General features: G+C 37.3%; 3 protein-coding genes and 1 pseudogene across 17 annotated transcripts; all 4 read right to left on the bottom strand.

Annotated features, from left to right (window-relative positions):
- Positions 1-21,013: 21,013 nt before the first annotated feature.
- Positions 21,014-158,673, bottom strand: ANKRD12 (ankyrin repeat domain 12). Of its 15 annotated transcripts, none has more exons than XM_070627439.1 (14): positions 158,387-158,527; positions 117,444-117,581; positions 93,563-93,710; positions 86,511-86,579; positions 81,828-81,974; positions 78,709-78,909; positions 75,863-76,005; positions 64,847-64,994; positions 56,953-57,032; positions 36,290-40,989; positions 28,498-28,596; positions 27,127-27,270; positions 24,489-24,584; positions 21,014-23,836 (listed from the first exon to the last, which is right to left on the bottom strand). In XM_070627439.1, exons 9-14 carry the CDS (start codon positions 57,014-57,016, stop codon positions 23,651-23,653), a joined length of 5,289 nt encoding a protein of 1,762 aa, XP_070483540.1. In that variant the 5' UTR covers positions 57,017-57,032; positions 64,847-64,994; positions 75,863-76,005; positions 78,709-78,909; positions 81,828-81,974; positions 86,511-86,579; positions 93,563-93,710; positions 117,444-117,581; positions 158,387-158,527; the 3' UTR covers positions 21,014-23,650. The 15 variants fall into 15 exon arrangements, with proteins under 15 accessions (XP_070483540.1, XP_070483537.1, XP_070483527.1 ...); XM_070627436.1 differs by having other exon boundaries at positions 158,257-158,397; XM_070627426.1 differs by lacking the exon at positions 56,953-57,032 and having other exon boundaries at positions 158,257-158,573.
- A 4,466-nt stretch (positions 158,674-163,139) lies between these two features.
- On the bottom strand, positions 163,140-196,316 carry NDUFV2 (NADH:ubiquinone oxidoreductase core subunit V2). The gene is made up of 8 exons (XM_008525062.2): positions 195,926-196,316; positions 180,307-180,372; positions 178,769-178,831; positions 178,572-178,688; positions 175,751-175,919; positions 174,248-174,357; positions 169,465-169,541; positions 163,140-163,291 (listed from the first exon to the last, which is right to left on the bottom strand). The coding sequence occupies exons 1-8, from the start codon at positions 195,977-195,979 to the stop codon at positions 163,198-163,200; spliced, it is 750 nt and encodes a 249-aa protein (XP_008523284.1). The 5' UTR covers positions 195,980-196,316; the 3' UTR covers positions 163,140-163,197.
- On the bottom strand, positions 189,494-190,362 carry LOC103554156 (divergent paired-related homeobox-like). Its single transcript, XM_008525061.2, has one exon. It carries the CDS (start codon positions 190,215-190,217, stop codon positions 189,639-189,641), a length of 579 nt encoding a protein of 192 aa, XP_008523283.2. The 5' UTR covers positions 190,218-190,362; the 3' UTR covers positions 189,494-189,638.
- Positions 196,317-207,975: 11,659 nt separating the features above from the next.
- Positions 207,976-215,635, bottom strand: LOC103554162 (BCL2/adenovirus E1B 19 kDa protein-interacting protein 3-like; annotated as a pseudogene).
- Positions 215,636-227,160: the final 11,525 nt, after the last annotated feature.

The following is a 227,160-nucleotide window of genomic DNA, read 5'->3' as shown; positions in this document are numbered from 1 at the left end:
AGAAATACCCTCACTGACACCCAGAAATAATGTTTTACCAGCTCTCTGGGCATCCCTTAACTCAGTTAAGCTGACATAAAATTAACCATTACAACAGGTATAGTCTTTCTATGAGGGGCCAAAATAATGTGGCTCAGATGATCCTGTTCTCTACACTTGAGTTATCCACTTTCTAAAAGTCAGTTCTTTAGCACATTATAGATTAATTATGCTTTAAAAGCCCAGATCTACAGAGGGAAAAAAATTGAAAAAGGCAAGGGAATGAATATAAGCCAGAGGCAAAGCTACAGAGACATAAAGCTGCTCCCACTCATCTCCTTTTGCCTTGTCGTGGGCATCATTTGGCCCTAATTATCCATGTGTGGAGAGGGCTCTTGTGATCTGCAGTAACAGCTGATGAACTTTTCTGAAGATATGCTTGGTAACTGCACACTTGTAGTTATGCTCCTGACTACAGCAATGTGATATTAGACATTTTATCATCAGGAAAAGTAGGCATAATTGTTTGGCTCCAATCCAAATATTAGCATACACATACTGACAATGGTTCCAACTAAAACATAATAGAGATGAAAAGGAGTGGCTTTGAAGTGATTCCTATGAAAGCATAAACTCCAGAACTGCCTGCAGAGTGGGTGAGACAGGTCATAAGGAGTGCATAGGTGTGTGAGGAGCATTGTGGGCATGCACGTCATAATCCAAACAACAGCACAATGAATTCATATAGAGTTTCCAAACACAGGAGAACTGACAGGGCCCTCAGAGACCATGTGGTCCAAACTCCTCACTGTGCAGCTGAGGAAGTGGAAATCAGGGATGTTGGGGGATGCTGTGGCAAACACAGCAGTGGGAGCCAGGCCTCCAATATTTATTCATTCGTTCAACACACATTCACTGAGTGCTAACTGTGTGTCTAGCACAGGCGAGGCATAAAAGATAGAAAGAGGAGGTGGACCAAGAAGGGAGAGAGCTAATTATATCTCAATTAAAAACAAAAGAGAGGAGTGACATCACTATGATGGCAGAATGAGCTCTCCTCTTAAACTCTCCCCTCTAAGATACAACAAAAAGGACATTCATATACCAACAGAGGACATTCACACAACACAAAAGACATCAGAGATACCCATGTAGCCATAAATCTGAAGGCGGAAGTGCTGGAGCCCCCCACTCGCCCCCCTGAGGAATTGGAATAAAGTAAGAGAAATCTTCTCTTCTTCCCAAAGGGCAGCAACTCAGGGACTGCGTGTGGCTTGAAGAAGAAAGGGGAGAGGGCACAGCCCTACATGGGAACACCATCGCTCTCTGAGGTCTCTCATAACCTGAGAGAAAGCCCCACACAGAGGTGACCAGCTGTCGCAGAGCTGTCTTCATCAAGCTAACACCCCAGGAGAGCAGGTAGTGAGGGCAGAACAAGAACTCCTCAGGATCAAACAAGAGAAAGAAAGTACCCCTCCTCCCCACCAGGCTCCCCAGGTCAGTAGGACCAGAAAAGCAGCAGCTAGGAGCTGAGCCATGGATTGGTGGGCTTAGAATACACAATGCTTGACCCCCACCCATTGGTAGCAGGTGGAAGCAGTGATCAATACTACCACTATGCAGAAGCACAAATCCATGCCATCAAGCAGTATGAAAAAATTTACTAAATCTCCAGACCAGAAGGAAAATGACAAGTACCTGGAAATCAATCCTGAAATTGATTTCACAGAAATACATGATCTAAATGACGGAGAATTCAAAATAGCTATCATAAAAAAACTCAACAAGTTACAAGAAAATGCAGATAGAGAGTTCAATAAACTCAGGAGCTTCTTCACAAAAGAAATTGAAACTATTCAGGGCTGGCCCCATGGCTGAGTGGTTAAGTCTATGCACTCCGCTTTGGTGGCCCAGGGTTTTGTTGGTTCGCATCCTGAGTGTGGACATGGCATTGCTCATCAGGCCATGTTGAGGTGGCGTCCCACATGCCACAACTAGAAGGACCTGCAACTAAGAAATACAACTATGTACCAGGGGGATTTGGGGAGATAGAGCAGAAAAATAAATAAATAAATAAATAAAAAGCATTGAGAGATCTCGTCAAGATGGTGGCGTAAGTAGACTCTGAACTCATCTCCTCCCACAAACACAACCAGGTTACAACTATTTTTGGAAAAATTACCCTGGATAACTGAAAACTGATGATGGAAAATTGAAAACTGGATAAAAAGAACCCCTACAACAAGGGACAGTCCTGACTAAGGTGGAAGAGGCAGAAATTCCTGCTGGAGAGAAAAAAAAGCCACTTTTGGGAGCAGTGGAGCTTCTCAGCTGGCCAGGCAGGAGACACCCTAAGGTATGCAGCCCTCCCTGGAGGAGTGAGGTCCGGAGCAGGGACGGTACTGCTATAAGCATCCTTCAGACTCAGCTCAACTGAGACGGGGGTCTTACTGTCTGGCTTCACTGGCTATTAACTGCAGTGAGGATAGCCCCAGAAAAGCTATCAGTTGAAAGCCAAAAAGACCCTGGTCTTAAAGGGCCCACGCACAAACTCACTCATTGTAGCAACTGAAAATCACCAGAGAGATGGCTTACAGTCCTTTGGTGAGACAAGACTCACCTGGTGGGCTCTGGGGCCATCTTGGTGAGAGGAGGGACCTCTCTGGAGACTGAGGCATTGGTGGGGGCCATTGTTCTGACCTGGTCCAGGCCTGCTGACACAGACCCCGGTGGGTGCCATTGAGGTTCTTCCCTTGGCCTGTTAGCCCAGGGGCCTGCCACACCTACTAGAGCACAGATTTAATCCAGTTCAGCCAGGGAAGCCAGCCCACCCTAGGGAAAAGCCCCACCCAACAGCTAGTCCTCAGGCTACTTTTTGGCCTGCATTGACTGGGTGCCTTGATCCTCTACAGGCAGGTGAGTGTGTCTGGCTCTGTGGGGCAGGGCCTGTGTGAGAACCAGGTGAACTGTGGGGGGCATTGGTGGAGAAGTGGGGACCTCTGCAGTGCGGTGTCAGGGTATGCTCTTGGGGGTTGGGAAGTGTGCACGGACCAGGACTATGTTGACAGTGTATGTGGTCCTGTGGGGGGTGAGGCTTATCAGTGGCAGAAGACTTGTGCTTCACAAATAGCCATAAAATGGATCAGCCCCACCTTCCAAAGCCTGAAACAGTTGAGTGCTCCTATGCCTAGGGCCAGCCCCACTCAGCTGCACTCCTAAGAGAACTGACAACAGCCTTGTAGGCCTGAGGCCTATTGCAACTGTAAGCCCCTGAATCTAGCAACCAGCTACACTGGGTACCAACCCAATTAAGAGGAAAACTGCAATAGGACTGTGCTGATAGACTTGGTAGCCAACAGTGCTGAGGCTCCCCAAACTGGATTTACAAACAGCTGGCAAGGGAAGGAAAGACTAGACTCCCTGGGTATCTGCATTAAGAGCAACCCTGCCAAAGCAGAAGGACACAAGTAGCCCACAAAGGGGTCATTCCTGGATAATTTGGACTGGTGATGAGAGGGAAGCACACTGCTGGGCCTCATAAGGCATCTCATACATAAGGCCACTTCTCCAAGATAAGGAGACATAGCTGACTCACCTAATACATAGAAATAAGCACAGAGAAAGAGGCATAATGAGGAGACAAAGGAATACTTTCCAAGCAAGGGAACAGGACAAAACCCCAGGAAAAGGACTAAATGAAACAGAAATAAGTGACCTACTAGACAAAGAGTTCAAACAAAGTATCATAAGGATGCTCAGATATTGGGAGAAGAATGGATGAACACAGTAAGCTCATCAACAAAGAACTGGAAGATATAAAAAAAGAAGCAATCAGAAATGAAGAATAAAATACTGGAAATGAAAAATTCACTAGAGGGACTTAATAGCAGAGTAGAGGATGCAGAAGAATGGATCAGCGAGCTAGATGAAAGACTAGAGGAAATCACCCAAGCTGAACACAAAAAAGGAAAAAGAATTAGACAAAAAGAATGAGAACAGCCTAAGGGAACTCTGGGACAATATCAAGCATGCCAACATTCGGATTATAGGTGTCCCAGAAAGAGAAGAGAGAGAAAAAGGGGCAGAAAATTTATTTGAAGAAATAATAGATAAAAATTTTCCTAACCTGAGGAAGGAAACAGACATCCAAACAGAAGAAGCACAGAGAGCTCCAAACAAGATAAGCCCAAAGAGGCCCACACCAAGACGTATTATAATTAAAATGTCCAAAATTAAAGATAAAGAGAGAATCCTAAAAGCAGCAAGAGAAAGGCCACAAGTGACATACAAAGGAAAGCCCATAAGGCTGTCAGCAGACTTCTCAGCTGAGACCCTACAGGCGGGAAGAGAATGGCATGATGTATTTAAAGTGCTAAAAGGAAAAAACCTACAGCCAAGAATACTCTATCCATCAAAGCTGTCATTCAGAATGGAAGGAGAGATAAAAAGCTCCCCAGACAAGCAAAAATTAAAGGAGTTTATCACCAAAAAACCAATTCTACAAGAAATGCTGAAGGGACTTATTTAAGTGGGAAAGTGATGACCACAAATAGAGATTAAAAAAAATTATCAAAAAAAAGACAGGCAGTAAAATCACTTGTAAAGGTAAAAATATAGTAAAGGTAGCAGAACCTCTACCTGTGAAGATAATATGAAGGTTAAAAGACAAATGTACTAAAATCACCTATTTCAATGATAAGAGGGTAATGGATATACACGCACTAAACAAGAGACTATGATTTCAAAAACATAAAATGTGGGAGGAGGGGAGTGAAAAAGTAGAGCTTTTAGAAAGAGGTCAAGCTAAAGAGTCGGTCAACCTGACATAGACTGTTATATACATAGAATATTAAACAGGATCCTCATGGTAACCACAAATCAGAAACCTATAATAAGTAAGAAAAAAAGTAAGACAAAAGAAATCAAACATCTTACTAAAGAAAGCCATCAAACCACAAGGGAAGAGAGCAAGAGAAAAAGAAAGGAACAGAGAAGGACTACTAAACACCCAGGAAAAAAAGTAACAAAATGACAATAAATACTATTTATCAATAGCTACTTTAAATGTCAATGGATTAAATTCTTCAATCAAAAGGCATAGGGTGGCCAACTGGATAAAAAAACAAGACCCAGGTATATGCTGCATACAAGAGACACACTTCAGACCTAAAGACACTCACAAACTGAAAGTTAAAGGATGGGAAAAGATACTCCATGCAAATGGCAAAGAAAAGAAAGCAGGGGTAGCAATACTTACATCAGACAAAATAGACTTTAAAACAAAAACTGTAACAAGAGACAAAGAAGGGCACTACATAATGATAAAGGGAACAAATCCAACAAGAAAACATAACACTTGTAAATATCTATGCACCCAACATAGGAGCACCTAAATATATAAAGCAATTATTAACAGACATGAAAGGAGAAATAAACAGTAATACAGTAATAGGAGGGGACTTTAGCACTTCACTTACACCAATGGATAGATCATCCAAACGGAAGATCAATAAGGAAACATTAGCCTTAAATGACACATTAGACCAGATGGACTTAGTAGATATATAGAAATTCCATCCAAAAACCACAGAATACACATTCTTTTCAAATGGACATGGAACATTCTCCAGGATTGATCACATATTAGGCCACAAAACAAGTCTCAATAAATTTAAGAAGATCGAAATAATACCATGTATCGTTTCTGATCACAAAGGTATGAAACTAGAAATCAACTACAGGAAGAAAACCAGAAAAGCCAGAAAAATGTGGAGATTAAACAAAATGCTACTGAACAACGATTGGGTCAATGAAGAAATCAAAAAATTCCTGGAGACAAATGAAAATGAAAATACAACATGCCAAAATCTATGGGATACAGTAAAAGTGGTTCTAAGAGGGAAGTTTATAGAAATTCAGGTCTACCTCAACAAAGAAGAAAAATTCCAAATAAACAATCTAACAGTGCATCTAAAGGTACTGAAAAAAGAAGAACAAACAAAGCCCCAAATCAGCAGATGGAAGGAAATAATAAAAATCAGAGCAGAAATAAAGAAAATAGAGACTAAAAAAACAATAGAAAAAATTAATGAAACCAAGATCTGGTTCTTTGAAAAGATAAACAAAACTGACAAACCCTTAGCTAGACTCACCAAGAAAAAAAGAGAGAAGCCTCAAATAAATAAAATCAGAAATGAAAGAGGAGAGATTACAATGGACACCTCAGAAATACAAAAGATAATAAGAGAATACCATGAAAAGCTATATGCCAACAAATTGGATAATCTAGAAGAAATGCATAAATTCTCAGAAACATACAACCTTCCAAAACTGGACCAAGAAGAAGTAGAGAATTTGAATAGAGCAATCACCAGTAAGGAGATGGAAACAGCAATCAAAAACCTCCCCAAAAAATAAAAGTCCAGGACCAGATGGCTTCCCTGGTGAATTCTACAACATTCAAAGAAGACGTAATATCTATCCTTCTCAAACTTGTCCAAAAAATTGAAGAGGAAGGGAGCCTTCCTAACTCATTCTATGAAGCCAACATTATCCTGATACCAAAACCAGACAAGGACAACACAAAAATAGAAAATTACAGGCTAATATCACTGATGAACATCAATGCAAAAATCCTCAGCAAAATACTAGCAAATCGAATACAACAATACATTAAAAAGATCATACATCATGATAAAGTGGGTTTCATTCCTGGGATGCAGGGATGGTTCGAAATCCGTAAATCTCTCAACGTGATATACCACATTAACAAGATGAAGAATAAAAATCACATGATCAATAGATGCAGAGAAAGCATTTGACAAGATACAGCATCCATTTATGATAAAGACTCTAAATAAAATGGGTATAGAAGGAAAATACCTCAACATAATAAAGGCCATATATGACAAACCCAGAGCTAATATCATTCTCAATGCAGAAAAACTGAAAGCTATCCCTTTAAGAACAGGAACCAGACAAGGATGCCCACCGTCACCACTTTTATTTAACATAGTATTAGAAGTCCTAGCCAGAGCAATCAGGCAAGAAAAAGAAATAAAATGGATCCATATTGGAAAAGAAGATGTGAAACTGTCTCTCTTTGCAGACAATATGATTTTATATATAGAAACCCCTAAAGAATCCACTAAAAGACTTTTAGAAACAGTAAATGAATACAGTCAAGTCGTGGGATACAAAATCAACATACAAAAGTTGGTTGCGTTTCTATACACTAACAATGAAGTAGCAGAAAGAGAAATTAAGAATACAATTCCATTTACAATTGAAACAAAAAGCATAAAATACCTAGGAATAAACTTAACCAAAGAGGTGAAAGATCTGTACACTGAAAATTACAAAACATTGTTAAAAGAAATCGAAGAAGACACAAAGAAATGGAAAGATATTCTGTGCTCTTGGATTGGAAGAATTAACATCATTAAAATGTCCATACTTCCTTAAGCAATCTACAGATTCAATGCAATCCCTGTCAAAGTTCCAACAACATTTTTCACAGAAATAGAACAAAGAATCCTCAAATTTATATGGAACAACAAAAGACCCCAAATAGCCAAAGGAATCTTGAGAAAAAAGAACAAAGCTGGAGGTATCACACTCCCTGATTTCAAAATATACTACAGAGTCATAGTAACCAAAACAGGATGGTACTGGCATAAAAACAGACACACAGATTAATGGAAAAGAATCGAGAGCCCAGAAATAAACTCACACATTTATGGACAGCTAATATTTGACAAGGGAGCCAAGAGCATATGATGGAGAAAGAAGAGCCTCTTCAATAAATGGTATTGGGAAAACTGGACAGCCACATGCAAAAGAATGAAAGTAGACCAGTACCTTACACCATGCACAAAAATCAACTCAAAATGGATTGAAGACTTGAATATAAGACCCGAAACCATGAAACTTGGAAGAAAACATAGGCAGTATGCTCTTTGATATTGGTCTTAACAGCATATTATCAAGTACCATGTCTGACCGGGCAAGGGAAACAATAGAAAAAATGAACAAATGGGACTACATCAAACCAAAAAGCTTCTGCACAGCAAAGGAAACCATCAACAAAATGAAAAGACAATCTAACAATTGGGAGAAGATATTTGCAAACCATATATCAGATAAGGAGTTAATATCCAAAAACATTTTGGATATTAACTCCTACATCTCAACAACAAGGAAACCAACAACCCAATTAAAAAATGGGCAAAAGATCTGAACAGAGATTTCTCCAAAGAAGATATATGGATGGCCAGCAGGAATATAAAAAGATGCTCAACATCATTAGCTATGAGGGAAATGCAAATCAAAACTACAATGAGGTATCACCTCACTCCGGTCAGAGTGGCTATAATTAACAAGACAGGAAACAACAAGTGCTGGAGAGGATGTGGAGAGAAGGGAACCCTCGTACACTGCTGGTGGGAGTGCAAACTGGTGCAGCCACTATGGAAAGCAGTATGGAGTATCCTCAGAAAATTAAGAGTAGATCTGCCATACGATCCAGCCATCCCACTGCTGGGTATTTATCCAAAGAACTTGAAAATGCAAAGGCATAAAGATACCTGCACCCCTATGTTCATTGCAGCATTATACACAACAGCCAAGACTTGGAAGCAACCTAGGTGCCCATCAAGGGACGAATGGATAAAGAAGATGTGGTATATATACACAATGGAATGCTATTCAGCCATAAGAAATGATGAAATCCGGCCATTTGTGACAACATGGATGGTCCTTGAGGATATTATGCTGAGTGAAATAAGTCAGAAGGAGAAAGTCAAATACTGTATGATCTCACTCATAAGTAGAAGATAAAAACGACAAACACACACATAGCAATGGACATTGGATTGGTGGTTACCATAGGGGAAGGGGGGGTCAAAAGGGATAATTAGGCTCACATGTGAGGGGATGGACTATAATTAGTTTTTGGGTGGTGAACATGATGTAATCTACACAGAATTCAAAATATAGTACGATGTACATCTGAAAGCTATAGATTGTTATAATCCAATGTAAAATAAATAAATAAATAAAAAGCATTGCTATTTTTTTGTGAGCTTCATTGAGGCATAATTTAAACATGATAAATTCAATTTGATGAGTATAGAATTTGATGAGTTTTGACAAATATATACAGTGGTTTGACCACAACTACAATCATAATATTTGCATCATTGTAGAGTTTCCCTATATTCCCCTTGCTAATCCCTGGTCCCTGACAGTGAGTCATCTGCTTTCTATCACTACAGTGTTGCCTTTTCTAGAAGATTATATAAATGAAATTACACGTTCTGTGGTCTTAAGCGTCTGGCTTCTTTCACTAACTGTACTGATTTTGAGATTCATCCATGCTGTTCCACATATTGGTAGTTCATTCATTTTTATTACTGAGTGATAGTCCACTGTATGGATATACCACAGTTTATTTATTCATTCATCAGTTGATGGACATTTGAGTTCATTCTAGATCTGAGCTATTATGAATAAAATTGCTATAAACAATGACATGCAAATTCTTACGTTGATAGAAGTTTTCCTTTCTTTTAGCTAAATATCTAGGAGTGGAATTGCTGGGTTGTATGGTAAGTGTATTTTTTTCATTATAAGAAACTGCCAAATGGATTTCCAAAGTAGCAGTACCACTTTGCATTTTCACTAGCAATGGAAGAGAGTTCCATTTGTTGCACACTCTTGTCAAAACTTGGTATCTTAAGTCTTCTTTTTTTTTTGAGGAAGATTAACCCTGAGCTAACTATTGCCAATCCTCCTCTTTTTGCTGAGGAAGACTGGCCCTGAGCTAACATCCATGCCCATCTTCCTCTACTTTATATGTGGGATGCCTATGACAGCACGGCTTTTGCCAAGCAGTGCCATGTCCGCACCGGGGATCCAAACTGGCGAACCCTGGGCCGCTGAGAAGCAGAACGTGTGAATTTAACTGCTGAGCCACCAGGCCAGCCCCTTAAGTCTTCTTAATGTTAGCCATTCTAGTGGGTGTATAGAGGTATAGCATTGTAGTTTTAATTTGCATTTCCCTAATGACTAATGATGTTGAGCATCTTTTTATGTGCTTTTTTTGGCTATTCATATATCTTTTTTAGTGAAGTATCTGTTCAAATTTTGGCCCATTGTTTTGTCTTATTATTGAGCTGAAAAAATATATTTTATGTATTCTGGAATCAAATATTTTATCAGATAGATGTTTTTAAGCAATATTTTCTCCCAGTATGTGGCTTACCTTTTCATTTTAACAGTGTCGTTTGAAGAATAAAAGTTTTTAATTTTAATGAAGTCAACTAATCAATTTTTTTCTTTTATAGTTTGTGCTTTTTCTATCCTAATTAAGGAATCTTTGCCTAACTTAATGTCACTAAGATTTTCTCCTGTTTTCTTCTAGAAGTTTCATACTTTCAACCCACACACTTACGTCTTGATCCATTTTAAGTGATGTTTTGTGTATGGTGTTAAGGAAGTGTGCAGTTTCCCGTTTTGCTTATGGATGCCCACTTATTTCAGCACCGATTCTTGCAAGCACTATCCTTCCCCCATTCAATTGCCTGGGCATCTTGGTCGAAAATCAACTGCCCCTATGTATGTGGGTCTATTTCTGCATTTTCTGTTCAGTTCCTCTGATAGAAATGTCTATATTTACGCCACTACCACATCCTCTGGATTAGTAGAGCTTTTTAGTAAGTCTTGGGATTAGGTAGTGTAGGTGCTATAACTATTTTTCTTTAAAAATTTTTTAGGCTCTACTAGATTATTTGTATTTCTATCTAAATTTTAGAAGCAGTTTATCAATTTCTACAGAACTGCCTGCTGGGTTATTGATTGGAATTTTGTTACATCTATAGACAATTTGGGGGGAGTTGACATCTTCACAATGTTGAGGCCTTGAGTCCATGAATATAGTCTCTCTCTCCATTTATTTAGTTCTTCCTTGTTCTCTCTCAGCAATATTTTGTAGTTTTTACAGTACATACAAGACTTGCACAAATTTTGTTGAATTTATCCCTAGCTATTTCATATTCTTGATTCTATTTTCATTTTCAGTTTCCAGTAGTTTCTTACGATTACAGAAATACAGTTGCTTTTGCACATTGATCTGGTATCCTGTGACCCTGCTCAAGTCAGTTATTGGTTCTGGGAGCTTTTGGGGCAGCATTTCTTAGGGTTTTCTAGACATGGATTATGCCGACTTTGAATAAATAGGAATTTTTTCCTTCTTTTCCGTCTGTATGCCCTTTATTTCTTCTTATTGCCTATCAACCTGATTAGGACCTCCAGCTCAATGTTGAATAGAGCTTGTGAGAGCAGGCATCCTTGCCTTGTTTCTGATCTTAGGGAGAAAGCTTTTGGTGATTCACTACTAAGCACAATGTTAGCTGTAGGTTATTCATAGATGCTCCTTATCAGGTTGAGGAAATTCTCTTGTATTTCTAGTTTGCTGCGAGATTTTATTACGAATGATTGTTGAATTCTGTCAAGTGCTTTCCTGCATCTACTGAGATATTTATATTATTTTGCTTTTTTAGTTTCTTAATATGATGAATTACATTGATTGATTTTCAAATGTTGAATGAAGCTTTCATTCCTGGGCTAAAACCCCACTTGGTCCTGATGTATTATTGTTCTTACATGTTGCTAGATTTGGTTTGCTAAATTTTATTTCTTTTTAAAAGATTGGCACCTGAGCTAACAACTGTTGCCAATCTTTTTTTTTTCTTGCTTTTTCTCCCCAACCCCCCCCAGTATGTAGTTGTATATTTTAGTTGTGGGTCCTTCTAATTGTGGCACAGGGGATGCCGCCTCAGCATGGCCTGATGAGCAGTGCCATGTCGGCGCCCAGGATCCGAACCAGTGAAACCCTGGGCCGCCGAAGCAGAGTGCAGGAACTTAACCACTCGGCCACGGGGCCAGCCCCCGGTTTGTTAAATTTTTGTTACGGATTTTTGTGAATATGTTCATGAAGAATGCTAGTCTGTAGTTTTCTTGTAATTTTTTTTTTGCATAAGATTGCTAGCCTCATAACATAAGCTGGGAAGAATTTTCTTTTCTTCTATTTTCTGGAAGAATTTGTGTAGAATTGGTATTATTTCTTCCTTAAATGTTTGGCAGAATTCACCAGTGAAGCTATCAGGGCCTGGAGATTTTTGAGAATGATTTTAAACTCAAATTCAATTTCTTTAATAAGGGATTATTCTCATTATCGATTTCTTCTTAACTGAGGTTTTACAGATTGTTTTTCAAAGAATTTGTCCATTTCATTCAAACTGTAGAATTTATTGGCATAAAATTCTTCATAATATTCTGTTAATAGCCTTTCAATGTCTGTAGGACCTGTAGTCACGTCCACTCATTCATTTATAATATTGATAATTTGTATCTTTTCTCTTCCCCCCCCCCCCCCCCGATCACTGGTTATAGGCTTATCAATTTTGTCTTTTGGAAAGAATCAGGCTCTGGTTTCATTGGTTTTTCTCTATTGTTTTCCAGTTTTCTACTTTTACTGATGTTGGCTCTTACCATTATTTCTTTTCTTCTGCTTACTTGGTGTTTAATTTGCTCTTGTTTTTCTGGTTTCTTAGAGTGGAAACTTAGATAATTGGTTTGAATACATATTTCTTTTATAATAAACTGTTTAATGATAGATTTTTTTTCCTTGAGGAAATATCTTACTTGCCCACAAGTTTTGACGTGTCATGTTTTCATTTTCATTCGGTTCACAATACATTCTAATTTCTCTTCATGCCTTCTTTTTTGACACAGGGATCATTTAGAAGTGTGCTGTTTAATTTCTGTTAGGGATTTTGAGGCTATCTTTCTGTTATTAATTTCTAATTTAATTTTGTTGTGGTTATAGAATATACATTGTATGATTCCATCCTTTTAAATATTGAGACTTACTCTATGACCCAGAATATCGTCAATTTTGGTGGATGTTCTATGTGTATTATTGGGTGTGTTCTATCACTGTCATCAGGGAATGCTGATTGGCGTGGTTCACATCTTCTGTATCCTTACTTATTTTCTTTCTACTTGCTCTCCATACAAAATTTTGAAGTAGGGGTGTTGAAAGATCCAACTATAATTGTGAACTGTCCATTTCTCCTTTCAGTTCTCCAATTTGTACTTCATATACTTTGAAGCTTTGATATTAGGTGAATAAAGTTATTATTTTTATATCCTATTCATGAATTGACCCCTTTATCATTACAAAGTTATCCTCTTTATGTACGGTAATACTCTTGCTCTGAAATCTAGTTTCCTGACAGAATAAAGCTACTCCAGCTTTTATTTAATTAATATTAGCATGTTATATGTTTTCCATCTTTTCACCTTAAAAAATTTAGACTTTACTTTTTTTAGAGCAATTTTAGATTTATAGCAAAACTGCACGGAAAGTAGAGTTCTCATATACGTCACCAGCCCACTCCATGGACCTCCCCCGTCAACATCCTGCACGAGAGTGGTACATTTGTTCCAAGTGACGTTCTGACATTGACACATCGACAGGTGATAGGTGACTCCAAGCCCACAGTGGACGTTAGGGTTCACTTGGTGGTGGACATCGTATGGGTCTTGACAAATGTGTAACAACATGTATCCAACATCATGGTATCATACAGAGTAGTTTCATTGTCCTAGCAATCCCCAGCGCTCCAACTAATCATCCCTCCCTTCCCTTAGGACCCCCGGCAACCACTGATCTTACTGTCTTTATAGTTGTGCCTTCTCCAGAATGTCATATAGGTGGAATCACACTGTGGAGCTTTGCCAGGCTGGCTTCTTTCACTTAGTAACATGCATTTAAGGGTCTGCTGTGTCTTCTCATGGCTTGATAGCTCATTTCTTTTTTTGTGCTGATTAATATCCCATTGTCTGGATATACTACAGTTTATTTATTCATTTATCTACTAAAGGACTCTCGATTGCTTCCAAGTTTTGGCAATCATGAATAAAGCCTCTGTAAACATCTGTGTGCAAATTTTTTGTGTAGACATAAGTTTTCAACTCATTTGGCTAAATACCAAAGAGCATGATTGTTGGATCATATAGTAAGAGTATGTTTAGTTTTGTAAGAAACTGCCAACCGTCTTCCAAAGGTGCTGTACCATTTTGCATTCCCACAAGTAATGAATGAGAGTTCCTGTTGCTCCACAAACTTGACAGCATTTGATGTTGTCAGTGTTTTGGATTTTCACCACTCTAATAGGTATATAGTGACATCTCATTGTTGTTTTCATCCTTTTAACTTGTCTTTGTCATTATATTTAAAATGAATTTCTTATAGATAACATATAGTTGGGGCTTGTTTTTAAATCTATTTTGATAATCACTGCTTTTAAATATAAATTTACATTTAACGTGATCATCTGTAGAACTGAGTTTAAATCCACGATCTTGCTATTTCTTTTCTATTTGTTCGTTCTATTCTTCACTCTTTTCCTCTTTCCTGCTCCTTTTTGATGAAATATTCTGTATGGCTCCATTTAATCTTCATTATTGTCTTATTAGCTATAACTCTTCTTGTTCTTTAGCAGCTGCTTTAGTGTTTACAGTATACAACTCAAAGCTTATCACAGTCTACCTTCAACTAATATCACACCACTTCATGCATTTTATAAGGCCTTACACAGTATACTTTCATCCCCCTCTACCAGTCTTGTACCATTGTTATAGATTTTACTTCTATATATGCTATAATCCCCACAATACATTTTTATCATTTTGGATGCTTCTCATTCCTTTGTATAAATCCAAACTTCCATCTTTCAGCTTTTGTAAAAATCATTTATTAGCTTTTATTTTTGAAAGATATTTTTGGCAAATACAAATTCTAGGTTGACAGTGTTTTCTACAGCCATTAGTTCTTAAAATTCTTTTTGTTACCTCTCCTTCTTGTCTCCTTTGGGTGTCTAATTACATGTATTAGGCCACTTGATATTATCACACTGCTTCCTGATGCTCTGTTCATTTCTTTCAATCTTTTTTCCTTCTAGTTTTCATTTTGGATAATTTCTTATTGCTATGTTTTAAAACTTACTGTTTAAAAAAAATTTTTAAAGTTTTAACATTTTTCCCTCTTCTCCCCAAAGCCCCTCAGTACCTAGTTGTATATTTTAGTTGCGGGTCCTTCTGGTTGTGCTATGGGGGACGCCGCCTCAGCATGGCTTGATGAGTGGTGCTAGGTCCATGCCCGGGATCTAAACCAGCAAAACCCTGGGCTGCCAGAGCAGAGTACGTGAACTTAACCACTCAGCTATGGCACTGGTCCCCTAAAACTTACTGGTTTAAAATTTGCTTTACTTCTGCAATGTCTAATCAGTTAATCTCATCCAGTGTATTTTTCATTTCTCCAGAATTTTGATTTCGGGTTTTAGAACTTTATCTTCCGTTATTTCCTTACTGTTTTCCTCTTTCTGTACATCACAGAAGATTTATAATAGTTCTATTAACATACTTTACTAGTTACATCATTGCTTTCATTGCTGGTTCTGCTTCTATTTTTTTCTGGCTAAGGGTCATAATTTCCTGCCCGATCATTTTTTTATTGGATGCTAGACAGTGTGATTTTCTCATTGTTGGTTACTGGATTTTGTTGTATTCCTTTAACTAGTGATGGATTAGGTTCAGTTACAAAATTAAGCTAGCTGGAATCAGTTTGATCCTTTTGAAGCTTACTTTTAGGATTGACTAGGGTGGATTCATGGCTTATTTGGCCCCACTACCAAGGTGTTACCCTCCTGAGTACTCTACTTGATGCCCTGGGTATTGGGAGATCTTTCTTCCTTGGCTGATGGGAAAACACAAACTTTCCCAGCCCCCTCATGAGGTCATAAGGTTGTTCTACTTCATCATGGGTGGAAGTGAAAGTTTGAGAGCATTATTTTTAGCACATAAAAAGAATGAATCTCCTAAGCCAAATGTGCCTCTGTTATAAGAGAATTATGGTATAAAGTAATTACTCTTGCATAGAGGTGACTAATAGGGAAAAGGCTATGGGCTATAATATAAATGTACTCTTGAATTAACGGCAGTAACAAGCTGCCACTAAAAAGTTGCAGCCTGTTTTTCTGAAATTGTTAATTAGGGGAAAATATTAGTGCCATCATGTAATTTCATTCATAATGGATGCACAGAGAGGGCAGTTTGCCTCAGTAGTCATTTTTACTCATGAGTGGGAGCCTCAAGATTAGGAGCGTTGAGTTTACCATAACCTACCAGGAATATGCTGTATAGTGAAAGGTTGCACAGTGTACAAATCCATTAAGAAAATACTAAAATAACCCCAAGAATTAGAAGAATTACATCCTTAGCATCATATATTTTGTAATTTTAGAGCATTAAATTGATTTCCAGGCACTCTCTCTACCAGAGTTCAGAGTTCTATATGTGACCTTTGGCCCGTCTTCATCATGTTGAAGAACTCTCTTGGTGGAGAATCTGGGAACGTCTGCCACTGTGGATCTTTCTTGTTGGCTAGAGTAGTCCTGCGAATAATCCAGAATATTTAGTTTCTCATGCAGAAAAACCTAATGGCTGTGAGATTCTGAATGAAATTAGACTCATAAGCCTATTCAAATGTTTTCAGTTCAGCCTAGAGTTCCGAAGGTTACTTTTGTCACAATCCACACTCCATCTGCTTAGGAATTTTTTAGTTCTAACTTATACTACTGCTGGGCTGAAACTATATTATCCTCTTCATCAGACTAGGTGAGGAGACTATCTGAGATGACATTTGCTCTTCAGTCTAAAAGAGGCTATTCAGTACCAGATGTTCATTTTTCTGTAAGGGAAAGTAGACAGAAGAATGAATGCCCACAATTACCTGAAAATCTATTAAAATATCCCTCCTGTTCCTACTACATATTTCTGTGCGGCCAGATTTTCTTCAACCAAACCAAACACAAACAAAAGAAACAACAGATGCAACACATTGAGTGCAGAAGCAGATATGAAATTCTAGCTTTCTTCTATTTGGCCAGATATTAAAGGAGATTTAGAAAAATTTAAAATAATGCACTTTTCTATTTCTGGAAATACAGTTTTCGCAAAAATAAACAAAATGGGTTAATAAATTTTTAAAAAATTTTTAGTTTTTACTACGGTAAATATCAACTGACATCTCACAAAGTACTTTTAGGAGTCCAGAGGGGTCCTGTGACCAAAAAATTTGGGAACTGATGACCCAGGTGCATGCTGTGTAAATCAAGTGACACAGTCCCTGGCACAGGACATGTATCAAGTGTGTGCTGGAAGAGTCCATGGAAAGCTAACTGTGAGTCAGCCTAGGAGCCGGAGACTACGCCCACAGGACACAGTTCGGACAATTCACCTGCCTCTGAAGAGTCCACTTATGATACTGGGATTTTTTAAGAACTCCCACACCCTGCTTAAAAAAACAAGCAAGCAAGCAAATAAACAAACAGTGTTAGGAACTACATAAAGAGTAGTTCCACAACCTAGACAATATGGAAAGGGTGTCAAGAAAATAATAGGTTAATTCAGAAAAGGATTTTAAAAACTTCTTATATTCAAATACTAGTGGCTTTAAAGTTAATAGAGGTGGTGTTTCTAGGAACCTAAAGCTATGTTTGTACACCCAAATGTTTGGTTGCTGGTAATTAAAGGGAAAATTTGCGCGGGGGTGGGGGTGTTATGGTATCCATTAAATACAGTTCTCTGAAAAAGTCATGACAGTGTAAAAGTGTTATTAAAAAGTGAGCAGACCAGTCATTAAGCAAAATGGAAAGGCAGGCCAGACTAGGTACAAACATTCATGACAAATACATCTGACAAAGGACTTGTATTTGGAATAAAGAATTCCTACAAATCAATAATAAAAAGACAACTCAATAAACAATGAGCAAAACACTTGAGGACATGTCACAAAATAAGATGTTCAAATGGCCAATAAGCATATGAAAAGGTATGTTCAGCCTCATTAGTCTCATCTAATGAGACTAATTTCTCATCATCAGAGAAAGGCAAATTAAAAGCACAATAGAACACCCCACATATCCACAAAAATTGCTAAAATTGAAGACTGACAATACCAAATATCGATGAAGATTCAGAGCAACTGGGCCTCTCATAGGCTGCTGATAGGGGTATAAAATGGCACCACCACTTTGGAGAATTGTCAGTTTCTAATGAAGTTAAACACCTATACTTTATGTCCTATGTAGTAATTGTACTCCTAGGTATGTACCCAAGAGAATTGAAAGAGTATGTCCACAAAGAGACTTGTGTGTCCATAGCAGTTTTATTCTCAATAGCCCCAAACTGGAAACAGCCCAAATGTGTACACACAAGAGAATGAATAAACAAGTTTGTAGAATATACTACTACTCATTTAATAAAAAAGGAACATATTACTAACATATGCAACATGGATGAATTTCAGACCCTTACGTTGAAAGAAGGCAGACAGAAAAAAGTATATACTGTTTGACTGGGGCTGGCCCCGTGGCCCAGCGGTTAGGTTCGCGCGCTCCGCTGCGGGCGGCCCAGTGTTTCGTTGGTTCGAATCCTGGGCGCGGACATGGCACTGCTCATCAAACCACGCTGAGGCAGCGTCCCACATGCCACAACTAGAAGAACCCACAACGAAGAATACACAACTATGTACCGGGGGGCTTTGGGGAGAAAAAGGAAAAAAAATAAATAAATAAAATCTTAAAAAAAAAAAAAGTATATACTGTTTGATTATATTCCCATGAAGTTCAAGAATAGGTACAAATAATATCTGGCGATGGGAATGAGCAGAGTGGCTGCCTCTGGGGTAGGGAGTACTGATGAGAAGGGACAGGAGGGGACTTTCTGGGGTGGCGGAAATGTTTTATAGTATCTCGATTTGGGCGATGGTAACATGAGTGCATACATTTGTTAGGACTTACCAAACTGTCTACTTAAGATCTGGGTATTTCTATTGGACACAAATTACACAACTGAAAAAAAAAAGACTAAGGAGAAGGTACTGATGATGTTCTCTTAAACTGAGCGATGGGCACACAGGTGGTGTTTCATATATAACCTTAAATTCTCTAACTAATCCACCTAATAAAACTGAATCTCCATGCCAGCAGACTGTGTTTATCTTTAGGTAAATAATTTTATATGCTATTTTCTCTTACGGAGTTACTGCACATGCATAAAACATTTACATTATTTGCAGACATTGTATTGCATTTAAGATTTAACCACTGGAAAGAACTTTCTAGATTTGTCACTTTTTATGCTAATACTTATAACTCTAGAGGTTTTTTTAGCCATTTTGATTAGTGAAATTGTTTCTGTTTCTTCTATGAATCCCGGTTTTACTGACTGGAAATATTCTGGGTAACGACTTCTGTGGAGGCTTTCTATCTCCATTTTAGGTACAAAGGGGACTACAGGCCCAAGAAGCACTAAGAAGATGAATTATAAGATATTTTCACCAATTAAACATCACACAGCTTTTCCAAAGATCAGTATCTCTTGTAAACATCTTTTTGCCTTCTATGTTGCATTTTTTTAAACAGCTTTATTGAGAAATAGTCCACATACTATACAGTCCACCCGTCTAAAGTATACACTCCAGCGGTTTGGAGGATAGTCACAGAGCTGTGCAACCAACACAATTTTACATTTTCATCACCTCAAAAAGAAACCCCACGTTCTTCAGCTATCACACCCATCCCCGTCCCTCCCCCACTCCCAGGCCAAGCCACCACTCGTCTGCTTTCTGTCTCCACGGATCCCCCTAGTCTGCACATTTGACGGAAACGGAACCTTACAATACGTGACCTCTTGTATCTGGCTGCTTTCACTTAGCATAATGGACTTTTAAAAAAATTGTGAAAATGCTTTAAAATACAAGAAGTTAAGACTATCTCATGACTTTTGCCAAACTTCAAAACAAAACAGCCAGTTATTTTACCAGCAAAACAAACTTATTCGGGAAGAGCCACAGAACTGCAGTTGGGGATGTGCGTGTTACGGCAGCCCACAGGCAAAGCTAACAAAGGAGAGGAACGTTATTTCATGGAGAAAAAGGAGGAAATTGGGAGGGCTTGTATTGAATGAAGGTCCATTGGAGAAACGCAAGACTTCAGGGTGGTGATGGTTACTCACTGGTTAAATTGCTGGGGTAGTCGATTGCTGTTTGGGATGCAATGTGCATTTCTTCCTATGATTGACAATTCTTTCCTGTTGACTTCTTTCCAGTTAGGGTCTGTAATTGCCTATCTTTCCTGTAACTGACCTTGAGTGGCACTGTGGGAGCTCCCCCTTCTGGCCTCCTGGTTCCATTTGTTCTTTTTTTAGTGTCGCAGATTGGCAATGGAGGTTAGCTTGTTAGCTCAGGGCCAATCTTCCTCTTTTCACTTGAGAAGCTTGGCCCTGAGCTAACATCTGTGCCAATCTTCCTCTATTTTGTATGTAGGTTGCTGCCACAGTGTGGCTTAATGAGCAGTGTGTGAGTCCGTGCCCGGGATCCGAACCTTTGAACCCTGGGCTGCTGAAGTGGAGCATATGAACTTAATCATTATGCCACTGGGCCAGTCCCCTGATCCATTTTAAATGAGGTTTCCCTTTATTAATTTTCATAGTTTAAATAGTCAATTTCCTCTCTATAAAATTTTGGGTTTTTATGTGTCAGGATATCAGAGATAGAATAAAAATATTGCTAACTTTTTGGATAATTAAAAAAATACATACGTAGCACTGCGCTCAATTTCCAGAGTAACTGTGTAATTCTTCAAGCCATAAAGATGAGCCTCACGGGGTCTTGGCTTCAGATTCTTGTGGCGATGAAGTTTACAGCATGTCTAAGACTAAAAACTCATTTTTGAGACCTCATTACTAACAAACCTGAACTTGAAAAGGTAATTCTTCAGAAGTTGGTTGTTTCCCCAAAATGAGTATTTCTACAATTTTGCTAGCTGCCCAGGTAAACATTGGTGTTTCACTTAGAGCCATATGGGAGTGGAAAATAAAGTATTCAGCACACATTTCACTCTTATTTTTTCTATAAAAATATAACTCTTTATTAAATAACATGCACAAATATCAACTAGCCATTTATTAAACAGATATGATTTAGAACAAGATTTAAAGAAATACAAATCCTTAGGTACAATTTAGTATCTTGTTCATGATATTTGAATAGTTAAAAAAAATCACTGATTAAACTAACCATCCTTTATTTCTCTTTCAGAACCCTAAATCTTTTTTAGGCATAGACCCCATTCCAAGTTTTCCTCTAGCATTTCAGAGCTTCAGAATATCTTTAATATCAAAAGCCCTTAGCGACTTAAGTATAAATTCCCACTGAGAAGGCATTCACTTTTCTTTTAAGCTATCCCAATGAGCTTCGAGTCCCTTCACAAAGGAATCTGCAGCAGCAGGTTCACGGCAGAGACTCCAGCAACTTGAGGTACCAGTGAAGAGGGTGAGAACTGTCGGTACTAAGAAGCCGGGACGACTAACGAGGCCAGACCCCTGCCTGCTTGCTGCTTCCCTTCTGTAGCTGGTTCTGCTTGTCCCAGCAGGCATTTTCTGCCCCCTTCTCTGGCTGGACCATCAGAATAAAATGCTGTTATAAACTTACTCCTCTCATATTTTCTGACTTCAATGCTCAATAATGTGTTTTTTTATTTTTAGGCAAAAGTATAAACAAAATCTGCATTAAGTTTTTCATATTAAAAAGTATTGCTTTTATAAATTAACTTTTAATGTTCCCAGCCTTAATAAACTTAACTTCAACAAAACCAGTGCTTCAAAATCTACCCTGCCTTTCTTGGCCCCATTTATCCAATAAAAAAGGCCCAAATCTCTCACCTAAATTTCTAAAGAATACTACATCCGACCTTTATAATAAAGTCCTTGCACTGTGTATTTTTTACACGTGCTGCTTTATTGCGCATGCTAAGTATTGTATGAGTTAAAATATAAAGTGACGTAAAAATTAAAAAATCCCTAAGCTTAATATATACCTTTGCACTCAAAAACTTCAATTTTTACATTCTCTCCCATTAGCTGGGATTTCCAACCTGCAAGCTGAATTTAAATCACTTTATTTCCTCATATTTTCTTTTTATTTTTTTCTACCAGAATAAAAACCATCCACTGTTATTTTATAATTCAACAAAGTATTGTGGAAAGTTCTGTAAACTTTATCTCATATACTTATGATCAATTTTACATATAACCTAATTTTCCTTTCAAAAATGTTGAATAAGTTTAGCAGTAGGTTTCAGGTCTGAAATATTCCTTAATATTTAATCTACATCATTTTATAGGAGAAACTGGATTTTGTCTAGGTATGTTGCTAATTATTTTACTAAAACAGCATACCAAATCTTGTTTTAATTATAAAATTCTGAAATTATGTTTTGCCTCTTGATACAAGGAAAATATACAATTTTTCATAAACATTGCAGAGATTGAGCAGAATATGCCTCTTTCTGTTACTTATTTTGACTACCAAATACCTCTTTTTTGATTTGAGTAGTTTTTATTTTAAAAGTGCAAAAGTTATTAAGCTTAAAACATAATGTAAAAAAGTTTTACAATGATTTAACATGACCAATAAAATTTATTAAACATATTTACAAATATTCACAGATTCTTTCATACTTGAGTATTAAAATAGATATTTACAATTTCAGAATTTTCATTCAAAGGCATTTTTTGGGGGGTGGGGAGGAAGAGGCTCTACTGTGAGATGAAAAAAGAGCTGTTTCTTTGTATGACTAATTCTGAATAATACGTCCGCCACAGTAAGTCACAGGTACTATCCCAGGAGACTAGTATGAAACACCTTACACTACTTTAGGCATCAATTATGGAGAGAGTTAAATTATAGGACGCATGCAATACAACTATGTCACAATCTTTACAGTTATGGTGATGAAAACAAGCTAACTCAAACACATGCATGCTTTATTTAAACGTCTGCTATCTGAATATACTACTACACTCCATACAAACTACAACTTTGGTCCAAGAAAACATTAGACAAAACAGTTCTACAATTATTTCTTTGTACATGTTCTGACTAGCAATCCCTTTGTATACATTTTGACCATTAATTACAAGATTTACATCTGCACAATATGTATAAAATAAGTTATTAAAAAGGAAGACACTATTAAAACTTTCAAAAAGAAAACTATACAATTAATGTACAGATATAATAAACTGAAGAAATTTTGTGCCAAGTTTTTCTTCCACTTTAGAAACTGTTTGGTAGGAATTGAACCTTTTAGTTTACTGATATATTTTAATAAAACTGGAAAGAGATTTGAATACTAGTGGTTATCTTGTTCCTTAGAGTGCTAACAACTTCCAGCGCCGTTAGCAGATTCTCAGCTTCTTAAATATCTCCCACAGTCTGCCAACATGCTCTAATGCAACAGCTACCTTTCACCAATATAAATAATAGTTTTCAGTTAGAAACTGTCTGGATCTAAGATCCAAAATAATTCTTTTCATTTTTTATAAAATGACAGTGTTTACTACATAACCAACTTTAGTTGAACTTTACTAACAATTATAAAGGCATAACATCAGTATTTTTGTCAAAAGGCAGTATTCCACAGTGTAACACTCTTGCGCCTCATCAGTTTAAGACCGCACCGCCAGGAAGTAATGGCGGCTATATAGGAGTCAATTCAAAGTCGTCATTAACATCAACAAGGGGAACATAGAACTCCTGGATTTCGTAAATGCTGATAGACTTATAGGTGGCAGGATCAAGTTCCTGGAGTTTGAGCTGCCATTCTAATCTCTGGACGGCATTTAAAGCTGCAGCTTCATGTTGTTGCCTCATTAAAAGACAGGTCTATTTAAAAGAAGAGACAAGTAAATAGATTTTTCTATTAAATTTGCTTCGTTCAAAAATTAATCTCATCCATAGTTTCTTTAGGAATGAAAGTGGATATATTAGGGGCATAAAAAGTTTTTGAATTACACACCCATTTCTGCTTTACCCCGTCTGAGTCGATAAGCCAACTATTTCTGGGTCTGCAACACACTCATTTCATCTTACAGACTTTAATTTGAAACTATTCCTTCAAATAATGACATTTCAAACTATCAAAAGGAGGAAAATCTCAGGAGAAGTGATTTCTGAAATGATTCAAAATCTCACGAATAATTTCTCTATAGGTGATTTGCAAAATATATTCTCCTTCTCTTATTGTTCTCCCAAGTCTTTCATGTGTTAGAGCTATAACCAGACTCGTATACTGGACAACAAGCATGAAGATTTCTATTAGAAACTGCTTTTTCTGTGGTAGTTTCATTTTTATATTACATCGGTCCTGAAAAGTAGACTCGTGGTCTTTATTTTCCTTTATATTCCAATTGTGGCCTGGCATGAGAACTCATGACTAACCAATATTTCCTTTCCTAATCCTCTCTCTAAAATAGCTGCAACTTCTGTTTATGAAAGGGGAAGCATCCAGTTAAAGTGAACTTCTAAACATACATACCTTTAATTTGTCAAATTTATCATCCACATCTTGTAACCAAGACATGAATTGTCTTGCATTAAAGCGATCCCTTACAGAAGTTTTACTGTCATCAGACTGAAAGAGAACATTAAAAGTAGTTGAATATTATCATATACAAAAGCTTACTTTAAAACCTACATGTCATTCTATCTTTTTATGGTATACTCCACTTTTTAAGTAATGATGGGAATATATTTCAAAAAAGGAGAAAATATAATTTAAATACTTAAAAAATTTGATAAAGTGTTTATTTCCATATTGAGTAGACAGATTGGTTATTAGAATTCTTAGAACGCTGGGTTTAGTTATTAACTAAATAGAATTCTACTGCTCTGTGAGTCAAAGATGTTTCTCAAAAAGGCGAATGTCATATGAAATATTATGCCTGTGACATTATTAAAATATAATTGATTTCATATTTAATTTTAATGTTCAAGTTTACCATACATGGGGAGAAAAAGTGTTAAGGTGGAAGACAGGTCTTTGAAGGCAACATCTTTTCCAAGACCGATATTTTGGAGTACTTACAAAAAGTTCTGCATTCTCTCTTCAGAATACCTGTTTTGAAATTAAGATAGGCTACAGCCCGAGTCAGCTTTGTATCTTGCTGTGTGATCTTGAACTAATTATGTACTCTCTCAATTTTCTATCTGTAAAATGAGATAAGACTCTCTCTTTTAATCTTGTTCTGAGAATTAGGAGTCTCTAGAGCCCTCATCAGAATGCATATAGGAAGCCCTCAGTCCAACAAGCAGTCGCTATAATTATCACCACTATTCCTACCCCACTACTGCTCCCAGCGCTATCAAAGTGACATCCAGGCATCAGGTAGCCCCACAATCACTCTATTCACATTTTTAGCCATTATCACTTCCTCTTTGGTCCTCAAGTAAGATGTTTTGACTATTTTAAGTTTTATTGTTGAAGTGTTTAATATTACAAGTTTATTTTGAGAAAGAAGAGGTATGATAAGAAAGTAGGCTAATGGATGATCCAAGCCCCTCCTCAGGAAAGGTAGATTTATTTATACTCTTTTCCCTTAATTCCTCAGAGCTATTCTCATATGAAACAAGCCTGCTACTTGGTTGAGAGACCTTCTACTCTAAAGCCAGTTGTAAAAGGATGGGTAACTGTTCCACAGTTTTCCTTAACAGAATGACCAAGTCCTTCTGCCCTTTAATTATTAGGCTGATTGTGGCTGATCCTCTTTAGTCTCTGATTCGGGGATCACTCTGAGGGTTTACTGGGAAAATTTACTTATTTTTGAAATTCTCTTTATCAACCATTTGGGGCTATAGATTCCTCAACTCTGCTGTATTTCACTATCAATATGTTCTCATCTGTCTTTTAACAGAAATGTCTTAATGTTCTGGTCCAGTGGCCTTCCATCTCAATTTCCAGCTCTGCTATGGATTTATTTTCATGTGTCTTTTGTCATTTCAGTGAGTTCTGGGAGGAAGAAAAAATAAACAGGTGTGTTTCTTCAACCATCCTGAACTAGAAATTTCAAGAGACTCTCCTTGTAGCTTGCTTTATATTGTTCTAAAACTGTTTTCACTACTGTAAAATTGCACGAAACTTAAAAAGACCTCAAGATATCACATGGTCTAGAGCAGCCTTTAGCAACACGGTTAACGTGTTCATTTTAGTTATTAAAAAACATTCATTCTTCCCTTTAAAATCTTTAAAGTTGGAAATTATGGAAAGTCTCTCCATGGCCTTTCTAGTGTCTGTTTCCTTAGAGTCAAATAGTTCTTTCTTAAGGTCCAATTATTCATTTTAATAGCCCTTTCAGCTCTCTCTTAATACTTTCATTTCAATAAAACAGTTGGTGGCTTAAGAGTTTGAAATCTACCGATGAAGTTTAATCTCCTTTTTTCATAGATGAGAAAAACAAAGCCTAGAGAGAACTACGTAACTTTCTCTGTAATATACCCTTACCTCTACATCCTTCGTCTTTCTAGTTTGTCTGATTTAAAACAGCATTTCCTAGTCTTTTTTGTGATTATCCTTCATTGTCCATGTTTATATCTTTTAATCATTAAATTTTCTCTTATGACCAATGAATTTCATTCTGGTTTATGAGGCACAAAAAAAACTCTGACAACTGATATGCCTGGTTCTGAATTCATGTAATTTATAGACAGCACTAAACTTTATTCAAGATATAGCTACAGTTTTTCCACAATTATATTACTTTATTCCAACAACATCCAAGATCAAAACAATAGCCTTGCCCTATTTTAGCAGTGGCACAACCGAGAGGTTCAATCTGCCTGTTTCATTTTCCCACTTATGGTAGCTTTCCAGTTGCCTAAAGGTCAGAATTCAATTTATAAACATCTACTTTAGAAACAAATTACAAGTTATCTTTAAGGGCATTATCCTCAACATAGATCTGTTTTGTAATTATCTGCTTTTATAATATAAACCTAATGTTTAGAGGACTTTAGAAAACAGAAGATTAGGTGATCTGCAAGTACTTTAGTCTGAAAGGGTTGTTTTTCTCCTTTGAGCTTTATTGATCATTGAATTCAAGTTTCTTCTATGGAAATAGACTATAGAAACACCAAAGTTGTACTTAAGAGCATTGTAACTGCATCAGTGAGCACGTTACCTGAGCATCCAGCGGCACACTGTACACTTCTGCGTCTAGTAAGACCGTGCATGCACTAAATGGCAGTGTTTGATTTGCCAGTGTTCTTGCAGCTCTGTAGTGAACTCGGAGAACTTCCTGTTCATTGGATACAATGAGTTTTTCCTAGTTGAACAAAGAATTTAAAAAAAAAATCAATTCTTCAACGACTTGTTTTTCAAGTAAAATGAAGTCACTTAAAATGTGCTAAATACACTTGTGCGATGTAGCCGGCCAACTGGCAAGCAGGTCTGCAGCTCGTAGTTTATTCAGTCACCAAACAGTAAAGTTGTCTGTTCTTGGATTGGTCAGACATTTAAGTTGCTTTCTAGTATTCTGAAATTCTGAATTGTTTGTTGGTCAATACGTGGTAGGATCTGAGTCATTTTTGCAATTTCTTAAAGTTCTGCAAATCGCACAGTTCAAATGAGAGTTCTTAGCCGTCTGTAAGGCAGCATGGCTTTGGTAATATGGACAGACGTATGGACGAACATCTATCCGGGGTCTTCAAACAAGTCTGACGGCTGAAATAGCTACTGATGTGCTATATGACCTAACTTCTTATTGCTAACAAAGAGCTCACTGACACGGGTCACGCCGCGTTCTAAGTTCTCTATCAGTGCCTCTTTCTTTTATTTGTGGTTCTCTTTGTAATTTTATTCACTTAAAATCATGATTCGGAGGAAAGGTTTTATATTTACCACACTGTTACAAGGATTCATGGCACAAAAAATATTAAGAACCAAACGTCGTGAACCAAAGAAATTGCATATAAGTTTTGTTTGTATGTGAGTATGTGTATCTCTCTGTGAAAAAGGTTCATAGCCTATATTACATTTTCAGAAGTCCCTGACCCTAACAAAAGATTTAAGGGGTTATATTTTTGTCAATCCAAGTGAAATGACTTTTACGATTTTTACAAATAATCAGATGGGTTTTCTCCTGTCATTTCATGCCAAGATGAACCACTGGAAACTGGAATACAAGGACCAATAAGCACAGCCTTTTGTAAGAATTTTGCACTAAAGCAGGTGGTACGAAGCAATAACGGCAGAGCTTGGAAATGCCCATGTCCAACTAGGCATTCACTGCTCTAGCTCTGAAATTCAACAAACGATAACATGACATTAGGAGAGTTCCATATATCCCAAATAGACTCAACACAAATTGTAACATGGGAGCAGTTATCCTAAAAGCAGCTTAAAAATTCTCCATTTAATTGCATAAGCACAAGATAGCAAAATCAAACCATTTAAAGAAGGAAAATCCACTTACAAAAAACCATAGGCTATTATAGTCTATCATTAAAATACAGTTACTTTTAGCATAAATGTGTATTTAAACATTTTTTACCCTTTCAATACTGTGTTGCAACCGTAGTTTCATCCTTACAACTTCCTGTTGCCGAAAAAGCTCTTTAAGTGGATCTGACAGTGAAGGCGGTGGTGTAATCTAATTCAAAAAATATACACATAGTTAAAAATACTGTGTCTTATTTACAATAATGGGCTATTCTTATAAAATTAAACCCTTTTAGTGCATAACTTAATGAAAATATAAATTTCGATGTGATAAGTATACTAGACTGCTTTCTGGTAGATGCTGGAAGTTACAGACGCTGACTCAATCTATGAGTGCACTCTACTGTTAACATAAAGAGACTTCCAAGTACGACAATAACTGTCTGTGATCCCTGAATACTCCCCCTCTAAACCCTTGGAGTATCTATATATCCTCTCCTTCATCCTAGCTTATAATTACTGTCACCATAGTAGGGCACAGGAAGATAGATCAGTATGTTCTGGCACAGTGTAACTTAGTTGACTCTTCTGAAGTTTGGACAAAAAGATAACTCTATCCTTCCTGACATGGTGCTATAGGAATTATACAATATATGAAAAGCTCTTGCCAAAGAATCAAACCTGGATCTAATCAAGACTTTATAATCAGTAAACAGTTTTGGGAATTATGGGGGACTGAAAAACATATTAAATAACATCACAAGAGTTCAATCAGTTGAATCAATGTGGAAAATTCTATAGGACAAATAACTTACTGGGGCTGATCATTTTTCAGGCCTCTAATTGCAATTATACATTTGTTTGATTTCTGTGTCCTGTAAATTTCTCTAAATTTAACAAGAGTTAGAATTTGATGCTATTGTTTTAGTTCTGCAAAGTCATCACACAGGCCTCCTCCAAGCAGCACAGAGGAAGGATATCTACTCCTTTGATACTGGGTGTCAGAGAAAGCTTCTTTGAGAGGGTAATGCCTGAGGTGCATTTTAAAGGAAGAGCTAGCTAAACAGTTACAAGAAATGAGCTGTGGGGAAAAAGGAGAGGGAGATAATTCCCAGAAGAGAATACGGTATGATCAAATTCATGAAACAAAGAAAAGTATGCTGTCTGGAGGCAACTACAAGCAAACATCAAATTTGAGGGAAGAAATGGTGATATATGAGGATGGAAGGATGAGCAGGGCAAAGTAACAGATTGCACTCTATCCTGTAAACCAGCTCTTCCTAAAGTATGTTCCACAGAACACTGGATCCATAAAGATGATTTATAGGAAGTGGTTCCAAGAACAAGTTTGGAAAACACTGTGTATACGTAGTCTTTTTTAGGTGTCTCACAATTAACAAATTAAATTTTAATGGTTCTTGCAGTGAAGTGTTGCAGTGAAGAAACCTTTTTTCCCCCTAAAGATTGGCCCTAACATCTGTTTGCCAATCTTCCTCTTTTTTTCCCTTCTCCCCAAGGCTCCCCAGGTACACAGCTGTAATATTCTAGCTGTAGGTCCTGCTGGTTGTGCCGTGTGGGACGCCGCCTCAGCATGGCCTGATGAGCAGTGCTAGGTCCGCACCCAGGGTCTGAACTGGTGAAACCCTGGGCCACTCAAGTGGAGAGTGACAACTTAACCACTAGGCCACGGGGCTGGCCCTGAAACCTATTTATTTTTCGATTAGCACTGTTCCCCAAACTTATCTGAACCATGAGCCATCCCCCCTGTCCTCCCCCATTTAATTAACAAACTGTGGAACAGACAGTATGCATAACACATCAAGGTAAATTTTGTATGCAATGGGGAACCACCGAAAGTCTTCCAGCTCAATGCTGTGTCTGGAGAATAGATATTAGGGAGACAAGATTGCAGGCAAGGAATTAAGAAAGCAGATCACTGTTAGACTGGTGTGGGATGGAGGAGGAAGTGGAGGGGATGGGGTCTAAAAATACAGATGATTGACTAAATAAGGATAAAAAAGAGGGAGCAGCCAAGTAGGACCTGTAGGTTGTTTAGCGTGAGAACTGGATGGCTGGTAATAGAGACCACAGGAGAGGATAGGAGGAGAGAAAGAGAAGCAAGGTTCTGGGTAAGTTCAGTGCTGATACGTTGAGTTTGTGGAGCTTACGGACATCCAAGTAGAGTTCTCCAGTTAGGAAAAAAGCAGCTGAGGGGAGGGTTTTGAGCAGAATATAAATTTGGAAATTCTTAACTTATATCAATGTAGTGGTAAAATCACCAAAGGAATATATACAGAGATCTTTGAGGAAACGTTCCCTTTGCTGTTCTTCCTCAGCTACCTGTAAATAAACCATGCTTGGAGATTTTGTTGTTAATATCTGTCAGTCCCAGGAGTCTCTAGAATATAAAACCTCTTGACAGCTTCCCAGGGATGCTCTTTCTTATTGTTACCCACCCTTGGAATCCCCCTGTAGGGTTTCCATGTACTGGTACCAGCAACCACAGGAGATACCAGGTTGTGACAAGTCCTTTTTTTCCCTCCCTTTTATTCATTTGGTTTTTGAGAATTTGACCTGCAATTCTTTTTTTCTTTTCTTTTTTTTTTTAAACATTTTACTTTTCCTTTTTCTCCCCAAAGCCCCCCAGTACATAGTTGTATTTTTTTCGGTTGTGGGTTTTTCTAGTTGTGACATGTGGGATGCCGCCTCAGCATGGCTTGACAAGCAGTGCCATGTCTGCGCCCAGGATCCGAACCAGTGAAACCCTGGGCCGCAGAAGTGGAGCATGCGAACTTAACCACTTGGCCACCAGGCCGGCCCTGCAATTTTATTTTTCTTTCCTTGGTTTCCTCTGGAAAAATGGCAGCATTTTGGTTAAATTATGAGAAAAATGTTTGACAGAAGAACAAACATAAACTGACTTTGGAGATGTTTCACCAAATTTCTAATGGGTTTCATAACCAGATCCTGTAAACGTGAAGAGACTACTTGGAAACAACAGCAGCTAGCTGACTCAGAGGAGACAAGTGGATACATCCATGCTGGAAAGGACATGCAGTGCCAAGAGTGGTTTCTGTTATTCTGCTCTTTCTTATTTCTTCTCTTATTTTTTTGAGGAAGATTAGCCCTGAGCTATCTGCTGCCAATCCTCCTCTTTTTGCTGAGGAAGACTGGCCCTGAGCTAACATCCCTGCCCATCTTCCTCTACTTTGTATGTGGGATGCCTGCCACAGCATGGCTTAACAAGCAGTGCCATGTCTGCACCCAGGATCCAAACCAGGGAACCCTGGGCCGCGGAATCAGAAGGCGCCCACTTAATCGCTGTGCCACCAGGCTGGCCCTCTTTATTATTTCTTGAAACTAAGTTTTGAACAAACGAGTTCAGTCCAATAAACTCAAAAGCCTTTCATGAGCAAAAGGTGGAGGTTCGCATATTAGCTCTAGTATATATAAACCTTAAAGTCATTTTCAACTGGATAAAATAATGGTAACCCCTTAAATCTGTATCATGTTTTAACGGGCAATGGCATATACTATTTCAGCCTTCTTTCAGGGAGGGTAAGTGGCCTTGTTTTACAGATGTGAAAACTAAGGATCCGAGAAGCAAAGTGAATTATTCAAGATCACACAACTGATTTGCACCAAAACCCAGATGCGGGGTCGGCCCTGTGGTCGAGTGGTTGGGTTCCCGTGCTCCGCTTCGGCGGCCTGGTGTTTGGCTGGTTCGGATCCTGGGTGCGAACATGACACCGCTCGTCAGGCCATGTTGAGGCGGCGTCCCACGTGCCACAACTAGAAGGACCCACAACTAAAATATACAACTACGTACTGGGGGGATTTGGGGAGGAAAAGCAATTAGAAAAATATTAAAAACTCAGATGAATTCATGCATAGTACTTGGAAATCGACTGCTCTACTATATTGCACTCTGTGTTTCTCTACTTTAGTAATCCTCATTAAAAACAAACAAATAAAAAAACTCCCCACTACATCCAGAAATCATTCTCAGCTCTGCTTATAGCCCCTTTTGAAACAACACCTAATACAATTAAATTCTAATTTAATCAAAGTTATAACCCCAAAATTGCTGCAAGGGAATTAAACTTCTATTACATCATCTCTGTACGAGTAAGAAACGGTGATATCATATAATGAGTAAGAAACAGGCACACATAGCACATACACAAATATGTGTCATTCTATATATACATATATATTCATATATATATATCTCTATAGGCAGATAGTGCTAAAAAGGCAATCTAAAATGGCTCACTAGAAATTGCTTTGTACAAAGTTCTAATTTTAATTTGTTCTTTATAGTTTCACCTATTTTTCAAGCCCATGATACTACATATTTTAGTTAAAATTTCCTTTACTTTAAGGGGAAATAAAGGAAACAAAATTATTAGCTTTATAATCTTTCAATCATTATTTTGCTGAAAGAATTTGAAAGAATGACGAATTTATTAACAACTCTATTCTTTTCAATCTACTACTCCTGATTATCATTAGTAGGGTAATATCAAAATCTTCTGTCTTTTAACATTTAAAAGGCACTAGCATCAGGCATATTCTGTGGATGTGGAACTAAAGCACTATCTTGCCTCTAACTTTTTCATCTTCTCTGAACTGGGCTTTGAAAGCAGGAGCAGGCACAATGTGGAACAGCACAGAACAGCCTGGGGGCCATCATGTACAGGAGGGTAGTAACTTCAGCCAAGCCCACGAAAGTATGGGAGGACCTTGCATGAACTGATGGGACTTTGGTCTATAGAAAACTGGGAGTCTCTAAAGATGTTAGCTGGGTAGTCATACAATCAGATATGAGTTTTATATAAAGAACCCAGACAATACGAAGAGATTAAACTAGAACCTATGGCAGTTGTTCAGAATGTCTGCTCTGCTCATTTTTGACAGTTAGTACAATGCTTATTAGCACATAGTTGTGAATTATTTACATTCGTAATACTTTGAATACAGGCACAGCTCGGAGAGATTGTGGGTTTGGTTCCAGATCACTGCAACAAAGTGAATATCAAGATAAAGCGACTCATGAAGTTTTTGGTTTCCCAGTGCACATAAAAGTTATGTTTACACTATACTGTAGTCTGTTAAGTGTGCAATAGCACTACGTCTAAAAAACAATGTCCATACCTTAATTAAAAAATACTTTATTACTAAAAAATGCCAATCATAATCTGAGCTTTCAGCGAATCGTAATCTTTTTGCTGGTGCAAGCTCTTGTAAAAACGTAGTATCTGTGAAGCACAATAAAGCGAAGCACAATAAAACGAGGTATGCTTGTATTCAATTATGCAATATTCACACATGGGAGTCAAGAGCCTAAGGAGCTAATGAAGTCCTTGCATGGCCATGGTAAGAAAGAGAAGGGGAAAGGATGTGAGATGAACAAGATGACTTAGTGACTGATGTGATGGGAGAGCAGAGGGGAAGAGGTGAAGGTTAAATTTTGGGAAATTAGATAGCAGATAATGATAGTAACTAAAGCAGTGAGGGCAAAAAGAAGACATTTGAGATAAATGTGTTTGGAATTGGACACAATAACTTTAAGGATATTTTGGGACTTTCAGGAAATATCCAGAAGCAGGTAGAAACACGGTTATGGAAATCAGTAGTGTATTCAGGGCTGAAGATAAATTTGGGACTCATTCTACAAGAAATAAACAGTGTTCCAGCCCTTCATCATATTATAGTGCAGAGGTAGACGCATGTAAACAGTTAACTACAATATCACAGGGGAGGTATAGCGAAGACACAAGCAATTCTTCTTCGATGAGTTTTGACACAGGTGACATCACAGCTGGAACAAAGGCAAGGAAGAGGACAGAAAAGGGAGCCTGGTAAGAACAACATTTCAGGCAGAGGGACAAACACTGCCAAAGTACCAAAAGCAGGACAAGAGATTTCCATAGAGGAGTCAGTTCAGTTAGCCTGAAATATTAGGTCAATTTGGAAATAGTAGTGAGAAAATGAAGCTAGAGGTGTAGATTGGGATCAGACTGTGAAATGAATGGTTATGCTATGCTTAGATGTGGATTTTAGGCTGTAAACAATGGTGAAGTCAGCCAATCGCAGCTGAGAACTTAAATAGGGAAATAGCTTTTTGTTGCTTTTAAAGGGATGTAAAGTTAACAACAAAAGAGAATGCTCCAGCAGAGAAAAAAACTAGGAGAAACAAGAAGTGAAAAAGTTGCTGTGATGTTCTAAGTGAGAGAGAATGATGAGGGCCCTAAACCAAGGCAGTGGTAGAAGGTACAGATTCTGGAGAGAGTTCTAAGGTAGAATGGTTACAATCTGGTGGCTGACAGGCTTCTACCTTGGTGTCATCACTAACCAAGAAAGATCTGTTATTGAGAGAATGAGGGACAAATCATTCCTTTTGGTCTGTGTGAAGGACGAGGTCAGAGTGGATGCTGTGGTGCATGGTTAGACATCCCCATCAGGAATAAGGCACTCACCTCCCAGCTCCTAGGAGGGTTGCTGGGTGACAACTCTCATTGGAGTTCCTCTCTAGGAACTATGTTTCAGGGAAGAGAGTTGGCATGCCCAAGGTCATGTTCCCTCCCTGAGTGCAGGCTATCTATCAGAAAGGCCACCCCACTCCAAAGCTCCTGTGGGTTCAGCTGAGGTCACTGTTGCAACTGCATTCCCGTTCAACTTCTTGCTCTGCCCAATTCTACTTCCCTCACATACTTACAGGTACTGTTCCTAACAGCACTCATCAGTAAACCTCTTGTACACAATCTCAGAGTCAGCTTCCTGGGGAACCAAATCTATGATAGGTGTCTGAAGGTCATTTAGGTGATGATGCTCAGGAGGCACCTATATTTGATTCAAACCAACAGAGAAGATATAGCTAGAAAATTTGGGGGGGACTAACTGGCACATGGAAGACTGCTGAAATCACAGAAATAGGTAAGACCAAAACAACAAAAAAGCTGACTGAAGAATTAACTCCTAGAGAAGTCTGATAGTTAAAGGGTGGGTAGAGGAATGAATCATTAAAAGAGAAAAAGATCAGTCAGTGAGACAAGGGAACCAGAAGAGAGCACCATCATGAAAGACCAGGAAGGGGAGAATTTTATGAAGAACAAGACGATGATAATGTCAAACGTGACAGAGATCAAGTAGAAAGAAAAAGGAAGAGGCCAGTGTATCTGGCAATCACGAGCTCACTGGTGACCTCTGCCACTGCTTAACAGTGAATGGATGAATAGGAAGTGATAAAAGGTAACATCAGGCACAGACTACTTTCCAAGAGTGCGGCAGTGAAGGAGAGAGAGGGTGAGGTTGATGAAGTGGCACAGTCAAAGGATAACTTCTTTCTCCCCAGGATGAAGACAACTCAAATAAGTTTGGAGTGGGTGGATAAGGGCCAATGGAGAGGCAAAACTGAAAAATATACAGGGAGAAGTGTTTTAATAGAGGAAGCTTCCAAAGAGGCTGAAGGGAATGGGATCAAAAGCACATGTAAAGGCGTTACCCTCCAAAGAAATAAAACCATACTTCCTTTGGGACAAAAGGAAAAGCAGGTAAGGAAAAAGATACTGTAAAACAGTGCTGTTCAATAAAGTAGCCACTAGCTACACACAACTACTGAGCACTTACTGAAATGTCGCTAGCATGAACGGAGATGTAATCAAGCCCACTGGATTTCAAATACTTAGTACAAAAAAAAAGAACATAAAACATCTCAATTTTTCTATATTGAGAAACAGTATTTTGGATATAGTGGGTTAAATAAAATATTAAAATTAATTTCACCTATTTCTTTTTACTTTTTAAAGTATGGCTACTAGAAAATTTAAAACTATATTTGTGACTTGCAGTGTATTTCTACTGGTCAGTGTAGTAGATGTATTTCAAGTGATGTTACTTACTGTGGGAATGCAAATCTTGCTTAAGGGGTTTCCATCCAGGAGATATGATCCATTAAATGTCACATATTCATCATAATACTGAGGTGCTTGAGGAATAACACTACACAACAATTTGCGCTTTTCTTCAATCTTTTTCCTTATATGCAAGTATTCAAAATATGGATTTGCTCTCTCTGAACTGTATGGCTGAATCTCGTCCAGTTTCAGAGAATCTACGATGGCTGCCAAAGACTGCTGAGTTTTCTCTTTTGCTTGTAGCAAAGAGGGACTCACTTGCACAGGCTGAGGTACACGGGACACTTTCCTTTTCCGTGGGTGGTGAATTTGAGGATCATCTTCTTCAGTTAATCTTATTCTGCCTCTAGGAGATGAAGATTCGCTGTCCTTTTCTGGCAATAGTGCACAGCTAGCAAGGATCTGTTTGTTTTGACTTGCCACTGTGTTTGCTTTGTTTCTAGTCATCCTTTGAGGGATCTGGTTTTCAGTTTTATCATCTTCAGCATTTTCTTCTAATTCTACTTTAACTAATTGACCATATTTATGCATTTCTGGTTGAGCTGATTGTTGTGACTGGTTTTCCAGACTTGATAAAGTACTTTGTTGTGATTCTTCATCTTCGATGGAAAGCAAACACTTTTCACTTTCAGGACAATGTTTTGGATTATCTTGTTCATTTAGGTTTCCTTTCGGCATCCCTGCATTCATATCACATAAATCAGAATCACACTTATCATTCAAATGAGTTAAAACCAAGCTCTCCAGTTTGCTTTCTTTTTCATGTGAAATAATCTGAATATCAGAAGTGCTATTTTCAACCCCATGACTACCGGAAGACTTATACATTAGTCTGCTGAATGCATAAGGTGTACTGAGCTGGGAAGAGGCATCACTTCCACTAAAGTCCTTTTCTGATGGTAATACAGGCAAAGTATTAGCCTTCTCAAAATTTGGTGATGCTTCTTGAACGATGCTTTCAGAGTACACTGGGACAAAGGCATCTGTCTTTTGAACATCTGTTAGGACAAAAGTATTCTCCATATCTTTTGCAGACTCACTATCTAAAGCAGAACTGATAATTTGAACTGCATTTTTCTGTTGTAAAATACCAGGCTCTTGATTGGCAACAGATGACAAAGACACATGTTTAGAAACAGACTCAGTATCTGAAAGTGATTGGCTGTGGAAAGAGCAAGGGTGCTGTGAAGGCAGAAAGGATGGTGGATCTTGAGCACAAGAGTGTCCTGGAGGTTCAGTCTGGTGCAGGGACAAAAAATCAGTATTCTGTTCTTTCAGTATTTTGTTTTCAGAATTACAAAAACCCTGAACAGAAGAATCTTGATCAGGTGTACTAGAATTTGGGGAGATAAAGTCACTGGTGCTTAATGACTCCAGTCTATCAACAGGTATGCCCCATGATTTATTTTGGATCACACCAACCTGATTGGATGGCTCTAAATGCACAGGACTGTTCATTAAAGTGCTCACTGCAGCAGTACTCTTGGTAACATTTATATCAGGTGAAACATATTTGCTGTTTACAGATCTAGTTGGAGAGGCTGCAAAGCTGGAATGTACGTTAGACACATTTGAAAGTTCTCTTTCAGGCACATGTGAGGATACCTCAGGTTTGGGAGAAGGACAAATATCTCTTGGCACAGCTAAGCCACTTTGATTGCTTTCTTCTGATATTGTCTGGAACTGTTTTGTATGTTCACAGATGACAGATGGCATGCTACATCTTCGAACTTCTACAGTTGGTCTCCCCTCACTTATGACTAGTTTAGCATCTTCTATAGAAGATGATCGGAGATGGGATGTTGGAAGTCTGCTTGTATATGGTGGCTTAATCCGCTCTGGCAGTTCAGCCAGGCTATCTAACTCCCGTTCATGAAGGGCAGGAGATTTGGCAACTGGGAAAAAAGGTGATTGGGAAAAGGACATTTGGGAATCTGAACCCTCTAACATAAAGTCAGAATCATACTCAACTGGAGGCCTTGGGGTTGTCACTGTAGTATGGCAGGAATCTTCTGAGCTGGCAACCGAAATCAGGGATACAGATCTGGAGCTGAGACCCAGCTTTTCACTTTCTGATCTAGGAGATCTGTTTAAGCTATTATCTGAAACAAAGGATGACTTCCCCAAATTCATTATATTTTTGGTGTCAACAGATTGTGATCTATTACTTATAGCATCTTTAGATTGTTTCTCCTTGGTATAAGCATCAGTCAGCTCTGAACTCTTTGACCTAATAAGTTCTTTATTTTTAGACTCAGCTAGTGCATGCTTTGTTTTTTCTTTATCTTTTACTTTAAGTTCCAAACAATTACGATTTCTCAACCGTTCCTTTTCTTTTTGCTTTATTTTTTCCTTATGTTTTTTGTGCCACTGCTCTATTTCTAGATCTTTAAGGCTTAGCATTCGTTCAAAACTTGTCTGCATTAAATCATCATTCACTAACCTCTTTTCTTTAGGTCGAGTATCTTTTGATGCTGGTGATGACTTAGGTTTAGGCTTATCTGCTTCAGATTTTAGTTTGAGTAAACTATTAAGTTGAATTTTATCTTTATGTTTGTCTCGTTCTTTGTATCTGTCTATATCTTTATCTTTTTTATCTTTTTCTTTTCCATCAGGAGTTTTCAAAGGTTCATCTTTTGTTTTTTCTTTAAGGGATAAAGTTTTTTCATGTTGTGCTTTACTACTGTCTGCTATACTTGACTTCTTCTCTTCCTGGAAGTGTTTGGAGTTAGTTATATTTACGCTTTCTTTCTCTCTCGATTTTTCCTTTTTATCTATCTCCCTATCTTTATTTTTGCTTTTTTCTGATTTAGTATAGTCACTATTATCTAATTGTTTGGGTTTTTTTTCCATCAAATGCTTTTCTTTGCTTTCTGCTACATGCCTCTCTCTGTCAGATTTTTCTTTGTCATGTTTTCTCTCTATCTTTTCTCTACTTTTCTCCCTGTCATCAGCTTTTTTAATGGCAGTAATATTTTTTATCTTCTCACCTTCTTTATGGCATTTCTCTGTGTGATGTGAATACAGCTTGTCTTTTTCTTTTATTTTGTCGACACATTCACTAAGATCTAATTTGTCTTTCTCTGATTTATGCTCATGTTTTTTCTTCTCTTTTTCAGAATTTTTTTTTTCAGTCTTTTCAATGTCCTTTTCTTTAGCCTGAAATCGTTTCTCAGATTTTTCCTTACTTTCTTTTATATGCTTTTCAATTTCTATTTCCTTTTCCATTGAATGTAACCCTATAGATTCCTCACTAACACTTACACCTAAAGAACTGAATTCTGTTTCTTTATCTATGGGCACATTCTCTCTTTCTTCTTTTAAATCTTTTATTTTTTCCTCCCTAAAAGACTTCTCACTTTCCTTTTTAATCTTTTCTCGTTCTTCTTTAAAGTTCCTCTCTTTTGAGACATGCTTTTCCTTGGTTGATTTATCATCTTTTATGTTTTTTTCCAATTTCGATTTTTTTTCTAATATTAGGGACTCATGTTCCATATTTAAAAATAGATCTTCAGTTTCATCACTTTTAAAAAAATTTTCTTTCCAAAATTCTCTATCAAATTCCACACTCCGCTGTAGCTCTTTAGTGCCATCCCTATTTTTGTATTTTTCCTTTTCACCTTCAATTTCTTTTTTATGCTTTTCTTTTTCCCTCTCTTTATGTTTCAATTTATGCTTTTTTAATGTTTTACCCTCTTTATCCATTTTTTTCAGTGTGCAATCTGAATTTTCAAATGTTGGACTATGATCTTCATCCTTTATTTTGGCATTTGACTTTTCACCAAATTCTAAGTGGAAATCTTTCTGATGTTTGCTTTTTTCCTTATGCTTACAAGATTTTACACTTGAACTTTCTGGCAAGAATTCAGATTCTGTATTATCGTACCGAACAAGATCAGGTTGTAATGATGTTTCAGAACTTCCTGGTGATAAACATGTTTTAGTATGTTCTTGTTTCAGTGGTGAGGACTGCTTTTCACTTAGTCCACAAGAATGTTTGGGAGATTTACCAGTGGAAATATGAAATAAATGTAATGAAGAATCATCTTTTGGGCTAAAAGATTTCCTAAAATTCCCCTCCTCTCTGGTCTTTTCTGAACAGTCTAGTGTGGTATTAACCGCCAAGTTTGTTACTCTGGTATTTTCTTTCCCTTCTTTTTCTTGCTTCAGTTCTTGGTTTTCTTTATTTTTGTTCTGGTTCTTTAATTTTCTTTTAACTTTGCCTTTCTGTTTGTGTTCATTTGAAATTCCATATTCTTTTTTGGTTTGTGTATCAGAATTTGATGTTTCAGGGACAGAACATGGAGCAGAAACCTTTTTGTTCTGAAGAATTTCTTCATCCGAACTTTCAGAACTTGAATACAAAACCCTAGATGGCTTTTGTTTTTTACTTTTCAGTGATTTAGGATAGAAAGTTTTTTCCTGTTTCGCAAACAAACTATTCTTTTCTATTTCAGATTCACTCTCTTTTCGTAGCTCTTTCCTAAGAATATGCCTATCATCAATCATCTTATTTAATTCTTCATCATCATCATCTTTGAACTCATATTCATCAAGGGCAGATGGAAGAGGTGCTTTACTTGGAATTATTTGTTTACTTTCACAGATGAGAGAGTCTTTCTCTGTCTCAGAGTCAATATTTTCATCAACACTGGAAGGATTTACAGACCGAGCCTCTTCAGAATCTAGAATAAGAAAAGAAAATCTGTTGTTGGTTAAAAGACAATTGTCAGGGGCCAGCCCCGTGGCCGAGTAGGTTAAGTTCGCGCTCTCCGCTTCGGCAGCCCAGGGTTTCACCAGTTCAGATCCTGGGCGCGAACATGGCACCATTTGTCAGGCCATGCTAAGGGGGCATCCCACATACCACAACCAGAGGCACTCACAACTAGAATATACAACTATGTACCGGGGGGCTTCAGGGAGAAAAAGAAGGAAAAAAAGAAGAAGAAGACTGGCAACAGATGTTAGCTGAGGTGCCAATCTTTAAAAAATATAAATTACAAAATTAAAACAAAACCTAACTGTCAGAAAAATAAGACTGAGAGGAAAATATAGCATACACATTAAATATTTCAAACAATTAAAAAAATTTCAGATTTATATGTGAGTAACACAATAGAAGTATATAAGAACTCTGGTTACAAGGTTGTGGAAAAGCTTTACGGAGAATGTGCTTCAGGATGAGATCCCCCGACACTTTTAAAAGCATACAATATACTGAATTTACAAGACATATATCAAAATGTATAATCTAAAGCAGAGCTTCATAACCCAGGGGACTGGATTCAGGGGAAATATTATGTATGTACACATTATTTTTTTTTTCTGGAGAAAGAATATTGAACTTAGTAAGATTCTTCGATGCAAAAAGATTAAGAACCATTAACTTAAAGGGTTTAAGTAAATATCATGATTGTTTTACATATTTCAGAATTTTTATTAGTAAAATAATAAGAGTCCAAGTGATTCCCATAATGCACAATAACTTAAACAAAGATGGTTTTGCCTATACGAGAAACCTATCTGGTAGAAAAAAAATCAGAAAAATCAAAAATATATCCCCCAATTATATAATTAAGATCACAACAGATAAACTGAATAAATGTGTAATTTGAGGAAAGCTACTCTATTCCTTAGTTTACTTATCTATAATTTAGACTTGATACTAATATATACTTTAGTACAACGGGAAAAAATGGGCTCAATTCCTATATATTTTTAAGTACATTAAAATTGAAGTACATGAAAATTTAACTACATCCAAGCTGTTGTATAAATATAGCCAAAGCACTGCTAGAGTCTATTTCACTCTATCATTTTTAAGCAAAATATTTTTTTCTTCCTTGGTGGGCATCTTTTCTTAGCTGAAATGTATGTTGTACGCATGGGGCCTCTAACTGAAAAGAAAATCCAGGTCTCTAACTAAAGGAAAAGAAAATAGGCCTCTGACCAAGAGGAGGAAAAAACCAAACTCATAACAAAAGTGATAATTAAACACTTCTTTTGCTAAGTAATTAATAATATTAAAATTGTAAATTTATTTTAATACATCAAGCTTCCTCTGAAGTGATCTAGCTCCCAATATTTTCTTCATGTGAAAAGTCAAATTCCAGAAGCATTTTGGAGGTCTCTAAGGTACTGAGCACTGCCTAGAAGGCTGCAGAGGCCACCATCTTGTTTTTGGAGAAGATGTGGTAACATTCTAAGACAATATCAAATGCCAATGAGTGACATAGTTATACTGACACATGGTATAAAAAGAACACTTTTGGAATTATAATGGCTTATACATATGTTGAAACTGCTCTCCATTCCCAGTTATCCATATTGCAATATGTAGTATTAAACTACAGAACTTCATGTTGCAAAAAAGAAACACCTATTTTGGACTCCCTATTTTGGTCCTTGATTAAATGAATACAAGAATATGTACCAATACAACAGGTGTTATTTTCTCTTGTTAATGCCTTATTTATAATTTGTTCTTGACGACTTTTCTCTGCTTGCAGTTTTCAAGGATTTAATTCTTCCTGGTTTATATATAACTATTCTATTTATACTCTGTTTCTCATTAGTTTTACTGGAAATTGGGAATTATTTTCTCCTCAGGATATCCCACAAAACTCAGTTCTACACTTAGAGTCAGCCTTCAATAAAAATTTGTTACGCTCCAGCAGGCACACAGTGCTAGGAGCTAGGATGAAAAAAACAGTTCTGTCTCTTAATGGTCATACAACCTGATAACCACTAAAAGGGTAGCAGCTACTAGGTCCAAAGGGTGCATCTGAGCAAGAGTCTGCCTGAGAGAACTGGACAAGAAAAGCAGGCTTCTCAGAAGAGCAGGACTGAAGCTGAGGTATGAAGGACGCACAGGGATTTCAGGTAGGATTTGGGGGCATGAAAATAAGTATTATATAAACAAGCAGCTCAGATCACAGCTTTACACCATTTCACATATGGCTTTTTTCCAATTAACAGATTGAAGACATTTTCTTTTGAAGTTACATTTTCCTCATTACTACTTTCCAGGGCTGCATATTACATCGAGTTAAAATGTAATCACTTCAACTGATTCTTCTACTAAGGGGACATTCAGGTTGCTTTCAATCATCTGATATAGATATATTTAATAATGAAGAACAAATTTTTGTACACAATGTTACTTGAAAATAGCAGTTTATCAATTTGTGAGTGTTTGTGTAGGAAAAAAGAAAAGAGAAATACATCAAAATAGTATCTATAGTAAACTCTGGCCAGAGGAATTATGGGTGATTTTTATTTTCTTCTTCAAGCTTTTCGGTATTTCCCAAATTCCTAGCATAACAGATGCATTACTTTCATCATCAGAAAAAATATTTTAAAAAGTTCCCTAATAGGTATAAAATGGTATCACTGATTGATTTTTTTGATTATTGGTGTGGCTGATTTTTCCATATGTTTGTATTTTCTCCTGTGTAACGTCACTTTATAATTTCTTCAGCCTATTTTCTTCTGGTCTTTTTTTGCCTATGCAACAAAAAGGACATGTCAGGGCACTTAATACATTACTTAAATTATACTAGACCTATAGTCTTATGTATGTTTCACTTATTTTATCATAGTGCTTACCATTTTGAATATACACATTAAAGGTTAAATGTGAATTCTCTAAGGGAGTTACACATATTTGTGTACCCTGAGAGAGATGCAAGGTTTGTCATCTACATTCCTGATTCATCTGTTGAAGGTAATTAAGCAATGCTCTCCAATGCAGATATGCCTTTTCCCTATGGTTCTTTTTAAAAGACTCCTACTTTCTTAACAGGGAAAAACTGTAAGCTCTAAAGTGAGTAAGTTGGTCTGATGTCCATTAATGTCCATGACGAAGAGTGTGGAATTACCCTGGTGAAAGATCATAACCTGGCTCTGGTCGCTGAGTCCCATGCGCCCATGAGGCTCGCTCCTCTGCATGCTGGTTCTCAGCACCAGCAGCAATGACCCTGTGCTGCTCTCACAAGCTGGCTAGTCTGGGATCTCAACAAAGGTAGTACACTTCTATGATGTCATTTCACTTGCAGACCAGGCTGAAATTCCTTTTCTTTCCTAAGCGGCCTTAAACTTTCTGATGTACTTTACCCAGGAACACAGATAAAGCTCATCTTGGAATTCCAGTGCAGTAACTTAAAAAAAAAATTGTTTCTTCTGCCTTTCTTAGGAGATGACTGCTTACAGTGAAAAAATCACCCAGAATCTCCAAATCTTCAAATTCTTGTAGTGAAATGGCCATGGTTATCATTATACTAAGTTGCTTTCCATTTTCTTCCAATCTTTTCAGTCTTTCATGTCTTATCACTAAATTTGAACTTGTATTTAAAATATTTTATCAAATTATTTCTCACAAAAAGCTCCTTTAAAAAGTTTTGTTTATCATCTAAATAATTTTATTTGAGAAACTAGGAAGGAAAATGAGAAATTGAAGGTTAAGCCAGCATTAAAACAATAAATTTTTCATTAAAGCATTTTTCTTCTCCATGAAAACATGCTAAACAATAAAGTGGAGCTTAATTGATTACATTTAAACATATCTGAAAGTTGCTCTTGTACATGCCAAGGCACTTTCCGATATTTACAACTAACATTAGTGACGTTTAAAGAACAGCTAAATATTGAGATCACTATTATCCTTAGGCTTCACTTTTTCCCTACTGAGGCAACCATAAATTTCCAACTTTTCTCGTATGGTATCCAAAAGGAACAGTAACCAAATGGAGCAGATGTGACCAAAGTAGGGAGATGACAGTATATAAAGTGAATTGCCGCTTTGAAATCTCTCCAAATTAACCAGCATGCTTTTGACAACGCAATTCCATTTCACATGCTTCACTAACAAGAAAGTCAACAGATGCTGGGCTTTTAAAATCAGTTTGAATTATATTAATGATTAAACATTTTTAGGAAACAGATATTCTACTAATGTCACATATATTTGGTAGTGGGTGATGACGATACAAAACTAAATACACCATGAACTTAAAACTTAAAGAATTTACAGTCAAGTCCAAGTCTCTACTTTCCTCTGAGATTCAACTGCCTAACCTGAAACATTTCGGACTCCTTTCAACCACTCCAACTCAAGACTGAAAACATTTAAGTCATTACTTTTTCTTCCACAACTGCTGCTTCTTGCTGTTTAAAGCCAGTATTTCCCACCTCTGTGGCATAACAATCTATCCACTTACTCAAACTAAAAACCTCAGAGCCATTTTCAATTCTCCCAACTCTTCAACTTCCAAATTCAACCATTCAAAGTTTCAATCTCTGGACCGTCTCTTAAATCCATTTTCTATTCCCACTACCACTGTCCCAGCTCAAGTTCTCATCATTTCTTGCCTAGATCAGTCATCATCTTAAACCACAATGTGGCCAGCATTATAGATCATATTATGTCTCTTGTCCTAAGAGGGCTTCCTACTCTAGGATAAAACAAAAACTCCAAAGATAATGGTATAAGACTTTTCAAAATCTAAAGCACTATTTCCACTACTACAACCATTTATTGAATCCTGCTATTTGCTATCCAAATAATATTTGGTCTTCACAACAGCAATTGTTATCCTCACTTAAGAGGCATGTAAACAGAGTCAGAGCCAGTAAGTACCTTGTCCAAGGTCACCTCACCACTAGGGGATGTAGCCCAGGGTGTTTTTGTCTGACTTCATAGTGTGTTCTAAACTGCCTCCCATCTTTCAGTCCCTGCTGTACACATTAGCCACAACAGTATACTACTTCCTCTTCCCCAAACTTCCATGCATATTTATGTGGATTCTGATTAGTTGTTCTTTATTATTTTCCACCTATTTAAGTAGGAGATATTCTAGATTAGTGGTCAGGGAGAGGAGCAGTTCAAGAATTTACATATGGGAATGGCTTAAGGGTAGTAATCTGTTGCGGGCAGGATGTTGCCTAGGGGACTTTTTTCGAGGCTATGTTTGCATTTGTATTTACTTAGGTTATACGTTTATTTGGAGTGTTTGGAAGGAGGTAAAGTTAACTTCTCATTTACCCCCTGGGAACAACACTGGTTTGAAACCATTCCAAAAGGTGTGCATTTTTTATGCCTGTTACTCTGTTCACTGGGATATGGGAGGTCAAAGATTGTCTGTTTCCTAGAAAAGGCAAGGAGCAAAGGGAAGGCTATCTGCCCCACAATATCCCTGATGCATTCCACCTACTCTAGATGAAGAGTACTTCAGGACATGCATACACACACACAATTCAGCTTTCTATAAATTAATAAACAGTACTTGCCTCAATCTATACCACCCAGAGAAATAAAAACTTCTGTATTTTATATTTGTGGGATGGAGAATGGTAGGGGTGGTAGTGTGCTTACTGAAGAAAAAAGGCCTATTTATGGAATTTGGAGTCCTTTGTGGTGAGGCAACTGTAATTTTCTGCTTCTGTTTTTCAAATTATTCAACAGATACTTCAAATATAAGTCTGTGACTTAAAATACTTAGGGACTTTCATAGGTGCTTAATAAATGTACAATAAACATACAAATAGGGAGCTTTGGAACCGTATTATGACATCAAGAAATCAAGTGGAGGTGTTGTATGGTTGGATAGGAGGACTGCAGAAAGAGAGAGAAATATGAAATACAAATTTATGCACTTTACAATTTTGTATAGTATCCAGATGGCAAATGATGTTGCCATTGACTACTGTCTGGCTAATTGATTGCTGATATCTCCCTTAAACTTAGCAATCTGAAGAGGTGGTAAGTGTTTCATCCACATCCATTAGTTCCCATGTGGAACACAGATCTGTTATTTGATTTGCTTTAGGCCGCCCATAGCTTTCAGATAGCCTGTACCTCCACACATTATGTATTACCATGCCTATCTTCCTATACTGAGCTCATGGTTTTATATGTCAGCTCCTGAACCTTTTTCAGTCAGCCAGAAATTTACTTTTAAACAATGGCACCATCTTTATATAGTGGTGTTTGTACAATTTAATACATATGTATTTTGTTTGTATTTGATGAAAATGGAAGAAGTGTTGACAGTAGCAACAATACAATTAAGATAAAGATGGAACCTACTAGATGTAATGAAAGTAGCAAATCTTTAGCCTTCTTCAGAAGCTAACTGAAATGAAGATTGTTCAACTGTCAAGAAAAAAACCATATGAAATACTAGATAAACATAGAGTGTGTCAACATTTTGAAAAGCAGTGATCGAAATAAAGATTTAAAATTATAGGCAAAATCAGCACATAAAATATTTTAATAAGTTGTACAGACAGCTTATGTCAATATTAAATGCTAGAAATTAGTTTCAAAATAAGCCTAATGTTCACCTTGGTCTTGACAAAAACTATGAAAATTGATCAGAACCATTAAAATAATCTCCTGCTCATCATTTAGCAAAATCCCCTTGCAATTACCACAAGTAACTTTTTCTCCCCAAAAGTGAAGTCAGTTTACCATTAAATTCATTGTAGGTAAACGAAGAAAATCTGAAATTGAGATGAAAAAATATTTGGAAGAGTAATTTTCCTTAAATGAAATCATGGAGATGCACTGAGCAAAATCCAGACTTTTGTAAAATTTACCAGGCCAATGATCAGGTTATTTCAACAAAAATTGCAAGAATATAAGAATGGGAGGGGGATATCTATAGATTAAAAGATACTCAGACATATCATCCAACTGCAATATACACTTTATCTGGACTCTGATTTTGAAAAAGTTAAAAAAAAATTATGGTTTATGAGGCAATCAGAACTTGGAATAATAACTGGATATTTAACAGTAATAGAATTTAGTTAGTTTAGGTATGATAATGGTATTATGGGCATATTTAAAATTTAAAAAATTCCTATCTTTAATTAGAGATACCTACCAAAGTATTTTCCAATGAAATGACTTCAAAATGATGGGGTAAGGAAGAATGGAGAGAGGTAAAACAAGATTGGTCATAGGTGGTAATTATTAAAACTGGGCAGTAAGTACAAAGGGGTTCATAATACTGTTCTTTCTACTTTTGCATATATTTGAAATTTTATAGGATAAAAGTAAAACCATTAATTTGCTTTCAATTAAATTTAAAAAAAAATTTTTTGTTTTTTGAGGAAGACTGGCCCTGGGCTAACACCAGTATCCATCTTCCTCCACTTTATATGTGGGATGCCTACCACAGCATGGCTTGCCAAGTGGTGCCATGTCTGCATCTGGGATCCAAACCGGCGAACCCCAGGCTGCCGAAGCAAGAATGTGCGCACTTAACCGCTGTGCCACCAGGCCGGCCCCTAAAACTGTTTTAAATAATGAATATATTATGCAATGTACAGAACAAACCAAAAACTCTAAACATATATACTACACTTGAGGGTTTTTAAAAAAATAATTTTCTTAACTTTCTAAGTACAAAACCAGGTAACGTATGCACATTTTCAGAAATACATTACATATGAAAACGTATTCTTTCATTAAACATTTTAGTTAGTGTTAGGCTCTTTGGCAAAAACCAAAAAAACACCAGCTACTTTATTTCATTTTCAGAATCCTTTTTGCCCAACAGAAGGTGCTACATTCCAGGATAATGAAGAAGAGTTTAGTAATGTCACACCTCATAACAGGTATCATTAAGTCAAATAAATATACACTAAATTCATATTGTAGTTATATTCTGACATCAGGATCATCTGACTAAACTTTTCATACTCAGTAACAATCAGTATGGTATAATGGAAAAGTACACAGGTTCTGCCATTATTCCTAGGTTCAAATCTTTGCCCTGCCACTTATTAGGTCAGTAAGCTATTAATTAGGGATTAACTCATAGAGCTGTTGTGAGGATTAAATGAACTAATTTATGTAATGTGTCTAGCATATCCTAGCACATACCATACATGTGATAAATATTAACCCCTTGCCTAGGACAAAAGAGAAAAGTGCTTTGTTAAATTAATAGCATTTAAATGAAATGTACATTTAACATCAAATACTGCCAAACTCAATACAGCACATATTTTCACTTAAAAATGCCTTAGTTCAATCTCATTACTTTTCCTATTTGTTTAACTTTGCATCAGAAGACTGAAGACAAAATGATTCAGTCTGACTTCAGGCACTTATTTCACTGATTCCAGGGTGACAATGGAGGACTGTGGTGCTTTAGAATGAGGGCAGTGGAAACCACTGGTCATTTAAGTCAACAGACAGACATTTCATGGTGCAGGGAGAGGGAGGCAGCGAGGGCAGAGAAGAAACAGAGTGAACAAACAAACAATTTTCTTATATTAGTGTCCAGTGGAATTTATAATTTTATACATAACAGCACTAGTCATAACTGACAACCACTTGTGTAAAACATTTTTTAATATTCCTCAAAAAACAGAGAGGGGAAATGGGTATGGGGACAGGGAAAGGGGTGATACAACTATACAAACTTTTTTTCATTTGCTAACTGCAATTTAATGTCATTATATAATGATTAAAAAAAGTTTCTACAACTTAACAAGTGAAGGAGAACTTTTTGTTGAAAATAATCCTTGGTGAAAGCTTAAAACAAATACCATATTTACGCAAGTCTATAAATTATCTCATTTATCTTTGTATCCACCTTATATACCCATAATACTCCTATGTAACAATGTTAATAATAAATTTATCCATGACCACACAGTTAAGAAGTGGCAGAGCTAGTTCTTCAAACCTAAATTTCTCTAACTCCAAAATTGGTACTCACAACCATCATGCTTGCTATGTTACTTCTGAGTACATAAAATGCACTGAAAATAGTCAGGATGAACTATACACACCCAATAAAATGATGCCACAATTTGTAATCTTTCCAAAAGTGTTTAAATAAATACTTTCTATTTCTATGTTTATTCTATAATTGAGCATATTGAGAAAGCAACTCTGCCACAAAAACCTAGGCTCTAAAATGATTATATTAAATGAGACGTTAATTTACATGTAAAATGCTTTAAATAAAAAAAAAAAAAAATAAGCAGGGCCCTGCTTGGTGGTGCACTGGTTAAGTTCGCACATTCTGCTTCGGCGACCTGGGGTTCACCGGTTTGGATCCTGGGTGCAGACAGGGCACTGCTTGGCAAGCCATGCTGTGGCAGGCATTCCACATATAAAGTAGAGTAAGATGGGCACAGATATTAGCTCAGGGCCAGTTTTCCTCAGCAAAAAAGAGGAGGATTGGCAGCAGATGTTAGCTCTGGGCTAATCTTCCTCGAAAAAAAAAAGTATATATAAAAACAAAATAAGCAAACATAACACTGTAAAACATATCCACCTGAGGTTAAAGTTGAATTTCAAATATGAACTTGCTATCTGTTATTCTTCGCTTGACTTTGAGATATTCACACCTTAGACATACAATATCTTGTACAATAGTATCACCTCATCCATCATTTTATAAGGCTGCAATATCATATAAAGTATGGTTCTAAATATTTAATTTTAAATAACTGGACATATCTAATGTGATAACTGTATTTCAGATATTCATTATTTTTAAAGCTAATAATTATCAAGTGCTTACTCAGTGCCAGTCAATATTCTATGATTCATATGTTAACTCATCTAACTTTCATTTACCACACCTCCAAAGTATATACTGTAATCCCTATTTTACAGATGTGTAACCTGAGCACGTAAAGGTTAACAAACTTGCCCACGATTCGAGATCCAGGGATCAAACCTAGATAGTACAGGTGTACTGAAATCTGAGCTCTTGAGATTAATACAGCCATTCCAAAGAGAGGAGTGGAAAAAATAATGGCTTATGACTTGATTTCCATTGTCAAAACCTCTGCAACATCGAAAGCCATTTTTTTTGCACAATGTACTCAACCAGAATTAAGAATTCTTTTAGCTCTAGAAATACTACTTAAAAAAGAAAAAAAGCTCTTTACATTTGGAATAGTGTTTATGTCCTTTTTATTCAGACATGGGCTAGTGCATAAAAACATCCTTGGCTATACTTCCTTAGTTATCTTTATTAAGATTTTGTTTCATTTATTTCCAAATAGCATTTATTGTTCTTTTATTATAAAAGTAAGACAGTTCATGTTAGAAAACCAAGAAAACACAGAGATGGGTAAAGGAATGCCACCCACAAGATAATCCCACCACCGAAGAGAATCATTCTTCCTAAGTATTACATTTGATTTTATTTGAATTTAACTAACTTAGAAATAATAAAGTGAAGAGAATTTCTGAACCTCAGGTCTAGTCTCTTGTGTCTTCTAAATCACCTGACCAATGGAGACCCACTACTGTCATTTCAGAAAGAGGACTTACAGTCTATGAGCAGCCCAAAATCACATCACATTTTAGCTTGCTGCTTTATATTTAGCGCACGACTTGTCCTCATGGTTTATCGTCCCTGAAGTTTTTGCCTTTTTTCTTGTTCATCAGATCAGACAATATCCTTCATATCATCAATACCAGGACACAGTGAACTCTCAGAATCTAATTCACACAATATATGTATTGTTATCTACTCTCCTCTAATAACATTCTTTACAAAGCTCTCTGACATTTTGTTCTAAAATATGCCAATTGCTCCCTGCTGTAATTTTTCATTAAAATCCTGAGTTAGTCTTCATATTTTCCTTTTAGACTCCTATTGTGTCACTGAAAAATAATATATCTGAATAATTTTTTCAGAAAGAGCTCAGAAGGTATGTCCAGGGATGTTTTCTTTAGCCCTTACACTTGAGTGATAGTTGGTTGGGAATGGAATTTTATGATCAAAATAATTTTTCATAGAACGTTGTAACTATAGCTCAGGCTGTCTTCTAACAACAGAATTAAGAATGAGAAATCTGATGTCACTCAGTCTCCTTTCTTTGCAGGTAACACGTTTCCCTCGGATTCTGGGAGCTTACAGGTTTTCAGAAAAATCTTTACCCTTGAAGTTGTATATCTAGACGTGTTTTTTTTTTTGTTTGTTTTTTAATTCTCTTTCGATCTATAAACATAAGTCTTTCTTCAGTTAAAGGACATTTTCTTCAATTAAGAAAATTTTCCCCAATATTTGCTCTTCTTTGTAAGATGAACACTACATATCCTGGGTATAGTTTGTTTTTTACAATTTTTCTTATATTTCCAATGTTTCATTTTTTTAATATGTTTTATACATTGCCCTTCTCTTAAGATCTCAAATTACATCTTCAGCAATGTCCAGACTATCCTTTAGGCCTGTAGAATATTTACTTTCAGTAATGATAAATATTTTGAATTCAAAGGACTTTCCAAGTCTCCTTTTTCACAGTAGCCTTTTGTTGTATAGTTAGTGGATCAACTGACCTCAAGAATCTCCAGGAATACTCAGTAGAACTTACCCTTCTGCTTCCTCTATTATTTCTATTTTCCAGGATCCATTGTTCTGTTTGTTCATCTTGGCCTCTCTCCTCTTTCATTCATTTGGTTTTCCTCAAATCTTTGGATTCCTTTTCATACTGATAAAGGGAGAACTCATTTCTGCAGCAGTTTCGTGAGTGAGAGGCCCGTTTGTAGTGATCTGTGCTGCTCTCTAATTGCAGTCTTCTGCTGAGACTGTTCCCTGAACAAGCTGACTCTGAGTTTCAGAGAGTCTCTGGGGCTTTACTACGAGGATATTTCACAACTGTTGCAGGCCTCTCTTATGTCTATTTTGGGCTGTTCCTTTGCTCTGCAATAGCTCACTAACCACAATATATTTAAGAATTAATGATATAACTATAACTTATTTATGTTACCTAGCCAAAGAAGTAACATTAGAAAAATACACCTGGCATTTAAATTTTTTTTTTTTTTTGAGGAAGATTAGCCCTGAGCTAACTACTGCCAGTCCTCTTCTTTTTTGCTGAGGAAGCCTGGCCCTGAGCTAACATCCGTGCCCATCTTCCTCTACTTTATATGTGGGACGCCTACCACAGCATGGCTTGCCAAGCAGTGCCATGTCCGCACCTGGGATCGAACTGGCGAACCCCGGGCCACCAGAAGCGGAACGTGCGCACTTAACCGCTGCACCACCGGGCCAGCCCCTACACCTGGCATTTAAAGAAACAAATCTTTACAGCTTTCATATCCCTAAATTAATTGAAACATGTAGTTTGTAGACAGGAAAATAAAATACCAGGTAATTTTATATAGTCTATTTTAACTCTCCATTTCTAAACCTCTATTTTCCTAAGTAAAGGTTAGATATTCTAATTCTACTTTATAGGAGAAAAGTAGTCATACATCTTTTTGGAAATAAGTATGCCACATGAGAACATATTTTCAGTGTATTTCTATAGTAATAGATATAAGTAAGACCATTACAGTTGAGTTTAGGGGTGAGCTGGGGAGGGAAGAGAATATAACCAACAGTTGAAAATACTAAGTTTAAAAGCAAAATCTACGTAAGAAGTAAAATCAAGTACCACAGCACTTAGATACCCTTCAAGTAGTTACACATTGCCTTTCTCCTAAAACGTCAGTAATACAGAAACTGATTCTATAAAGTACAAATTAATCAAGATTTTCTTCCCTCTGAAAACATGACTGGTATCACTACAAAAATTTTGATGTCACTAAAGGAAACTGACAAAATCACCCAGTCTCAGCTATTTCATCATATTACATGGAGGTCCCTTTAACCATGACTAGATAAAACATGTTTCTACAGAAAGGATGATATAGCTAAGGCTGAATTCATTTAAATGTATGCAAATATAATTAATATTTTTAAGTCAAAGGTCTTTTTTTTTTAAGGGTTCTGCCCAAATGTACCCTTTAGAATTTTAGTCTTAAATATTCAGCAATATCTCAACTACTATAATTATGTGACAGACTCACTTTAAGTTGCTAGGCACTGATAGAAATTCAATTTTTAAGGAAAATCATCAAGCTAATATATTTTTATAAAAAAATCTATTAGTTTTGGTATTTTCAATAAACAATTTTATATATTTTGGGCAAAAACACTTGGAAACTTCTTGACTACTATATTTACATGAACTTCAAAGAGAGATACTTAGCAGAATATTTTATGTAACAGAACATTTAAAGACTGATAATACAGTCATTTGCAGACATCCAAAGAACATCTCAGTTGCAACCACAACTTCCCATTTATTTTTCTGATATATAAGTCAAATGTTTACAGCATATGGTAATTTAGGTATTCATAATGTCTTTCCCTTTTCTTCACTTAACAAAACTTGACATATATATTTTTCTTTAAAAAACACTCCACCAAGACTTAAAAATTCTTACACTTTGGAACTAAGTTGATATAATTAGTACACATACAACACATGATAAAATCTGTATTGATTTAAAAGTACTGATTTTTAAGTAAGAGAACTGTAGAAGTTTTGTTTGTTTAAGATTCAGGTATTTAGGAAAAAGTTTGAAAAATTAAAATTCCGAACTCTGTGTGTAAAGTGCACCATGTATGTCACAAAGCAGAGCATGGAAAACATCATGACGGAATTTCTTTTAATTGGTCACTAAATAAAAGAATGCCTCATTGCCTGTTGTACTGTATGCTCAGCCCTCTGCACATGATGGGCACCTAAGTGCCTTTTTCATTTCTTCTAAGCACTGATACCACAAGGATATGTGAAAGATAAAGGGTGCCAAACACCAAACATAGTGCTTGCTGCCACTCAACCACTTCAGAAATAGATTTAATCAAAGACGGTGTTAACAGTCCTGGTTAAGTTAAATAAGGTTCTTGGGTTATAAAAGGATTACAATTTTCCATACTGGCTTAACCCATTACCTAATGCATATACTGGAAGTGATTTTAAAATGTCATTTAGAAAGCAAGAAGATAAAATATTCTTTATGTGTTAAACGGAGGAATCATTAATTTTAGGTAAAGTAGTATGCAAACCTCTTTACCCTATAAAATGCTCTATCAAGTCTAAATTCCTAATGATCAAATATGCTAATATATATTTTGATACCCTAAAAACACCCCATGTAACTTCTTCCCATAGCCTTCATACTTGTAAGGTTAAAAGATTTGCTTAAAAACTTTCTAAGGTGTTTCTTCTTCCTACTTATGGTTAAAGTGTTAACATCACAAAATCCATTTAATAAAAATTTCTGGTTTATTTTGACTTAAATAATTGTTTATTTGATCTCTTGATTTATTAACTGTTATAATTTCATATAAGCATGTATCAATAGTTCTATTTTCATAGCTCCTAAAATATAAAACTGAGGAAATGAGTTTCACAAATTATGACAATATATTTAGAATAGTTACAATTTAGTATTTTAACATTAAGAAAAATAAGGCTTCAAAATACTGGTCATTTTGTGTATTTTATGACACAGAAATGCACTCAGTGAACACCAGTGGGTAACAATATATCACTGTCTTTTTAAAAGTTTCCTAATCTGTTCTGCAGTAGACTCTAAAACTAGCTCATCTGTTTATTATGATGGAGCATTTCCTTGTGTAAGCTGAAGTATGCAAGTTAGGAAAGTTTATAGCAGCTGCTTAATAAACAAAGCCAGATTACTGGCAGTCAAAGTAAGATTAGAAAAAGGTGAAGACATAATTCTTTTTGACAATGACTAGCATTTTTAAGTTTGCCCACTGGGCACTCTATTTAAGTAATAAAATCAGTGTCTGCAAACTTGTAACAGAATCTCCACTTTGGCAATTAATGAGTGTCAGAAAGTATGGGGGGGACACTATGTGACGGAGTTACCCCCTTCTCCAGTACCATAATTATGTTTTATGAGCATGATCTGGCTCTCTGAATATGACTAAATTCTCAGCAGAGTAGCAGGAAGCAATTATTTGTAGCAAACACCATTATGACATAGAATTTCTGTATAGGAAAGTAATGTGGACTAAGACCATGGGAAAAGGGAAGAAGTTAGGGGGTAAAAAAAAACAGACTCAAGAATTATGCAAACTTAAAAGTGCCACACATTTGTATACAAATAAGCTGTACTAAGCAGGACATGTATTTCTGCAAAAATACCATAAATATCTGATATGTACGACATAAAAATACTCAGTGTTGTCCGTGAACTGAGGCCAAACTGCAAACTGTTTATTACTAATCCATGACAAAATAAGCAGCTTGTATCAAAAACTTAAATAAATTATGTCACTAGCACACTGTTTAGTTCAGCTGATTCTTTTTCATAGCATTTTTTCCTTTTTGATGAAGGAAGTAGTGCGCCGATTTACATTCTGGCACAAACTCCTTGTCCTGAGAACCAGTAACAGTTTGTGGAATAGCTATTCTGAGTACCACTATCATAAAGCACAATGCCTAATGGAATAAACTGTATTTAAAATGTTGCATATATAACATCCTTTTATTTTACTCCAAATTTATTAAGTTCTGAAATTCAGAGTTCTGGTTATATTCTCTAACTTTGTAACACTTAAAGTGTATCTGTCACATGGATGACACAATATACCAGATGGGTAACAACGCTATCAGGTTTTACAAATATAAACGTCTATGGGCAGTTAAATTAATTCTCAACTAAGTATTAATACATTCTGAATTTGATTAAATGAAGTTTAACAAAGTTAAGTCTAACAAGGACCTCCTGTAAATTAAGCAATAAATTGGGTATTTTTCATCAGTCTTTTTCAGCAACTCCAAAATCTCTGTATGATACTTACTGATGATTTTTGCAACATTCCTTGAGGGACTTTGATCAAGCAATAATTCAGGGACATTCACCATGTGGAAAATAAATATTCTGAAAAATCAATACAGAGCTGATGAACACAGGAAACAATCAAAACCAGTGAAAATTAAAAAAGGTTCTAGAAGATGTGTTCCACTCTAATTAAACATGTAAGTTCAAACAAGATACCTTCCTTCTTCCATGGGAAAAATGTGTTGCAGCACTTATTTCTAATGCAAAGTTGTGGTACTTCTTTCTAATAGAAAGTTTTATAACAAAAGCTGCTTTTCACAGCTACTGTTTTCTCAAGAGACTAAAATTTCAGAATTAACATACCAGATAAAAAATTCCTATTTTCCAAATCTTATTTTCTTATTTTCTTAGGGAGGCCAATGTAATTTCAGCTATTATAATCCTGATCCCACACAGCACAAAGATGTTCAAATGACTTTCAGCTTGTAACTGGTAGATGGATTTATAAATATTTTGAAAGTAGATATTGACAGGATTTAGCCAATGATTGTGTTATTATCTCCATTTTCTTAATCAGCTGTATCCCCAGTGCTTAAACAATGCCTAACACATAATGAGGGCTTAAAAATAGTTGTTGAATAACTGAGCTGGAGGAAAAGGAGTTTAGGATGACTACCAAGTATATGACATATTTATGTATATATAGCTGAATGACGTTACCATTAACTGAGGTAGAAAAAAACAAGAAGAGGAGTGTAAATGGGGAAAAAAGAAGTTCCATTCAGGCACACTGATTTCTCTGGGAATTCTAAGTGGTAATATCCAGAGGGCAGCTAAATATATAGGTTTTAAGCTTAAGAGAAAAGTATGGAACAAAGAGCTTTTTGGAAGGTCTTACCATATAGATAGTAGTTAAAACTGTGAGTGTGGGTGAACTTTATTTGGGAGACTATGTGGCATGGGAAGAGGGTAAAATCTTCTCTCATGAGAAAGTAAAATCTTTGGAAAAACCAGCACAGGGGTCTACGTGAAGGGAATGAGGAAGAAGTAAAGATGAGATTCTAGAAGGAAACTGAGAAGGAACAGTCTGGGAAGCTGGGTGAAAGCCAGGAGAGAACTATGTCCCAGAAACCAAGACAAGAGAACATTAGGAAGAACGTGGTTAACAATGTCAAATTCTACAGAGACATTGGAAAGATGGTTAATACATCTGGCAGTTAGAAGATCATGTGTGATGTTAGTAAACACCGATTCAATGGAGTGCACTTTAAGAAGCTTAGTTGTGAAGGGAAGGGCATAAAGGACTAAACAAACAGGGTGGTAGGGTAAAAGAAGATTTTGTTGAGTCTTGTATACAAAAATAACATCACATGACTGGTCCAGTTCTACCTTTCTGCCTTCTACCCAATTCAATCCCTCCTCTGCCACTCGCCCCTCAACACAGCCTCATTAACAGCCTGGTATACATCCTTCTAGATTTTGCTCCATGCTTACAACATTTTATACAAATACATACATATACAAACATATAGGTTTTTAAAAGATTGCTCATTTTATAAAAATGAGATATTATGAATATTCATCTTGATTTTTCTAACTCAACTATATCTTATGAAAATCTCTCCAAGTAACTAGTACAGCATTAAGACACCCTTCTTCATGGCTGTACAATAGTCCATGGTGTGGCCATATACCTTGATTTATGCAACCAATCCCCTGTATAACTATACATTTTTTCTTTTGCCACTAAAAACAGTGCTGTAATAAACATGGGATATTTGCAGAAGTGTCACTGCTAGATCAAAGAGCATGGGTATTTTTAAAAACATTTTTATAATGGTAAATTTTGAACTTACACAAAAGTAGACAGAATATTACACCAAATGCCGATGTACCCATCACTCAGTTCTAACAGCCATCAATCTTCAGCCAGTCCATACCCCTATTCACCCTACCCCTGTGTCATTTTGAAGCACATCCCATTCATCATTATTTCATCCAGAAATATTTCACAGTATGTATCCATAATAAAGATAAGAGCTTTTGTATTTTGTTAGCTGCTGCCAGACTGTTCTTCAAAAAGACTGTACAATTCATATACCTCCCTTTTTATCCCTTCTCCTATTAGGTAACCACTTTTATAAGTTGTTAGTTTATTTTTCTTTCTTTTAAAAAATGTAAGAAAATATACATTTTGATATATGTTTTTCTTTCTGCTTTTTCTCCCCAAATCCCCCCAGTACACAGTTGTATATTTTAGTTGTGGGTCCTTCTAGTTGTGGCTCATGGGATGCTGCCTCAGCATGGCTTGATGAGCGGTGCCCTGTCTGCGCCCAGGATCTGAACCAACAAAACCCTCAGCCGCCGCAGCGGAGCGCACCAACTTAACTATTCGGCCATGGGGCCAGCCCCGATATACCTTTTAAATCCTTAAATGTCTGTAATTATCTTTCTTTCATCCTGACAGGAGACTAATACCTTCCTTAGGTACAGGATTCTCATGTTGTAGGCACTTGTCTCTCAGTAGTCTACCTTCCACTGTTGCAAGTTACAAGTCCAATGCCAACGTGACAATACTTCCTTGTAGGTAATCTGTTACATTCAGAACTAAAAATCTGACCAATATATGTCTAGGGGTGTATGTGTGTGTCTTCATCAATCTACCTGGAGCTCAATGAACTTTATAATTGATAGACTCAGGTTTTCTTCAGCTCAAGAAAATTTTCTTCTTTTGTATAATTATGGACTATCTTCCACCTGTTTCAGTTTTCCCCCCTTTTAAATTCCCATAAACAATTATTATTCACATGTTAGATCTGTTAGGTCTCATAGATCTATTCCCTGTCTTTTATCTTTTCTTAAAGGATTCTTTCTCTTTGTATTTTTGCTGTTTTGTGACGACTTATTTTACTTGATTTTCCAGTCTAATAATTTAAGTCCAAACAGTGATCATTAGCTTCAAAAAGTCTTTTTGTGCCATACTTGAACTTTCTTAAGTGCTCATTTTTGTTGTTGTTGAAGTTATCTGTTTCCTCTAGTAGTTTTGTTTAGCTGAGCTAACATTCTATTTGTTCAAAATGTTCTCTCAGATTTCTAGGTAACCTTGGAGGGTTGTCGTTCTTCATTAGTTCACTGCAACCCAATGTTGGAGTAGTCCAAGAGGCAGCTCTCCTGCACGTGGTGCACAGTAAAGCGCATTCACTCCTGTGACTGCCAGTTAGCAGCTGAAGCACCAGGAGGAAGCCAGCTGCTTGACTCTACGTCTTCTCAAACTTCCTTAGTCTCAGTAATGGATGACCCTGGCCTACAGGTTCAGCTGCTCCTTGGACGCATGGGGGTTGGAGAGTCCTGGCGTAACTCCTAAGGGACAGTAACCCCCCCTCACCAATTCAACAAATATTTATTGAGCAATGTCTATGTACCAAACACTTAAGGCATTTACATTTACTGGAGGGTGAGAAGAGGTGAAAATAGATACTGAAAGGAAAGTTGCCAGCTTTATAATTTCGCCTATAGTTTTAGCTCTATTCATGAACATTACTACCACCAAATACTGCTGTCAATGCTTTAAATTATATCTTTCTCTCTTTATTCACCCCCCTTGTCTCCTCTTCCTATAAACAGTGCCACTTTTGGATGGGTTATAATTAGTGGAAGCCCTGACCATTTCCTAAGTGAAATACAGAAACTCTCACTACTGCTGGTCCCTTCTCAAAACTATTGAAAACCTATCAGGTTTTCCCCCTAACACATCATCTTCAGAATTTCTTAGTATTAAAAAAAAAAAAAAATCAATATCCTGCATCTTATATGTGCCATTTATCTTAACTGAGTTTTGTACAAAATTACCCCAAACAAGTATAAATCACCTATTAAATACATGCTTAACTTCTTAGTCTTGCTCATTTTTTAAAGTTTGATATGCTTTTAAGTCATTTTTATTTTTTTCTACAGCTTCTTCATTTTCATTTCCATGCAATTTACCTGTTGAAGAAGCACAACAGTTTGCGTTCCCAGTTTGGATTTTTCTTGGTGCAGTTCACTATGTTCCCCTGACTTTGGTGGTTCCCGCAAATGGCAGCTGGATCCTGAGGAGTGGCAGTGTAGGGTATTCTTTCATCAGGGGGCATGTAATGTTTTCTTTCTTGCTCATTTTTTATTTAATGTTAGCAACTGTTGATACTCAATGCTTGGATGTATTAACTAATTGGGAGTTGCAAAATGGCCGATTTTTTTTTGCATTCTTTTAGCTGGATTAATTTTATAAGAAAACACTTCTCCTTACCTATAACGAGGTTACCCAATGATGGAGTTCATATAGGAAAGGGAAGATAAACGATTTTTTCTCTTTTTTGCCTAATCCTTAAGATAATAAACTGGTTCTCTGATAAGGCCTTTTGACAAGACCTTATATTAGTCTTTGACAGCTTCCCTGAAATATGCAATGCAAGCTCATATTATATATTTCCTGCCCCAGACTCAGAATCATCTATTTTTTCCAAGAAGACTTGGTTTTCTTTTAATAGAAAAATATTTCAAGATTATAATCCAGGCACTAGGAATGATTAGCGTTACTGTCTTAGTTGTTGCTTTTAGATCTTTCTCACTGAACAAAACAAGGAAATTTTATGTATTTGTAAATATTTTAAGTTTTCTTTGGAAATAATTTCACTCACAAAAAGTTAGAAAAATAAAAAATATTAAACACCATATATCCTTTACCCAGATTTGCCTATTGTTAATGTTTTACTCTTGTTTGATAATGTGCTCTCTATATATACATGTGTGTATATATACATTTTTTTCCCTGAACTATATGAAGGTAAATTACAAACATCATGGCTCTTTATCCCTTTGACATCAGTGCCTATTTCCTAAGACATAAGGATATTTTCTTGTTGCCACAGTATAGTTGTCAACTTCATAAATTTACATTGATAAACACTAATCTACTGTCCATATTCCTAGTTAAATGATCTAAAAATGTCCTTTATAATCATTTTTCCCCTCTAGTACAGAATCCAGGCTAGGATCAGGTATTGCCTTTAATTATTACCTCTTTAGAGAGTCTGGAACATACTGCCTTTACTGATATTTCATAACACTGACATTTCTTAATCTTCCATGGCATTGGCATTCAAAAAGGAACATTCTTCATGATTATGCATTCTTAGCCAGAATGCTATAAAAGCGATGTTATATCCTTCTCATGGTATCACATCTGGAAGCACATGATGTATATCTGTCCCTCCTTTGATGATGTTAATTTTGATCATATAGTTCAGGTGTTGCTAGATTTCTCTACCATATAATCACTGGGTTTTTTCCCTCCTTTCATGTAAATATCCTGCTCTTCATCAAAAAATTCCCCCTAGATTTATCAGCTATTAGTGACTCTTGCCTAATCATCTTTACCATGAAGGGTGTAAGTGATCAGGTAGGGGAAGGGACTGACTAGGAAGGGGCATAAGGAACTTTTTGGAGTGATGGAGATATTCTGTTTCTTCATAAGCCTGGCTTATACAGGTCTATGTGTTTCTCATACTCAAAGAACATTATATTAAATAAAGAATTGTTACTTTCACAAATGTAAATATTACCTAAAATACTCATATACAAAAACTGAACTCTGATTAATGAAATGCATGCTAAAGTATTTAGAAATGTTCACAACTTGTTTTGAAATGCATTAAAAAATAAGATGGATTGATGGGTAGATGGATGGACAGATAGATATGTGATAATATAATAAAGGAAATATAGCAAAAAATTAACAACTGTAAAATGTAGCTGGTGACTACAGGGTGCTCACTCTAAAATTCTTTGAACTTTGCTGTATGTTTAGACATTTTCATAATAAAATATTGAGATTTTAACTTCTGCGCAGCAAAGGAAATCATCAACAAAATGAAAAGGCAACCTACTTAACGAAAGAAAATATTTGCAAACCATATATCTTGTAAGGGGTTAATATCCAAAATATATAAAGAAGTGATACAACTCAACAGTAGACAGACAAACAATCTGATGTAAAAACAGGCAGAGGATCTGAATAGACATTTTTCCAAGGAAGACATATGGATGGCCAACATGTACATGAAAAGATACTCAACGTCACTAATCATCAGGGACTGCAAATCAAAACCACAATGAGGTATCACCTCACACCTGTTAGAATGGCTATTATCAAAAAGACAACACATAATAAGTATTGGCGAGGATGTAGAGAAAAGGGAACCCTTGTGCACTGTTGGTGGCAATGTAAATTGGTACAGCCGCTATGGAAAACAGTACGGAAGTGACTTAAAAAATTAAAAAGAGAATTACCATATGATCCAACAATTCCACTTCTAGGTATTTATCCAAAGAAAATGAAAACACTAATTTGAAAAGATATGTGTACTCCTATGTTCATTGCAGCATTATTTACAATAGCTAAGATATGGAAACAATCTAAGTGTCCACTGATAGATGAATGGATAAAGAAAATGTGGTATGTGTGTACACACACACACACACACACACACACACACACACACAGTGGAATACTATTCAGCCATAAAAAGAAGGAAATCTTGCCATTTGTGACAATACGGATGGAACTTGAGGGCATTATGCTAAGTGAAATTAGTCAGACAGAGAAAGAAATACAAATACCATATGATGTCATTTCTATGTAGAATCTAAAAACAAAGACTAAGTTCAGAGATATAGAGAATACATTGATGGTTGCCAGAAGTAGGGGTTAGGAGGTGGGCGAAATGGGTGAAGGGGGTCAAAAGGTATGATCTTCCAGTTATAAAATAAGTCATGGGGATGTAATGTCCATCATGATGACTGCATCAAGATGACTGTGTCATAATGATGACATGATGACTACAGTTAATAAGACTGTATTTGAAAGTTGCTAAGAGAGTACATCTCGAAAGTCCTCATCACAACGAAAAAAAGTTTTTGTAACTATGTATGGTGATAAATGTTAACCAGACTTATTGGAGTGATCATTTTACAATGAATACAAATATCAAATCATTATTTTGTACACCTGAAACTAGTGTTATATGTCAATTATAACTCAATAAAAGAAAAAAAAAGTAAAGGGTAGATCTTTCTGCCTCAAAACTATAGATGTTCTCCTATTGTCTTCTGGCAATGGCTGAGATTAAATAAGTATGGTTTGATTATTATTACCTTACATATAACAACAAAAAAGTAGTATTACCTAATTGCTTATAGAAATTCTTTAAAATTCTGTGAGGATATGGCTAGTTATGAGACTTATTAAATTCTTTTTCATTGATTTTTGCCTGAAACATGGTGAACGCTTCCAATCTGTAGACAAAAGACTTTCTTCAATAAAGGAAGGTTTTTTCTGTTATATTTTTAATTGTTTGGGTTTTCTTAAAAAAACTCTGAGCATGCCAAAAGTTTTCTGAAATATTCTTGTGGATCTTTCCTTTTTGAAATTGTATTCGTAAAACTGTGCTCCCACCTTGCAACAATGACCAGAGTTCAACCACCTATATCACACAAGTAAAAATGCAGAGACGACTCAGTAATACCGGGAAAAGACAGGAAGAGCTTGGTTAGTAGCTCTCTAATTCATAAAAGAATGAAAAGAAGTCAGGATAGCAGCAGTGGAGGTATTAATGGGGAGATATTCTGCAGTAGGCTGCAATGTAATATCAGCAATTTGTGGGGAAAAAATCATGGAAATAGGGCAATAGCATTATAACTCCATTTATACAGAGAATGTGTAGCAAATACCTAGGTTTCTAAATCCACAAATCTTAAAAGCTGGCTAGCATTATTCTAAGGTACTCAAACATTTTACGTGTTATAAAGTAGAAGTAAAATGTTCTACTAAATTTCATGTCAAACAAAGAGTTGAATGTAGATTATATGAAACGAACCTGTGTAACTTTCATCATCATCAGATAAAGGCACCTCTCTTTTTAGCAGCAATTCCAATTCCTCTGTTTCTGCTACATCCACTGGGCGCTCCCCGTGTTTATTAGCTTGAAATGGATTTCCACCATGACGAAGTAACAGTTTCACTATCTGCAAAATTAAATAACAGGAAGATTTAGTCCCTTCATAGACTGTATCATTTCAACTATTCTCTTGATAGCACTCATAATATCCTTCTATCTGATCTACTCTGCCTCCACTCCTCATAGTGACTATTCTAAATCATGATTACTCTCTTCAAGTTCCATCTTCATTGCCATCACCCTGCATCTGATGACCTTATCTACTACAAAGAAATTTCCTCCTTAAAATTTAAGCTGGGCTATTTTAGCACTAAATCTTATCATTTTTCTTTGTGTTTCATCATTCAACAAATATTTATTACCTACTAATATGTACTGCTCCAAGTTCTGCAGATAAATCAGTGAACAAGAATAACAAGCTCCCTGGCCTCTTGGAATGTGTATTCTAGAGGGAGCCTCAAAAAGAAGTATTTCCCTTCTGTTTAAGGCTAGTATCATGACGAGGGCTCTTAGTCTTGTTCTTTTCCCCGTCTCCCAGGAATTTAAACTAACATTAACTGACACAGATTTACTTAGAACTAACAAGGCTTAAATTTCAAGGTTCTCACTTTCATGGTCTCCTTACAAGGCCCTATTATCTAATTTTGTATTCATTGCTTTGAAATTTTTCTTAAAGAAACCCTCTCCTCCCCCACCAAATTTTTTTTTTTCCCTCCCCCACCAAATTTTGTAAGCTTTGGGCTCCACAAAACTAGGATCTGCCTGGTTAGTTGTTCCATTTCTTTTCTTTGTTGCTTCTTATCCTTTTCCTTTCTATATTTTTAACTTCTTTTTGATTGGCTCCTTTCTAGAAGCCCATCTCTCCAGTTCACGTCTCTTTCACCTTAAGACATGAAACAGATAAAACAAAAAACTGTTCAAACTTATACTCCCCTCCTCTAGCTCACTCTCTTCTTTCCTTTACAGTCAACCTCCTGAAAAGATGTTTAACCCCTGCAGCCTTGACCTTTTTATTGGCCCTTGACTCTTCTACTTAAAATTATGCTATTCTCAGTCCTATGAAATAGGTCTTCTAAGATCTGTAAAGATCTAAGCCAATGATTGTTTCCCTAGAGCTCTATTCTTGATTCACTGTCTCATGCTCTAGTCTACATCATCTCTTTGGAGATCTCACTCACTCGACTGTGTGAATGTGATGACAATTATGCAATCCATTCATTCATTCTCATTTTCTTGCTTTCTCAGCCTTCTCTCTTGAGCTCCAAACCCAAACATCCAAATGTTCACTGGATATATGCAACTCAATATATTTTTATTTCAGTAGAACAGCTGAAACCAATAGGTCCCAAACAGAGTTCATTAAACTTACACGCTTATCTTCTATCTATTTCACTTCTCAGTGACTGGCAGCAAAATATACCCGGTTATTGAAGACAAAAAGCTGGGAGTCATCACTGACACTTGTTTTTCACTTAGACTCTACATCTAATAGGTGGCCAAGTGCTATTAATTCTGCTTCCTTACCATCTCTTGTTTTGAGCTTCCAATTCCATTGACCTTAGTGTGTTCTATCATACGTAAATATATACTATAATTTATTAACATATTGCTCCCCTTATTCTAGACCATAAACTTCATGTGGGATCAAGTCTTTATTCGTCTTTGTATTTCCAACACATAACTATGACATTTTCTGGTACTTAGAAAATATATCATGTCTTTTCAAAGAAACAATATTAAACAAGATTCTGTAAAGTAGGAATTTCTAACAAATGAAAGTATTTAAGAATAATGGAAGATTCATAGTGAATTAAATAATGAAAAATTTTTTCTAGACAATGAAAGCAGCAGCTATTGATGTGGAAAATTTGAAATGTAAAAGAATGTGTGAAGAAAAACTACTCATGATTCCAATTGTTAATATCTTATTCTTCATTTTGTTTACTACTTTTTATCAAATTATACATGCTTATGATTTTAAAAGATCAACTAGCTTTTCAAGGCTGCTGCTGAAGAACAACTGTCCCTGATACTTATCTCCAAGCAACATACTTAGCCTCTTGCTTCTATATTTTTCAGTTTTAGGCACTGTCTACAGTCTTACAATGGAAGACATGGATTCAGCACTCTTTCCCCAACTCTCCTCCCATACACATACACCTCCCTCCCTCCTAATTTTCCAATAGAGTTATATTATTTTTTTGCATGCATTATTATGATTAATATAAATGTTGAGCCAAGTAGTACACTATGACTAAATTTCCATTCTTATGCAATTTTATTTTCCCCCATGAAGTTATGCTGATTTTTCATTTGCTTAGTTTTCTACATAGTCACCTTTAATTCACCCCCTTTTCTGCTACAAGTATAGATCTCTTCAATTTAATATACTATCATTCTTTTTGGTTAGAAACTCCTTTCTCCAGACCTTCTAACTTGCTCTAAAATGGTTGGTGGCTCTCCAGATTTGCTTCCCAGTTGTCATCTTGGCATCTCCCTTAATCCTACCATCCCAGAAACACCCTTCTTCTCAATTTTATGTTGGATTATATAGATCTTATCTTCTTTCTTGGTTTATTCCCTCATTTTGTTGAATCATCAACTCCAGGAGATTCCTGAGAAAGAGTAAAGTAAGTATTTTGAAATTTTTACATGTCAGAAAATATTTTTATCCTATCCTCACTGGATTAATACTTAGCCTAGATATAGAATAATTTTCTCTCCAATTTTGAAGGCATCACTCCATTATCTTCTAGCTTCTAGTGTTGTTACTGAAAGTCTGATGCCATTCTGATTTTCTACCTTTATGAAACTTGCTTTTCTCTCTCTAAGCCTGAGGACATTCTTTGCTCCCATTGTTCTGAAATTCCAGGATAACGTATCTTTGTCCTGGTCTTTTTATATCCATTGACCTGAGCACTCAATTGCCCTTTCAATCTGAAACCCCATGTTCCCTCAGTTCTGGGAAAATTTCTAGTTTTATTTATTTGATAATGTCCTTTTTGTTTTCACTGTTCTGTCTTCTAAGAACTCTTGTTAAGATATTGGATCTCGTAAATTAATCTTCTTTTTCTGAATTTCCCCTCCTCCATCTTTGTCTTTCTGTTTCCTAGTTTCTAGATTTCCTCAACACTCCATTTTTTCATTTATGCTACCATATTATTAATTTTCAAGAGCTTTTTAAAATTTCTTGACTGTTCCTTGTTTAATGCATCCAGTTGTTTCATGGCGACAATAAACTCATCTCTTTGGCAAATTCAGTGGTTTTTTTGAAGTTCCTCCTGGCATTATTGTATTTTCCAAGTTCCTACTTTTCTATTTACTTGTTTTGGTCTTTGCTTTCCACATTAGAGACTTTCCTCAAATGTCAGGTGACTGATCACTGGCTGTCTACATTAAGGGTAAGGCACTAAAAGACTTAGTTTTGTAGCATGGGTAGGACTAGTTGACAGATGGACTTCATGCTAGTGCGATATGACTAGGCCACTTCATCAGATGCCCACCCCCTCATCCTCCCAACCTTGGCTAGTTCAATTTCCAACTAGAGAAATCTTTCAACTCTTGGCTAGAACTCTAAGCCTTACTGTCAGCATCCTGGTTGCTGATAGGAAGCTGGAGTCTTAATGTTCTATATGTTTTACTTAATTAACTTACACTCAATCCTTACTCTGAACTATTCTGGCAGTCTGGCAGTCCAGAATATATGATTTACACTTGCCAGGAAACAAACCTCCAATCATCTGCCAGGCTGGGAAAGGTGCAGTCATCTGGATGTGTAGGGTCAGAAGGGGATATGAAGGTCAAAAAGACTGATCCAATCCTCTTGTTTCAGTCCTGTCTTAAGAGGCACTTCCGGAAGTACCCAGTGCCATCAATTCCTGAGCTTCAGTTTTTCTAGGAGTTGGAATGGCTTTGGTTTCAATTTTCTTGGATCTTCTAAATCAGGGGTTGGCAAATTTGGTCTGTAGGCCAAATGTGGCCTGCCAACTAAGAATAGTTTTCATATTTAAAAAAAAATACTTTAAAAAGGATTAGTAAACAAGAAGTACAGAGGAGCAGGAAGAGGGAAGAGGGGGTGGCAGAGGAAGCATGTGGCTTGCAAAATCTAAAATATTTACTATTTGGCCCTTTCCAGAAAAAGTCTGCCAAACCCTTATTTTAGGTCAGTAACCACTCATTCCTCTAATTTCCATTTGCCAAAATGTTGATTTTCTTGTCTCTTCTGTTCTTTGTCCTTGTGGGTCTATGTCCTTTAAAATCTCCCTTTACTATCATTTCAGGGGTTTGAGAAGGTAACCGAAGTAAAAAACTTTTAGTTACTATAAATAATACTGTAGTGAACATCTTCATAAGTTGAAAAATTTCCATTTTTAAGCTTATTTCCTTAGGCTAGAACTCTAGAATGAGAAAACAGAATAAAGGATCTTGATACTGCTGAAAGCTTTTTATACCCATGAGGAAATAATCAACAAATATTTATGACATGCCTATGATGAGTCAGGGACAGGTGGTTCATTCAAACATGTTACGAAAACTGTAACCTAAATAATCAACACTTTATAGATTAATTATTCTAAAAAGGAGTTAAAGTAACTTAAAGTTGCTTAAAACATAGCAGGCAACAAATTAGAAGTAAGTGAAAATGATTAGACAAGAAGAAAATAAAGGTATATATCGAAAACAGAACTAAAATGAGAGTATTATAAAAATCTATATCATGAAGTATTATACACTTGCAAAAGGCAGGCTAAAGATTAGGTTCTTAGTAAGATATGCTAATCTTCTTACTCTAAATAATTTAAAACAGGCTACAGAATTGCTGTCTTTCTGCTTCTCCCACCTCAGAAATGTTTTATAGATGGTTGAAGTTGTCAGGAGCACTAATGAGTGAAAGAAATCCAGTTCTTTGGTAGTGACTCATAATATATGGTACAGATATATACAAATGAGAGTTTTTGGTGGCTCTCAGTTCCCTCCTCCTCCTCCTCAGGCACAAGTAAAAGAACAAGGAGAAAATAGCTCTCAATAGCTCTGAATTGTGACTCCTACTATCCTAGGCATGTTGGTAGGAGGAAAAGCAAAGGTCTCTTGAAAATAGCATGTCAGTCTCCCTCTGGAAAGAGACCAGAAATAGTGTTTGAGTCCCTATAAGTATATGAGCTCAAAGGTCAGCTTCTAGAAATATTTTGTGGCTATGTGCACATTTAGAAACTTTATTCATAGAAACCTGTCTTACTCACAAGGCATAATTCTTTAACATTACATTTAGAAATCAGGAAATCTTTATATATCACATTTAAATAAAAACTATCTTTGATAAACTCTCAATAATGCACTAAAAAAAAGAGAAAGGGCCAAAAGAATAACACTTAAAATATCACAGGAAAAAAAATCAGTTTCTGATAAATTCAGTGGAAAGGGAAATAAATATACCCTATATTTGTCAGGCCTTACGGATTAAGTATTTGGCATTCTCCTTAGCCTCAGTCAGTTATCTATCCATCCATCCATCCATGTACCTACACATGCATCCATGCAGAATTTATTAAGTGCTTCTCCTGCGGCAAGTGGTTCCAGGGGTCTCTAACACAAAACAATACAAAAAGCCTGTATGTGTGGTATTCACTGTGTTTTGCAGGAAAGAGACAAGTAGATCAGTAAAAAATAATGTAGTAAGTGCTATCATCCAGGTATGTACAAACTGCCAAAGGAGGAGAAAAGACTGGTCCATTGGTAAGCAAGGAGCAGTTTAGGAAAAATAACATTTACAGGCTATATTTTTGTTCAAAATTAGAACTTCTTTGAGAATCATGAAAAATATCTTATAAAAAACATAAATGAGAAAAACAGCATTTTTAATTTCCAAGTTCTAGTTTCTAAAATACTGAGTGTATCTGAAAAATAGCTTTTTAAACTTTCACCTCTGACATTTCTGTAACATTTTAGATTTCAAGGTGTGTTTACATGCAGTGTCTTTTTTCCTTCAAAATATCCTCTTCAGATAGGTATTATTTAACTTAAAGATAAGGAAATGGAGGTTTGAAGAAGAAAAGTAATGTGTTCAAGATCACACAGTTGGCAAACCGGCCAGGCCAGAACTGAATTCACATCTATATTCACTCTAAATTCCATTTTTTCCTCAATCAAAATAAAATGCCCTTTTAATAAGATAGGCAGCATGACACTAAAATTTTTTATTGTGTGTCAAAAAAAGAAAATAAGGCACAGAATGTTTGCTGCTAGAGGGAGGGAAAAAAAGGGGGATTTTTCCAGTAGAAACGTATGAGATAATATCGAAATCCGATCTAGGACATTACAAAGCATGTCTTATACCTCACTCACCAGAGCGTGGAGATACTGTATTGAAAAACAACTCTTTCAGAATAATGAATCATTTTTGTCCTAAAAAGACACAGATTTATCCCTTTCAGTCCCTTAATTTGGACTCACACTAGTTCAATAAACTTGGGAGTATCTTGGAGGAGTGGGACCTCTTGTGTTATTGCTTCTCCACGCTCTGCAAGAAGTTGAGGGTATTGGAATTTAACAGGCCATACTGTTTTAACAAGAGACACCAGAAGGTTGTTCGCTTACTGTGATGATTAAAAGAATACATACATATAAAGTATTTGGAACATTTCTAGTCTCATAGTGAAGACACACAAACATTGCCGTGAGAAGTTAATGTAACGTAATTCACAAATAAAATACATGATCATGAAAGATAAGTTATTACTATTTGGCTTCATGCTCCAGTCATCATATTATTCTGTGAATATGAGTATTTTTCTTACTGTAGAATCTAATTGCCATTTTTCATATTAAGTTATTTGACTTTGGGAAGTATTCACTGAAGTATATTGACTCAAAAAAGACAAATCCAACTACCTAAAAATACAAAGGTACAAAAATCTCAGATAAATAATTCATGTGACACTCCATTAGTAGGTCTTTTTTAATATGAAAAATTTCAGTAATTCCAAATGTTGTTTAGATCAATAAGCAATTACATCTTCACCTGCAATAAAGATGTAAAAGAAGACCTGTGTCCATTTCCATGCAGATTGTTCCAATACTCCTCAAAGAAAACGTTATTTTGGGCAGTGAGTTTCAAGCAGAGGTAACTGCTAATTTCATGGAACTGAGAGTAAAACAAGATATTAAATATGATGGTAGTGTTCATCCAGTTTAAAAAGAAATGCGTGGGGGCCAGCTCGGTGGCATAGCAGTTAAGTTCGCACGTTCTGCTTTGGCAGCCCCGGGTTCGCTGGTTCGGATCCCAGGTGCAGATCTACGCACTGCTTGTCAAGCCGTGCTGTGGCAGGCGTCCCACATATAAAGTAAAGGAAGATGGGCATGGATGTTAGCTCAGGTCCAGTCTCCCTCAGCAAAAAGAGCAGGATTGGCAGAAGATGCTAGTTTAGGGCTAATCTTCCTCAAAAAAAAAAAAAAAAAAAAAAAAAGAAAGGAAAAAGAAAAGAAATGCTGTGTACATTCGCCAGACTTGCCAAAAGATAACCAAATCTTCTTCTTCCATCACTATCACTGGTCTATTCAATAGGAAAACAACGCATAAGGAAGGAAATTTTTAAAGGGAATTTCCAGACCTTATGCCACATAACAGGCACTCAGGCTTGAGGTCACCATGAAAATAAAGTTTTACCTGAGTGTCTGGAGTTTGGGAGTTCACATACACCAGTGTTTGACTCTTGCCTGGAGAAACCTGAGTGAAAGGTTGATTGGATTTGCTGCTGATATCAAAGGAAGGAGGGAGGGTGGTCATGGAAACAATTTGCAAGTTAGTGCCATCAAGTCAAATCCAACTCCTAGCAACCCTGTGTACAGCAGAGTAGAACCCTGCCCGGTGTTTTTGTGCCATCCTCTCACCTTCCAGCGCCCTAGCAGACAATGCTCCACTGCCATTCATAGGGTTTTCATGGCCCATTTTTTTGGAAGTGGATGGCCAGGTCCTTCTTCCTAGTCTGTTTAGTCTGGAAGCTCCACTGAAACCTGTCCATCATGGGTGACCCTGCTGGTATCTGAAACACTGGTGGCATATCAGCATCATAGCAACACACAGCTGCCACCGTATAACAACCAAGAGATGGGTGTTGTGGTTCCCTGATTGCGAAACAAACCTAGCCCCTGGTAGTGAAAGCGCCAAATCTTAACCATTCGACCACCAGGGCTAGCTGTATGTTCACTAGTGTTGAAGACATGGTGTGTGTTTCCATGAGCCAAGCCTATACTGTGGATTGGAGCTGAGAGGTACGTGAAAACGGATCAATAGGGCCAGGTAACAGTGCAGTGCAGAAGCTTCTAGCCCAAGTGTATAGTGGATATTGTGTACTGCACAGATCCTCTCTTCTGGAACAAGATACTTATTTCCCCAACTGCTTAGAGTATTGCTTGCTAACAACTTACAGCTGAGTTCTTCACCAGGAATTGCCACTGCCAAAGGGAGCAGCATCCCGTAAGGGTTAGGCCTCTTTGCTGTCAGCAGCTACCATCCAATAGCTGGTCCACATAGGGGCACAAAGACCTAGCCCTAAATCAGAATATCTTGGAAAAGCATCCCAGTATCAGGAATTCCCTGAGAGAAAGGCCCTGAGGCCTTTGTTACAACTGCATCACAGTTCAGCTTCTCCCTCTGTCCTATCTTGCTGCTGTCACATCCTTACAGGTGCTGTTTCAGAGATCACGTCTCCCCTCCTCCTATCTCTGCAATCATCTGCAAATTTCTGTCTCAGAATCTCAGGGTACCCAACCTACAGCAGATGCTGCTGAGAGTGGTCCTAGGAGCAAACTCTAAAAAAGGATTTTTAAGCTATAATTACATGCTGGTTAGCCATAATGTGGAGTACTAATAGCCCTGGCATATGGTGGTCATGAAATTATTCAAACTTTCACAGGTCTCTGAGAGATACCAGGGAAACAGTAATTATAATGATTATGATTCTCTTCTCAAGGCCTCACAGCCAGCTGAATGCACCTTATCCATCCCTGAAGAAGAGAGATTTATTCTTAAATAAGAGTAAGTTTCTATGTTTAGGTATCAGCACAGAAGAGAACCATTTTGCGGTACTTAAGTCAGGAGGATGAAATAAAAATTTCTGTAAGATAGAATAAGTTTGCAGTCTCCCCTCACCACTGTCACACCAAAACTCTTCCTATGCTTGGCTTCTAGAATGCTGGAAAACGTTCTTATGTCAGCCAGACTGGAAAGTAAAGTATTTCTTTCTGGAGAAACTATCTGTCCCAAGGGAAGGACCTACAAATACTGACATTTAGGAGACTTCTAACAAAACAGCCATCTTGTCCTCCAAACATACTACAGAGAAGTCCACTAATCAACAAGCTCCGTACATTACACATCTTGTCAATCAGGCTTTTTAGAGCTTCATTCAAACATGAGTGAACAGAAGTTAGCAGAAGATCTCTAACTTGAAAAATACAGCAAAACAGAGCAATAACATGAAGGATCTTTGGGAAATTTCTGACCACGCAGGAAGTAGAACAAACCATTTAATATCCTTGGAGAATTAAGACGGGCACCCAGAAAAGAAATCTCATGGAGACAAGTGTGAGAATCTCACATGGGATTAATGGTAAGCAATATCCCAGGACAGCACCTATGCTACCGATAAAAGAGCAATTACTCCCGATTAGAGCAGGATACAATTATTTTGTATATAAGGATATGAGAAATCCCACAGATATTCCTCAAAAATAGTAAACTGATCAATGTGTCTGACCTTATTTAGAGGCATTTTATAGTTGTATCAGAGAGTAAGGAACAACCCCACAATAGTTGTACAGAACACTAAATAACAAAAAGTAGAACAAGGCAATGTATGACCCCAGGTAATAAACAAAAATCCAAAAAAGAAAATATAATTACAGTATATACTCTGTGAGTCTTCCAGCAGCAATATTTAATAAAATCCTTTGCAGGAAGTCAATAAATAGCAACTAAAAATTGAAAAGCAAAATAGCTTGCATCTTGTTAGAAATAGAGGTAACTACTCGAAGAAACCATCTACAATAGCTGTTTTTGGCTAAAGGTACTGGGAAGTGGGGAGGGATGGGAAGGAGCCAGGAGTTATCCTTATAAGCTGAGTAGTAATTTTCAACTTTCTAAACTATGTGCAAAGTATTCTTTGATAAAAGTAACAAGTAAAAGAGAAAACCTATTTATTTGAAAAACAAAATCCTGCTTTAGAATCATTGCTAATAGTGCCCAGGCTGACTTGCTCTGGCTGTGGCAGGTTACAGCAACTGAATTAAGCATTAAACACACTCAAAACATGAGCTTCATTACTCAAAGACTGTTTTAACTTTGATATCAACACGCCCAAGATTCCAAATGGTACTGGAATGTAAAACTCAGCATGGTTCATATTACTACAACAAAACAAATTAAACATGATATTTAAAAATGCCATTAATTTGTAAGCATATATAATCATGTTTGATTACAATATCATGTTTTTATTATTATACACATAAGCCATTGGAATATATTAAATAATGTCAGGTAAAATGCAGGAATAGGTGTTTTGTATAAAGGGATCACTAAATATTAACAAGTCTAAAAAAAATAAAAAGATAGGCAGGATGACACTGTAAAATTTTTATTATATGTAAAATCTGCTTTAACCACTACATCTGACAGACTGGCCTTGAAATAAAAATTTTGCCAAGCTGTTCAATTAATTATCAAATTAAACAGATTTTTATGAAAAGATAATACTAAATCTGATTATGACAGGAATTAGCAGAAGGTAGAAAAAAGAGAAAATAAAATATAGATGAGCTAATCAGGCAATGAGTGAACTATGACATGAGATTACATGACTAAGAAGTAAACTAAATTATTCTGGGTTGAATCTATATTTCGGAAATGTGTATTGTTGATTTTTCTATCATACTTACATCTCTGTGCCCACTACTAGCAGAATCATGAAGTGGAGTGTCATCATCTAATCCTTGTGTGTTAACATCTGCTCCAGCTGCTATAAGGATCTTAGCAACATCATAATATCCAACATTGCAAGCTTCATGCAGTGGTGTCCAACCTAAAGTTAGAGTATTAACTTAATATATCGTTCACTTGTATTAATTCAATATATATACTTTTTATATACATAACCCTGTATAACATACTGATTCTAAATGCACACAGTACAGAAGGAAAAAGGAGTGACAAACAAGCTGGTGGAAATAAAAACTAAGAACATCACCAATTTTACAAAAGGTTCATTCACAATAATTACTATTTCCGTTAGGGCAAAAGTAATTGACAAAAGTATTAAACATTTAAGCTTATCCAATAAATAGAAACTTGCTGTAATTTATAACAAACATCTGAACTATGGAAAAATAGAAAAATGAGGCAAAACCTTAATAAGCTTGTTAGGGCCTTTTAGTAAACAAAAACCCCTATGTTTTAACGGTTTTCATCTGTTAAGGTGCTATAATCTTTTCTAGACTTAATACTTATTTAAATGGAAATAAATTTATCATTTTAGTTACTTTTGTAATAAAAAAGTTACATGTTCATGAAAGACAAATTAGAAAACATAAAAACACAAAGCAGAAAAGAAGCATTACCCTTAATTCCACCATCCAGATATAATAAAGAACCTAGCAGAAATCCTACGAGCTTCCCTCGCTCCCGTATTTATAATTTTAGAACAAAACTGGGAAGGTTTTTTAACCTGCTTCTTCTACTTACAATGAAAACAATCTCCTATGTCATTACACTTTTCTACAACATAGTATTGCACTGACTAATTTAAACAAGCTCCTACTACTGGGCATTTAGATTATTTCTAATTTTTAAATATTAGAAACAATGCTGTAACAAACATCCTAACAACTAAATCTTCATGCACATCCATGATTAAATATTTAAGACAAATTCTTAGAAGTGGAATTGTTAAAAAAAGGGAAAACTACATTTTTTTGGTTTCCGATAGATACTAATACCAAGTTTTCCTCCAGAAAGGATGCTGCACATTTTAAGTCTCATTCTTTAAAGTAAAGCCCTGCATATTGCCCTTTTCCCCACTCATATCAAACAGAGAAATAAATTTCAGGAGTATTCTAATAGGGCTAACGTAAAAGCAAAACAAAAACCAAAATTAGGAAATGACAAAATATAGGGGTATAGTTTTATGATACAGGGTCAGAGAAGGCTTTCTTAAATAAAATACCAAAGAACCCAAATGAAAAGATTAACCGATATTATCACAAAATATTAAAACTTTAGTACAGTAAACAACACTCTAATGAAAATCCAAACATACCCACAGACTGAAAATCTTTACACATTTGATAGAGAATTAAAATCTACACTAAAGGAAGGGCTCTTACATATTAATAATTCTATCGAACCATAAGAAAATGGGCAAAAGACTGGATCTGGCAATTCACAGAATACATACAAACTTATAATATGCACAAGAAGAAATATTCACTGTCACTATTGAAAAGAAAATTCAAATTAAAATAAGATCTTTTTTACATTGTCAGATTATTAATAATTAAATTGATAATATTCAGTTTTAGTGAAAATGTGAGGAAAAGGGCTCTTTCATATACTCTTGATGGGAGCGTAAACTGACAACAAAAGATTTTTTGAAGGGCCATTTACCTGTATTTTAAATTTTAACATTTTAAATATGTATCACCTTTGATTTAGCAGTTTCCTTTCTATTGAAATCCTTCCATAGCTATACACAAAGATATTTTTGTAAGAGTGTTCACTAAAGTACTACCCATGGAATCTATATTATACAGTATTTGCAGCTGATGAAATGAAATGAATGTAGAATTACCTGTATGTACTGACAGAAATATCTGTAAGACATTAAGTAAATGGCAGATTGCAGAACTAGAGGTTGATGGCTATAGATGGAGTGATCTGATTTTTTTAAAAAAGCTGCATAAAAAAATGTTCATTTCACATTTATAATGAAAATGCATGGAAAAGATAACCTCCAAATTGTTAACAATAGTTCTGTGGGGAAGAAGGGGGGTATTAACATATAGTAGGTGAAACTAAAGAGATTTCTACATTGTGCCCTGTATACTTCTACTGTTTGAATTCTTTACAGTAAGAATGTATTCGCATGGCATTTGAATAATTAAAAGGACACACCACCACTACTTTCTTATAGTCCTCATGTTCAAATTAACGTGTTATTTAAACTAATTAATTAATTAATTAGTCTTTCCTCCTCTAAGCCCCAGTACACAGTTGTATATTCTAGTTGTAGGTCCTTCCAGTTCTTCTACGTAAGCCACAGCATGGCTACTGACAGATGAATGGTGTCGTTCTGCACTTGGGAACCAAACCCCAGCTGCCAAACCAGAGAGTGCCAAACTTTAAGCACTAGACCATCAGGCTGGCTCAGTAAGTGTTCTTGAAAGACTTATGAATGAATTAACTACTTTGAAAACATTATATAACACTAATTGACTAGAATAAAACCTAAATTGGATAAGGAATTATATAGTAATATGTTATATAAGTAAACAAAAATATAAGTTTAATATTTAAAAATGTGAGTAATCATTGACATGAAATTGTAGCAGAGATCAGGGTTTTACGTACACATTCCAAAACAGTTTTGTGATAAAGTACACTTTAGAACTCGTTCACTTTAGCAGGAGGAATAAAGAATGTAGAACCATTAAACAGTAACCAGAATCTGTTTAGATGAAAAGTTTTAAATTTTAGTTCCTGATTATTAGTCTTTAATTATCCCTCTTACCTGCAAAATCTTTCACATTCACATTTGCCCCTAAACTTATTAATTCTTTAACTTGTTTCACATCTCCTCGAATAGCTGCCATGTGTAAAGGAGTTTCACCACGTTCATTTCTTTTATTAACTTTATCTTTTTGTCGAGATGAGGAACTAGGAGTTTTCTTTTGGGCTGGTGTTGTTTGTGATGGATGATTTGGTGTGGAATCTATAAGAAAGAACAAAGTTGACAAAAGTTCTGGGCTAAATATTTTGTATATTCATTTAAACAAAATGAATTTTGTTTCAGTGATAAAAATGAATTTTTAATTCATTCATTTTTATAGGTAATGTGTTAATTTCCTGGAACAGGGAGAGTATCTTCTCACTCCGATGATCTGAAACTTGACTTGGATGATACATTAATAATTTGACCCAAAACATAGAGTTAGGGTTTCTACTTCCTTTAGGGTTATCAAATATTGCATGAGCCAATTTAGAAAAAAACGTTTTATTCTGTCAATTCATAACACTGGCTTAAAATGAAGATAAAGTATCAAGCATGCACCTTAAAAGTATTTGCTCAATGAATAATCTTATAAACTGCAAAAAAAAATTTACTTTCCAAAGCATATTATGCTATTATTGTAAGACCTCGATGAAACGACACTGAAGGCTAGAGTTCACACCTCTGACTTGGACAAAATGTTGGAGGTCTGTTCAAATACTAAATGCAAATTAAGGTCATGGATGATTTTAGCACGAAAACGAAGCTTAAGATATATAAGAAATATGGACAGTATGGATAAAAGCCTTTAAAAAGTGGGCTGATAAAAGTAAAAAAATTGTGCTTTCTTTGATTCCCATCTTTTGATTTTTGTTCCAGTTTCTTTATTAAAAACAAGAAAGTTAAACTAGGTGATGCCCAAAGTCCTCTCCTCCTCATTTCAGAACTATTGGGGGAAAAAAACAAAGAAAAAACTAGTCTTAATCAGTTAAGGATTCAAGACATTATGTGCAGTGTTAATAATTAATTCTGAAAATTTACATCCATTTAAGAGGAACTACTTCAAGAGAAAGCAAGTCTGAAAAATAATTTTCTAGCATCATGTAATAATTTTCTTGCAAACTGACATGATTAGAGCACTAAAGTAATATCATCCTTTCCTCAATAAGAAAAAAGTTTAAGGTTTACACTTTTTGGATTTTAAGGTACACTGTGTCAGTAAGAGTTTCCTATCTATGCATTTCTATAACGTACGCTCCATAAGAGCAAGAACATTGTCTATCTTAGTCACTGTATCTTGACTACTCAGGAAACTTCTTGGTACATAGTGGTACTCATGCAATATTTGCTGAATGAATAAATGAATTTTATTATAATCTTTACAGTCAAATTATTAAGAAAATTAGCTGTTGAACTTAAAAACAAAGAGAGACTTTTTAATTCAAACAACTTGCAAGAAAGTAACTCATACAAAATTTTGTTAGCCATACCAAAATAACATTCACAAACACAAAATAAAAGTAGTACTATCCATAATGGTAATCAGGACAAACATAAAAACACAGAAAATTAATTACGTAATGGATAAAACAATGAACCCTCAACTCCAAGCATATCTATTTCCAGGCAAACAGCTTGATATTTCCACTCTAGTTCTACATATGTTACAAAGTTAACTAAGATGTACTCTTAAATGAAAAGAACCAACTGCAGAACAGTATCATACTATAACCTTAAATTTAAAAAGAAACTACTACAAAAGATATATATTCGCATGTTTATGCCTAGAAAATTTCTAGAAGATAAGAAACTGTTAGTAGTGGTTGCCTCTCAAGGGGGGAGGTCATTGGAGATGAGGGAAGACTAACTTTTTGCTTTATTGTATTAATTCTTTAATTTAGTCTAAGGATAGAGGCTCATGGCATAAAAAAATCATTTTTAAAAGATAAAAGTCTTTCTATCTAACTATTAAATCTGATTCAAAGCCAACATTTTACAGAGACATTTTAAGTTTTAACACTGTAAAATATCTTTAATTTTGCCAATCTTTCCTAAGTTGGGGGTGGAAAGGTGGGAGAACAACCAAAACAACATGTTCTACATAAAAAGCAGAAAGCTCTAACATATTTTTCTTAGTAAAAAACATCAGATACCCTCATGCTTTGATGGAAACTATGATACATAGAAACTCAAGTATTTTACCATGTTGTCCCAGCTTTTATAAAAGGAGCCAATATAGGAAAAGTTCAGTAGAAAAACTGTTCCCTTTTCAATGCATTTCAACATGGTCTGTTATGTTACCCAAAGTCCTATGTAAGATGCCTTGAATTCAGAGCCAAAAGAAAATTTTTTTTTCTCTAGACAAAAGTGATGTACTTTCTTCTATCAGTCAGTGAGAACTACACAACTTAAAATTTTTCTTGTGTTCTTAGCTGCCAGAATGCACAGCTAAATTCAATGCTCAAAAGTAATAACTATCTCAGCCCAGCTGTCTGGATTTTATCTATGTTTCTAGCTCCTTTTAATAATCAGCAGGTTGTTTCGGTCCTGCTGGTAAGCCAGCTTCAATTATTTTTGGAGGGCACAGTACACGAATAAACACACACACACATACATGTAGCACAACACCTTAACTGGAAGTGTGAACAAATATTTTCCCTTTTAAAATAATTTAGCAGATCTTAAACAGTATAACATGGATTACACTCATTTCTAAAAGTAATAATGTGATAACATTACAAGTTATCGGCAAGGTCCTAGCGAACTGAAAAGTCATCTATAAACTTAGAAGCAGCTTTATAGAAAGTGGGGTAAAAAATTCTTCAGTAAGGTAAAAGCACATAGTTCTGCAACAGATTTCTCAAGTTAACTGACTCATTTCTAAATTACTCATTTTAGTTGACAAATATGTATGGAAAGTCCACTAAGCACAAAGATCTCTGCGCTTGTACACCTTCTCATCTAGTGGAGGATACAGACAATAAACAACTGTCATGCAAATAAATGTAAAATTACAAACATAAGAAATTTTGATTAAGTTCAAGGAAGGACAAAAATATAAAGTAGTTAAAAATAATTGTTAAGGCTAGAGTCTGAGGAAAACTAAGAATACACATGAACTCAATGATGGTAAGTGTCACCTGGACTGTTGTCCCTTGCTGTCATCTGCATAAGAAGTGCCATCTGCTTTCGTTCCGAGAGTGGATAACCAAAAAGAATGCTAACTGGTGTAGACTTCTTATTTCCAGCTTCTTTTTTTGTCTTCTTCTTTTCTGGACCTTCTTTCTCTGGAATTATTAATAAATATGTAAGAATTTGAAACAAATGTAAGCACTCAAAAGCATAACATAACATGACTTTAAAAAAAAATAGATGCTATATACGTGTACAAGAGAAATGTGTATTATATAAGAACTAGCAATGGGCAGGCAAAAGAGCACTGGACTTACATAAGCAATTTTCTTCATGAATGCTAAAAATATATATATATTATTAATTCTTTGTTTTCAGAAAATCAGTAACATTTGGAAATTTATTCCAAGCAAAATTAGTATTTTAATGATTTGTTTTATTGAGACTTAAGTTCTTCAATAACATTTCAAACATTCCTTAGTATTACATCTTTGAAACTTCTCTTTCATTCATTATAATTTTATTCTTCTTAATTACTACTAAGCCCATGTTCCTTCTATATGCTACAGCTACGTTCCTTCAAATTACTTTCCTAACTCCACTAACAATTTGTACGATCTTCTAAGGAGATAAGTATTTAAGACAAGTCTCATCACACGCAGTAATTACTGAAATAAAGCACTAAATCACTTTATTCCAGTGATAGGACAGCTGAACATGGAATGGTATTACTCAAAGCTAAAAATGAGTAAATTACAGATTTCGGGGGGAGGGGGTGTTAATAGAGATCCTGTGAAGATACAAAAGTATCTAAGGACTTTTCAAAGAGATTTGATCCATCGTAAAATCATCTCTCAGATTTAGCTATTTGGGAAGTAAATCCTTTGATATGCAGCCAGCATTCTCCAGGAAATTCAGATAGTACTGGAATCCATAGGTCAAAGAGATACAGGGTCTTTCTTTAGGACTTCTCAGGCAGTTAATTCAGGTGGCTCTGCAAGAGCTAACATGGAGGTTCTGCCTATTAACTGTCTAGCCTAGGCATCTATTTCTTGGGAAACCCTATTCAAATATGTGGGATTTACTGATCCACGTTTGAGGGTCCCTGCAAAGACGAGCTACAAAAATAAATATGTAAAATTAAAAAATAAATGTAAAACACAGCAAAAATGAGTGGAAGAAGGGAAGGCTTAGTAGTTAATATTGTGGTTTTTTTCAGGCAGCTGTGGCCAGTAGCTAGACTACTCTAGGAGAAAAGCATTTATTAATCTAGCAAGTTTCAAGACACTAATCAAAGTTTGATATTATTTAAATATTATTTAAGGTATAAGAATTTAAAGTAATAACTCTTGCAGTGTACCCCTTAATCAGGATAAACTTGTATCTAACGGCCTAGAAAAATTAGAGGTCCTAAATATTTAAACTCTGCTGTTCACAAATCACTCAAAATTCAATAGCTTCTCAAGTGTCCGTTTTGTCAGTATTTGATCTTACATAACAAAAACTTTCAAGATTTAAGTCAGCCTTTGTTAATAGTTCTAATGTATTCTCTTATTTTCATATTTCTCATTTCATTATCATTAATGATCCAATTAGTATAAATCCAGTTTCAGTACAGTGTTTTAACTAACTTACTAAATTATAAAGCCCTAAACAAGTCTTTTGGAGAAGTCTAGTTTTCTCTGAAACATATACTTTCTCCTAATAATGTTCTGTACACTTTGGTTCTTTCATATTTAATGAGGAACCACAACTACTGTTCTTTTAATAGTTTTCCAACTGAATAACAAAGCTTTAAATATAATGAATGTACTTCTCACCAAAAATTAAAATATTTAAGTGTGAAAATTTTATAGCAAGTAGAAAACATGTTTTAACAGAAATAAGTAACTGGAGGAAAAAAGTTTTTAAAAAATACATACTATCTAGCCTTAAAATATTTCCTAAAATTTTGGGGAAAGCTTTGCCTTTTATTTTCTCATTTGCAAAATAACTGATTTTTTGGTTTTAACTGCATTTTAATACAATGTTTTAAAAAGAGTAAGCTAGGGGGACTGGCCTAGTGGTTAAGTTCAGAGTGCTCCACTTCAGCAGCCTGTTTTCAGACCTACACCACTCGTTGGCAGCCATGCTGTAGTGGTGATCCACATAAAAAATAGAGGAAGATTGGCACAGATGTTAGCTCAGGGCAAATCTTCCTCAGGAAAAAAAAAAAAAGTTAAAAAGTGATACATACTCAGTTTACAGAAGAAAGTGCGACACTTATAAATTCATTATTAGAATTCCATGCTTCCATATGATCACAGATATAATTATTATATTTTCAAAAAGAATAAACAAACTGGATATACTCCAAATATCCAAGTAAAAATTCAAATTAGGTACTAGCATCCAATCTGAACTGTATTTTTTAATTAAGTTAACCTTAGTCATTTGTCTGAGTTTATGCTTTACATGAGATAGGAAAAGAAGGTAAGTGAACAGTAAGCTGGTATAAGACAGTTAGATTAGAGATTATACTATTTTTCAAAATTATAAGTGTTAGATTAAAGATATCCCAAAGTGTGCTTTTTCAAATTTTAAAGCATTCAACGTAACTTCCACTACTTGGGATCTATCCTGTGAAGAACCTGTTTCCTCTGACCTGCCATAAGTAAAAAATGATCATATACTATATATTTGAAAAAGTTAGGTACTTCTCGAGTTTCAGTACCTGAAATATGTTATTTATTTGTCCCAATAATGGGTCGGAACTCTAAACTTTAAACACAGGAATACTGACACGTGCTCATTTACACAGTCTACAACAGACCTGAATTCCACTCAGCCACCCTAGAGATTTTTAAAGAAAAATCCAAGTGATTCACTTAAGACCAAAGAAAAATAGAGAAAGAGACTTTTCAACAATCCAATATTCTTTATTTCTAGGTTCAGAGGATCCTTAGAAATATAGAGATGAATCAGTCTTATAATCTCAAAAATTAATGCTTTCTTTTCAGGTCTTGTCAGAATATACAGAAAGCTCAACATTGTCACATCCCAATTAAGCGTAGAGTATATTACGGAGAAGAGACAAAATTGTTTTTCTTGGGGACCTGGTTCATAAACCTATGAGTGTCTCAAAAACTAAACAATATGACATTTTCCTACAAAGCAGTCACTGTATAAGGAATGAAACAATGGAGCTACAATTCAAATACAGCTGAACATAATTAAATCAATCATGTTTGGAATGTGTATACTTCAATTCTGAGAAAAAATGTTGCCATTACTCTCTGGTTCTAAAATATCTACACAAATCTCTAACAGCTGGGCACCTGTGTCTTTTAATTGCCAGCAATAATACTCAGATCATGGATGGCTTCATCACATTTAGCTCTTTCAGGTACCCTCTGGCACTTATGAGTTCCATTTTAGAAAAGTACATCTAACTCACAGTAAGTGTAGGTCTTTTCAATTTAATGCTGACTGTAAACATGCCCCCCAAATTTTGATAACCAAGTACAATTAACTTATCAGCTCAATTAACAGCTTTCAGGATAATTTTAAAAGTAATTATTTGGTTCTACAAACCCCCACCCCAACTCCACAAATTTATAAAATAAATATAAAGGATACTAGAAACAGAAGGTTTGTTTCAGTTTTTATAGCCAAACAACATATGCTGAAAACTTGGTACTTAGATACCCAAGGACTAAACAATATTTTACATTAAAAAAAGTTGAGAGAAAGATATAAGCCCATTCAAAGAAAAAAGGACAATCAAAACAATTAATTTTCACATACAAGAGAACACGTTTACTCTTTAAAATGACAATATTTATATATTCTTTTATATTCTTCTATCTGGAGCAATTATGAAGCATAATCCCTGGTGCCATAGCTGAATAGAGAGGTTCCAATTCAGTTAATGGTAATGGCATTTCTCCAGGAATTTTTTTTTTTTTTAAAGATTTTATTTTTCCTTTTTCTCCCAAAGTCCCCCGGTACATAGTTGCATATTTTTAGTTGTGGGTCCTTCTAGCTGTGGCATGTGGGATGCTGCCTCAGCATGGCTTGATGAGCAGTGCCATGTCCGTGCACAGGATTCGAACCAGCGAAACCCTGGGCACCCGAAGTAGAGCATGCGAACTTAACCACTCGGCCACAGGGCCGGCCCCTCTCCAGGAATTTTTAATCCACTTCTGAATTCAACATGGGCAGCAAAGTCATTTTAAAATTAAAAAAGTTTTTAAATGTGTGTTTTTTAAAGAAACACTGCATGATTGAAGAGTAAGATGGCATTGGCTATCAAAATCAATACACTTAGTATATCCTGTGAAGAGTCCAAGCAAAAGAGACTAAGGACCTAGGGGTAACTTCCCATAATGGTCGCTGCACTGCACAACTCCAAGGGGTTGACTTTCATATTGTTTTCTATGCGAACGGTGTCCCCATGTTGTGCTGTATAACATCTGAGTAGTGGTATACAGTAGTCTTGCTTATAATGTTCATATTTAAGCATGTGTTGGACATGATGGACTGGATATCTCAAACAAAAACTGGAAACTTTGCTGTCACTCATGTAGTTCACTTATTCAAACAAAGATATCTATGTACTGGTTTGAAAAAAAGTTATTGACAGTACAATAATTAATTGTAAATGTGACAGAAACCACTGGCTAAACAGGAGCCCCTGATAATCTAATTACCTGAGTATGTCCTGTAAGAAGATATAAGTCTCTCCCCCCAATTTTCACTTGTATGTCCTGGATCTGAATCTACAGAATGAGAAGAGACAGGAGAAAAGAAAAAAAGCACACGAAGGGAAATGCAGAATTCAACAAACCAACATTTTTCAAAAGACCACTAGTTAGTTAGTCAATGATCTATCATTGTTTTTCCAAAAGATTATTTTTAAGGTAAAGCCAAAAGTACATTTCAAACACAAGTTTGGCCAATACTTAAGATTTCAGTTTCTTCAAACGGAATGTTAAAGCTGAGAAAGTCAACCATGCAGTTTGCAATAACAGATTATTACTGATGTTGTTTCTTAAAACACACCTCCTTTGAGACTATATATTTCTTCAATCTATGAATAATGATAAAAGAGGCAGTACTCTAATAACTGTTTTTCTGTTTAGAATTTGTTTAGAAAACTTGAATTGACTTCAATCGCCCTTTTTGTTCTCTGCATGCCAAAACTACTTAGAAGACAAGAGAACACTCTGAACTCCAGTATCTTCTAGACTACAGATCTTTCTATAAATTATACACATTTCAAATGGTATCAGTTACTACACTGACCACTACCTAATGGCCTCTTAGAAAGAAAGCAGCAGTAAAAACAAAGTTTATCAGTTAAGATAAGGATACGAAATTCTTCCTAACGATTCATGACAGACAAATAAGAATATGGAGAATTGACTTTTGGCAGTATGGCCAGAGCAATATGCCATTTTAACTCACAATAATATTATTTTGATCTTCATATTCTCAATCTACTGACATATACTTTTCTTTCCAGGATCATTATTATAGACATTATTCATGAGTTAAATATAAGGACAACAAAAGTGCTGGAAGAAAACCAATTTAGAGAACAAGTAACCCCTAAACATAGTATTTGAAAATTTTAAAGATAAGCGTAAAAGTTTAGTGACAAGAAGGCTTACTCAATTGAAAGGGAACCATTAATAAAATAACATTTAGAACAATTCTAATGCAAGTGGGTAAATGGACTGAATGACAAGCCTTTCAATGAACACTTATATTTCAAAACTGAACATATTAAGCTAGCAAATAGAAGAATTCCATGAAGAATATTTGACATTTCATTTAAAGTCAAGCAAAAATAAAAAATGGCCTCCATAGATTGCAAAGCAAGAAAAAGTGGCCATCAATAAGCTGTGCCAACAAATCCAATTAAATGGATTTTTGAAAGCAGATCATATTACTGTGACAGATCAAAGCACTTTGACGATTCATAATATTAATATAAGGAAGCAGTTTATCCAAATCTTTCTGTGAAAGTGATCAATGCACCCTGACTCCACATACCCCTTGGCTTTTACTCCAATAAGTGTTTATATTTGGGGCATTTGAATGTGTGTCCTATAAAGATTTAATTCAGGAGCTAGAAAATGAAAAGCTTCCACAACCTATCGCTTTACTCAACCACTTCTTCCTTCTGTGCTATACTGAGACTAGACTCTAAGACTATTGCTACCTATGAGGTTTTTGTAAAACACTGAGCGCTAAGCCAGGCAATTCTCTCTCCCTGATATGTTCTCTGTACAAGGCAAGATAAGCAATAATTGTATTTTAAAAGCCATCTTTTAAAGTTAATATTCTGTTTTGGGTTGCAAGAGAGTAAAGAGAAAAATACGAGAATGATTAAAAAGGTTTGCATTGTATGTTTGAAAACTTTTATAGTAAAATATCGGGGGGAGGAATGGGAGTACATCTGTAATAACCAAATTCCATGAAAATCACCAAAAGGTGACTACCCTTATTAACCAAAGCACCGATTTTATCTGCTACTTTAACATAGTTACCAGAAAATTTATATTTCTTTTCTTTTTTAAAAAAGTTTCTCTCTCCAAATTTGCCTGAGCCACATTAAATAGGGTAAATCTACTTTAACAGCATTTAAAACGTCAGGAAAATAGAACTTCTAAGGCTGGCTGGCAGAGGTGGTTAAAACATTTGAACGTGCTCTACAACTGCCACCACGTACTTCGCAACAGATCATCCTGTGCCTCTCTGGATTTTCTCATAACACATTATCTACATATGCCAAAAGAAAAAATTAGTAAGCAAATAAATAATGCCTACCAGGAGGAAAACAATATTTTAACAAGTGACGGATGTGGTATCTTTCTACTTCTTTAAACATACAAACTAAAATGATATAGTACTACTGGTTTACCCCTACAAAACATCAGATCTATCAAACCTAAAGAAAAACATGTGCCCCAATGCCATTTGAGGTTAAAGAACGTTCATATACTGCTGGAGGCTTTGTAACAGGTATAATTATTTTGGAGAAACATCACAGAAATGTTTAACCCTTTTAACCTTGTAACCCTACTCCTGGGAATGATAAGAAGGAAATAACTCAGGGTATAATAAAAATACAATCTGCAAAGATGCTCTTGATGGCATTACTCCTAACAGAGAAATTGCAAATTTAGTTTGGAGGCCAAGAGGAGACTCTCTCACGTGTAGCCTCAAGACAGCTGTTCAGTACTTTGATATCAAAGGATTGTGCCTTTCCATTAAACACTATTGGACTAGGAAAGAAAATAACTATGTTTTTATGACTGATAGTGTAGGAATAAAGTTCACTTAGGTAGAAACATTAACAACTATGAAAGATAACAGCTATTATTTATTAATTACTGTGCTAAAAACTGTATACAGAGCAGTATTGTAAGGTGCCTACTCAATATTCATTCTCCCCTTCTTACCAGGAATACTCCAATTTTGATTAGGGTGACAATAATCAATGCCAGCTAAAAGTATTTGACTTTTCAGACTCCCCTGCAACTAGGGTAATCTAACCAATGAGATGCAGGCAGAAGTTCCTAGGGAGGTTATTTCATCAGTAAAAAGACAAAAGTCTCACTGGGACAAAGATACTTTTGTTCTTGGTCCTTCCTCTCCTACTTCCCGTCCAGGAAGAAGCAGAAGATATTTTGTGACCATAAGGCAAAATGCTTAAGGACAAAGCCCATGTACGACCTAAGGGTGGCAGAGCAGAAAGGTGAAAAGAGCCCAGTTCCCGATAGTGTTACTGAACTGCTGGACCAACTCTGGGCTGCCTATGCTTGGTCTCATTGCATTAGATTAAAAATCCCTATCTATTTAAGCCAGTGTCAGTCACCTTTCTGTTTTAATTAACATACCACAAACTGTTTTTACACATTGTTACTTAAACGTCACAATTCTCCGAAGCTGATATTATTACAAGCACTTTTACAGATGAGAAAACTGGAACTTATAAAGAATTCAAATTATCTGGCCAGGTCTAGTAGAGGGCTGAGCAGGGATTCAATACTGGTCTGTCAGACTCCAAAGTCTCCGATAATAAACAGTAAGCTATGATTTACCTCTATTATAACTATAGCAACTTATCCTGTCGGGATTCTAGACTAGGAGAGATTCAAAGTAAAAGCTAAAAATAAGTGAAAAAGTGAGCTGATGTAGTAGGTATAAGAAATAATTTGTCTTCTAGATAAGAAGTAGCTGCTTCTACAGGTTCAATGAGTCATTGTATATACAGGGCTCTTAACATTTCATGGGACAAAATTCATGAGAATTCTCTGATAGAATAGGACAAGGTGGGATGGATACCAGACTGATATAAGCACACAAGTGGAGATTTGCTGAAGTGAATAGTATTATGATACAACTATAAGGACCCAGCGGCATGACTTTAAACTATGCTGTAATTTTCCTCTAAATTTTATCTGTCTAGCCAAGCAATTAGTCTTCTACAAAATGCTATTTTTAAAAAAACAAATAAATATTAAATAATTGAGAATTTAGAAAGTTTAAGACACACTAGGGTATCTCAAAATGAAGATTAAGAATGACTCATCCAGTTGATGGCATTATTACTGATTTGGAGGACCACTGAGCCTTCCTTGGACAATATGTGTATCTTTTAAAAAAAAAAAAACAATGACTGTGTTTTATAAAAATAATATATATTCACTATTTTAAAAATTCAAGCCATACAAAAGAATACAAAGAAGAAAAGTAACAAATCATCCCAAATCCTGGAAATAAAATGTTAACATCTGGTGAGCATCATTCCAAGCATCCCTTAAAATATATATAATAAAGACAAAAGAACTAGTAGGGGGAGAGAGACAGAGAAATAAATTTATGTAAGAATAGGAAAATATATATGCACTATTTTTAAATAAAAAGCAGTAAAATTAATTTTAGTTTAAGCCAACATAAAAAGAAACGAAAGGAACTGATTCTTCTCTATAAGAGATGTCATATACTAAAATACAAAGAAACACAGATAAATATATATATAAAAGAATACTGAATAAGGAAAAATTAAAAGTTTTAAATAATCATTGTTAAAAACTGTATGTTTCCATTTTAAACAATTCCAGCTAATCCTGTGCTAGGAGAGATGATGATCTGAGTAGCACTGTTAACATCTTCTCCTCATTTTCACTAAGTCAGGGTTTATAATGTTTACATTTTTGTTCTGGACCCATAATACATCCACTAGGTTTAGGCTTAGTTCTACAATGAACCAGTCTTTTATGTTTAAACAATCTTATCTTTCCCTATGTGTGTTAATCTATGTCCTTTGCACATATACATACAAATATAAATATATAGAATATGACTTTCAATGCAAACGGTACATATTATTTCAGAACCATTTTTTTCACTTCGTATATTATGAACATCTTTCCATCTCATTTATTTTAAGGGTAAAAAATTATATTTCTTCATTGAATTTATCATAATTTAACAAATCCTACATTACTTGATACTATTTTCCTGGGGTTTTTTTGCTATTATAAACAAAGCTGAGATAAACATACTTGAAAGATAATTTTTATTCTCAATAATTATTTAAATAGAATAAATGCCAAAAGAAAAAATAAGTCAAATGTTAGCAAACTTTTAGTTTCTGATATATGTTGTCATATTTACCTTCAACAAGGTATTCCTATAATTTAGACCAACTAAAGCCAGTTCCTATTTCCAACCAGTGACTACTTGGTATGATTCAGTCTAACAACAATTTTGTCAATCATGATAAAATCTATTTCTTTAATTACTGCTGATGTATTTTTTCACATATTTCCTTGCCAACTGTAATCTTGTTCTAAACTACTTGTTTGTTTCTTTTGTCCATTTTCCCTTTTTGTGTTTTTCTCTTCATATTTGAGATACTTAAATATATTAAGATAAGGGTTGTCATATATGTTGTAAATATTTCTCCCTTCTATATCTTTATAGTTTCAGCTAATAATTTAAAATATAGTACACTCTATAAAATTTATAAATTTTATAAATTTAGCCTACCAAAAATTTATAATTTATAAATTTAGCCTACCAAAAATATAAATAAATATGTGTAAATCCATCAAAGTCTTGTTTTGTGTTAGTATGAAACCTTTCCAAAAGAAAAATAAGAGTTTGTTATGAAACAGTCTTAAAGAGAGCGAGCTACATCATCACACTAAATTCAACTAGTGGAAAAAATTGTAGCACAGGGAAAAAGTATAAAATCCGATTAATAAAATATAAATTAGATTACGTTTATTCAGTGCCTAAAGTTTATGTCTTCCTAATAACATTTTCTCCTTTATTTTACTCTAAATGAAAGACAGACAATCCACTTGATTTAATAACAAAAGTTCTCATTGGAAGTTTGTTATTTTGAAACTTTATTTCTAAAAATATGTTAACATTCTTTGAATTTATCTAAATCCCTTCTTCAAACTACTAGTAGAAATATCACTGTCATTGGAAAACAAAACCTGGTTAACGTAAGTACTTTAAAAATGACTAGCAAAAGGACTTCTAGGGAGAAAATATGAAAACAGTTAGATCTTATATATCTAAAGGCACACAAATAACTTTTTCTCTGCTAAGTGACCTACTAATAGCTTGAGAACACTGCTTAAGGACAAGGAGAGTCATACCTCAGGAAAAAAAAGATTCTGAATCTCTAGGAAAAAACAGTTTAACTTAAAATGAACAAAGTACATAATTTCTTAATCACTGCAAAAAAGAGCAATTTTCAACGTTTAAAATGTCATGAATGTTTAAAAACAATTTCTAGTTCAGGCTAAGAGAGACAGCAAAATACACAAAAGGAGACATATTTACTAAAAGTGTATACTAAAAATGAAGTATTTTCTAAAGCGTTTCAAAAGTCTTCAGGGAATTTTCAGATTCCAGACTCAAAAGATCATTTCCATATTGATGATTTAGATGGCTAGAAAGATATAAGTAGAATATAATCTGTGTACATGAACTCAGAATAGAACACTAACTTTCTGTGAATGAAGCTAAAACATTCTTTAGAACAGCTCATTAATAATATTTCACGCAAAGGATAAAACACTTACGATAAATATTTAATAAATATTCAAGTTTTATTAATTTCAAGAAATGGTTAGTTCAGGGCTAAAACACAACTCAGTAATTTATTAGATAGTGGTAATAAGGTATTATGAATAACTGGAATTGAGTGATGTCAAGCATCACTTCTGATATATAAGAGTTTTGAGGAAAAAAAAGTACTATGAATTGGGCTTAGACAGTTAGCCTCAATACTTTTTTCTTTTTGGTGGGGCAGGCGGTACATATTTCTGATTCATTTGTGAATCTAAAATGCCTAAACTTTTTTCTTTGGTGGGTTCAATAATCTGTCTATGAAAACAACAATTTTTTCTGAAATCTACCATATCCTATGTGCCATATCATAGACCAAATTCTTCATCACTGAAATGCTCCCCAAGAAATTAAGTCCTGCAAGTGGTAAGAGATTTGTAACAAACGTTAAAAGGGAAAGGAAAAAAGCAAATGTTTTTGTCTCTGATTAGAAATCATGTTTGGGTGAGAAATATATGAATTTCTGCCGAAAATGATAAATCTGAAATAGTGAAATATAAACACTTCTCCATAAAGTGGGGTGCAAGAGTAATGATATGAGAAAAATCATAGTAAAAGAATGCTTAAGATTTTACCAGAAAACAACAAACTATTTTACCTGTGTCTGAATCTCGTTCTTCATTTCTTGATGGGCTAATTGTAAAAGGAAGTTTACGTTTCATGGATGATTTCTCTTTCATCTCCTTGCCCACATCACTTCGATCAATTTTTGGAGTTTTGCTATAGGATGCAATCTTGTCTTTACTCTATTAAAAAATCAAATTTAAATAAAGTTATAATAATATTAGCTAAACAACAGAGTATTAAAAAAGAATACTTTATAAAGGAAATTTTCAAACACACACAAAAGCAGAGACGGTATTACAAACCATCACTGTCTTCATTGTACCAAGACACACTTTCAGTGATTATAACATTTTTTCTAACTTGCTTCATATTCCCCTACTTCTACTTAATAGAATTTAAAAATAATAACAATAAAACAAAATATCTTGAACGTAGCAGGACTCTAAGTATAATATAGACATTATCACCAATGAACAAATATATAAATGTGAAAAAATGATTCTGGATGGAATTAAACAGGTTGTGCTTTTATTCATACCATGTGCCCACTCATTCAGGTGAAGTATCCTACCCTCATGGTCTACAGCTACTATCAAGTTCACTCTTATAGTCCAACATCCAAACTGGTACAGCACAGCTAAACTTGGCTATGACGACCTCTTTGTGAAAAACATACTAGATACTAAGAACTAAGCCACATCACCTTAGCAGGAGAACTTAAAAGAACAGTCCCGAAACTATGATAAAAAATAACAGATATCATAATTGCAGAGATTGTCAGAAGCAAATCAGAAGTAGACTCAAATTGCAGAAGATACTGGCTTTCAACCCAAGATGGAAAATAAATTAAAGGAAGGAAGAGGGGAAGAAGCGATATAAAAAATAAAATACTGAATTTTTCTAAAAAGTGGAATTCATCAATAAAACCAAAGATGATTCTAAAAGCAATAGAATAAAACTTGTAGTGAGTCTAATAATGAAAATGAGAAAGAAAAAAATAATAAAGACTGAGATTGAGACATAAATACAATTCCAGGGGGGATATTAAAAAGTTACAAAAGAATACTGTATTCATTTCTACATCACCAAAAATTTAACGCCTGGAAAAAAAGATTTTTGGGAAAACATGCATTACTAAAAATTGGTTCATGAAAGAAAATGAGAATAGACTACATGAAAACATGTATAGACTAATGATCATAGAAGACAACAGCCAAAGACTTTATGTTGAAAAAAGGTACCTAGCCCAGAAGATTCTACAAGAGATTTTTAGTAAAAGATTCAAGGAACAGATATTTCCTATTTCATATAACAATACTACAGCATAAAAATAAGACTAGAAGCTACTCATCCATTTTAAAAGTCTAAAATAAAACTGACACCAAAGAAGAGTATGAGACAAAAATTATAAACTAAAATTGCTTATGAAATAAACGCAAAAATTAACTATCCTAAATAAACTGTCAAATAAAATTTAGGGTCTTAGAAAGATAATATATCATAATCAAGCAGGGCTCACCCAAAGAATATAATAGTTCCCATTATTAGAAAATCTCTTAAGACAATTCACTGCATCAAAAGATTAAAGAAAAACTGTATGATGATTGTAATAGATGACAAGAATAACACCTAAATAGACTCCATATTCATTCTCGATAAATATATTAGCAAATTAGGAAGAGAGTGTGACTTCCTTGTAACTTAACTAGTAAAGATTACTGAAGAATAAAAGCCTTATATTATTTATTTCTCAGTTATTAAGTAAAGTCCTCTTGAGCCGTTTTTTCACTTCTGCCAATAAAATGGAGATTCTGTTATGCATTTTGCTTGTAAGCTTGTTTTAAAGTGTAGATTTTATTATTATTCAGGTATGGTGAGGCTAACAGATCAGGAGACCACTGTCATTGAAAAGACAATTTGTTACAGATCCCAAGAAGAGGGGGCACACCACACAGGGCTACATAGGGAAGTACCAAGGTAGGTCAGGAGGCAAAGGGAAAGAAGGGAAATGTGGGCAAAAGCTTTAATTGTGGTTTCAGAGGGTAGGAAAAGGCAAGGCAGGGTAAGCAGGCTTAGCATCGGCTAGTGTGAGTAATTTCAGCAGGCTCTGTGGCATAGGTGCTGTTTCTCTAATTGTCTGGTACCCAGCTCTGGGGTGATAAGTGGTCCAGAGTGTTTGAGCTGGATAAAGTTGGTGGCTGGAGACAGCTTCTGGATTGGTTGATTTACATACAAAAGGCATGGTGACAAGTGAGTTATTTACTCTCTCTAGGAATTGGCTGGCCCTGAGAGGGGCAGTTGTCCCCCTCTACCCCTACCCTGAGTCAGCAAGGCCCCAGATGTCAACACATCAGAAGTAAAAAGGTATGATTAATACAAAGGTTAATAGACAAAATTCTAGGGAATTTGGGGCTGGCCCAGTGGTGCAGCAGTTAAGTGCACACGTTCCGCTTTGGTGGCCCCAGGGATCGCCAGTTCAGATCCCGGGTGCGGACACGGCACCGCTTGGCACACTATGCTTGTGGTAGGCGTTTCACATGTAAAGTAGAGGAAGATTGGCATGGATGCTAGCTCAGGAACAGTCTTCCTCAGCAAAAAGAGGAGGATTGGTAGCAGTTAGCTCAGGGCTGATCTTCGCCCCCCCCCCAAAAAATTCTAGGGATTAGCCTTAAATATATATTTGAGTCTTTGTTATGAATAAAAGAATCTAAGAAAAACATGAAGATGTCCCTTTTCCCTTGCACCTGTGTAAGTACTGTTCTGTACCATAAAACAGGTTAAAAGAAACCCATCTGACAACACGTTAAATGGAAAATATTCATAAGAATACACAGATCACGCTTTCTTGTGGAATATGGTAATCAGTGTGAAAATTTGTAACTGCTACCAACCTATCTGTTCTCTGTAAAATAAAACTGTCCTTGGAAGTGTTATTTGAAAAAGGGTTTTTGTGAGAGTCTTAATACTTTAAAAATTATTTTCAGATCTGGGAAAAGTAACTTTCAAAGGAAATAGTTACTTCTGATTGTCTTGAAATTTCTCTATTAGCACATGATACAAATACTCTGTCAATTCAGGAGAGAATCATTGGCACATTCTTTTTCCATGACACAGACAAGTCCATAACTCTGTTAGGTTTATTACTTTAAAATATTTTAAATCTTTTTCATTTAACTTAATGTTGTTCTTTCAATAACCTAGAACAGCTATCATACGGAGTAATGAAAACATCAGTGGCAAGACAAGAATGACCTTCTATCACTGCTACTATTAAACAATGTGCTGGTAGCCTTTACCAACTCAGTAAGATAAAACAAAGTAAAAATTGACTTAAAAAAACTAGAGAAAATATATACATATACACACATACAGACATAAATAGAAAACAAAAAAATTCTTGTAGGATATAAACCGAAATGTTAATGGTCATCTGTCAGTGAAGGCATTACAGGGGTGTTGGGAAACAATTCTCCATGGCTCTCTTGCATTTCTACACATCTTGCAAGCAGAGGCACTAACTCCCTTTCTTCCAGATTGTCTTTTCAAGGATATTTGTATAGACAACAGCCTTGGAAGATACAGACAATATCTCTTTCTGGAGCAAAAGGCAGCTCTGTTTACTGCTCAGTATAATAAATAATTTCTCCTTTTAAGACAAAGGTCAGATAGACCTACTGCCCATTATAAAAGATTTGGGGTTCCTCTCTTGTAACACAACCCACTGTATATGTAGTTGTCCTCTTTGCATCCCCTTGTGAGAAATGGGGCTCAGGGCAACAGGAACAAATGTTGACATGTGGCTACTGCTATTGATATGAGAAATAAATTGTCCTTTATATCTGACCCAAAAGTCTCATGTCTTCTGCCAGCATCCACGAAACTGATTAGCTTACAAGTAGGATAGGGTAAAATATCAGATCCTTCATAGTTTTTAACAGGGTGATTCCTATTTTTCTTACATATATATTTTCTATTTTTTCTACAACGAACATGTACTATATTACTTGACTAATAAAAGAAAAATTTCTTGATTATCACTTGGATAGGAGATAATGAAGGTCTGAACTCTATTGATGATGAAAAAGATAAGAGAGCTATGTACAAGCTTAAATAATTAACATCCACTCTCATTCTTTACCAATTTAACCCAGGTTTTAGATAATTATAGGAGGTTTTGCAAAAGATTTTGTTTTGCAAATAATAAATACTAATTTACAGCTATATAAAATACTAATTTATAGCTAAAAACTACCAGAAACTAGTGGAAAAATTTCTAAACAGAAACTAATGAAAAAAAATTCCACAGTTTATCAATGAAAGGACAAAATAGTTGAAGAATTGTGAGTGGACATTTTTGATGAACTCCTGACTACTATGATATTTAACGAGTTAATGAAAGTATTTTATATAACATGTATACAGCTAGAGAATGTGATTCTTATTTGAAACTGGTCTATTCAAATAGATTTACAAAATTAAATTTTGGTTCACATTATTAATTTAGGATCTCATAACAACAGTCTGAGTCATGTTAAACTGTAAATAAGGTCTCTAGTTATCTAATAGAACAATTGCATATTCATTTCTAAAAATGTTATGAAGGAAAAACTCAGCAGAAGCTAGAGGCTGGCTTCAAGGCCAATCACTCACTAAAAAAACACAATCATAAGAATATACTTTGCAAATATATAGGTAAATAATATGGTCATGCCTTCTCTCCCAGCCTTCCTCCTAATTACATTTTGTTGTAAGAAGCAGTAGTAATATGATCTATAAGCAGAAAATTAGGAATAGAAATTATGGCTCTTTCTCTCTCAAGGTGGAAACAGTCATCTTTAAAACTGAAAAACATTACTTCTAACAACAGCTTTTGATGTCAAACTGCTTGGAAATCCAAAAACACGGCAGTAAGTACCCTGCATATTGCCTCAGAAGAGCTTTTGACACTTACCCGAACAACCAACCATGTCATCTTGAAAAAATACTGAATGATTAAACAGAGACTGAGAACAGCTAAATATATCCCTTTAGGTAAGCCAAAAATTAATGAGGAATGTAATACTCTGTATTTACTCTTCTATTTCTTTTATAAATCTAATGATTAATAAGTATTCTTAATGTGTTTGCTTTCTGCTCTTGTCTCTACACTTTTAAGAAGGCAATGCTCAGGCACGACTGTATATTTAGTGGCAGCTTTCAAAAGATACATACTAAGTACCTAAGAAGAATAAAAGCTCCAACAAGTTTAGCCTTATAAATTCAAACCCAAAAGGTGACATCAAGCAGACCGGATGTAATTTCACAAATGAAATCTTCACTATATTTAAAACTTTAGAAATAAAATTTCTAATTCTTTCCTCAAATCTACCACTGTATTCTGTCCTGACAACTCTACTGAAATTACTTTTATGAACGTCATTTTAAGATGTCTCAACTGACAAAATCCAATTGCTTCATCTTTCCTTTTCACCTCTGTGGCATGTGATGTACAGACTGCCTCAGCCACTCTTCTCTGTGTAACCTCTCCTGGGTTTTTTTCTTTCTCACTCCCTGTCTTTCAATGACCCCTAAAATATTTAACTTCCTTAGTGTATATTCTCCTCCATTCTTGCATCCCTCTCTTTGGGTGACCTCTCCATACCTATGGGTTACTTTTCCACAAATCCTCATATATTTATTTTCAATCTAGCTGTTCTGGGCTCTAGACTCATATCTAATTGCCTACTAAGGCTCCTAGCTGGACGTTCCGACGGCGAACTTAATTCAGTAAGTACAAACCAAACATTCTCAAAACAACCTGTTCCTTTTCCTGAATTCCCTCTCAGAGAAGAGTCCAAGCAAGCTGAGTGGATCCAGACTTTTTCTACATAAATGAGTAAGTTTAATTCATTCACTCTTAGATCTGACAACTTCTCTCCATCCCCACAGCCACTGCCCAAACCGCCTTTTGCTTGGGTTTTTTAATAACACTCTGCAACTGGTCTCTACTATGGACCTTCACTTCTGGCTCACCGGCTACAGAATAAATTCCAAGATCTTTAGCAAGGCACACAAGGTCACAATGATCTGGCCTCTGTCTAATGCTCCTCTCCAATCCTCCATCCTTCATGGGCTACATTGTAAATTCTTATGCCCTACTGTAACAGACTCATGCTTTTTTTTTTAATTATTGAGCTGATAATAGGCTATAACATTATGAAATTTCAGTTGTACATTGTTTTTTGTGAGTCACCATATATATATATGTGCCCCTTAAACCCTTATGCCCACCCTCAACCCCCTTCCCCTCTGGTAACCACTGGTCTGATCTCTTTGTCAATGTGTTTATCTTCCACATGTAAGTGAAAGCATAGTGTTTGTCTTTCTCCGTCTGACTTATCTTGCTTAACATAATACACTCAAGCTCCATCCGTGTTGTTGCAAATAGGACGATTGTTTTTTTTCTGTGGCAGAGTAGTATTCCATTGTATATATATACATCATCATCTTTATCCATTCTTCAATTGGTGGGCACTTGGGTTGCTTCCACTTCTTAGTTATTGTGAATAATGCTGCAATGAACATAAGGGTGGATAAGTCTTGAATTGTTGATTTCAAGTTCTTTGGATAACAGCCAGTAGTGGGATAGCTGGGTCATATGGTATTTCTATTTTTAATTTTAAGAGAAATCTCCATACTGTTTTCTATAGTGGCTGCAACAGATTACATTCCCACCAGTAGTGTATGAGGGTTCTCTTTTCTCCACATTCTCTCCAACATTTGTTATTTTTTGTCTTGGTGATTATAGCCATTCTAACGGGCATAAGATGATATCTCAAGTTAGTTTTGATTTGCATTTCCCTGATGATTACTGACATTGAACATCTTTTCACGTGCCTATTGGTTATCTATCTTCTTTGAAAAATGTCTGTACATATCTGCCCATTTTTGGATTGGATGTTTTTGTTGTTGTTGAGTTGTATGAATTCTTTATATATTTTGGAGATTAATCCCTTGTCAGATATATGATTTGCAAATATTTTATTCCAGTTAGTGAGTTGTCTTTTTGTTTTGTTCCTGGTTTCCTTTGCCTTGCAGAAGCTCTTTACTCTGATGAAGCCCCACTTGTTTATTTTTTCTTTTGTTTCCCTTGCCTGAGTAGATATGGTATTCAAAAAGATCCTCCAAAGACCAATGTCAGAGTATACTGCCTATATTTTCTTCTAGGAGTTTTATGGTTTCATGTCTTACCCTCAGGTCTATAATCCATTTTGAGTTAATTTTTTGTTATGGTGAAGGATAATGGTCTACCTTCATTCTTTTCCTAGTGGCTGTCCAGTTTTCCCCAGGACCACTTAGTGAAGAGACTTTCCTTTCTCCATTGTACATTCTTAGCTCCTTTGTCAGAGATTAACTGTCAGTAGACGTGCGGTTTTATTTCTGAGCTAGCAATTCTGTTCCATTGATCTACCTGTCTGTTTCTGTACCAGTCTCCTGCTGTTTTGATTACAACAGCTTTGTAGCATATTTTGAAGTCAACAATTGTGATGCCTCCAGATTTGTTCTTTTTTCCCCTGAGGATTGCTTTAGCTATTCGGGGTATTTTTTTGCCCCATATGAATTTTAAGATTGTTTGTTCTATTTCCATGAATACTATCATTGGGATGCTGATTGGGATTGCATAAAATCTGTAGATTGCTCTAGGTAATATGGACATTTTAAGTATGTTTATTCTTCTAATCCATGTGCATGGAATAATCTTTCCATTTCTTTATGTCATCATCAATTTGCTTCAATAATGTCTTACAGTTTTCACTGCATGGGTCTTTCACCTCTTGGTTGAATTTAGTCCTAAATATTTTATTTTTCTTGTTGCAATTATAAATGGGATTGTATTGTTGAGCTTTTTGTTAGATCATTATTAGAGTATAGAAATGCAACTGATTTCTGTAAGTTGATCTTGTATCCTGCAACTTTGGGGTAACAGTTTTCTAATGGATCCTTTAGGGTTTTTTTTTATATATACAGAAAATCATGTCATCCACAAATAGCAAGAGTTTCACTTCTTCATTCCAATTTATGTCTTTTATGTCCAATTTATGTCCTTTTATGTCTTTTTCTTGCCTAACTGCTCTGGCCAAAACCTCTAGTACTATGCTGAATAAGAGTGGTGAGAGTGGGCACCCTTGTCTTGTTCCTGTTCTCAGAGGGATGGCTTTCAGTTTTTCATCAAACATTACTTTGAGTATGATGTTGTCTCTGGGTTTATCATAGATGGCCTTTATTATGTTGACATACTTTCCTTCTATACCCATTTTATTCAGAATTTTGATCATAAATGGATGTTGGCTCTTGTCAAATGCTTTCTCTGCATCTATTGAGATGATCATGTGTTTTTTATTCCTCATTTTGTTAATGCAGTGTTTCACATTGATTGATTTGCAGATGTTGAACCATCCCTGCATCTCTGGTATAAATCCTACCTGATCATGGTGTATGATGCTTTTAATGTACTGCTGTATTCGCTTTGCCAATATTTTCTTGACGACCTTTGCATCTATGTTCATCAGTGATAGTGACCTGTAATTTTTCTTCTTTGTGTTGTCCTTGTCTGGGTTTGGGATCAGGGTGATGTTGACCTTGTAAAATGTGTTAAGAAGAGGTCTTCAATTTTTTGGAATAATTTGAGAAGGATACAAATTAAATCCTCTTTGAATGTTTGGTAGCATTCTCTAGAGAGGCCATCGGGTCCTGGAGTTTTATTTTTGGGAGGTTTTTGATTACTGTTTCAACCTCTTTACTTGTGATTGGTCTATTTAGACTCTCTTTCTTGGTTCAGTTTTGGGAGGGTGTATAAGTCTAAGAATTTATGTATTTCTTCTAGATTGTCCAATTTGTTGGCATACAGCTTTTCATGGTATTCTCTTATAATCCTTTGTATTTCTGTGATATCCATTGTAATTTCTCCTCTTTCATTTCCAATTTTATTTATTTGAACTGTCTCTCCTTTTCTCTTAGTGAGTCTGGCTAGGGGTCTGTCAATTTTGTTTATCTTCTCAAAGAATCAGCTCTTAGTTTCACTGATCCTTTCTACTGGTTTTTTGGTTTCAATTTCATTTATTTCTGTTCTAGTTTTTACTATTTCCCTTCATCTGCTGAATTTGGGCTTTGTCTGTTCTCCTTTCCCTAGTTGTTTTTTTTTCCCTCCTCCCCAGCTTTGCCGTCTTTTTTTTTTTTCTGCTTTATCTCCCCAAAACCCCCCTGTACACAGTTGTATATCTTAGTTGCAGGTCCTTCTAGTTGTGGGACGTGGGACACTGCCTCAACGTGGCCTGACAAGCAATGCCATGTCCGCGCCCAGGATCGGAACACTGAGCCACTGTAGTGGAGTGCGGGAACTTAACCACTCGGCCACGGAGCCGGCCCTCCCTAGTTCTGTTAGATGTAGTTTAGGATTACTTATTTGAGACTTTTCTTGTTTGTTAACATGGGCCTGTATTACTATGAATTTCCCTCTTAGGACCTCTTTTACTGCATCCCATGCGAGTTGTATGGTGCATTTTCATTTGTCTACAGATACTTTTTTATTTCTCCTTTAATTTTTTCAACAATCTATTGGTTGTTCAGTAGCATGCTGTTTAGTCTCCACATATTTGTGGCATTCCCAGCTTTTCTCTTGCAGTTGACAGTTGACTTCTAGTTTTATAGCATTATGGTCAGAAAAGATGTTGCTATGATTTCAATCTTCTTAAATTTATCGAGGCCTTGCCCTGTTTCCCAACATATGGTCTATCTTTGAGAATTTCCCATGTACACATGAGAAGAATATGTATTCTGCTGTTTTTCGACAGAGTGTTCTATATGTTTCTACTAAATCCATCTGGTCTAGTTTGTTTAATTCCACTATTTCCTTGTTGACATTCTATCTGGGTGATCTATCCATTGATCTAAATGGGGTGTTGAAGCCCTCTACTATTACTGTGTTGCTGTTAAAATCTCCTTCTAGGTCTGTTAATAGTTGCTTTATGTACTTTGGTATCCTGTGTTTGGTGCATAAATATTAATAATTGTTATGTCCTCTTGGTGCAGTGTCACTTTTATCATTATATACTGCCCCTGTTTGTCACTCACTGCCTTTTTTCTTGAAGTCTATTTTCTCTGATATAAGTACAGCAAACACCTGCTTTCTTTTGTTTGGCATTAGCATGTAGTATCGTCTTCCACCCCTTCCCTCTGAGCCTATATTTGTCTTTAGAGCTGAGATGTGTTTCCTGGAGGCAGCGTGTTGTTGGGTCATGTTCTGTGATCCATCCAGCCAGTTTGGATTGGAGAATTCAATCCATTTATATTTAGAGTGACTTAATGCTTATACGAAGGCTTAATGCTGCCATTTTATCACTTGTTTTCCAGTTCTGTTTTTCCCTTGTTTCTCGTCCTGTGCATTTTGGACTGCCAATTCAGTTTGGTGGTTCTCTATAACGGCTTTCTCAGTTTTCTATTTATCATCTGTGTCTCTGTTCTGATTTTTGTTTAGTGGTTACTGTGAGGTTTGTATAAAAGATCTCCTAGGTGAGATAGGCCATTTTCTGATAGCCTCTCGTTTCCTTAGTCTAAGCAGGTTCTATTCCCTTCCTCTTCCCCACCTAAGTTATTGTTGTCACAACTTATTTTGTTTTGTTTTGTGAGTTTGTGGTTAAAATGAAGTGATTATGGTTATTCTTGATATTTTCCTTCCCTTTACATTTAGCGTTACAATTGTTTGCTAACCTATTCTGATAGAGAGCTGCGGTTTTCTGATTTTGTCTGCCTATTTATCTTCTTGTTCAAGGTTTTGTAAACTCTTTTCTTTTTTTTTTTTTTTTAAGGGATGAGGGCCTTCTTGATCATTTCCTGTAGGAAGGGGTCTTGTGGTGATGAACTTGCTCAGCTTTTGTTTATCTAGAAAGATTCTATTTTTCTATCATATCTGAAGGGTATTTTCACTGGATACAGTATTCTTAGCTGAAAGTTCTTGTCTGTCAAAGTTTTGAATGTATCATTCCACTCTTTCCTAGCTTGTAAGATTTCTGCTGCTAAATCCAGTGAAAACCTGACAGGGGTTCCTTTGTAGGGTATTTTCTTCTGACTTGCTACCCTTAATACTTTTTCTTTGTCAATGATTTTTGCCAGCTTTACTAATATACGCCTTGGAGAAGTTTTTTTTTTTTTCTGTACATTTATGTAACCAAGAGTTCTATTAGCTTCTTTTACTTGTAATTTCAGCTCTTTCCCCAGGTTTGGGAAGTTCTCAGGTATTATTTCTTTGAACAATCTCTCTGTTCCTTTCTCTCTCTGGAATACCTGTAATCCTTATATTGCATTTCCTAATTGAGTCAGATATTTCTCAGAGAATTTCTTCATTTCTTTTTAGTCTTAGTACTCTCTCCTTTTCCATCTGAATCATTTCTATATGTCTGTCCTCTAAATTGCTAATTCCGTCCTCCACAATATCAGGTCTGTTATTTAAAGACTCCAGATTTTTCTTTATCCCATCATTGTGTTTTTCATCTCCAACATTTCTGATTGGTTTTTCTTTATAATTTCAATCTCTTGTGAAGAATTCATTCCCTCTGTTCATTAATTCTATTACTGATTTCATTGAACTGTCCATGAGAGATTTCTTGTAACTCATTGAGTTTTTTTATGATAGCTATTTTGAATTCTGTCATTGTTTTAATAATTTTATTTACTTTTTAAAAAAATTTTTATTGAGTTAATGATAGCTTACAACCTTGTGAAATTTCAGTTGTACATTATTGTCTGTCAGTTGTATTGTAGGTGCATCCCTTCACTCTGTGTGTCCACCCCCACCCCATCTTTCCCCTGGTACCCACTGATCTTTTCTCTTTGTCTACATTTTTAAATTCCTCATATGAGTGGAGTCATACAGAGATTGTCCTTCTCTATCTGGCTTATTTCACTTAACATAATTCCGTCAAGGTCCATCCATGTTGTTGCAAATGGGATGATTTCGTTCTTTCTTACGGCTGAGCAGTATTCCATTGTATATACATACCACATCATCTTCATCCAATCATCTGCTGATGAGCACTTAGGTTGCTTCCACGTCTTGGCTATTGTAAATAATGCTGCAATGAACACTGGGGTGCATGGGACTTTTGGAATTGCTGACTTCAAGCTCTTTGGATAAATACCCAGTAGTAGGATAGCTGGGTCATATGGTAGTTCTATTTTTAATTTTTTGAGGAATCTCCATACTGTTTTCCATAGTGGCTGCACCAGTTTGCATCCCCACCAGTAGTGTATAAGGGTTCCTTTTTCTCCACAACTTCTCCAACATTTGTTACTATTAGTTTTAGATATTTTTGTCATTCTAATGGGTGTAAAGTGATATCTTACTGTAGTTTTGATTTGCATTTCCCTGATGATCAGCGATGGTGAACATTTTTGCATGTGCCTATTGGCCATCCATATATCTTCTTTGGAGAAATGTCTGTTCATGTCTCCTGCCCATTTTTGATCGGGTTGTTTGATTTTTTGTTGAGTTGTGTGAGTTCTTTATATTTTATGAATATTAAGCCTTTGTCAGATGTATGACTTGCAAATATTTTTTCCCAGTTAGTGGGTTGTTGTTTTGTTTCAATCCTGTTTTCATTTGCCTTGAAGAAGCTCTTTAGTCTGATGAAGTCTTATTTATTTATTCTTTCTATTGTTTCCCTTCTCTGAGAAGACATGGTGTCTGAAAAGATCCTTTTAATAATGATGTCAGAGTGTACTGCCTACGTTTTCTTCTAGAAGCATTATGGTTTCGGGTCTGACCTTTAGGTCTTTGAACCATTTTGAGTTTATCTTGGTGAATGGTGAGAAAGAATGGTCAATTTTCATTCTTTTACATATGCCTTTCTAGTTTTCCCAGCACCATTTGTTGAAAAGACTTTCTTTTCTCCATTGTATGCCCTCAGCTCCTTTGTCGAAGATTAGCTGTCCACAGATGTGTGGTTTTATTTCTCGGCTTTCAATTCTGTTCCATTGATCTGTGCACCTGTTTTTGTACCAGTACCATGCTGTTTTCATTACTGTAGCTTTGTAGTATGTTTTGAAGTCAGGGATTGTGATGCCTCCAGTTTTGTTCTTTTTTCTCAGGATTGCTTTAGCAATTCGGAGTCTTTTGTTGCCCCATATGAATTTTAGGATTCTATGTTCTAATTCTGTACAGAATGTCATTGGGACTCTGATTGGGATGGCATTGAATCTGTAGATTGCTTTAGATAAAATGTACATTTTAACTATGTTTAATCTTCCAACCCATGTACATGGAATATCATTCCATCTTTTTATGTCACCATCCATTTCTTTCAGAAAGGTCTTGTAATTTTCATTGTATAGGTCTTTCACTTCCTTAGCTAAATTCACCCCAAGGTATTTTATTCTTTTTGTAGTGATTGTGAATGGTATTGTGTTCTTGAGTTCTTTTTCTGTTAGTTCATTATTAGAGTATAGAAATGCTGATTTATGCAAATTGATTTTATACCCTGCAACTTTGCTGTAGTTGTTGATTACTTCCAAAGTTTTCCAATGGATTCTTTGGGGTTTACTATATATAAGATCATGTTGTCTGCAAACGGTGAAAGTTTCACTTCTTCCCTCCCTATTTGGATTCCTTTTATTCCTTTTTCTTGCTTGATTGCTCTCGCCAGGACCTTCAGTACTATGTTAAATAAGAGTGGTGATAGAGGGCATCCTTGTCTTGTTCCTGTTTTCAGGGGGATGGCGCTCAGTTTTTGCTCATTGAGTAGGATGTTGGCTGTGGGTTTGTCATATATGGCCTTTATTATGTTGAAGTAGTTCCCTTCTATGCCCATTTTGTTCAGAGTTTTTATCGTAAATGGCTGTTGGATCTTGTCAACTGCTTTCTCTGCATCTACTGAGATGATCATGTGGTTTTTATTTCTCAGTTTGTTGATGTGGTGTATCACGTTGATTGATTTGTGGATGTTGAGCCATCCCTGTGTCCCTGGTGTGAATTCCACTTGATCATGATGTATGATCCTTTTGATGTATTGCTGAATTTGGGTTGCAAAAATTTTGTTTAGAATTTTTGCATCTATGTTCATCAGCGATATTGGCCTGTAGTTCTCTTTTTTCCTGCTGTCCTTGTCAGGCTTTGGTATAAGCGTGATGTTTGCCTCGGTGAATGTGTTAGGAAGTGTTCCACCCTCCCTAATTTTTTGGAATAGCTTGAAAAGGATAGTTATTAAATCTTCTCTGAAAGTTTGGTAGAATTCCCCAGGAAAGCCATCTGGTCCTGGGGTTTTATTCTTTGGGATGCTTTTGATTGCTGTTTCAATTTCTTTCCTTGTGATTGGTCTGTTCAAATTGCTTCTTCTTGAGTGAGCTTTGGGAGACTGTAAGAGTCCAAGAATTTATCCATTTCCTCTAGGTTATCCGTTTTGTTGGCATACAGTTTTTCGTAGTATTCTCTTATAAGCCGTTGTATTTCTGTGGAGTCTGTTGTTATTTCTCCTCTATCATTTCTGACTTTGTTTATTGGAGCTTTCTCCCTTTTTTTCTTTGCAAGTCTGGCTAGGGGTTTGTCAATTTTATTTATCTTCTGAAAGAATCAGCTCTTTGTTTCATTGATCATTTCTACTGCCTTTTTTGTTTCAATAGCGTTTATTTCTGCTCTGATTTTTATTATTTCTCTCCTTCTGCTGACTTTGGGCTTTGTTTGTTCTTCTTTCTCTAATTCAGTTAGGTGTAATTTGAGATTGCTTATTTGGGATTTTTCTTGTTTGTTAAGATGTGTCTGTATTGCGATGAATTTTCCTCTTAATACAGGTTTTGCTGTACCCCATATGAGTTGATATCGCATGTTATCATTTTCATTTGTCTCCAGGTATTTTTTGATTTCTTATTTAATTTCTTCAATGATGCACGCTTGTTCAATAGTGTATAGTTTAGTCTCCACATCCTTGAGCCTTTCTCAGCTTTTTTCTTGTAATTACTTTCTAGGTTTATAGCATTATGATCAGAGAAGATGCTTGGTATTATTTCAATTTTTTTAAATTTGTAGAGGCTTGCCTTGTTTCACAACATATGGTATACCCTTGAGAATGTTCCAATGCGCACTTTCGAAGAATGTATATTCTGCTGTTTTTGGATGAAGTGTTCCATATATGTCTATTAAGACCAATTGTTTCAGCTTTTTGTTTAGCTCCACTGTTTCCTTGTTAATTTTCTGTCTGGATGATCTGTGCAATGATGTGAGTGGGGTGTTGAGGTCCCCTACTATTATTGTGTTATTTTTAACATCTTCTTTTAGGTCTGTTAATAGTTGCTTTATGAACCTTGGTGCCCCTGTGTTAGGTGCATAGATATTTATTTTATTTCTTCTTGATGAAGTGTCCCTTTGATCATTATATATTGTCCCTCCGTGTCTCTCTTGACCTGCCTTATTTTAAAATCTCTTTTGTCTGATGTAAGTATTGTGACACCTGCTTTCTTTTGTTTGCTATTAGCTTGGAGTATTGTTTTCCACCCCTTCACTGTGAGCCTGTGTTTCTCCTTGGGGATGAGGTGTGTTTCCTGGAGGCAAAAAATTGTTGGATCTTGTTCTTTAATCCATTTTGCCACTCTGTGTCTTTTTATTGGAGAGTTCAATCTGTTTACATTGAGGGTGATTACTGATGCATGAGGGCTTAATGCTGTCATTCTGTTGCTCATTATCTGGTTTTCCTGCGTTACCTTTGTTTCTCATCCTGTGTGTTTTAGCCTTCCCATTGACTTCTGCAATTTCTTATGCTGGGTTTCTTAGATTTTTCCTTATTTATGTTTTGTGTCTCTGTTGTGTTTTTTAGTTTAGTGGCTACCCTGAAGTTTGTATTTAGAATCTCATGTATAATATAGTCCATTTTCTGGTGGTCTCTTACTTACTTAGCCTAGACTGATTTAGTCCCTTTCCTCTTCCCCTCCTAAATTATTATTTTTCTCTCTTATTCCAATTCGTGTTATGACTTTGTGGTTAGAGTGATAAGATTGTCTTTGCTTTAGTGGTTTCCTTCCATTTATCCTAACAGTATAGTTGAATATTTGCTATCCTATTCTGATTCTACTTTTCTCCCTACTCTGTGGTTTGTGACCCCTTTCTCCTTTTTTGTCTTTTTTCAGGTATGACAGCCTTCCTGAGGATTTCTTGTAGTGGAGGTCTTTTGGTTACAAATTCCCTTAACTTTTGTTTGTCTGGAAAAGATTTAATTTCTCCCTCATATCTGAAGGATATTTTTGCTAGATAGAGTATTCTTGGCTGAAGATTTTTCTTTTAAAGTTTTGAATATGTCATTCCATTCTTTCCTAGCTTGTAAGGTTTCTGTAGAGAAACTCGCTGAAAGCCTGATAGGAGTTCCTTTGTAGGTTGTTTTCTTCTGTCTTGCTGCCCTCAGTATTCTTTTCTTGTTGTTCATTTTTCCATTTTTACTACTATATGCCTTGCAGTAGGTCTTTTTACAGTGACAAATCTAGGAGATGTGAAAACTTTCTCCACATACATTTCTCCCTCAATCCCTAGATTTGGGAAGTTTTCTTCTATAATTTCGTCAAGCACACTTTCTGCTTCATTTTCCTTTTCCACGCCCTCAGGGATTCCAAAAATTCTTAAATTGGATTTCCTCATTGAATCTGCGATTTGTTGGAGATTATTTTCATTTTTTAAAATTCTTAGTTCTCTTTCTTGCTCTGTCTGGAGCCATTCAGCCTGTCTATCTTCGATTATGCTAATTTTGTCCTCTATGGTGTCTACACGTGCATTCAGGGAATCCATAACCTGTTTTATCTGATCCATTGTATTTTTCATCTCTAGTATTTCTGATTGATTCTCCTTTATAGTTTCTATCTCTTTTGTGAAGTAAGTCCAGAACTCGTTGACTTTTTTCTCTATAGTTCCCTTTACCTCATTGAGCTTTTTGATGATAGCTACTCTGAACTCATTTTCAATTAGTTTACCTATTTCCAAGTCCTCAGGACTTAATTCTGTGTTTTTAGTTTTTCCTTCTGGTCTGGAGCTTTTGTAAATTGCTGAATGGTAGAGGAGCGCTTTTTGAGCATGATGCTACTATTTGGTTGCAGTTACAGCCTGTCGCCACTAGGTGGGGGTCGAGAGCCACGCATTCTGAGCCCTCCGCCTTCAGCTGTGACGGCAGCACGCAGCATGGGTACAGGGAGGAGGGGCACTTTATCTCAGGCACAGACCTGGATTCTGGTCAGCTCTCAGTCTCTGGTTTCCCTGGGCCCTGGCTTGATGGGGTCCCCGCATGCGAAAGCTTTCCCCTGTTAGCGGATTTCCACTGCACGGGTCGTGGGAGTCCTGGATGATCCTGCAGATGCATGGCCCATCCCCGGCTCCTTCCCTCACCCACAGCAGCAATCCCAGTCTGTAGGGGAGGGAGCGAAGTTGTCTCTTACCCCGTTCCAGCTCCTCTGAGGGCGGCTACAATCTCTCTGCCCTCTGTCCTTTTGCTGCTGTGGGTCTCTGACGATCTCTGTATTATTAGAGTCATTGGTTGAAATTCAGTTGTTCTGCTTTGATTGTAGTTTGGAGGGGGGAGTGTCCCGGGGGAGCTCACTCCACCATGTCGCTGACGTCACCCGCCCCTGTCATTTTTAGACTGTAAATTACTGTGCCTTCAGGATTCATTTCTTTATGCTTGTCATTTTCCTCCTGGTCTGGAGTATTAATATACCTCATCATACTATCTGATGGGGTGAATTTGTGCCTTTTCCATAGTGGTAATATCTGGTTGCAGATTCCACCTGTTGCCACTGGGATGGGGTTGGGGGCAGGAGCTGTGTACTCTGAGTATGTCTCGATCTGACATCTGTGCCTGTCCTTTGGAAGCTATGCTGACAGGGCTCCTCTGTGTTTGTCAGCTTGCCGCTGCTGCTTTACAAACATATGCACGTGCGCGTTGGTGGGGATCCCCTGCTCCATCCATTGGGCCAAGGTAGCGCACCAGGCAGGGGAGGGTGGGCACTTTCTTTTGTGAGTGCCATCTTGAGTACCCCAGCTCTGCATTCACTGTCTGTCAGGCTTGAAGTGGATGCCCCTGCAACTGCTTAGCTGCCTTGGTGTGGGGTGCTCCCACAGGCTATCTCCCGATAACTCCAAGAGTGCAAGTGTTCCCACAAAAGGCTGCCTTCTCTCCCTTCTCTCAGGGTCACCATCTGGCCGCCGTGAGATCCCACCCCTCAGTCCCTACCGCACGGGAGGAAAAAGAGCCCCTTACCTCCTTCTACTGTCTCTTGGGGGTGTCCAGCATCTCCACCCTCAGACATAAGGCTGTGTGGCTCTCTCAGATGTCTATTGTGTTGTGTGAATGTACTCTGTTGGTTTATGAATGTCCTTTACATCATATCTTAAGGGGCAGAGACTAAGGGAAGACCTCATTCTGCCAGAATGCTGACCTCACTCTCTCAGATTCATCTTTTTTACATCTTCTGCTTGGATTACCCTTTTCTCCCACCTACCTGCTCATCACATACTTATTCATCCTTGAGCATCCAGATTAAGTATCTTTTCTTCTGTGAGACCATCACTGAATCCCCTATAATTGACTGACTCCTGCTCTCCCTTTCATCTCATCATTGTACACTCAATATGTTCATTAGTGTGCTTCTTACAATGGTAAAGAAATTCTCAAAGTATGGTCATGATATTATTTCAGGGGATATGCAAGATCAGAAATATGCTCATAATAACACTAAGATGTTATTCTATCTTTCTCTCTCATTCTTTCAAGAATGTATACTGGAGTTTTCTAGAGACTACATACACCACAAATGATATCCAAACATACTGAATGCAAAAGCAGATGAGAATTTGGCTATCTTCTGTTAAGTCAGACACTAAAGTTTTGCAAAATCAATGACACTCTTCCCACTAATATTTTTTGTCTTGCAGTATGTAGTTGTCTTCCATAAAAATATGTGTGTTAACATGTAATAGTTGTACTGTGTTTTAAACCAATTAAGAAACATTTAAAATTTTTTGTTTTACTTTCTCACATCAACTGATATATCAATATATTAACAACTTCTTTAGGATCATCAATTATGTTGAAGAGTATCAAGGGGTCCTGAGAGCAAAACATTTCAGACACAAAAGTAGACCAATTAGTTAAGAGTCTTCATAAAGATTTAGACCATGCTTTAACCACTCATTTGTTCCAAGGGCCACAGGAAAGGTACATAACACAACAGGAATCTCATGAAAGGTTTTAAGTCCATCTCCTTATGATTTGTCACCTTTGGCACATTAAAATACATTTGGGGAAACTTCTGTCTATGGTGGAGTGAAGATATTGGCAACTTATCTTGCCAAGAGCCAATAATAAATCTGGAAACAGTTCCAGAAATTGAACAGAAGCAAACAACAAACTGAGAAGCACTTTCTTTAAGAAAAACTGCTGAACTATGGATAAGAATCATGAATATCTTTAGCATTCTTGCTGGGGTTGCTCTCATTTCCTGGCCAATGCTTAGTTTGCATCAAGTGCTCAAGGGTAGGGCTGGCAATGAAAACTAGCATCTTTGCTGCCAGAGAGCGTCAACTTGAATTAGTGTACAGAGCCAAACACACACACCCAGCCACTCTGTTGATAAAAATAGCAAACAAGGGAGGAAATGAATGGAGGTAGAAAAAGAAAAAAGACCTTGTTCTATTAGCCTAAGGTTGTGGTTCCACTGTCAGGGAGCGGAAGCTAGTGGACAAGTCAGAAATTTAACAAGGAGACTGAAGTAATGAGAGAGCCACAGACGGTGCTAGATAAGTGTCACACATCCCTGGCTGACAGAGAAGCTATGTAAATGTGCTGGGAAGACCTGAGAAGGACTAATCTCTCCATGTGTGTATATATATATATATCCCTGACTGACTAGAAGACTGCGTGCATATGCAAGGAAGCTCTGAGAGGGTCCAAGCTCTCTACATACTCTTAGATGACTAGGAGGCTGCACACAAGGAAAGGGAAAACCTGGGTGAGTCCAGCAGAAAGTAAATGCCAGATCTGAAAAATGCCTGAACGTTGAATGCCACTCCCCAACACACAGGTAAGTCTGTTAGCAGAGGTGGAAGACTTATTGGCTCAGGGTGTTTGAGGATGACTTCTGACCAATCAATGGCTGTTGACTAATCTATGCAACACAAGGGCCAACACCCAGAAAGTGAGACTAAAAAAGCAAAAGAAAAAATGGACACCAGTGGTTGTGACAAACAGCACAGATAAACTCCTGATGTATTACCAAAAACAGAAAAAATGTAGCAACAATTAAAACTTTCAGGTGGAAAACAATGAGAATCCACAGCTGGTACAATACATGATCTAAATTGTCCAGCTTCCAATAAAAATTAAGACATACAAAAAAGCAAGGAAAAAAGTATTCAATGCAAACTTCTCTAAGTGGGCCCAGATATTAGATTTGCCGAAGACTATAAAGCAGCTATCCTAAAGAAAGGAATAAATAAAACAATATTTAAAGAACTAAAGTAAGACAACAATGACTTATTAAATAGAGAATATCAAAAAAAGAAAAATTACAAAAGAAGTCAAATGGAAATACCAGATTTGAAAAGCAGAGTAATTGGAAATGTATTTGATATGTTCAACAGCAAAGGTGAGATGGCACGAAAAAAAGAAAAAAAAAAATCAGTAAATTAACCATCCCAAATTTCATGAAAACTATTAATCTACAAATCCAAGAAGCTCAACAAATCTCAAGTAGGATAAACACAAAGGGATCGTACATACATTAAGGTCAAACTGCTTCAATACAAGACAGAGAGCAGCAATGAAAAAAAATCATCACCACAAGAGTACAATTATAATACAGCTGACTTCTCATCAGAAACAGTTAAAGCAAGAAAGAAGTGGGATGACATATGGTTGTCTCTTGGTATCCACAGGGGATTGGTTCCAGGAACCCACCTGGATGCCAAAATGCATGAACTCCCACAGATACCAAAAATGTGTGGATGCTTCAAGTGTCTTACATAAAATGGCAGATGACAATGAATAAAGTCGGCCTTCCGTTAACAACTGTGAACACAAATCCTGCAGATAATGAAGGCTCACTGTTGTACTCAATCTACTAAAAGCAAAAGAGTCAACTTAAGAATTGTCCATCCAACAAAACTACCCTTTAAAAAGAAAGGCCATCACAAAACACCACCTATTGTATAACTCCATTTATATAAAATATCCAGAACAGGCAAATCTATAAAGACAAAGTGAATTAGTGGCTGCTGAGGGTTGTGGGGGTTGGGGACAGAACACGAAGGGACTACTAATCAGTACAGAATGTCTCTTTTTTGGGTGAAAAAGTTCTAAAATTGATAGTGGTGATGATTGCACAATTCTGCATATACTAAAAACTATTGAACTGTACACTTTAATTGAAAAAACTGTACAGTATGTGAATTATATCTCAATAAAGCTGTAATTAAAAAATGGCAAAATCAAGATATCCCTAGATCAATGAAGACTGAGAGAAATCATGGCTAAAGATCTGTCTTACAGTAAATACTATGGAAAATTCTTCTAGACACTAAGGAAATGATACCAGACAGTAAATTAAATCAAATTAAGAGTGCCAAAATTGGTAAATTTGTAGGTAAAATGAACTGTATAAATATATATTTCTCTTCTTTCTTTAAAAGATAAGATTGTATAAAACAATAATTATAACATTCTGTTGCTGGGTTAATACAAATGAAGTTGTAATCTATATTATGTAGACAGCACAAAGGAAAGGAAGGAAAAAGAGCTATATTGGAGCAAAGTTGCTGGAATTTTACTGGAATTAAGTCAATACTAACCTGTAGTAAAAGGATACATGTTATAATCCCTAGATCAGTATCATAAGATTACAATGTAAGAAACATAGTTTAATAAAATCATAGAACTTTAAGTAGTACACTGAAAAATATTTAAAACAAAAAAAGGAAGCACAGATGGGAGAGAAATAAAAAAGACATGAAACCTATCAGAACAGAGAGCAAAATGGCAGATATAAATCCAAACTTTCAATAATTACATTCAATGTTAGTGGCTTAAACACTGCATTCAAAAGGCAGAGACTGCCAATGCAATCAGGCAAGAAAAAGAAATAAAAGTATCCATGTTGGCAAAGAAGTAAAATTATCTTTATCATAAATGACATGATTCCATATGTAGAAATTCCTAAGGTATTCACAAACTTTTAGAACCAATAAATGAGTGCAGTAAGGCTGCAGGGTACAAGTGTACTATATAAAAGTCAATTGTAGGAGCTGGCCAGGTGGCATAGTGGTTAAGTTCGTGTGCTCTGCTTTGGCAGCCCGTGGTGTGTGGGTTTGGATCCTGGGTGCAGAACTACACATTGCTCATCAAGCTGTGCTGTGGCGGTGTCCCACATACAAAAATAGAGGAAGATTGGCACAGAAGTTAGCTCAGGGTCCATCTTCCTCACCAAAAAACCCCACAAAAAACAACTGTATTTCTACATACTAGCAATAAAAAATCCAAAATGAAATTATCCACAATAGCATCCAAAAGAATAAAATACCAGTAATTTAACAATGGAAGTGCAAGATTTGTAAAGTGAAAACTCTACAAAGCATCACTCAGGGAAACTGAAAATCTAAATAAATAGATATTCTGTGGTGATGGATTGGAAGACATATTGTTAAGATGGCAATACTATTCAAAGTGATCTATAGATTCATTCTACAGATTCAATGAAATTCCTATCAAAATCTCCGTAGGCTTTTTTGCAGGAACTGACAAAGTAACGCTAAAACTTACATGGAAATGCAAAGGACCCTGAATAGCCAAAACAACTTTTACAAAGAACAAAGTTTGAAAACTCACACTTCCTGATTTTGAAAGCAGATTAGGGGATCCCTGCGGGTTGGAGTGGGGACAAGGACTGACTACAAATGGGCATGAGGATCTTTTAACAATGACGGAAACAGTATATATTGGATTGTGATAATGGTTGCACAACTCTATAAATTTACTAAATAATCACCAAATTCTACACTAAATGAGTAAATGTAATGGAATATAAATTATACCTCAATAAAGTTGTTAAAAGATTTGCACACATATATTCACAGTAGCTTTATTCATATGAGCCAAAAAGTGGAACCATTTCAGATATCCTTCAACAACAAAACACCTCAGGGGAAAAAAAACAAAAGGAAAAAAACAAGAAAGAAAGAAAAATTCAAAGATAATACGTAAAACTAACTAGATAAAGGAGAGTCTAAGGAGAGAGAGGAGAACATTGCAGAAATCTAAATGAAGGTTTTGAAGGTCTAAATTAAATAGGAATGCAGAAGGATAGAGGTAAAAAGACAGAATCACAAGTCACTGGCAAGGACGACTAATCAACAACAAACACTGCTAACATTTACTGAGCACTTACTATGTACCAAGCATTGTATTAAATAAGCACAATACTTATGTCATTTTACCGTCACAGCAATTCTATCAAGCACTAATTGTCCTCTAATCCAGACAGATACCGAGGTTGTAAAAGTTACATAAATCATCCAAGGTTATATACAAGGAAAACGGAACAGCTACTGTGTATGTGTGTTTTGGTACCAGGGCTCAGGTGAAGAAATGCCAAACAACTGTGAGGTCTTAGATTTTTTCCCCTCTCTTAATGATTTTTTAAGTAATCGTGTGATCTTAGTAACTGTGTTATCTCAGGGAATGGAAAACCATCTTATGCCCAGGAATCCAAATTATTTCTAAATGGCTTAGAAAAATGGTATAGATTTATCTGGCATCCATACTGCTTTTTATCTTATGAGTAATTACTAAAACTTCAAAATCAGCGAGTCTTTTTCCCAGTTCCAAGAGTCAACAAATCTTTAGTATAATCAGATCACATACCTTTCTTCCATATGGTTTTTCGACCATATTGCTATCACTGTCAGAATTTTCACTCTGAACTGGTTTTGTGAACCCAGATTTGGGCATCTTATAGCTGTTCAGCTCGCTGATGCTTTTATCAGTCTTCTCATCCTGGATCTGTAAAGAATGAATATATAAGGGTTATTTATATACATATGCAATAAAACCGACTTAAAGTTTATGAGCCACAATGAGTGCAATTTGGTTTTCTCTCTATATCTACAATTTATTTTCTCAGAGAGGCTATAGTAACCTAAAATAAGTTTCAACAATTTAAGCTTCTAATTACAGTTCTCTTGTTCAAGACCACTCAACTTGTCACTGAAAAGAAAAAAAGTACTTTTATATTTCTTCACACATTCTCTAGACTAATATCCAGTTTTCTGGCCACTAGAAGCAGACAAAGTGGAAGGAATGGCAAAGAATTTGTCATTCCAAGCATAGCTCCAGAGATAGGAGGTATTAATAGATTCTCTGGTAGTTCTGCATTGGTCTGGAAGCTATTTCTGAAGATTCAACAAAGAACCTGAAAGGTTTGAAGTTATTTTACAACATAACTAATTCTATTTTAAATTAAATTAAATTAATTAAACCCTTCCTACTTAAAATCCCTAGAGTGGTTTACTTTCCTTCACTGAACTCTCAGACATCCTCAGGCATTCAGTTACTTTATCAACCTACTCATTGATTTAATCTTTATCATACTGTTCTGTAATTATCACTTCACGTATCGTTCTCTTTCCAATTTGTTCAGCCTTCTGTCTCCTGCACTGCAAGTTGACTTAATAAGCTAAGGACCCTCTTAGAAGCTTGTGCTAATGTACAAGGTTACACTTGAGAGATCCAGAAAAAATTCCAAGAAGGGGGTTTTACATATAAAAGGGGAAGCCATGAGGCTAGACCTGTGTTGCTGTCTGATGACCTATTAGCCACATATGGTTGCTGAAAGTTAGATAAATTAAAATTAAAGTGCAGATATACAACATTTCTATTATCACAGAAAGCTCTATTGCACAGCACTGGGCTAGACTGAGGCTGCTGGCCAACAGGAGCATGACTTGGTCACAAGCAGAACGACTGACAAGTTTAATTTTAACTATTCCATGCTCTAAATTCACTATAAATGGATATCATAGGTCTAACTAAGCTACATTCTAGTATCTATGTTAATTATTAAACCTCAAGACAACTTGAAGAGAGGATTAGAAAACTCTTATGTGCTTCAAATTGTTCTATTGGTGCTTTAAATTTTATTCGGTTTCTACAGAAACAAAAGCAAAAATCCCTTAAATGAACTGAATTAATTTGTAAATTATCAAAACTAGATTAATCTGGATACAGCCAAATTAGAGTATATTCCAAAACAAAAAACTGCTAGAGTTCAAACAGTTCAAATCTTTCACTTTATTGAGGAGGAAACAAACTTGAAGAAATAAACTTGTTTGACACTACACACAAGAGAGGCAGTTTACCTTGGGGCCACTCAACTGTTTCAATTATGACCACATAACAGAATCATTTAAACATGGCACTGTCCCCAAAACTAGCCCTGTGTAAAGCTTCCAGAGTTAGAGAGTTATAAGTCATATATAAACAAAAATTCTGACCCAAAAGCAAAATGGAGCTGTAAACATCGACAGGCAAGACTATAAAGAGAAAGCAGCATCTCCTTTGTAGATCATGCAAAGCAAGTTAATGGTGAACGAAGGAGTGTCTTATTTTTTGAGAAAATTATACATGCCAATAATATTATATTAATAGACTGTATGTTTAAAAAAACCCTTATATTATTTTTCATTAACTCAAAAAATTTCAGACCTAGCAATAAAAACCACAATTAGATTCCAAAAATATTACTTCAATCAACAAATACTAAGCACTTAATATGTAGTTAGGTTCTGGGTCCACAATCTATATTGTAATCACTAGAGCAACCACTATAAAAACTATGCAAAGAGATAATAAATAATACATTATGTAAACTACAATGGAATATTTAAAAATGTACAAATAACCCAACAGCAGGCAGAAAAAGAACTGAGGAATGAAAAACAGAAAGAACAGACAAAATAATAAAATGATAGACCTAATCCAAAAATATCAATAATTATAAGAATGCAAATGGTTCAAACACACCCATTAGAAGACAAAGACTGTCAGAAGAAGGGAAAAAATGACTCAACTATATGCTACTAACAAGAATTTCACTTCAAACATAATGACACAGGTAGGTTAAAAGTAAAAGAGTGGAAAAAAATATGCCATGCAAGCACTAATCAAAGGAATGCTGAAGTAACCGTATTAACATTAGACAAAATAGACCTCAGAGCAAAGAGGGACATTACATATTACAAACTGATAAAAGCGTCAGTTCACTAAATGTGCATGCAACTAGCAAGAGAGCTTCAAAATACAGGAAGCAAAAACTGACAGAAGAAATAGACAAATTCATGATTATAGTTGGAGGCTTCAACAACTCTGCTGAGTAAGACAGAAAATTAACAAGGATATGAAAGAACTGAAAAATGTCATTGATTCGAATCAAGGGACTCTAATTGATGTTTCTTTAAAAATGTGCCCAACAAGAGAACACTCATTCTTTCCAAGGGCACACGATATTCACCAAGATAGGCCATATCACGGATCATAAACGAATGGAAATAAATTTAAAATAATTAAAATCCTACAAAATTTGTTCTTACACAATAAAGAAATCAAACCAGACTCATTTATAGAAAGATAACAGGAATATATCCAAATTAAAAAATAAAAAATCAATGAAATTGAAAATTAGTTCTCTAAAAAGATCAATAAATCTCTGTTGTAAAAATCAACTCAAAATGAATTAAAGACTTGAAGGTAGGGGGCCAGCCCAGTGGTGCAGCAGTTAAGTTTTGCACATTCTGCTTTAGAGGCCTGGGGTTCACTGGTTCGGATCCCTGGTGCAGACATGGCACCACTTGGCAAGCCACGCTGTGGTAAGTGTCCCACATATAAAGTAGAGGAATATAGCATGGATGTTAGCTCACGGCCAGTCTTCCTCAGCAAAAAGAAGACTGGCAGCAGATGTTAGCTCAGGGCTAATCTTCCTCAAAAAAACCAAAAAAAAGACATGAAGGTAAGACATGAAACCATAATACTTCTAGAAGAAAATATAGGCAGTACATTCTTTGCTATCAGCCTTAGAAGGATCTTTTTGAATACTATGACTACTTGGACAAGGGAAACACAAGAAAACATAAACAAGTGTGACTTCATCAGAGTAAACAGCTTCTGCAAGGCAAAGGAAACCAGGAACAAAATGAAAAGACAACCCACCAACTGGGAGAAAACATTTGCAAAGCATATATCCGACAAGGGGTTAACATAAAGATATAAAGAACTCATATTCCAAAATATAAAGAACTCATACAACTCAACAACAAAAAACAAACAACCTGAATCAAAAAATGGGCAGAGGATACGAACAGACGTTTTTCAAAGAAGATATGAAGATGACCAATAAGCACATGAAAAGATGTTCAACATCACTAATCGTCAGGGAAACGTAAATCAAAACTACACTGAGATATCACCTGACACCCATTAGAATAGTGATAAACACCAAGACAAAAAATAATAAATGCTGGAAAGGATGTGGAGAAAAGGGAATCCTCATAAACTGTGGGTCGGAATGCAAACTGCTGCAGCCACTATGGAAAACAGTATGGAGATTTCTCAAAAAATTAAAAATAGAAATACCATACAACCCAGCTATCCTACTACTGGCTATTTATCCAAACAACTTGAAATCAACAATTCAAAGAGACTTATATGTTCATTGCAGCATTATTCACAATAGCCAAGACCTGGGAGCAACACAAGTGCCTATCGACTGATGAATGGATAAAGATGTGGTAAATGTATACAACTGAATACTCCTCCTAAAAAAAGACAAAATCACCCCATTTGCAACAACATGGATGGAACTTGAGAATATAATGTTAAGCGAGATAAGCCAGACAAAGACAAACACTGTATGATTTCATTCATACGTGCAAGACAAACACACACATAGACAAAGAAATCAGACCAGTGGTTACCAGAGGGGAAGGGCATTGGGAGGTGGGCATAGGGGTAAAGGGGCACAGATATATATGGTGACAGACAAACAACAACGTACAATCAAAATTTCACGATGTTATGCCACAACTAGAAGGACCTGTAACTAAGATATACAACTATGTACTGGGGGAATTTGGGGAGACAGTGCAGGAAAAAAAAATTCACGATGTTATAAAGTATTATGATCTCAATAAAAAAAGAAAGAAAATCCTTAGTTATAAAATAAATCATCAGATCCTAAAAAACAGAAAAATTCTCTGTTGTCAGTTCCATAGAGTTGATTCCAACTCTTAGCAACTCTCTGTACAGCAGAGCAGAACCCTGCCCGATCTTTCTGTGCCATTCTCTCACCTTCTGGTGCTATATCAGACAGTGCTCTGCCGCTATTCATAGGGTTTTGGTGGCAAATTTTTGCGGAAGTAGGTGGCCAGGTCCTTCTTCCTAGCCTGTTTTAGTCTGGAAGCTCAGCTGAAACTTGTCCACCATGGCTGATCCTGCTGGTATTTGACATACTGGTGGCATAGCTTTCAGCATCATAGCAACACACAGCCACCACAGGAGGACAACTGACAGATGCTGTGGTTCCATGACTGGGAAATGAAATTGGGCCACGGTGGTGAGAGGGCTGAATCTTAACGAGACCACAAAGCTGACTAGTAAATCTTTAGCCAGATCTATTAGAAATAAAAGAGAGACCTACATAACCAAAATCAACAATGGAAGAGGAAATATCACTACAGGTCCTATAAACACATAGATGATAATAACGGAATATTATGAACAACTTTATACAAATAAATTCAACAAATTAAATGAAATAAACAAATTCCTTGAAAGGCACACACTACCAAAGCTCACGGAAGAAAACATAATTTCAATACCTCAATATTTATTAAACAAATTGACTTCACATTTAAAAACAAAGAAAACTCCAGGCCTAGGTGGCTTCAATGGTAAATTCTACAAAACACACAAGGAAGAAATAATACCAATTCTATACAAACTCTCCTGAAAAAGGAAAGAGGTAGGAACATATTTTATGAGGCCAACAAAACCCTGATACCAAAAGTGGAGTCTTTCAAAATAAAACTACAGACCAATATACCTCACGATCATACACAAAACATTCTCAACAAAATATCAGCAAATCAAAACTAACTATACATAAAAAGGATAAACACATCATGATCAAGTGGGATTTATCCCAGGAATTCAAGGTCAGCTGAATGTTTGAAAATCAATCTGTGTAATTCACTGTATTAACAGACTAAAAGCAATTAAAAAAAAGATCATTTCAACAGATACAGAAAAAGCATTTGATAAAATTTAATGTTCACTGATGACAAACAACTCTCAGCAAACTAGTGATAAAACACAACTTAAATGCCTTCTTTCTCTCCTAAGATCAACAATGAGGCAAGGATGTCCACTCTCATCACTTTACCTCCAACCAGCTTTAGTGAGGTATAACTGACAAAAATTGTATATATTTAAGGTATACAATGTGATGATGTGATATACGTATACACTGTGAAATATTACCACAATCAAGCTAATTAACACACCCATCACCTCACACAGTTAGCATTTTCTGTGTGTGTTGTAAGAACACTTATGGTTTACTCTCTTAGCAAATTTCAAGTATATAGTACAGTATTATTAACTATAGTTGCCATGCTGTACATTTACATCCCCAGAACTTACTCATCTTATAACTGAAAGTTTGTATCTTTTGACCATCTTCCCATTTCCCCCACTCCCTGAGCCCCTGGCAACCACCATTCTACTTTCTGCTTCTCTGAGTTCATCAAAGGCAGGATCTCCCTTTTTTATGGCTAAATAATATTGCATTGTAAATATATATACCACATATTCTGTCTTCATTCATCCATCAACAGACACTTAGGTTGATTCTATACTTTGGCTATTGTGAATAATGCTGCAACAAACATGGGAGTACAAATTTCTGAAATACTGATTTTATTTCCTTTGGATGTATACCCAGAAGTGGAATTGCTGGATCAGAGGGCAGTTCCAGTTTTAATTTTTTGAAGAAGCTCCATACTGTTTTCAATAATGGCTGCACCAACTTACACTCCCACCAACAGTATACAAGGGACTCTTTCCGCCACACCCTTACCAACACCTGCTCTCTCTTGCCTTTTTGGTAATAGCCATCCTTACAGGCATGAGGTGATATCTGACTGTGGTTTTGATTTGCATTTCCCTGATGACTAGTGATGTTGAGCACCTTTTCATATACTTGGCCACCTGCATGTTTTCTTTGGAAAAGCATCTGTTCTGGTCCTTTGCCCACTTTTTAACTGGGTTATTTTACTCTACTTTTTTGCTATTGAGTTGTATGACTTCGTTCTTTATTTTGGACATTAACCTCTTATCAGATGTATGGTTTGCAAATATTTTCTCCCACCCCATAGGCTGCTTTTTCACTTCATTTGTCATGCAATTTCTTTCATCAATGTCTTATACTTTTAACTTGATGTGGTCCCATTTATTTATTTTTGCTTGTGTTACCTGTGCTTGTGGCATCATATTCATGAAATCACTGCCAAGACCAATGTTAAGGTGGTTTTCCCCTATATTTTCTTGTAGGAATTTTATGGTTTTAGGTTTTATATTTAAGTCGTTAATCCATTTCAATATTGGGGTATGGTCTAAGGGTCCAATTTCATTCTTCTGCATGTAGATATCCAGTTTTCCCAACATCGCTCATTGAAAATACTGTCCTTTCCTCATTTTGTGCTCTTGTCAAAGATTAGTTTATCATATATGCATACACTTATTTCTGGGCTCTCTATTCTGTTCCATTGGACTGTCTGTTTTGATGCCAGTACCATTCTGTTTTGATTACTACAGCTTTGTAATAGAGCTTGAATTCTGGAAGTGTGACACCTCCAGCTTTGTTCTTCTTTCTCAAGACTGCTTTGGCTATTTGGTATCTTTTCTGGTTCGATACAAATTTCAGGATTGTTTTTTCTACTTCTGCAAAAAATACCATTGGAATTTTGATAGAGATTGCTTTGAATCTGTAGATCACTTTAGGTACTATGGACATTTTATTAATTCTTTCCTATCCATGCACTCAAGATATCGTTCTACTTATTTGTCTTCAACTTCTTTTGTCAATATCTTATCTTTCACCTCCTTGGTTCAATTTATTCCTAAGTATTTTATTCTTTTTGATGGTATTGTAAACGGAATTTTCATTTTAAATTTTTTCTTCAGATAATTCGTTGTTGCTGTATATAAATGCAACTACTATTTTGTATGTTGATTTTGTATCTGGCAAACGTACTGAATTCATTTATTAGTTTCAGTAATCTTTTTGGTGGAATCTTTAGGGTTTTTTTAATATATAAGATCACGTCATCTGCAAACAGAGACAACTTAACTTATTCTTTTCTGATTTGGATGTCTTTTATTTCCTTTTCTTGCCTAACTGCTCTGGCTAGGACTTTCAGTACTATGTTGAATAGAAATGGTGAGAGCAGGCACCCTTGTCTAGTTCCTGATCTTAGAGGCAAAGCTAAAGCTTTTCACTGCTGAGTATGTTCACTGTGTGCTTATATATATGGCCATTTTTGTGCGAAGGCACATTCTTTCGATACCTAATTTGTTAAGAGTTTTTATCATGAAAGGATATTGAATTTTGTCAATGCTTTTTCTGCATCTATGCAGATGACTGCACCACTCCTATTCAAAATTGTACTTACCGGTGGTCCTAACTAGTTCAATAAGGCAAGAAAAATAAAGTAAAGGTATATATAGCTTGGAAAAGAAGTAAAACAGGTCTTATTTCTGGATGACATGATCATCTATGTAGCCAAAGGCAAGATATCTACAGAGAAACTGCTAGAACTTATAAGTAAGCATAGGAAGGACATAGGATACACATTCAATATATTAAAATTGATTTTATTTCCATATATTAGCAAGAAGCAATTGCAAATTGAAATTTAAAATATGACATACAAGAGCATCACAAATACTAAATTCTTAGCAATAAATATAACAATACATGTAAGACCATGCATGTATTGACAAATACAAAACACCGCCGAAATAAATTAAAGACCTAAATAAATGGAGAGCTATACTACGTTTATGGATTAGAAGACTGAGTATTGATAAGATGTCAATTCTGCCCCAAACTGACCTGCAAATTCAATGTAATCATAGTCAAAATCCCAGGACTTTTTTTTTAATAGAAAATGACAAACTGTAGATCATATATATGTAAAAATGTTAATGGCCTAGAAAAGTCTAAATAATTTTGGGAAAAAGCCAAATTCACAGACTCATATTACCTGATTTCACTACTTAGTATAAAGATACAGCAAGCAAGACAGTGTTTACTGGCAAAAAGACAGACTTTCAGATTAGTGAAACAGATCCAAAGTCCAGAAACAGACTTCTACATATACGTCCAACTGATTTTCAAAAAGCTGCCAATGCAATTATCGGGGAAAGGATATAGTCCTTTTAACAAATGGTGTTGGAAGAACTGTATTTCCATATCGCCCCCCAATAGCTTTGACCCTTACCTCACCTCATAGAGAAATATTACCACAAAGTGCATCACATCCTAAACGTGCTAAAGTTATATGTTTTCTAGTAGAAAACAGACTATTTTAGTGACCTTGAGTTAGACAGAGATTTCTTAAATAGGCTATGAGAAGTAGAAACTATAAAAGGAAAAATGTGGATAAGTTGGACTTCACAAATCAAACTTGCTCTCTTTAAATGACATTATTAAGAAAAATGGAAAGAAAATCATACTGGGAGAAAATATTTGCAAATCATATCTTTATAAAGGACTTCATCCAGAATATACAAGTAACTTTTACAAAGCAGTAAGAAGATGATCATCTGATTTTAAAAGGACCAAAAGATTCTAACAGTTCACCAAAGACTATATAATAAATGACAAGCACAGAAAAACATGCTCAATCTCATTTGTCATCAGGGGATTAATAATGAGATGTCACTTTATACTCAAAAGAACAGCTAAAATTAAAAAGAATAAGGAAGACCAAGTATTAAGATGTAGAGAAACTGGAACTCTCATATATCGCTGGGGGTTAGGAGGAAATGCAAAGTGGTATAGCAACTTTACAAATGAAAATAGCTAGTGGCATCTTTGTGTGGCTAAGAAGAATTATTCTTTTCTTCTATCTTTCGTATGACATTCTTGGTGGCTATTACACTGCTTGTTCTTGAATCTCCTTGCCCTAAGGCTGCGCAGAGGCTTCAATACTTGTTAAGGGCCAACCATCTTCAAGCTTTATGATAGACTTTGCTATCCATCAGGTAAGGGATGCAGTTTAAAGCTTTGATTCTGTCTTTTCAAAGATGTTTCTTCCTTTTCAATAAATATATTTTTGTTCCTTATAGACCAAAGAGTCTATTTATTCACCTAACAGCAAGTCACTTCCAGGGTTGACAGTCTATAAATGTATGCTATTACATTCAAAAGTTTTTCCACTCTATTTAGCTATAGCAGTAATATATATCTTCTATTTTCTTGTTTTTATAAAAATGATATTACTATTTGTGATCATTCAAGGGACACTAAAAATAGTACACATGTATGTATTTGGTTTTTTGCTGAAAAAGATTTGTCCTGAGCCAACATCCACTGCCAATCTTCCTCTTTTTGTATGTGAGCCACCACCACAGCATGGCCACTGACAGACGAATGGTATAGGTTCACGCCCAGGAACTGAACTTGGGCCGCCAAAGTGGAGTGTGCTGAACTTAACCACTAGGCCACTGGGGCTGGCCCTAAAAATATATTTTTCAATATTACTGCTATCTCTGAATAATTGTTTATAATGGAGATAAAACATTCTAGTTGCTATTCACAGGTAGCAAGTCCACATAAACAGGTACATCAAAAACTCTAGTGTAAACTAAACATCACTTGGGTGAAGAAGTTGTATATGTGCCATCTATTTCTTTAGTACAAGCACTTTAAGAACAAAGATAATTCTTAACTCAGTCAACATTACACCAAAAACTCAAAAATTCCTATCATAGTGAGGAGTAACAGATAAGTGACTATTTCTGGTTAACACCATTGACTTGAAGCATTCTTCATATTCAGTCTCATGTCCCACTGCCCCTCCTTCCTACATGCATGCTACTCTCAAACACAAACCGAGAATTTTCAAAGCTCTCAAATGGTCACAGAACCTGTACTTAAAAATACCAGTTAATTCACATTATTTGACTATTAGTGAAGAAAATCTAATCCATCAGAACTTAAATTTCTCAAGCAAATAAGTAATACTGTTCTCAGAAGTCTTGATGATAAAAACGTCCTGAAGTACATGTTAAAATACAGATTTAGGGACATCAGCATCATGGTGGAGTAAGCTGTTCCCTTGGTCTCTCCCCTACTAAGTTACAACCAGACATTCATTAACCAACAGAGGATTCTATACAAAGCACAACAGGACATCTGAGAGACTCATGCAGCCATACATCCGAAGGTGGGAGCACTGGATCCCCGGGAAGCACTGGAAGGAGGTGAGTGGATCCCCTCTCCTTCCCCAGTGGCAAGGATTTAGGTCACAGGTCATCACACAGCAGCTGATGCGCAACTGTAAGAGAAGGCAGGGGAGCAGGCAGGCCTACATGTGAATGCCTCACTTTTGAAGTGATAACCTGGCCTAAGGGAATGCTCTACATTGAGTGGCAAGGCTCAGTCACCACATGGGTGCCCCTACCAAGGAGAAGCCCAGGCGAACCACCTGTGAGCAGAGAGTGGACATGCACATGAAAGAAAGTGTCCCCCCAACCCCACGCCTAGCACACAACCTTGGCCAATCCCTGGCCAAAGCTGCAGATCCGCACCAGAGCGCCTGAGTACGCATGTGACCTGCCAAGCAGCTGAAGCCAGTGGGCAAACACAAGTGATCCCTATTGGCACAACTTCCAGCAGATCTGGCAAGTTCAGATAACACAGCTCCCAACCCCCACCCCCAGTGGTGGCAGGCAGAACCTGTGACCTGATACTACCACTATTTGCTGGAAAAGGATCACTTCATCAAATGCCATAAAGAACTACATTAACACTCCAGAGCAGAAGGAAAATGACATCTCTCGAGACACCAACACTGAAGTCATAGAAATTTACAATGTGAATGACACAGATCTCAAAATAGTTGTAATAAAGAAACTCAATAAGTTACAAGAAAACTCAGAAAGACAGTTCAATGAGCGCAGGAATAAAATTAATAAACAGAAGGAATACTTCACAAAACAGATTAAAACCCTGAAAAAAAAAACAAAACACCAAACAGAAACTCTAGAGATGAAGAACACAATGAATGAAACAAAAACCAACCTAGAAAGCTTGAAAAACAGAGCTGACATTATGGAGGACAGAATTAGTAATTTAGAGAACAAGAATACAGAAATGCTTCAGGCAGAGGAGGAGAGACAACTAAGACTTAAAAAAAGTTTTGAGAAATATCTGACTCAATCAGGAAATGCAACATAAGGATTACAGGTATTCCGGAGAGAAAAAGGAGCAGAGAAGCTGTTCAAAGAAATAATAGCTCAGAACTTCCAAAACCTAGGGAAGGACCTGGACTTACAAGTATATGAAGTCAATAAAACTTCTAATTACATCAACGCGAAAGACCATCTCCAAGGCATGTAATAGCAAAACTTGTAAAAGTTGGTGACAAAGAAAAAATATTAAGGGCAGCAAGGCAGAAGAGAATAATTTACAAAGGAACCCCTATCAGACTTTCAGTAGATTTCTCAGCAGGAATGTTACAGGCTTGGAGAGACTGGAATGATATATTCAAAATACCGAAAGACAAAAACTTACAGCCAAGAAACTCTATCGACCAAAACTATTCTTCAGATACAATGGAGAAATAAAAGCTTTCCCAGATAAACAAACAAAAGCTGAGGAAGTTCACTGCCACTAGTTCTGCTCTACAAGAAATGATCAGGGATGCCCTCATACCTGAAACAAAAAGGCAAAGGTTTACAAAGCCTTGAGCAAGGAGATAAATAGACAAAACCAGAAAATTGCAGCTCTCTATAAGAACAGGTTAACAAACACTAAGTTATAACATAAAAGATAAAGGGAAGGAAAGCATCAAAAATAACTACAATCATTTCACTTTAATCACAAACACACACACCAAACCAAAAAATTTGTGACAACTATAACTTTGACAGGGAAGAGGAGAGGGATGGAACTTGGTTAGGCTAATGGAGATAAGCAGCTATCAGAAAATGGACCATCTCATCTACAACATCTTTTATACAAACCTCATGGTAACCACTAAACAAAAAATCACAGCAGAGACACAAATCATAAACAAACAGAAAACTGAGAAAACCATCACAGATGATATGGCAGTCAGAAATACAAGGGAAGAGAAACAAGGGAAATACAGAACTGAAAAACAAGAAAGAAAGCGGCAGTATTAAGCCTTCATGTAACAATAAACACTCTAAATGTAAATGGATGCAATTCTCTGATCAAAAGAGGTGCTGGATGGATTAAAAAAACAAGATCCAACAATATGCTGCCTCCAGAAAACACACCTCAGCTCTAAAGATAAACACAGGTTCAGAGTGAAGGGATGGAAGACGATACTCCAAGCAAATGGCAAGCAAAAGAAAGCAGGTGTTGCTGTACTTGTAACAGACAAAGCAGACTTCAAGATAAAAAAGTGACAGAGACGCACTATATAATGATAAAAGGGACACTCCACCAAGAGGACATAACATTTATGGATATATATGTACCTAACACAGGAACACCCAAGTATACAAAGCAACTATTAACTGACCAAAAGAAAGAAATTAACAGCAACACAATAATAGCGGGGGACCTCAACACCCCAATTAAATCAAATGATAGGTATCCAACAAGGAAGTAATGGACTTAAATGAAACACTAAACCAATGGACTTAATAATATATAGAACACTCCATCCAAAAACAGCAGAATACATATTCTCAAGTGTACATGGAACATTCTCAAAGATAGACCATATGCTGGGAAACAAGGCAAACCTCAAAAAATTTAAGAAGACTGAAATCATATAAAGCATCTTTACCAACCACAATGCTATGAAACTAGAAATCAAATACAAGAAAAAAGCAGGGAAAGTCACAAACATGTAGAGACTAAACAATATGCTACTGAACAACCAGCGGATCAATGAAGAAATCAAAGGAGATCAAAAATTACCTGGAGACAAATGAAAATGAAAAGACATCATACCAACTCTTACAAATGCAGCAAAAGCGGTGGTAGGAGGGAAATTCATAGCAATACAGGCCCACCTTAGCAAACAAGAAAAATCTCAAATAAATAAATCTTAAAACTACACATAACAGAACTAGAAAAAGAAGAATAAACAAAGCTAAAAGTCAGCAGCAGGAAGAAATAAAAATCAGAGCAGAAATAAATGAAATAAAGACCAAAAAATCTGCAGAAAGGATCAAAGAAACTAAGAGCTGGTTCTTTGAGAAGATAAAATTGACAAACTGTTAGCTAGACTCACTAAGAAAAAAAGATAGAAAGTTCAAATAATTAAAATTAGAAATGAAAGAGGAGAAATTACAACAGATACCATAGAAATATAAAGGATTATGAAAGAGTATCATGAAAAACTACATGCCAACAAATTGGATAACCTAGAAAAAAAAGGAAAAATTCTTAGACTCCTAGTACCTCACAAAACTGAAGCATGAAGAAATAGAGCATCTGAATAGACCACTCTTAAGAGATTGAAATAGTAATCAAAAATCTCCCAAAAAACAAAAGTGTAGGACCAGATGGCTTCTCCAGAGAGTTCCACCAAACATTCAAAGAAAACTTAACACCTATCCATCTCAAACTATTCCAAAAAACTGAAGACTACAGAACGCTTCCTAAGTCACTCTATGAGGCCAATATCACCCTGATACCAAAACCAGACAAGAAAACACAAAGAAGGAGAATCACAGGCCAATAGTACTCATGAACATAGACACAAAAGTCCTCAACATACTATTGGCAAACTGAATACAGCAATACCTTAAAAGCATTATACACCAGGATCAAGTGGGCTTTATACCAGGGGCACAGGGATGGTTCAACATCTGCAAATCAATCAATGTGATACACCACATTAACAAAATGAGGAATAAAAATCACAGGAATATCTCAATGGATGCAGAAAAACATTTGGCAAGATCCAAGATCCATTTATGATAAAAATTCTCAATAAAAATAGGTATAGAAGGAAAGTACCTCAACATAATAAAGGCCATCTATGACAAACCCATAGCCAAAATAATACTCAATGGGGAAAAATTGAAAGCCATCCCTCTGAGAACAGGAACAGGACAAGGCTGCCCACTCTCACCACTCCTATTCAACAGAGTACTGGAGGTTTTGGCCACAGCAATTAGGCAAGGAAAAGAATTAAAGGGTATCCAAATAGAAATGAAGAAGTGAAACTCTGCCTGTTTGTAGATGACATGATCATATATATATAACTCTAAATAATCTACCACAAAACTATTAGAAATAATCAACTACAGCAAAGTTGCACAGTACAAAATTAACTTACAAAAATCAGTTGCACTTCTATACACTAATAATGAACTAGCAGAAAAAGAACTCAAGAATACAATACCAGTTACAACAGCAATAAGAACAACAAAATATCTAGGAATAAATTTAACCAAAGATGTGAAAGACCTGTACAATCAATGAAAAATCTAAGACATTATCAAAAGAAATCAAAGAGGACATAAAGAAATCAAAAGATATTCCATGCACATGGATTGGAAGAATAAACAAAGTTAAAATGTCCATATTCCTTAAAGCAATCTACAGATTCAATGCAATACCAATCAGAATCCCAATGACATTCTTCATGGAAATAGAACAAAGAAGACTAAAATTTATATGGAGCAACAAAGGACCTCGAATTCCTAAAGCAATCTTGAGAAAAAAGAACAAAACTGGAGCCATTAGAATCCCTGACTTCAAAATATACTACAAAGCTCTAGTAATCAAAACAGCATGGTACTGGCACAAAAACAGACACATAAATCAATGGAATAGAATTGTAAACCCAGACATACGGGTAGCTACTCTTCAACAAAGGAGCCAAAAACATACAAGGGAGAAAGGAAAGTCTCTTCAATAAATGGTGGTGGGAAAACTGGACAGCCACATGCAAAAGAATGAAACTAGACTACTGCCTTATATCATACACAAAAATTAACTCAATGAACTAAAGACTTGAACCTAAGACATGAAACCATAAAACTCCTAGAAGAAAATATAGGCAGTACACTCTTGGACACTGGTCTTAGCAGCATCTTTTCAAATATCATGTCTACTGAGGCAAAGGAAACAAAAGAAAAAATAAACACAGGGAACTACATCAAACTAAAGAGCTTCTGCAAGGCAAAGGAAAGCATCAACAAAACAAAAAGACAACCCACCAACTGGGAGAAAGTATTTGCAAATCATACATCTGATAAAAGATTAATTTCCAAAATATATAAAGAACTCACATAACTCAACAACAAAGATAACAAACCTAATCAAATAATGGGCAGAGAATATGAACATTCTTCCAAAGAAGATATACAGATGGTCAATAGGCACATGAAAAGATGTTCAATATCACTAATCACAGGGAAATGAAAATCAAAAGTACAATGAGATATCACCTTTTATCTGTTAGAATGGCTATAATTACCAAGACAAAAAATAACAAATGTTGGATAGGATGTGGAGAAGAGAACCGTCATACACAGCTGGTGAGAATGCAAACTGGTGCAGTCACTATGGAAAACAGTATGGAGATTTCTCATAAAATTAAAAATAGAAATGCCATATGACCCAGGTATCCTACTACTGGGTATTCATCCAAAGAACCTGAAATCAATAATTCAAAGAGACTTATGCATCCCTATGTTCACTGCAGCATTATTCACAATGGCCAAGATGTGGAAGCCAAGTGCTCATCAACGGATGAGTGGATAAAGAAGATGTGGTATACATACACAATGGAATACTACTCAGCCGTAAAAAAAGAAAATCATACCATTTGCAACAACATGGATGGATTTTGATGGTATTATGTTAAGCAAGATAAGCCAGAGAAAGAGAACCATAGCCTGATTTCACTCATATGTGGAAGATAAAGAAAACAGATCTGTGGTTACTAGAGAGGAATGGAGTCAAGAGGTAGGCGAAAGGGGTAATGGTGATGGATAAAAATTAGCCTATTAGTGGTGAGCACGATGCAGTCTATAAAGAAACTGGTAAATAATAATGTATACTTGAAGTTACACAATGTTATAAACCATTATGACCTCAAAAAAATAACTGAAAAAAGAATAAAATAAAATACGTATTTAGTAGGCCTGAAATGGACTCAAGAATTTGTCCTTTTAACAAGTATCTCAGTGGTTCTTATCATTAGCAAAGTTTGAAAAATGAATTAAAGAGTATTTTTAAAGATATTATAAAAGATCTCATTAGAAAAGGATTCACTTAGGCTAATTTAAAATAGGGGATTCACCTTCCGTATTAAACCCTATATATACACAACATGTCCACATGTGGGTATGTGGGGCACCCTAGGCAGCCTGAGAGTCTCATTAAAAACATGTATTTGACTGTCATTTCCTTCTTTCACAGGATGACAACTCACTGGGAGAGTATTTTCACTTATAAGAAGACTGATCCTAAAGAGCATTCAACACTGGTATCCCATGTAGTTTGTTCCTCTACTGCTTATTAGTTATGTCACAAATGCTCCATAGCTTTCTTCTCCTAGATTGACCTGTTTCCATTTTTTCTAGGAAGTATATGGAGCAACTATCAGTTTCTTGTCACTGCCTCTGATTTATAACCTTTAACACTGGCTTATCTGGAAGTCTATTTTCTTCTGTACTCTAGGTAGAAAATTTGTTTTCTTACTCACCTACCGACCTCTGTAGATTTTTAAGTTTCAAAGTCTCAACAGAAGCCTGCAAACCAGTTTATATTTCTCCTTCCTGAAAATGATTTAAATTTTACACTATTCTTTACATTTGAATAGAACTTCAAACAGTATTTTCCAAACTGCATTTTTCAAAGCTGCCTTACATTGGGATCTCTAGAAATTGCTTCTGAAGCTGGGGGAGGGGGGGTGGGGATCACACAACTGGAAGATAACTACTTTATCTCAGATCTCTTGATCTATATAGGGTGGTGATAAAGATGTCACCATCCATTTACCTTACCCAATCCTTCTTACCAGGAGGAAAAAATCACTCTACAAGCAAATTTTCTTGGATTATGTATACATTTGCTTTAGCAAAAGGAGTCTGACCAATTCATCTTTGGGACACAATGCATGCATGTCTAAAAAGTCCAGTTATTGGAAATTTGCCAAAAGCAATTATAGATAAAAATGCACATCACTACCCACAATGTAAAGCTTAACCAAACAAGTATAACAAATTTAATAAGCAGCAAGATCACTAAACTAACGCTGTTATGATTTAATAACAAGAACAGCAGAATCAACACAACTAACTCAAAACAAGAATGGTGATACACACAGATAAGCATCCTTCTTGAAAGCCAAGGTAACTGCAATGATGCCAAGTCTTGCCTGACAGACTTCTTAGTACAACAACTAAAGTGACTCTTCAGGAAACATTAATAAGTTGCTCTTTTTTGTTTATGAATTATCCTTCATCCTAAGGCTAACAATTTGAAGAAAACTTTATCATAGCAGAGTACAAAACTGCCCACAGGAAGAGGCCAAACTTTGCTGAGAAGATGCTCTGACTCAAGAAGGAAATAAGCCTTGGGACCATGTCTGTGGGTAAAAACTATTCAACATAACAAAAAGAGGGAGGGTTAGGGAAAAAATTCAAGAATAGAGAGAGGACTCTGGCAGACTATTTGTAAGATTAGGGATGAGAGAAATAAACACCTCTAGTTGGCAGTATGGCTAGAGGAGAACTTTGGAGAACAGAAACATAACACAATCTGTGCAGTTGTACGCTATGTACATGTAGATTACAAACGTAAAAGTGAAAATCTACAGAAGTGTTTCTCTAAGAACTAAAGGAAAGTCTGTAGTTTGAGATCACTTTACAGTCTTCCAGCATTTAGTGAGCACTGGACCTTCAGAAGCAATGCTTTAAACATTATTTTATTCTGTTTGCTCTAGTCACTCTATCTTCCAATCGTAAGTTTTGACTGAAAAATTCTTCCTAGGGGAATCACAGAACACAAAGATTTGTCTTTAGCTTCCATCTACAAAGAAGAAGAGATTAAAGTCAGAGTCTGTGACTAAGTCTTTCCCAACTAATTTATCAGATATGCTTAACTTTACCACAGTTTCACAGCTACTTGGCAATTAGTACTCATTACTGGGGCTAGGAAGAGGGGTAGCTTTCCTCTGACTGGGCTAAGACAAACGGAAGGAAAAAAAAAATCAGGAGGAAAAAAAGACCTAAGAGAAAACATGCAGAACAAAGTACTGACACCAAAATTTAGCAACGGATGAATACAGACTGCAGATTAAAACTTAACTGAAATCTAAACACAGATGCAACAAGCTCACAGTTTATAAAATGGTTTCTTTTCCTGACTTCAACCCTATCCAAGATGACGTTTAAACTAAAGACGATCAAACTCCGTTGGTATTGTCTTCAGCTTTGATGAGGTGTTCCTTGATTCACATTACTGCTTCTAATATTTCAGTTTACTCAAAATATGCTGTTCTTTAAGGCTCATGCCACTTGGTGATTCAAATTTGCCCAATTACCAGAAGCAAGGCAGAAGGCTTTTTCAAAGAGACAGATTCCTGATTTCATCCTTAGACCTATTGGAATCAGAATATCTGAGAGAGGAGATAAATACTTTTAAAAAGCTACCTTAGTGGCTGCCAGGGACTCGGGGAAGAGGGAAACAGGTAGTAACTGCTTAATGGACACAGAGTTTCTTTTAGGATAATGAAAATGTTCTGGAACTGGATAGTGGTGATGGCTGCACAATACTGTGAACACACCTAAAACCACTGTATTATACACTTTAAAATGGTTAATTATGTCACATGAATTTTATTTCAATTAAAAAACCTCCCCAGTAGTATGGGTTAACAAGTCTGAAACCACTATACATGTATTCTGGAAATGAACACTTGAGTAAATGGAATAGTGAATGGTGGGAGCCAGGTTTCTGACTGTTAAGAGTGGGAGGCTGCAGACAGGCAAGTCAGGAGAAGGCTGGAACGTGGTAATGGATTACTGTTTGAGATATCAGTATGAACTCATGTTTAGCTTAATGTAGACACAGATAATTACATATATAAGTATTTATAGATATGTATATATAAAATCAGTATACACAAATATATTTCCTTCCTATGTCAACTAAGCAAGCCCAGAAGCAAGAACATCCCAGTAGCAAGGAGCACACCTAACACCAAGATCTTGGTTACTAGCACCTTTCTCCAATAAAAGGAACCAGGGCTCCTTAGAGAAATGGCTGATCCTAGGACTGACGCAGGAAATATGTAAGATGAGTCTGGAGACTTCTGCGCTGCCACAAAGTAAAGAAGTGCTCCAAAAATATACATAAATATATAAATGCAACAATGGGAATATGTCAAAGGAATACAGGTGTCAACTGAAAGACGTCCCAATTGGCAAAGTCAGAATACTTTGAGCAACAGAATAAGTAAAGTAGTAATTGGGTTATAACCCAAGGTATAAATATTTGTGTTCATACTGATATAAACAAATGATGAAACAAATTAAAAAGTAGGAGAAGACACAGAAATTTTCCATGAAGAAGAATTCTAGGTAGTTTACGGAGATATTCTGCTCTCAAGGGGGTGGAGAATAACTGTTCATTCCATAAGTGTGGATTGCACAGGGAAATCCCTTCTGAAGAATATGGTATGGAAAGAGGGAAAAGAGCATAGCTTGAAACACCTGGCAAATACTATCTCAGCAAGGTGACCAAAGTTAGCATTGACAGTGATAAGTCATGTTGATAGTGTACCCTTGATAAGATTTGATGAAAATGGCATTTTACCTTTGTAATCTTCCTCTCCAAAACGCATAACCCAGTCTAATCCAAGAAAAACATAAGACAAATTCCAATAGTGGGGGACTCTACAAAAGTACCTGACCAGTACTCCTTAAAATTGTCAAGGTCATCAAAAATAAGAGAAGTGTGAGAAACTGTCATAGCCATGAAGAACTTAAAGAGACATGATGACTAAGTGAAATGTGGCATCCTGGATGGGATCCTGGAACAGAAGAATGACATTAGGTAAAAACTGTAGAAATCTGAATAAAGCATGGACTTTAGTTACTAATAATGTATCAATATTGGTGCATCAATTACAATAAATGTACCATGCTAATGTAAGACATTAATAATAGAGGAAACTGGTGTGAGGTATACAGGAGCTCTCTGTACTATCTTTGCAATTTTTCTGTAAATCTAAAGGTATTCTAAAGTAAAAAGGTTATTTAAAAAGAAAAAATTCCCAGGTAATTTTAATGGTTTGGGAATCATTAAGCAACACTTCCCTCTACTCTTGTCATAGCAAGTACCTATATACCTCCTAGTTACTTTACTTCATAGTAATTTTCTGTCACTTACAGCCTTTATCTTTACTTCAAAGCCTGCCCCAATCTTGGTTTTCTTCAAAGTTCATGTCTATATCCCATCTCACACTCTGATCCCTTAGGGTTTTTGACTTCTCAATATCAAAAATCTATTCACTTCACTTCAGCCACTTATCTATTTTTCCTCTTCAGAATTTTGTTAGTATCCTTTGCCATTTTCTACTGTGGTAATCATCATTTTCCTACTGATCTATAAAACAAGAAAAACTATGCTGTCATTTTGTTGTATATATATATTTAAACTGGGGTTAAACATACCTAATATAAAATTTACCATTTTAACCATTTTTTTAAAAATTGAGGTATCATTGACATGAACATTATATTAATTTCAATATTTGCATATGTTGCAAAATCATCACCATACATAGTTACAAAAACTTTTTCTCTTGTGATGAGAACTTTTAAGATTTACACTCAGGGCTGGCCCCGTGGCCAAGCGGTTAAGTTCGCATGCTCTGCTTTGGCAGCCCAGGGTTTTGCCAGTTCGGATCCTGGGCGTTGACAGGGCACGGCTCATCAGGCCGCGATGAGGCGGCGTCCTACATAGCACAACCAGAAGCACTCACAACTAGAATCTACAGCTATGTACTGGGAGGTTTTGGGGAGAAGAATGAAACAAAAAACAGACTGGCAAGAGTTGTTAGCTCAGGTGCCAATCTTTAAAAAAAAAAAGATTTACTCTCTTAGCAACTTTCCAATATGCAATACAGTATTATTAACTATAGTCACATACTGTACATTATATCCCCATGACATTTATTTTTCCCACCATTTTTCTTAATCTTTTGATTCTCTTCACCCATTTCTTCAGAGCCCCAACCCCACCACTGGCAACTACCAATCTGTTCTCTCTACCTATGAACTTGGTTTTTGATTTTTTTTTTTTAGATTCCATATGTAAGAGAGATCATGCAGTATTCCCCTTTCTCCGTCTGACTTATTTCACTTAGCATAATGCCCTCAAGGTCAATCTGTGTTGTTGTAAATGGCAAAATTCCCTTCCTTTTATGGCTAAACAGTATTCCATTGTTATATATACCACATCTTCTTTATCCATTCATCCATCCATTCCATGTCTTGACTATTGTAAATAATGCTGCAATGAACATGGGGGTGTGTATATATCTTTTCGAGTTAGTGCTTTCATTTTCTTTGGATAAATACCCAGAAGTGGAATTGCTGGATCAGATGGCAGTTCTATTTTTAATTTTTTGAGGAACCTCCATTCTGTTTTCCATAGTAGCTGCACCAATTATATTCCTACCAACAGTGCACAAGGGTTCTCTTCTCTCCACATCCTTGCCAACACTTATTTCTTCTAAGTATGCAATTCTGTGGCACCAAGTACATTCACACTGTTGTGCAACCATCACCACCATCCATCTTTAGACTTTTTCATCCATCCCAAGTGAAACTGTATTCATTAAACAGTAACTCTCCATTCCCCACTCTTCCTAGCCCCTGGTAAACACCATGTCTTTCTGAATCTGAATATTCTGGGTACCTCACATAAGCAGAATTACATAATATTTGTCCTTTTACATCTGACTTACTTCACTTAGCATGTCTTCTAAGTTCACCCATGTTGTAGCATGTGTCAGAATTGTCTTCCTTTTAAAGACTGAATAATATTCCATCCACTTATGAATACACCACATTTTGTCTATCCATTTATCCACTGATGGATATTTGGGTTGTTTTCACCTTTTGACTACTGTAAATAATGTTATGAACACTGTATATTATACAATCCATTGTAAACCAATCAAAAACAGACTTTTATGCCTCTATTTTGTTTATGAATCTTTCCTTTTCTCTTAGGCTTAAAACCTCTCTATTCCAAGATCAGAAAATATATTCACTCTTATTTTCTTTAACTTCTTTTGACTTAACTCTTCCCATCTATCTGTAATACTAGTTTTTAATAACAGTCTTATTCCTTTATACACCCACATCTGTTTCTGGGCTTTCTAGTCTGTTTCATTATTCTATCTTTCCATTCTTGTACCAATACTATACTACTTGATTTGGGGCTTTTTTTGCATCTGGATATTTTTAAATTTTTTATTCTTTTTTGTAAAGCTTTATAATAAATTTTAGTGCCTTATCATTTTTCTTTCTCAAGATTAACCTGTCATTTCTTACCAAATAAATTTCAGAATAATTTTGATAAGTTAAAAATGTTGTCATCTGGCTCAAAGAAATAAATGTGAAAATTAAACCACATAAGTAAGAAAAAAAAATCTTTCCTTTTTCTTGAGGAAGATTAGCCCTGAGCTAATATCTGCTGCCAATCCTCCTCTTTTTGCTGAGGAAGACTGGCCCTGAGCTAACATCCATGCCCATCTTCCTCTACTTTATATGTGGGACACCTACCAGAGCATGGCCTGGCAAGCAGTGCCATGTCTGCACCCAGGATCCAAACTAGCAAACCCGGGGCTGCTGAAGCAGAAGGTGCACACTTAACCACTGTGCCACTGGGCCGGCCCCCAAAAATTATCTTAAAGATAAGGAAAGTTTCTAAAACATGATACAAAAGCTAAAAGTCATTTTTTTGAAGTCATAAATAAAAATTTAAAACTAGACATGCAAATATCATACACAGAAATCAGACAAGTGAAAACATTTGTTAACACATATGAAAAAGAAAAATCACAGAGTTCTAACAAATCAATAAAAAACAAACAACTTATCATAAAAAAATCAGAAGGCCAGCCCCAGCGGCCTAGTGGTTAAGTTTGGCATGCTCCTCTTTGGCGGCCCAGGTTTAGTTCTTGGGCACAGACCTACACCACTCGTCTATCAGTGGCCATGCTGTGGTGGTGGCTCACACACAAAAAGAGGAAGATTGGCAGCAGATGTTAGCTCAGGGCAAATCTTCCTCAGCAAAAAAAATAATAAAATAGAAATCAGAAGAAGACATGAAGAAGCAGTTCAAAGAACAAGAAATACAAATGCTGAGTAAACATACAGAAGCATTCAAACTCATTCATTATTTTATATACTAAGATGACTTTTCACTCAAAAAGACTAAAAAGGATTAAGGCTCTGTTGGCAAGCATTCAGAGAAACCAGAATAGTCATACACTGCTGATGGCAATGAAACTGGGATAACCTCTTTGGAGAGGAATCTGGCAAAGCCATTAAAATAAAAATGCACAGCCTTTTGTCCTAACAATTCAACTTTTAGTAATTTATTTTACAAGTCTACTACAAAAATATGCAAAAACATACACTAAAATGTTGCTTGTTAGGTCCACTAAAATGTTGCTTGTTATGTCCAAAACACTGGGGGGGGGGGGGGGGGGATCTACATATCCATTTATACACACTGGTTCAACAAAACATTACATTTTTATGCTGAAAATTATGCAAACTGATAGAATAAGCCCTTAAAAGAAACTCTTTTTTTCTTGACTGCTCTGTTTCTACAGAAACAACTCTAAACGCTGGACTAAATCAGGACTTGATCCTGGATGGTTTTCTATTCTACAACACACTCCCTAAATGGCCTAATCCAGCCCTCTAGCTTTAAATATCACTGAAATGCCCCTGACTTCCAAATCTGTATCTCTAGTCCCCATCTAAAACTCCATATTTGTATATTCAACTATTTGACATCTTCACATTAATGTTTAATAAGCATATCAAACCAAAAAAAGATTACAGAGAATTCATTTTCCCCGTCAAATTTCCTCCTCCACACTCATCCATCCATCTCCTCCATTTCAATAAATGGCACCACCATCCATCCATTATTTAAGCCAAAAATTAAGAAATGTTGACTCTCTCTAAAACATATCTCAAATTAAATCCATGTCTTTCCATCTCAATTGCTACCTATCCTAAGCCACCATCATCACGTGAATAGGCTACTGCAAAAACTTTGCAAATGATCTTCCTGCTTCTATTCTTACTCCACTCCTCCCTTCCTCCTTCTCTCTCTTATGCACATACCTCTGAGACAAGCAGAAGAGTAATCTTTTAAAACTAAAAGTCAGATGATACCACGGCCCTGCCCAATTCTTTCTGGCTTCCCATTGAACTTAGAATAAAACCTAAACTCAAAATAAACCATCTACACTATATGTAGCAGAATTAATGAGACAGACATATGAAGAATTTTAAAAAACATTTAAAATCCTTGGGGCTGGCCTGATGGCGTAGTGGTTAAGTTCATGCACTCCACTTCGGTGACCTGGGGTTCACAGGCTCAGATCCCAAGTGCAGACCTCACACTGCTCGTCAAGCTACGTTGTAGTGGCATCCCATATAAAATAGAGGAAGACCGGCAAAGATGTTAGCTTAGCGACAATCTTCCTCAAGCAAAAAGAGGAAGACTGGTAAGAGACGGTAGCTCAGGGCCAATCTTCCTCACCAAAAAATCGTCAAAGACATAAGAGAAAATTGACAATATGCAGCAGGACTAAAAAGAACCAAGAAGAAATGAAGAATATAAGAGTGTAATGGTTAAAATAAAGAACTCTACAGAGTAGATAAATGATAGAATGTATAAGCCAAAGAGTGAATTAGTGAGCTAGAAGATTAGGTAGAGGATAGTTGCAGAAAGCATCAGGAAGAGATAAAGAAATGGAAAATATTAAAATTATGAGATATGGAGAAGTCAGAAGTGACAGAATCCATATAATAGAATTCCCAGAAAGAAAAAAAATGGAGAAAACACAGTATTTTGAAAAAACTAATAATTTCCCAGAATTGAGGAAAGATGAAAAATCTCAGATTAAAGTGTCTAGAATACTTACTGGCATACAGTAGACTAAGCATTTGTTGAACGAAAGAATGAATGAATGAATATGAATTTAAAACAAGACAGAAAAGAAACTACACCTAGACACACAATAAACTGAAAAAGACAAAAAATTTCAAAATCTTCTAGAGAGGAACTGCAAGTCACACACACAGGAAAAGAAATCAAACTGACATCAGAACTTCGGAAAAGCAATGCCATAGGCAAGAGAACAATGTAGTAATATTTTCAAAATGTTGAAAATAATTTCAAACCAAAACTCTTTAATCAAACTAAGTTATCATTTAAAAGTGAGGGTGAACTACTGATATTTTCAGGCATAAAAAGGCCTTAGAATGTTTACATATAAACAAAAACCCTGTGTAAAAACTGCTTTTAAATAGGCACTCAAATAAAAATTGAAATAAATCTATGAGGACACTATTTGATATATGAGAGTACAGTAAATAACCTAATAACGCATATTTCATAGAAAAAGAATGGATGGGTACTAGAAGAATACCCCTAACAATCCAGAACTAAAATTCTACAGAACATCAAAACATGGCAGCTGGGAAACTGGGGAGTAAGGGGTGTTGTAGTGGAGACTAGAGGAAAGTGAGAAGGTGGTTAAAGTACTTGTCTTGCTTGGAGAGAAGATACATATTTAAAATTAAGAAACTGATTGTGGAAAACAAACAGAAGTACAGTAAATAGAATGTAAATAATTCTCAATATATGTGTTATTACAATAAATGAAAATGGATTAAAATTAATCAAAAGATAAGAGTCTTAGAGGCTGGATAAAAATAAGATTCAGTAATATATCTTGTAAGAGAGACCACAACAGGATACTATAAAGGTTAAAAATAAAAAGATAGGAAGAAGTTATGCCAGGAAGTATAAACCCAGGCTGGCAGATAGGCTTTTTTTAGGCCCCATTCATGAATAATTCAGACCCTTGCTGGTCTGGGCTCAGCTCCATGCCATTCCTGGGCCTGTGGATGCCACCAATGCATTAAAGCTCACACACTAAAGGGCAGCTGTCTATTTTCCTTATAGGACAAGGCTTCAATTTTTGTCTTCTATTATGACTTTGAGCTCTTTTTCCATTTCAGACACCTGCAGATTCCTCTTTCTTGCTTTCAAGTGCAAATGCGGACTTCTTAAATGTTTTATTTTTATCTAGTATTTCCATACATTCGAAAAAGAAGAGAGCTTCCCCAGTCTGCCCTCTTGTCCAGAGGTGCCCAGAACATGCACTTTAGATTAAATACAACTGAAAACAAAGTCCAAGTTACTTAATTTCTTCAACTATATTATGAAATGATTAAACTCAACTGATAAGGCTATGCAAAGTAACTAAAGTGATATCTTAGCATAGCCCTTGGCAAACAAAGTATCCAAACACTGCACTCTAAATTTACCACCAATTTTACATTCTACCTAAAGAATAAGCATAGAATGGGAATTCCTAACTTTTTTTCTGTTCCAGCTTTCACTGGCCTACAGCTGCTTTGGGGGTAAAAATGCTCCCTCCAAATTGTTTTGAGAAAAAAGGCAACTAGTAAAGGACCAAATCACAACAATAGAACTCAACGGTCCATAACAGTCATTCCCTTAGGAAAGTAACTATTATTTTCTCTGTGATTTGATCTGGGAACCTTAAGTCCAAGATGCTATTCTGAGATCTATCAATGATTTTCCAGTTGACCTTCATCACTTCTCAATTATTTGTTTCTTCCTAAAAGTAAAATTAGGTTAGATGACATTGAAGACCTCCTATCCTTCCAAAATTCTCATTCCAGAATAAGAGATTTAGAACAATTTAACTCCAAATTCTATTTTTCTGTGAGTGCAAAAAACGATAGCTTATATTATTAAAACAATCGTGACATCCTCATTGCTGTTTTCTCCCATGCAAAAAAGAATAAACCATTAGACATAAACACTAAGTGTTTCCCACTTATACAAAGACCAAACAGCGTAATTCCCTCACATTTTATAAGTAGTTTTTAAAAAAAAAAACGGAAAAGGCCTCAAAATAAATGGCCACTCTTGAGATCTTAACTGGACTTTTTCCCCCCTTAAGTACTTAAACCATTCAAGTGAGGATTCAGTCTATGAAGAGGGTCTTGCTTTCTTTATCATGCCTTCCCAAAGTAAGCAATGGTTGATTTTCACCGAAATGTTTTCTGGCAGCTATTCCATGACATTTTTCCACAAGGAAGTATGAGGTTTATTCCAGACAAAGAAATCAATATCATAAAAATCACAAATTTAACCAACAGTATGCAAAAGATGAAGACAAACATCCACATCCTTTAAAATAAACTGTTCTCAATGTCCTTAAAACAATGTTCTTTAAAGTCCTTTAGGAATATTTATGGTCTATTTTATATAGTTCTATATTAACTTTTTTTTTTTAAAGATTGGCACCTGAGCTAACATCTGTTGCCAATCTTTTTTTTTTCCTTCTTCTCCCCAAAGTCCCCTGGTGTATAGTTGTATATTCCAGTTGTGAGTGCCTCTGGTTGTGGCACGTGGGACGCCGCCTCAGCATGGCTTGATGAGCAGTGCGATGTCCGCGTCCAGGATCCGAAGTGGTGAAACCCTCAGCCACCAAAGCAGAGTGCACGAATTTAACCACTCAACCACAGGGCCAGCCCCTATATTAATTTTTATAATCAACATGTACTACTACTCAAAATAAAAATTTTAAAAATAATAAAATAGGTTGACTTCCACTTGGTTTGCTCTGGAGAACTTCAGTGTTCTGGGCAGAACCCAAGGGGAAAGAATAATGAGACTGCTTCAGACAGAGGTAGAGGGAAAGAGGCAAAAAGTACTTTTATGTGTTTTATGTTTTCTAACCCAGTCACCACAATATGAAAGGCAGCAAAAGATTCAGGACAGAAGCTCAATCCAGTAAATACAGGCTGCAGTTTGGGCTGGTGTTGCTAAATATTATATCTTTCAGGAATCTGGGCATGGCAGATGATTCAGAAAACCACATAAAGTAAATACATTATAAACAGTCAATTTGGTTTAGCTATATATGTTTATTATGGTAAACCTATGTATAAAATGCAGTGATATTTAGATAGCAAGTGCTTAAAGTATAAACAACCAGTATCTACCAATCCTAACCAAGTCTAAGGCAAAATCTATTAGTAGGAATTTAGCAAAGTAAATAAAGTACTAGAAGACCTGGATTCTTGTAACTCTTTCTAGTAAACTCTTTGGGTTTCAGTTTCCTTGTTTTAAAATAAGGTCCAGTCCAGCTCTAAAATTCTACCATTCTTTATCACCCCCCACCCCTTTCCTCAATACAGATATATCATGAGAAGTATATCCAACACAGATTTGTCTGGAAGAATCGATTCTCCTCATAACTTCAAAACAATGAATTGTGTGCGACGTTGAATTACTCAACTATGGGTATATTTCCTTCATCTATCATACCCCAGTTGGCTCATGCAATAATCTTTTAACATTTATTAAGCATCGATATGCCAAGCAATGGAACTAAAGATGAACAAGACACAATTCTAGCCTAAAGGGAATTTACAGCTTTTAAGGGGCCAAGGACAAATTAATTACCGTATGGAATAATAAATGCTATACAAGTATGATAATACTAGCACAAAGGGATCGCGCAACTCAGTTCATGTATATAGGGGTATGGGTGGCAGATTTCTAGAAGAGGTAACACTAAAATAGAGTCTTTTTTTTTTTAAATAAATTTGCGTTTCCTAATTTTTTTTTAAGATTTTATTTATTTTTTTAATATATTTGCGTTTCCTCATTTTTTTTTTAAGATTTTATTTTTTTTCCTTTTTCTCCCCAAAGCCCCCCACTACATAGTTGTATATTCTTCGTTGCGGGTCCTTCTAGTTGTGACATGTGGGATGCTGCCTCAGCGTGGCTTGATGAGCAGTGCCATGTCCACGCCCAGGATTCGAACCAACGAAACACTGGGCCGCCTGCAGTGGAGCTCGCGAACTTAACCACTCGGCCATGGGGCCAGCCCCTAAAACAGAGTCTTAAGAATGACTATGAGGCAGGTAGACATGGACAGGGGTGCAGAGGGAGAAGGATAAGCATGTGCACAGGTGTGGACATGTTACTGAAACCCAAGTGGATTTGCCTCCTGGTGAGTCATATAAGACTCTCTACCAAAAGTAGTTATCTCACAAAATACAGTATATTTGCAGCAAACAGGAGACCATGAGGAATCGTTTCCAGAGTTGTGGCAACCCAGAACAAAGGGAAGCAGGGACCTTTTATTTCGGATGGGGAATGAATATTCAACAAGGAGAGTTGCGTATTTGATGGCAATTGTGTGGGCTCAATTAGAAAACATGCTTCCACTACACTGCAGGTCATAAAGTAACAAGGCTTAAGCTCCTCCTGGAGAGATCTTAGCATTAAAAATACGGCAAAGGACACAGATGTGGTTCTCCTGGTGAGGCTGGTTGGGTTCAGGGTGGTCGGTGATTGCCTCTCCTTAACAAAAGGGAAAAAACAATAATTTGGAAAAACAGTTAAATGCTTCCAAACCCACCCTTGAGTTCCTCGGGGCAATTAGTAAGTGACAGACACATCCATACAAGAAAGCAGGCCCCATTGAAGGGAGAGCAAAAATCAAAGCCCGTGGGGTAGAAAATGAGACTAAAGAAAGTAGGAAGGGATCACATGACGACACACCTTGTCATTGTGTTGTCTGATCTTTATGATGACAAAAAGCAATTTAAGGCTTTTTAAAAGATAGTGACATAATCTGAGTAGTATGTTTAGAAAGGTGCCATTGGTAAAACTTTGGAAGACAGACCAAGGAGGAATTAGACGAGCGATAAGGAGATCACTTAAAGTATAATGAGCATACTGTGAGGTTGGGAGGAACAGTAAACAAGAGCAACGAAGCTAGAATGACACCCAAGTTTCTGGCTCCAGCAACAAGAAGTAAAAATGCTTTCAAAATAAAAGAAGCAATTAGCATTTATCTGTTGTATTTATTTTCTAACAGCAATTTATCTTCTAATAGTAATAACTAAACAATACCTCAAGTTTTTTAAAAATAAAATTCTCTTTACTTCATTAGATAATATTTACAAGAGATTAGTGGTAAAAAGTTTTTGACACTGTCAAACATTGGGCCATAAAAGACCACATGCATTTAGAGTTTTTAAAGAGAGTAATACAGGCAGTCGTGCTTACAATTATCTATTTGCCCTTGGTATCTAATATAGCTCTATATACATTTATTTCCATCTATATATACACTTACTAAAGTGGAAATATAAAATGCTCAGCTGCAATTGAGAAAGTTTGCATAAACGACTTCTAAGGTTCTTAGATTCTAAAAATGAGTTGCTGAGTTTCCTGACCTCTTTTTAGCCCTACCAGGTTCTAAATTGTGCAACTTCCATAGACCAGTAGAGGGCTGCAACACCTCAGAGAAAATGGTTTGGCAGCTTTACTTGCATCTCTGGCACTGGGAGCTGAAAAAATTACCAATGCTGAAAGTAGAAATCTAAGGGCCAATACATATTCACTTGGCTGTCAACGGATTCTAAATGGGGTCAGCAGTAATGCCCCAAATTCTGAAAACTAGAAACATCCATAATTAAGCATTTTGCCACCAGCTCCCTTCTCTTCCCGCAAAATGGTAAAGTGTTTGGAGGCCAAGCAAAATCTTGCAAACAGAGTAAGTAGGAGAGAAAAAGTCAGTCAAAATGAGTTAGCAATTTACCACTTCCTTTCAGACCCACTGTTCCATACTGCCGCTACCAGACATCTTCCCAAAATAATTATTTCGTTAGGTTACTCTCACATCTATTTTATCAGTTCTCTTCTGCACACAGTGCAGTGTTGAAGTCTAACTTTCCTTCGCCTAGATTTTAAGGTCGATTTCTACCTCAAGTATACAATCTTATTTTCAATTTCCCTAGTCAGACTGAGCTTACTGTTTTATACAATATGTAACAGAGTTAAAACGGAAAAGGTCACTGAGGTGAACTTTGAAGAAAAACAAATTTACATAGGTCTAGAGAAAGGGAAAAGTCACTGATCAGAAAAGTTTGTGCAAAGGGAGGGAGACAGGAATTCCCCTGGGAAAGTGAAGAAATGAATCAAGGAACGGTACACAGGGAGCTTCAACTGAATTTGTAATGTTTAATTCCTAAGTTGGTGATAGGTGCTCAGGTGTTCATTACATTATTGTCTGTACCTTTTAAGTTACCTATTTCTGTACCTTTTAAGTTATCTAAATGTTTCAAAATAAAAAATTTGTTTTTGGTATTTTAACTTTGCCCCCTTCTCCCACCCCTCAAAAGACAAACAGCCAATCTTAGCAACATACCATTCATCTGGTACCAAAGTACTATTCACCGTTTAATCCCAAATAACGCCCTCACTTTTACTGCTTTCTTTAAAAATGATAGGCACTTTAGCCTTAAATGAAAAGAAACGACTTTTAATTGCTTACATACTTAGGTGTAGTTTTAACAGTGGCACATAAAAATATAAGAGATATGGGATAAAGGTCACAGCATAAAAAAATCAGAATAGTTTACCATAATCACTGCTTCTGCAATATAAGCCTGTGATCCTGAAAATCATCTTTATCTATGCCCAAACTTTTTATGCAGTTACAGGTTGCTGAAATCAGTACCCCCAAGAAAGCAATGCTAATGGAAGTATCAAGTTATTTCTAATCTGCATACCACACTATTCCCACTCTGACCCAACAATTTTGTGGGTTATAACACTGCTTCAGTTACAGCCAAAACTGTAGCTTCCGTATGACTTCACACCAGGGCTGAATTGTTTGGGCTTTATTTTAGTCCTGATTTGCTACCTCACTTTTTCTGTATCTCACTCACTCTCCAACATAAATCTACATACTATACTATGCACAAGAATTCAGGAGAACTGCATATTTCAAGGCATTAAAAAAAAAACCCCATGCTCTAAACTGACTTAGGGTAGTAGTATGTATTATTGGTAGCTCTTTCGTCCAGACCAATTTAGAATTATAAACTGTTTCCCTGCCAAAGAATGCTGATGAGAATGATAAGGAGACATATAATGAGGAACCAGAGCAGAGTAAATTCACTGCATTCTAATAGCTATAAGAAAGTAACAAGAAAAGGGTGGTACTGTGAAAACTCCAACCCCAATGGGAAAAAATATTGTATATTGGGTTTTATTTTTAAAATAAAACATTTCCTGATATATAATCATTCAAATGTTATGAACTGGGAAAAAATTTTAAAATTCTACCCACTGATGGTACCAATATTAAAGAGCTTTATCTATTAAAGGAAATATACTATAAAAAATAATGCCTAAAAACACAAGTTTAGGACTAGTTAAGAATGTAACAGAGGACTATTGAGAACACAATACCTTTGGCCCTCTGCGTTGTACTGTGCCATCTCATCTAAGGGACTTGCGCATTCTGGATTTGGTCTCCGTGGGGCTTCCGGGAACCAATCCCCCCCGACACTGAGGGAGGACTGTAGTTCTACATCAAAAGTTGACTTAAATTTCAAAGTCAGCGATCCTTAGTCTTTTTTGTACAGACCTATTTCAGAGCCTGAAAGTCACACGTCCTTCACCTAAACACATTATTTACTATGGAATTTGCAATATAACTTCAAAACATTTACAGAATCTCTAATTACGGATCCTTGTTTTAAGTAATTTAACGCTTCCTGATAGATTTTAAGCTCCATACAGGCAGAGACTATCTTCTTCAGATATGTGCTTAGCATTGGTACCGAAAACCTAAGAGACTTTTCAACCATCTTCTTGCCTCCTATTTAAATTCCACATAATTCCTAGAATTATTTTCTAAGAAATCTGTGTTACATTATTCCTCTTCTTAGAGATTCATTCCTATTAACCCCCTCATCCTGGTAATCATGGTCTTTCTCAGCTGCTACCCATCTTTTCTCCCTTAGCGCCAGTTCCCCCAATTATGCCAGTCAGATCCCTCTTCTGACATTGGTATCGGAGTGATTCTCTGTTATTCAGTAAGTATATGCTGACCCTTCACAGTGCGATGAAATTTGGGGGTACAACAGTGAACAAGAGAGACCCGATCCATGTCCTTGCAGGGCTTACCACACTCCTTTCCACACCAACTAGAAAGCAATTTTGATGATTAAATACTAATATTGTCCTCCCATTTTCATGTCTATGTTTTCTTCATTGAGTGTAAACCCTTAAAAAGACACAAACTATAATATTTCCTTCACTTATATTTTCCCAAATGCCTGCCTCAACAATGCCAAAAGCAATGCTGTTCATAGAAACATTTATTCTAAATTTAACTAACCATGCAGTGTTTAAAACCCTCTTTATTATATCCATAATACTTGTTCATTGTGGTAAAACTCAAAAATTCACAAATAAAAAGATAAAAATTCCAGTTACTTTCAAATTCAACATCCAGAGATAACGCATCACATTGTCAGACTGGATCATTCAAGACCTTTCACTCCTTGTAAAAATCCATAATACAAAATAATTATTTTTCCCCAAAAGACTCAAAATTTATCTATCATTTTATCCTGTTTTTCCCTCTTAATATCATCATCAACTTCTCTGAAGGTGTAGTTTGGTAAGGGAGCAATACAGTCACCAAATCTCATCTATAAAAGGGGAATAAGATAAACTTCACAAGGTCACTGAATCAAAAGTTCCGTGGTGAGCCTCTTATTAATCACAGAACATTTGTAATTATGCCTCTACCAGTCAATTAGCACTTTATAATGACTATGACTCAAATGTGAGCCTCCATGTTTTCTCCTATGCTCAAAGGATTCTCACATTTTCTGCTGTTTCTTCCCTAACATCTGAGATCACAAAAGCCAGAGGCAGAAGAAATTCTTGGACTAGGAGTGTGAAGGCATAAGAAAATAGCCTGAGAGTTATCACCTCAATAAGGTAGTTAGTAGTTTGGAGAGAGCCAGTTTCTTCTGGGGCTTGCCAAGAGGCAGTGGTGCTGTAAAATAGAAGTTTTGGGGGCCAGCCCAGTGGCATAGTGGTTAAGTTTGTGTGCTCTGCTTCAGTAGCCCAGGGTTTGCAGTTTTGGATCCTGGTCATGGACCTACACACCACTCCAGCAAGCCATGCTGTGACCGTGTCCCACATACAAAACAGAGGAACACTGGCACAGATGTTAGCTCAGTGACAATCTTCCTCAAGCAAAAAGAGGAGGATTGGTAACAGATGTTAGTTCAGGGAGAATCTTCCTCAACAACAACAACAAAAAAGTTTTAATTCAGAAAATAAATGATTAGGAAAAACATTTATAACATATAACACACAGATTAATAATCTCTAATATAAAAGAATATCCATAAGGGGAGGCTGGAGAACTATTAACCCTTTTATTATATAATTTTTATTTTAACAATAAGCATATATTACTTTTGAAATCTAAAAACCCTAATAAAAATGGTTTAAAAATTGTTTAAATTTTTGATTGGCCACTCCCACAAGTTTTGAATAAGAAGCAACAAAGAAGAGAGAAAAATGGCCAAAGGATAACATGTATCAATTCACAGAAGAGAAAATGCAAATGATTATTTGCCCGTGTATTAGCCCATGATCCAAATTCCTGTAGCTAAAATCAAATACATTCATAACCACAATAAAAGATAAAAGCCTTAAAATGTAAAATGAAAGTGGTAATGTAATTTAAATTTAATAACACAAATTTAAATTGTTGACCAACAACAGATAGGTACAGATTTATTTTTACTGGGTGTTTGCAAAGCAAGAGAGCACTATCGCCTGAAAGAGGAGGAGGAACGGCGAAGTGGGAAAGGACAAAGGAAATGAAGAACCAGTAAGCCAATCTGCTGTCAAACATTCCTATTTACTTTCAATAACGTGAGGACAAACAAACTTGGTAAAGAGGTATTTTTTGTCCTGTTCAACTGCAGCTTAAAGAGAACACGCATCTTCATTCTAGGGATGTTTTTATGGATCCTGGAAGACAAGGGATAAGCTCTGAAGATTGAATAACCACTAACGGGTGATCACCTCAACTATAAATCTATGAATGAATTGGGTTGATGTTAAGAAAAAATCTCTCTCCAAGTAATAGAATTACATTTAAATAACAAATTTCGAAGTTAGTTCTTGAATAACCACATCTAGTGTTGGAGACATTCCAGTGACAACTTTTAGAAGTATTTTCATAACTAGATATGTAAGATATCTACTCTCATCACATATTAAGATAACATATACGAAAGCATCTAACAGTACCTAAAGAAGTTCTCTTAATTGATCACCAAGAAACTTCCAAATAGTCAAAATCAAATTCTGGTAAAAAGGACTTACTTTAACTCAGAGGTTGCAAGACTTTCATATAGAACACTGGAATGCAAGCCAAGGCTTTATTTCTAGTTATAATATTTTTGTGCAAATTACAGTAGGAAACATTGCGTAAAAACTTTTTTTTTTTTAAAGATTTTATTTTTTTCCTTTTTCTCCCCAAAGCCCCCCAGTACATAGTTGTATATTCTTAGTTGTGGGTTCTTCTAGTTGTGGCATATGGGATGCCACCTCAGCATGGCCTGATGAGCGGTGCCAGGTCCGCGCCCAGCATTCAAACTGGTGAAACCCTGGGCCGCCACAGCAGAGGGAGTGAATTTAACCACTCGGCCATGGGGCTGGCACCATTGTGTAAAAGTTTAATTTTCTCACCTAACCGTCTTTAACATCATTAAAATCACCACTAATTAGTAAAGTGGTGTAAAGAACGTTTTTAGTATTGACTTCTACCCTGCTTAAGTTTCAGAAGTGGTAGAAAAGAATAGAAAGAAAGCTGTGTACAATGTGGTTTTGATGGAAGAGAATAAAAGTACATGTGTTTCTTTCCTTGTCCTTTAGAAGCTAATGCTTCTCTTTCATAAGTGAATTTCAAAGGAGTCTAGCATTACTCCAGAGAATTTTAACCTGGATCCTATCTAAGATTCAATATCATTCGATTAGCCACGATTTTACCAACTCAGAGTCACTGTGAAATTCAAAAGAGATCAGATGCAAAAATTACTTCATGAACTACAAAGCATCATAATTTTTAACGTACTATCATCTTTTATCCCGTCAATACAGCTATTTCTAGGAAGAGAAAGCCACACATGCACGGTTTTTGTACTCTCTTAGATGTCAGAATGCGGACAAAACCCTTACGCAGAAGGAAGAACAATCTGAAATCTGAGAAGCTGCAGGGCTCTCTCACAACTCTTTCAAGCAGTAAGGTAGTTTAAAAATAAGATATTTATCACTAATACTTGTGACTTTTCCTTTAATTATGACCCAAATACAAACTGATAACCAGAAAAGCAAACTACTACATATTTTGAAACAATTTTAGTGCAATAAATAATGTTAAAAGATTGGCCAAAAAAGACAATTTTTAAATGCCAAAGAAAAAGAAACGATTTCCACCTTATAACTTGCAACTTTGTAATTTACCTCTTCTACTTGTCTCAATTTGGAAGCACTTCTGTGTTTAAACTTAATTTTCTAAGAAGTTAAGTTTGAAGTTGAACTTCTTAGAATTTTAGAGGGTCTCACTAATCAGAAAACCCAGTCTTGGATGCTATCTTCTAAGCTGGATAAACTTAAATTTACTATTGCTGGATCTATTCGTTCATACAAAAGGCCTAAGTGAGTTTGGTAAGTTATCTTTTCTGTTCATTCACTCTGATTAAGGTATGTTTCTTTAGAACAATAACATCAATATCAAGATGGAGTTTGTTAGAACAGCCTCTTACAATGTTAACAACTGTAGTCCTCCTGTAACTGGTGAGAATAATTTGCTTCTGACAATTAACAGGAAAAAAACCCAACTATATCAGCATCTCATAGAAAGGCTTGCCAGCCTATCTTCCATGATTCTCATAAGGTATTTTCTTTTTGTTTTTTGACCAACACAGAAGGTGGAATAGTTGGCCCCCAAACATTTTTCACAAAGTATAAACTTAAGAAACATTGCCTTAAAACATTTCAAAATCAACTAAACACACTTATTAATGAGAGGCAGAGCACTGAGAAATGGTTAAGAATGGGGACAACAGAGTCCGTCACTTTTTTAGGTCTATGAATATCTATCTACACATCATATAACCATTCAAAGCCCCATTTTCCTCAGCCATATGTTAGAATAATAATAGCATCTGTTTCACAAGGTTGCTGTGAAAATTATCTGAAATATTTCACTTAAAACTTTGAAGCAGATACATGCATATTCTAAGTGCTCAACAAATGTTTGTCATAATCTTTAGCTTCAAGGTTACAAATAATCTACGCAATACAATACTGATATATTGGTTTCCAGTACTACCAATTCAAAGCGCTAGAAGAAAAGGTCTTCAAACAGCAGCAAAAGTCAACACACGCTGCCTTAACACTTCAATGTATTTTAAATCTACAAGATAACCTTAAGATGAACTATTCAAAGCTGAGTTTATACAGGAAATTATCTCCTGTTATTGCCATTTCTAAAAACTAGCAACAAATTAACATTGCAATTAAGATACTTTCACTATTACTTTTAAAAAGCCACTGTCTGTTAATGAAACAGATAAATTATGCATGCATGAGTGTATAAGATAATGTTTTCAAATGCTATATGAAGAAACTTCATATGCTCCAAAGAAAGTCTGGCTCTAACAACTGCAATATTTAAAATGTTCATAAGAGGCTTTACTAAGATTAGAACTAAGTGGGGATCAGAAAATGCATCTACAGGGAGCTATAATCAGCAGGTGCTGAAAACAATAAAGCTAAGACTAAGCAAAAACCTAGGGATCTAGACACCTTGTTACAGAATAAGAACTGTATCTACTTTAAAAATAATATTACCACTTTTTATATGTATAAAAGTCTGTAGTATTCAATGTGCTTTCTATATGTAATCACATTTATTCCATTCCACAACCCTGTAAAATATGTAGGAAAATTATTCTTTGTAGATTAAGAAAGCAAGGTTCTGGGAGTTAACGTGATTTGTCAAAAACCACAGTTAGGAAATGACAAATCAAGAATTTAAACCCAGGCCCTCTCACATTTCAATGTTCTCTCCACTACTCCATAAAGCTACTTCTTAAAGAAAGAGGCAAATTAGTATCTTCATAGAAATCTTTAGGCCCAAACCACAGACTGTTTTAACTAGCTGTGCAAACTTCAGTAAATCATTTCACCTTTCCAGGCCTTTATATTTTCATCTGTAACATGAGGGAAATGGATTAGAAATTTTGAGGTCCCTTCCAGTTCTAAGGATAAATCTCCAAGACTGTGCTCTTTACTACAGAGTACAGGCATTTTAGAAACACATACTGATGTTAGTTTTAGCAACAAGTTCCATGTCAGAAAGTAGCGTCAATAGCTCTTAAGCAACCTATTGCAATTACTGGACAAATTCTTCATGCTTATCTGACAGATGTTGCTTCAGCATTATCAAGCTTATATATAGAAAGCGGCCCAAACCTCTTATGGACTATGATGGAAATGATTACTCTCACTAATCATTCTTTTTTTAGACTCAAATAAGGCTCTTAAAACATAAGAATGGTTTATAGAAAACTAGTCAACTAATACCAAGAAATTGAATCTTCTTGAGAATAAAAACCTCTTTCCAAAGGAGTGTTTTCCAAATATCCCTATTGACTACCATTTCTCCAATCTACATCAGAAGAGTATCAGTCACATTTTTCAACAACTTCTATTTAAAAAAAAGTAACATATAAGCATTCTGATAAAAACATCTTCCTTTTAAATTCATTCCACTGATTCGGCAGTCCTCTCCAAACAAAACTCAAGCTTTTCCCCCTCTTCCTGATATTAAAGAACTAAAACCAGAGACCGCACAACATATTTTCACCTACTAAGTTCTTTCCTCATGTGAATATTTTTGTTTTCTCTACTCTTCCTCAAATATTCTTCACGGAATACACACCAAGAGATTTCCATTTTCCCAGCTCCGGCTGTTCACAAAACCATTCTAACAACTATGGAAACTATAACGATTAAGGATATTAAAGGCATCCTGCCTTTTACTCTTTTCTTTCCACGAATACCAATTAACACTTACGACTCGATCTTACAGTGTTCGACACTATCTCATTTTGTTTTTAAGCCACTTGGCACCAATAGAGCATATGTTCTGCCAGTTCTGAGCTAATCTCCAGGAAAGCCTTTGTACAACGATTGAAGAAACTGAAACAGATGAGTGCCCAAGATTTTTAACAACCTACTTGAGCATGTTTTTCATAAAGTCAATTTATTTTAAAATACCTATTTTACTAGTTCGCCTTCCTCTATAATTCACATGAGCCGTCTCAAAATTAAAAGGGAACCGATGACTGAGAACACAGGTTCGTTTCAACTTGAGGATTAGAGCTAATTCCGAAACGTGACAATCACTAGATCTGCAACCCACTTGACCCGCGTTCGCGCTTCAGCCGCGGGCGTCCACTGGAAAGGACCATCCCGACCACCACACTGCTTAAAACGTGCCCTACGCCTTCAACTGCTGCAACAGTGTTAACTTCCCACCGCGAACTGTTCTTACTGTTACTATCAAAACAGCTGTCAGCCGGGCTTCCGTAACCTCTTTGTACCACCGTTTCTCCAGCGCTTTGGGATCCTCGAGGATGCGTCACACACCACAGTGCCCTCAAAGCGAGCAGAGGACCTGACGGCTCCCAGGCTCTGCGCACGTCACCCGAACCGGCGCTCGCCGGCCGCCCGCGGAGGCACCGGCCGGCGGCCGCCGGGACAGCACCGCGGCGCGGGCGCCCTCCCTCCTCGACGACGCGGGCGGCGGCTCCCCGCTGCCCGCGCCCCCTCCCCGGCCGCCGGCCCCCGTCCGCCCCGCCCGCCGGGCCCGGCGCGGCATGCCGGCGGCGCCCTCTCGGGCCGCGCACACTCGCACGCACACGCTCCTCCCGGCCCCGCCATGTTCCGGGAGGCGGCGGCGGCCCGGCCCGCCGAGTCCCCCGCCCCGCCCGCCCCCCGCCCCGCGGGCAGCTGCGGCGGCGCCGCGGCTCCTCGGGGCTCCTGGAGGCCGGCGGCGGCGGCGGGCGGGCCCGCGCCGGGGCCACGAGCGCCTGTCACCCCCGGGCCGGCGGGGCCGCGGGCGGGCGGGCCAGCGGGCGGCGCGGGGCGGGGCGGGCAGGGCGCGTCCCCTACCTTGCTCTGGGGAGGGAGGACGCGAGCGGCGCGGAACCGAGGGGTCTCCTCCCAGGCGCCGGGGACGGGGCTCGAAACCGCGCCCTCCTTCCTCCTCGCCTGTCGCCACGCCCCCCTCGCCCGCACGGACCCGCGGCACGGCCGGCGCAGGAGGGTTTACCCCCTGAACGAGTGCCTCAGCGTTGCCGTCGCTGTCGTTGTCTTCGTCGCCGCTGCAACCGCCACGAACGCCGCCGAGGCCGGGCTTGAAAACATCTCCGGTCTGGTCCGTCTCTCACCACAGCCTCCTCGCTCCCAGGCAGCGCCGCCTGGCGATTGGCTGTGGCGCGGGCACGTGACTCGGCGGGCACGGGACGGGCGGCGTGACCGCCCCGCCCCCGGCGCCCGCCGCTCTTTCAGCTCTACGGGAAGCTTCCCCAGCCGCGGGGCGGGGCGTCGGGACGTACCAAGTGGAGGCGGCGGGGGTGCGGGCCGGAACTCCTCCCTCGGTGCTCTACCCTCTCTACCCCCCCGAGTCTCACCGCCTCCCCTTCGCGTCCGCAGCCCGAGAAGGGAGGGGGAGCCAAAGGCTGAGCGAGGGAGCAGCCAGGAAGCACCGCTGCCGCTGCCGGGCCAGGGGGCTCTGCAGTCACTTTCTGCGGCGACCGTGGCGGTGGATGTGACTGGAAACTTCTGGAAATGGCGGCGGCGGCGGCGGCGGCAATGAAGAGAGACTCTACATAGGGTATTCGCATGTTATTTTTACAGGGGTGGGTGGACGAGTTCGTGAGCTCGGCACCGGTGGAACGGTGCTGCGAGCTAGGCTTGAGGCAGAGGCGGCCTTCCCCCGAGCTTGCGGCCGCGGCCGGCTGCCCCGGCGCGTCGGAGAGGCGCGGGCGGGGGCGCGGTGTCGGCGCCGCAGTGCGCCTGCGCCCCGGCGGGCGGCACCTGCGCCGGAGCCCGGGGACCCGGACGCGCCCCGGGAAGGGTCGCGGCGCCCGCCCTCGGCTGCGCCAGGCGGGGCCCGGGGACCCGTCCCGAAAGCACGTTAACGGGCAGCTGCCGTGGGGACGGCACGGACGCCACAGTACGCCCTCTTTCATTCACACTTCGCATGACCTTTTTAGAGAAATTTAAGTGCATTTTCCGCATCCGAGGTAGTGTTTCAGAGGGAACTGCTCAGGTACTGCAGAAGAGTGTGTTGAGGAAAACTGACTCTCTCGACCTTCCAGCTGCGGTACTCTGCCTTTTTGCTGGATGCTTTTAATTTACATCGAGGTTAATATGCAACAGTTTGTACATGTCCTTATTCGACTACCAAAGGGGTTACATAATTGAAGGGAAACGATCGTCTCCCTCATTGTTAGTTGAAGCCTCTAAATTACAGCACTCATTTGTGACAATGAATGCAGTTACAAATTTGTCACTCACCACAGTAGATGACGTGACATTTCAGAGTTGGCAGAGAACGCTAAATCCCAACAGGTTACTATATAAAGCATAAACTTCATTAAAGATCACTTTTTTTCCTTTCCTAGTTTACCGATTTCTCCCACCTATAAAACATTAGGTTGTGTGAATAGTGAGAGAGCACCTTGTGGCTAGAGTTGGAATAGTTATATTTAATTTGGATATTTATGGCATGAAATATAAAGAAAAAAAGAAATCCACTAAAAATTTAACACATTCTGACATCTCTTCAAGTCATTGAGTTGGTTCCCATTTAACTCACTGTCACAGGGAGGAGGTCAGTTAGTATTGATGGCAGTAGCTCTTTCTATAGGAGTTTAGCGCCTCACTTCAAAGTTGAAAGGTAGCTAATCTTGGATTTTCTGAAATAATTTATGTCAACAGCTATATCCACAACCTTGTTACTACTTAAAATCACTGAATACATGAAAGACTCATAAGGCAGTTGTGATCGAGGGCACTGTATTGACCACGCTCAATAGGATACTGCCTGTTAAAAGTTCATTGTAGAATTCATCAAGTTGCAAAAAGTTTTTTAAATGAAGCTCCTATTAAGATTCTATGTGGTAGCGTTGGTGGTATAGTGGTTAGTATACCTGCCTTCCAAGATCATTTGTGGCAAATTATAAATCAGCCACAATTTGTTATTTGAAAGATCCAAATGAAACTTATGAAGGCAAGAGGAGCTCATTTTCCTTTGCAATGTGAAGCTAGAAGTATGAATCAAGAAATTAATTCTTATTGTAGATTTTATGGATAGAGGTCTCAAAAGAAGACTGAAGAAAACTAGTTTATATCCACAAGCTAGTTGACTAGTAAGCTGCTAAGGCTTTTAATTGTATAACCTTGTCTTTTGTTGGCTCAAGTCCTGGAATCCATTTTCAGCAAGTGGGTAAAATATGTTTTTTAAATAGTACTAGGGGGCCAGCCCTATGGTGCAGTGGTTAAGTTCACACATTCTGCTTCTCGGCAGCCCGGGGTTAGCCGGTTCGGATCCCGGGTGCGGACATGGCACCGCTTGGCAAAAAGCCATGCTGTGATAGGCATCCCACGTATAAAATACAGGAAGACTGGCACGGAGGTTAGCTCAGGGCTAGTCTTCCTCAGCAAACAGAGGAGGATTGGCAGCAGATGTTAGCTCAAGGCTGATCTTCCTCAAAAAAAAAAAGTTAAAAAAAAATAGTACTAGAAGGTCAAGGACCCCAAGCATTAAATATCACTCTTAGCCAAAGTTAAGTTTTATCATATTTAAGGTTATTACTAATAAACACTTAAAAACGTGTATATTTGATATCTGAAGTAGATGCCATTCTGCAAAACTTTTCTTTCCAGCTTATTTTTCACACCTTTAGCATCAACTACTATTATGCTTTGCTACACTGTCAAGTTAAATCAGATAATTCAAAAAATCCTGCCATATTTCAGGAAGGTGAATGTAAAAAATGAAAAATACAATCTCAGATCATAGCTTATCATATGACTTAGTCTATACAGATGTAATGTCTTTGCAGTGAATACTCTTAGTACTTTATTATGTGCTGTAGGATTTTCTTAAGCAGTGGTTCCATCCAGTTACAGCAAGCAATTCTGAGCAATCAGTAGCTTTCCCTAGGAACTTTCAGTAGCTGCTCCAAAAAGAAACAAAAAAACCCCAGGTATTAGATCCTTTGCCAGTAGGGAGAATGAAAAGTTGAATTGTTTGTTAGTTTACTGTTGCCATTAAACAGCAATAAGCAAATTTCCTCCTCAAATACCCTCTTTTTAAAAACAGTCTAGAATTAGGAACTGAGAAGAGGAAACGAGGGAGAAAACTGGTGGTAAACACATAATACTGCCTCTCCCTACTGGTTTGAGAAATAGGCTGGGATCTGTCATTTCAGCTCCCGAAAACTGGCAAGGAAATTTTAATCAGCGTGTTCATATACATTTTGGAACCATCTTAGATTACTGTAATGAAATTTTACCTGCCAGCTGTTTTTAAAAGCTGGGAAACTATCATTAAAATCAGTGCTCTTGTGGTAAAATTGACAGGATTTTCAAAAAGAATGGGCAAAAAAATTAAGCAAGACAACTCAAAATCCTAATGTATACCACTGCAGTACAACGTAAGGTATGATCTAAGAAATATAGAATATGTTTTGATAATGGTATAAGTTGCCTATAATTATAATGACCTAAAATTAATTTTCTACTTCTAAGATATGACATAAAAACTGACAACCAGTGCACATCCTTAATACATGACTTTGTTTTTTCACCCAGTATTTGAAACCTCCCTTTATTTCTATTTAAAAAAGAATTTTTTTATGTCAAAGTGTAAAGCATTTTTACAAAAGACAACAGAAGCATTAATTTAAAGGAATACCTGTGTTTTTTCATGATTTTAAATAAAAGGCTTAATGGGTTAACAAAGAGAAGACAGTCAAAATGTACAGACTTTTTAAAAAGGGATAAAAATAACTGTAAAAGTAGTTGCTTATGGGAAGAAGGTCGAGGGCTCTAGAGTAGAAGGGAGGCATTTTCATTGTGTTAACTTTTTGTATCACTTTTAAAATTAGTGTTATTGTTTACCTTCTCACGTAAAAACAAAAACAAATTTTTAAAGACATTCTTAAAAATAATCATGTTTTTAAGCATCATGATTACTAGTGATTAGTCTGTCACAAGAACAAGGCCAAACAGTGACTTTGAGAAATCCTGAAACAAATGGATTAGTTTAGATTTATCCCGCCATTAAAGCTGGCTATTAATTTTTTTTCAACTTACAAAACTAATGTACTATAGCTAGTTTCTTGAACTGGATATAATATGCAAAAGGTTTTATCCTTCTAAGTAGTAACATGCATTCAACCGAAGAGTATATTTTGCATATCTACTGATCTTTCCAACTCAGATTGTACTTCCAATTTCTTCACCCAATTAATTTTTGTATACTTGCACTATCAGAATAGCCAAGGATGTCAAAATATTTTGTATATTCCTTCTTTAAAAATGATAAGCAGTACTTCTAGAGATAACTACCTTATCCTCCTTATACCTACAGTCTGCTTAAGGTGTCACTTACCAGTTGAACAAATTATGTGCTGTAAATATAAAAATGTTTCAAGGGGTACTGACATAAATCAGATTGACAGAAAGAACATGTTAACTTAGGACTTGGCTATGCGTAAAGATGGGAAAGCAAAATGTATTTGAAATTTGACAAAATTTTTACCTCACAATAACCTAATATTGAAAAAAGTCATCTGGCAGTTGAGAATAAATGATGTTGCAGTAACTGTTAACTAGATTATGGAGTCATGTCTTCATTGTTAGCCATAGACAGAAGACTTTAAAATGGTGCTCTTAAGTTTTGACATGGTACTTACAGCTGCAAGTTGCTAGGTTACCACCAAGATGTTCATAGATCAAAATGAACAAATATAAAACACTTATGGAGATAGGAGATTCATATTTTATTTCTCCAGTGACATATTTACAGATGAATATAAATTAAAGGCCTGCTTGCAAACCAAAGCCAGGTCCTTTGGGTGGTTCAGTCAAAGAGGTAAGACCCCCAGCTGGCTCACAAGAGAAACGTCCACTCCTAAAAAGAAAAGCAAGTAACATTAAATTGACTATTAATGATTAACATTTATAAATCTTTACTTAAAAAAAATTGTAATTGTTACCTCACAACAGCCCTTTTTTTCCCCCAAGAACTAGCATAGATTATTTAATCCAAACATTTCAACTACTGCAAAATTTTCTCATCCTAAAGATAAGTATGAAAACTGACATACCAAAATTCACCATAAATATGCAAATTATAAAAAATAACACTAATACTGGTTCCCATTTATTGAGCAGTGTATAAAATTATTAGCTCATTTACTCTTTACAACAATGCCATCAGACAAGTAATTCTGGCCTTATTTTACAGATACAGAAACCAAGGCTTGGAGAATTCAGCATCTGCCCAAGGAACAGAGTTAAGAACTATGGCAAAATAACCCAACCCCCAGAGGACATTTTTAAAATCATGTCTTCATAAACTAAAGCACTACATTTATTCTTCTTATATTTGAATTTTATTTAGATTGAGATTCACTGTCACAGTGAACAGAAGGGAATACATACACACTTACACACTATACTTGGAAAAACAGAAATTAGATTCCTTGAGAAATCTGAAGATTTGGGAGGATGTCCCTTAGAAGCAGTGAAGACAAAATCTATTTTTATTTATGTTTTTAAAGGCTATATTAGTAGTATTACTTTTTCAAAAACAGGTTCCAGATCTGGGTGGCTACCACAACCTCAAAGAAAAGAAAACAAGAACAGGTCCTTATGTAGGAATCTATGAAGAGAGGCAGCAGAGAAGTAGAAGAACCTGTCTTTTTTTCACCCCCACACATACGTTGCCAGGTAATCGCTCAACCTCTGCCCTGTCTGACCTCTGTCATTAGAGCCCAGCTCAGCACCTACTCCTATTCCCTGGCTTTGTTCATTTACCTTGTTCCTACCACAAATTTTAGCTGAAGAGTTTGTTCAATTTGTATCTTTTTACTCCCTCTGGCTTTGTCCTTCACATTACGTCATCAATCTTATAAGTGTTTTTAGAGCCCTAGGAAATAATTTTTTGTTGAGGGGACAGGAAAATGACACAACATAATCATTTATAACATCTTTCAAGCTATTACATTATATAATGCAAGTAACTAAGTAGCATATTGTAACAAAGAATGCCTACAAAGCCAGAAATTAGTTAATATATTTGTAGTTAGGTTCACTATGAAAACCAGGTCAAAAAGCAATCACTGTGTACTATCTGTCAGAGCCTAAAACTAATGTAGGGTAAGTGGCCAAATGATTTAACTTTAATAAAAAACAAGTATTTGGCTCTGGCTTTGTTGTTTTGGTTTGTTTTTGTTGCTGTTGGTGAGGAAGACTGGCCTGAGCTATCATCCACTGCCCATCTTCCTCTTGTTGCTTGAAGAAGATTGTCCCTGAGCTAACATCTGTGCCAATCTTCCTCTATTTTGTACGTGGGACACTGCACAGCATGGCTTGATGAGCAGTGTGTAGGTTTGTGCCCAGAATCTGAATCTGCAAACCCCATGCCACTGAAGCACAGCACACGAACTTTACTACTGTGCCACCAGGCTGGCCCCTGTAATTTTTTTTATGTTACCTGGTAACACAGGTACTCCTGCTGCTCTTTAACTGCCAATGAAATGAATTTATTTTGGAGAACCTTTCTTCTCCTCCTTTACTAGGTTCCCTCTTGTGGTTTAAGCTCAGCTACCCTCTTTAGCAAGAGAAAGTACCAATTTAGGAAGATTATAAAAACTGAAGTTTCTGGGACAATAAATGGGAGAATTAATCATGTACACTGCCTGAGCTCTTCACAGGATTATGGAATTTTATATAAGAAAGTAATTTGAAGAATAATCTGGTCCAGTTTCCTAAAGTTTGTTCCATGAAATTACAGTCCCATGACATACTTCCAGTGGTCTGTTAAGTCTGCCTGCATTAAAATATTATAAAGGCTGTAAAATCCCCCAGTAAAGGCCACAAACTTTCTTTGATCTACTCCTTTTATCTGTATACAAGTCACAGAACACTCCAGAGAGGCAGTGATCTGGCCTTATCCATTGACAACCACAATTTACAGTCAGGTTGTCACTGAATAAAACGCAAAAACTATTTCCCTGATACATTATGCTTAAAATGCCATCCATTAATTACTTTGCTCTCTTCATTACAATTCAAAAGGTAAACCTGTTTTTTCAGCCATTGCAACACTATTTGTACATTCATTACTTTAACTCATTTGCATTCTAGAAAAATTGGCCTTGCTGTATTTTTTTTTTTTTTTTGCAGGGAAAGATTTGCCCTGAGGTAACATCTGTTGCCAAAGTTCCTCTTTTTTTTCCTCCCTAATCCCCCAGTACATAGTTGTATATCCTAGTTGTAAGTTGTTCTAGTTCTTCTACATGAGCCACCACCACAGTGTGGCAAGTGACAGACAAGTGGTGTGGTTCTGTGACCAGGAAGTGAACCCAGGCCGCCCAAGTAGTGAGCACTGAATTTTAACCACTAGGCCATCAGGGTTGGCTCTGTATATTTTTTATGGCTTAAAAAAGTACTTTATGAAAGTTGAGTGCTTATCTTTTTCATATTGCTAAGATATATCCCCCTCTGCCCCTATTTTTAATATAAAAAACCAAAAGTGACTTTATTGTCTAGTTATCCAACAGCAACCACCTGTATTTTTTGTATATATATTTTGTAGCCTACTTATATATTTTTTAAATTTCAGATATTATCTGCACTCGACAGAATTCTGCAAAATTTAAGATATCTTTATAAAACTAAATATGAAGAATTCAAATTGGATTTAAAATTAGTTTTTGCTAATCCATACTAAAAAAAAACCTAGTAATTAGTAATTTGCAAGCAGGTTTAGAAGTTTTCAATACTTTAATTGAAAATAAGAACAATCGCACAAAGCACACAACTATTTTCTTTCTAGCCATTGTTTACAAAAAATAATAAAAAAGCAGTTTTGAACCACATAGAGACATCAATCTTTTACTAATTTTGGCCAGGGTAGACCTGATAGTGGTACTCAGTAATCAGTCACTATTGCACCGGTTTAATTGCTCTCATTACTCAAAGACTAACGATGAGCACCTCTTTCAAATGTGTGAGCAAAGAGCATTATTATAAAAATACTAATAAAAAGGAATTAGCCAGTGTCAGTTAATTTTAAATAACTATAACTACAGTGTGGTTGTTACTATCATCAGTCTCTCTCATTATCCTTTACATCCAAGAAATTAACTTGGGGAAGGAGAGAAAGTTATTGTTTTCAAATGTGGGAAGACATTCTACTATTATACCATGTCAAAACACAATCTTTACACACATCATTGGTGGATGCTTTGCAATTATTGAAAAATAAGTAGATTTATCTCTGCTTTTTAAGTAAAAGGTGATAAGTAGGAAATAAAAAGAGGTTCAGAAACTAATAATCTAAAGTCTTTGGCTCAAATCTAGAACACTGTCAAAAAAATCCCAGTGAAGAACTATTTACAATTACTGATAAGCAACATCTTTATTATTATTAGATGCTGAAATACGTTTGTTTTTTTTTAAAGATTTTATTTTTCCTTTTTCTCCCCAAAGCCCCCCCCCCCCCCAGTACGTAGTTGTATATTTTTAGTTGTGGGTCCTTCTGGTTGTGGCATGTGGGATGCCGCCTCGGCATGGCCTGATGAGTGCTGCCATGTCTGTGCCCAGGATCCGAACCAGCGAAACCCTGGGCCACCGAAGCTGGAGCACGTGAACTTAACCACTCGGCCACAGGGCTGGCCCCAGATTCTGAAATACTTAACTGTGTGTGGTACTTAGTTCCTGTTTATTAATGTTAAAATACAATGATGTTATAGAATCTCCTATATTAAAAACAACAACAAACTCTAATTTCACCCCTGATAACCTCTCAAGACTTACAGCTTTAAATACCATCTATAATAACTGATGAATCCTCAATTCATATTTCCAGCCATAATCTATTCCCTAAATTTCAGGCTCATATCTACCTTTCAGCAACTATCATGGATCTTTAGTAGGCATCTCAAACTTAACATGTCCAAAACAAAGTGACCTTTTTCCCCAAAACTTGCTCTACCCCAATCCTCTCCATTTTAGTTAAATGAACTACTGAGGTGCTCAGACCAAAAAGCTAGAAACCACTCATGATCCCTCTGCCTCACAACATGCGCTAAGTTTAAACAGTTCTCAACACAGCAATTAGGACGAGAATTTTAACAAGATCACTCGTATCATTCCCTACTGAAAAAACATTCCAACAACAGCTCTTTATTATATTTAGGATTCAACCCAAATTACTTTTCTGGGCCCCTACCTACATCTCTGACCACTTCCACCACTTTCCTCCTTGATCACCTCACTGCAACCATACTGTCATCTTATTTTTCATCCAGGACCTTAATACATCTTCTTTCCCCTCCCTGGAACATCATTCGTCCAGTTCTTTATGTGGTTCCTTTGGGCTTTATCATTCAGGTAATGGCTCAAAGATTACCTCAGCGAGTCCTCTCCTGACTAAATTTACCCCCATTCTCTAAACCCTAACGCTGCTTTATTTTTCTACCCAAAAGTTGAAAGTTATGGGTTTAAGAACAAATACAAGAATAGCATAAACTTATTTTAAAAGATCTGAGTCCTAAAAAAGCAAGTGAAGTTTGTGGAAAATATTATGGACTTTGTCGGTGGGGGGGTGGGGGGGGTGGGCGAGGGAGGCTACATTTAAAGCAAGGTTAAGTAAGGAAAAGGACCAGTGGCTGAGAAAGATATTGTGATGTTAAATAACAAAAGGTTTCACTTCAGTAGCCTCCATAAAGGAGAATGATTCTTCACAATGGAAATTACCCCTAAAAATGTTAAGTGTAGCCCAAGAAAGTGAGGAACTAGGAAGAGAATGTCAAACTTCTTTAAGCAAATTCAAGTGTTAAAAGAAGCATGTTTCTTAGAAAGGAAAGTAATAGTCAGTAGGGGCCAGCTTGCCTTTACTAAACTTATCTTGAGTTGATCTGTTTTTCTTATTAGGTAGACTTATTAGCCTGCCAGAACAATGAGTGAATACTTCTAAAGTGCAGACTACAGCACCACTCATACCCTAGGACCTAATAATTCAACTTCAGGGAATTGTTACTTATAACAAAAAGTAGAAAAATATATTTTTAAACAGAAGAACAAAGGACACACCATAGTTCTTTTAATACATTAGAATACTATATGGCCATTAAAACCTACAAATATGTTGAGAGAAGGAAATTTTTACATGACATGAGCAGAAAAAAATACAAAGGGATTATAACTATAAAACCATGCAAATAGTTGCTAGTATTAAGAGAGGATTTTGCGAATGTGAACACTTAGATTTGGAATAGGAGTTTGTTTAGCAGCAAAAGTTCAGGTTCATAATTGAAAGAAAAGCAGTTAGTATAACACAACTGCACGATGGGAGCAAACTGTATAAACAGTGTTTAAGCCGAAAAAGATCTAGGCATTCTGACTGACTGTAAGTGCAATTACTGATGTAATGTATCTGAAGTGAGAGTTGATGTAATTAGGCCGCATTATTACAGGCATAATGTCCAAAGCAAAGGAGACAGTCTCACAATGCTCTGCACTGCTCTGTATACCTCAGATACTAGGATTTGTTTAAGTATCACATTAAGAAAGTCATTAGCTAACTAGAAGCCCTACAGAGGAGGGAGACCAAAACTGTCATGTAAGGAAAAACAATGACAACTGTAGATATTACATCTGAAGATAGGAGGAAGACAAGATCGATATTTCAAGTTACCTGAGGAGCTATCATTTGGAAGAGGTATGAAAAGTATCTTCTGTTGGTTCAAAGGTCAGCATTGGACCTTCAGGCAGAAATTAGAGGGAGACAGACTTTCGATCAATCTTCTGGCAGTATGAACTTTTAAACAATGGAATAGATTTCTATTTGTAGTAACTGTCCCTTCTCTATAAATATTCAAGTAGATACAAAATGATTATCTGAAGGGTTTTAGAAGGAAAAAAAATATTCTTGCTTTAGATGACAAGTTGGTCGAGATACTATCCAAGGCTCCTGACAACTCCTGTGAACTTACAGTATAAAATTTTAAAAATTAAGTTTAGTTTAATTTAGGTTAAGCCATTAAATTTTATTATCTAGAAATAAAAGCATACCTTGGCCCAGGTTTTGGAATTGTGCCAGCCTTGAGTGCATCAATAATTTCTTCAATATCCTTAGGTGTCAGATCCTCCTAGAAAAAACAAAAAGTCATATCATATTAAGATTACCTCCTACTATTGAAACCTATGTAAATTCCTAATATCAAACTTACTGTTTGTCTCTCTCAGCTGATAAGTTAGTTACCAAGGTAGCAGCAACTGAGTAACTCCTATGTATAGTGTACACTGCTAAATGCAGTATGCAGTAAGAGCTGCAGATGAAGAGGCAATACAGAGTAGTGCTCTGAAGTGAAACAGTTCTGCATGAGTCCTGGCTCTAACACTTACTAGACAGTAATCTTAGACGAGTTACTCAGCCTCCCTAAGTTCGTTTCTTCATTTGTAAATCTACTTCAGTGTTTTTGAGGATTAAATGAGAAAATACATAAAATAGAACAGTGCCATGGCACATGCTCAACAAATGCTATCTCCTTGAAGAAAAGAGTGAACAGCGAACAACAAATAGTAATTAGCACCAGCAGTCATAGTAGCTTAAAAGTAGATGCCTAATATCTATCCCTAACCTATAGATGTAATACGCTAGTGATATCTTCTTTCTTTCCCAGGTGAAATTCACTGTTTCAAAGTTCACTTAATTTTTGAAGGAAAAGGTAAAAAAATTTATTTTTGACACATGTATTTTAATGATCCTGACCCTCTAATCCCCAATTCAACCAGAGCAGCTTTATATTTTATACACTGTGTACCTATGTAAAATTCTAACCTCAAGGAAGGGTTGTGTTATTTAAAATAACAAATGCAATTAAAACACATACATACACGCTCATACGCCTAACTGCACCCTAGGATTAATCAAAAGACAGTCAAATCAGAATAAGCAAGATAAAACTAAGAGAAAATGACTAACCCATATCATATTCCCCTTTCCCCTCCAAAATTAAGTGCTTAAGAAAATGTTTGGTAGGACCTGTACTTTGCTAGAGAAATCGTGATTCAACACTATTCCAGTGCCTAGCCACACAGAAGGCCTTTAATATTTGCTGAGTGATTAAACATTTATAAAAATAAAAAGCTGCTTTCAAGGGCTGGCCCCGTGGCTGAGTGGTTAAGTTTGCGCGCTCTGCTTTGGTGGCCCAGGGTTTTGCTGGTTCGGATCCTGGGTGTGGTCATGGCACTGCTCATCAGGCCACGCTGAGGCAGTGTCCCACGTGCCACACCTAGAAGGACCCATAACTAAAAAAAATATATACAACTATGTACCGGGGGGCTTTGGGGAGAAAAAGGAGAAATAAAATCTTAAAGCTGCTTTCAAACTGCTTGGGGTTCAGCAGATGCTCAGAACCTCACAGCTGGAAGGAGTCTTTAAACTCATCCAACGATTTTATTCCCCCTCCAACTCTTTCTTCTGAAAATTTGAAAACTATACATGAATACCCATATTCTTACCACCTGGATCCAACAATTTTTTAATTTGCCATATTTGCCTTATGTACACATATGCGTTTTTTTTGTTTCGGCTGTATCATTTGAAAGCAAGTTGCAGATATCACGACACTTCACCCCTAATACTTCAGCAGATGATGCCTAGGATCATTTTCTTAACTAACACAATGCCTTTACCACACCTTTTAACTAACAATAATTCCTTAATAAAATCAAATGTCAAGTCCATATTCAAATCTATGCAACCCTCCTCAAAATGTATTTGATATCTGTGTTTTTCCTAAGCAGAATCCATTCAAACTTTATGTGACTATTTCATTTTATCCACCGGTCACCTCGGGGCCATAAAAGTTAACTACCCTGCCAAAGACCATACCATACTGACTGGAAGAATGTTTATCTTTGGATAAATCTGTAGGCTACTATATTTAGACATACAGTGCTTCATACAAAGCCCTGACTGTCTAATTCCTGCTAAAATCTGGATCCTCATTATTATGAGTAAATTGCAGAAATGTGGGAAAAGGAAAAGCTATGGCTGTATTTTTTTTTTTTAAGATTTTATTTTTTCCTTTTTCTCCGCAAAGCCCCCGGGTACATAGTTGTATACTCTTCGTTGTGGGTCCCTCTAGTTGTGGCATGTGGGACGCCGCCCCAGCGTGGTTCGATGAGCAGTGCCATGTCCGTGCCCAGGATTCGAACCAACAAAACACTGGGCCGCCTGCAGCGGAGCGCGCGAACTTAACCACTCGGCCACGGGGCCAGCCCCTATGGCTGTATTTTTAAAGGACTTTTTTTTTTAAATATGGGAAATAGAGAAGGTAAGAAATTTGAATCATTGATCACTAAATGAAGAAAATCACTGCAGAATGACAACACCCCAGAAATCTAAAAGGCCAAAGAATCGAATTTCATCTTCATTAAAAAGAAAATTGTAGCGGCTAGCCTGGTGGTGTAGTGGTGCAGTGTGCTCCACTTCAGTGGCCTGGGGTTCACAGGTTCAGATCCCAGGCACAGACCTACACACCGCTCATCCAGCCATGGTGTGGCAGCATCCTATATACAAAATAGAGGAAGACTGGCATAGATGTTAGCTCAGGGCCAATCTCCCTCAGCAAAAAGAGGAAGCTTGGCAACAGATATTAGCTCAGGACCACTCTTTTTCACCAAAAAAAAAGAAAATCGTAGATTTCCACTGCATTATGGCAAACTAGCTATCCCAACTGAACCTCCTGTTGTAACAACTAAAAAAATGCTGGAAAAAATTAAAAACAAACAAAAACTTTTAAATTTCATCAATATGCTGACAAGAAAGAAATACTCAGAGGCCAGAAACTCAAGGAAAACCCAGGGAGACAAGTGGAACACCAAGCAAACTTGGCTTCAGGGATTCACAGCCTAGAGGAGCAAGGGACCAAGCTCCAGGCCACAAGAGACCATCCAAATCATAGAAAGGACCCCCAAAAGCTATACCCTCAATGCAAGGGTAAAGTAGAAATTAAACTGTCCTTCAAAGAAAAGAAACCTGCTAGTCTAGAACCTTACACATTGGGGGAAGGGAGGAGGGTGTAAGGAGAGGGGCTTTCTTTTGGGCCAGTAGTATTTCTGAGAGCAAGAGAGAAGCAAAGTAAATCCCTTCTTGAAGAATACACCTTCAATGGAAGCCTCAAAGAATTTCCATAAACAAATTTCTAAGAAGCATGAGCTAATGAGATATTATGAATGAAAACCATGACATAATTAGGGTAGCAAGAAATTCAAAAAAAACGATAACTAGGGGCCAACCCAGTGGCGCAGCAGTTAAGTGCACACATTCCACTTCGGCGGCCTGGGGTCCACTGGTTTGGATCCTGGGTGCAGACATGGCACCACTTGGCAAGCCATGCTGTGATAGGTGTCCCACATATGGGGTGGAGGAAGATGGGCATGGATGTTAGCTCAGGGCCAGTCTTCCTCAGCAAAAAGAGGAAGATTGGCAGCAGATGTTAGCTCAGGGCTGATCTTCCTCAAAAATAAATAAATAAATAAATAAGAAGGATAACTAGAAAACTCCACATACTTGGATATTAAGAACACTTCAAAAAAACACAGGTCAAAGATGAAACCAAAACGCAAATTTAAAAATACTTAAAACTGGGGGCTGGCCCTGTGGCTAAGCAGTTAAAGTTCTGCCTGCTCTGCTTCGGCAGCCCAGGGTTTGCAGGTTCAGATCCCTGGTACGGACCTACTCCACTCACCAGCCATGCTGTGGAGGTGTCCCACATACAAAGTAGAGCAAGACTGGCACAGATGTTAGCTCAGGGCTAAGCTTCCTCAAGCAAAAGAAGAGGAGGATTGGCAACAGATGTTAAAGCTCAGGGTGAATCTTCCTCACACACACACACAAAAATACTTAGAACTGAATGATAAAAATATTACTAATCAAAACTTGTGAGATTAGGCTAAAACAGTACTTAGAACGAGGTATGATACCATCTCTGTAAAATTTTTAAAATAAGCAATATAGTATTACATATTAGCATAGCTGGATACATATATTAAAAGTTTAAAAACATGTACAGGAAGAATACACACTAAATTTATGATAGTGGTTCTCTCTGGGAATGAAAGGAAAGGAGTAAGATTTTGGGTGGGGGTGGTTTACCTGCATCTGTAGCTTATTTCTACAGACAATGACAATAATGATAAAAATAACACCGGAAGTAAGTGTGGCAAAATGTTATCTGTTAAGTCTTGGTAGTTATTTTCTGTATATGTAAATTATTAAATTTTTCATACTTTAAAAGTTTTTAAATGTGTCCTTATCTCCTGCAGTTAAATGCAAAAATGTTTAAGAATAATTTTTTTAAAAACCTTCTGGTGGACAATAATGTGGAAGCTAAAACTGACATATATTTATGTAAAGTTTTTCTATTCTTTGATTTTTAATAAACTTTGGAAACCAGAAAAAACAGCCTTATGGGGACTGGCCCCATTGCTGAGTGGTTAAGTTCACACGCTCTGCTTCGGCAGCCCAGGGATTCGCCAGTTCGAATCCTGGGCTCAGACATGGCACCACTCATCAGGCCATGCTGAGGCGGCATCCCACATGCCACAACTAGAAGGACCCACAACTAAAAATACACAACTATGTACTGGGGGGCCTTTGGGGAGAAAAAGGAAAAATTTTAAAAAAAAAGCTAAAAGAAAAGAAAGCCACCTGGATATTTATGCCAACAGTTTCTTCTAAATGAATAATTCAGAAACCAAAATCTATACGACAAGAAACCAAATATTTAAAATATTTTAAGTGTGACATAATACAGCTTTAATTTATATTAACTGAAATACTCACATAGTAGTTGTCATTTATCTGAACCATTGGTGCATTAACACAGGCCCCTAAACATTCCACCTCTATAAGAGTGAAAAGTTTGTCAGGTGTGGTCTCTCCAACCTTTATTCCTAAAAATATAGATGATGACTGTGAGGACCAGGTTATATTTTAATAGCAATATGGTTTAAGAAAAAAAACAAACAAAATGAACAACATATTACAGAGGTATACAAAAAGTATTTAAGAGCATTAAATTTCATAAACAAAACAACTCTGATAATTATACTACAAGTTTCAAGGATTTCTCAAGTGTACTTATTTAAAAACAATCAAATTTCAGGGGACTTATCTCCCATGTTTGTTGTTATATAGCAGTGCATCAGACTGTATTATTTTCATTTTGATTGTGATAATCTACTAAAATCAGTTAAAAACATCTACTAAAATCAGTTAAAAAATTGGCAAAGACTCAGGAAACTGCTAACGTCAAAGATCATTCAGAATGTGAGGAAAGCAGGTACTCTCATATCTTTAAGGAAGGCATTTTGGCAAAATACAGTAAAATTTTGACCCAGCAATTCTACTTCTTGTAAACAACCTCAGTATACAATAGGACAAGTATGCAAACTTGTTAACATTAAAGTAATTGCAGAATAACTTAGAAAAAAGAAGCAGACATACATACTATGCTATAGTATGTCTTTATGTTGCATAGCAAAATAAATATATTTATTTTTTATATAAAAATATATATTTGCTATGCAACATAAGGACCAAAAAGCAAACACAGACATCTTACATTTGTGTATTTAATAATAAAAATAATCAAACAATATAAAATCTAAAACTAACATATGCAACTATTATCAGAATTTGCACCTGAGAGGTGGGGGGCAGGATTGTGAACAGACTTCAGCTTTCTGTTTTATTTATTTCAGTACTGCCCAACTATTTCTACAACACGCAAGTACTTGATATTCAATAACAAACAAAATTTAAAAGATACCTCCTTTTACTTTATTCGATATATACAGTTGTAAATGCAGCAATGGCAATTTTGTATGGAAAAACGTCTTTTTAATTTTGTAAATGGTACTATAATAACATCTTATTTCAAATTTCCCTGCCTGAAGCATTCTTACTCTTCTCATATCTTATTTGTTCCAAGGCTCATCTGGAAGAATACATGGACAAGTGTGATTTTTTTATGTACCACATACTATCACACAATGAGTGAAACTTAATTTTCTAAACAAAGAAAACTTTAAAACTCCTATAACCTTTTCAAACATACTTAATGATTAGGGGGGAAAAAGGTGAAAACTCAGTTTTGAGGCTGAGAACTAAGGAAGAATATGAAAGAAATAAAGATGGGCAAAGACAGTAAGACAAAAATTTACTTGTGAAGTATAGATCCAATAAAATGGCAAAAGTTGGAAAAATCAGGTAGAAATAGGTTAAATCTAGAAAGACAGACAATTCTATTTTTCACAAAAGTTATAAATATAATGTGTCCCATACCAAGCTTTTTCTGAATGGCCTCCAGTATGCTGTCAGAGTTTCGAAGCATGCAAGGGGTAGTAGTGCAGACCTGAATGTGGTACTTTCCAACTGGCTTCCGATTGTACATTGTATAAAAAGTTGCTACTTCATATACTCTCATTGGAGGTACTTGTAAGACTTCTGCAACCTAAAATATTAGAAAAATTTTAAATAACATAATTATGAAGTTTATTAATTCAGCTTTTGGTATGTTATAAAAAAGCATAATTTCAGTACTGCTTCAATTTAGTAAAAAGAGAAAAATTTTAGTTCTTCAAAAGCACAAAATATACCTGTATTTGATATTGTGAGGTATAAGTAATTTTTGCAGACATCTTAACTCTTGAACCACAGAACCCAGAGGCACTTCCTTCTCCTCCTGCTCTCCACTTGGTCTTTGCAAAAGGATCTTTTCTCTAAATCTTTGTCACTATGAAGAATTTCTACTTAATCATTTTAATTCTTAGATTTTTGTAATTTAAAATAGCAAAAATTTGGTGGCCAAACCCCAATATATTAAACAACTGTAATTTTTCAAACTTTCACGAATTTTTCAAAAAAGCCTTAATGTTACTGGTGATGTACAGTGCATGCAAATGGTATGGTGACAGAAAAATGGTTGAGAATCAAGCCTCATTTATTAGCCCATATTGGCTTACATATCTAAATACTTACACACACATACATACTTATACACACCACACACAAACATACAAGGCTATCCAGAACAATTCAAAACACTACTTTTGTTTCCTATCAAGACACTCTTTAGAAAAGCTGGATCTTACAGGCTAGTACTTCCCAATCCTTCACATTAAGGTATTTACAGAAAATACTTGTTTTGACATACTGGGGTTCAGGACCAAGGGAATCACTATCTGAGCACAACTCTTGGTCAGGACAAGTCTGTTAAGGAAAACAGGTTTTTTAGCTATTTACTAGGGCTGGTCCACATGCAGTCTATTCTGACTATAGTCCTGGCTACAATTTTCTAGTTGGTTTAATATCATTAATCTATAAGGTCTTAAGATTTTGTATCTGGCGCTTAAAAATTATGCATATATCCAGGTTTTGACATGAAAGAAAGTAAGGCCCTGATGTCTAATTTGAAAAAGCTCCCCTGGGATGCTGCTGTGCACCACCTTATGACTTAGTGACAGTTACAGAACTAATGCGTGAGCTTCTGGATTTTGTTTTTGTTGTAAAGTTGGGCTTTCCTTTGCAGGCTGGGGCAGCAGGAGGGGCAGTGGGGAACAGTAACAACAAAAGTTTCAAATGTAAAGTGGAAAGAATCTTGATTCTATTCTCTATACGCTATTTCCTGCCTCTCACACATACGCATCCAATTCTAAATAGAACAGGAACAATATTTTTGAAATGTTCTCACATTACTTTCTCATTTATTCTATTTTGTTCTGCTAAGCCGGCGACTCAGCAAGACTTCCAACAAGCTTGCCATTATTAAAAACATTAATTTTTGCAAAAAGAAAAAAGTGTCTATGATTAGAAACATACGTAAATCATTATTATTGGCTATTATAATTTAAAAAACAATGTAAGTAATTTAGAAAACCTCTAAAGAAATACGTGATTTATTGAAAAAATAACCACCTGACTATATTTACTAAGTATAGTACCAACCTAACTTGCTTTATAACATTTTTCATAGTCAAAAAAATACTAAGAGTTCACAACAAGGTTAGTGTACTGTACAAAGTAAGTAAGAGATCAATGAACTAAATCTAAAATTTGCATTTGGGATTCCATTAGACAAACTGAGGACTTTCCTGTTCTCCAAGAAAGATCATAATGGTCTAGCCTAATAGTTAAACCAAATAAAATTTAGAAAGTGAAAAGAATGAAGTATAGCAGAATCTCTACAACAGTCAAGTAGAAAATGCACTGAATTGGAAATGATCAGTCCTACCTCTATCACTTAGACATCATAACATAATAACTGGGAGAGATGTTCCTAGTGCAAACTCTTCAGGGCAGACGAGGAAGTAAGCTCAGAGAAAAGTCAGATCTCTTAGCTCAAAGTCAAATATATTTTTCACTATATGACACTGGCTTATTAGTTGTATGATTCTCATAAGAATCAAATAATATGTGGTTTTGTATGGCACTTTGTAAAGTATACACTGTAACATAATACCACACAAATGTAGTTACATTTGTAGGATATAAATAAACTTGAAATTTGGATTATTGCTGAAAACACTATCAGAAAACAAATGAATCTTAAAATATGTATGAATAGACTAACTTCATTTAAATAGATCACCCATAGGATTTCTGTAGGTTGTTAATTCCAAGGTGCCATAATCAAGTGTCATAAATACCATATATTATATAGATTTTTGTCAAAGCCTGTAGCCAAAGATGCAGAATATTAAAGAGATTCATATTAGCTGTGAGTAGGTTTTTTTCTCTGTAATTCTAGTATTTAAATAGTACATTAATTTTCAGGACATCTTGACAGCAAATTATACACATTTGGGAGCTTTTATCTTTATTATGGCCACTTCTCTCAAAAAGGAAAAAATAAAGAAAAGAAAACCTCTTACGCTATAATGCCTTTACTATTTCCTTAAGGATAAAAACCTCTACTCTTTCAGTTATCTGCGTTATTAAGGGAATCAACAAAACATAAATGTAATTTGAGGAAACATATAAATGATTAAACAGCTTCAAACTCCTAGAGTCTGACGTTAATGACTTCTGGAGGAATTCCTACCTAAGGAAGTTAACATACACCCTCTCTCCTCTTTCCCAACTAAGGCAAAAATGAATTCAGTACCTTGTTCATAGCAGAGATGGGCAGCCATCCATTCTGTCTTTGGGCTAAATCCAGGATTGGAAGCACTGCTGCTGCTTTATGCCCTTCAGGATAGTTTTTTACAATTGCTTCTATCCTCTGTATCAAAGAAAAAGCACTTGTTTTTATACATCTGGAAGATACTAAATATTTTGTAAATTAATTGTAATGTTAAATACCTTATAGTTTTCTGGTGTGAAATCAAATGGAGTATCTGGGTTATTCTCAGGAGTATCTCTATGCTATAAAAGGGAAAAAAATGTTTTTCAAAATTCCATCAAAAGTGTGAAACTTTGTACATTACTATGCTGCTAGTGATCGTTTATCTCTTCACTTTAATTCCAACATGATATATACCAATCTATCCGTTCATCAAGAATGGCTTAAACTAATTCTTAAATACACATTTGATAAGTATGATTACCAAAGTAACATTAGCAGATCAAAATTTTAGGTAAGTCTTAAAAATCACCCTCTAAAGGTTAAGTGAACTAGCTTTAGGAGCAAAAATCAAAATAAGTTTTACCCAATTTGATTAGAGAATAGGATCTTCTAAAAGTAATTACCAAAACATTAGCAATTACTGGAAGCCTTAGAAAATCAAGACACAAAATTCTGAGTGTGAACATATGTGCATTTTTCCAAAAGAGAGTGTATCAGATTGTCAAAGGGACCCATTACTTCAGGGAAGGTACAAAAGTACCATCTCTTCCCCACATAACAAAAACTATCCCACAGCTAGTTTTCCATAACAGAAACTGGCCAACAGCAAGCAGCTTTATTTCTTCTCCATAAAAGAGCAGGCCCTCTTCAAAAACCGACAAGAAATGGCATGTCAACAGGAAATCAAATGAGTCACACTGAGATTAACGCTTACACCAATTAATGTTTTGTATGAACGGTGAACACAGAATTCAATCCCTTAATATGTTAACTCTCAGAGTACTGCTTTTTCAAGGACATAAGAGAGGAAAGAAAACAGAAACTTTGGACAATGATCTCAAATATGTGGCAAATTTGATACGTTTTTGAAGAAGGATGATAAAATATAAAGTAGAAACCTACTTATCAATAGTACGGCTAACTCAGCATTTGTTAAGATGCAGCCTGGAAATAACCCAGGTTACAAAACTATACCACACTAACTCTAAATCATCATACAAGTCCACTAAATTGCCTTTAAACAACACTAGATTAATCCTTGAAACTTGTACCTTGTCACAGAAAGGGGACAGATTATCTTATCCTTTCTGAATTGTGCAACTAAGCTGGGGAGTTTACTGACCTGTACCTGTACTTAAACCCCGGAAACCAAAAATATAAAGGCCAAGTGCCGATGTATTCACTATGCTACTAAAATTGATGAGTTTCAAACTAGTGCCATTTTGGGATTCCCCAAGTTGTTGCAGCCTCAGAATCTTCAGCGAGCCAACATGACTGACTTTTAAGTACCTAGTGTGACCAGTGCTCACAGTAACTTCACCAAAGAATCATCTAAATTCTTGTTCCCAGAGTTGCCCTGGTGCCAACTGAAACTTGAGAGGTTCAGCTGGCACCAGACATCTTTTGAAATGTAGTAAATTCAATTAGCTATATTTAACTTCTTACAATTGCCAGCATATACCAAAGACACTGGTGTTTAAGATATTTTGGATTATTACAACAGATTTACCCAAATTTCCAAGTCTTTTTATTCTGAAGAAATCTAAGTACTTACCACAAATAAGGCTCCTCCAGCTCCATTTTGCACAGCTGTCTTATGCAAATTCCTTATATGTCTTCCCTAAAATTTTAAGAAAGTTTAGTAAATCACAAACCTTAAGAAATTTTTTGTAAGTAAATAGTTTAAGATTCATAATTAAAAACAATAGAATCAACTTATGGAAGTAAAAGATCTTAAGAGATAGAGTCTACTACCCTACAACCTGCCCACGTCTATTTCAAGAAAGACATAAGGAAATGGAGATCCAAAGGTAAGGTTATTAACCTGCATGAGGTGGCCCACTAAGAGTAAGTGGAAGAGCCAGCACCACACCCCGCTCTGCTGAGCCACGCGCCCTTCACACTGCACCCTGCAGGCGAGCATCTGGAGAGTTAGCGTGCCGCTGACTTGCTGCCTGTCACTCTTGTCTGCCTCAAGTTGGATGCCAGCTTTCGTTTAATGTGGACCTTCATAAACATGTTTTCATTCTGTACAAATGAGTCACATACTCTGTACAAATGAGTCAACTGTGTCCCCCTTTTCAATTCTTTACTAAGTTCTTTAGAAACTCCAGCCATCAAAGTTTCAGAAAGCTGCTTATGATGCTATGCAGACTGATCATACTCAACTGTTTTGGAAAGAATCCATTTGATTACCTTCTCCCTTGCACTTGATTTCTCCTTGCCCTGCTGCTACTCTCCCAAACTCCCCAAGTCCTGAAAAGCAATTCGACTATTGTTCAGAAATCATCTGATTTCCGAGTTCTACTAACCACAGATGGCAGAACACTAGATTAAACCAAGCATGGAACTGGCAAAGCTAGACAATTCCAAGGCAAACAGAGAAGGAAGTAAAAGCGGTGATGTACCAATCATATATTTAACCCTTTCCTAGGTTCAAATAAAATTTCAGTTGAAGAAATAAGTTCATGTAGAATACTTGCTTTAATTAAGAAGACAAGACCCAGGTACAGAATGAGAGACATATGTATAAAATATGGGAGTGATAAATATCAGTTTCAGGATAATGGAGGGGTGGGAGAATTTGATCAGTTAGTGATACACAAGGGGGCTTCAACTATGTTGGTTTTGTTTTCTTAGGCATACAGTGTTTATTACATTCTTTTTTGGTGTCTGAAACATATGATGAACTTTTTTTTAAAAGAATGCAACATGTATCAAGAGAGTTTATGTTCTTATTCTTTTATTCAGTTTCTCCCAAATTGCTCCAAGGTCAATCTGTAAATACAAGATTATGCCTATATCCTTGACTTACCTGTCCAGAACCTGGATTGAGATAAACAAACATAAAACTAAGGCCATAATTAAAAAAAAAAAAAAAATACCGTAAGAATAATATCAGGGGCTCAGCAGTGAAGTGCACACGTTCCGCTTCAGCAGCCCGGGGTTCAGCGGTTCAGATCCCAGGTGCGGACATGGCACTGCTTAATAAGCCATGCTGTGGCAGGCGTGCCACATATAAAGTAGAGGAAGATGGGCAAAGATGTGAGCTCAGGGCCAGTCATCCTCAGCAAAAAGAGGAGGATTAGCAGCAGATGTTAGCTCAGGGCTAATCTTCCTCAAAAAAAAGAACAATATCAACTTTGAAAAATAAAGCTTTATTTAGAAGACAGTGACAGTCCCTGCCATCCCTTTAGCTGAGAAGACACTTTAAAAAAAAAAATCAAAGAACAATTTTTATTCAGTAACATTAGTGAGTTACTTAATAAATTCTGAGCGAAAACAAAGGATTTCATAACAAAGCAAGGAAGGACTAATTTAAAAGGAGGGAAAGTACCCAATTCTCTCTTTTCTTAACTTCTGAACTCTAACATTTTCTGTTTACTTTAACTGGCTTTTTACCACTCTCTCAGGGTGTGTTTTCCTCAGGGCTCAGTTCTATCCTATGTTCTTTTCTCTGCAGATCTTCTGCCTCTGAGAGCTTATCCATTCTCATCTATATCCATTCTTATCTATGATGATGACTCTTGAATCATATACAGTCATCCCGCAGGATCCGAGGAAGACTCTTCCAGGACTCCCGCAGATAGCAAAATCCCCAGATGCTCAAGTCTCTAACTTGGCCCTCAGTATTTGCTGGGCTCAGTATCTGAGGGAGTCAAGTTAACTGCGGATTGTTTACCATCCGCAGTTGGCTGAAACTGCCGACCCGAACCCACAGATACGGAGGACATACTGTACACATCTGATGACAAAAAGTGAGTGTGAAGAGATCATAAATATATATGTAGTCATGCATAGCTTAATGACACAACCTGAGAAATGCATCCGTTAGGCGATTTCATCGTTGTGCACACATCATAGAGTGTACTTATACAAACCTAGATGGTAGAGCCTACTACACATTTAGACTATATGATACTATCTTACAGGCCCACTGGGGTATATGCAGCGCATCATTGACAAAAACGTCATTATGCGGCATATGACTATAATCAATGAGAAAAATGAACAAAAATGTCACACAATTCAAATAAACTTACTAGTAATTAAAAACATGCAATTTTAAATGAGATAACATTTCTAGCTACCAAATTAGCAAAGATTTTTTTTTAAAGATAATATTCAATTCTCTTAAGCATATAGAGAAGTGGGCATGCTTATACATTAGGTAAAAACTGATACAGCCTTTAGGAGAGCAAATTGGCATGGTGTACGGACAGACTAAAGAAAGTTTCTATCTTTTAACCTAGTAATTCTACTTTCAGAAATTTATCCTAAAGTATGAAATGATAAAGGTTTATATAAAAATGTCTTCTGTAGTATTTATCATAGCAAAAGACAAGCAACCAAAAAGCCCAACATAGGGAGGTTTTAAAAGAAATACTAGTAATTCCAACAAAAATCATATTATATAGCTAACAAAAATCCTATTTCCTAAAAATAATGACACAGAAAGAAGTATTTGTGCCACAACCATAACTGGAAAATATAAGAGTTAAACAAAAACAGCATAAACTACCATCCCAATTATATTCAACATAGACACTAATGCAAAGATTGGAAGGCCATAACAATTAAAAGTGCTTATCTCTGTTATTATGATGTTAAAAAAACTATTCTGTACTTTGTTTCTTATATTTTTCTCTATTTTCCAAGTTTCCTATTTAGCATGGATTAATTGACAAACTAGAAAAAAAAAATCTTATTTAAAACAAAACATTCATCAGGTACAAAATGAAACTTAACACCTCTACGTTTAGTCCTATTTCTCCTTCTAACTTCCCTGTATATCAAAGAAACCACCAACAACCTCCAAGTTAAAACAGCTTCAGTTATGGGTCAACATTTGATCCCTTCCTCATTATTCCAGGATCTGGCACATACTTTTACTTAAAATAAAAAATATAGAGATAATCTTGAAAATTGGTCTTTGGGCCTATGTAGCTACATGCTAGAAAATTTATTTTGAGGCACTTTCTGGCTCACTTGTAATTCTAGATATGAACATGTGTTTACACAAACACACACACACACAGATACTTCTATCCAAGATAAAGTGTTTTAAAATTCAAATTGCTGAAGACAGACTACTGATTGAGAACAGTCAAAAAAAATAAAAAAGCAGCTAAGTTATAGAAAAAAAAAACGCTACAGTTTCAGATCAACTATTTATTTTTTGGAAGATCTGGGTTTAGATCACCACTCTTGCTACGTACTAACATGTGACCTTGCACAAGCCAGTTTCTTTAAGCCTGAATTTCTGCACCTGTAAAACAGTGATACTTACTTATTGGAGTGTTCTAAGGTTCAAATAATAGTTTCTCTGAAAGTACTATATAACCTGTTAAACCATTATCACATCTGCTTAGCTGACATGGGGATAAAACATTTAATAACTAAAAAATGCAAGATTTAAACAACTGCATTTTAAGAACTGAACAAATATTTTAAAATTGTGCTTTGTAAGTTGATTCAACAAAGAGTCACTGTCACAAAATAACATATTACTGAGTTTCTTGCATTTGCACATAATTATTTTTTATTTATTATTTCTAAGACTGTCAATTTTTATTATCTTATTATTATAAGACTGTCAATTTTTCTGGTCAAAGTATATTTTAGATGGTTGAAAAATACCATCTCCTTCCTGTCTACTGAAATGAACATACAGATTTATCTTTCACTTGCAGTGGGGAAGGAAGAAGTAGTGCGGGTAGACGATCCTCTATGGGTCTCAGGTTTCTACACATCTTAGGAGTAGAGGCACTAGGCACTAACAGCTTTTGTTCCAGATTATCTTTTCAAGGATTTTTGTAGTGAATGTCTCCCCCTGGGGCAAAGGCTGGGTAAGTTTTCTTGAAGCTGGGGTTGGATTCCTCAGCTATGATGCACAGCATTCACTGGAGCTGCTCCAGGTCACTCCCACGAAATTTGAGGGTCAAGAGGAACTAACATGAACAGGAAGCTTACGCTGCCTGATGGGCCCCGAGTGATAAAGTCCTCTGTCTCTGACCCAGGAGTCTCAGCCAACATCCATGAAGCCGAGGGAGGTTAACTTGTCAGCTTCTAAGTAGGGTAAAATCTCAGCGCCTTCACAGCTCTTGACAAAAGGTCAACATGTACAAACACACTAGTCTCCATGTCCTACCGATTTTTCAAAATATAGAAAGTATTATAATATAGTGAATATTATACAAGAAATAAAGGAATAAATGAGATGAATACAAAGATGATATAAAAGAAACCAGTAACAGTGGCTGTCTCTGACAGAGACAGAGGGTGACCAAGGATCTGGAGTGAGGAAAAAAATTTACTCTTTAATATAATATATGCACCATATTTATGTACCATAATTTATATCCTTGCAGAGTAGTCCCCCCATCTGTGGTTTCAGTTGCCTGTGGTCAACTGTGGTCCGAAATAGTAAATGGAAAATTCCAGAAATAAACAACTCTTAAGTTTTAAATTGTGCACCATTCTGAGTAGCGTGATAAAATCCCATGCCGCCCCTCACTGTTCTGCCTGGATTTGAATCATCCCTTTGTCCAGCATATCCCCACTGTATATGCACACTACTCGCCCATTAGTCATTTAATAGTCATCTCCACCATTGCAGTATCGCAGTGCTTGTGTTCAAGTACCCCTTATTTTACTTAATAATGGCCCCAAAGCTCAAGGGTAGTGATGCTAGCAATTCAGATATGCCAAAGAGAAGTTATTGTGATTAATCTCTTACTGTGCCTAATTTATAAATTAAACTTTATCAAAGATGTGTATGTACAGGAAAAAACACTAAATATAGAGTTTGGTACTATCAGAAGTTTCCAGCATCCACTGGGAGTCTTGGAACATATCCCCCAAGGATAAAAGGGACTACTGTACCCCTATTCTTTAATATACACAATATTTATCATATTTTATATTTACTATAACATATATCCTTGCATACTGTTTGAAGTTTTTGCAATGTATATGTATCACATTTCAATTTTTAAAAAAAAAGTCTTTAGTCCTTTTCCTCTGTTACTATCACCATTCTATTTCAGACATTATTTCAGGTCTATGCACTACTCTAACAGTTTTCTAGCTGACCCCTCCCCAATCCAAATCATCCTGTCTAACATCACCAAACTAATCTTAAAACTACCGTCTTTCTGGGATCTTTTTGAATACTACATCTACTCAGACAAGAGAAACAAAAGAAAAAATTAACAAGTGGACTTCATCAGACCAAAGAGCTTCTGTAAGGCAAAGGAGACCAGGAACAAAACAAAAAGACAACCCACCAACTGGGAGGAAATATTTGCAAATCATGTAAACAACAAGGGGTTAATCTCCAAAATATATAAAGAACTCACACAACTCAACAACAAAAAAACAAACAATTCAATCAAAAAATAGGCAGAGGATATGAACAGAGATTTCTCCAAAGAAGATATACAGATGACCAAAGGACACATGAAAAGATGTTCAACATCACTAATCATCAGGGAAATGCAAATCAGAACTACACTAAGATACCACCTTATGCCTGTTAAAATGGCTATAATCACTAAGACTAAAAATAACAAATGTTGGAGAGGTTGTGAAGAGAAGGGAACCTTCATACACTGTTGGTAGGAATGCAAACTGGTGCAGCCACTATGGAAAACAGTATGGAGATTCCTCCAAAAAACTAAAAATAGAACTACCATACGACCCAGCTATTCCACTACTGGGTATCTACCCAAACAACCTGAAATCAACAATCCAAAGTGACTTGTGTACCCCTGTGTTCATGGCAGCAGTATTCACAATAGCTCAGACATGGAAGCAATCCAAGTGCCCATGGACCGATGACTGGATAAAAAAGAGGTGGTGTATATATATATATATATATATATATATACATACACACACAATGGAATACTACTCCACCATAAAAAAACATAAAAAACACAAAATCATCCCATTTGCTACAACATGGATGGACCTGGAGAGTATTATGTTAAGCAAAATAAGCCAGACTGAGAAAGACAAACACCAAATGACTTTACTCATATGTAGAAGATAAACAAACACACGGACAAAGAGAACAGTTCAGTGGTTACCAGGGGAAGTGGGTCAGGGGTAGGCACAGGGGTTGAAGGGGAGCACTTACTTGGTAACGGACAAGAAATAATGTACAAGTGAAACTTCACAACGATGTAAACTATTATCAACTCAATAAAAAAAAAAGAAATGTGAGTTCTCACACACACACACAAAAAGTGGAAAAAAAATAAAGTGCAGGATAAGCAACAGATGTTAGCTCAAGGCCAATCTTCCTCACCAAAAAAAAAAAAAGGAAAGAAAAAGAAAATCAGGTATACATACAGAGGGAGACAGATTAGAAATGAAAAGGCCTGCCTCCCTTGGCTCATGATGTTCCAGTTTAGAGAGAAAAGGATGCATGAATGTACTCTATTTAAAACAAGCTATTTACTGTTTGTTTTTTTTTAAATAGTAAATGCCACTTTTCTATTCCCGCAGAAAACCTAAATATATATATGTTAGCATAGCATTCGAGCAACTTAATTTAAATGTCTGAAGTTGACTTCTTCAAAATAGGAGAAAAAGGGCTCAGATTTTGTGTATGAAACAAAAGAAGCAAGCAGAACAGTGACAGTACATTGATAAATATTAGCCTTCTTTTTTTTCAACCAGCATAAACTATTATTCATAGCAAGTTAGCACATGGCCATTTTCAAAGCTGGCCTGTTTCGTTCTGTCTTGCTTTTTGGTGAGGAAGTTTGGCCCTGAGCTAACATCTGCACCAATCTTTCTCTATTTTGTATGTGGGACACCGCCACAGCGTGGCTTGATGAACGGTGTGTAGCTCTGCACCCAGGATCGGAACCCATGAACTCCAGGCTGCTGAAGCGGAGCACACAAACTTAACAATACGCCTCCGGGCTGGCCCCAAAGCTGCCCTGTTTTTTGATATCTTTAATAACTTGACCTATTTTACATCTGTTACAATATCTATGTCAGTCACTTTCAACAAAGGAATAAATAAGATATTAAAAGTTTGATTAACATCTTTACATTACTTAAAGGGCCATCTGAATTCAGTTTCACTTTGGAATAAAGAGGCACCCCAGGACCAGTTTTAGAACTGGAAAAAAACAACTTAGCTAGGCTTGACTGATTTGAAGAGTAAGCTCAGTGTTCTCCCCTTAGACTAGAGTCTAGTTTCTCATAAGACTCTGAAATGTCTATACTTCAGTGAGTTCCAACTGAATTCAGTGAACTCCAATTGAAAATTCAAACGATGTTTTTTTTAATAAACAAGAACGTAATCTGATATATAATGCAGAATTAATAGTGCATTTCAATTCTAGTTTATTCTTTTTTCAGGGTGTTTCAGAAGGAGCAGAGAAGATTTACAGCAGGCAAATAGCGGCAGTGATTTCTTTGGATTCAAGTAACCTTGAGTAGCTTTGTGTTAAGTACTTCAACATACCTTTTTTCATTGACTTCTCAAATATCTGTGGTTAGAACTTATTATTTCCATTTTACTTTTAAAGAAATTTAGGCTCAGAGACAGTAACTTGCCCTCCACCACACAATTAGTGACAGAGATGGATTCTGAGCCCATGCCTTTTGAATCTAAGTCCTCTGCTCTTTCTACTAGCCCTTCTCTTTTAACATCATTTGTAATACTGATAACCAAAAGTTCAAAATGACAAAAACTAAAATTTCACATTCTTCCACCCACTCCCCAAGAAGAGGGTTTTTTTCCTTAGTTTCCTTTTTTTTTTTTTTTGGAATGATTCAACTTATGTGAAATTTATGAATAGGCAAAAGTCAAAATAGCGGTTCCTTCTGGGGGGTTACAGATGGCTTAGGAGAGCATGTTTCATTGTCTTAAGGAGAGTTGAGGGACCAGCTCCGTGGCCAAGTGGTTGAGTTCGTGCCCTCTGCTTCGGTGGCCTGGGGTTTGCCAGTTCAGATCCTGGGTGCAGACGTGGCACCACTCATTGGGCCAGGCTGGGGTGGTGTCCCATATAGCACAACCAGAAGGACCTGCACCTGGAGTGTACAGCTGTGTCCTGGGGAGCGCTTTGGGGAGAAGAAGAAGAAAAGAAAAAAAGGAAAAGGAAGATTGGCAACAGATGTTAGCTCGGGTACCAATCTTAAAAAAAAAAAAAAAAAAAGATTAACAAAAGAAAAATTTGGGAGCTGGAAATATTTGAGTGGTCAAAGTTATAAAGAGATGGCTGGGGGGCTGGCCCTGTGGCCGAGTGGTTAAGTTCGCGCACTCCGTAGCAGGCGGCCCAGTGTTTCGTTAGTTCGAATCCTGGGCGCGGACATGGCACTGCTCGTCAGACCACACTGAGGCAGCGTCCCACATGCCACAACTAGAAGAACCCACAACGAAGAATACACAACTATGTACCGGGGGGCTTTGGGGAGAAAAAGGAAAAAATAAAATGTTTAAAAAAAAAAAAGAGATGGCTGGGAAGGTGACTAAAAAATAGAAAGTAGAAAAAAATAAGCCAAAGCTCCACTTACTGACAGTGACTAAACCTGAATGATACTGGAGAAAAAAAATAAAATCATAACAAAGAAGCAGGAAAAAGAAAAAAGATACTGCCCATACTAGTCTCTTAGATCTACCACATGGGCAGCCGCTAATGTGTTTTTTGGCGCTGTGGCATTTCCTGCTCCAGGAATGCATATAAATGGAATTATATAGTATGTTGTCTTTCGTGTCTTTTTTTCTTTCATTCAACACAATGTTGAAACGCATCCATGTTGTGTATATCTTGTGTTCCTTCCTTTTTATGGCTGAAAAGCATTCTCGTGTGTGGGAATCATTACAAATCATTCCACCACGTGACTTTTTGTGTCTGGGTCCTCTCACTGACAAGATCTTGGTGGTGATGAAGAGCAGAAGGAATTAGCGCTGATGCTCGTGGAAAGAACTTGGGATTCCAGAGTGGGAGAGAGGCAGTATATGTTAGGGTCTCGGCAGCAGCCGAAATGAACTATTTTGTGGCCAACAAAGTGGTCTGTGTGAGCATTAAAATTGGGGCACAGGCGGAGCTGGAAGGCAGGCACTGGATGCTCTGTATAAACCAGGGATGCGGGGAGGGCCCTGCGAGGGGATCTGGGAGGTGTATCCGCGCCTGTCTTGGAAGAGCTGGCCTTGCCTCCTGCCTCAGCTAATTGCTGCTGTTGAGCCTCTTGTTGTTTTTGCTGAATAGGCTTGTATTTGGCTCTCTTGAGTTTTGCTCTGTGGTTCTTGAACCAAACCTTCACGACTGTTGGATGTATCTCCATTTTTGAGGCCATTTCTCTCTGAAGGCTGGAGGTCGGGTATGGGTTCTCATTGAACAGGAGCCGCAAATCCGCCAGTTGTTTCTGAGTGAACATGGTTCTTTTCCTTTGTGGATACTTCTGGGGCTTTCCTTTAGGAAGATCCCCTGGGTCAGACATCGTGTAACCTGGATGTGTTCCTATGCTCTGGTCCAGTGACCTTCCTTAGTTTCTTCTGTTGCTCAAACATCATCAGTATCCAACTCTGCTCACCTTTCAATTCTATCAGACGTGTAGTATAAAAGGCCACATCTAGCGAGGGCAACTTAAAGGACAAGGAAGCTGTAAAACGAAACTGACAGAATCACTACCCTAATTAGTCAGGAGAGGACTAAGGTCAGGCAAATGGAAAACAGTCTTTTCCTTTATTAGCAACCAACTGAGGCAGGGAATATACCTTTTAGACTACTCTGAACATTTACAGATTAAATCCACTATATACTGTGTGCACCTGCATGGGGGTCACAACTCACATGTGAAACACCTCCTGGAAAAGAAAAGTGATGCTGGCTCCCTCTGTAGTTTCTTCCCATTATTTACCAATACCTACTGGCTTATTTAATCTGTACTGTACTGTATTTCCCCAAAAGTCTTTGTCCATGATACACTCAGGGTAGGTATTTTTACATTTTAAAAAATCCTTGAGGGGCTGGCCCCGTGGCCGAGTGGTTAAGTTCGCGCGCTCCGCTGCAGGCGGCCCAGTGTTTCGTTAGTTCGAATCCTGGGCACGGACATGGCACTGCTCATCAGACCACGCTGAGGCAGCGTCCCACATGCCACAACTAGAAGAACCCACAACGAAGAATACACAACTATGTACCGGGGGGCTTTGGGGAGAAAAAGGAAAAAATAAAATCTTTAAAAAAAAAAAAAAAAAGAGAGAATGAAATTATTAAAAAAAAAAAATCCTTGAGAAATCAGTTGTTCAATGCATTTTAGTTTAATAAAGTAGATGATGGGTTAATGGTAACTGAAATCTATTTCAAGGATACTGATAATAAATACAATGCTTTAGATACTGCGCTACAAACTTTAAAAATACTGTAACTCATTTACTCCTCACAGCAACCATACCGTATAAGTATTATTATCATCCCATTTTGCAAATGTGGAAACTAAGGCTCAAAGGGAGGAAAAAAACTTTTCCTAGATCACACAGTTAAATAAATGAAAACCCAAACATAAGTTTTCCTGACTTGAGTACAAGCCTTAACCACTAAAATTGTTTTGTATATTTTCAGATATACATAGGAGGGCTTTTACAAATGTCCTCCATATCAAGTTCCATCGTTAAAAACTAAAAATGTTAATTCGTATTAAAGAAACAGAAGCGATTTTTCTAGCACTATGAGAGAATTAACAACTAAAATTTGGCCAAATTTATATTATAGAAAAGCTACATGAACAGCCTAGGTATTAAAGGAGCATTACAGATTAAGATGACCATATTAATGGCAACAATATTGATTACTTTCAGCTATCTTGACCATAAATTAAACAAAGCATTCTTTAGACATCTAAAATCGAATAGGAATACAAACAACACTCAAATGTCCTAAGGACAGGAATACTCCATAGAAATGAAATGTCCAAACACTATTTTAGTCACGAGGTTCAGTCTCATCTTCACCAATTAATGTAATCTTGGGCAAGCTGCTCTGCCTCTCTGTACCTAGGTTTGCTCATCTACAAAATAACAGCAGTATCTTAAACTGTTAAAGAAGATTAAATGAGATAAAGTGTTTAGCATGGTATCATTATAAATACTCATGTGTTAGCCACTATTATTATTATTTTTGGAGCTTTAATTAAACAGTAACACTCACTTCTCATTATAATTTCTTCTTGTGCCCCTAAAATGCTACTGAAGGAAAAAAAGGTCAAACAACAGACCTCAATAATCTCAAAAACAAATGAGACCCTAAATAATTAAGAGTTGATTCTAACAGCAAACATTCATTTTCAAAAGTTTAAATGATTTTAAGAGCTTTTAGCCTAAAGAATTAACTGGTAAAACTTAAGCACGAACTTTTTAGTTTAACGTGAAAATCAAATAAACACAAACAAATGCTGTATAAACTTAAATTGCTTCATTTTCTAGTCTTAAAGATTAATACTCAGGTAAACATACATTTGTTTAAAATTTAATAAACCTATGACCAGAAGGAGCCCAAGTATCTATATTTTTAAAGCATCCTAGGTGATTCTTTTGATCAAGTTGGGGGATTATTGCTGTAGGGTATACAGTGCCTGTATCCTGGCTCACAGTTCACGGATTTTATGATTTTCAACATGCTAATGATTCCAAGAACAAGAAATGCTAAATGATCTTTTCCAACCCAGGATCTTTGGAAATACTGAAGGATATTAAGGAATATTTAGTCACTGATAATAAGGAACTTCCTTCTCCATACCTCAAAATATTAACAACATGTACCACATATCACCATAAATGTAACCATCCGAACACAACATGACATTATTTGTATTTTTCAAACTGTATAATTATTTTTTCATGGAACTACCATAATATCCCCTTAGGAACAAAACTGCATTCTTTTGATTCAAGAGTATTTCCTTTAAACGTCAACTAGCACTGTTTTGTAACTGAGTTAACAAAGTCTTTTTATCCATTCTCTCCTCTTAGTGATTTATTCTTCACTTCTCCTTTCTGAACCTTCCCCTTCTCAGGTAGCCAAAATTTTTTTTTTTTTTTTTTGAGGAAGATTAGCCCTGAGCTAACATGTGCTGCCAATCCTCCTCTTTTTGTTGAGGAAGCTGGCCCTGAGCTAAGATCCGTGCCCATCTTCCTCTACTTTATACGTGGGATGCCTACCACAGCATGGCTTGCCAAGTGGTGCCATGTCTGCATCCGGGATCCAAACCGGCAAACCCCGGCCCTGAAGTGGAACGTGCGCACTTAACCGCTGCGCCACCGGGCCGGCCCCCACCAAAGTTTCTTAAGTCTAACCTCATACAGAAGCTGAAACACTCACCAGATTTTAGTTACTATTTCCTGGACGTTTTCTACCTATGTTATGCTATTCTTGATGTGAAGAGGATTAAAAATGTGTGCAGTATTCCGTTTTCATTATAAATTGGTTAAGACAAGGATAAAATTATATCCTGCTATATTTTCAATAGTACTATTTGTAAATATTCTAATATGTCTTTCTATTAAACATATATTAGACATGGTATTAGTAACGACAAGATCACTTTTCTGGGTTGCAAATCATGGCTCAGAACCTTAACTTATAAGGAAAATTTCCAGATTTTCCCCCAAGATGCATACTTTTACTACCTTGATAAAATTATACTTTTTCCAGTAACCATCATAGCTATGTAACTGTCTGCAGTTTAATCCCAAAGAGTTGCTTTTCTTCACAGATTTGTCACGTACTTCTACAAATAGGTGGGTTCTGCACCCTTTCACCTCTGAAATTATCAAATAAAGCTGCCTACTGTACTGATCCCCAAAGAAATCTATTAACACTCCTTTATGCAGAGAAATGTCATTTTTAATGCCTTCATTTTGTTTCTCATCTTTATATCAATTTGCTATCCATGACAATTTTTTAAAAAATTATGCCTCACCTTGCTCAAAGGATGTAACAAATATTTCTTTCAACCTCATTGTAATTCAACATTAGATAGTCATTACAGACAGTGGCCTAAACCATGATCATGAGAAACATCCCAGAGTCCTCTTTTCTCTCTCTCTTACTCTCTCAATTTAGTCAGTCACCAAGTCCTACCCATCCTACCTCAACAACTTTTAAATTGGTTTTCCTGCTACTCCGTTTTTTCTGTGACTATCCCCAGTTCAAAGTCTTTCATTTCTCTCCTCGATTACTACAATAACCTTCTTCTTCTGACTTCCAATCTCATCCTTCTCCACATCTCCAGAGATTCTGTCCTAAAATTACAATGGGGGGAGGGTGAGGTGGTAGTGCTGGGAATAAATCTGATTTTGCTACTCATCTACTTAAAATTGTTCACTACCTACAGAATAAAATCTAAACTCTTGTGGTATGACATACCAAGGTCTTTATGACCTTCTCCAGCCTCATCTTTCACAACTCATTATTCCTTGTCCATCCTGCTGTGCTCTCACACTTCACTGTCCTGTACATACGGCTACCTATACCTCCAACGCTATGTCACACTATACCTCCCTCTCATCTACCATGACTAAGGTTCACTTCCTCCTCTTACCCCTCCAAAGTCCCTGAACCACTCTCTCTTTTCCCTAAGCAAAGTGAAATCACTTCCCTAGTCTCTGCTCAGGGTGGCATACCCTTCTATTATTATAGCACTCATTAAATCTTCACCACACATAGCAATTTCCCTCAGTAAACTTGAGCAACTTCAGAATGGTAGCTTAAAGAGAAAAAAACAAAAACTAGTCTTTTCTCATGTTGTCCTTTCCACCTAGACTGCCCTCTCCCCAATCTATTTGACTCCAACCCCAATCTATTAGTATTGCCTCCAGGAAAAATCTTATACTACCTTCAAAGCAAACTGCATGACCTTACTCATCTCTGTAACACTGTACTTTCACATTAAATGACATTTACCTTAATGTGAAGTTCCTCTTACATGAGACTATCAACTCGGCAAGAACAGGGATTGTCTAAATCTGTTTCTTATCTGTAATATGGGGAAATAACAGTACCAACTTCATGAGATTTAGAAGTAAATATTTAACACAGTGCTTGGCACATAGAAAGCAGTCACCAAATGCTACCTACCATTATTACCCACATTGTTACCTGGAGCCCAGCGGCACATGACCCACAGTAGGACCTCAAATGTTTACTGAAAGACTAAACTCTGCAAATTGGAACATTCCCATTTTACAACTGAAGGAACTAAGTGAGAAAAATAACAGCCCAAAGTTACAAAGCAAGAAAAGGCGGTGAAGCCACCATCCGAACTCAGGTCGAACTCTAAAGCCCTGACCTCGTTCTATACTACCACGAACTCTCTCCTCCTCTGCTGCTGAGAACCGACTCAACCTCAACTGTACCGCTAGGGGAAAAAAAGGCTTCTTTATTTCCAGGAAATGCGCTGTTGTTATGGTCGTCATTTCTGGAATCTGCATTTTTAAGTTAACCCGAGCAAGTGTTTCAACATCTCTGAGATTCAATTTCCTTGCCTAAAAGAGATGAACGTACTTGGATCTCAAAAGACCATCCAAGCTCTAAAATCCTGCTGAGTGCAGTATATGTGGTGGTGTTCTTTCAGTTAGTTTGATACGATTATTACCGAATTTTTCCGATATGCAAAACACAACTACAGTAAATGAAACACCGCGGTCACCCTTCTCTTGGCTCAAGGAAATGCTCATTAAGCTTTCACCAAGCAAGCTAGAGCCTCAATCCCAGAGTTGTCTCCAGGACGCTGCAACCCGACAGCAATAAGGTCACGAGGCTAGGGCTGCAAGGTGCCTCCTTCGCGGGCGGGTTTCGGAAACAGACCTGGCCGACCCACGACAGGCCACGTTCCGCGCTAGAGCGAAACAGCAACAACAGACGACCGAGCGGCCCCTCCTTCCTCCTCTCCTTGACCAAACTAGGTGTAAATCCCCAGCCCTGGGGGGAGGCCACGCACCCGCGCCGCTTCCTCTGCCGACCCTCCCTCGGAGCTCCTGGCTCACGGAGGAGCTGCAGCAGCAGCCGCCAGGGGACAGGGCGAAGGCCGCAGTGTCCTTGCCGCCGCCTGCAGGCCTGGCCAGAGCCCAGGGCTCTCCTGTGCCCACAACAAGGAGGCGCGGAGAGAGGGAGAACGGCGGAGGCGCCTGGGCTCATTCCGAGCGTCCTTACCCACTGGGCGGCGAGGCCCGGCGCCCGGGCCCTGAGCACCGCGGAGAGGAACATGGCGGACCAACCTGCGCGCCTTTCAGGGCGCCACCAGGCGAGAATCCCGAGCGAGCCTGGGACGCACGGCGTGCGCGCTCCCGAGCCCAGGCCTAGCGCGTCCTGGGCGGTGCGCCGCTCCCTACGCCGAGGCTGCGGGGGCGCGCGGGGGCTGCTGGGGCCCAGTGGGCGGAGACTTCCCGGGCGGAGGGGCGGGGCGAGGACCAGCTAGGGCCCTAAAAGGCCGGGTCCTGCTGGCTGCGGCTGGGGTCCCAACCTTGAAAGGAAACGTCTGCCTGAGTCATCTTGGGCTCCCGGGAGATGAAACGCCGACCTGGATTTATGGGGTGAGCTTCCCTCCTGGAGAACCTTATGAGGATTTAGCCACCTCTTTTTTTATTGTGGTTACTTTTTTTAAAAATTCCGTCGCAACTCCGTATAAATCATATTTTACAAATTATAGACTCGAAGATACAGAGGCTGCCACTCAGTGAGCCAGGCGTGGACACCAAATACCTTCGTTTCAATTCTTTTGCTTTGGAAACGTGTGCCAACATAGTCAGGGGTGAAATAACATGTCTGGAATTTGCTTCACAATAATGGAGGGTGGGAGATATGAATGAAACAAGATTGGCCATGAGTGATGACTGTTGAAGCTGCGTGGTAGTTCTCATTACTATTCTCGGTATTTTTGTACATGTTAGAAATTTTCCATAACAAAACTTAAAAACAAAAAAGCCACTTCCTTCGTGATGTTTGTTTGGTCATCTTTGGAAATTCCAACAAGTATGAATTCAGTAACGGCTATGATATGCACAGCACTGTTTCCTGCTGTGGAGAGTTTGCCAGGCACTAAATGCCCCTAGGTTTTTCCCTTCACTGCCTTCTTTTCTTGTGTGTCATGTCCTGTACCCACCCTCTTCCTTTTGCCCATTTTCTTAATAAATTTGTGAGTGATTTCTGGAACTTTCACAGCAGTACAGGGATTTTTAAAATTTCTTTCTTATTAATTTAAAAACTCTAAAATATTCCGTTGCAACTCTTTATGAATCATGGTTTACAAATTATGGAATTCAAGTAACAGAGGGCTGCCAGCCAGTGAGCTAGGAATAGACACAAAATGCCTTGGTTCCTATTCCTTTGCTTTATGTTTTATAATAGTGTGCTTCTCCTATATTGGCTTCAGTATTTTCCTTTAAAAAGGAAAAATGTTCTGGGTCTCAATGTTGATTTAAATTATTTATTATAAAGTTATCTAACTATATATACATGCAACACTATTATACACATAACACTGTTCTTATAGTTCTTAAACAACTAAAACAAAAGCACATCGCGAATTAAGTACATGCAAACTGACTGATCTGGCATGGATTCTTTGCATCTGGTATGCATGTTTTTACTGGATTCTATTAGGGCCTTCTCTGACCTCTTAGTCTGGATTAGTCCTCATGAAACTTTCCCTAAATATGCCTGCCTCCACTCTCTTACCACATTTACCACCAGATTATAACCTCCATAGGTGCAGAAACCTACCCTTCCCAACTTGTTCAGTTCAACAACTTGCACTGTACCTGGCATATGGAAGGTATTCAATATTTGTTGGCTGAATGAAAATCTTGCGCATGGTGCAAATATTTGTCCTCTCTGAAAAGGCTATATGTCTCTGGTTGGTTTTATGTTTATTTGCATTTATATCAGTGAGAATGCTTTTTGATACAAGTAATGGACACCTAACTAAAGTAAATTAAATAGTATTGGGTTCGCTATCTCACATGAAAAGAATTCCAGAGGTAGAGTAGTTCCAAGACTAGATAGTTCAGTTACTCAAGGATGTCCTTGAAAACTTGAGTGCCTTCCATCTTTCTACTCCATATACTCAGCTGTGACTCCCATTATGGTCACAGGATGGCTGCAGCAGTTCCAAGTATCATATGTAGATGACAACATTCCAAGGAAGAAAAAGAACTCTTACCTTTCAAGGGTTCCAGATGTTCCTCCAGCAGACTTTGTCTCATTGGCATACCTGTCGTGGTAGTTAGGAGAACAGGCTCCAGAATGAGACTGCTGGTTCAGATCCTATCTCTACTGCCTTCTAGCTGTGTGACTTTAGACAAGTTATTCTCTCTGGCCTTCCATTTAGTAATAGTGCCCTCCTCATAGTTTTATTATGGGAGTGAAATTAGTTAACCCTTGTAAAGTTCTTTTAAAAGTACCTAGCATAGAGTAAATGCTGAATAAATGTTAGCCTGTGGTCTTCCATAGTAGAGTAGCATCTCTTGGAATTCACAATCCATGGAGACCGTGTGTATCTCATTGGTGTCTTAACAGTAAGCAAGCACTTAGCAGGTGTTCCTAATTTCTCTTACCTAAGAGCAGAACCAAAGAGCGCAAAGAGTAATGTTTAAAACATTAAGGATCCTGGCTAAGGGAGCATCTAGCCTATTAACACATTCTCGAAGATGATACAGAAAGTAAAATTCTTTTAGTTCAACAAGTCATTCAACTGCTAGTAAGTTGTGACACCACTCTGTTCACTAGTCCAAAAGATTTGTTAATGTCCAGCATGACCCAAATAATTCTCAAGTGAAAACATTAGGATTAATCTCTCTCACACTCAGTAATGTGAGTTCATTTCTAGAGCCACCCCACTTATAAAGTAACCTAATGCACAATCGACTATTCTTCCCAGAGTCCTTAGGATAGAATCGTGGGGGCTTTTTGAAAAATCTCTGTTCTTCCTTCCATTCTCAAAGCCATTGTTTCTGGGCACAGACTAACATGGACATCAGTGATTTCAAATGTTAGTGACCTAACCCTATAGGCTTGATTGAGATTGGCTTCATTACATACATGTGATGAACGTTATGGCTGCCTGGTTAGGTATATTCCACTATTCTAAGTTAGTGCTACTACTATAAGCTCAGGGAAGTTGGCCTTAACTATAGTGACCAACCCTTTAATTAAACAGTACATGTCTTTGGGGGTAGGGGATGGGAGTCTGGGTGCTAGGGGACCTAGAATAGTCAGGAAGAATGACGAAGTGTGGGAACTTTGGCTCTGCAATTCTTGTGATTTCTTCTCCATTTAAACCATCACAAATAGGCGCTGTAGAGTTCATGGTATAATGAAAACCATGAGCTTTGTAATCACAAGGGTTTGGATTTGAACTCTGACCTCGTCACTTACTAGATTCTGTGAAGCTTTGGTTCTCAATTTATTTTTTTTCTTTTTTGCAGGGGAAGATTCACCCTGAGCTAACATCTGTTGCCAATCTTCCTCTTTTTTTTTTTCCTCCCCAAAGCCCCAGTGCATGGTTGTATATCCTAGTTGTAAGTCGTTCTAGTTCTTCTATGTGAGCTACCACCACAGCATGGCAACTGACAGACAGGTGGTATGGTTCCTTGACCAGGAACCAAACCTGGGGCGCCAAAGTGGTGAGAGCACTGAACTTCAACCACCAGGTCATCAAGGCTGGCTCTCAGTTTCTAAAAGTACAATTAGAATATCAAATCCTTCAGTTTATGGGAGATTATTAACGTGGTTCCTGGCACACCGTTCTCTCCAGTATCTAACAATGTGGTCTGCTCCACCTTTACAACACTTGAGTCAGGTATTCTAAATTATAACTGTCTCCTAGGTCACATCTTACTTATTAAAGCAGCCTCTCACATGCCCGCTCCAGCAATTCGGACCAGCCTGCCTCGCTGGCTTTTCTAATGAATGATGTGAAATGCAGGCCCAGTCGTGCTTTGAGGGAAGAAGAGAAACTAAGAGCCAGTTGTTATAAAGTCAGAACTCAAAGGAAAGAAAAAAAGGGATAAACTTACTGCTAGATGAGTAAGAGAGAGTTTTAGAAAGAGAGGGAAGAAAGTACTTTTCACAGGAAATCTGATGATGCAAAGAAGAGTAATGTGGTCACAGTGGCACCTGAAGGTAGACCTGTTTCATGCTCGTTGAGGATGAGGAGGGATGTAAGGGTAGTGAATAACTTCTTCGCGATCCTTTCAAATTCTTCTCAAGTTAATCTTGGACATGTAGGACTAGGAGAGGAAATGAAAATCAAAACAGCTGGTAACTTAACTATGCAGACTTTAGGAACGGACTGTTTAAAAAAATAAGAAGCAGAAAGTCCCTTAAGCCATATCAGATTCAGGTCACTCGTAACTTCCCTACTGTAGGACTGAATCCTGGTGGCTTCCATGGCTCAAGTGAAATTTTCTCTCCAGAATTTGATCAGTGCTTCCCTATCAAGTTATCAAAGTAATTAAACAACCATGAATATAATTTTTGCCTAATAGATTGACAGAATTTTAAGATTGTTAATTGCCAGTATTGGCTGTGTGTGGAGCAACAGTCTCTCCTCCAAGGATCGTAGTAATGTGATAAGATCAGCCTCCCCGGAGAGTACTTAGGCAGTATGTATTCACTTTCTTAATTTGCAAAGCCTTTTACCCAGCAATTTTGTTTCTGTGAATTTATCATAAGGAAATAACAAGAAAAGTCTACGAAGTTGCTTGTACAGATATGTTCATCACAGTGTTATTCATAATACTGAATATTATCATGGAAGCCATGTAAATTATCATCATCAATGGAGAGTTGATTAAACAAATTATAGTACAACCATACAATGGCATGTTGCTCTGCAGATTTAGAAATAATAATGAAGATTGGTATTTATCATAAAGGAAAGATGCCCATGATATGTTAAGTTTAATTTTAAAAATTTTAGAAAACATGTATAACATGACATAATGTATAACATAATATACATGTTATATATGTTATACATATAATGATATATATTTGTATGTGCATAGAAAAAATATGGAAAGGTACATATCAAAATATTAATAAGAGGTGGTGAACAGGTTGTAGTCTTTACAGAAGTCAAAATATAATGATGTACAATGAAATTTATATAATGTTATAAACCAATGTTCCCTGAATTAAAAAAAATGTTGATAAGAGTTCTCTCTGGGTGATGGGATTAAAGGTAATTTTCATTTTTTTCTTTACACTTTCTGTATTGTCTGAATTTATTTCAATTAATGTTATTTTTATTACAAGAAAAAATAAAGCTGTGTTCATTTTGAGAAACAGTCTAATAAAGAAAAAATCACAATTCTCTTCTATACGCACTTCTTTTTAGTGAATTAAAACCTCTTTAGTGTGTACTTCCTTTTACTGGTGTTAATTTTTATTCAGATTTTAATTTAGGGCATTGAAGAATGTGGGCTGGGAAGAGGGAAACAGAGCAGTTCCTAGGCTCTTTGGGCAGTTTTAATTCTAGGCAGAAGGAACAGCTCTGGACTCCTTCCCACAAGGCTGCCCCTTAAAATCTCTTTGCTTATCTGAATTTCTGTCTTCCTTGACCAGTTACAAAAAGATTCATATAACGTTTTTTGAAATAGCCAATTCTCCTTGCTGATAGAAGATATTCCTTGACTAAGAAAAAGTATATTGCATCTCAGTAGTTCATTTGCTTCCTCTACTTGTGCAGTGTGATGTAAATAACCTAAGCTGTATAGTGAAAAAGTGGTCAGAGCAGGATGAAATTGGTCAGAAAAGACTTCCATTCATTTATGTTCTGCACAAACATATATTCAGCCACTTTGATGTGCTAGGCACTAGGGCAGTGGAGATACAAAGATAGAAGACATGGTCCCTTCTTGGGAAGTCTTTACACGCTACAGGGAAATAATTAGAGTAAGGAGTCTGTGTGCAAGATGAAATGGGAACTCAGAGGAAGGAGTGCCAAAATATTACTGGGGGAGTTGGTGTAGTGCAGACCCCTGAAGACTACATAGGGATTTGTCATAAATATGGTTTCTTGAAGGTAAGTTTTCACCAAAGAAATGAAAGATAAGTATTGTTACAGAGCGGCTAAAAGGTCAAGGTGGCAAATAACTAAACTCCTAAACTGATCCTGCTAATTAAAAGGGTTAGAGGAGACGATTCCCCACTTCCTCTGGGGCCCACTCCCTCCCAGGTAATTTCAGAGTGTGGTAACAAAAGCGCTTGATACTGGTGCTGAGGCCTGCATTGTTCTTCATGGAGCAATATGCTTTTGGCGGGGACTTGCACATGACTGTGTATTAACGGTTGTGTGTTAATGTCAAGGTGGCGTGTGATAGAATTTTTAAGCCAGAGAAGAAGGGGCTGTGATATCAGGGAGGTGGAAGACAGGAATTGTCATGTGGATTCTGGGGTAGCTCGATCTAATGAGTCTTGGAATCGGCATTTTAGAGGAGGAAGGACTAGAAAAGACCTGATCCAATCTCCTTGCTTTACAGATTTTAAAAAAGTTACCAAGATTGCCAGAGTCTTAACAACTGCCTTCTTCTTTGATAATAAACTATTCAGTGTAATGTTCTGTGTGGTGGTGCTCTAGTATATCTCTGTAAAACCTAATGGGAAGATGAATTTTGTTCATCTGGGTAGTAGAGAGGTACAGCTCTGTTTCCTAGCTCTAGCTCATTCGTTTCTTGTGTTTATATAGTCAAAGGTCAAAAGCTGACTGAAAACAGATGAGCCCTTTCCTTCTGCATCATTTTTCAACTTTTCAGAGGACTTAAAATAAACTATCATTTCCCATTATTTACTTAAGAGATTTGTTTTGCAGAATTTGTAGCTCTTGGGAGCCCCTCTGTTGTTCTTACAAAGTACACAGTCTGATTCTTACTCATCTGTCAACATCTCAGGAATGCTAGTATTAATATGCATGGTTTAAATCACCCAAAACAGAGTTAAGAAGGCTGAATAGGCCAGTAATGTTTGTGACTTTCCACAAATATCTCATGTGTACAGAATCAGGAAATCACTCTTCCTTGAGATAGAGGAAATGAGACAGAGAGAGGAATGAGAGAATTATATCAGTTCTGAGACCAAGAATTAATTTCTCAGAATAAAAGAACTTCCTTTTCGGGGCTGGCCCCGTGGCCCAGTGGTTAAAGTTCTGCACGCTGTGCTTCGGTGGCACGGGTTCATGGGTTCAGATCCTGGGTGTGGACCTACTCCACTCATCAGCCATGCTGTGGAGGCATCCCACATACAAAATAGAGGAAGATTGGCATGGATGTTAGCTCAGGGCGAATCTTCCTCACATGCACAAAAAGAGAACTTCCTTTTGTAACCAGCATTTCATCTGAGACAAATAATGACACATTCTTAAAACCCACTGCAATCCTAGACTTCTAAGGGCTTACAACAATGTATAGCTGACCTTGTGTAGATAAGGGTTTGCACTAATTTTCACATGAATTTTCTTCTGCTGAACTCCAATTCAAAGTCTCTATGAAACACTCTCCCCAGATACATGCATACTGAATCCTCGCTGGTCAACCTCTCTAGATAAACCTGATTCTAAACTCTGCTTGCCCAATGACTGTGCTATAAAGACTCAATCTGACTGTGATAGCAATTGCAGATTTTACTAGATACAGTTTCTTTCTTATTTATTTATTTATTTATTTAGTGAGGAAGATTGGCACAGTGTTAGCTCAGTGACAGTTTTGTGAGGAAGATTGTCACTGAGCTAACACTGTGCCAGTCTTCCTCTATTTTGTATGTGGGATGCCTCCACAGCATGGCTGATGAATGGAGTAGGTCTGCACCCAGGATCCAAACCTGTGAACCCCAGGCCGCTGAAGCAGAGTGTGTAAAGTTAACCAGTATGCCACTGGGCTGGCCCCTAGATACAGTTTCTATTTATTCATATTATAGGCTTTCTCAGATTAGCATTTTAAAAGGTATTGAAAAATGAAGATGCCAGTGCCAACATGGGGAACACCTTGTTAACATTCATTTAATCAAATATTTATTTAGTATCGCTGCAAGTAAACTTCCCCTCTCCATGACTGCTTTCTAAATTGGCATAGCATTTTGTGTTAAATGTGTAACCCTGGGGCAAACAAATCCTAAGAAGGACAGATTTTGTCATGCCTTATGTGACCTCCTCCTCTTAAGTGTGGACTGGACCTAGTGACTTCTAAGAGTGAAATATAGCAAAGGTGATGGAATGTCGCTTCTATGACTAGGTTAGAAAAGACTCTGACTTCTGTCTCCATTGTATTCCTCGCTTGCATGCTTTGGCGAAGCCATATTGAAGAGGCCCACCCGGCAAGGAACTGAGGGTGGCCTCTAGACAAAAGCAGTCTAGGAACCGAGGCCCTCAGTTTACCAGTCTGTGAAGAACTTTATCCTGCAACAACCATGTGAGCTTGGAAGCAGATCCCTCCCCAGCCAGGCCTTCAGATGAGATTTGAGCCTTGGGTGACATCTTGATTTCAGCCTTGTAAAAGACTCTGAGACAGGGGACCCAGGTAAACTGTGCCCAGATTCCTGACTCACAGAAACTGTGAGATCATAAACATATCTTGTTTTAAGCTAAGCTTTGGGGTAATTTGTTATGCAGCAGTCGATAACTAATAGGGAAATTATCCTTGTTCTTAAGGAGTTGACAGTTTAGCTGGATTCAGAACAGTAACTATAGCACAATGTTAATAAAAGAAGTGCCATCTTGAGTAACTTGGAAGAGCTTTAAATCAGGGACTCAATTCTGTGATTCTGGCATTTTAATTCTAGTCTCAAGCTAACTTGATTTCTGTTCTTATAGATTTTCCAGCTGGAAAGGCTCTCGAGCAACTCCATCCCTTTAGTTCTTACCCTGTAATCCGTGTGAAAAGAAGAATGATGATACATATTGTAATTTCCCAATAGACTACATGTTCCTTGGGGGTAAGAAGAGTTCTTTTTTTCTTTCCTCTGTCATGGCACCTAGTTCATGCTCTTTCATGTGAGGGAGGGCTCACTAATTATGAAGGATAAACTCTGTTCTCACAGTTGGTAAAAAAGCAAAAAAACACATGAAAGACTTCTGAATTTCCTGAAAAACCTGAGAATTCTGGCGCACGTGCTGGAGAGAGGCTGGAGCGAGGGGGTGCCAAAGCGGTCCTACGTAGAGCTCTGACGCACGGTTCATGAGGCAAACATAGGAAACTTTGGAAGACTTCCACGGGTCATATTAATTGTAACACTGCATACTTCCTCCAGAAGCTTTCCAGAATGACTAAAACAACAGCTTTGAGTGTTATTTTTACTGACTATGGCAGATGCTGCTTGTGCTCTGCCTATAACCTCTAGGTACTCGCCATCACAGTATATGCCAGGGCAACCCACCGCAAGCACGCACAACTTCCTACTACAACCTACCGCAAGCACGCACAACTCCCTACTACAACCTACCGCAAGCACGCACAACTTCCACTTGAGGGCTTCAGCCAGGCGTGCAGGCGCAGTGCTCAGCCAGCGGCCATGTGAACGGCAGGAAAAACCCCAAAACTTCCTTGCCTTTCTTCGATGGGATGACTCTGAGCGTGTTCTGTGCTATCATCCATAGTTGCCCACTGAACCCAGGTACTCACAGGGGTAACCCACTTAATAACACCTCCTTGGGTCACCCTCAGAACAAACTACTTGGGCTTAAATCTTCATCTCAAAGTTGGCTACTGGGGAAACTCCACTTAATACCCTAGTGAACAAATAAAGATAGGAGGCTTAAGTCAGAGTCTGATTTAATTAGTCCGGTTGAAGCTGTCTTGCTTAAGCGCCTCAGGAAAGCACTAGATGTAACTTGGTGAGGTGGGATCAGTGGACAAGGCTGGGAAGCGCAGGACATGTAAGTTCACTTGCTTGCTGGAGAGGGTGAAGACTGGGAGCTCAGATCCAGCTGCTGGTGCTGAGAGAAAATGAGGCTGCAGGGCAGTAGCCCAAGGGGGTGGCAATAAAAGGTTGTGGTTACGTCAGCAGTCAGCTTCAGATGTAGGGCCTGTAGGGGTCTAGTACCCTAGCAGAGGGGAGAGCACAGAAAGGGCAACTTGGGGTTGCGTTCGGATAGCCAGGCAGCCAGGCGGTGACCCAGAGCATTATCAGCAGCGAGCTGGACTCAGGCACTCAGTCAGGTCTGAGGGAGCCTTCCAGTCTTTGAGGAGCAGCTGCTGGAACAAAGCAAGGACACAGTCCTAGAGAGACTTTGGTACTGACCCTGAGACGACACATGGACTCAGGCAACAGGGACAAAAAAGAAGTGAGTCCAAGATCAGGACCATGGAGACACGGATGAAGAGCACGGGCTTTGGAATTGGAGACTCTTTGGTTTGAATCGTAGCTTCCCAGCTTTCCAAAAGGGAGACTTTGGGCAAGATGTTTAGCCTTTCTGAGCTCAGTTTCCTCACAGGAGAATGAAGACAATTGTTCTTCCCTCAGAAAGTCGTGGAAAGATTTTCACAATAAAATGTAAAGTTGGAATACAAGGTAAGTGTACCATTTCTAGGACTGAGTAAGCAGGGTCAGTGACCCTGAGAGGCCACGCTTTCCACTGGAGCCAGAACTTGCCTTGAACATAGACAGAATGTAACAGTGTTCTAAAAAGCATGAATGATCAAGGAACCCTATCATATCCTTTCTTAGTCATGGTGCTTCCCTTTTGGTGAAAATGATGCATTCCAGCCGGAGGAAAGAGGAAGCAGCCTGACTGAAGTCACGACTGGGGATGTTAAACAGGCTGACACTGGTTGAGAGCAGTAGCATGTGTGTGCGTACACATGTACCGGAGGCACGGGGGCCGAGGGAGGGATGGAGTGGAGACATAAAGCAGGAAAGATCCTCAGGGGATCAGGTCATGTATTCCCTACTAGATACTCAGCAGTAAACCAGGGTGATGAGTCCTAGAGACTGTCTGAGACGAAGGGTGGCAACAGGGACCAGATTGCTCCAGCAATGGGGAAAGGAAGGCTGGAGAAGCAGTGGACTAGGAAGGACTCGAAACACTAAATCTGCCAAGACCCAGGCAACTGTGGCCATAATGATCCTCCAGGACAGGGTGATAGGCACAGTGCTGAACTCCTGGGGAAGCTCAGTACTAACGAGTTAAGTAGGTCGACAGTGGCTGTATGCTGGACGGAGTTCAGTGCCTGCTGATTTTCAGCCCTATCTCCAAGGATCTGCCAAGTAGCAGCGTGAGAACATATCTATGGGTGCTCCAGGCAGTAGTTAATACATAGAACCTGTGGAATGTTCTATTTCCAAGCACGCTTATCAAGTTAAGTTTGTATTAAGCCTGTTAGAAATGAGGGGAGGTTACCAAAAACAGGAGTTTTCTAAGAAATATAGCTATTTAATCACAACACTTATGATGCTTGTATCAAATATCCTTAAACTGACCTAGAAATCTAGAGGGAAAAAATATCAAGCTGTACTTTTCTCAAGAGAAAACTGCTTGCCTTATCTTTGGGTTGAGAGATGATTTTTTTTAAGTGATGCAGACTTCCCAATAATTTTTAGAATATTGACAAATAAAATAGTTGCTAACAGCTATAAATCAACACAGGGCTTGATTTCCTTCAGCGAAGCTTTAAGATTTCTCACCCCATCAAGCCCCACCTCTGCCCCAAGCAAGGTCCCTGAAGTCCCAGAGGGGTGATTATGCTCTTGTCTTGGGCTCTTGACCTCCTAAGCTCTCCCAGCTCTTGAACAGCAAAAGCCAAAGATGGGGTCGCTTCCCATTGCTGCAGCTGGCTCCACCTACAGTCACCCAAACTAAGCCTGAAATGTCCCCAGCAACACTGGGGAAGAACAAACATTTATTTTTAAATAAATTACTTTTTTTCTGGTTTAACCAAAAAGCTTTTATAAAGTTTGGTTTTAAACTGTATGCAAATATAGTAATCTCTGGAGGATTTGGCAAAGATTTATTTTTTTCTATTTCCTAATGTAGATGCAGCATTTCTTAGACTAATGCTGATTCCAAGAGCCCTCAAAAGTTCAGCACAAGGGATAAGGTTCAATAGAGCAACCCACACTGATGAAGAGTCTGAAATAGACTGAGCAGGTCCTCTGACAGAAAACTGACACTTAACTGTTACTTAACAGTGGGAAGTTTGTCCTTACACTGTAAAAGCATACATATTTTAGTGTAGAAACTCTACTGTGGAGTTTGTATTTGCACCTTGGTTTCCTGGTTCCTGCTTAACAAAGAATAAACGGCATAGTTAAGTGCAGTCTTTACCAGACAACCTCCACTATGTGAACAAAGTCAGATTCCAAGTCTTTGTCAAAGGTGCCGATAGAGGTTGTCAGACGCCTTCCAACATAGATCCGCAGTCCAGTGACCAGCAGATGGGAGAAAACAGCAGAGTCAGAAGAAAATCTTTTAGAAATTTTGGTGAGAAAACATCTCCTTTCTTCATAACACATGTGTTCCTCATGCTGCGAGAGGCCACGTGCTTCGGATATTTAAAGAAGTTTCAAGTTTGTCTTTTGGAGGGGAGGGGGGTTCTTTTCAGACAGACTTGACCAATCCCATATCCAATCTGAGGTTTTTTTCAAAATGTTTTGTTTCTTGTCTCAATATAATCTTCTTCAGGCTGAGATCTGTTTCTTCCTCCGGTGCTACGAGATGTCTATTTCAGAAACTCTGTCAGTATCCCGTGGTGTCTGTGAGGGAGGGGTCATCGCAGTGGGTGCTCTCTGAGAGACATCATCTAGATTCGTGCTGGGCATCCGGCAGTGTTTGCTCCACGTCATGATTATAGATAGAGATTGAGACTGGAGCACTTCTCTATTCCCACTCCTGCTGGAGGGCAGTCCCGCCCAGGGCCCTGCGGATGCTCTTCCCGCAGAGCCAGTGCTCGGCGACTCTGGTTTGATGTTCAGGCTCTATAACCAGCAGGGACGAGAGTCTAAGTTCATTCCTTTACATATTACGATATGCTTTATAAGTATTTTTAATAAAATAATATAACATTCAGATAAAATTCAGGGCCATTTTGTTCCTCTCCTCAATTGCCTTCCCCACTTTTCTCCCCAGAGACAACCTCTGGTAGTATCCTCCAGCACATGATTCTAGTGATTATGAATCTACGTATCCGTTGTCAATATATACAGTATCTTTTAAATTTAAAATAATTTGTATCATATTGTTTAAGTATTTTCACAACCTGCTTTTTTTTTCTTCTCTCAATGGTATATTTTTGGGATTTATGTTAGTAACATTAATACATAGAGATCTAGTTTATTTTTTAAACTGCTATTTTAATCTTCTTGGGAATATAAACTTCATTTTTCATTTCCCCTCAGATGGATTTTAGATTGTTCCCAGCTTTCTGTAGCTGTCTCCTGTGCACATATTTGCATGTTTCTGTAGAGGAGGACTTTCTAGGTTATGAGGAAGGTAAATTTTTAGCTTTACTGGATATTGTTAATTTGATATCAGTTGTATTAATTTTCACTCCCACTAGTAGAATATGCAAGTTCCTATTTTCTGCATCCTTTCCAGCATCTCGTATTGTCAGGTCAAACGTCCTGTAGACAATCAGAGGGATATAAAGTGGCATCTAATTTAATTCGTGTTTCTCTAAATATAGCGAGGAGGAGCATATTTTTGTGAATTTTGGTGATTTTGTTTTCCTTTTCTGTTTCCTGTTCATTTTTTTTTTTGCCCATTTTTTAAATTGGGGGTTTTGTTTTATTGCTTATTAACTTTAATTCCTTGTATATCTTAGATACTTTCTAATACATTACAAATATCTTCTAGTCTGTGACTTGTATTTTAACTAAATTTTTAAGTTAAGCTTGAATTTTGGCATCATTGAAAAATTATAAGCTAATTTATAAATCTTTTTCTTTATGATTCATGCTCTTTCTGTCTTGTTTTAAGAAATTCTGCTTAACTCAAGGTCATGAGGATAACCTGTGTATTTCCTGCTAATCGTATAAAAGTTTTCCTTGGCATATTTTGGTCTTTATTCTTTCTGTAACTTATCTGTAAATAGAGTGTCAGGTAAGGATCTAATTTTATTTATCTACATATAGGAAGCCAATTTTTCCAATATTGTAATTTTTACAATGGAAATAACTTTCTGATTATATAAACAATTTATGGTCATTGTTAAAATTCAAATAATTATTAAAATATGAAGAAATACATAAAAAGTTCACCTGAAATCCTACTGCCCTAAGATAGTCACCATCAATATTTTCAGCATCATTCATTGATAGTCCATCATTTCCCCACTTGTTTATAATGCCACCTCTGTCACACAAGGAGAGAACTTTTCTAATATTCAGGCAAACTTAGAGAATCAATACTAAATCTGGATATAATTTATAGAATTTGAAGTATCAATTTAAAAGATTTTCAAGTTAGACTACATCATATGATTTCCTGATTTCATTAAGCAGTGTAAATAAGTAAAAAGAATAAAAAGGAGCATAATGTGAGAAGTAAGGATTTCCCAGAAATGGCCAGTTTTTCTACAGTTTGGGGAAGTATGAGATCTACGACCTGCAAATTTATGAAACTGAGGCACAAGTTCTGTAGTATCACATCCAACATGCTAGGTTCATCTTACTAATGTTTTTGAATTAAGACCATTAGTATTTCCTCTAACAAATAATTTATCTCTCATTTTGTCACAGAAGTATGGAAGGAAAAACAGAGCCAATTCCTAGAAAAGTACTGTCTAACTAACCTTGATAGACTGTGAATGCCTGCCCCACTCTCTTTTGGAGATTCTGTGGAAAGAAGTCATTTATCGTAGTTCACGACCATCCAGAAAGGAGTGGTCATGTCTTTCCTCTGCATACAAGAATATCACCCTTCAGGACCTTCATACTTGCTATTCTTCATGAAATTTGTGTGTAAATTCCTCCATGGGTACACTAAAAATACATTTAATTTTCAAATTAAAAAAAATTACCAAAACCACAGATAAGGGGCTGGCCCCATGGCCAACTGCTTAAGCTTGTGCACTCTGCTTCGGCGGTGCAGGGTTTCCACGGTTCGGATCCTGGCGTGGACATGGCACTGCTCCTCAGGCCATGCTGAGGCGGCATCCCACATGCCACAACTAGAAGGACTTACAACTAAAAATATACGACTATGTACTGGGGGTATTTGGGGAGAAAAAGCAGAAAGAAAAAAACCCCACAGATAGACCGTGTTTATCAGTATGTACGATGAGAGTCCTTCTCTTTTCTGACCTTGGGTCCACTTTGATGTCAAATGAACACTGATGAAGTTACTAACTTTTATGGAGACATCCTGCAATATATACAGCATGGGTTTTTGCTAATTTATTCAGTCATTACTCATTTCTGTTCCAAAGTGGTCTAAAATGTCTTAAATGATTAGAATATTCAGTGTAGAGCTCAGTCATAAATTGCTGCACTATATGAAGAGATTTGGAAGGGCTACATAAGGATTAAGTCCTTCATCCCAAACAGCCATATAGAGAGGTTAAAAAATATGATACATTTCCTATTATTTTGCCTTGTCTCAGTGCTGCATCTTCCCCTTTTGCCACAGTCTAAAATCAAATCAGCAGAAAAGAAAACAACACCCAAAGCATGGCCAGTGTGTTAGAGGGACTGGATTCCTAGTGCTCGTGACTTGTGCGTTTGTGTAGACCTGGTCAATCACAACTTCTTCTCAAGGCACGTGCAATTTAGCCAGACGCTGACGAGTTCAGAGTTCTTCCTGACCGGGAGCTCCCTTCAAACTCAGGGAGCACGTGCTACTCAATTCAGAATTAACCCAGGCTGCTAAACTGTTCTACTGGTCTACACTTCAGATTTGTAAGCTGTTTTCCTTGAGGACGCTCCTAAGGAGAAAAGAGGACATTGCCTATATGTGTGTTTCTGAGACAACTTCGTGGGGCTTTTAGTGGGCAAAAAATTTCCAGGGCGTGGTTTTTTCGTCTCCTCTGAAAGACACTGTGGTTTTCAATTAGCTTGGTGCTGTAACTACAGTCATTTTACCTGACCTCTTTCTTTAAACAGGCATGAGACAAGGCTGAGCTCATACTTTCAGGAAAGCCACTCTGCCATCTAAGCAGAACTAACACTGTTAGAAGAGCATGCAAATTGTAATTTAAAAAAAATCCATAAGCCAGCAGTTTCTTTTGACCACAGTGGTTTTTTTCCTCCTGCTCATTCTGCTGAAACAGCAGCATTGGGGAACACTGCAAGGCTTTAGCTTTCTGCTCTAATTTGCTGTTCTTCTGATGAGAATTGTGCATTTGAGGGCGTTTTGTTTCATGTGTGTTAAATGTTGCTCATCCAGATGGATGTTAAGTTTCTAAAGACAAGGACCCCACCCTTACCCATCTCTTTCTTCTATAGGATCCAATATGATATTCCATCATAAGTGCTCAATTATTATATGTTGAGTGAATGTGTGATCGAATAAATGAGTAACCGAACAAAAATTTCCAGTCTCTTATTTTCTAAACTAAACAGTGCAAACTAGATGGGGTCCATTCAATCATAGAGGATGATCTGTGGCAATGAAGAAATAAAAAGATGAAAATAGAATTCAGCAGAATGACGCAGGACTAAAGAGTGCACCAATTCCATAGTGAAGGTAGTTGATAGCTACGTAGATGTATGTTGTAGGGTATATATATGTGTGTGTTCATGTGTATGCATGTAGGTTATGTATCATATATTTAATTACACACACATTCATGTGATTATATATTTCTATGTATTGTATATTATGTACATATGTATGACACCTATATGCATATATGTATTATGTATATGTATGTAAGTATGTTTGTGTCTGTGCATGTGTGTGTGTATATACATGTGTATATACATATATACTTTAAAGAATTTGCACCACGGTTCCTCTTAGAGAACTATCTTTGTTTAGAAAAATACCTTGGTTATCCATTTGTGGGTAGAAAGTAAGGTCCCGGGGCCATGGATGCAAGAATACAAGGGAGTAAAGTCATAGCTAAACGAACCTGAATCTAAGCATCAAGAGGAATTTGGGAGCCAAGAGTAGAAGGGAGAGAGATTAAAGTGCGAAATAGGATTCCACAGGGATTTGCTTAGGAAAGTTGTCTTGGGGGAAATCAAAGGAAAGAAGCTGAATTCCATGTCTGGGTTGGCCCAGAGCAGAAAAAAAGATGACAGCAGTGAAGTGGACCCCAACAGAGGTATAAGTTCAGCAAGAGCAAGATTCAGGAGCTAGAGATGAACATAAATCTATAAATCTATAAGGGAGCATTAGACTTCTCACAGAGCTTGGGAAGATGGCTCAAACAAAGTTTAATTAAATCTTAAAAGGTGCTGTTACCTCAGCTAATGTCCCCAGGTTCCTTAAAACCAGCGTAAGCTGAGAAACACTCTCTTTACTCCAACAAATCAGTGTTGTGTGTGATCCTCCTAAAGCCCAGAGATACAAAACAAAACAATAGCAAGAAAATGAACTAACCCCGCAGCCTCTTTCAGGGTGGTTAACAGTAGATGTTTGAACCTGTCAGACCTAGTTGGCATCTCCAGTCCTGATTCTGAAGCCAAATCTGAGCAGGTACAACCCTTTACACGGAACGTCCCTGATTCAGGCCTCTGCCCAACAGGCCTTACCTTAGTAATGAGGTGAGGCCATGGCACCAACAGGGCACACTGTGAAAATATGGCAGATTAGTCAAAATGTTCACAACCTGGAACTGAAGTCTTTTTTACCTTTCCTTCCCCCGGGGTTATATTAGTTATTATATTAAAATATCAAGGTAATTTTTATACCTGTGTGATATGGATGATTATTGTTGCTGTTTGACAAATAAGAAGACTGCAACATGAGCCTGCTCAGCACCAGCAGAGCAGGATTCTGAGTGAGGAATTAGGATTTTCCCGGATTGGGCTTGGTTCACTGGACACCATTGTCCTTCTCTACAAAGGGTTTATTGTGAAATGTTTACAAAAGCACGTTTAGGAAGAGTTCAATATCTGTTTCTGTCTTGGTGAAAATGTGGGTGGATCTATGTGAGTGGCAGAGCCCCTGGCAGAAGGGAGGAGGGAATTAACTTTTGCTGTGTTCTTACCATGAGCACAGCCAGGACTCCTTACCTACATTTCCTGCACTTTCTGAAAGATAAAGTGGCAGTGACAAACTTTGTGGGTGATTTAACGTTCTATAACTTAATAGGATGGGTACACAAGGGTATGCATTTGTCAAAAGGCATCAAGTGGTACACTTACGTTTTGGGCATTTCATTCTTTTTAAATTTTACCTCAAAAGAAATAGAATCATAAGCAGATGTTGAACTCTAGTTAATGACAGAGATGCTAGAGTTTTTAGTTGTGAAATCTTCTTATACTTAAAACTTACTTTGAAATGCATCCAAAAATACGATAGATTGGTGGGTGGATAGAGGGATGGTTAGATGGATAGATATATGATAAAGCAGGTGTAACAAAATGTTGGTTGTAGAATCTAGATAAGAGATACACGAATGTTTGTTGTATAATTCTTTCAACTTTTCTGAATGGTTGAAAATTTTCAAAATTAAATGTTGGGGGAAAAAAGTGATCCTGACAGCTTGTACCAATCTGGCTGCTACAGAAAGCTCAGAAATCTGAATGCTGTGAAATAAAATATTCCAGTCAGGACAGTTTTATAGTATGTGGTAAAAGATCCTTCTTGGAAGTAAAGAAGGGTACCAGTTCCTTCTAGTTGAAACAGCATATTCTTTTTTTTTCTTTTTTCTTCAAAGACTGGCCCTGAGCTAACATCTGTTGCCAATCATCTTTTTCTTCTTCTCCCCAAAGCCCTGCAGTACATAGTTGTATATTCTAGTTGTAGGTCCTCCAGCTCTGCTATGTGGGTCGCCGTCCCAGTATGGCCTGGGGAGCAGTACCACGTCCGCGCCCAGGATCCGAACCCGCCAAACCCTGGGCCGCCGAAGCGGAGCGTGCGAACTTAACCACTCTGCCTTGGGACGCCCCCAAACTGCATTTCTAATATGCAGCGCTGTCCTCTTTGAACTACTGTCGGGTACTTTTCCAAGACACAGGTTACGGTCCTCACCTTGTCGCCTCTCAGCAGCATCTGGCCTGGGCAGCCTTGCTCCTCAGCAAGCGGCCTCTCCTCTGCCTTGGTAGACGCCACGCTGTCCTGGTTCTTCCTCGCTTGCTGATGGCCCCTTCTCAAGCTCCTCCACTGTTTCCTTCTCCTTTACCTACTTGTTCACGCAGAGGCCTCCGCGGGTTGCGTGCTGGGCCTGCTTGCTTTCCCGCACTGTTTCTCCTGAGCTGGTCTCACGGGCTTTCGTGGATTTCAGTACCACGTCTAGGATGTCGTTTCCCAAAGCGGCAGCTCCGGCCGTTGCTATCTTTTCAACAATGGCCTCTTCAATCCAAATGCCTCCTTGGCATCTCCACTTGAACGTCTCCCACGTGTCTGATCCCTGACAAGCCCACACCTGAGCTGAGCACATCCCCTCGCACGCTGTTCGACCGCCGCCGGGGCGTTTCTCTTCCCCTTCACCCCCAGCACCGCCCTCGTGCAGCGGCCACCATCTGTCCCCCGAGCACGGCAGGCGCCTCCAAGCTGGTCTGCCCCGAGAGGCTCACCTCATTCTAATCGAATCGAAGCTGCCAAGGTCATCTTTTGAAAACATAAATCTAATTACACCTCTTTTCTACTTAAAATTCACCGATGGTTTGCCACCGTTAGGATAAAGTGCAACATTCTTAATACACACAAGGGGGTCCAACGCTGGGGCCTCGCCCGCCCCCCCTCCGCCTGCCGCCACCCCTCCACCTGCCGCCACCGCCCCCTTCCTCCTCAAGGGTGGCCACAGGAGCTTCGATTCCTCCCATAGGCGAAGCGTTTCCTGCCTCAGGGCTTTCATATAGGACGGCTCCTCTTCTTAGGACGTTTCCTACAATCTTTCCTGGTAAATCCCTACTCTTCGTTTAGGTCTCAGCTTAAGGAACGCTTCTGAAAGAAACTTCCGGACACATTCCTCCCCATCTAAATTATGTCTCACCCTGTCACAGTCTCTCATAAAACCTTTACTTCTGTTTCACAACAGGATTAGTGATTATACGTTTGTCTGTGTGCTCATTTCATTAATGTCTGTCTCCCCTGCTGGACTTCAGACTCCACGTGGGCAGGGGGCCTGTCTGCTGGGCTGGGCTCCACATGTGCACCACCCGGCAGAAGTCCCCGGCACTCAGGAGTGGTCAACACATACTCATCACTTGAATGAACACACCAGTAGCCTTAGGGAGATGCAGTCTGAAAAGTGGTGGACAATGACACAAATCAGTATGGCCTCAGGATACAGCATCAATAGGACCTATAAAGCCTTGCCCACAGGTGTCATGAAGAACTCAGTCAACACTGGGTATGAGCATGACAGGCCCATGCAGCCTGTTCTGAATCATTCCTGTCGCTCTCCCTGGCTCACTCCCCTCATGCAGGTGAAGAAGAAGCAAGAAAGAGCATCCAATGCTTTAAATGGCTGCTAAAAAGACTCCCTCTTCCTCACTCACATGTAGGGAGCATTTGTGGGCACAGTCTTCAAGGCTGCAAAAATGAAAGGCAAATAGCCTGAACTCAGGATCACATGGTTGGCCCTTCCCTGGCTCTGCAACTCCTCGGATGGAGGAACTTACATGGAACTTACTAACTTTATGCCTTAGAACCTCGATATGCGCCACTTATGTCATACAGTTATCAGGAGTACAAAATGAACTAATGTCAGTGAAAGTGCTTCTCATTCTGTAAACCTATGGACCACCGCATGGATGTGGGTCACTGTGCAGCCTGAAGAATAGTAGAATATTAGATATACTCATTTTGCTGATTTAACAACTAAAGGTGCTGCTACAGCTGTCTTACTAATTGTTTTACAGTAAGAATAATGAACAGCTTGATATTCTTTCCACTTTAAGAAGGATACTTAATTATATGTAGGATCACGGTAGAAATTACCTAAATTCAGAAATATTATTTCCTAAATCAGCGATTCACAGTCAAGATTAACCTCCACAGCACTTAAATTCATTCAGCTGACCTAATAGTAATGTTAGTAACAACTTTCTAGGTTATGCCATACTAAAATACAAGGTTTTCGTCATAGTTACATATTATTTTTATAACAAAAAATCTTTATTTTCCTGTTTGTGAAAGTAACATGTATTCTGAAAATTGAAATGATATACAAATGCAATACATAGCAAGAGAAAATCATTCATAAATACCTTCTCTTTACCCACACCAAAAATTATTGTAAAAATAAGACTTCCAAGTAAGTGTAAATAAATCTATATATAGACATCACTTGAAGAGAATTTTTAAAATCTCTCATATATGGGATTCTTTCCAAAGATTGTTTCCACATCGCAAAAAGCATGCATTTTTGTTTATGATACATTTCCAACTTATCAGCTATTGTTTCCTTCAGGGAAAATGGCTTGCCAATGTGTATCTGACCATTCTTTTCAGTTAAACAAAATGTCCATTAAAAATTTCCGATGACTACAGTATGTAGAACAACTAAGAGATACAGAAATGTTAACAGTGGGACATGACACAAGTCCCCACGGTATTTCTTAAATGTTACATGGAAGGGGCAAGAAATAAAAGCTTAGTGGCATACACTAACTTCGCAGATTATTGATAAATGCAGGTGTTATGATGGTTTTGACTACACGGCAGCAATTCATCTGGACGGCCACGAGGAAATAGCCAGGGATGTTACTAATTTTAAATTCCAGCCTGTCAGCAAGAGTGAAGGTGAAATCCAGGGACGTTCCAAGAAAAGGCAGAAACATGCCAGGAAAATGAAGTAAACTTTCAGGCCGAATTCATGTGAATTACTGGGTAACCCTGGGTTTCTAAATTCTTCTGCAGCCTAGGAATGAGTCAGTAAGGCAAAGGAAGAGCTACTCTCAATCTACATCGCCATCTAGTGGATGATGACGTAGAAGCACTTTGGTGCATTCGCTGCAGAGACTTGCCCTACTCAGTAAAAGAGCTGGTGAACATTATTTGGGACACAGAAGATGAATTAACTTTTGAGTGTTAGTTCCATTTGGACTTTAAAATGACTTTTTAGTGAAGCAAATCTGGTATTTTGTCATCTTTGATCAGCCTGTAGGAAAAAATAAGCAACATTTATAAGTAGCATCTCTTCTACTTTTCAATAATTAAAAATGCATAAGGATGTTAATATTTCCACTGAGTTGCCATCAATAGTTAATTTTAAAAACCTTTCTCTCTTTTTTACCCTCCCCTTGTCTCTTCCTACCTACTTCACAAGACTTCAACACCACCTTTAACTACTCTACTGTGTAATTGAAGTTAGGTTTTTCTTGCAATGTATTTCAAACTGCGGTAACAACATGTTAGTGGATCCTGACATTAATATAGTGAGTCATGACCAGTAAAAAAAAAGAAAATATGTATTTTTCAATTTTTGAGGAGTCTCCATACTATTTTCCACTGCAGGATTCCACTTATATGAGGTATCTCAAAGAGCCAAACACGTACTAGCCGGAGGAGAATGGTGGTTGCCAATGGTGGTTGCTGAGGGGAGGAAGAAATGGGGAGATGTTCAATGAGTTTAAAGTTTCAGTTATATAGGATGAATGAGCTCTAGAGATCTGCTGAACAACGTTGTGTCTGTGGTTAACAACATTGTATTATGCACTTAAAATTTTGTTAGGAGGGTAGATCTCATGTTAAGTGTTCTTACCACAATTTTTAAAAAAGGATCATTAAGGAAGACTATGAACAAAAAAAAAGAAAGAAAGAATAGAAAGACCAGACTAGAATCTAAAATGTCGGAGTGCTTCTCACGGGTGTAGTGAGTACCGTTCTGTGAAACTTCTGTTACACACGTGTGTATTTGTGTGCACTAGGGTGTGATGTGAAGCACTTTTCATTCTGTGGGTCAAGTTCAAAAAAGTTCAAAAGCCTCTGCTCTATCGTTCTCAACAAAATCAAATGAAAGCTAAAATCTGTGTTGTATTCCGAATGAATGAGGTTTCCCTGTATGTAAACACGCTTCTCTATTTCTACAAAAGGCAGTTTAAGATATCCCAAGGCAGCAAACGGGTTGGAATTAGATGCATAGAGATGGGACGTCTGTGCTTGCCGCCGGGTCTTTTCGTTCTCCTTGATGGAAGGATAATGGGTCTGGGAGCTCCATCGTGATGAGGCACAGCCTGCAGAGTAGGACAAGCCTGGTTTTAAATTCTGACACAGAAACTTCTAGCTGTATGTTAGGCTTTCTGAGTCTCAGCATCCTAATCTGAAAATGAAGCTAATAACTCTTACTGCATGGCATTGTCGTGAGAAACAAATGGGCCACGTAGACGATGTGCCCGTCATGTGGTGGGTACACAATGCTCTAGACACAGCAAGAGTCACCAGTTCACTGATACCATTTTAAGTAGTTTTCATTTTCCTTTATTGCCCTAGATTTCTGTATCTTAGAATTGCAAATATCCCTAAAATAAATTCAAACCTATGATGGAGCCAGAACCCCAGTAAGGGATTTTCCTTCTTCCTCCGGCCAGTCTGGTGCCGCACCTTCTTACTCTGTTTAAGGCTATGCTTAATTTATTTGTAAATCTCAGTAGAAATGTTTTCCTTGCTTCTGTAGTGCCTTCTATATTTTACAGAGAACATGATCTCTCATGGTTTTTCCTTCTCGAAGTGGGACGCTGTCCTGGGGGATTTTCTACCCAAACACAACAGGAGCATTTTGTGTGAGCAGAGGAGGCCCTGGGAGAAGAGTGAGGACCCAGCTCTATTTTTTTAAATTGAGTTATAATTAACATATAACATTGTATTAATTTCAGGTGTACAACATAACGATTCAATACCTGTGTATGTGGTGAAATTATTGCCATAATAAGTCTAGTTAATATCCGTCACCAAACATAGTTACAATTTTTTTCTTATTATTGAGAACTATTAAGATCTACTCTTTTTAGCAACTTCCAAGTATATGACACAGTATTGTTACCTACAGTTACCATGCTCTACCTTACACCCCCAGGACTTATTTATCTTATAACCAGAAGTTTATAACTTTTGCCCCCCTTCACCCATTCCCCGGCCCCGGCAGCCACCAGTGTGTTCTCTGGGTCTCCGTATCCAGCCCCATTTTGCACCCTTTCCCTTCCGCTTGGTCTCTCTTCAGTCCCTTTCTGCCTCTTCCTCCTTCCTTCCTCAACCTGCTGCAGCCTTATCCCAGAGGAAACTGAACTGACAAACTATTGCTAGTATTAGCACTTATCTTTGCCTCCTCAAGGTGGGTATCCTGATGAGGAAATAAGAAAATGAGTATGCGAGCTGTAAGAACGATGGGGCTATACCCACGTCAGATGTTGTTTTTACATTATGAAACCACTCATGGTAATGGTAGGGAAGCAGAAATGAGGCAAGACTGATTGGGTCTGCCATTTACCAGCTGTGTGACCTTGGGTAAGTTATCAAACCTTCTGAAGCCTCAGTTCCATTACCTCTAAATTGTGGAAAATAGTATCTCCCATTCACAGGGTTCTTTAAGAGTCAAAATGCATAATGCACCTAGACACCTTGAAATAGATCCTAGCTGTAGTAAGCGATTGCTATGAGCTGAATGTTTATGTCCCTCAAAATTCACATATTGAAGCCTAATCCCCAGTGAGATGGTATTTGGAGGTGAGGCCTTTGGGAGGTGATTTTCATGAGGATGGAGCCTTCATGAATGGGCTTAGTGTCCTTATAGAAGAGACATGAGATTGATCTCTCTCTCTCTCCCTCCCTGCTGTGTGAGGAGACAGAGAGAAGGCAGCTGTCTGCAAACCAGCAAGGGGGTCCTCACCAGACACAGATCTGCCAGGCCCTTGATCTTGGACTTTCAGCCTCCAGAACTGTGAGAATAAATGTTTGTTGTTTAAGCCACACAGTCCCTGTGGTACTTTTGTTATAGCATCTGGAACTGACTAAGACAATGACCAATAAATACCAATGGTTGTTAGTATCATATCTCCCCAGATCTTGTGTCTTCGAAAGACCAGAAAGGCAGTCCTTAAGTTAAAGTTAAAAAGTTAAAGTTACCGTTTTCCTTAAGTTAAAGTTAAAATTTCATACCCTATACAACCTGTGCATTGTGGGAAAAATGGGAGAAAGGCAAGAAATTTTGGGTAGAGGTGTCTTCTTGACACTCTCAAATCATACCACCTGACCAAGTAGCTGGGCGGGATGCTGCTCTGTATTGGACGGTGAATCTTCATTTACTTGAAATTTGGCTTTAGTTTGGCCAGTGTAATGACTAGTTCCTTGAATGGTCCATTCTGTTGTAAGTTAACAATCTTTCAAACCACAGAGGCTGAATATGACTTTATAACTTTCACTATACAACGATCCGCTCATCTGCTGGTGATCACCTTTCCCTCTTAGTTTGTGCCCTGCCTTCAGAGTCACGGAAGGCAGGGAGAGATGCGGTGCGAAAAAGGGCCATGGTGGCGAGGACATGGGGTGAGAAGGGAATAGAGAGGGGAGGAGAAAGGCAGGGAGTGTCAGAGAAGGGTGCTGGGGGAAGCCCTTTCCTTCTCCTGTTTGCTTCTAAAGGGGATGTTGGTCAGCGTGCTCGGTGCCCCAGTCAGAGAGTTTGGGATGCTTTCAGGTGGTGCCCAGTTGAACATTTTAAAATCTTTTAGTTCCTGACTGTCAACTCCCAAAAGACCATGAGAAAAACCCATTGAGTGAACAGAGCTGTTTATTAGACTCACTGCAAAAACGGAGACCACCATTTTGACAGTTTTAGTTGTGTCTCCGAAGGAAAACTTCAAGGAAGAATATTCATAGTGTTTTGAGGTCTGGGCTCAAGCATTTGAAGGTGGGTCTTTCAAGGCAGAGAAAGAATTAAAGTTGGGCACAGTTTATGACACAGCGGTTCAGGATGGAGGACACACAGGTGACAGTCTGGAAGAGTAAATTGCTATCTAATAGCAGTTTGCTCAGGTAAGCAAACTGTTTACCTGAATAAAGTCATTTGCAAGGATTTCCTGAAGCAAACAGTAACGTTATTTATTGATGTACAGTCTTGCGGCTGGGCCGGTGGCACAGCAGTTAAGTTCACATGCTCGGCTTCTGTGGCCCAGGGTTCACAGGTTCGAATCCTGGGCACGGACCTACGCATCACTTATCGAGCCATGCTGTAGCAGGCATCCCACATATAAAATAGAGGAAGATGGGCACAGATGTTAGCTTAGGGCCAATCTTCCTCAGCTAAGAGAGGAGGATTGATGGTGGATGTTAGCTCAGGGCTAATCTTCCTCAAAAAAGAAAAGAAAAGAAAAATGATGTACAGTCTTATCTTCTTGGGCAAGAATTTCTTGGAACAAACAGTTGACCCAGAGGGACTCAGTTCTCATAATTATGTGTTTAGTTAATGTGTATTTGCAAATATATAACTGCACCTCAAATCAAATGATATTATTTAGGACAACACAGAAGTAAATTAAATTTAAAGTTAAAAGCTGAGTTGATTCAAAGAAAAACAACTAATAATATAGGTGTTACCCAGCTGTGACAAAAATTGTGACTACGTATATGAAAGACTGAGGTGTGAGAAACACGACTCAGTCCTGTGGGAATGTCCTAGCAGAGGCTAGACTAGAGGACACTCCTCTTACGCGGAAGGCATGTAACCCACAGATGAGTCATCGGAGGGAGCCAAGGGAAGAAACTGGGGTTGGGAGAGCTGGTCACCTGGACTGGGAGGGGCAGTGACAGCCCTGGGTGTAGTGTCATCTCTGTTGTGCAGGTGAGTGGAGAGTTAGAACAGTCCCCTGACTGGAAACTCTGACTTAGTAGTGGGTTTACTCGGGGCTTGAGCTTTCAAACAGGAAACAGCAGCTGCTGTTGGAAGATCCTATGCAAGGCAGATGGGTTCCCCTATAGTGGCACCTGCCATTGTGGTCACCAGACCATCATGGCCCCAGGTGCCAACTGAACAGTGTACTGAAGGGGAGCTGAGATTCAATAAAGGGAAAACCAATCAGAATGGCTTGGTGATGAATATTTTAGACAAACTGAAAAGGATAGAAGGCCAAGGCCAAGGCAGCTTCTGATCGTCTAGGAGCTAGAGCCATAGAAACTTCTGGGCTGTGGTTGGTATAGGGGAAGGAAGATATATCCAAGTCAATTCAGGTGGAAGTTAGCTTGAATTTGAGGAGAGAAAGCTTCAGGGCCAGAGAGAGGGGCCTTAATTAGAAAGAAAACCCAGAGACCGGGCAGAATCCTGCAGGCTCTGGTGTCCTCAGGTACTGGGATAAAGTAAAGCTTGGTCCTGGGCCAGAGGGGTGATGGGTGGGAAGGGAACCAGCACAGGGAGGCAGGTCCTAGAAGTTGCTGAGAATCTCACTGCTGTGCTCCTCAGGGATGCTGACTTGAATCATCCTGGGACCTAAATCTGAGGAGCTTTACCAGCATTCTACTCAAACCCAATTGGGTGAGGCTCACCGGAGAGCAAAACCTAGAGAACCAGGAAAGGAGCCATTTTAAAAGTAACCCTACTACCTTTCCTCAAAGACAAGGACCAAATTTTGCCAGTATTCTACAAATCAGCAATTCCTAATGATTTCTTGTGATAGCTGCAATTTTGTTTACTGCTTTGTTATCCCTTGCCAGCCTCCCTGACCAGCGTCGCATGGTGGTGGGAGCTTGGTTTAGTAACACCAGGTTTCCTGGGCACCTTCACCATCAGCAGGACCTAAAGAATTAATGACCATTCAATAATTTAAACAGATCAAAAAGCAGAACACCACCTTACCAACACCAAAGAAACATCCATGCAGTAAAGTGGAAGACTAACCAAGATGTGGACATTAGAATGTTCACTATATTCTTTATGAAACAAACAACTACAAAGGGAAAATGTCAGCAGATTTTTCCAGCACGCTGAGATCCCGGGAAGGCCCGTGCAGAAGACAAGAGAGCAACATCCCCAGTCTCAGCAACCACTAGGTTTATATATTTTTTCTGGTTTTTACTATTTTGGAAATATGAATTGAAAGAAGAAATATCGATACCACATGGGGAGAACCCCAAAGAAAGAAATCTGAAGTATATAGTAAATGTTTTTTTCTCTTTTTTGTTCATTTTGGATGCTGGTGCTAAACTTCCAAGTGTCATGATTTAAAATTAAATTTCTTAAAAAGAAATTTTATACTCTTATTTATTTCTAGGATGAAGGGAGGATAACATTTTTGCTTTCTCATGTGATGCTCTTTGAAAATGTGCAGTATAAAGGTCCTCAAAAATAAAATTTTTACCTTTTAAAGGAAAAAAAAAAATGTTCCACCGCCGAACTCTCAGATCCCTGAGCCTGAGGGTTTGCGTTTGTGCCTGCCTCAAGGTGGGGTCACAAAGTTCAAGTGACAGGGTACATGCAGAACGCTTGGCACATTGTCAGTACTTAATACATATTAGCTGTTTTTTATAAACTGAAAGGAACTTTTGTTTTGAGATTCCTGCTTCCCGTGGGCTTGGGAGAAGAGAAAGGTAGGCCAAGGAGTGGGTGGTAATGGCAGAGAGGCTCTCAGGCAAAGCTCCATCGTGTTCAGGAAAAGAAATTATAAGTTGTGGGTGTCATCTATATTCCTTGTCAAAAAAAAAAGACCAAAAAACAAAACAGAACCAAACCCCAACAAAAACACACAAACCTCTAGGAACGAAAGACAAGAGGAGGAAGAAGGAGGAAGCGGAAGGGAAGACAACCAGAAAAGCTGATTTTGCGACCCTGGCCTATAGGAAAAATTTCCATTTTATGGTTTATTTGAACCCGTGATCTTTGAAGAAAGATAAGTCACCAGAAAAAGCAGAAAAATAAGGTGAGTGAAGGAGTGTGAGAAAGCCACACAGACCATGCAATGGAGAGGTATGTGCGAACGAAGCGATATTCCATGAAAAGGCATGTGGGTAGATAGAATCTGGAGCAACTCAAGAGGATAGAGGGCAAAGACAAGGGCAGCTTCTGATCTTCTAGGAGCCAGAGCCATAGAAACTTCCGGGCTGCAGTTGGTATAGGGGAAGCCAATTCAGGCCGAAGTTAGGTTGAATTCGAGGAGAGGAACTTTCAGGGCCAGGGAGAGAAGGAGAGAGACAATTTTGTGAAACATATACCCACATTAATAATAATTAGGAGAGAATTGGCATAATTGGAATATATTGTTCAGTAAAGTTTTAAAGATACTTAAATTCAATATAAAAAGTATACAAAGCAGTACAAAATAATTTAAAATTATTTAAAAATTGTTTTAGTTGATTTAGGATTGTTTAGTTGATTCCTGGGCTATCACTTTTGATAAGTAAATCTTCCCTCAATTTGCTATTACCTATAAAAGCAATGACTGACACACATATATTCACAATTAAAACAAAAACACCAGAACTCCTTGGGTGGGGTAGGATGCTGGGTATGCTAAAGTGGGACACACAGGATGTCCCAGGGACTTCTGTGGGGTCCTTATTTTTAAAAGAATTTCCACGTGACCCTCCCCAGTCTAGTCCTGTTTTATGAGTCTGTAATACCCCGCACTTCTCCAAAGGTGGCACTAAGTGTACTGTGTTATAAGTTTCTGTTGATTGTCTCTCTCACCGCCTTGGACTGCAAACTGACAAGGCAGGTGATAAATACTTGTTGAGTTAATGAATTCAACAACCATTTATTGGATGCCCAGTGTATGGCAGGCACTGTTCTAGGCATTGGGCATAGCACAATAAGCATAAGTGCAAAAAGAACCCCTGACTTCACAGAGCTCTCGTCTGGGGGAGGAAACAGACAACAACCAGGATATGAACATCTGTAGCGTGTCAGACAATGACAACTGCCATGGGTAAAAATACAGCACAGAGGTGTGGGGAGTGCTGGGGTAGGCGGTGAGCGTAGAGCCAAGGAGGAGCGGGGTAAGCCCTGAGGACACCTAGAGGAGGCACACCAGGCAGAGGGAATGGCAGTGCAGGTGCCGGAGCTGGGTGGGCTCAGTGTGTCCAGAGCAGGGAGGATGCCAGTGTGATTGCAACGGAGGCCGTTAGAAGAGAGAAGTCAGAGATCAGACCAGAGAGGGTTGCAGGTTATATAGGACCTGGCAGGTCACTGTAAGAACCTGACCTTTTACTCTGAAGGAGTTGGGAGTCAGTGGGAGGTTTTGAGCAGAGGATGATAGGATCTGGCTTTTCATGTTGAAAGGATCACTCTGGCTGCTGGATTGAGAATCAACATGAGAAAGCAAAGATGAAAGTAGCAAAACAGTTAGCAGCCTATTTAATAATCCAGGCAAGAAATTACAGAGGCTTCCCCATTAGAGGAGGGCACAGGCCAGGTTCTGGATTCATTGAGCAGGCTGCGAAATGGCAGAGAGGCAGCAGGCGAGTGTCCAAGGCTGTTGGCCTGAGAGACCGCAAGGATGGAGCTGCTTTCTGCTGTTGTGGGGCGTCCAGGAGGAGCAAATGTGGTGTGTGGAGAAGAGCAGACGTTTGGCTTAGGGCGTGCGAAGTTTGATTTGCTTGTTAGATACTGCTTTCCTTTTTATGTTGAGTTCCCCTTCCAAATTTGAGAGTAGGTGGTGTTTCTTTTTCAGTATTACAATCTAACAGGAACTGAGAGTTTATGTAACAGCAAAGCGGGAACTGAAACCTCGGATGGATGGATGGGGGGGGCAGGGTTTTGAGTGTTTTTGTTTAAACATAGGGAGAAAGATTTACATCCCACAATCCCATTTTCCTTCAGCAATGAATACAACGTTTGAAGCAGTTTTCAACAGCCAGCCCAGGGCCATCAGCGCTCAGGGTTGTGCGCTCTTGGATTAAAGTAAATCTGAAGGAAAGACTGGAAGTATAAAATGTATGTGGGCCCTGTTGGGAGAGGCAGTCTGCCGTGGGCCCTGACCATCCCGCACGCTCTAGCTGAGTGCACCGGGCAGTTGAGCTCCTCTGTCTCCCAATATGGAACAGTTTCTCAAGTTAGTCACCCCGACGATTAGGTAGGTCACAGTGGAAGGGTGCCTTGTTTGCTGCCTGCTCAAGTGCTGGGCCCTTGACCCTAGGTTCCTCTCCTATAAGGCCACCTACTCTTGTGTGGGTTTCATCTGGGACCATTGCACAATGCCTGTGTTATGTCGGGACAAGGAGAACTAATGCAAATGTGCTCATGTTGTTTGCTGTGCTTTTAATAAAATCCTTTACCTCTGACCCAGGAGTCTTGTGTCTCCCGCCAGCATCCACAAAATAGTAACAGGATAACTTGTTAGAGTCTAAGGTGGGTAAAATTTCAGATCCGTCATATTTCTTGACAGGCCTCATCCCTCTCAAAGGAGTTGTCTAAAGCCTCATTCTG

The sequence above is a fragment of the Equus przewalskii genome, chromosome 7 (assembly GCF_037783145.1).
Source record: "Equus przewalskii isolate Varuska chromosome 7, EquPr2, whole genome shotgun sequence".
Taxonomy (NCBI): domain Eukaryota; kingdom Metazoa; phylum Chordata; class Mammalia; order Perissodactyla; family Equidae; genus Equus; species Equus przewalskii.
This window is presented reverse-complemented; position numbering and strand designations above follow the sequence as displayed.

Excerpts from the sequence above, each read along its gene's own strand:
- ANKRD12 (XM_070627426.1), bottom strand. The coding sequence starts at position 117,530 with ATGCCCAAATCTGGGTTCACAAAACCAGTTCAGAGTGAAAATTCTGAC. Across the intron at positions 93,711-117,443 it reads AAAAACCATATGGAAGAAAG|AGTAAAGACAAGATTGCATC; the intron begins GTATGTGATCTG and ends ATTTTTTAATAG. Across the intron at positions 81,975-86,510 it reads TTCTTACAGGACATACTCAG|AGAAAGAAGGTCCAGAAAAG; the intron begins GTAATTAGATTA and ends TAATAATTCCAG.
- LOC103554156 (XM_008525061.2), bottom strand. The coding sequence starts at position 190,217 with ATGTCTGACCCAGGGGATCTTCCTAAAGGAAAGCCCCAGAAGTATCCA.
- NDUFV2 (XM_008525062.2), bottom strand. The coding sequence starts at position 195,979 with ATGTTCCTCTCCGCGGTGCTCAGGGCCCGGGCGCCGGGCCTCGCCGCC. Across the intron at positions 178,689-178,768 it reads TCACACCAGAAAACTATAAG|AGGATAGAAGCAATTGTAAA; the intron begins GTATTTAACATT and ends TCTTTGATACAG. Across the intron at positions 174,358-175,750 it reads GGCCATTCAGAAAAAGCTTG|GAATAAAGGTTGGAGAGACC; the intron begins GTATGGGACACA and ends CTATATTTTTAG.